Source organism: Prinia subflava, chromosome 19 (assembly GCF_021018805.1).
Source record: "Prinia subflava isolate CZ2003 ecotype Zambia chromosome 19, Cam_Psub_1.2, whole genome shotgun sequence".
Lineage (NCBI taxonomy): Eukaryota > Metazoa > Chordata > Aves > Passeriformes > Cisticolidae > Prinia > Prinia subflava.
In genome coordinates, this window is record NC_086265.1 from 4,125,206 (window position 1) to 4,379,695 (window position 254,490).

The 254,490-nt window shown below is 52.1% G+C and overlaps 11 protein-coding genes and 1 pseudogene across 35 annotated transcripts; 7 read left to right on the forward strand and 5 right to left on the reverse strand.

Annotated features, from left to right (window-relative positions):
• Positions 1–19,045: 19,045 nt before the first annotated feature.
• On the forward strand, positions 19,046–48,416 carry FAM222A (family with sequence similarity 222 member A). 2 transcript variants are annotated; one of them, XM_063416039.1, is made up of 3 exons: positions 19,046–19,198; positions 34,554–34,672; positions 45,257–48,414. In XM_063416039.1, exons 2-3 carry the CDS (start codon positions 34,591–34,593, stop codon positions 46,462–46,464), a joined length of 1,290 nt encoding a protein of 429 aa, XP_063272109.1. In that variant the 5' UTR covers positions 19,046–19,198; positions 34,554–34,590; the 3' UTR covers positions 46,465–48,414. The 2 variants fall into 2 exon arrangements, with proteins under 2 accessions (XP_063272109.1, XP_063272110.1); XM_063416040.1 differs by lacking the exon at positions 19,046–19,198 and having other exon boundaries at positions 45,257–48,416.
• Positions 48,417–51,472: 3,056 nt separating this feature from the next.
• Positions 51,473–60,066, reverse strand: TRPV4 (transient receptor potential cation channel subfamily V member 4). 6 transcript variants are annotated; one of them, XM_063415958.1, is made up of 17 exons: positions 59,957–60,012; positions 59,043–59,188; positions 57,191–57,635; positions 56,061–56,233; positions 55,751–55,903; positions 55,470–55,610; positions 55,083–55,381; positions 54,456–54,635; positions 54,211–54,369; positions 54,005–54,097; positions 53,768–53,841; positions 53,518–53,683; positions 53,261–53,327; positions 52,718–53,031; positions 52,459–52,586; positions 52,130–52,251; positions 51,473–52,021 (listed from the first exon to the last, which is right to left on the reverse strand). In XM_063415958.1, the coding sequence occupies exons 3-17, from the start codon at positions 57,553–57,555 to the stop codon at positions 51,879–51,881; spliced, it is 2,577 nt and encodes an 858-aa protein (XP_063272028.1). In that variant the 5' UTR covers positions 57,556–57,635; positions 59,043–59,188; positions 59,957–60,012; the 3' UTR covers positions 51,473–51,878. The 6 variants fall into 6 exon arrangements, 5 of the variants coding, with proteins under 5 accessions (XP_063272028.1, XP_063272027.1, XP_063272029.1 ...); XM_063415957.1 differs by lacking the exon at positions 59,043–59,188 and having other exon boundaries at positions 59,957–60,066; XM_063415959.1 differs by lacking the exon at positions 59,957–60,012 and having other exon boundaries at positions 59,116–59,937.
• A 368-nt stretch (positions 60,067–60,434) lies between these two features.
• GLTP (glycolipid transfer protein) lies at positions 60,435–63,250 on the reverse strand. Its single transcript, XM_063415935.1, has 5 exons — positions 63,011–63,250; positions 62,289–62,350; positions 61,981–62,114; positions 61,337–61,487; positions 60,435–61,203 (listed from the first exon to the last, which is right to left on the reverse strand). The coding sequence occupies exons 1-5, from the start codon at positions 63,111–63,113 to the stop codon at positions 61,021–61,023; spliced, it is 633 nt and encodes a 210-aa protein (XP_063272005.1). The 5' UTR covers positions 63,114–63,250; the 3' UTR covers positions 60,435–61,020.
• Positions 63,251–64,047: 797 nt separating this feature from the next.
• TCHP (trichoplein keratin filament binding) lies at positions 64,048–70,263 on the forward strand. Of its 3 annotated transcripts, XM_063415933.1 has the most exons (12): positions 64,057–64,515; positions 64,585–64,765; positions 64,962–65,018; positions 65,575–65,643; positions 65,848–66,018; positions 66,218–66,330; positions 66,622–66,688; positions 66,951–67,123; positions 67,346–67,427; positions 67,611–67,796; positions 67,865–68,007; positions 68,478–70,263. In XM_063415933.1, the coding sequence occupies exons 1-12, from the start codon at positions 64,343–64,345 to the stop codon at positions 68,515–68,517; spliced, it is 1,455 nt and encodes a 484-aa protein (XP_063272003.1). In that variant the 5' UTR covers positions 64,057–64,342; the 3' UTR covers positions 68,518–70,263. The 3 variants fall into 3 exon arrangements, with proteins under 3 accessions (XP_063272001.1, XP_063272003.1, XP_063272002.1); XM_063415931.1 differs by having other exon boundaries at positions 64,048–64,765; XM_063415932.1 differs by having other exon boundaries at positions 64,058–64,765; positions 67,865–67,972.
• GIT2 (GIT ArfGAP 2) lies at positions 69,301–93,746 on the reverse strand. Of its 8 annotated transcripts, none has more exons than XM_063415922.1 (21): positions 93,387–93,746; positions 88,992–89,125; positions 88,406–88,518; positions 87,609–87,714; positions 87,217–87,303; positions 86,950–87,080; positions 86,431–86,525; positions 85,771–85,816; positions 84,922–84,970; positions 84,395–84,467; positions 83,973–84,070; positions 83,585–83,696; positions 83,020–83,162; positions 82,151–82,300; positions 80,290–80,538; positions 78,823–78,912; positions 76,384–76,466; positions 76,114–76,296; positions 74,495–74,611; positions 72,280–72,343; positions 69,301–71,527 (listed from the first exon to the last, which is right to left on the reverse strand). In XM_063415922.1, exons 1-21 carry the CDS (start codon positions 93,571–93,573, stop codon positions 71,315–71,317), a joined length of 2,523 nt encoding a protein of 840 aa, XP_063271992.1. In that variant the 5' UTR covers positions 93,574–93,746; the 3' UTR covers positions 69,301–71,314. The 8 variants fall into 8 exon arrangements, with proteins under 8 accessions (XP_063271992.1, XP_063271991.1, XP_063271996.1 ...); XM_063415921.1 differs by having other exon boundaries at positions 84,922–84,973; XM_063415926.1 differs by lacking the exon at positions 80,290–80,538 and having other exon boundaries at positions 84,922–84,973.
• Positions 93,747–93,867: 121 nt separating this feature from the next.
• ANKRD13A (ankyrin repeat domain 13A) lies at positions 93,868–105,499 on the forward strand. Of its 2 annotated transcripts, none has more exons than XM_063415929.1 (16): positions 93,868–94,014; positions 94,308–94,415; positions 96,498–96,630; positions 96,745–96,869; positions 97,309–97,354; positions 97,977–98,120; positions 98,508–98,703; positions 99,281–99,347; positions 99,495–99,576; positions 100,247–100,305; positions 100,913–101,049; positions 101,335–101,492; positions 101,915–102,019; positions 102,201–102,352; positions 102,563–102,627; positions 103,397–105,499. In XM_063415929.1, the coding sequence occupies exons 2-16, from the start codon at positions 94,320–94,322 to the stop codon at positions 103,593–103,595; spliced, it is 1,764 nt and encodes a 587-aa protein (XP_063271999.1). In that variant the 5' UTR covers positions 93,868–94,014; positions 94,308–94,319; the 3' UTR covers positions 103,596–105,499. The 2 variants fall into 2 exon arrangements, with proteins under 2 accessions (XP_063271999.1, XP_063272000.1); XM_063415930.1 differs by having other exon boundaries at positions 93,875–94,014; positions 94,263–94,415.
• Positions 105,500–106,527: 1,028 nt separating this feature from the next.
• On the reverse strand, positions 106,528–108,539 carry C19H12orf76 (chromosome 19 C12orf76 homolog). Its single transcript, XM_063415936.1, has 2 exons — positions 108,373–108,539; positions 106,528–108,268 (listed from the first exon to the last, which is right to left on the reverse strand). The coding sequence occupies exons 1-2, from the start codon at positions 108,470–108,472 to the stop codon at positions 108,183–108,185; spliced, it is 186 nt and encodes a 61-aa protein (XP_063272006.1). The 5' UTR covers positions 108,473–108,539; the 3' UTR covers positions 106,528–108,182.
• Positions 108,540–110,776: 2,237 nt separating this feature from the next.
• LOC134560202 (sodium-dependent serotonin transporter-like) lies at positions 110,777–116,598 on the reverse strand (annotated as a pseudogene).
• Positions 116,599–121,691: 5,093 nt separating this feature from the next.
• SGSM1 (small G protein signaling modulator 1) lies at positions 121,692–156,384 on the forward strand. Of its 3 annotated transcripts, XM_063415799.1 has the most exons (26): positions 121,692–121,924; positions 122,013–122,056; positions 131,998–132,073; positions 135,412–135,574; positions 136,337–136,489; positions 136,889–136,956; positions 137,082–137,227; positions 137,639–137,770; positions 138,267–138,391; positions 139,780–139,847; positions 140,224–140,387; positions 141,205–141,334; positions 142,543–142,713; positions 143,577–143,715; positions 144,508–144,572; positions 145,321–145,466; positions 145,958–146,086; positions 146,517–146,699; positions 148,330–148,401; positions 148,892–149,473; positions 150,195–150,319; positions 151,462–151,544; positions 151,755–151,864; positions 152,111–152,207; positions 152,560–152,727; positions 153,056–156,384. In XM_063415799.1, the coding sequence occupies exons 1-26, from the start codon at positions 121,705–121,707 to the stop codon at positions 153,142–153,144; spliced, it is 3,648 nt and encodes a 1,215-aa protein (XP_063271869.1). In that variant the 5' UTR covers positions 121,692–121,704; the 3' UTR covers positions 153,145–156,384. The 3 variants fall into 3 exon arrangements, with proteins under 3 accessions (XP_063271869.1, XP_063271870.1, XP_063271871.1); XM_063415800.1 differs by lacking the exon at positions 142,543–142,713; XM_063415801.1 differs by lacking the exons at positions 121,692–121,924; positions 122,013–122,056 and adding an exon at positions 124,810–124,966.
• A 9,989-nt stretch (positions 156,385–166,373) lies between these two features.
• Positions 166,374–231,007, forward strand: KIAA1671 (KIAA1671 ortholog). 7 transcript variants are annotated; one of them, XM_063416362.1, is made up of 13 exons: positions 166,374–166,611; positions 186,910–187,037; positions 187,297–188,929; positions 189,432–189,525; positions 190,927–194,124; positions 194,883–195,005; positions 221,395–221,513; positions 225,428–225,674; positions 227,149–227,323; positions 227,515–227,642; positions 227,850–227,983; positions 228,135–228,207; positions 228,619–231,007. In XM_063416362.1, the coding sequence occupies exons 3-13, from the start codon at positions 187,350–187,352 to the stop codon at positions 228,643–228,645; spliced, it is 5,898 nt and encodes a 1,965-aa protein (XP_063272432.1). In that variant the 5' UTR covers positions 166,374–166,611; positions 186,910–187,037; positions 187,297–187,349; the 3' UTR covers positions 228,646–231,007. The 7 variants fall into 7 exon arrangements, with proteins under 7 accessions (XP_063272432.1, XP_063272433.1, XP_063272436.1 ...); XM_063416363.1 differs by having other exon boundaries at positions 166,375–166,611; positions 228,135–228,217; XM_063416366.1 differs by lacking the exons at positions 166,374–166,611; positions 186,910–187,037; positions 187,297–188,929; ... (1 more) ...; positions 190,927–194,124; positions 194,883–195,005 and adding an exon at positions 199,180–199,401.
• A 3,843-nt stretch (positions 231,008–234,850) lies between these two features.
• Positions 234,851–237,452, forward strand: CRYBB3 (crystallin beta B3). The gene is made up of 5 exons (XM_063415824.1): positions 234,851–234,940; positions 236,196–236,314; positions 236,392–236,524; positions 236,608–236,750; positions 237,218–237,452. The coding sequence occupies exons 1-5, from the start codon at positions 234,866–234,868 to the stop codon at positions 237,381–237,383; spliced, it is 636 nt and encodes a 211-aa protein (XP_063271894.1). The 5' UTR covers positions 234,851–234,865; the 3' UTR covers positions 237,384–237,452.
• A 3,150-nt stretch (positions 237,453–240,602) lies between these two features.
• On the forward strand, positions 240,603–243,139 carry CRYBB2 (crystallin beta B2). The gene is made up of 5 exons (XM_063415823.1): positions 240,603–240,656; positions 241,312–241,430; positions 242,126–242,258; positions 242,681–242,823; positions 242,932–243,139. Exons 1-5 carry the CDS (start codon positions 240,603–240,605, stop codon positions 243,098–243,100), a joined length of 618 nt encoding a protein of 205 aa, XP_063271893.1. The 3' UTR covers positions 243,101–243,139.
• Positions 243,140–254,490: the final 11,351 nt, after the last annotated feature.

The following is a 254,490-nucleotide window of genomic DNA, read 5'->3' on the forward strand; positions in this document are numbered from 1 at the left end:
GGTGTCCAGCCACGGTGACCCATGCCTGCCCCATCCTCAGGGTCCCCTGAAGATGCTTTTGGGGAGCAGGTGATGGAGGAGCAGCATTCCTTTTGGAAAAGCCAAGGGAGGAGTTTTTCCCAGTGATACATATCAGCCCTCACACCCCTCTATTCCCTCTTGGCTTCATCTCCAGGACCTCGTGCTGATAATGTGGGGCTGGAGCACCCCCAGCTCCACTCGGGAACACTGGAGCTGCTCCCGCTCCGGGCTCTGTTTCATCCCCACAATAAATAATGGCACAAAAGACTTTGTGAAGTTCCCGGAGCCGCGTGTGCCGAGCAGCCTCCAGGCACTGTTTGTGAAGAGAGGTTATTAAATTGATTTTTTTTCCCCTTTACATGCTCAATGAACATTAAAATTAAAGTTCTGCTCAGTTCCTCCCCCCCCGGGGCGAGGAGGGGCCGCGGCGCAGCAGAGGTGAGGTGTGCCCACGTGCCGGGAGCTGGAGCGGCTGTGCCACGCTGGAAGGATGATCCTGGAGGAAGGATGATCCTGGCACCACCAAGGCTGTGGGATGGGCATCGGTGGGGGTGGAGAGGAGGCATTGAGGCCCTGAGTGCTGCCAGGACCGGCAAAGGCAAGGAAATGCTGGGAGCAGGGAGCCAGCCCTGGGCTGAGGAGCAGCTGCACCCCCTGAGGGCTGTCACACCGTGCCAGGGTCAGGGGTGACCGATGGCTGGAGCCTGCTGGCACAGCAGGGACAGGGTGACAGGTGCCATGTGGGTGGCTGGACCATGGCTCTGCTGCTGGTCCTGCCACTGGGGCACATCTGGCACTGGGGCAGAGCTCAGGGCAGGTTTTGCAGTGTGGGGAGGGAGGTGAGGGGTGTCTGCAGGAGGTGACAGTCCCCTGTCCTGCTGAGGTGCTGGTGCTTGGGCTGGGGGCGCCAGGAGGAGGCTCCCCACGGCCGCCCCTTCCTCCTGCTCAGCCCCATCACTCCCCCTCCCGCCCCAGCCCCAAGGACGCGAATCATTGCCTAATTTAGAAAAATGACAGGGAGACGGTTTTCCACTGACACAGTCACTACTGAAAATTTACTTCAAGGTTCATTGTTGGCAATGTCAAAAGTGATGAAAACCAATAAAAAGAACCAGCACAGCATGAATGTCTGGGTGACAGCGCGCGGGGGGGGGCCCGCCCCAACCCCCTCGCCGCAGCCTGAGCCTGTACAGATAAAAGGTAATTGAAATGTTAGTTCCATTAATATTTCAGCGTGCCCCATATCTGACAGCCGCGCTCCTCACGCGCTCCCAGCCCTGTCTCTTTAGCTGCTGGGGGTGGAGGTTTCCCACAGCCCCAGCCCGGCGTGGGCGAGGGGCAGGGCTGGGTGGCACCCAGGGTGTCCCTGAGTGGCACCTGTGTCCCAGCACGTGATGCTCTCGGTGCAGTCCTGGTCCTGCAAGGGCTTGCAGTCACCCTGGCACAGGGTTGGGTCAGAGATGAGGGGTGGAGGCTTCTCAGAGACCCAGCCCGGTGTGGGCATTGGGCAGGGCTGGGTGACACTGGTGCCCTCAGAGCTGGGGATGTTTGGATATCCCAACAGGATCCCTTGGGATAAGGTCTCTGCACTTGTCCCAGCCCCAGCTGCTGTCACAGCCTGGAGTCTGACATCGCCCTGGCCACAGAGAGTGTTCCTGAGTGGCACTGGATGTCCCTGAGTGGCACTGGATGTCCTTGAGTGGCACTGGCGTGGTGTCCCTGCACCTCGTGATGCTTATGGTGCACTCCCTGTCCTGCAGGACCTTGCAGGAGATGGGCAGGGTCACTTTTGGCCACCACTGGCACCTCTCAACCGTGCAGCAGCACAGCATGTTGGCACATCTCCTGTGGGCACATCTCACACCGTGCAGGGCTCACCTCACACAGGCACACCTCACACAGGCACACCTCACATGGGCACAACTCTCATGGGCTCATCTCACATGGGCACATCTTTTATGGGCACACCTCACACGGGCACAGCTCTCATGGGCTCATCTCACACCGTGCAGGGCACATCTCAAACGGGCACATCTCACATGGGTACATCTCTCACAGGCTTATCTCACACTGTGCAGGGCATATCTCTCATGGGCACACCTCTCATGGGCACATCTCACACAGGCACATCTCTCACGGGCTCATCTTTTATGGGCACATCTTTTATGGGCACACCTCATATGGGCACACCTCACATGGACACATCTCACATGGACACATCTCACATGGGCACATCTCATATGGGCACATCTCATATGGGCACACCTCACACTGGCACATCTCTCACGGGCTCATCTCTCACGGGCTCATCTCTCACGGTGCTCGGCACATCTCATACGGCGCAGCCCCCCCCGCCTCCGACAGCGCGTTTCATCTCTCCCCGCGCCCGCCTCGCCGCATCCTCATCTATATCAAAGCATCAGGCAAATTAAATTGTTTGCAAAGCACCGTCTGCGCGTCTGTTTTATTCCTGCTTTGGGAGAACACGACGCCGCCGCCGCGGCTGTGCCATTTTGTTGAGTTTTCCCTGTAATTCCTGTTCAAAGCGGCGCCGCGGCCCCGCGCTCCCGCCCGCCTCCCGCCGCCGCCGGCATCAAAGGCCCACCGGGAACACGGGGGGGTCGGGGAATGGCTGGGGGGGCTGCGAGCTTCTCCTCCTTGGATTTGAAGGCTGGGGATGGGGAGGATGGGGAGAATTCCCGAGCGAGGCGGCCCCTCCGGGTGACAGCGCCGAGTGTCCCCGTGGGTGTCACGGAGAGGGAGGAGGATGCTCCGTGGGGATTTAGGAAGAACCAGCCAGCCCTGGTTTGGGCACCCACTGTCCCCTGTGCCCCCGGAGCCAGGGAAGATATCCCGGGATATCCCACCAGGAACCCTCGGGATGCGCCCGCCCCAGCCCCAGCTGCTGTCACAGCCCAAAGCAAACAAACAAACCCGACTCTCGCCACCAAATTGTTTCCCATAAATCCTCCGCTTCCCGCTGCGCTCCGGAAAAAGCTCTTTTTCTTTTCCATTGACTGGTGGTGGCTGGAAACCACGCCGTGTCCCAGTGCTCGGGATGTTTGTCCCTGGCTCCGCGGGAGCTGCAGCAGCAGGGAGAGGGCAGACACCAAGTCACCTTTTATTGAAGCTCGGCCTTTCCAGGCTGTTCCCTGCTGTTTTTTCCACTCTTTCTCACTTTTATGGCAAAGAATTGAATTTAACTCGATTTTTTAAATGGGGTGGCAAATCCAGCGTGCACCCAAAGTGCCCCTGGAGTGATGGGGAATGCCTGGATCCAGGCCTTGCCAGGGGCACCTCCCTGCTGGGGGCTGGGGGGATTATTTGTGTTGGCAAAAAAAGGAGATTAAAAGCCCAGAGAGCAATTCTTTGACACTGAATTGCAGACGCGCTGTGTGCAGCAGGAGCTGCTGCAGTTGTCTTGGTCCTGAGCCACGGTAATTGTATTCTATGAAATATTTATTCATTTTCATTTCAATTTCATTTCCAACATGTATTTCCTATAAAATGATGTGGGGGGAAAGGGAAAAAAAAAAAAAGAAGAAGAAGAAAAAAAAAGAAAAACCCGCCCTGGATGCATTTATCATCATCACAGGTTCCTTGCCAGAGCTCCCTGAAGGGGCACCGCCGGGCAGGACCACACAGGCTGCCAGGGCTGGTTTTTCTAAAACTTTAAATGACATTTTTCACTCTGCTGGGAGTCCATGGGAGCTCTGGAGGTGCTGGAGATTCCGGAGCCCGGGTCCTGGGAATTGCATGGCACTGAATGGAGCACAGGAACGGGCACCTGTGGGTGATGAAATGTGCAGAGTGAAATACCCCTGAGCACCCTAAAATGCAGCTATAACACACTGAAATATCCCTGTGCACGCTAAAAGATTCCTGTGCTCTCTAAAACACTTATTTGTATCCTAAAATACACCTATATACACCAAAATACTCCTGTACAGAGTAAAATACTCCTGTACACACCAAAATATCCCTATGCACCCCAAAATATCCCTATGCACCCTAAAATATCCCTATGCACCCTAAAGTGCTCCTGAGCACAGTAAAACACACCAATACACCCCAAAATATTGCTGAAACACACCCGAGCACTGCAAAATACCCCTGCACATATTAAAACACCCCCATGCAGACCAAAATACTCCCGTACACCCTAAAATATCCCTTTAGACACCAAAATATTCATGTCCACCCGAAAATCCCTCTCTGCAGACTGCCAGCTGAGTGCTGGGTTATACACCCCAAAATACCTCTATGCACCCCAAAATACCCCTTTAGATACCAAAATATTCATTTAGATACCAAAATACCCCTTTAGATGTCAAAATATCCCTTTAGATACCAAAATATCCCTTTAGATACCAAAATATTCCTTTAGAGTCCAAAATATCCCTGTCCACCTTAAAATCTTCCCTCTGCAGCCCCCGGGCTCGGTGCCAGGCAGGTGCCCGTGGTCATTTCTGTCACCTGCCGGTGCCACCCCACATCCAACCTCCTCCACCACCCATTCCCAGCTCTTCCCGGGTGATTATTCCCCCAGTCCCCGCCTGATAAACACTTGATTACTTCTCCTCCCAGCCCCGTGCCCGATTTGCATACAATAAATATCGCCCTCGGAGAGCCGAGCCCGGCTCATGCCTTATTTATGAGGGATAAACCCGGGATCGAGTTTGCATAATCAACGCGTATTTAATTTGCGAGCTCTTCCACGCGGGTTCGGGCTCTAATCAGGCTCCTCGCGCCGCTGACAATCAGGGTGGAAATATCTTCATTAAGGGCTGGCAGGTTCCGGAGGCGACGGGAAAGCGCCAGACCTGGAATGCCAGACCTGGAATGCCCCAGGCCACGGCTCCCCTTTCTCCCCCACTCCCAGGAATTTCCCTTTGCTGCCTCTGCACCAGATTTTTTTTTTTTTTTACTCTAATTTGGTGACTCTCCTTCCTTCCGCATGCTAATATATGCAAAAAACCACCGGGGCTCCTATTAAAATGCCATGAAAATCTAATGAAATTAATGTTGGCAACAAATATTACCTAATGGAAGAGCCTCCGGGAAAAAGAAAAAAAAAAAGAGTGCAAATATATATTTGCACATATTTAAAGGCCTCTGTCAAGTAGTTTAGCTCCACAGTTTGGATGTTATTAAAAAGGAGGGGGAGGGAGCCTGGTGTTTTCCTAGCCCAAAGCAAGTGGAAGGGCTTCCATGAATTATATTTTTAATTTCAGTGGAAAGTGGAGCTGACGTGGCTGGGGTGCTCTGGGTGCTGGATGCTGAGGTGGAGCAGCCCAGGGCAGAGGAGGGAGCTGGGCTGGGAAGGGCAGATGAGCAGGGCATGGAGAGAATTGTGTCCTGCCTGGTGAGCATTCCATGTGTTGCCTCTAGGGAGAATCACGTCCAGTGCTGTCCTGTCCAGAGGGCAGCACATCCAGGGGTTATCCCATCCACTGGGTATCCCATCCTACCTGGTGAGTATCCCATCCAATCCATGAATGTCCCACCTGTTGGACATCCCATCCACTGAGCATCCCAAACATCAGGCTTTGCATCTGCGCTGTGTCCCACCAACCAAGCACCGTCCCCTCCAGGGAACATCCCACCAGGAGAGCTCCCCATCCATCCGTCTATCCATCCATCCATCCATCCATCCATCCATCCATCCATCCATCCATCGCTCCATCCATCCATCCATCCATCCATCCATCCATCCATCCATCCATCCATCGCTCCATCCGTCCATCCGTCCATCCGTCCATCCATCCATCCATCCATCCGTCCATCCATCCATCCATCCCTTATCCATCCATCCATCCATCCATCTGTCCACACATCCATCCACACATCCATCCATCCATCCATCCATCTGTCCACACATCCATCCACACATCCATCCATCCATCCATCCATCCATCCATCCATCCATCCATCCATCCATCCATCCATCCGTCCATCCATCCATCCGTCCATCCATTCATCCGTCCCTCATCCATCCATCCATCCATCCCTCCATCCATCCATCCCTCATCCATCCATCCATCCATCCATCCATCCATCCATCCATCCATCCATCCATCCATCCAGTGAGAATCGCACCCAGAGAGCTCCAGCTCCAGCAGGGATTGCAGGGCCCAGCAAAGCTTCCCGAGGGAGGGGACAGCCAATTATCCCTGTTTACTAATTTGGGTGTTCATACTCCAAAGCCACCCGGCAGTGACAGCTCATTATGAGCTTATCTCTCACAGAGGCTACTCCTCGCGGGCAATTACAGCACCTCTGATTAATTCCTCTTTAAAGGAGCCCTGGCAGCTTCTAAATTTAAGATTTGTTAAAAAACCCCAAGACCTGAGAGCCAATATTTCCATTAATTACATTACATTTGGTTTTTTTTGCCTATGTACAGCAGACACATTGTGTTTTGCCTCCAGGCTCAGCAGAAGTGGTTTGAAAGTCTCCATAAAGACACATCCAGGCCCAAAGTTTGGGGAGAAGCTTGGAGCAACCTGGTCTAGAGCAAGGTGTCCCAGCCCATGGCAGGGGGTGGAACTGAATGAGCTTTAAGGACTCTTCCCACCCAAACCAGTGTGGGATTCCATGATTCCATCACTGATGGCTGGAAAACACCATCGTGGTCCCCCTGTGGGACTCAGGACATCACCAGCAGGAGGGGAAATGCCTTGAAATCCTGGGAAACTGAAAACTGGGCAAATGCACTCTTGTCCCCAGGAAAGGAAACAACAGAGGTGGCAGCTCCCAGAGGCAAACGGCGTGGGAGGGGTTGATTCCAACCTGGGAGCATGGGAGTTTTGTACTGGAAAATAATCCAGGAAAAAAAAAAAGTGAAAGGTCAAACCAACTCAGGGTGTCTGCTTGGAAATGTGAATATTTGGTATTTCTCCTTTTTTTTTTACTTCAAGTTAAGCCTTCACAAAAGCCTTCCCATAGTTATAGTCATATATATAAATATGAAGCTCTATTTTTATACTCATATCAAAATGAAGCTCATTTCTAACCATCAGCACATCCAGAAGGAGCGCAGCAGCAGAATTCCACTTGGGAAGCACCTGGATAAAAAGCTTTGAGCCCTTGGAGCCCTAAACCTCCCTGGGGTGAGAGGTTCACTCTTCATTTTAAAGCCCAATCCCCCCTGCTTTGCCCATCTCTCTTGCCGAGTCCAAAATAGCTCCGGCGGTATCCGCTCAGCTCTTCCAGAAAGGATTGTTCAATATTTCTCCGCGAGCTGTGGGATGTCTGCTGTTAGTGAGCACATTAAACAGGGGTATAAATTCGTAATGAGAGCCCTGAAATGAATGGCTCTTATCATTTATGGATGGAATAATTAAAGATACTGTACTTGGAGGTTTTACACGGGCCTGTAAATTGTCAGCTGTGAAAGCAGAGAATCAGGAGAGTCAGAACAAGCTCGGGCTGGGCACTGGATGTGACACCTTGGTGCTCGGGGACCCTGGAGGATGCCAGCAGCGCTCTGGGGACATTCCTGTCCCTGCTTGTGCTCCCCCTTTCCTGGCTCCCAGAGAGAGCCAGTCCTGGCTGTCAGAATTTGAGGATTTAAGGGATTTCGGTGATTTTCCTGCCCTTGGAAATCTCACTGGGGCTCCCACCTGCTGCTCCGCCCGGGTGCACAGGGCTGGCAGGGCTGTGGGGATGCTCTGCTCCGCCATCCCCGGGCTTTGGGATGGGATTCCCTGGCAGTTCCATGTCCATGGGACACCCCGTGGGGCAGTGGGTGCAGGGGGACACCCAAGTCCCCAGGATGCCCCAAGGGGCAGAACCCCCTCTGCCAGCACCTCGTCCTATTTTAACTCCGATCGTCTAAAATACTGTAACTATGGCAACAGCTGCAGGTGAGACTCATTACAGTTAATCCTCTAATTACTAACTACCTCTTCAATCAGTTGTAATTACTTTGGGGACACAGTTAACCTCTCATTAGAAACGCATGGCCACGTTTTACCAAAAGCACAAACAGTGACATGCCTGGTAATTTAGCACCGCGGCACTCAAGGCCACTCTCCGGCTTTTATGCCGGCACAATCTCATCCCTGTCATTAACCAGGAATGGTTGTCATGACAATTAATCATTCAATCCCTCATCAGCAACTTTTGCCAAAGGTCACCCTGCTCTTGATCAAATGAGAAGGGAAAATTAAATGAATCAATTCAGCACCTTGGCATTTGTAACTATTTTTTTGGGGGGGTGGGGTGTAAGTTGGCGGTGACCCAGCAGCCACAGGGCCACGCTCTGCCCACGTGTGGGGTGTCTGGGAGCCTGGCCTGGGGCTGGGGGGGCCCAAAAGGAGCTCCCCTAGAGCTGGGGGTCACTCTGCCTCCCTCGGGGCTCATTGATGTGATAGCCCCACCCTGCAGCACTGCCAGCTCCTGCCACGGCCACCCAGATGTGCTGTCCCCAGATGTGCCCGGTGATGGCTCAGCCAGCCTGGTGACCTCCAGAGCCGAGCAGAGCGTCCCTTCCTCCTCCTCCCCTCCTCTGCCGTGCCCCAATTTTGCAAACAATCCTCTCTCCGATCATTTTCCTTTTAAACCTGTAATTAGCTGGAGTCATTTGCTGAATGCAAATCCCAGCCCTTAATTACTGGCACTAACCTTGAGCTGGGCTGGGGTTCCCAGCAGGCTCAGCCTCGTGGCCCTGCCAGACCCCCCTGCAGCCCCCAGCCTGACTTTGGGGTTTACATGGGGTCGGGGGGCTGCTGTGGCTTTGTTCCCACAAAAAAGGTGTTGGGATTTCGGCGCTGCCAGTCAGGGACAGCTCTGCACCTTCCCCTGGGCCCTGGGAGGGGCTGTGGAGGCTGTGGTGGGGTACAAGACTCCCAAATACCCATGGCACTGCTCAGGGCTTCATTTGCAATTTTGGGGGTCTGGGAAGGCAAGGAGTGCTCACCCAGCTGCAGGGACCCCGGGGATGTGGATTTGGGATGGTTGTGCATCAGCGTGGCCATATCTTGGTCCATCAGTCCTGGGGGCTGGCAGAAGGTTGCCTCTGGCACCCCAGGGCACCCTGAGGCCACATCTCATCCCAGAGGGGAGTTCATCCTCTTGTGGAGAGCACGACTTTGAGGGGGGATGCAGCCACAATCCACGTGCCCTGCGACGGGAGGGGAGCCCGGGGAAAGGGAAGTTTCACTGGCACTCGATTATAGGAGATTGTAAAATCGCATTAGGGAGGTTGGCATTTCAAGGCTGATGCGTTTGGACAGGGTGTCTCTCCCCGGCTCGGAGGGATCGATTATCCATCAGAGGGACGGCAGGCTGGAGCTGGCACTGCACATAGCTCCCAGCTCCATCAGCACCACAGCCAGGCAGCCCAGGGACCCCCAGCGGGTCCCAGGGCAGGGACAGGGTCCCAGGGAAGGGACAGGTCCCAGGGAAGGTGGGTGTCCCTGTGCTGGCGAGTGGGATCCAGGGATGCTCCCACCCCCATGGCAGTGAGCAGCCCAGCCCAGCTCTGTTTCAGTTCATAGCCCAGATTGTGAATTCCCCTCCTGTTTGCTCACACGTTGTGACTCCATTCCTGCTCACAATCCTGCCTGGGTGACCCACTTGATGCCAAAAACCCCTGGCACCAGCACCCGCTTCCCTCAGTGCCTCCACTGCCATGCCAGGACCAGGGCCCCGCTTGCTCCCCAAGCCAGGTGTGGCTGGGTGACACCCAGTGTCACCACCCTGGGATGATGTGGGAAGTGTCACTTTGCCTTGGGCTCACTTCTTTCCCTTCCATGTCAGGATCCCCTCCTGGTGCTGCTGTGGTGTGGGTGGGGATGTGGGGCTCCAGGGAAGGGGATGATTGTTATATTGGGGTGTCTTCCAAGGGCCAAATCCCCCTGGGTCCAGGGAAACACTGGATGCCTCCAGCACGGCTCCAGGCACCCTCGGCTGTGCCGGGTGCCAGCATCGCCCTTTCCTCCCTGGCTGTCCCAGCTCCCCGTGAGCCCCTGATTAATTCCCTGAAACCTGCAGTGCGCAAATGAGTAATAATCCCGGCAGCGCTAATTGGTGAGCTGTGTCCTGACAAATTGATTTGCTCTGTGTTAACATGGCACGCCCGGCCGGCCCCACGCCGACCGTCACTCCGGCCTGCCGGGAGCGGGGCACGGAGGGCTCCATCCTCCCCGGCTCCTGCCTGCCAGGGTGGGCAAAGACTGTGGGGGAAGCCAGAGCAGCACCCAAAGCCCCCTGATTTTCATTCTGTTTGGTCTCAGGGGGTCTGTCCTCTGGGCAGCAGGAGTTTCCAGCAGCTGGGCAGGAGCCTGGGACAGGAGCAGGGCAGGGGCTGGGAAGGAGCTGGGAAGGAGCCTGGAGCAGGAACGGGGCAGGAGCCTGGGGCAGGAGCTGGGCTGGAGCCCAGCAAGAGCCCGGGGCTGCGCTGCTGCCGCTCGCTCTTGTCAATTCTTTATGGCGCTGCATCTTTAATAGCTTTACAGAGCCCATTTAATGTGCTCCCAGACATGAAGTGCTGTCTAATCAGCACATTTAGGAGAATTGCCCACATCCTGGTCTCGCTGCCATAAAACAGTGCCCACAGAAGCATCTGTAATTAATGTTTTTTTTCGCTCGCTCTCTCTCTCCCCCACTGAATCAATTTATAAAGCGCGGACTTCCTCTGCGCTGGAGCTTTTAGGCTGTTTTACTCCGGCAGCCGAGGTGACTCGGCAGCGCTCGTCAATTAAGCAGCTGTGTATAATGGATGCTTCAGAGTAAAAAACACAGCCTGATTCCCAGAAATGATCAATGCGCATTTTTCTCACAGAAAAACCCAGGCTCGCACATCCCCACCGGGCTCGGCTCAGCCTCCCGGGGCTCAGCGGAGCCACCGAAAAGGAAAGGAGGGGGTTGGAAAAGAGCTGCTCTTTGCGCCCGCTTTTGGAATGGGAAATTAAAAGCGGGATGAGAATTAAGGATGGAGATAATTAGAGTCACCCGCTGGGCAGGACCTGCCTGCTGCCACCCCGGGCAGGGGCAACGCCCCTGGGGAAGTGACAGTGCTGGGGGAACACATCAGTGTGGCCACAGAGGGTGGGAGGGGGCATTCTGGGACCCCCAGGGGGTTCCGTGAGGTGTCATGTCCCCCAGCCCCAGCCAGGGAAAGTTTACAGGTTTTATTGCCGGAGGTGGCTCCTAATTGGGAAGAAGGAAATAAAACAGGAGTGAAAGTGGGGCTGGGCCGGCAGAGAGGGGCCACTCACCCTCCTGTGCCCCATTTTGGGAGACTTCAAAGCCTCCCGGCGCACAAAGGCGCTGCCTTTGCTCTTTGGATGGTGCGGATCAAAGGCGGCGGCGGGAGGGCACCGGCGGCGCACGGAAAGCTCAGCCATGCGCGGGGCCCCCCGGCCCCACAGCCCCGGGATGCCCGGCACCATCCAGAGCTGCCACCTCCTCCTATTCCCATGGGATCCCCACTGCTGTGGCGTGCAGCAGGAGCCAGGGCCTCCAGCACTTTGTCGTGGCCATCAGCCCAATGTGGGTGTCCCCCGTGTGTCCCCAGCGATGGGAGAGGGACCACCCCAGTGCTCAGCACCATCCGCAGGGGCTCAGGGCTGGAAAGCCACCCCGGGGTGATGAGGTGGGGTCAGGGGTGTTTCTCCCAAAAAACGGCAGCCCCAGGCTGAGCAGCTCCGCTGGCACCCAGCTCCAAGCTGCCCAGCGGGACAGCGGCCGTCCCATGGAAACCTGCTCCAAAATGGAAAACTTATAATGGTGGTTAATTGGTTTTAAGCAAAGCCTAATTTGGATTGTACACCTGGGCACTGTGCTAGTTTCTGAGCCATAATTGGCCTCAAAATTGGGAGAGGGGGTGGCGTGACTGGGCTGTGAGTGGTGGGATGTTGGGAGCACGTTCCTGGGGACAGGGTGCTGTGAGCTGGGTGCTGGGTGCTGACTTCCAGAAGAGGGATATCGGGAGCAGGGTTCTGGGAGTGGGATCTGGGAGCAAGATGCCACAGGAGGTGGGGTGGTCCTGCCAATCCATGGGCTTGGCAGCCCTCATGTGGGAGCCCTGCCAGGCTCCTGTTACCCTGGAACAACAAGGCTCTTGCCCAAGAGTGCTGTGCCTTTTCCAGGAGGGATTTCAGGGCTGGCTCCATGCAGAGCCCGGCTCGGGGGCACACAGAGCCTCATTTGCACGGTCCTGGTGTCACACAAAGGCGGAGCCATGCTGATGGTGACAGGATGTGCTGGCTCGGTCACCCAGACGCAGCTGCCTCACCCCCAGCCCCAAGCTGAGGATGGTGAGGATGGTGAGGATGGTCCCACGGAACAACCACAGCTCATGGAGGGCTGGGAATGCCCAATGCTGCCAGCTGGGCTTCCAGGGAAAACCAGGGTGCTGCAGAGAGAGTGTTTTCTGAAAAAGCAGGAGAAAATCCTGATTTAAATTTATTATCTGCTGTGGAGGCAATGGGCTTGGGCACACCCTGCTGAGGACACGGGCAGGTCCCAGTGCCAGGTAACAGGGACAGGGACAGGGATGGGAGAGCTGCCAAGATGTCCCATTTCTCCTTCTCTGGAATACACCAGGTGGAAATGGAGCTTCTTGTGCTCTCCACATCTCCATTAACCTTCCCTGGGTGCTGTGGGTCATCAGGAAGGGACCCTCAGATCCCAAGGAGCCAAAAGGGGCAGAAGGGGCAGGAGCCAAGCCTGGTGCTGTCCTGGCCACCGTGCCATGGCCAGCCTGGACAGGGGACAGGCAGAGGTGTGGGCAGGGGACCCAACGATGCCTTGCAGAGGTCACAGCTCAGCTGTAGCTCCTCACAGAACCTGGATGGGTTTGCCTGCAGCAACGTGCCAAAAATTAATATGCAAGTGGAAGGATCCTTCTCCCTGGAGCAGGCTGAGTGAGGGGAACACAAACCCGGCGGCTGCCACGGGAGACGATGCTCTTATCAGAGCAGCGACACCGACAACCCAGCTCTATACATTTTTAATAAATCATTTGAAATTCCTGACTGTCAGGAGGATTGAATCCTGGCTGAAAGGCCAAGGGGCTGTGCCAGTTCTCCTGGCAGCCCTGATGGGGGGCACAGGGGTTCTGGTCCCACTCTATGGCATTGTTTGGAGCTGCTGGGCCTTGCTTGGTGCCCTGGGCACTGCTCTGTCCCACTGTGGAAGGTTCAGGGATAATTCACCTTCCTTCTCCCACCACAGTCGGTGCCTTCCACGGTGCTGGGGCCACTGACAGCCCGGCAGAGCTGGGAGCAGCACAGGGGAGAGGGGGAACCTGCTGAAACAAGCAAATTGCAACGATTCCCCTTTTCCAAATGTCAGCAGATTTAGAGGGGAAAGAAGCAAATAAGTTAAAGGTGAAGATCTCCTGGGAATCTCCAGCTCATTCTGCTTTCGTTCCCGTAGCTCAGCTTCCTGGGGCTGCCCCCCTTGGCAGGGACCACCCTGTAATCCAGGCTGGCAGCACATCCCAGCACTGCTCCATAAATCCAGTTAAACACCACAAAAGTCAAGACTTTTGGGGCAGAAGGAAACTGGTTAGAGAGCAACGGGAGGGAAATAAAATATTGGGGTGGGGGGGAGGTGGGGAACACCACACACAAGGGATGGGGCAGGAACAAGCCCAGCAGCACCACCAGGCCTGGCCCTGATGATGTCCTCTTCCAGGAACTGCTCACAGAGCCAAAAGGGGCTGGTGAATTCCCTGTGATGGGCTCTGAGGCCCTGGCACCCTGGGGACTGGCAGGGAGGAGATGATGCCCACAGCAGTGAAGGACAACACCCAGCTGTGCCCACCAAGCCCTCCCTGGGAGGGGCACCTTTGCTCTGCCCACAGAGGGGCCACTCTGCAGCCGGAGCCTGGGAACCCCCCTGAAGCCTCTTGGCCTTGCCTCCACCCAGTGATGCTTCTGAGCACTCCAGCACAAAGAGGCTGTGGGACGGCCACGTGCTGGGTATGGAACATCCCCAGGTGAGATAAAACCAAATCCCCTGTCAGTCAGCGCCGTATCTCGGGTGGCATCGGAGCCTTGGGACTAACAGGGATAGAAAAAGCTCCACAGGCTGGAATTGGCTCCTCTTTACGCTTCTGGCCCTACTCACAAGGGCTTGGTTTTGGTGAAATAGGTTGAATTTTTCACAAGATACCATCAGGAGGGAAGAAAAAGGCACAGGATCTGCTCGGCCACTGGCAGGGCAGTGACAGTGGAGAGCGAGGACACAGTGACCGCGGGATGCTCCTGGTCACTGCTGGGATGCAGAGCTGGCACAGGGCCATGCTGGGGCAGGGCTGGGGCTGCTGCCCATCACACTCCAGCCCCAGGAGCACGTGGATATTTCTGCACCCCCACAGTGTGGGGTCTGTGGTGTCCCCTCAGTGCTTTTACAGGATGGGAAGGGTGTGGGGGGCTCTTGCACAAAGCTGGACTCTGCTCCTTGTGTTGGAGCTGGGAAGACCCTGAGGGGAGTCGCAGGAATGATGATCCATCATATGCCAGTGACCCGGACGGGGATATTTTTAAGCAGGGAATAAAAATAGACTGGGGCTGGCGGCGAGCACTCGCTCCCAGCATCACTGTCAAGGGGGCTGGGGGCTGGGAGGAGGAGCAGGGTGGACCCCAGCCCCCCACACCCTCCAGCCCACCCTTCACCCCACACCCTGACCCCCCCACCATGGATGGTCCATCCTGGTTTGCTCTCAGGGAGGTTTTTGTGTCACCACCTGAGTCCTGGGGATCGCCACCCTGCCCAGGCCACCCCCTGGCCCTGCAGATGCCAGGGTGGTGTTGTGGAGCTGCCAGTGCCCCCAGAAAATGCTGCCTGATGCACTGGGAGAGGACGCAGGCGCCGCTGGCCGCGGGACCCGGCTGGAATGGGGATTTGTCTCAGCTGAATAACTTGCTGAATCTATAAATAAACCGGGGGGAGGCAAGTGCAGAGCACGGGAGCTTCTGCCTTGCTGACCCTGCAGCACCCGAGGCAGCTGCTCCTGAATGCTGCCCAGCTCCACCTCTGTGCCCACCCACAGCGGTGGCACCCGGGGAGACAGCAGGGAGGATGCTGCTGGACACAGCTCCTCACCCAAACAGGAGATTCCTGAGCCTGGATCAGCCGCCTGCCCTCTGTGCCCTCTGTGCCCTCCCTGCCCTCTGTGCCCTCTGTGCTCCCTGGATCCAGGTCTCCCAACCTGGCCCCAGCACTTGGGGAGTTTCTGGCCCCGAGGACCCCAGCAAGGAGCCATAAGGGATCAGATTTTCCCTGTGGGCAAATTCTGCTCTCAGTCTGGTGAGATTTGGGATCCAGGAACGAGCCCGTGCACTGGCACAAGGCGAGGGGCAGCACAGATTCCTCTGTGCCACAGCAGCAGCTTGGAGAGACCCCCACTCTTGCCTTCCTTCCTCCTTCTCCTCCTCCTCCTCCTCCTCCTCCTCCTCCTCCTCCTCCTTTTCACGCCTGGCTGCCCCTGGCCGTCTCACTCCGCTCTCCATTTGGTTTCCCAACAGATGTTGGTGTCTCTCTTCTAACGAGCGTTTTAACGCTGGAATCTCTCTCTCCCCTCTGACTGGGAAGCAAAAACCTTGACATCTCCCATCAGCATCAAAGTCCCTCACCCCAACACCCTGCACCCCAGCAGTGGTCCATGTCCTCAGTGTGGTGCTGCCAGGGAGGTGTTTGTGTCCCCCATGTGTCCTGTACTTGCCTGGAGCCACCTCTTAGACCCTCATGCTCTAGAATGCTGTATTAGGAAACATCTGGGAGCTGTGGGAAACCCCTAAGGATTCAATGGGAATGGGAAAGGGGGTTGTGAACCAAAACCAGGCATGGGAAGGACCCGCTGGAGCGACGACAGCACCACTGGCACTGATAAACCTCAGCGGGGTGAGTGGGCATCCCTGAGCCCCTTTGCTGTGTCCTGGTGACATTAAATACAGGCAGGAGCTGGCAGGGAGGTGAAGGTGCCATTTCCCCCTCTGTGTCCTTCATCATCCCTTTGTGTCCCTGCTGCCAGCACGGGAGGGCTGCGCACGGGGCAGGAGCCAGCGATCCCGAATATCGACGGCGGCCCCAATCAATGCTATCTCCTCTTTCCATGCCTATGAGCTCATTGATTTTTTTTTTTGTTGTTGTTACCTCTGTGTTTATGTAATGTCTGAACTTTGCACAACTGAACCGTTTAATGTGCAGAAAAGAGCCCTGTTGCCATGAAAACGGACCTGCAAATGACAGCACGGATGCGGAGATATCCCTGTTTTATTGGGCCATACGGAATGGATTTTAACCTTGATAAGTCAATAACTTTTCGTACAAAAAGAACAAGAGCAGATACAGCTTTCAGAACCTTGAATGCATTTAAAGCAGAGAGTAATGGCCCGGTTTTAATCCTCGGGAAATCTTGCCTGTTCCGAGGGCCAGGCATTGCCAGGGCAGAGTGACATTTTGGGCAAAGAATTACAGTGTGCATTTGTCAGGATGAGAGATGGAGACTCCGTGCTCCAAATTGCCAGTGCCAGTCAAAAATAATGATATTAAATTAAAGGGATATCGTTGTCTGAGAGAGCACAGAATCAGAGAAGAGGATCAATGAATGGTTGGAGTTGGCAGGGACATTAAAGCTCATCTTGTTCCACTCCCTGCCATGGGCAGGGACACCTTCCACTATCCCAGGTTGCTCCAAGCCACATCAAACCTGGCCTTGGACATTTCAAGGGATCCAGGGGCAGCCACAGCTTCTCTGGGCAACCTCTGCCAGGGTCTCAGCACCCTCACAGATAAGAATTTCTTCTTCACATTTAATTTAAACCTACTCAGTTTGAAACCATTCCCGTTGTCCTGTTACTACAGTCCTGTGTTATTCCTTTTTTGGGAGCATGGAAAACTTCGGGTGGGCTCCCCAGTGCCTCAGGGGAGGGACTCACCCGCCACCACCCCAGACATGCTGATGCATTATTTATTTGTGCTAAAGCAGAAAGACTTTTAAAAATCTCTCTCCTCCAGCTTCCTCCCTGCAATTCAATCCCTCTGGAAGTGGCAGCGGAGCCGGTCTCACTTTGCAGAGCTCATTCATTAGCAGATTAAGGCTCTCCTTGTGTTCCCAACATCGCTGGGGGAAATTTATGTTCCGGCAAAGTATTCACGGGTTCCCTGAATCACAAAAGTGTTTCTCCTCTGTAAAGTCTAAAAAAAAAAAGGAGAAAAGGGATGGAAATGGGGAGGTCAGAACTGCTTAATAGTATCTCCTTGAAGGCAGTGCCAAAACACCCACCTTTTGAAGTTTGCTATTCCGGGACAGATCTCTTCCCTGGCAAAGACGCCATCACCCTTTCAAGTCCTTGTGAGTGACTTCAGGTGGCTAAAACATTTTCTGAGAAGAATGAAGGCTCCTTTTGATATCTTTTTTTCCCCCCGAATAAAGAGCAATCTTTCTTCCTGCCTTCCTAATAGCTTTGATTAAATTATCTCTGAAAAATCTAAGTGCTATTCGCAAATCTGTAATGGTTTTATTCTTATCGCCGGCCTCTATTGCAACACGGGGAAGCGGATAAATAAGCTGCAGAGAAGGTATAAAACTACACCAGAACCTGCCAGAGAGATGAGCTAAAAATGTTTGAACTGAAACAAATGAGCAGTATGAATAGCCCTGCTCTGAGATGGAATTTATTCAATATAATGTATTTTCACAGGGAGGATAATACGTGTTATAATTGCACAGAGGAGTCGCTCTCCTGAAAGCAGATCCAGCTATTATTTTAATTTCCCAGCCTTCAGCATTACCTGGATCAGGAGTGGTGACTGGAGCAGCTCCATGTGTTTGGAAAATGGGTCCTGGGTGTCAGCTCTCCCCTCGCCACCCCTGGATAGGGATGCCTGGAAAGCTGCTGGTGTGGGGGAGGTGGAGAGGCCCCAAGAATAAACCAGATCCACTCAAAACTCCACAAAACTCAGTAAGAAGCCAGATCTCGGCTAAACTGGTCAAACCTCAGTGCTGCGAGGCAGGAGCCAGGGAGGAAGGATGCAGGAGGTGATGAACCCTGGGGGCTCACCCTGGGGTGCTGAGGGGGTGCTCTGGACCTGCACATGCCCGTGTGGGACCATTATGGACAAGAGTGAAAGGGCTGCATCCTTCCCACAGACCCTCTCACACGTGAAGCGGCAAAAAGAACCTGTGGCAGGGATTTTGGGCAAGCAATAATGGATTCCAGGACTTGGGCTAACGGGGGCAGCCTCAGCCACAGCAGCGCTCGCTCGGATCTCACAGTGCACTGGGTTCAGGGCTGCCTGTGGCCATGGCCATTGGGGTCCCCAGCTGAGCTCCAGCCTGGCTCTCATCGCCCACCAGCCCCGCACTTGTCACCTCGCTGTCCCCGTGGTGTCCAGGACCACAACTCCCATGAGGCCTCGCGGCGCCCCCCAGCCCCGCGGCGCGGCGGCGGCGCGCGGGGCACGCCGGGAAGCGCAGTCCCTCCGTTCGGATTTTCCCGCGAACGCGGGACTCGGTGTGTTGGGGGGGGCACGTCCGGCGCGGAAGCTCCGCCCCCTTTTCTCCCCCTCCCCTCCCCGCGCAGGACGCGGCGCCGTGGCCATGGCAACGCGCCGGGGGCGGGGCCGAGCCGCGTGCGGCCGCCGGGCCCCGCGCGGGGCGCTCAGAGCCGCCGCAGCCGCGCGCCGGGCGGGAGCCGCCAGCCGGGGCCGCCCCGCCAGCGCCCCCCGCCCCGCCCCGCCCGCCGCGACCCCCGCCCGCCGCCGCCGCCACCGCCGCCATGGAGCGCTGAGCCGCCGCCGCTGCCCCCCGCGACACCACCGCCCCCCCCCCGCCCCGCCCCGCCGGGCACCGACCGCCGCCGCACAAAGGGAACCGGGGCAGCCGCGGTGTGATGCCCCCCGGGGTCGCCGCGCCGCCCCAGCTCAGCCGCGCCGGGTGGATTTGGGGTTAATTTATTTTTTTTTTTTCTCCCCCCGGATATTTTTTTGCTCTTCCTTCTAACCCCCCCCCCAGCTTTCCTCGCCTTGCTCCCCGCCGTCCCCCCCCGGGGCCGAGCGGCGGGACCCGCACGCTGGCCGCGCACGGGGCGGGGCGGGCCGCCGGCGGGGCGCGGGGCCGGGCGGGCGCCGCCGCTGCTGCTGCGCGGCCCGGGGGGGGCGGCCCGGTGCGCCCCGCAACGCAGCGCCCGCAGCCGGGCCGGATCCAGCTCTGACGGTAACGGGGGTCCGGGCATCGGGGAGGTCGGTGGGGGGGTTACCGGGCGGGGGCGCGGGGACCGGGGGGCTCCGCCGGCTCCCGGAGCGCAGCGGAGGCGGTGCCGCCGCAGCGCGGTGCCCGGCGGTGCCCGCGGAGCCGCCGGCGCCGGGGCCCGGCTCGCCCGTCGCTACCGGAGAGGAACGGGAACAACTTTTGGTTTTTCTGCTGTTTTTTTGGTTTTTTGTTTTTTATCCGATTTTTGATTTTTTGTGGCTTTTTGGGTCGCCTGACTCGTAAGTGGAAATAAAATATCCACGGGTGCCTCCAGGAGGAAAGCTGAGACATTTCCACCGGGAGCCGACCGGGAGCTGCCGCCTTTGCTGCGACCCTTTTCTGCCCCTTTTCGCCTGGAAAGAAAAAGGGTTTTTTCTCCTCCATCCCGGGCAGGAAAGCGCCCGATCCCACCGCGACACCGGAGCGGGTGGTGGCAGAGCAGGACCCCGCCATGGACCCCGCGCCTGGTGTGGATCCCGCCGGTCACAAAGGAGAGGGAAGAAGGACCCACCCAGCGATGGTTTATTTAACACCCGTCTCCCTGGCTGCCTCCGCCGGGTCAGGAGGCTCTGCCGGGGAAAATCCCCTCTGGAAAAAGCTCTGCTGCGGAGGCAGCATCCCTGTGGCATCTTCTGGACTGTCGGCGCTGGGAATACGATTCACCGGGGACAAGGCATCGTGGTCCCCGAGAGCTCCTGGGCACCACGGCTGGGCATCCACCGGGGCGGCCGGCGGCTCCAGCCGGGGACCAGCGGGCTGCGCCGCCTCTCTGGCTCCGTCCCCGGCAGAAATGAGGTGTCGCCGGTGCCAGCAGCTCAGCCCCAGCGTCCCAATCCTGCTCCGGGGAGAGCCGTCACATCGTGGAGATTTAATGGCTGGAGAGGCAGGGCCTGGACGCAGCGAGCCGGCGGTGGCACGGCACAGCTCGCTGCAGGGCACGGCTGCAGCCGCGGCTCGGCTCCGGCCCTGCGGGGTATTTCCGAGGAGAAGGCAGTGGCAAAGTTTTCCAGCCGTGCTTGGTGTTTGCCAAGGGATGAATTCTTTGGCGTCGGGCAGTGGTGGTTTGCCCGGCTCTGGTTGTCGGGATCTCCGTAGGGAGGTTTTTGATACGTATTCATGCGTGTGTATATATACATATTTATATATATATTTATGTGCATCCTCTTGCTCGGGATGCTGTTGTCCAGAGGCTGCAGGCAGCTTGCCCGGGTGGGTGATGAGCTCTCATGGAGGACAGAGTGGCCGTGGGGCTCTGCAGGCATGGGGACAGAGCCACGCGGCCCCTCTCTCAACAAGGAGCGTCCAGCGTCGTTCTTGGGCTAATTTAGTGGGATTTGGGAGTTTTACACCTTCTCCTGCCCCTATGGTGTGTCGGGCACATGTCGCTGGTCGCTGGCCGCACACATGGACATCGCTCTGGTGGGACCCTGGCTGGCAAAGCTCTCACACCCGGGCTGTGTTGCTGCGGGGCTGAGGTGTGAAATATCCCTGGCAGAGGGCACCCGGCATCCTGCGAGGCGTTTTTCTTATGGAGGATCCATAAAACTTTGAGGAGTGGATCGGCGGGGCCGGGGAGCCGCGGCTGAGCCGGGTGCGGTCGGGTCAGGCGGCCTCGAAGCCGCGGTGGAAGGACAGGGAAGCTCCTGCCGCGGTGCCTTCTGCTGACCTTGTGCTAGAGCAGGGGAAAGGAAAGCCATTCCCTGGCTGTGGGAGCACGGCTTGTTTTTCCAGCTTCTGGAACAGCTTTCCTGCTGGTTTGAGGGTCGGTACCAGTAGGGCACGTTCTTGCTGCCGGAGCAGCACTGGCTGTGAGCTGGGCCCTGTTTCAGCCAAGCGTGTCGTTAAAAATTGGAATATCTCGGTGTGAATATTCACCCTCAGGCTGGAGCAGGGAAACCCATGGAAGGGGAGGACATGAGTGGCTGCTGCCAGGCTGCTGAGGCCATGTCACCTTAGTTTTTAAGCCCCTCTGGTTGTCTGTTTTATTTGAGCCTGAAATTCGTCCATCCCTGAGCAGGTTGCGGAGGAGCCCCTTCCCTCCTGGGGCTAGTTTTTAATTGCAGGCTGCTGCCCTGCCCGGGAAGGGCTCTGCCTCTGGGACAGAGGGTCTCCCGGTCCCACGACCCCAGGGGGGTGATGCGGGGTGCCCCGCGCCCGCCGCCGTGCCCGAGCTGCCCCCGCGCTCCCCGCCGTGCGTGCGGCATTAGTGCCGGGCGTTTGCATCCCTGCCAGGCGGCGGAGTTAATTTTTGCCTGGAGCGGGTTTCCTGCGTGGCCTCAACTTGTGTGGGAAAATCTGCGGTGGTGCCGGGCAGCCCCGCTCCCTTCTCCGGCGCGATCCTGCGGCACAGGGAGCGCTGGGCTCGGGAGTGTGCGGTGGGAGCCAGCCCACTCCAGTCCCCTCCGGCTGCCGGGGTACCACGGGCAGGGATGCGGGGTCCTGAGCTTGGAGGGTGATGGCAGAAGTCTCCTGGCCTCACGGCTCCATGTGGGGACAGCAGGATGTGTGTGCCTGGGTAAGGTCCTTTGCTGGTGGTGTCTCATCCTGGGATGGAGGGAGTGTGTGTGTGACCCCCCCAAGGCTGGGGATGCTGCAGCTGGCGGGGTGGGCCGGGGGCTGCACCTGCCGGGACCCCTCTCCCGGCCCCCGCCGGCATCTGTGCCGCCGCATGTCCGTCTGCAGCAGGCGCTTGCATGCAAAAATAAGACATTTCTTCTTTCTCTTCTGCCTGCGCATTCCTCAAAAAGCTAATATTCATGAAAGGTAATTCAATCAAACCACGATGCCTATCAGCTAATGCAGCAAAGCTGGCGCAGGGGTGAGAATGGGAGCCAGGAACACAAAAGCCCTGTTTTATTACCTCCTGCTTGCCTGAGAATTGCTTTTCTCCCTCGAGTGAGCCGGCTAAAGCTGGCTTTATTATGTTAACCTATTTGCGTGTCAAGAGCTATTGTGCCTCTCTTTATCTGTGTTTGTATTTGCTCGATGCAGGGAATAAAAGGACGAGGCGAAAATGGATGGCTGGTCAGTGCTCCGCACTCTGGGGGCACTGATTGGTTGCTAAGTGATTTGCATCCCCGGTAATCGCTTTTATCTCGGAAGGATGTCGTGTATAATTATAAGCCTACTGACATCTTTTGAAATCTGCCTAATGGGTGTTTTTAATTTACATGGGAAGCAGGGGCTATTTGTGTTGCTCTGATTACAGGTTGGGCGAATATATGGGTTAAAATACAGATATTTTCATAGACGCGGGGCACCGGCAGGGATGAGGCTGGGATTTTTGGCAAGTCCCTGCTTGCCTAGGGATGGGTGGAAGAGCACTAGTGGCCGTGTGTGAGTTTGGGGTTTAATCCCTCAGCCCAGTGCACATCCTGGCGTGGTGCTGGTCTGTGGGCTGGTCCGGCAGCCATCCCGTGAAATACAACACGAGGTGGGCTCCTGGCTGCTGCCAGAGCCGGCTGGACCCCCAGAGCCCCCCTCTGCAGCCTGGGGTGAGGCATGGGAGGGCTGTGCCACCGAGTCCCCATCTGTGCCGCCGTGGGGCTGATGGTGCTGGGGGTGGCACACGGAGCTGGCTGTGCCAGCGAGGGGGACAGCCTGAGGTTCTTGTTCAGCCCCCCATGTAGGGATTGCCGGGGGCTTTGCTGGGAATACCTGTGGAAATGGTGTCTGGGGGTACCTGTGGAACCATTGAAGCCTCAGCTGGGTTCACATGGGATGGGTTCATAAAGCCCCCGAGCACCTGTGCCAGCCCTGGGCACCTGCACCCAGCAGAATCCCAGCTGGGTGGCTCCCTGGAGCTGCCGAGGCATCAGCAGTGTCCAGGGTGAGTTCCCTGTGTTAGGGGCATTGGCAGGGCCATGGATGCCTGTCCTGGGTGGGCAGCAGGATGTGGGTGCTCTGAAATTGTCCCGTGTGTGCGGAGGTGTGGAGGAGCCGCGTGTGGGAAACATCCTGGCAGGAACGCCGGGCTAGCCGTGCCAGTGGCACACTTGATTTCGTGTTTCTGTCTGTGCTATTGGAAAAGCAGAGCTCTGAGGTGCAGGCAGTGGTGAGATGAGGGCTCTTAGGGTCCCCCCAGGGCTCTGTGCACTGGGACTGGGTCACCTCAAACACGCAGAGATCCTGAGCTGAGGTTGATGCTTGTGACCGGCGCAGGGGCTGGGCTGGCTGAGAGTGTGGGGCAGGACTCGGGGCAGGTCACCCACGGGGACAGCTCCAGCCAGCTGCCTCCTTCCTCCTCCTCCAGGAAAGGCCAGGACTGAGCCGCAGGCACGTTCTGGCTCCCTCAGGCTGCGCACAAGGTGACCCCATCAATTTGCAGGGCTGAGGTGGCTCCGTGGCACACGGTGCCGTGGGCAGCGCTGTGCTGAGCAGGATGGGGTGCAGGGAAACGCGGGGCATGGGAAAAGTTGATAAAGGAGAGCGAATGCTGGACCCCACAGCTTGGAGCCCGGGGTGCTGGGCCCCCCGTACAGGCAGCCCCAACCCATCCCATGCCATCCCATCCCAGCCTGTCCCGCTGGCGAGCGAGCGGCGCGGGCGCCGCTATTTATGGCTGGCTGTAAACAAACTCCCAATGAAAGAAAGTTAATGACCTGAGACTGACAGGAGCCTGCTGGGAGTTTTTATAGCCCCTGGGACTCCTTTTGCTAAAGAGAGAATACATCAGCGTTTTAACCCAAAACGGCGAGAGCCGCGCGCTGCGGGGGCGGGGGGACGGCCCCAGCCTGGGGAGGTGTTTTGGAGGGGCTGGTGCTGGGCTAGGAGGGGGCTTTGGTAGGGGGACCTTGACTCTGTGTCCCTGTGTGAGACTGGGGTGCACAGACCCCTTTTCAGGAGGTGTCGGGGGCTCTCCAAGGCTTTGCCATCTGCCTCTTGTAGGTCATCTCTCCGTGCTCCAGGCAAGAGCGGGGGCTGGCTTAGCGTGCCTGGTAACCACACACTAATAAAGCCTTAATACCCTGCAGCGGGGAGATTTCACTGTCAGAGATAAATATTCATATTGCTTTCCAATTCAGCCTTGGCTGCACGACAAGGGCGCCGTGGGGGGAGACGGGAAGGCTGCGGTGTGGGGTGCTCCGAGCCCCGCTGGCTGCCCTGCCTGCTCCTGCCTGCCTGCTGCATTTAATGCCGTGCCCTGGCTAATTGTGGGGTGTGAATATCATCCCCGGGGCTCTCAGGGGACAGGATGGTGAGCGTGGCACAGGGTGCCCCTCTCCCCGTGCTCCCCGCCTCCTCCTTTGCCGCCTCGCACGCGCAGCCTCCATCTGCACGCGACGCTTGATTTACCGAGAAGAGCTGGCAGTTAAACCTGACAAATTGAAGGCAGTTTTAAGTGGTTCAGGTTAATTAATAGTCAGGGAAGTATCAATTTTTTTTAAGGGATGCTCTTGGCTGGCGGGGAGAGCTGGAGTTTGACTTTGCCTTTGGAAAGTAACACCGCCTGCATGGGTCGGTGCCCACAGGCAGGGGGATGGAACCAGGCAGGACACTGAGCTTGGTGTCACTGCTCCGGTTCCTGTCCCACAGCCGCACATTGCTGCTGGTATTTCTGACCCCAGGCTGCTGGTGCTGAAGGACAGGGAGGGACAGGGCTGTCCTGTATGGCCCAAGAGCCACTGCTCACCTCAGTGTCCTCTGTGGCTCTGGTTGTCCTCTCTCCTGGGGTATGTGCAGTGGCCGCAGTGCCAGAGGGTGCAGCTGTGCCAGGAACCAGAGAGATTCATCCATAGCCACCTGTAGTGGCACAGCTGGGTGGCTGCAGTGTCCCTGCTCCCGTGGGGGACCGGGGGCTGAGCAGGAGCTTTAACAGGTTCATGGGGGTCCGTCCTGGGCTGGGACAGGGAGCTGACAGGGATGAACTGGAGCAGCATCCACTTCCCTTGGTTTCTGCACACGTGACACCCCCATGTTCACATCTGCCAAGCCTGGGAATGCTGAGAGGGGAATAGATTTTAAAAACATCCCAGTGAAAGAAGCTTAAGGTCTCCTGTAAGGAGGAGAGACGGGCAGGCTTTGAGTGTGTGCGGCACAGGAAGGCTCTGAGCTGTGTGTGACAAAGTCTCCATGGCACAGGGACCTGAGCAGTGTCTGTGGTTGTCACGGGATGTCACAGGGGTGGGCATCTCCGGGATGTGGCTCAGGGCTGTGCCCCAGAGCAGCACAACCCCTTCATCAGGCCATGTGCTCTGTCTTTCCCAGCACAGAGCAGGATGCAGGTGGAATTGGTGGGTTTCCAGCAGCCCCAATTCTTGGGAATATGAGAGATTAAGGTTAGTGACCATTTTTTAACTCAATAAAGGGGAAGACAAGCTGGAGTCTGCAGTCCAGAGATATAATTAGTTCGCAGCAGTGGTGCTTTCTTGATTTAGCTTCAGAGAGCAGAACAAGACAAGGATGTTATACCCAATTAGCAATAACATACAGCCCGAGCCTCGCTAGGTGAGATAACAAGCCATTTTTATAGCTCTTCTTTACGGACTTTTTTTTTTTTGGAAAGAGCGGGGGAAAGAAGAAAGGGACCGAGTCTGGATTTCTTTTCATCAGGGAACAATTATTAGCAAGCTCAGAAAGCCCAAAGCTGAGTGATCTGTTGGCCACTGCAGATGATAAAACAAATCAAACAGCTCAGAGCTGGGCTGAGGCCGTCCCTCCATCCAGCTGGGGGAGGCTGAGCAGGTGACAGCAAGGACACGGCCAAGGGCCACCCACGCACCGTGGATGTGTCCTGCTGCTGCTGCCGGGCTTTGCCACACGTGGCCTGGCCGTGCTGCCCGCGGGGACCCGGTGAAGGTGGGGTGACCATGGGTGCTGCTGGCCGTGCTCTGGATGTGTCCCACGGTGGGTCCCCAGCCCGGTGACCCTCGCCGTGTCCCCTGCACAGCCCCGGTGAGGTGGCAGCCGTCTGTGCGGTGCCTTTGTATCGCAGATCGATGGCCATCGATTTTTGCTCCCGTGTAAACCTGGCCGGGCCGGGGCTGGGCAGGGTTTTTGTGCACGGCTGGCTCCTTCTCTGCCGTGCTGCTCCCAGAGCCCACCCAGCTCCCACTCGCCTCTGCGGCAGTGAAACTCAAGGACATCCGGAAAAACAGCCTTGTAAAGGGTCGGGAAAACTCGTGTTTCATTAATCAGCCGCTAATGACGGGCTCTGCTGTTCGGTGGGGTATTTGCAGTTTCTCTCCTCGCTGCCCAGGGGAGAAGCCCCAGCTTCTCCTGTGCCACCTGCTGGGGATGGCAGCTGGTTTGTGGCACCTGTAAGAGCAGGGTGGCCCTGTCCTTCCCTCAGCCTGGGGACACTCCTGCTGCACAGGGGGCTCAGTGTGGGCGACGTTCTCCTTCCTGATGTTGCCCCCCCTGCAGCCTCCCCTCCGATGGGGTAGAACCTGGGCACGGAGCAGGACGCTGCTATCCCCTCCGTGTCCTTTTTGTCCCCTCCGTGTCCTTTTTGTCCCCTTGTCAGAGTTTTACAGCCTGACAGGCAGTGGTGTGGCTGCATGGGACCGCTTGAGCTCATCCCATCCCACCCCAGCCCAGCCGGGGGAGCTGGGCTGGGACATCCCCGCTTGTCCCCACCCTGAGCATCCCGTGGAGCCGCTCTGCGGGCTATTAACACCCCGCGATGATCATCAGCTCTCGTGTAATCATTAAGACTATTAGAAAGAAATGTTGGCTCGCAGCTCGTGTCAGACTTTCCGTTCTGCTTTGCAAACGCGCACAATTAATGCCAATCAGGCGGGGGAGGCAGCCAGCTCCGATCCCGGCTGCTCCCAATCCCGGCTGTCAGCTCTCCCCATCCCGCCTGGTACATTTTCATACAATCGCTATAAACATCTGAGGGAAACTCCGTGTTCTTCGGCAGCGCTGAGTATTGTTCTCTGTTCCTTTTAATTACTCGGCATTCAGCGCCTCATCCGGCCTCGCATCGGTGGGGAAAGTAGGGATTTGTAAAACAAATAGGGAAAACTGGAGAGATGCCTCATTTTCGCATTCGGTGGCTGCGTTAGCTTGTGTATGGCTAAATAAGAAAAACCTGTTTAATTTTTCTTTGTCTTTTTCTTCCTCCTCCCTCCTGAGTTCCTTTCTCCCCACAAGGGCACAGCCTGGTCCCTCTCCCCAGGGAACCCCCAAAGCAGGGTGAGCTTGGGAGAAGGGGGGGAAGAGCCGGAATTACTTGGCCGGATGGTGGTATAATCCTTGTTACAAAAGTACACATCAATTATAAGAATTCCTACAGTAATCTTGGAAATCTATCTTTTCTGCTGAACCAGCTCATTAAAGAGCACCATTCATTTCCATCTCTCCGGGTGAGAAGGGTTTAAATCTCCAGAGCTTTGTGTTACCAAATAGACTGAGGGTGATGGACTCGCGTTAAATATTAAAAGGAAGAAGTTGATTTTTATTTTTTTCCTCCCCCTTTTTTTCCTCCCAGAAGGGCAGCACAGGCAAAGTGGAATGTAAGGAGGGGAGGGTGGGGGGTCCCTGCTGTGAGAAGCTTCCTCAGCTATCGGTGGGCGACTCAGGGTTGCGCTCAATGGGTGCCTTTGAGGACCCCCCTCTCCTCCCTTGGCCTGGGGACCCCTCCAGCGCTGGGGGAGGAGGGAGGGAGTGAGGGAGGTTTCCCCAGGCCACCCTGGCAAACCCCTGAGCCTGCGCCGAAGCCGGCCGTGGCACAGGCAGGGCTTTTGTGTGCCGGCGGGGCAGTGGGCGGCTGCGGGGTGAGGGACGGGCACAGAGCCCCTTTGTGTGCAGCTGCGAGCAGAGCAGGATGTGGGATAGGGCCCAGCCGTGGGGATGGAGAGCTGGTAGCCAGGGAGGATGAGAGGGTAGCCAGGGATGGGGAGTGGGAGCGAGGATGGAGAGCAGCGGCCGGCCGGGGTCGAGGGCGGCGCAGGGCGATGTGTGCGCTGCACCGAGGCTCTGTGCAAACATGTTAATTTGTTTTCTTTCTTGCCTCGCCTTTCAGGGTAATTGGTTGCATTTGAAGCCTTTGTGAAAGCCTTTGATTATAGTAATTTCAGCAGCGTGATCTACCCTGGATTCCTTCGTCAGATTCTTTCACAGCTCTGGCACTTGGGGCTGTAATTACGGAGTGGAGCACGCCCGGCTTCCGAGTGTGGGGCAGCTGGACAGGGCACCATGGCCTTGGGAGCACAGGGACTGTCACTGCAGAGGACAATCAAACCCCTGGGATGAGGCAGGAGTGAGCCAGGATGGGACAGGAGCTGTGATGGGGAGCTTTGGTCTCTGTACTGCTGAGCTTTTTGTGTCTCAGCTGGAGACATGGATGCTGAGTGCCCATGGTGTGGTTGCCCATGCTGGCCTTGGCTCCTGGCTTGTTGGGGTCCAGAGTGCTTTTAATTGCTGCTCTGTGGAGCCACTTGGCTTTTCTGCCACCTGATCCCAGCTCTGTGCTGGGGCTGGGACTAAACCCTGTGAGCATCCCAAGCCTCCATGACAGACAGCTCCCCCCATCCCTGTTCCCCATCCCTGTGCAGGAGCAAGGCACGGCTGTGTGGGATCAGCGAGGTTTTGCTTTGAGGAGCTGGTGGCACATCCGAGGGGACACGCCTGTACATGTCTGGCAGGACCTGGCAGGTCCTGCCCTCCCGCTGTGCGCTGGCCCTGCCGGGACCTCGGTGCACGCAGCCAGGGCTGAGCCCTGCCAAAAACACCGACGGCACCCGGGCAGGGCCCTGACCTTTGCTAACGGGGCCGCTCCCCCCTCACTCCTGGCATTTTGTTCCCAGCCCCACGTAATGACCTTCTCGGCAGCGCCGTGCCAGCGTCTGCCACTTCCAATTACCCACGGCTGCTCGGCGCCCGCCGCGGCACGCGGGGCTCCTCCCTCCCCGCCAGGATGGCAGGGGGATGCTGCGCTGTGATCCCACATCCTCCTGGCTCGGGGAGCCTCAGGAGCCCCCCAACAGCCCCCTGGGGCTCTGGGTTCCTGCCCTGGGGCGCTGGAGGCGCTTGGCTTTCCAGAATCATTATTAACCTGTTCGAGAGCTGCTCCCGCTCGCAGCGAAAATAGATCTTTAATCTCTGCCCAAAATAGCTCATTTGATGAGAGGCCTCCTTAAAGCTGACACATAAATTTAACCAGGCCGCCCGAGCCCTGCACGGGGACGTCTGCAAATGCTCAACTGCACTCGAATTGTTGGGTTTTTTTAAATTCCATCGTTACGGTCACATCTGATAGCGTATTTCTTCCAAAGGGTCTTTGGAACTGCTCAGGAGGTGATTTGCTGTACCCTGTCCCAGGTCCTTTGGCCTTGCTTGTGAGCAAAAGGTTATTTGGGGGTATTTTTTGATGTTGACTTTCTTGAACAGTCCAAGGGGTTTCTCCTTGGAGCTGCCATGAGAGCAGAAACCTCATCCCTGGGTGGAATGGGAGAGACATGAGATGCCAGCACTGAAGGTCCTGGTCCAGTGCCACTCTGTCCCTGGCACTGTGCCACGGCTGGTGGGCTCCGTGCCATCCTAGTGTCACAGCAGCCCAAAAAAGTGGGAAATGGGGATGCTCAGGGTGTCACAGCTCTGCCCAGCACCAGATCCAGGGCTCGCCCCAGCACCTTCCCAGCATCTCCACAGAGCATGGGCTGTGAGAAGCCACTTGGCTGCTCTGGGTCTCTCCCCCTGCCCCCCACAGTCCCCACATCCCAGCGAGACCCCGAGCAGCAAAATAATCACTTCCAGCATCATTATCCGTCGCAAACCCCAGCTTCCAATTTTAATCAGAGGAGCTGGTGTTGCTTTAAGATCTGCGGGTTTTAAAGATCACAAGAGGGGTTAGAGAAAATTACCCTTGACTCTTACATGCTAATGTAATCTCTAACCAGATCTGCAGCACTGCAGCTAAAATTGCTTTTTAGATTAACATTTAATTATTAACAGGGCCCCCTGAAAGGCCCGGGGCTGGAGCACGCGGAGGGGAGCGGATTAGCCGGGCGGGATGAGGGGAGGTCGGGCGAGGGAAGGTCGCGGGGTGACCGGCGGTGACAAACTTCGGGTTTTATTTTACCTGATGCTGCCCGAGGTTCACAGTGGGGTGACCTTTCTGTGCTCACCCCTTGTAGGGCTGAGCTGGGGCAGTGCTGTATCCCCTCCACCCTAAATCTGGGTGGGAGGTGCAGGCAGCAGCACCAGCCAAAATCCCGCTCGCCCCGTAATGAGGTGGGCATTGTGTGCAGAGGGGAATCATTCCTCCTCTGGCACCTCCTCATCCTCGCCTGATGGGAAATCAGTGTCTGTGGGACCAGTGGTGGTGGCAGTGGCAGGGAGTGATGAGAGGGAGCCCCAGTGTCCCTGGGGCTGTGAGGAAGGGGAGCTCCCTGCTGGTGTGGTCGGATTCTCCTCCTTCCCTGGAGGGATGAGGGACAGAGTGTGTTCCCAGTTTTACTCTGTGTGTACTGTGCACACCAGGGGCCAGTGAGGGCTTTTGCTTTCTTTCTCTGGTTGCTGCCAGCCTTGGCCTCGCCCTGTGCTGTCCGTGTGTCTGTCTGGCACTGTCAGGAGCCTCCTATGCCTCTCCCAGCCAGGGTGACCCCTCACCTCCTGTCCTTGTGCCAAACCCAGTGCTGGCTTTTAATAGCCAGGGGGGACATGGCCATGGTGTGACTCAAACAGCTTTGCAGCATCCCTGGCCCTGCCCCCATTTCCTCTCCTAACCCCAAAAGCTCCCTTTTTATGGGATTGCACCCCGATAACACCCAGGGAAGGACCTGGACTTGTTCCACCACAGCCTGGATGGTGACCAAGACCTTGTCCCTCACCGTCCCTGTCCTGTCACAGCTCAGCAGCTGCACAGACCCACTTCAGGCTGAGACTTTAAAAGTTCCTTTTTTCTTCTCTCCCCCCTCCCGTCACATTTTCTTTTATCTAAATCCTCGCCTGCGAAAGCCTCTATCGACAGCTGCGCTGGCCTTATCTCGCCGGAGGGACCTTCGCAGGGCTCTCGGAGGAGATAAGCCCGACTTATCAGCTGCTGATGTCAGAGGAGGTGCCAAACCCTCCCATCACTGGGGCTTTAGACATAGAGGGTGGTGTTTTTTATTAAAGTCACAAAGACCTTGGGCTTATAAATAGTGCGATATCGAGATGGATTAGCTGGGTGTGGGGCAGGATGGAGTGGTGGGAGAGGGGAAGGGTGGAGTTGTGGCTCCCCCATCCCTGGAAGTGTTCAAAGCCAGGTTGGACAGGGCTTGGAGCAACCTGGTCTAGTGGAAGACATCCCTGAGCATGGCAGGGAGTGGAAGAGAATGGGCTTTAATGTCCTTTCCAACCCAAAACATTCTGTGATTGATTCTATGGTGCCAGAGTTGTGGGATGTGGGGTTGGGGCTCCTGGGGGATCTTGCTCCAGATGTCCCCAAGGGACCCCACTGTTGGTGGGACTCACCCTGTGCCCCAGTGCTGGGTGCTGGTGGGTCCACGGACACAGCCTGGGCAGAGGCCGTGCGGACTCAGGGGCGTTCCAGCAAAACTGCTGAGTGTTGCCTTTCCTGCCACGAAAGAGCCAGAGCAGCTTGAACTAAATCGGATCCTGCTGATTGGAATTAGTTCAAATGCAGATGGAGCTAACTAAGCCGGCGCTAAGCGTTGGACAGCCCGAGCACCCAATTCCCATCAGCTGATTCAGGGGCTTTTCAGAGCGGCATTAGCAAAATGCCACCGTGGCACAGATGCCCATTGTGCCAGGCGCCCACCCGCTCGCCCACGGCCCTTCTGGGGCTCCCGGCAGGGTGCTGGGGTGGACAGATGGACGCTGTTCTGGGGCTGTGGCACCGCAGCCTTCCCGATTCCCTCTGAGGGTGGGGTGAGGCGCGGCGTAGCTGTCGGAAAAATCACCTCGGCAGCGAGGAGACGGCAGAGAGGGCAGCAGCAGGGTCTGAATTAATGGGTGCCTTCATTCAGTTTGGCGTGTGGCTCCCGCGCCGCTCCCGCCCGCTGCCGGTGATGATCCGTGCCCAGGGTCGGGATGGCTCCAGAGGGAACTGGCAGGGCGCAGAGAGCAGTGGTGGGGACAACCCGTGCCAGCGTGGGGGTGTCCCCAGGGACCTGCTGGGCCCTCAGGTGTCCTCAGCTCCTGTGACAGGCTGCATCCACACCCTCCCTTGTGCCAGCACATGGATTTGGTGACCCCCTGGGTGCTTTCTCCTCGCTCTCAGCCCCGCGTGCCCCACCGGGGGCCTGATCCGCAGCCGGCAGCGGCACGAGCCGCCCACGCCGCCCGTGTCCTGCAGGGACACGGGTCAGTGTCCCCGCAAGGAGCCGCCCCGGCGCGGGCAGCGGGTGACGTCCGCCACTAATCGGCCAGATGGTGACACCCGGCGGGACGCCAGCCCGGGCGTCACCGCGGAGCTCAGGCACAGAGGGAGCTGGTGCTGTCACCCATCCCCTGCACTGCCGTGGGTGCTTTCATCAGGGCCACCCATTGGGGACAGGGACAGGGATGGGGATGAGGTCGGGGTGGCAGCTCCCATCGTGGAAAATCTGGGCGCTGGGCGCGTGCCGGGGGAGCCGAGGCGCCGGGAGCGGGGCTGCGTAATGAACCCCGAGTCCCGGCGGGGAGAGGAGAACTCCTGGCAGTCAAGTGCGCTCAGGCTCTGAATAAGAAGCACTTCATTCTCTTTTCAAACTGTATAATTTCTGCCTGATTGTAATGGCATATTTTAAAATTACCAGAAATCGAAGCCAGAAAATGGATACGGCTGCTTTTACTGCGAGCTGCGTTAACAAAGGATATGTAATGCATGAAATAAAAACACCTCCCTGCCCCCCTCCTTTTTTTTTTTAAGACAGTAATAGGAGAAAATTGGTTTTGAAACTGAATAAAAGTCCCTTTCAGAGGAAATCATTTCTTTCAGGGTACCTTTGCTGAAAGTAAAATAGTGAATAATGAAAGGTGGTTACATGATTGTCTTTCATTTAGAGAGCGCGAGGACAGATGGAATCTGGGAGAAATGCACGATTGGAATAATTGCATGGTAACAAGGCGCTTGTTGTGAAATTAGTATCTTAAGAAAGTAGTGAAAAAGGCTTTTACTCATGAATACTTCATTATTAGGAGAAAACAGCACAATTTGGGTTCTCCAGACACCTGCTCGGTATTAGATGACTTCCTCCCCTCCTCCTCTTCCTCACACCTTTAGCCGGCGAGTCTCTCCTTGTCCTCGGTTTGCTGGGGGAGTTGGGGTGAGCCTGATGAGCCCAGCTAAGGCAAGGACAGCCTGCATGGATCCCATCCTGGGGATTATCCCCGAGCCTGGCAACCCCTGCCTGGTGGAGGGCACAGAGCAGGGGCGAGCAGCACAAGTCCCGTTGTCTGCACCCGTGGTGGTGAAGGTGTTTTGAAGGGTGACATTTAAACCAGCAGAGCTTGGAGAGCCCTGGGCACAGCTCGGGGAGCATCCACCCATGCTTTGTTTCCTGCTGCTGATGGTCACAGGCTCTGCCAGTGCCTGCCTGAGGCCACCACCTGCCTGAAGCCACCTCATCACTCCCCTGCACGCCGGTGCCAGCACTGGGACATGCAGGAAACATCCTGGATGGCTGCAGGAGGGCACGATTCCCCCACAGAGGAGAAGATGGAGTGATGTGTCCAGCGGTGACACCCATCCATGATGTCCAGTTGTGACTCCCAGCCACCCATAAACGTTCAGCCAGAGGGCAACAGCACGGGAGCTGAGACGCTGGTGGATGGGCACCACGCCTGCTGTTCTGCTGCTCCTGCCCACGTCTCCCTGCCCTCTCCGAGTGGGAATATCACTCCCTGTGCCAGCTGGAGCAGTGGGAGGGTGTCAGCAGCAACTGGTTATAACTCAGGGCCCCGGCGGCGCCTGGGGACGGATGTACAATGAGCAGCACCGTGGTGACGACGACTTTGGCCTGACCCCGCCAGCTTTTGTCGAGCAGATTTTGATGCCAGCTGGGAGCTGGCGACAGATCCCAGGACCCCGAGTGGGATGTTAGCACTGTCTTTCCCCAGCCTTGGCCGGGGTCACCCCGTGCCGGGAGGCACCGGCTGGCACGCCGGCAGAGCGGTCTGGCACTGCCGGGACGCCCCGGCTCTGCCACATTCCCAGTGGGAAGAGCAGAAAGCTCTGCAGGAAGCGCAGATCACCCGCTGAGACCTTCATATTTATTTTATATACATCCCTATTCCTTTCAAGCTTTCAGAGCTAATCGTTTATCTCCAGAGGAGCAAAGGCACTGAGTGCCGGGGTGCTCCTGCCGGGTGGGCGCAGGGGTGGTGGCAGGGGGTGGTGGCAGAGGGTGGCAGGTCCCTGGCTCACTGTGTGTCCTCTCTCTTGCAGGGTGCAGGGCGGCAGCGCCTGCAAGGAAGCCTGGACAATGCTGGCCTGCCTGCAGAGGACCCAGAATCCCCCAGCCCAGCACCTCTCCTGCCCCAACAAGGCGCTGGAGCCACGCAAGTGTAAGTGCCCGGGGGCGGGCGCCCGCTTTGATGCTGTTTCCCTTATTGAAAAAGACATTTATTTAACCGATAATTAAAAAGAGCAGGAGAAGTGGGGAGGAGAGGGGGAGGAAGGAGCCAAGATAAGCAAATTAAATTGGGTTCTGTGGTTGATAAGTCCAACTTCAGCAAATGTTGTGGAGCTGCCTGGGAAGCGTGGTGGCGGCAGAGGATGGTGCAGTCAGCCCCCCAAACCTCCCCGGCCCTTCCCCCCCTAATTACTTTCCCCATTTTGCTGCAGCTTGCCTTCCCCAGGAGCTGGCCTTTCAGATAAGCTGTAAACTAGTTACATTAAAATGGGATCCAAAAGGTCACTCCGGCAAAGCACCTGTCTCTCCCAGCCTTTGTCTCTCAATCCAAACCGTGATTAAATGTATATTTAATGAGCCTGCTTTAGGCAGGCGTGTTTGACCTCCCCGGCTGGGAAAGGCGCATTAAGATTCTCAAGTGATGAATGTGTGTTTTAAAGAGGGGAGTGGATATTTTTCTGCTGGTCTCAGTTGGATTTTTAAACATTGCCGGCTGAAGACAAATCAGCTGCTAAAGCTCTGCTTGTTAGGCTGTGACAGCCCCCGGGTGTTTGTTTAATGAGCTGGATTTTCCCATAGACGTTTTTTCCCCTCTACCTGGGCACCCTGAGCAGCCAGGTGAGCTGGGCATGGGGTTTGGGCAAGCTGGGCATGGATTTTGGATGGTGCTCAGCCTCCCTGGGGACCCCCGGCATCGCTTCAGCATTGCACTGCCAGCCAGGGTTATTATCCTTGGGAATTATTTTATCCCTGGAAGTTCTTTTATCCCTGAAAATTATCTCTAGAAGTGTTCATGGCCAGGTTGGACAGGCCTTGGAGCAGGTGTGCCTGCCCATGGCAGGGAGGGGAAATGGGTGATCTTTAAGGTCACTTCCAACACAAACCATTCTGGATTCCGTGATTTTTTGTGTGAAGCTCCCCAATGGCCAGCACAGAGAATAGGACACCTAGGCCAGAGGTGGGGTTTTGGGCAGCCAGGTGCCACAGTGCAGCTTGCACTGCACTGGAGCATGTGGTGCCTCCCAGGTCTCTTCCTTATTGGTGTCTGGAAGGATAAAGGATGCTGCTCTTGTGAAATTATTTGTAATCTGTCACTCCCAAGCATGGCAGTGGCACAGGGCTGGCGAGAGGTGTCCGGCTCCTGGAGCACCTCATTGCCATGGAATAATGAGCTCAGCCATGCCCACATGGCCTGAGATCCACGGGCAGGACGAGCCTGGCAGGGTTCTCTGGAGACTGGAGGTGTTTGGCACCGAGAATCTCTGTGTGAGCTCATTGTGATCCTGTCAGGATACACCTGCTTGTCCCCACAGCATTCCCTGGATGCAGCTCAGGGCTAAGGACCGTCCCAGCTCATGGATCAAAGCCCAGGGGCACCTTCCTGCTGGGGGGGTTGGTGCTTTCCAGCATTTCCCACCCTGCCATGGGTGCTGAAATAAGGAGGTTTGAGCAGGAGCACTTATGTGGTGTCACATATGGTGCCATGGGTGTGAGAGACACTCCTGGATACAGCTGCCTGTGTCCTGGGAGGGTCCCAGCCCCCGTGGTGCTGGAGCTCTGCCAGTGGGATGAAGGCAGAGGTTTGACCCCACCGCAGACCCTGGCAGAGTTTTTGACCAGGAGACAGATTTTCACCCCATCCCTCGGGCAGGACCATGCTCACCTGACATCTCCAAGAGACCTGTGTCCCCCGGGGCGGGTGGCAGCAGCCAAGCTCCCTCCCAGACCCCCACGCCGCGCTCACCACCGGCTGCCACCAGCCAGGTCACCTTAATCAAAGTTTAGCTGCCCGTGTGCTTCCGCTCATTACAGCGCGTCTCGCTCCTCTCTGCCTCCTGCCAGCGCAAATTAAATTGCAGGTGACACCCAGGGCCACGCATCTGGCTTGGAATACAATTTTCCCTTCCTTATTGATGGCACCTGTGGGAAGCACGGCGGAGGGGCCGGGGAGCCGAGCTCCCACCGCCACTGGAGCGCCCGCGCGGGGAACCCGCGCTCTTCAAACCAGGCGCAATTTAGGAGTGCCTCTGATTACTTAATTTGCTCCTGAGTATCTCAGTAATTATCTTTATGGGTCTTATTTCTGTCCTCTGGCATTGTTTCTGTCGATATTAAATGAGTCTGGCTCTCGGCACACTGGCCGTCTGGCCCGGCACCACTGTGAAATCCTATTATCCTGCCTGCGCCGCTGATTAATTTTGGTATTAATTTCACGTAAAAGGTGAGCTGACTCATTTTCCTGCCCATGCAGGGAGCTGCTGGCGCCTTCACCCCCCGGTTCTGCCCTCAGCCTTTCCTGCTGATTGTTGTGTCCCCATCTCTGTGCCCCCCACATTGGTGTGGCTGCATCCCAGCAGGCCCAGAGCACCCCACAAAATCCATTCTGATCAAGCTGGAGGTGACTTTGCTGCTGTTGCCAGCAGTATTCCCAAGACTGTTCCATAGGAAGCAGCCTGGCATGCCTTGAGGAGGATGCAGGAAGGTGCCAGAGCCCTTCCAGGCCTGCCTGTGCCTCCTGCCTCCAGCAGAGGAGCAGGAGCCTGCAGAGAAGCAGCGTCCTCAGGAAAATATCACATCCAATTAACTCCAGCAGCCTGGTCCCTTTTGATTTTATCCTGGGCGCATTACAGGAATCCTGAGCTTTATTTAAATTATAAATCAAATAATGCCCCTCTCAGCTTGGCCAAACTCTTTGCTGCTCCCACTCTCAGCAGTCACGGAGCAGGGGATGTTATTTAATGAAATGTTATTTGCCATGTGCCCTCCTCCAGCCAGCCTGGGGCTGGGGCTGTGGCAGGGAGCAGGATTTGTGTCCCCCGAAAGGGGCTGGGAGCCATGGGGAGTTCACAGAGGTGAACCTGAGCATCCTCCATGGTCTACAAGAAAGATGGAGAAGGGATTATTTACAAGACCATGGAATGGCAGGATGAGTGGGAATGGCCTCACAGTGCCAGAGGGCAGGGATAGATGAGATTTTGGGAGAATATTCTTCCATGTGAGGGAGGTGAGCCCTGGCACAGATTGCCCAGAGCAGCTGTGGCTGCCCCATCCCTGGAAGTGTCCAAGGCCAGGTTGGACAGAGCTTGGAGCAACCTGGGCTAGTGGAAGGTGCCCCTGCCCATGGCAGGAGGTGGCACTGGATGAGCTTTAAGGTTTCTGCTAACCCAAACCAGTCTGGGGATTCTTTCTCCATTCACATCCTCCATGCTGGGGTCCCGTGGGAGCTGTCACCTCATCCCCAGTGGGACAGAGTGATAAATGGCTCTTTGGGGGTGGCACACACACCCCCAGGGCCTGTCTGGGTGTTAAAACACTAACGAGGGGATGGCCCTAATGAGAGGTGATGGCCAGGGCTCCGTGCCAGGGATTCAGCTCCAGGGTCACCCACAGCTCTCCCTGCACCTGTGGGGACTCTAATCAGTGATAAACCCGTTAATTGCACACGGGATGAGGCCCCATTTAATGGCTTCTCCTTACCCAATTCTGCTTGTTCCAAGGGCATTTTCATTAGAGTGGCTGCAGCGAGGCTTTGCTTTTTGTACACACCCATAAAATATCATTTTAATTTCATGAGGGGTTACACATGAGTGGAGTAAGATTAATTCTTTCATTTTCAGTTTCTGGAAGGGATCGGTTAATGATGGTTCTGTGTATTTATATACGTGCCATAAGAAGGAGTTCAATTAACTGCTGGGCCCAAAATGTGCTGTTGACTTGCACTTTCCTGCCAGGAATTGCTGCAAAAACACTTTTCCCATCGGTCATGTGTGGGGATGGAGGGTGAGGTGGGGCTGCTCAGAGCCCATCTCCTGCCAGGTCAGAGCCTTGGATTTGGGGTGGGCTTGGCTGGCAGTGGTGCAGCCCACAAGAAGGTTTGGTTTGTGTCCAAACTTTCCAGGATTGTGATGGTCCCTTGGTCACAGAGCAGGTTCCTGGGCACGGCAGACACCAGGATGGGGCACCCTGCTTTGGGGGTGCCCACCCTGCTCCCCTCGGCAGGTGCAGAACCCGTGTCTTAAATTAATTCAAATATTAATTGGCTGTGGATGAGTGAGCAGAGGGGCTGGGGGGAGCTGGGATGAGCTCAGGGCCCACAGAGGTGGTGGGGTCCCCTCCTGGTCCCGGGGTCCTTTGGAGGCTCTGTGGTGAAGTGGCACCAGGATGGCATCAGGGTTCTGAAAGGTGGCACTGGGACAGCGCTGGGCTGGCATTGGGGTGCTGGCTGTGTTGGGGTGACCTCAGGGTGCCTTTGGGGTGGCTTTAGGGCTCTCTTGGTTTCAGTTAGGTGGCACTGAGGTGGCAGTTGTGTTGGGGCGTCCTCAAGGCTGTGCTTGGGTGACATGTAGGTGACATTAGGACAGTACTGTGGCAGCATCACTCTGGTGGTGCTGAGGTGGCATTTGAATATCGTGAGGGTGGCATCAGGGCAGCACTAGGGCAGCATCAGGATGGCTTTGGGGTGGCACTGGGCTGACATTGGGGCAGTATCAGGATGGCTTTGGGGTGGCACTGGGCTGACACTGGGGCAGTATCAGGATGGCTTTGGGGCGGCACTGGGCTGACACTGGGGCAGTATCAGGATGGCTTTGGGGCGGCACTGGGCTGACACTGGAACCAGTATCAGGATGGCTTTGGGGTGGCACTGGGCTGACACTGGAACCAGTATCAGGATGGCTTTGGGGTGGCACTGGGCTGACACTGGGGCAGCATCAGGATGGCTTTGGGGTGGCACCGGTGGCCAGCGTGGCACAGAGCGCGGTGCCGGTGCCGCGCCAATACCTCGTGCAGGAGACAAATGGGAAGTGACACGTGTGTGTGTAGACGGGTATTTGTGGTGACGCTTTGACTGCAGATAATAAAGTGCTCGCCCCGAGGTGATCCAATTCAGCAGCCGCCTCGGCAGAGCCGCGCGCGACGAGGGGGAGAAGAAAGGGGAGGAAGAAAGGCCCGTCTGAAATGACATGTCAGCCTAAAAAGAGAACGTGCTAACGGATGAATATCTGGGGACGGCGAGCCCGGCGCTTCCCTTTGTGCTTTGTCATGAATTTTGTTGTCTTTGCAGATTCCGGCGCTGCCGCGCGGGGTTTGCCACCTACGTTTATTCAGATGGATTTCTCCCGCTGTTATTGCTGTAGTTGCTTTAATTTAAGCCCCACGGAGCCGGGGCGTGTTTGTCTCGGCTCCCGGCACCGGGGATGCTCCACGCCGGGGCCGGGGGGTCCCGCAGTGGGGGATGCAGAGGGTTTGGGGACAGAGCAGAGTGCTGGTCACGAGTGGTGCTGTCCCTTCAGTCTGGGGAGGAGCAGGGACCCCCACGGCATCGGCAGAGGCACGGTGGCCTCTGCGCCACCCATCCTGGGGACACTGTCACCATAGAAACCGCTGCTGGCACAAGGTGGGAGGGCCGCAGGATGTGGCAGCTGCCCAATCTTCACGGAGCTGGGGGCACAGTGGCCCCCCTGCCCAGCAGCACCCAAAAACCACGGGTGACCCCACACACACAGCCCCCCCATGCCCACCCATTGGTGACCCTGGTCTGGGCAGGGCAGCATCCCCCAGCCACCCTCCACCTCCATCTGGGACCCCCTGGAATCTGCCCTGCCCTTGGGTCCACGTGCCAGCTGTGCCAGGCTCTGTCCCCCAGGGCAGCCAGATCCTGCCAGGCAGCTTTGCTGCTTGGGGCACAGACCCAAAACTTGAAGGACTGTCTTGATTTGTTAAATGTAGCAGCTTTTGTTTGTTTTCTTCCAAGTGTTTTCCAAATATTGAGGTTTCTTCCAAGTGTTTTGCAAATATTTAGGGTTTAGCTCTTACAAAATCTGTTCCCAGTGTGGCAGGCAGAGAAAAAGGGGATTTTTGATGCTTTTTGAAGCTTTGAAGGCATCGGGATTGCCTTGCTGCAAGGGGAACAGGGATCCTGGTCCCAAAGCTGGGGACGAGCTCTCTGCTCTCACAGAATTTAATTCATTTGGAGGCTGCAGCACTATTATTTTTTAATAAGAGCCATTGGCACTGCTGCTCAGGTCCCCAGTGTGCTCCTGCCTCTGCCCGGCATCGCTCCCCTTCCCACCCTTCTGCCCCTGTGCCAATTAAAAATCCTGCCTAATTGCTGCCTTTCTGCCCTGCCGGCTCAGAGAGGCTGGGCAGGAACAAACCAGGAGCTCAGGGCTGGAAATGCCATTGCTGTTCTGGAAGGGAGGCAGGGCAGGACAGGGATGGAGGGTGAGAATGAGCAGGGAGGATGAGCATGGGTAGGATGCTCAGTGCTCCAGGGAAATGCCCCTTCCCGGGGTGAATGTGCCAGTGAGACCACGTGAAGACAGATGCTTTCCTTGAGCTGCTTTTTGGGGCCGAGCCCTCCATCGCAGCTTTTTTTTTTCCCATCTGAGAAAGGGGTGAAAAGCGTTTTCCTTTGGGACCACGGCGGGGAAGGCGAGGCACATCCCCGGCGCTGGGAAGCTCCCAGCCACACGTCGCCTTCGGCGGCTTTATAAAGATTCCCTGCCGAGATTACTTCTTTCATTTATTGCAAAATATTGTAGCGCCTTCGATGTGTAAAAATAAGGATTGTCCCATCTTATCTCGGAAGGAGTGGGGAGGGGGAAGGAGGGAGCAGCACGTTTCTCTCGTGCTGCTGTTAACCAGTGAGGTGCCGTGTCCTGCCACATTCCCACTTGGCTTATCCCTGAGGAGTCCTTGCTCAGGGCTGTGGTGCTGCTGGTGCTGATCCCCAAATTGTTTCCTCTGTGCACCCAAACATCCTGCTCCCCATCCCCTTCCAGAGCTGGGCAGCTGTCAGGCAGTGGAGTCTCATGGACTGGGAATTAAATTGTTGGTGCCCGTGCTGATCCTCCTCCAGGGAAGAGGGAACTCAGCCAGGGATGTTCCAGCACCAGCCTGGGGGACACACAGGGCTGTGGGAGCTGAGTGGAGCTTCCTTCTGTGTGCTGAGTGCCCATCCTGTCCTTCCTGGTCCTGGGCATCCTTCCCAGTACTGAGCAACCTTCCTGACAGTGAGGATCCATCCACTCTGTCCTTCCTGGTTCTAAACATTCTTCCTGATCCTGAACATCCTTCCCAGTACTGAGCATCATTCCTGGTCCTGAGCATCATTCCTCTCCTTCCTGGCCCTGGGCATCCTTCCTGGTGCCATTTTGATCCCACAACTGCTTTAACCAAGCAGACCTTGGTTAGCTTCCCTTCCCTCCTTTCTTCCCCTCTTCTTTTATTTTTCCTAGACCTTGTGGGCTGTGGCTGCAGCCGGGCATGGTGTGGGGGACACCAGGGATGGGAGGAATGCCGAGGGATGCAAGGGACACTGTAAATGTGGGGGATTTGGGAGATGCAGGGAATGCTGGGTGTGAGGGGGATGTGGGGGATGCCGGGGATGTGGGGGACGTGAGTGATGCTGGCAGCGGGTGGGCACGTTTGAGGAGGCTTTTGGGAGAGGTTTCTCCCACCTCTCCCACCCTTCCTGCAGCCATCCCTGGTCCTTGTCAGACATTTTGCCTCATCCTGCTGCTCCAGGCTGCTCCATGAGCAGAGATTTATTCCGGACCACAGCCCCAGCGGGGTCTGGGATTTACATCTGTGTCTGGGACTGGGTTTGGTGGCCAATTTGCTAAAGTAAAAAGTTGTTTAGCTGGAGGCCTAATCTCATAAGCCCGTGCTGCCATTAGCCGGGGTCTCCTCTCTGCCTGGCTTTCCAATAATGCTCCAAGCAGAAGCTCAGAGTAATATAAAAAGCCATCGGATTATTACTGCGGGCGATGCATTTTCCATTTACAGTAATAAAATACTGAAGAAACAAAACAATTTAAAATTCCAATAAAATTCAAACCAAATCTTTGGCTGCTGAGCAGATTCAATTATTTAGCTGTTATTGAGTGCAGGCTGGAAAAATAGAGCAGGTCAGAGAGGGAGGGGGATCTGGAAAGGGGGGGGTGTGCAGGACACATCCCATGGGAATGCCAGGGAGGGAGGGAACTGGGAGGCAGGGAAACATCTGGGAGAAGGGGCTGGTCGGTGACAGTGGCTGGGCTGGGTTTAAGGATGGCAAGTGATGGGTTTAGGGATGGGAAGTGATGGGTGTAGGGATGGGAAGTGATGGGTTTAGGGATGGCAAGTGATGGGTTTAGGGATGGGAAGTGATGGGTTTAGGGATGGGAAGTGATGGGTTTAGGGATGGTGGTGATGGCTGTGCCAGCAGCCGGTGGATCCCTGTGCATCCCTGGCTCCGAGTTTGAGATGAGATGGACACGGAGGACAAATAGCAGTGGCCGTGTCAGGGCCGGCTGCGCCCGCTGGTGGCTTGGGCGAGTTTGCATCTCATTCCAGGCGGCTGGAAAAGCAGCGATTCCTGCGGGGAGCGGCGGCGCCGTGCCGGGAGCTGCCGGGGAGAGCAAAGCCACCGCTCTGTGATTCTCCCGGCGGGGGCGCAGTGTCACCCTGAGATGTGACAACACACCCAGTGGCTGGCTTGGCACATCCCACCCAGCTGGGGCAAAGAGGCAGCAAAGGCAGCGGGGGCTGGTGGGTGGGACACTCCCGGCCAGGCTCGGGTCACCCCACGGCACGGGGCCACCCCTAAAGTGTCACCTGTAGCCCCAGTGCTTGGGGACAGGGTTTTGGTTATCCCCATCGGGGAACTGGTGACACCACAGGTGACACCACCTCCTTCCCTCCCTCCTGCCACAGCCCCTTGGTTTTTTAATATTTTTCCTCAGAAAACATTTCCACGGGATGGGCTCATTAGGGATTCTGCAAGTGTCACCAGCTAATTAGTGTCATGTTAATTGAGTATTCACGATGCTGCCACCTCCAAGGACAGTGGTGCTGGCATGAAGGGGAATGCAGATGTGCGTGCTGTGCCATTCCATGCTGTGACATTCCATGCCATGCCATTCCATGCTGTGCCATGCCATGTCGTGCCTCTGGGCAGAGGGGTCCCATTCTCAGCCCCCTGCACCCTCTGGCTTGGGGGGTGCCCATGCCCACCATGCCCCCTCAGTGTGCCCTCACTGCCCTGCTGGCTCTGCAGGAGCTCCCCAGAGGCCGGAGGGTCAGGGCCTGGCATGTCCTGGTGCCACACGTCCTCACGTGTCCTGCCAGAGGGAGCTGCTGGTGCTGTTCCTCCTGTGTTCCTGCAGCTCCGTTAAATCCTCCTCAAAGGCGCTGGTTTTAATTGGCTTAATACACTCGTTAATAACAATGTCTATTTAAAGACACCTGTAAAAAGCCCATAACATCAGCTTAATGGGAGCAATGGCTGGCGCAGGCACTGCGTCCTGCCCGGGCAATTACTGCACTGATGGAGAGCACGGAGAGCACCCGTGGAGGGAGAGCAGGGGGAGCGTGGAGAGCAGCCACAGCCTCGCTGCTGTGTCCCCCCTCTGCTGCTGGGAGAGGGGGTGATGTGGAGAGTCACAGATTCCAGAGCATCCCTCCTGCTGAATCCTGGTTTTAAGCAACGCCTGGTTCATCCGGGCACGTCACAGCCACGGAAATGTCACTCAGAGAGGGATTGGGACTGGCAATCACTTCATAGGGGATGTGGAATGTGCCCAGAGGTGCAGCTCTTTCATGGTGACTTTGTCACCCAGGTTGTGGTGGCATCAGGGGTTGCTGATCCAGAGTGCTCCAGGTATTGAGGGGCTGCACTGCCTGGGAAGGTTGGGCATCTCCAAACCTCCCAATTTTAGCATCTCTCCCTTGCAAAACCTTCCTCTGGGCAGGCACCAGGTCTGACATTCCCAGTGTGCCACAGGCATCCCTTGGCAGGGCTGGGAATTTTGGGAACTGTCTGGGAACATCGTTCCCATGTGCCGATGTGTACGTGCATGTGCCTGTGTGTGAGTGTGTGTGGAGATTTTAAACACCTAATTTATTCCATCTATTAGATAGATTTTGTAGATTTAATCATTTTCACAGTTGGTGGCTCATTGGATACTCAAGATAAACTCCAAATGAAAGTATAATGGGAACGACAAATGAGTTTTCACACCAGAATGGCAGAAACTTGCTCAGGAAAGAGTTTGAAAGGAACAAAACTATATACATATATAATTTTTTTTTTCTGCAGTGGCTTTTGCTGACTCCAGTAGGTTACCACAGTTAATTTCACCAGTTTTGTTCATCTGTAAAATTGCATAAAAGTGACATTTTTGTGCTCATTATAGGAACTGCTGATTTATGGCTGGTAAATGCAATGCTTTTCCATTTTTGGTGAGGTTCTCGTAGCAGCGCAAAGCACCCATGAAATTGCTTGTATAATGTAGTTTAAATCCAATCTCAGAGAAAGATTCCCCCGTTGGGTAAAGTGACATTTCCATTCTCCACACCGAGTTTATTTTAGGCCACTTACAAGTGACTCCTGTCAGAGGGAGGGGACAGCTCGGTGCCGTGACCTGGTTTTCCGCCGGGAGCGGGTGGGATCCGGCGGGGGGAGGACGGTGCTGGGCTGCTGGGTCCCCTCATCCTGGTGGCTCTGGATTCACCCCAGGTTTTATTCCTGCAGGCGAGGCGGCCCCCATGCATTCCCCGCGCTACCCCAGCCCCGCCGAGCTGGACGCGTACGCACAGAAGGTGGCCAACAGCCCGCTGACCATCAAGATCTTCCCCACCAACATCAGGGTCCCCCAGCACAAGCACCTTAACCGGACGGTGAACGGCTACGACACCACGGGGCAGCGGTACAGCCCCTACCCCCTGCACGCCGGCGGCTACCAGGGGCTGCTGGCCATCGTCAAAGCCTCCGGCAAAAGCGTGGTGAAGAACTCGGAGGGGAAGCGGACTAAGCTCTCTCCCGCCCAGGTGGGCGTCGCTCCCTACCCCGCCTCAAGCACTTTAGCTCAAGGTCCCTCCTGCGCCGGGCAGCTGAGCTACCACGGCGGCCAGAAACAGCTGGAGGGTCCCGTGCCCCCCAACGTGACGGTGGCGGCCTCGGTGCTGCCGCTGGCGGGCAGGAGCCTGGCCCTGCCGCCCTCCAACCTGCCCTCCATCCAGAGCATCATCTACCAGATCAATCAGCAGTGCCAGGCGCAGGGTGCCCAGCCCGGCTGCCCGGCCGTGGTGGCCGCGCACCCCAGCCCGGCCAAGCACGGCGCCTTCGGCCCCGGCTACGGCGGCACCGTCCTGCCCGAGTGCCGCAAGGGCGCCGAGCTGGCGCTGGGCTCCAACCCTGCAGCCACCCTGGGGCCCAAGGCGGGCGTTTACCCCGAGGGCATGGACTACCTGGTGTGGCAGCAGAAGCAGCAGCAGCAGCACCTGCGAATGTACAGCGGGGGCAGCGGCGGCGGGGGGGCCCTCAGCAAATCCCCCGAGACGTGCGCGGGCGCCTCGCGGCCCTACGGCCTGGGCGGCGCGGCCGACAAGGTGAGCTCGTCCCCCTTGAACTGCATGCACGGCAACTTTGCGGTGGGGCAGTACTTCGCTCCCCCCTGGAACAGCATCCTGGTGACCCCCAACAGCGACTGTTACAACCCACCCGAGCTGGGGGCCGCGCCCCGCGAGCTGGGGGTGCCCCCGGCCGAGGGGCTGCCCAGCAAGAGCCTCTGCAATACCTCCATCCTCAGCAGCAGCCTCCAGTCCCTGGAGTATCTCATCAACGACATCCACCCGCCCTGCATCAAGGAGCAGATGCTGGGCAAGGGCTACGAGACCGTGTCTGTGCCAAGGCTCTTGGACCACCAGCACGCCCACATCCGCCTGCCCGTCTACAGATAAGGGACGGATGCTGCTCTTCCCAAACCCAGGGCGAGGACTTTGGCGCGAGCCGCCGGTACCGGACCGCGGCAGCGAGGGCGGGGGGACGGGGAGGGGGACGCGGGGTCGGCTGCCGAAAGGGCTCCGGGGACACTGGCCTTGCACCGGGGTCCCCAGACCGGACACGCCCGCGACCAGCTGGAAGCCGAAGGACCGCTTGTCTATATAGCTCAGAAATCATTTTATCTCCACGAATGTGAACAGGGAATTGCTACGAGTTGCTGCTATCCAGGGAGGGGAGGCTCTGCTGCGCTGGCGGTGCCCAGAGCGGGGCAGAGCCCGGTGTCGTGGCCGGCCGGGAGGCTCCGGGGTGGGTCCCAGCCCAGTGTGTGGCCAAGAGGCTCCGTGGTGGCCAGTGCTGACCTGGCAGCTGTCCAGGAGGCTCTACAGTGGCCGGTCCTGGCACGGCAGTGGCCGGGAGGCTCCGTGGTGGCCAGTGCCAGCCCCGTGGTGGCCGGTCCCAGCCGGCCGGTGCGTGGCCACAGGGAGCTGGCGCCTGACCTGTAGCTGAAGTCCGTAACTTGCACTGCTTTGATTAAAGCTAATAACTGGGGACAGTCTGGAGGCTATTTAAGAAAAAACACTTGAAAACTTGAACAGATTTTTCTTTTTTTTTAATTTTTTTTTTTTTTTAGTTGACTAGGCTGTACATCTACGTGTTGGCTGCTACAGAGTCTCCTCCCACCCCTCTTCCTCCTCATCCTCCTCCTCTCGCCCGGCCCCACAGTGGCCACGGCGCCTCTCCCCACTCAACCAGGAGGTTTGGGACCCCCTCAGCCCCTTTCTCCCGGGAACCCCCTGGCTCTCACACTTCCAGGCTGTTTTATTTTCCCTCTTACTCTCAGTTCTACCTTGGTTCTGGGTCGCGGTACCAGGGTGCTCACATACCTCCTTTTTTTTCTCTTTTTTTTTTTTTTTAAAAAAAAAAAAAAACCCAAACAATTCCAAAATGCTCATTATGGTCCGTTATTCACTCTGTGTAATTCTGTGTTTAATAGATTTGTTCATTTACAAAAGGCTCCTCACCACGAAATACAAAGTGTTTTGATGTTTAAAGGTAAAAGAAGAATAATATCCCGATGAAACCCAAGGTGATTGTGCTCGGAAAAGAGGTACTGTATCCCTGAAAGCCTGTTCAAGCACTAAGTGCATTTACAAATCTCTGAGAATGTTTTTTTTTTATACTAAAATTGACCATTATATTCTACTGTGAGAAGTGCTGGCTGCACTATATTGTTTTAAAAATGAGAAAACAAAAAGAAAAAAAAAAAAAAAGAAAAAAAAACCAACACAAAACCCTCAAGCCGTGTGTCCGGATGGTGTTTTTCCCAAAGTAAAACCAGGATCTCGCTGGATGTGTGCTCTGGAGTCTCTTTGCTTTGCTGTGGCCTCCCCTGGGCTCCCCCAGAGCCGGGACACCCCTCCTTGCTCCAGGAGATTTTTAGGGCATAGGGGAGCACCCATAAATAACCTGTTAACAATGCTGAGCCATTAATCCGGCCAGCACCAGCCTCTGCCTCACACCCAAGGGGCAGCACATGGGACAAATCCCTGGGATTAGGGCTGTGGCCTCATGTGCACCCGTGGGACGCCTGTCCCGTGCAGGGCAATGGGTGCTGGGGCCAGGCATTGTGTCCCCATCCCGTCACCGGCTCAGGGAGTGGCATCTCTGCTGCCATCTGTCACCCACACCCAGTTCCCCGCTGGGTTTCCCCATGGCAGGGGCATTCCTGGTGCCCAGGTGGGATGGGGGCTCTCCAGTGGCCCTGTCACTCTTAAATCCACCCTCCCCACTCTGCCCAGCAGCAGCAATGGGTCAGTGGCACCAGGATAATGGTACTGAATCCCAAACAGCTCCCGGGTGTGGATGCATCTCCCAGGCCTCTGTGTCCCACAGTGGGACACACGGCGTGGCCTTACCCCAGCCAGGGAGGGGACTGAGGGTGGCAGAGGCTCAGCAGCGTTCTGTGCGTGACCAAGAGGGTACAGGGATGGGATGGGATGGGATGGGATGGGATGGGATGGGATGGGATGGGATGGGATGGGATGGGATGGGATGGGATGGGATGGGATGGGATGGGATGGGATGGGATGGGATGGGATGGGATGGGATGGGATGGGATGGGATGAGAATGGGAATGGGGACAAGGACAGGGATGGTGATGGGGACACAGCCACGTGCCTGGAGCTGCCCCATGGCTGTGGCTGAGGCCGGGGCTGGCAGCTCCATGACTCTCGTGTGCTCACTCACCACGATGGTGTGCGTGGCTCCTCCGGTGTTTATGGCACACCGGGAGGGGACCGCTCCGTCACCAGCAGCGAGCGGCATGACAGCCGAGCCAGGGAACAAAGAGAAATTGGGACAAAAGGGAATTTTCACAGAGGTTAATGTTACCGATGGGGTGGGGGGTGCCACTGCCTGCCTGAGTGTTAAAATTAGTCTGGAGGAAGATCTTTGCTCAGATTTAAAAAGGTGCCACATCAAAGGAATGTGAGGCTGGAGCACAGCGGGGCTGCTGGGGGTCCCTCTGTGCAGGGCAGCCCCTCCTTGGGGATCCTCCCGCACCAGAGGGGGGACTCTACAAATGCTGGGGTGCACAGAGCCGTGCTGGGGGCTCCAGGAGAAACTTTGCTCCGTCAGCAGTGCCCGTGGGAGGAGGATTCATTAGCGCTGCCTCCATCAGATTTCCCAGCTCGCCATAAATCAGGGCGAGTGGCTGGGAGCGACGGCGCGATCCATCTTGCAGGTCTCCAAGTCATTACATTTCATTAGGAGGTGTGCGGGGGTTTTTATTATTTAGCAGGTTAATTCCCCCTTCGGATCGCTCCTCGGGAGGAGGATTCTGCTGGGCACGGGGAGGCTTCAGCTGTGGAATGCAAAATAAATGGGTCCCTCCTTGGTGGGCACCTGCCTCCAGCCAGGGCTGCCGCAGTGCCAGCTCTGGCAGGTGCAGGTGAGCACGTGGGGACCCAAAATGTGCACAGACACCTGTGGGAGGTGGGACAGGGACACCTGAGGTACATCTCAGCACTGAGGATGAGGACACCACAACCCATTGCCCTCCCATTCCATGGAGCTCAGCACCCATGAGTGCTGTGGGAATACACTGAAGGAAATGATGCAGCTTCTGGCCCACAAATATCTTCCTATTCAATTAATACCAATAATAATACCAATAATAACACAAATTTCTAAGGCAGGTGTGCATGAGGCTGATATTAAACTTAGCGGCCGCCTTAGCTGTTTGGGAGCGAGGAGGAGAGACAGGCAGTATAAATTGCACGGCTGCAAAAGGACTTAAAAAAACCCATCTCTCATTTTGATTGATATTAGCTTCACAAATTAAGCTTTAGATTTATCTAAAAATAAATTTGCTTCCACGCTCCGCATTCTGGGTGACAAGTGCTTTTCTCTTCCCTTTGTTGGGTTTGTCATCGCTGGCAGGGCGGTGCAGGGAGGGGCGGGAGGGGGCCATGGCTGAGCACCCCCCGTTCACCGGCCCCCAGGGTGCCCCCATCACCACAGCTGAGGGTGAAACAGCTCAAGACTTGGTGAGCAGGGGGTAAAAGGGCCAAAATCAATCCCTGAAGGTGGCAGAGGCCTCCTGTGCTGGGATGTTCACCATGGTGGCTGTGGTGTCCCTGTCCTCACAGAGCCACTGCAGGGTGCAGTGATGCTGCAGGGGCTTGGTGACAGCTGCCCTTCCCACTCCCTCAATCTTTTTTAAGCCCACTGATATGTGGCCTCTTGGCTTTGGGGCATCAAGATCTGCAGGGGAGGAGAGAAAATTGGTTTATATCTCATTTTACTGGAAAATCCCATCTCTGGTGCTGGAGCTGTGGACAGCCACGGTGCTGAGCCCACCTCTGGGACTTTGGGTGGCTGAGTCCTGTTCCAGGGCCCCCCAGCCAGGACTGGCCACTGTGGACTTGTGGCCATGCAGTCGGGTGAAAGCCAAGATTATTGTTTTCACCCAAAAACCAGCCTAGAAATGGAGCAGCTCAGCTCCTCATTCGATTATGAAGCAGGAGCTGCCACCTCCGCCTCTCCCAAGGAGCGATAATGAAACATATTCATCCCTCACCCTGGGGAAATACTTAAACCACAATATGAGAGATGTATGTAAATCACATTTAAACGGAGACGGTGCCGTTAACGCTGACGGCGACTCATCAACTTGGAAGATGAAGTGTCCCCTCTGCTGCTAAAGCGTTTGCTGAGAGAGCTGGGCTGTCCCCAGGACCTTGGCCAGGGTCTCTGCCAGTGTCACCGTGTCACCATGCCACTGGTGCCCACCCAGAGCGCTCCTTCACACCTGCACAACGTCCAGGTGTCAAAGGAACGCTGCCCACTGCAGGTGGCTGGGAGGATGAGGAGGAAAGGAGTTACAGAGGGGTGATGGATGGGATGGGGTGAGGACGGGAATGGGATGGGGACACATGGGGATGGGCTAGAGGCGGGAGGGGATGGCGTACGGGAGCGATGGGGATGGGATACGGAGCACCGGTTTTCCCCCGGCCCGGTGGCGGCCCCAGCCCCGCGCTCGGGGTGCGGGGTCAGGCCGGGCCCGGGCTCTCCGCGCCCGCCGGCGCCGGTCCCGCATCGCGCGGTGTGTGCTGCCCTCCGGTGGAGCGGCCTCGCACTGCGGCCGTGCACGGCATCCCTGCCCCGCACCTGTGCATCGTAACTGTGTACAGCACCTGTGCATCGTAACCTGCACCGCACCTGTGCACCGCATCCCTGCACCGCACCTGTGCATCGTATCCATGTACCGCACTTGTGCATCGTAACCTGCACTGCACCTGTGCATCGTAACCTGCACTGCACCTGAGCTCAGCATGACAGGTGAGCATGCCCAAAGGCACGGCGTGGCTCGGCACGGTTTGGCACGGCACAGCCGGGGAGCAGGCAGCTCCTCCATCCCTGCCCGGGCCCTGCCGGCTGCCCGGCTCTCCCCTCCGGAATCACTCAGTGCCAGGAGGAGGCGGCGGTGGCGGGTCAGTCTTTATTACTAAATAAATAGATCGTATAAATCTTGTGCAAAACTCTGTGGCAAAAAACCCATTGGCCTTGGCGGAGCCAGGGGCTGCGCTGCCCAGCCCTGGGCGGGCCGAGGCTCCCGGCATGGCACAGTTGTGGCCCCGGCACTGCCAAGTGAAGCGGTGGCACTGGAGCTCGCCTGTGAGAGCCGAGACCGACGGCACCGCTGGGGCGCGGCCAGAACCCCCATCCAGGCTGGACACCCGCCGGGACAGCGCCCGCTGGAGGGACAGAGCGAATCCCTGAGGAGCAGACAAGCACCATCCCGCTCAGCCGTGATTCCGGAGCCGCTCGGGGGCCCAGGCAGAGTCCATCGGCTGCCGGTGCTGCCGTGCTAGAGCGGGGAGCTCGGGGCATGGCCGTGCCGCCGCTCCCGCGGCTCCGCCGTGCCCATGGCCCCCAGGGGCACCACCACCTCCTCCGGCGGGCAGCTCTTGTTCAGCTCCACCACGCGCGGCACCACCGTCGACCACCGATCTGTGGAGAGGGTGGGAGATGTGCAGAGCTCCCCCGGCTCCCAGATCTGCTCCTGGGGCTCATCAGAGCATCCTGAGGGATGGTCCCAGCCCACAGCACGGCGCTCACCTCTTCGCAGCCGGCCCACGGTGTGGGAGAAGCCGTAGTACTGGTATGTGTCGCTCTTGCCCGGGTCTTCACTGATAATGCCCAGGTTCTGGTTCCAGTGGGACCAGTTCACCTCGTCCACCCTGTGGGGAAGGTCAGGCCTGCAGGGGCTGCACAGAGCACCCGAGAGCCAGGGTGGGAGCTCCAGCACCCACCAGCAGTGCCAGCTGCCTCCAGAGCAGTGCAAAGCACCCAGCAAACGAGTGCAGGGTGCTAGCCCCCCAAAATGCTGCCGGCTCTGGTGGGGGAGGCTCAGGTGTCCCCCAGCCTCCGAGGGCGCCCACCTTTACCTGAAGCACCAGCGGCGGTCAGGGGTGCCGTCCGTGCCCTTCCCCACCGTGACCATCTCCCCTGAGCGGAAAGCTTTCCGCAGGAACACCGGGAAGGAGCGCTCGATGTCCAGGATGGTGGTGGCCCACTGCCAGGGACACCAGGGACTGCTCCAGCATGGAGGTGCCTTGCCCGTGGAGCTCGGGATGCCTCGATGCTGCAGCCCCCCAGGCACAGGCAGCCCCTGGAGCCCCTGTCCCGCTGCCCCCAGGGTGGTACCTGCAGTTTCCAGATGTGTTTGCTCTCCTTGGAGACTTGGCCCACAGTCTCGCCCATGAGGGCGATGAGCATGTTGAGGAGGAGCACAAAGGTGAGGATGATGTAGGTGACAAGGAGGATGATGAAGACGCCGGGGTACTTGGCGCTCTCGAGCATCTCCAGGTCGCCCATGCCGATGGTGAGCTTGAAGAGGTCGAGCAGGAAGGTGCTGAAGGTCTGGCTGTCCCGGCAGGATGGGTAGGTGGGCACGGTGCAGTTGGACTTCTCGCTGCAGGACTCACTGCTGGGACACGGGTTGAGGAGGGACACCAGGGCTGGGGAGAAGGGACAGGGACAGAGAGTCTGCAGGGGCAATGGCAAGGGCAGGACCCACAGTGGGCCCCAGTGTGGCTCCATGCTGGCTGAGACCCTCTCCACCACGGGAGGAGGCAAAGGCTGAGCCTGTGGGCAGGTGGGATGGAGCTGGGGGTCTGCAGCCCCCTGCCCAGCCATGCTGAGCCACAGGGCTTGTTCTTCCCCCAGCCAGGGGACATGGCTGCTTACCTGATGCGTAGCCGATCATGAAGAGCAGGTAGACCAGGAGGAAGCGGAACAAGTCTTTGAAGAGGATCTGAAAGTGATGGAGAGCAGGGTGAGGGGTGGATGGACCACAGCATCATTCCCAAGCTGCGCCGCCAGCACGGCTGGGCTGGGAGCAGGGCAGTGGAGAGCCACAGGAACCCTTCACAAAGCCTGGAGGAACTGCACTTCCACAGGAGGATCACCCCTGGAGAAAGACAAGACCCAGGACCCCACCAGACCTTCTGGATCATGATGCTGTAGGTCCCTGTCAGCTTGAGCCCCCGGGTGAAGTACAGGGCGTTCATCCAGCCCAGGACCAGCGCAAAGACCATGACAGCCAGGTAGGCCTCGATGCCACCCAGGTACAGCCCCGCCGTGACAATCACCAACACCGAGTAGATGAAGCTGGAGGAGAGCTGGGGTCAGAGCCTGCACCCACAGGCACAGGGGATGTGGTGACTTGTGGTGGCCTGGGGGTTCCCCACGTACTAGAGCAGCTGGAAGGAGCCATCTATGAAGAAGGAGTTCACACCTGGGCACTTCTTCATGAACAGGTCTTTGATCTGTGGGAGACAGGCAGAGGTTGGAGGGTCTCAAGTGGCAGGGTCCCCGTGTCTGGGGCCACTGTGGCAGTGGTGCATGCCTCAGGAGATGAGACTGTCACCCCTGGAGACCCCAAAGAGTTCAGTGGTCCCACGGGAGCACCCCCTGCCTCGCCACACTGACGTTTGTGCAGAAGAAGAGGATTCCAGTGAGGAGGGTGATGATCTCCCCGGCCAGGCGCAGGTAGTCAGCAGTGCTGGTGTAGGGGTAGGGCGGCTGCGGGGAGAGGACAGAGCTGAGCTGCTGCCCCATCCCCTGGGACAGAGCCCTGCCAGACCCCCCTGCGAGGCAGGGCTGCCCCGTGGGGCTGTGCCAGCGTGGGGACTCACGGGCCCTTCCATGGGGCGGTAGTAGGCGACGAGGGTGAAGATGATCATGGCGCTGAGGTAGGAGACCACGCTGATGTAGAAGGAGACAGCCCCAAACTTGCGCCACTTGTCCCTCAGCAGCTCGTTGATGGGCTCCACGGCCAGCATCTCATGGCGGTTCTGGTGGGATGTGGGTGCTGACAGAGGGGACAGGGCCACCGTGTCCCCTCCAGGCCCCTCCCAGCACCCCCCAGCCCGTGGCACACCTCGATCTTGCTGTTATAGACGAGGATCTCCAGCACGGACACCTCCTCCCCGCAGGTGTCCAGCGAGGAGAGGTCGTAGAGGGAGGAGTAGACGGGGCCGTACGCCCAGTCCTTGAATTTCCGGGAGAGGTGCCGGACGTCCTCGTCCGTGATCTCCCGCCGGATGATGTGCTGGAAGATCTGCCGGAGGGAGGGAGGGAGGACTGCTACCCACAGACCTGGCCCCACCTGCTTGGGGCACCCTGCCCTCCTCCCACCCCATCCTGGGTGCATCCCCCGACCCACTCCCTGCACCCCAGTGGGCTCAGGATGCTCCCAAGTGCTCTGGGGTGATGCAAAGAGGTTATCGCAGCCCTCCAGGATGCTGCAGATTTTGCATTTTTGGTGACTCCCTTGCCTGCCCCACCAGAGGCCAAGGGCAGGTCGGGGGAGAAGATGGGCTGTGTGAGGGTCTGGAGTTAATCAGGAAAGGGCCAGAATGCAAAGGGGTGTTAATTAGCCAAGTTAATGGGCTGCACATCCAGGTTTCCACCAGCATCTGCAGAGAGAAGCCGTGCATGCACTGAGTGTGACAGGGCTCAGTGGGGATGGCAGGGAGACGTCCCCCAACACGGGGGGACACCGTACCCCGATCTTGCCGGTCTTGGCTGCCATCATGAGCGGGGACAGGCCGTCGTTGTTGAGCAGGGCCTCCAGGTTGGTGTCGGGGAAGAGCTTGGCGCACTTGACGAGGAGCAGGTCGTACATCTTGGTGACAAACTTGGTGTTCTCGCGGGTGTTGTCAGCGATGGCCACCAGGGCGTGCAGCACGGTGTTGCCGCGGGAGTCCTGGCGCCGCAGGTCCGCCTGCTTGTGCCCGTTCTCCGTCAGGTAGTGCACGATGTGCGGCTGGTTGGTGCAGGCGGCCAGCGAGAGGGGCAGCTCACCTGCGGGGACCACAGCGGGGCTCCTGTCACCCCTTCCCTGCCACGGGGACATCTTGGGGTGCAGCCCCCCGGCTCCCTCCCTGCTCACCGAAGTAGAAGTAGCCGCCCTCGCTCTTGGGCTGGAAGAAGCGGCCACGGGCCTGGGCATGGACGTCTGCTCCCTTCTCCACCAGCAGCTCCACGTAGTGCTTGCAGCGGCGCTCGATGGCGATGTGCAAGGCTGTCTGACCTGCGGCACCACCGCCCGTCAGCCACTGCCTGGCCAAGGGACATCCCCCGTGTCCCAGGTCCCTCCCCAGGTCCCCTCTCTGGTTCCTGGACCACCCCAGTGTCCCCCGTGGGTCCCAGCAGCGGCCCCACGCCCCCCACCTCGGTAGTAGACGTCCCTGAAGGGCGAGTTGATGAACTCCCGCATGTTCCCCGTCTTCTCGGCAATGTCCAGGAGGACGGGGATGGTGTCGTTCTTGCCCCCGCTCAGGTTGAGCAGGGCTTTGGGCAGGCAGGTCTTTCCCGTGGAGGGCTCTGCGAGTGGAGGGTGCTGAGGGGGGGCCAGGGCAAAGCCCTCAGGCCCCCGGCTCCCCACGCCAGAGCTGTGCATCCCCACCCCGCAGGAGCACGGGGATCGCCAGTGCTCCCGGCACAGCCCTGGCACCAGGGCAAGGAACAGCCAGGTCCTCACCTCGGAACTCCTCGTCTGTGAGGCGCTTCTTGTGGGTGAGCAGGAAGGAGAGGAGCCCATCCAGGCCGGCCGGGGAGCCCCGGGAGACGATGTCGAAGAGGATGGGCCTGTTGAAGACCTTGAGGACTGGGGGCGGGTCGGGAGCCGGCCCCTTGGCGGCCGGCGGCTGCTTCCTGCGGGAGAAAGCCCAGCGCTGGGAACAGGAGCCGCTGCCTCGGCTTCCCGCACCTGTGCAACGAGCTTGAGGGTCACTGGGGACAGGCACGTGGGGACACCTCCCGGCTGGGGTCACCTGTGAGGCCAGGACAGCCTCCCCACCCACTGCAGCCCAGTGCTCCCAGTGCCTCGCCAGCTCCCACCCAGGGGCTGCAGCGCTTGGGGCCCCCAGCTGTGGCCCCCGGGAGGGACAAGCCGAGGGCTTGGTCACGCTCCGGCACCACGGGTGAAGCCAGACCGGTCGGAGCAGTCGGCAGCAGGGGGGGATGGACTGGAGACAGCTCCGGGAGCCGGGAATGGAGGCACCGGTCAGCTCCGGGCACCGGGAATGAGGGCACCGGGAATGAGGGCAGGACGGACGGCGGCTGTCCCAGCCGGGGACGTCCAGTCTGAGGGCTCATGGGGCATCCTGGCCCCCTCCACCCACCTCCACGGGACAACATCCCGCTCTCCTAAGCCGGTTGCACCCCTGGGTGGGGACACTGGCGGGCCGCCCCAGGTGCCCGGCACAGAGGGGCATTGTGCGTCCGGCCGCGGGCTGCCCCCCCGGCTCCGGTTTCCTGGCGCGGGCAGGGCGGAGGCTCTCCTGAAAAGCCTTTTCATGCCGCAGCCAGACGGCCGCACCGGCCAGGGGAGCGGCCGGGCGCACAGAGCCTCTTTCATGGCACCCGTAAGGGGGAAGGGGAGCGCGCTCCCGGCCCCGCCGTACCGGGGGCTGCGGACCCCCACCCCGGCATGGCACAGCCCAGCGCTGCCGCTGGGAGCTGCTCCCTGTGCGCAGCGCCTCTGCCCAAACCACCCCAAAGTGCCGCTCGAAGGTCTGCCCGCGTCCCCGGCTACTGAACATCCCCACCGGGGTGCCCCCACCCCAGCACCCTCCGCCGCACCGGGGGGCGCGGGGGTCCCGTACTCACTCCGCGATCCTCCTGCGCCAGCGCTTGTTCTCGCTGGGGTGGTGGCGGTAGGTGCCGTAGTCGAAGAGGGAATCCATGGGGGCTTTCTTGGGCGCGGGGACCACGGGGGACTCGTAGATGGTGGCCTCCAGCAGCTCCATGGGCTTCGGGGCGCCTTTCCGAAAGGCCCCGTGGAATTTCATGCGGAGGTTTTGCTTTCCATCCCCGGCCCCGGGGGGACCCCGGGCTGCCTCGGCGAGGCTCGGGGTGTCCTCGCTCTCGAACAGGTTGGCCAGAGAGGAGAGCGGGAAGGATTCGTTCTGGAGGGAGCCGTCCTCCCCCGTGCCCTCCCCGGCATCGCGCGGGGCGTCTTCGGGGTCTGCCATGGTCCCTGCCCGGAGGGACGGGCACGACTGACCTGCCTGCCTGGCTGTGACCCCCGGCTCCTTCCACGAGAGCAGGAGACCTGGCAGAGGAAAACCGCGTGTCACCCCCAAAAGTCCCTCCCCGTCCTCTCCCCGGGGGCACCGAGCCCCGCGGCGGGACAGGTCCCACACCCACCCTGTGGGGTTGGGGCCGGCGGGACCTTCTGTAGCTCAGAGTGTCCCGGACGGTCCTGCCTCGTCCCGGCTCTCCTCGGCACCCACCTCCCCGCTGCGGGGACCCCTCACGTCTGCGGGGGCCCCTCCGGCTGCGGCGCTGCCGTGCTGGGCGAGGGCGAGCCCGGCCCCGCTGCGGTCAGCCGGGGTGCAGCCCAGGACAGGGCACAGAGCAGACCCTGTGCGCTGCGATCTGCCGCCCAAGGAAAGAAAACATTCCTTGGGATACTCCCCACATCCAAGGAAGCGGCCAGGGAAGCGCCCAGAGGCAGCAGGAGCTGCCACCGCAGCAGGGCTGGGAGCGGGGCCAGGGCTGCTGCTGATGTTCCACGATCCAGGGGGGCTCGGTGGGACGCGGATCTGGGCACCGGGAGGGGACGGGAGCGGCACGGGGAGGGGCTGCAGCCCGCGGGAGGGCAGGAGCAGCGCTGGGACAAGAAATGACGGGTTTAGGTTGCCCGGAGGGACGTGGAGAAGGAGATACGTGCCATCAGCGCGGCCAGCAGAGCACTGTGCCGTGTCACCGCGTCCTGCCCGCCACGTCCAGGACACGGACAGGTGATTGACCTCAGGCACTCCCCCAGCCCCGCTTTCCACCAAAACCCTCCGGCGACACCGAGCAGCGTTAGGGCTCAGCGCAGCTCCCGCCTGCGGGGAGCTCAGCCTTCCCGGGACAGAAAAAACCAGCGGGAAACGTGTCATTTAGTGCTGGGCTGAAGCTCTGTGCGACAAGCCACAGTGGCAGGCTGGGCCCTGTCGGGAGGGCAGCACAGCCGGGGAAAAGGCTCGAATGAGGCAGCGGGTCCTGGCAGCCACGCGGTGCTCCCCTGGGGGGTGAGGGTGACAAGCTGCCCCAAAACCCTGCAGCGACAGGGAGGGGGTTCAGGCAGCAGCCCCTTCTCCGTGCCACCCTGAGAGACACCCAGTGGGGCTGGTGCAGCCTCCAGGGGCAACCAGAAGGGCCAGTGCAGCCGTGGGGTACACTCATTTGGGAGTGTAACCCTGGGGGACAGGGCAGCCCTGGGGGACACCCAGAAAGGACAGTGCAGCCCTGGGGGACTCAGAGCTGAGAGTTTCTTCTCTTTGCTGACCTTCCTGCCATCCCCATCTCTGCACGAAATTCCACAAGCACCTGCCAAAGCCCGCAGGTCCCACATCCCGATCCCACGCAAACACGGGCCCCCGCACGGCCGGTTTGACCTTGGACCACGGAGAAGAGGGAATTGCCAAGCACACGGACCCTGCGGGCTGGGAATGGGGACGGAGCACCTGACCTGTTCAAACTGCTGGGACCTGGAAAAGTGCAGCTGTAGGGAAAACCTGGACACGGCACGGGCTGTCACACACCTGCTGTCACCGGCCGGGACCGAAGCTTGTGTGGGAAATGAGGGACTCAGGGCTGGTGCCGTCAGCCCGGGCACTGCCAGGAAAGGGGTTTGATTTGGCCCGTTAGTTATTTGGGTTTGGATTTTTCAGACTTCCTCACCTCATGGAATTAATGAGTCAAGGCACAGCTCTTGCATCCAACACAAACCCCACCTGTGCTCCCACCTCTTCCCAGCTTCCCATCAAGGAACCTCCCAGTTGGACCAGTGTCCCCAGTCCATGCCCGCTCCAGCCCACCACGGGAGCACGGACGCTGTCACCAACACCGGGAGGTGCGGGGACATGGATGGGTGGGCGGCAGGGAGGGTGTGCCATGCCATCAAAGGGTGATCCGATGGGAGTGAATCACTGAAACCACAGCGGGTTCTTGTCGGAAATGCTCATCCGCAGCCGTGCAGCTGCTTCCCAAAATCATCCTCACTGCACTGCTGGGCCCGTGCTCACCTCGGCAACAGCCAGAGCTCGGTGTGGGCAGCACGGGGGGGTCGGAGCCGGTGGGAGCCCCCTCCTCAAGGTCTGGGAACCCACCCGGCACCTCAGTCTCAGATCATGAGTCCCCACGCTGTCCGGACAGCACCGAGGCATCCATAAGGGTCCACCTGGCCCTGCTCAGCTCAGCCCTGGACCCCGGCCTCACCTGGGGTCTCCATCCTGCCCCCATCCCCGTGTGCTGCCCAGAGAGCTCCATCCTGCCCCAGTTTCCATGTCCCCCCACGGGAGGCTCCATCCAGCCCCGGTCCGTGTCCCGGCCCGTCCCTCTCCCGGTCGTGCACCCCCGTTGCCCGCTCCCCCGGCTCCGTACCGCCAAAGGTCCCGTGGAAAGTCCCGTAGGCTCCGGCGCCGCCGAGTCGCCCGGGGCCGGTCCCCAGAGCGGCCCCTCCCCGCCCCGGCCCCGGCTCCAGCGGCGGAGGCGGCACCGGGACCCGCCCTCGGGATCGGCCCCCGCCCCCGCGGCCCGGGGCAGTCCCTCGGGAACACCGCACAAGGAACAACCCCAAAATACCTTTAAAAAAATAAGCCCACAGGAAGAAGGTCTCTGACACAGCCCTCCCAAAGAACAGCTCCAAAAACCCTCCCAAAAACACTCCCCTCCAGGACACAGCTTCAAAACAGCCTCCCAGGAACAGCTCCAGAACACCCTCCTCAAAGCCCTCCTGAAAACAGCTCCACTAAGGAAAAAAATCCCAAATCTCCCTACCCAAAGCAGCCCTGCCAGGAACAGCCCCAAAACACCTTCCCTAAACACCCTTCCGGACACAGCCCCCACGAACAGCCCCAAATGAGGCTCCCAGCCACGGGTACTGTCAGTTTTTATTAATTGCTGCTCCCGCCGGGGCTCGGGAGGCGAGGGGGGCTCATAAGGCACCGCAAACACCGCGGGGACAGTCCCTGGTTTCCGAATCCCGGCGGAGGGGCTCGATCCCACTCCAGCACTGCAGGAGTTGGGGTCGCCCAGGAAAGTCATCAGCTCCTCCACCACGGGCATCATTCCGGGCAATCCAGTGCCAATCAACACGAGGTGCCCGTCGGTGGGTTCCAGGCACAGTCCGAGTGCCACTTCATGCATCAGCAGGACACTTCATTCCCTGCCCCACTGAAGACTGGAATCCAAGAGTTGGGATTAGCAACGCTTGTTCTTCCTCTTGGGAAATCCGAGGGTGACACCCACAATTGTTTTATTGCCGTATTCTTAATTAGAAAGTTAATGATATTATTTTTTTTGGTTAGAAAAGACGTTATCCACTGCAGATCCAGACAGGAATTGAATTCACCGGAGAGCTGGGAGCCGCCCCAGCTGCCTCAGTGATGAAGACATAGGTAACACCCATCACACGTTATTTAATCTGTGCCAGTCCTGTGCCAGCTTTAGGCTTTGTAGCTCAGCTCAGCGTTCATCTTCGTGTACATCTCATAAATTGCATCCAGGATTGGAGTGACCCTTGTGAGAAACTGGTGGATTTTTTCTATGCTTTCCTCTTCCTTGACTTCTTTACCCTTCTCCAAGGCCTTCAGCAAATCGGATTTGTAGGGAAGAGCGTAGATTGAGCCCTATAAAACAGGGAGAGGGTGTTTGACTCCCACAAACCCAACAGAGACCATGGGTTGGGTTGTTCCCATGTGCCAAGACTGTGGGGTGAACAGTAGATGATGGTTGGATGCTTGGAGAGGGGGGAATGCTCACCGTGAAGAGCTTCTGCAGCATCCAGCCGTGGTATTTCTTCAGTGCAATCTCGTAAGCCTTCAGGGCGTTCACTCGGATGAGGTTGGGATGCTCCTCATCCCTCTCGCCATCAGAGATGCTCTGCAGCAACACCAGAATGAATTTCAGACCCCTGGGAGAAGAGCAGAGATGTTGGGCTCAGGGAAGTGGGCGGTGTTTCCCAGCTTCCAGACTGGAAGCACCCCAGAAACCCACAGTTCCAGCAGTGCACCCCTCTGACAGAGCTGGTGCCTGTCCCTATGTCCATCCAGGGAAGAGAGAGAGAAGGGCTGGATGGAGCCCCCAGGGCAGGACATGGGGTCCAGGGCAGGATGGAACCACCAGCTGGGGCTGAGGGCTGAGCTGGGCAGGGTCAGGTGCAGCCCCATGGATCCTCCAGGCACTGCAGGGTCCTGACCTGTCCAATTTGTGGGCTCATGCTCTGAGGCTGAGTTCCCCTGTGCATTCCCAGAGGGCAGATTTGAGGAGGGGTCTGTGCTCCCCAAACACAGCACCCCACGCTGCCCAGCCCCAGCCCACAGGGTCCAGCCCAGCACACTCAGCCTCCATTTGGTGTCCTCCACCTCCCCACACGTCCGGACACAGCTCCCGACGCCGTGAGTCACCTTTTCAACCACATCAGCGCCAGCGTCGCGCCTGTCTTGGGCCAGGCCGAGCCATGCAGCTCCTTCTCCACCTCCAGGATGTTCTGCAGTGTTTTGAACTTGGCAGGGTTGGAGTCATAAACCGCCCGGATTTTCTGAGGGCAGAAAAAGGGGTTGGCTCCCGGGAGCAGGGACTTTGGGCAGAAATAAACTTGTGGCCGGATGAGCCACGGCTGAGCTCAAAGTCCCCGTGGGAAGAAAAGCCTCCAGTCCCACAGCATCTCTCCCCAGAGACTCTCCTCTCTGAGCCCTCCTGAGTCCCTTCCTACCTTGATATTTCCAGTCAGGTCTGCTTTGACTGGCGAGTAGACAATGGGAGTCCCCAGGCAATCTGCGGAGACAGGGAAGGAGGACAGTTAGACTTTGGTGACACAGGGGAAACCACAGACTTCCCATAACCAACAGATTTCACTTTAAGCACAGCTCGGGCACTGAGATAAGCCAGTGAGACTAGAAAAGGGGACACCACAGCCCTAAGCAGCCCCACCAGTGACCTGCAATCCCCCTGGCTCCAGAACACATCCCTGGCAGAACGTCCTGGAACAGCCTGACCGGCACCAGACACTGCCCGTCCGCAGGCAGGCAGCCCCACGTCCTGCCCTTCCGGGGCTGCCACCGAGCCGCCACACAATAGCTGACATTGTGGAGAGCAGCGGGCACATTGTGCCACGAGGGCGGCCACGCCGACACCCACCCATGTCCCGACACGGGGTGGGATCCACGGGTGGGATGGCAGCGCCTGTCCCGGGCGATGCCTCTGGACGGGGAGCTCCGGGGGACGGCAGGATGCTTCCCAACGGGGCTGCTCGGCAGGTTTGACAGGATCGTGATGCAACCCTGGCCCCGGCAGCGCAGGCAAGCCTGGCCTGAGCCCTGGATCAGGTAGGGGCGTCACCACCCAGAACTGGAGAGGGGGCAACCCGGAGCGGCTGAGCCCGCAGCAGGCCTGGTCCCAGCCCGCATCTCCCAGCCCCGGCCACCCCGGTCTCACCGAAGAAAGGCGGCAGGTGCGCCACGGCCTCCAGGAAGGGCAAAGTCTCGATCTGCTTATCAGCCGGCAGCGGCTTGAACTCGTGTTCCAGCAGCAGCGCCATGACCGGCGTAGTCACCCCCTTTCCCCCTCACCGCTCCCCGGCTGAGGGGGCTCTGAGGGCAGCGGGGGCCGACCCGGCAGCGAGCCCACGCCACGCTCCGCCCCCCGCCGCTCCGACCAATGGCTGAGCACCTCCCGTACGGCCGATGCGCAGCCATTGGTCGGAGCGGCGGGGGCGGGGCGTGTAGCCCAATGAGGAGGCCACGCCCCCACCGCCCCCTCAGACGCGGGGCCTGGCGGTGCCCAGGACCCCGCGCTGCCCCGAGCGCGTTCCGAGCGCCAGGCGGGCCGGCGTTAATTATTCACGGGACATAAATATTTTATAGGGAACAGATGGAAAACAAACCTCAACGTGCGGGAGTGATGAAACACCTCAGTGAGGGGTTGGGTGGGAAAATGACACCGAGCGGGGACACAGAGAGGTGAAGAAGGGGTGGGAGCGGAGGGGGGCCCAGCCCGTCCGCTGCGTGGGGAGCGGACTTGCCGGTGACAGGGCCCCAAGTACGGTCTTTTTACCGGTTATTCCGGAAAAACAGGTCGTGGGGCGATAGCGATCGGTGCTGGCGGGGCGGGTGCGGATACAAGGCGGGTGCGGGGAGCTGCGGGTCACCGGCGGGGGCTGCCGGCTGGTGCCACCTCTCTCCCCACTGCCAGACTCCCGTGGTGTCCGGAGCCCCTCCTGAGAGATGCCCGGACTCCCTCCCAAGACGTTTAAATCCCCTCCCGGTGTGCCAGGTGCGAGTTCCGTGGTGCCTGCGGTCCCCTGAGCCCACTCCAGGGTGCTCGGGATGTCCAGAGCTCACTTCGGGATGACCGGAGGCTCTCTCGGGATGCCGGCAGCCCCTCCGGCTTGTCCCGGGTCAAGCAGCGGCCGGCCCGCTTGGGTTCGCTGCGGGCGGCGCCGCGCTGGTGCCTTGCCAAGGCGGGCAGAAACACAAACCTTTAACCCCTGAAATATTTACAGCGCCACAAACCCCGCGGTGCTGCGCGCTCCGAGCCGGCTCAGGGGCACCGCGCCCGGCTCGGGCTGGGTCCGCACACGCTGCGAGCGCTCGGGGCGCGGCGGGACCGCCGGGCCGGGTCGGAGCGAACCGAACCCCCGCCGTCGCTCCATCTCCCGTCCCTCCCTCTCTCCCCGCCTCCGTCCGTCCGTCCCCGCCTCCCTCCGTGCTCGCGGAGCCCGTCTCGCCGTGTCCCTCGGCGGCAGCCGTCGCGGGCGGGTCCGTTGCGATGTCGCTGTGGCCGCGGTGGGGCCGCGGCCCGGAGCGCTGGGCGGCCGAGCGGCGGGAGCTGGAGGCGCGGCGCCGGCAGCAGTGGGAGAGCACCAGCCGCGCCTTCGCCCGCGCCGCCGCCTGCTGCGCCCTGCAGGCGCGGTGGAGCGAGCCCCGCGTCCCCCCGCCCAGGTACGGCCGCGGTCCGGCGGGGTCCCGGGGCCGTGCCGGGGTCCCCCTGACTGCCGGTGTGTGCGGCAGCGCGGCGGCGGCGCGGCGGGACGCGGAGGAGGCGGCGGCGCGGCTGCAGCGGCGGCGGGAGCGGCTGGAGCGGCTGCTGGGCGAGGAGCGGGAGGCGCTGGCGGCGGAGCTGCGGGAGCGCCGGCGGGGCGGGATGCGGAGCCAGGAGCCGCGGGACGGCCCCGCAGAGTCCGGGAGGAAGGTGAGGGAGCGGCCCGGCCGTGCTCGTCTCTCATCCCGGGGCTCGTTTGGTGAAGGGCCGCTGCCGTGCTTCAGCTGTACCAGCGGGACTTGCTGGAGTTGGCACCGCTTGGTGCCCTGAACCCCTGTCAGCCTCGGCGGGGTTTGGGATGCCGAGCACTCCCGAATCCTGATCTGATCCACCTCTGTGTTCCCAGTTTGCTGAGTCGCTGCTGCACGAGCACCGGAACAAAAACAACGCGGAGCCCCGAGAGGTGATGTTGCTTTCTCTTGAGTCCCTGCTTATTAAACCAGTTTTTAACTTGAAAGTCATCATGCCTCTAGTGTTGTCACTCAGCTCGCATCACAGCAACTGCCCCAAGATAAACAAAAGGCAAAGAAGTGAAAGGGTTTAAGTTTAAATAGTTTTAAGAAGCCCTCTCAAAGCTGTATTTTTAAAAGTCAGAAATCAGTTCAGACTGAGCAAATTTTCAGAGCTCGCAATGTAAATATCTCCGGTGCATAAAAAATAATTAATATAAAAAATATAAATCTTAATATCTCAGCTGTACCTGCCATGCTGTGGTGCATCCTCATTCTTTATTCCACCCATGTGCTGCTCCAACACTGCAGTCCTGTATCGCTGTCACTGTGTGTTCCCCATGTGACAGTGACCCTGTCAGGACCTGGTGGGCACCTCGGACACTCAGCTGAGCCCACCTCTGCAGAGACAGATCCTCCTGGGATTTCAGGGCCAGGCGCTGCTCCGGAAGATCCTGGGGGACAGAACCTCTGGCACTGATGGCCCTGCTGCATCTGTTGTGTCTCCAGGCAGAGTTGGAGCTGCACGGGAAGCACGTGAGAGAGGCTTGGGGTGATCAGCTAAGGCAACAAAACAAGGTATGGGGGCAGCCCTGGTGTTCTGGTCACTGGGAGGACTCTGAAATGCGTGTGCAGGTGGAGGGGTGACACTTGTGCCACAGAAACTGCTGCTGTTAACAAAGCAATCCAGCTTGCAGGAGTCTGCTCTGTGGATTTTCTGAACCAGAAGTTGTTTTTTGTGTCAGGCTAACCTGAAATGGTGTTTCCTTTTCTTTGGGAAAGGAAGAGGTGACCAAACTCGAAGAAAATAAACGTTATGAAAATGAGTGCGAAACGGCAGGAGGGGAAGCACTGGAAAGAACGAGACAAGAGGAAGAGAAGTGTCAGCTGGAGAAGCAGCAAGCAGAGACATTGCTTCAGCAGATAGAAGAACTGAAATTGCAGGAGACAAAGGTAATCTTGACTTTCTCCTCATTTGAGAAAGGAATTTGTTGCTTCACTTGGAAACACAGCAAGGCTGACCTGACCTCTTTCTCTCCATGTTTGCACTGCAGAGGAGCAGAACAGGGTACAAACTCTGGTCAAGCATGCTCTCTGGGATGTTGTAGCTCTCTGATGTACTCTTTCTTCGTGCTTGTGTTCTCCTTTTTAGGCAACAAAGCTGAAAAAGGAACAGGAGGATCTATTAAAGCAGCAGTGGGAGCTGGAGAATTTGGAAGAAGAAAGGAAACAAATGGAAGAACACCGGAGGAAGAAAGAGCTTGGGTAGGACACCAAGTGGAGCTTGTTTTGGATAGAATCTGCTCCTGTGCCCACAGCAGTACTTGGGGCACAAGGAGATATTCCAGGTAGCAGTGGTAGGATGTAAATATCTGGGTTTTAGTGGACAGCAGCCAAGGAGCAGAGGCACTGGTGCTGTTACTGCTTTTTATTCCTGCTGGCAGGTTCTTCATTGTCACAGATGTACCTCCCTGAGTGCTGCTGTACAATGACGTGGTGCTTTAGAGTAAGTGTGGTACTGTTTTTTTTTAAATTTTGCTTTTTTTCCTCATTCAGTCGCTTTTTGAAGCATCAGTGTGACGTCCAGTTAAGGAGACGAGCGCAGCAGATTCGGGAGGAGCTGGTAAGAGATTAATTTATGCTTTATAGGTTCTGTGTGGTGAAAAAGCTTGTTGTGTGTGGTTTGTGTCTGCCTCTGATTCCTACAGATCAGGAGGGCCCTTCCAGCTTGTGCACAGGGCTGGAGCACAAAGCTCACAGGGAAGCAGCAGATGGAGCATCTTGCTGAGCACACCCTTGACACTGTCACCAATAATGCCTGGAGAAGCCCTTCACACAGGCTGGGAGGCTGTTGGATGGTTGTTAATCTCCTGGTTTTTCTCCAGGAGACAGACAGGCAAATCTTATCAGCCCTCCTGGAGAAAGAAGACGAGGATCAGCGGCGGCAGATTGCGCGGCGGGAGCGGGCGGTGGCAGACGTGGCCTGGATGAAGAGGGTCATCGAGGAACAGCTCCAGCTGGAAAAGGAGAGGGAAGCAGAGCTCGAGACGATCTTCAGGTGAGTCTGCCCACCTCTGAGCCTCACCTGAGGAGTCCATGTGTGCTGAATGTTCTGGGTCAGCGAGGCACTGAGAGGCACAGGTGGGATGGACACACTGACTGGCAGGGAACAAAGCTGAAGAGAAACCCAAGTGCCTCTATAAAGCACAGATTGCTTGTCTGTGCCTGTGGAGTATACAGGGGGGTTAACCTCGGAGATAATTCTTCCTCTCTCCTTTAGGGAAGAAGCAAAAAAAATATGGGAGAAGAGGGAAGAAGAATGGGAAAGAGAGAAGGTGGCCAGAGATCGCCTGATGAGTGAGGTGATGACATCTATTGATGATGTGTCTTCCTTGGCTCAATGAAAGCATCATTCCACTTGTAACCCAGCACCTCTGGAGAGTTAGAGCCTTCCAAACCAGGGTGGATTTTTTTTTTTGCTTGCCTTGTGTGTTTCCTGGGAACTGTTCAACCATCTTCTCCCTCCATCCCCTCCCTTTGCACAGGTCCTTGCAGGCAGACAGCGCCAGCTCCAAGAGAAGATGGAGTTAAACAGACGGGCCCAAGAAGAGTCCATTAAGTATCGAGAGCAGCTGATCAAAGAGCTCGAGGAGGCAAAGGAAGGGACTCCTCGGGACAAGGAGCAGGAGGAGGAACAGCAGAGAGCCCGCAGGAGGGAGCTGCAGGCACAGGTAGGCTGAGCTCTCAATACACACCCAGCTGCTGAGGCTGTCCCATCTCAACCCATTTCCATGCACAGGGGACAGAGCACGGCTTGAGAGAGGAGCAGGAACAGCAGGAGGGATGGGCCCGGCAGCATCTCCAGGAGCTGGAGCGGCAGGAGGGCGAGCAGGGCTGGCACAGCAGTGTAAGGCCACACCCAGGTCACCCTGGCACAGCAGGGTAAGGTCACACCCAGGTCACCCTGGCACAGGGGCCACCCTGGCACAGGGGCCACCCCAGCCCATGAACCCACCCTGGAGGGTGACAGCATCATTGTCTCTGATCTGCACTTTAGTCATCACAGTGCTAGGGCACAACACTGGGATATTCCTTCCCCTCGCAGAGCTCTGCAGTCCTCTCTTGCCTTTTTTGCTGATATTGATGTATTAGGCCCTAAATTTGAAAGAATTTTTGAGGCAGAGGTGTTGCTAATGCCTCAGAGGGATTTACTGGCTGCATTAGTGCAGTTGGTGCAGTGCAGCTCCCCTGCTCAATGGCTTTGCTGACTGTCCTGCTTTGCCTGGCTCTAAAATCCAGTTTGAGTAACTCTACCTAAAGCCCCTGTCCAGCTCCTGTGCATGCTGAAGAGCCTGGGTGGATTAATTCCAGAGCCCATAAACCTCTGCTGGTCTTTGTTTTGACCCCATTAGTTCTACAGTTACCCAAGAGCAGCTTGGACCTGAGGAATGAGCACGAGATGCAGCTCCAGACTACAGGAAGAAAACTGAGGACTCAAGGAACTCCTGAAATAATGGTGCCTCTGGACCAGCCTACAGTAGGATCAAGACTTGACTCAGTAGATTTCTGAAAACATTTAGTTGTGGCCAAGCTGAAGAGGAAAAAAGTTCTACTGCCTTCAGGGATGAGGAGGTTTGAGCACCTTCAGAGAAGTGAACTGCACCACTCTGCATTCTGGAGTTGTGTTCATGTATTTTAGTACGTGAGAGGCTGAAGCAACCCAGCAAATAAAAGGGTCCTGTGGACCTGAGCCACAAAAGAATTTGTGTCTCCCCAGGAAGAGGAGCTGTGAAATCCCACTGGCTGTGTCAGACTCCCACCTTGGAGAATCAGGCTGTGCCTGGGTTCCCACTGGACTTTGAGGAGTTAATTCATAATGCACATTGCAAATCAGTCAGATCACATGTGCAGCAGTGCTTGTCCAGTTCCACTCCAGAAGGTGTTGGAGACTTCATTACATGTTGTTTTTCAGTTGTTTCATAAATAATGAATAATTGAAACCTGAACAAGGATTTGTTTTTTTTTTTTCTGTGAGCAAACTATTGCAGCAAAAGGAGATTGAGTTGATTATTGCAGTTCATTCCTTGCTGTTACCATCCACTAGTGCAGCTTAACATCAGCACAAGGAGCTGGTACAGAGTTCTGACAAAGACTGGCACTTCACTCAAGAGCAGAAACCTTTCCAAAGAGCTTTAGAGAACCAGCAGTCAAATAAGCCCACATTATTTCACACACTGAAAGGGTTTTAACATTTTATAGTAATACTGTAAACAAAAGATTAAAAGTCAAAATATTGTACAGACAGAATGACACTGATAAATACAAGGTTTGGAAAAAGGCAAAAAAAAGCTTTTCCTTTCCTCTGCAGCATTTTGTAAAGGAAGAGCAAGTTTGTTTACAGGGGAACAAGAGGAGGTCTAGTCCTAAAAGAAAAACACACCTTTGTTACTCGAGGTGCTACAAACTCTGTGACTGCAGTGCTGTGAGTGGAGGGTTCATGAACTTGCTGCTGGGGGTTCCTTTGGGGTGTGGGCCACTCTGATTTCAGTGTAGCTGGAGCAGGGGCTGGCAGTTGCTAAAGTGGTCTTGATTTTGGATCAAAGGCAGGTTTAAATCAGTGATAAATAACACCATAGCTCAGTGTCACCCTGCTTTGGAAAGCAGGTAAGATATGTTGAAGAACAGCACACAGCGGTGTCCTGAGAGACTGAAAAATACCATCTGCTGCCTTTCAGCCATGCCAATTTAAGGAAAAGTTCCTAGAAGATTCTCAGTGCATTTAATTAATTGCCAGTTGCATGATTTTGAAGTAGGTTTCACAAAGGTCATTTGCAGTTTTAATCCCAGCCTGCCTGCGTTGTCAGGCTAGAGCTGCTTCTGGGGTTCAGAAGGGCAGAAAGGAAATAAAACTCCACAATGAAGAACATTAATTTACTGGGCTGTCATCTCCTCTCTCCATTCCTTCCCTCCCTCAGACTCTGGGAGCCAGACAGCACCAGGAATCCTCCAGTGCTATGGCACTTGGATATATCCACACAAACACACCATGGCTGGTTCCTGGGCAGTGACAACACAATTCCAAATGGGACACAGGCAGAGGCAAAAATCAGTGATTTCCTGCACCACCTGAAATTCAGACTCTCAAAAATATTCTCATTTTTAAAATTATGGACTGACACAGTTTTGTGAACCGTTATGGATGAAGAAACCTGGAGCACCCATGGCCACTGGGGCCAGGCAGCCTGGCAGGGGTTACTCAGCAAGTTGTCAAATTTTGAAAGATTTGCATAAAAAACTTAGGAGATACGAGAAATGTTTTCACATTTGGATATGTTGAGGTACAGAGGTTATGTGCTGTGGCAGACACAGCTGCTTTTGCACTGGCACTCTTCTAACTTCCTTTTTTGTTAATGAGCACAGAAATCTTTAGTGAAATTGCATGTGGAGTTACTGAGAAATGCTGCTGCAAACAAGACGGTGCCTCAAAGATGACAGGAAAATTCTGCAGGAAACTTAACAATGAATTACTAACTCAGAAACAAAGGATAATATTTTAACCACTAATGCCCTAAAGTAACATCAAACATATATATTAATGGCATAGTGACAACTAAAAGAAATAACTATTAAGTTTCAAATTCCTTCCAAAACAGATAAAGTGACAAAGACCTTGTAGAGTTACACGTAACAAGCTTGGATGCCCACAACTACTACTGGTTTAGCAGACTAAAAAAACATATTGCACAACAGTTGATATGGGAACAGAGAACGTTGGGCTTGTACCCCGTTACCAGGACAAACCTTCTTCCTGCTGGGAGCAGTCCCGGAGCCTGGGGAGCCTCAGCCAGCGGGATCCCAGCAGGGGAGGCTCTGGAGGGATGGAGATGCTGCCTTCCCATCCGTGCAGTGGTGTTGGAGCAGTTCCACCAGCAGGATCTGAAAGCAAGACGTGGCCCCAAGGAAACATCTACGAGAGCTCGGTACAGCGCTGGGACATGAGAGTGGCTCGACAGCTACTTGCAACATGCTATTATCCATAACTACACTGGCAACACAGGCACAAAATAAGGCAGTGGGTTAAATTAATCATAAAATTGTTAGAAAACATGCAAAAATAATACTGAGTTTAAAAAAAAAAAAGTTTCTTGCCCCTTGAAGTTTTTTTCCTCGTAAAAATGCGCATAGTTCCACACCTATACGTTGAAATCCGACCTTTTAAAAAACCCCAGAGTAAAAAGCCCCGAGTGCCTCAGTTGTTGTTCTCTTTGGTTGTGATGGTGACCAGCTGCTTGGCAGCCTTGGCGATGTCGTAGGCGCACTGGATGACCTGCTGTGTCACCAGCTGGATGTCGGGCGCGGGGCTGGGCTCGGCGGGCAGCGCTTTCCTGCACTCTGACTGCAGTCTGTAGGCACTGGATGTCAGCAGCCGCAGGGAAGTCCTCACCAGCTCCGACTTGGGCTTCTGGGAAAGGAAAACAGACGCTGGAACAACAGGCAGAACAACGCAACCTTTTAATTAGGCGGGAGTGCTCACAAGGGTTCTTTGAGCGCTGCCTTCCCCTCGTGGCAGCAAGGCGGAATTTCTCCTCTCGGGGAGATTCCAAAGGGCTGCCAGGCAGCAGGCAGGGAATATTGCTCCGTGCCCTCCCCTAGGAAGTTACTCATGCACATTTCTGGTGCTTGTTTACTGTCCCAGCCCACGTCCTGGCTGGCAGGAGGGGACAGAGTGTCCAGGAGGGACAACAGTCTTGGCTCTTGGCTCTTTCCTCGCAGGGTGAGACTTAACAAGAACTCGGTCATGGAGATTTCACTCCCTAAATTTGCTGTGAGCAAACAGATCACTTGGATGGATGGATAACAGATCTAAACGTGGCTGCAGGAAAGAAATCCAGGCAATGGCACTCAGATGGAAAAGCAGGGAGATGAGTCTGGTGAAATTCCCATATAACCACACAATTCTTCACGCCAGATCCAAATACCTCCAGTTTTGTGCAATTTTTATGAGTTTTAAGTTCAAGAGTACAGTTAAAGGCCTGGCCTCACTTTAGCCCTTCCCAGTTGCCATGCTAACAAAATACAAAGGTGCATCATAACCCCATCATTTCTCCCTACCCATTTTCATTTTAAAGGGAAATAATTTTTGATTTTCATTCTGAAGGGGAATTACACATGAGGAACGAGGCCAAAACCGTTCTGATGGTGGCAGGTACTTACTTTTGGGAACAAGGCTGCCATTTCTGTCACTGCCACATGTATTCTCTCGGAGCACGGTATATAGCTGCAGAAAGATGCCCTGGGTTATTCATTGTGTAGAGATTCCCTTCCCTCTTTCCCTTCACTGCTCAGTGATTTTTAGTCTAAAAACAACCACGTGACTTCAGAAAAAGCAAGAACTTAACCAACTGCACAATTTTTTTTCTTAGATTTTCATTGTTCTTCAGAGTTGCTTTGAAGGAATAACTGTCCATATTTTTTTAGGTAAAACGTTGTCAGGAAAGTCTCCATTTGTGTGCAACTTCAGAACACCAAGATGCCTTCTTGGATTAATTAATACCCAGTAAACAGACAAGGCAGAATTCTCACACCACATGCATCCCCAAACTACCAACTACATTCACAAGTCTGTGAGTTCTAGGCTAAATATTCACTAATTCTGATGAGTTAGTTCATAAAACAAAGGCAGATTCCATGAATCCTCATAGATTTCACTTCTGATTTATATACCAAATGAAAACTGGTCTGCTCAAAATAGAACTATTTACCACAAACTGCTGTGAATAGTGAAGTGTTAGTGTGCTCTCTCACAAGTGACATTTCAAAAGACTCACTTTTATGCTTCAAAAATTCAATTTTAGAGTAAGTTAGTTCGCATGACCCAATCTTAAGCAAGAGATCTCAAAAATCACAAAGCATTCAAGAAAACTATTCAGCATGTGTGGGTTATGGTAGGTCAGTGCCCTTTCAAGCAGAAAGAACCCCCAAACCCACCTCCCCAGTCATTATTTATTTGATCTTCTTGCAACACCAAAGGTGCAAAGAAATCAGTCAAATGCACTGAGAGAGAAGCAACACACTGGGGTCATTTTGGCAATGCAGGAAAATTGCTGTAAAAGGAGTATTTCCATGTGTCTCAAGTCACATGAGATCTTCCAAATAAACTTAAAGTGGAGAGAGGTCTTTCAAGTTCACCACAATTCCCCTTCTGCTGTGGAGTTAATGATTAATCTGCTCCCTGCAGCCACAATGACCAGCATCCTACCTCATTAAAAAGTCAATTTACTGATTAAACCCTTCACTAAGGAGGCAGAGAAAGCCCTGAGAATAACCTGAATGAGACACTCAGGTGAACAACACGAGTTTTGTTTTTGTTCTCTAGATCAGCTCCAAAGTATGGCCTGGAGGAATGGCTTTAGTTTAATGTCTAAACGCTCACTGTGAGCTTGTGAGATGCTCTGCCACTGTGTTGGGTTTACACACATTCCAGTGAGACATCAGGGAGACATTCACGTAGTGACAGCTTGGAAAAGGAATCCCTCATTAGCAGTGAATTGTGTTAATCTCTTCCTTCAATCCTGACTTTTGCTGGCCGGGGTTTGACCCTGAGCAGTTCTGTTTTAAAGAGCCTCTCACGCACATGTCACTTTTATTTTAGGCATTAACAAGCATTATTTTGGTCAGGTTGGAAGAAACCATATAAACACACATCTTTTTTTCATGGATTTGGGATACAAATGATCTCATTTGACCCCCAGCTGTATAAACACTTGAGGGGCCTCAGCTGTCAGGTGTGAATGTTCCACCTTGGGAATGTGAAACTCCTGCTACTTTTGCAGTGGTGCAAAGAAGCAGCAACCACGTGTTTTGTTCATAAAATCACAGAATGGTTTGGGTTGGGAGGGACCTTCAAACCTCAAAGATTTCTTCCTAAGGGAAGAAATTATTCCCTGTGGGGGTGATGTGGCCTGGCAGAGATTAACCAGGGAAGCTGTGGCTGCCCCTGGTTCTCTGGAAGTGTCCAAGACCAGGCCAGATAGGGTTGGAGCAATCTGGGAGAGTGGAAGGTGTCTCTGCCCATGGCAGGGGATGGAACAAGGTGGGCTCTAAGATCGTTTCTAACCCCAACTATTCTGTAATTCCATGAGCCAACCAAGTTGTAATTTAATTAATCTCGAAAGACAATAAAAAAACAGAGAGAGGAGAATACACCAGAGCCAGCTCCAGGCTGTGGTTCTGTCCCCCACTGATAATTCCTGGGAGCTGAAGGGGCTCATCCCTGGCCTGGAGGGGCTGCCTGCAGTTCCCTCATCCCCTGGAGCATTTCATGCATCGCCTTCCATGACCCCGTGCGGCCGGAGTGGGAGGGAAAGAGGCAGCAGAGAGAAGGAGAAAGGACACTGTGCCTGGGAGGCAGGGACAGAGGCCAGAGTACCAGGAGGCAGGGCCGGGCTGCTGGCTGCTCAGAGGCTGCAGGGGCGCTCGCTCAGCCCCGGGGACCCGCGCGCCGAGGCTGTGTCTGAGCTGGGATGTGCCCCCACGCTCCAAGGGCCTGCTCAGCCCAGGGAGCACGGGGAAAGGGATGGGAGAGAGTGAGAAACAAAAGGAAGAAGGGGTTTCATTAATAGATGGTACTCCTGCATCGTATTTTTTACTCTCCAGTTATCTATGAAGCGCATGATTTTTCTTTATAGCGTTCCCAGCATGAGCTTGGAGGATGTGTTATTGCATCCTCAAGTGTCTCATTTTGGTAAGGAAGCATTCCTCTGTGTTAAGGAAGCCAGGGAAGAGGAAAACAAAGAACAGCAGCTTCCTAGTTCAGTGTTTTGCAAGATAACACTCATCTAAGCATAGGCGAACAGTCCACTCCACGTGTGGTACAGAAAACAAAAATGCAGCATAACTGGTTTTTAAAAAAACCTGATCAATTCAACAGCAAAAGCCAGGTATGCTGCTTTGTTTCCTTCAATGATTTAGAAACAAATTAATATACTGTATAGTGTGATATACATATAAAATACACCAATTTAAAGTTTCTCTGTGTGAAACAAGCAACAAGAGATTGCACTGGAAAAGGTTACTCCAAGGGCAATGAGCTCAGCACAAACACGTCAGAAGTTGTCACTCGGTGTGAGAAGGAGAGGCCACGCCGGCCCTGCTAAAAATAGCAAAGTACAAGAAGGAAAAAACACAGAACAAAAGTGGCCCCATTGTTGTGCGCTTCTCTGAACGAGGCAGGAAGTGAGGGCTCAACGCAAACCGCTGCTGCTTCTCCCAGGCACAGAGGGCACCGAGCTGGGGCCACAGCAGAGCTGGACCTGCCAGCCTGCAGGGCCAGGTTTGCTGGAGCCCAGAGTGCTCCAGCCCCAAAATGTGCTCACACATAATATGTATGTAACTTTGATTTACAGCCTTCTGAAAGAGCTGTGTGGGGAGCACCACCTGATGATCAGCAAGGGCAGTATCGCTTTCAGTCACCCACAGCTATTCTGGAAATTGTTCTGGTGGGCCAGAACTTCCCTGAGGGAGCTGAAGCTGCTGCAGCCTGATGTGCTCAGTCAGTGTTCTGCTTACTCAGCTGGGTCTGCATTTAAAACCAACAGGTCAAGATACTTCTGCTGATACATAATTTGTACTAATACCTCAGTAGGAAAGCCAAATTCTCCCTCTTTCACAATTTGTTCCTGAAGCAAGGCTTGGTGTTACTATCACATTCTGCAGGGTGTAATTGCCTATGGACACAGAGGGGTGAAGACCCAAGAAAAACTTGCAGTGAGTTCTGTGCAACACATTTGATTTGTGTCTAATACAACACTCGTTTTGCAGCAGGACTCACAAGTTAAGGGCAGGACAGGCAGCACTGCAGCCAGAACCCACTCACAAGAGGCTGGTCACTCCCCAGCTTGTCCCGTGGACACCAGGGAACACGACAGAGCCACACATTTTACAGGTGTGAAATAGCAGGGCTGTATCTCACTTTCACCCATGCTACACCTGAAGAATTTCCTTTGTTTTCTCACCAACTCCAGAGCCTTTCCAGCACTCCCTCCTTACCTGTCATGTTTGTTCTCCTGTGCCGCTCGCAGCAGCTCCTGGATGTTCTTGGTGATCTGCTCAGTTTTCCTAATCACGTCTTCTGTACTGGGCAAACTGGAGCTGGGGACTGAGTCTGTGTCCTCGGGGATGGAGCCCTCCCCCTGCCAAATGACGCTGCGCTGCCGGCCCTTCCTGCCCGACCTGCAGGGGAACAAAGCAGGGCTTGGCCCGGGGACAGAGCACTCTGCTGTCACCCCCCAGCTGTGTCAGCTCTGTCACAGCACCTACCCCGCCTCCTCCAGCTCCACAGGGGTGGTGGGGTTGTCGTAGTCGCTCTCAGACACGCTGCTCTGCTTCTCCAGCTTCGAGGTCTGCAAGGAACAGATTTACTTCAGCCTGTGCAGGGAACAGCAGCCCTGGGCACGTGGATTTGCTCTTTGCACAAGCTGCTACCCTGGAGCTGCTGTGCCCCTCTCCCCATGCCAGGCTGCTGCTCAGCTTGTACCCTTGGCACTGCCAGCAGAGCCCCACCAGCCCCTGAACACCCAGCATGGCAGGACAGACAGACAGACAGAGCACCATGTCCTTCCCTGCCACTAAAACTGCCCCAGGGGCACACTCTGAGAGGCCACCAGGGGCAGAGGCCAAATGGAGAAGCAGCATCATGAACAGGAGCCTGAACAGTGAATAAGAATCACTGGAGAGGGAGAGAACCCCAGAGAAAAGGAGGCCAGACCAAGAGAGCAGAGCAGAGGCCAGAGACCATGGCGGGGAGGCTGAATGCAGAGTGGAAAGCAACTGGTGGGAGGCTGGCCCTGGGAAGGCCACTGCAAAATGGGAGCCCAAAAGAAGGGCTGAAGACTGTGGCAATGGGAAAGCCAAAATAAAGACAGGAGACGGAGATGAGGGAGCCCAAACTGAAGGTGGGAGACTGAGGGCATGGATGGAACCGATGAGACCTGGAGCTCATCACAATATGGGGGCCAACACGGGAGTGGTTAGAACCCACTGCAAAGTGAAGCCCAAAACAGGGTGGGAGGACAAAGTGTGAGGAACTGAGGCCCACTGAATGCTTAATACTGGTAACAGAGTTGGAAGACCAAAGAAGTGAGAGTTGTGCCCCAGAGCACAGGATGCAACAAGGGCAGGAGGCCCAACCATCAGAGTAGAGGGCCACAGAAGAATTGTGTCAAAAGGAGGATGGGGGCCAATTCCAAAGTGGAAGCTGAAATGAGAGCAGGAGGAATGCAGGGAAGCAGAGGCTGGATTGAGCTCTGTAGGCCCATTGTAAACTGGGAGGCTGATCCCAGAGCAAAAACTGAATGAAGAAAGGGATACCAAAATGAGCTTGGAGGCCAAATTCTCAGCCAGGCCCCAGGATCACCACATATCTGCTTCCTCAAGTCTTCTAAAAACTGCAGAGCTTCACCCAGGTGCCCAACACAGCGTGTCTGGTGTCAAATACACCATGCTGGTGTCACTCTGATCACAGAGCAGCAGCTCAGGGTCCTTCCCAGCCCCAACAACCAACCCTGGGACTCTTACAGAAGCCCTGAAGTCACCCTCAGGGAGTCTCCAGGGTTGAACTGTAAGGGACACATCCAATCTGCATCCCTGACCCAAACTTAGGAATCTGCTTACCATGTAATATTTCTGCCTCCAGGACAGAACAAAAATGTGACCAGGAATTGGTTTTCACTGGCTGAGATTCAGCACATTTGCTAAGCACTCATCTGATGTTAAACCCATCATTTCCTAAGTGAAGCACCTGGAACCCTTTTCAATTTAAAGTTACTCTGCACAGAAGGAAAAACCAGCATTTTTTGAACACTCCTCTCTCAGAACAGCTGGTAAAGATCAGTTGTAAAAGGGACATGTGTTTTGAAGATAAGAAACTACTTTATCAAGAGTCTGACCTTTCCCATCTCCCAGGTGTACAGAGACAACAACCCTAATAGTGGCAAAGCTCTACCATCTGGTCAGAAATACAAACAATGGTGATGAATTACAAGGAGAGGACACTATGGAATCACTAATACAGAATTAGTGTAGAATGAAAACAATCACCCAAACCCTCTGCAAGTTTCCAGTACCAGACAGCACTGCAGCCACACCCAGATTTCCATTTGGCCAAGCAAGATATTCCCTTTAAAGTTTTTTCTTCTATCTCTACTTGCAAATCTACTATTTTCTGGACTAATATGTCCAAACACTGTACAGTCAAAATAAAACGGGGACAGAAGGAATTAAAAAGCAAGTTCTGTGTCCTTGCAGGGAGAGACCAGAGTAAACATTTAAACCCCCAAATTTGTTATCTGTAAGGCAAACAGTCAACCAACTGGATTGGTGCAAGCCACCAGCCCCCAAGGAAAGCAGCTTTGAAGCTGGGCCTCATGCAGTGCTTTTAGTCAGCAGGAGAGTTGTACATTGGCTTAGAAACATCAGTGAGAGCCTGGAAAATCACTGTCCAAACAGCAGCCAGCTTGTCTTGGGGCTGTTGTGCAGCTGAACAAGTGACCTGGAGAACTGTGCGTGGTGTTAAAGGCTGAAGATGTGGAGTTAGAGAGAGGCAAGAGCCCAGAGCTGGTGGCAGCAGGGATGGAAGGGGGGAAGTTCTGCTCCATGCATGCTGCAGGGCCAGGCAGTGAGAGGGGGAAGAGAGAGGATGTGGTTCTGGGGAGATTGGCACCTCCTCCAGGAAAAAGACCCATTGGGAAGGTACTTAACCCTTCGTGTGCTCTCATCCCTCGACCAGGAAAGCGTGGAGGGGAAGGAAGGTAGAGATGAAGAGGAGGTCACAAACGCACTCCTCCCGATCTAAAAATGGGAGAGAGAAAAACCAAAACCAAAACACAAACAAACTCTTAACTGAAATTAAAGGAACATCCTTAAAACCATGGAGATGACATAAAGCAAGAATGATGTTGAGAATCTGGCTTAGGCTGAGAGGACTTAATTCTTTCAAAATACAATTGAATTTATGCTCATTCTAATACTGAGATTCCAAAGGTGCCGAATTCCATGGAGAATAAAAAAAATTCACCACATGCCAAATTAGCTAACTCCACAAAACAAATCAATGCTTCAGAACTGCAACTGCTATCCAAATTTCCACCCAAATGACCGAAGGACCTATACAAAGCACTGTCACATTATGCAAACACTGTCATACACAAATGAATTGGGACATTTCTTGCTGCCAGAACTGCCATCATATCAACATGACAATATAATTTAAAATGATCCAGATTTCATAGCTTAAATTAATTTAATTGAAGGTGGGGACTGATTCCGTTGGTGCATTCAACTGTCTTCTGTGGAATGTGCATGTATTATTTGTCCTCTCTAATGCCAAAGGTAACTTCAAAATATATTTTAATGATTTATCTGGAAGGAAACACACGACATTGCTACCAAGAGGAAAAGACATTGTCAAAAATCCACACATTTTAAATGTGTGTGTAAAAGATACTGTCCTGTACTCCAGCCCACAGGGCAATCTAAGAAGGTGAAACAAAAAATTAACTGTGCCAATTAATTAAATGCACTTGTTAATTAAATCCAGTAGTGTGTGATGGGTCACTTCTGTAAAGTGTGAACACCTCAGTGTAAAATCCCTCTGGCCAACAGAGAACTCCCTCTCCACATCACACAGGAAAATACTAAACCAGAAGAATCTGGTTGACTGGCAGATCTAAACCATCTTCAGCCTCCAGTTCCAAACTCAGAACAAGAAACTGGTTGTCTGGGGAAAATTTTTAAATTTTATTTAATTTTTGTAAGGTGGTTATGAAGTTCCACAAATTGACACCTGCATGTTTATCTCCAGAAATACACGAACATTACCTACCTTCTTGGAATACTATTTCCCCTCCCTTCCTAGTTTTCAGACAAATACATTTTGATATTATATATATATATATAATGTGGTTAATATATATAGTTTGGCTTCAGCTGAGCAGAAGCCAAAAGCTCCAGTTTACATATTCCAGAACTGCTACAGCTTCTGCTTTTGAAACCATCAGGCTCCTGCAGACATGTTAATACAGCAAACACAAACAATTCTCACAGTTCTTATTCCCCCAATTGTTTTATTTTCCCTCTGAGGCAGAAGCAGAGTGAACGAGCGGAGCTGGAAGAGACAGGAAAGCTGAACGTGAGAGGCAATGCAGAAGCAGCAGCAGTTTTACTCACGTGTGGAGGGAAGGGCTGCAGCCTGGTGATGTTTTCCTCTGGGTAGGTGACCTCCCCCATGGGCAGGTAGGGTTTCTGCCCCGAGCCAGTCTCGTACATGGACATGGGCCTGCTGCCCCGGGCCGACGGGCGCCGCTTTAGGGAGGAATTGCTGCTGGGGTCTGGGTACTCAGAACCACTTTGCACCTGATAGATATTGGTTGTGGCCTGTCTTCTGAGGTTGGTATTTTCACTCTGTAGCGTTTGGAGCTGAAAGAAATGTTTAGCAGTGGGATTTGGTTTCCTAAGAGCAAGTGCCAAAAGCAAAGTGACCACACGACCCTTGCTGGTCAGGCGTACCAGAAAATCCAGGTACTGCTGGCTGGGGGCTCATTTCTTTTTCAAAATCTACTTGACCTGCTTGGTATAAGCATAGAAACACCTTTGTTCCAGATCTGGAAATATTTAGGTGCTGATTTCCAGCAGCTGCTGGGACGTAAACTAAGTTAGATGTTAAAATTGGCTGCTGTAGTTGAAAACACACAACCTATTCCCTCCTGCCTGCCCTACTGACACAGGATTCCTGGGACAGAACGAGGCTGTGGGGGAAGGACTGCCAACACAACGATTTTCCAAGCAAAGGGATCCATTGCAGCAGCAATACAGGGACTTTGAAGACTTTAACATAAGGCCAGTGAAATCTGACAGTGCCAGAACTGCAGCACACACACCAGAGGCAGCACAAAGGAATTGAGCTTGCTCTGCAAAGCAGGAGAGATTTTAGCTTATGAAAATTAGGCATCAGCTACTGCTATCTAAGAAGCCAACAAGAAAGCATTTTAAAGCTTATTATCATTATGTATTTATTTGATTGTAAAAATGCACCAATTCTGATTATTTTGTGGACTTAGAGTAAGTTTGCTATATTAACACATCGGAAAGAAAAGATGCAGTGAAGAAAAACTGCAGGACAGCAAGGATCTCCCTACTGCTACACAATGAAAATATCCTAAAGCCTCATTAATTCATAGACCCCAAAGGTTCTTTTTTTAATCCTAAATGATTATATCTGTCTAAAGAAACCCAATATAAGTGAAAAGTTACTTCAATTGAGGCAAGAGAAATGCTCAAACCAGTACAAGCTGCTGAAAGAACAAGGAAACACCCTGAGATCTCCCAGTGTTCACCATTCCAACAGAACAGAAGAGAATGTTGGCACTTAACAGACAAGGATATTCCAAAATGCTGAATTAGCCCAGGTGCAAACAGTTCCACCACCCTTCAAAAACCCTGCTCTGCCCCAGAACAGCAGGTCCACCCTACAGCCTGAACAACTTTCTCTTCAGGTGACTCTTGCAGGATTGGCATTATTTGGAAAACAGGATTTTAAATGTTAGTTAAAGGGATTAATCTGAGGGTGAGCAGCCAGCCCTTTCTAGCCAGCTGGACAGGACCATGAACTCAGATATAAATTGTCCTTTACCCCACAAAAATACAGGTAAGTGCACACACATAAGGTGTGCTGGCACTTGATTCCTCATTGTTTAAAGCTGTTTATATTGAAGCAAGACAGCAAAAACACCCAAGACTTGCAACAACTGTCCTGTCACTTGGAAAACTGATGTCAAAGTTGTGACAGAAGTAAAATCATCCTTATGATTTGCAGGGCTGGATCACCACCAGCACCATGAAAAAATAACATTCAAAGCATGTGTTGCACATAAATATTTATAGTCTCATGTCTGATCCCAAAACAGCTCAACTTTAAAGTGAGTTTTCTCACATTATATCCTAATAATGGATTCTTTCCTCCTCAGTTCCAGCAGTTTTATTCTGATGATTTCAGACACCCAAGAGCTGGAGGAAGGAGTTCCTCTGTTACCTTTTTCTGCATAATCCTCAGCTCATCACTCAGGTTGATGTTCACTTTCATTAATTGCTGAATCTTCACCTCAGAAGCCACCAAGGCATTTTTAACCTGCATATATTCCTGGGCTGTCACTGGGCCATCTGACAAGTCTGAATCCAAGCTCTAGGAAAAGGAAGAGAAAAATACTTACACCATGAAGAAGAAGAAAACAAGACCATGAGATTTCAACAGCTTTTCATCTACCTACTTTAAAGGCATTACAGTTCAAAAGAAGTTTAAATTAGTAAGATCCATTAACCAGAATAATTTGAAATCCTCTAGAAAAGCAATCTGATTTTAGAAAGTCAATTAGCTCTTAGCTCCCCTAAAAACATTTGCATCAGCATTTCAGTGATAAAATACTGTTTTATAAGGATTGTAAAAAATATGCAATAAAGGACTGCAAAATTATAAATGACAGTCTGCTAAATATCCAGTGTGCATATCCCAGGGAAGATTAAAATAGAACCACCAGGTTTTACTGCCCTTTGATGCCATTCTGCATTACTCCAGGAAAGGTTTAACTCACTTGGACACTATTGGTCTGCTGCGAGTATTTCTTCAGTAGGAGACAGTAAATTTTTGTGAAATATCACAGAATCCCTGATCCAATTATTTCATCTATGCAATTAAATCTATATCTTATCTCCAGTCATTCACATTACTTTTCTAAAGAAGCTTCTTTTTTATGATAAAAATTCCTTAAGCAACAACATTTCATTTTAGAAAGTTCATAGACCGAGGCACGATTACAAAATTATTTACAATATTAATTTTATGATAATTTATGCAAATTACCTTTATGAATAACACTTGGGGATGTATCACCATTTCAATCCTACCTTCTGCCTGTTTGATTTAGCTGCATTTGTTTCCAGATCTGTGTCTTCATCTGAAGCAACACTGTCATAATCAGGCTGGTCATTGTCCTGACTTTCACTGCTGTGCTGATTGCTGATGGATTTGAGGATCAGCTCCACATTTTCTGCACAACAAACACACACTAGTGAGTCTGGAGAAGAAATGGAAGTTTATACTTTGAAAAAAAATTAATTTAGATCCATCTAGGAGGAATGAATGATTATTGTCTGAAACGTCAAAGTTTTATGGTTTTGTCTTTTTATTTCTTCTAAGTTTAGGCAAGTTAAAATAAGTGGTGAGACTTGTTTAGCAGCTTAATAAAATCCATACAAATTAAAAAAACCTAATAAACTACACTGGACAAATGGATGTCAACATGCAAAAAATACAGGGAAATAATAAGCGTTAGAAAATTTTTTTTTGGTATTTTCTCTCAAGAGGGAAAAAAATAATTTTCTCATAATTCAGCTCTGCTGAGGGTCTCTGGGAGTGATTAAACTACTGCAGAAGTGCCTAAAAAGGAGCTGACAAGAAAAGCTCACTCACCTTTGGAACCAGTGAGAGAATTTCCCTGTTGTCTTCGTTTGGCATCACTTAAAATGTCTATAACCAGTGTAGCAAACTCGTGGGCATTAAATCGAGCCAGTTTCTGCCTTCCCTAAATACAGAATAATGCAGGGGGAAAAAAAGTACATCCTGTATCAGAAGAACAGCAGAGCTCCCAGGAAAAATTAAGACTATACACTTGGAGTTGACTGTTCAATTACAGTTATTGCAAAAAGTGGGAGTAAAAGGGGAAATGCGAAATTATTTTAATCTCTTTTCAAGCAGATGCAACTCTTTTACAATAATAAAATGCAGTAAAGCAATATTACTTCGGCCTTCTTAATTCCCTGGGCTATTAAATGATTTTTACAGTATTAAGATTTCATACCTGATTCCTGGTTGAGGAATATTCAGGATTTACAGGAAGAAAAGGGACCACAGTGGTCTCTGTCACGAGTGTGCTGTGGTTCTGAGTAGCAAGCCAAACTGCTCCAGAGGAAAAAAAAAAAAAGGGAATAACCTTCCTGTACTGCTTGACAGTATTTCTTTGTCAAATAAAAGACTGCAATTTCCAACACAAACACAATCAATTCAGAGGAAAGCTTTTCCCCAGAGGGTTCTCTACTTTGTGAAAAACACAAGATTCTTTCAATTAACATCCCCTTCAGGCAGTGCAAAACAAAGAAACTCTCCTCAGCAATAATTGCTGAATACAGAAGCCCTTGAACAGAACATGTGCTTGGATTGGCATCTTGAATGTAAAGTGACAATCCAGATTTGTTTTATTCCGTGCCAGAAAGTCTCACTCACCTGCATCTGTTTCCCTTCTGTCAACTTCATCATACACATCCATGGCAAGTTCTTCAAATAAGTGGTTGCTTAGCTAAGGGTAGAGGAGAGTAATTAGTTTGAAAAGAAATGAAACCCAGTAAGATCTCTGATAACAGGAAATAACAGAGAAAATGTAAGAGCACAACTCTGCTCTTTTCTCCAGCCACAGGAATGCTCCTTCCTCAGCCTGCACAGGCAGCAGTCATGGATGAGCACCCCATTTCTAGGTACAGAGAAAATCATCCTGTCCTACACTCCTCCTTTCCCAGTCAATGCAATTTTTTTCCTCTCCCATCTGACCACAAAAAGACCTTTTGTGTTTGGGGTGAGGCAGAGGCACTGTGGGAATGAGGATCCAAATGCCACTGGAGATGTGGACTTCAGTGAACAGTGAATACTTGTGTGTTTGAAACTGCTCCTACAGCAGATGGGTCGAGAGATACTTGTGCCAGGGAGCCTGAGATGAAGTGCTGAGTTTCCACATCTGGAAAAGGAGTTTTACTCACAGACTGAAGCTTCTTCTTGGCTGCTTTTGCCAGTTCTGATACATCCAGACTGCTATGAAAACAAGAAGTGATCATTACATCTACAGCATTTTATGGCCTCTGCATATCAAAATTCTAAATGTTGGTAACTCAGTGATTAAAATGTCACTTTTACCTTAAACCCCCCAATATTTCAGTATTTTTAGCATTGTTTTTAACACACTGATGTTATTAATACTGCTACTATAATATGGCAATTAGTATATTATTAAGCTTTCTTTCACAACAATTTTTAAATTTCAAATGAAGTAATACCAAAAATTCTTTGGAATATGAATACCCACAGGTATTTACCCACACAATTTTTAAGTTACTAAAGTCTTTCACAGAAATTTTGCAAGCAGGAGGTTGGGCAGTGGTTTACTTACAGCCGTCTTATTTCCAATTGCACAGCAATAAAAAAGGAACAGGAACTTAAAATTAGTACTTGATACTCCTTATACAAATATGATTTCATTGATCATAACCAAAAGCTAAAATCATTACAAAAATCAGGAAAATACTCAATTGGTACTTAAATTATTTCCACAATCTGTTTCCTAGGAATTCCCCATGTGTGTTCCCTTCACAGAAATGTCTCACCTTCTCCCTGCATTTTGATAAATATAATCAGCTTGTAGAATTTTCTGATTTTGTTGATATCCTAATATTCTTTCTATGAAAAAAAAGCTTTCAAGACTAATAAAGGCACACATTAAAAAGTTCAAATGGCAAGAAGCTTAAAAGGTGTTTCATAAAGGAAAGAAAACCTAATTATTAGGGGTTTTTTACTCTGATGTTTTCAGACATGTGATGGAATCAGCAACTTACCTGTCTGCCATCTGAGGTATAACAAAGTGCTGCCCATTTTTGTGCTCTAGAGTTGAAAACAAATTGCACTTTACTAGGTTGGTAGTGGCCTAGATTTTTCAATAATAAGCATCAGGCAACACTAAATAATTTATCTTGCATATAATTACTCAATTTCCAATTATAGGCAACTAGGCAAGTTATAAAAGAAGGCTCATGCCATGATTTCTAGGTACTATAAAAGATTCCAATTAAGGCTTATCAGTTGTATTGAAATTCCATTAAAAAAGAAAATTAAGTTCTAACACAGGTACCTTTATGGTTACAAATCTGTAAGCGTCCTTGTGTTTAAAAGGCACCCACTTAACAGAACATTCCCCTGCTGTTGCATTTCAATTAGAAGAAATTACTTGGAAGAGTTTCTACAGTATATAAAGAACATGTATTTGTGGAAAATCAGGAAGGAATTTTGTTTTTAATTTATGTCTATTTACAACCCTGCAGTTTTAAATGCATCATCCCTAACCTTGCATTTACACTTTCTTTGGTTCTATGTAATTTGTATAATACTTGAATATTTAGAAGGGTTACAAGAAGTGCAGTGCACAAATGTGACACAGCACAGTCTGGATGTCCTGTGAGTGACAGTGACAGGCCTGAGGGTGCAGGTGTTGTGCTCACCTGGTTTCCTGCCACAGAGGTAGAAAGCCAACCTGTCTGTGAGCTCGTACTGGATCTCCACCAGCCGCTCTGCCAGCTCGTGGTGCCCCCCTTGCCTGCTCACACACAGGGACAGGGACAGTCAGTGACACACAGAGAAACACACCTGGCACCGGCCAACACTGCCCTGTTTGAGCATCAACCCCTCCCAGACTCACGGCCCCGTTCCACCCCGTGTGCCCCAACCCATCTCTGCAGCCTGGGACATCCCTACAGCAACCCCCGAGTTAGCCCTCACTCCTGGAGCCTGGACTTGCACAAACTCTTCTCTCATTAATTTCCTGTGTCATTGACATCATAGCTGATGTCTCAGGCACCCAGAACACAGGCTGTGATCTGATGGAAATACTTATTCCTCATTTTTATCCAATCACTCTTTCTGGAAAAAGTATTATTAGCATTTAACAGACAAATTATTTCAGGACAGAAACGTACCTTAGCAGGTCCATTGTGTGATTTATGGACATCAAAGACTCCTACCTTGCATAATCCACTGGAGTTTTCCCATTGGAATCTTGTGTGCCAGGATCAGCACCATAAACTGCCAATAGCTCTGCTTGCAGAGTCTGTCCTGCCTTAGCAGCAACATGCAGCGGGGTATTTCCTTTCTCCTGCAAGAGATGAATGAAAAATATCTACTGAAATAACAGAACATTGAAATATAATGTGAATCAACTGAAATGAATATAAATAATATGAACTGAGATTGATTGTATATCAAAATAATGAAAAAAAAAGTGTTCCTACAGGATGAAAGAAGTTGGCTTGAGCTCCTAAGGAGAGCAGTCGCAAACAGGTCTCCAGATTCCCTGTCCTCACACTGGAATGGAGTTGCTGGAAAAGAAGCAGAATTATATTTAACACTGCAGCAACAACTGTGATTCAGCAGTTGTTTTTCAGCTTTGAGAAACAAGAGTATGCAGAGATCTCACTACAGCTCTTTCGTGTAAAGGGTTTTCTCCAAGTTCACCTCAGTTAACGCCTCTTAATCATCACCTCCGGTGATAACCACAAAAAAGGGGCTTCAAGTTGAAGTCAAGCTTTATTTATTTATGTGACAGTGCAGACAACAGAAACAGTTAAGCCAACAGCAAGAAAAGGCAGTGAGATTTGCCTGTGCTGTCCCAGGAGCCACTGACCTTGCTGAGATCCTTGGCAGTGACGCTGTCGTCCTCCCGGCACGGCAGGCGATGCACAAACGCTAACATTTGATATTTAGCTCTGATGAACTCGGCTTTGTTGGGACTGCAAAGAGAAACCCAGGCAACAAGAAGGGAAAGGAAAGAAATATCAGTGCTTTCATATGTAATACAGATGCTCCAGAAAAAGGAAAATTTTCTAAGTGAAGACTGAATCAGAGCTTTGCGTGTTGCTGGTGGCAATGTTAGGCATGGAAAATATTTTTATTAAAAAACAACCCAGTGGAGATTGTCTGAGAAAACATACAGAGAAAACATCTGTTAAAACCATCAAATATCTGCAGACTGTCGCATGCGGTGTCTGTTTCTTAAAAGAAATACAGACTTTAAAATCATGCCAACTTAAGATCTATACTTACCCTACACAATTATTTACATTTTTCAATTAAGCACCAAAGTTGGGGACAAAAATCTCTGCAGTTTTATTTAATTCCTCAAACAAAATCCATTTTGTTGGCAGCACTCAGTTAACTGAAGCATATGACAATGAAAAGTCCTTTGACTAAAGTGCAAGCAAAAGTCCTCACTATTCAACAGGAATCAATAATTCAGAGAGTTCAAGCACTGTATTCCTATTTCTGCAATAAATTTTTAAAAAATTAATACTTGGAAAGAAAAGAAAAGAAAAAAATAACTACCGAACACACAGAGATTCCTATGGATTCCTTGTTGCCCTGTCACTGCTGAATAAAATAATGCCACTTGTCTAAGGTAAGAATTGTGCATTTCCCACTTACTGCACTTTATCCTGCGGGCTGGCCTTGCGCCGCCCACTCATCACGGAGGCAGGGTCCAGCAGGGAGTGTTCCCAGATGGAATTAGCACCATTGTTGTACAGAGTTTCCACCATCTGAAAGCCAGAACACACAGACATTTGGCTGCTGGCTGCACTAACCAGCTACCTGTAATTATTTTCAAGCAGGTATTGAGCCAACAGATTCCCACTCCGTGTGCCAGCATCCCTATCCTGCTGGGATATCATAACTGGGCACGTGCTCAGGGGGTGATGATGTGGAATGTAGTGAGAACCCCCTTGAAATTCTCTGCTCCTCCCAACAGCACCTCCAGTGAAAAGAAAATGCAGGGTGAAGCAGATGTACTGAAAGAAAAGTTGAAGTGACCTTCCAAAGCAAAGGCATCAAATTCAAAAGGCAAAGATAATTCTGACTTTAGTGGTCCACCACGACAAAACTAGAGAAACAAAATGAGAATAACTTAGAAAAACAAAAGGACCAACCCTCTCAAAACATATTTAGTGATTTAGATTACATTAAAAGATGACAGTATCTGGTTTTAATGGAGGCAAACAGTTTTCCTGTGTACCTGCAGCAGTGTTGGAGGCCACGGGGTGTGTTTGAGATGCCTCACTTGGGAGATGTGCCGGCCCAGGCTCCTGTGCACACTGCAGCACTCGTCACAGATCAGGATCCCCCTGTTTATGGATGCCCAGCAAGGATCTGTGAAAGAAGCCATCCATCATAACACAGGAAGCACCACGACCTTGGATTGCAAAAGCAGAGTCTAAAAAGAGCAGCTCTGCCTTTTAACCTTCCCTGTTTAGCCACTGGGTGAGCCTGTGAATGTTACAGCCTTGCTGGGGCTCTGGGTGCTGGGAAAATGGGAACACCAGTCCTGGCACTCATGGGAATTCCAAGGACAGTTAGAAGATCTGCAGTGGAAATTTGGGAAAAAGCTCCACTGTTTGCAGTTCTTCTTGTGAAAACACTTTCCTTTCTAAACATAACAGGACATTAAATTTATCACCACCTTGAAGTGCTTTATTTGTTATTTTGTGGACTCCCACAAAAGTATTCCAAACAACAGTGCCTAGCTGCTCTTTATAAAAACTCTTGGGTTTTTCTTTTAACTTGTCATAAAATCTTTTTTAAAAACACCAAATCTACACACATGAAGTTGCCACAGCACTCAGGCTTTTCCACCTACTACTCAGTTTTCAGTTTTTTATTATAACAACACCTTTTAAATTTCCACTTTAAATAATAAAAACACACAAGAGTGTCATAATAAAGAAGGATACATATGTGCCAAGTCAAAGGCTCAATAAAGTCCAAAATTCTCAAGCAAAATAACTTCATCTCTCACCAGATCTGAACTGAACCATCTTATAAGCAGCCCAGAAAGAAAACCGATGGGAAATAAAGTAGTAAATAATATATATGAGCCATTATGTAGGTTCAAACATCAAAAGGCATAAAATCAAGTAGGAATGGTACATTAGGTTGAAACAATAAATGCCCACAGGACACCAAACAGGTCCCTTGGCTGCTCAGAGCTCAGTCTCCAGAAGAAATTCCAATTTCTGTCAGTGACACGTGAAATTCAACGTGCCAGAACCCTGCAGGAACAGGCAACTGAGCAGCCAGAGCTTCAGACCTAGCACATCCCAGGAGAACAAAAAAGGAAATCAAGATCTCTTTCATTTTGGAAAAATCTTAATTTCAAATGCAGAGATCAGTCTGAGGCCAAATAAGCGAGTACAAGGCGAGCCTGGTATCTGATGAGAGAAATTCTGAGTCCTGTCAGAACACATCTGAGCACGGGTGCATCATATGGAAAAGTCTCCTCTGACCCAAATGGACTGAATCCCTGCAAATGAGATGTGAGCAGAGCTGTGCTTTCTGAGCAGAGCTGATGATCTGGGTGTGCTGCAGGCAAACCTGTCCAAGCCACCAGTGACAGGAGCATCTCCGGACCCACCAGAACCAGCCCAACCCAGAGCCAAATTAAAGCAGGTGAGACAAAAATATAATCAATTTGTTAAAAGACAAATTACAACAAGCACATCGAACTCCTTGTTAAATCAATCCATTATTTATCAACTTTGACTTCCAAGAAGAAAAAGAACAGCAATGGAGTGAGATGCATTCATGGCAACCTAATGACCCAAACTGAGGCAGCCTTCCAGATTAATGAGCCTGGTCCCTTCTTGTTAGAGAAAGCCTCATCACACATGGATGGGATCCTTGGAGATCCTTTCCCTTGCCCATTCCCAGGCTGTTTGTGAGCATTCCTCTGCATTATCAACAGTCTACACTGGGGGTTTTCTATACCTCCACCTCAACACCCAGTGCCCCTGGATACTTTAGGTTTAAATTTAATGCAATGAAGTGTCTGTCCTGGAACTTGAGTAATTTTTAAGAGACCTAATTATGGACTTGATCAGAATACATTTAAGCCAGTACCAAAATACACAGAATCACTGAGGTTGCAAAAGACCTCTGAGACCATCGAGTCCAACCTGTGACTGATCATCCCCTTGTCACCCAGCCCAGAGCACTGAGTGTCACATCCAGTCCTTCCTTGGACATCTCCAGAGATGAGGAATCCAAACCTCTCTAGGCAACCCCTTCCAAGCCCTGACCACCCTTTCCATGAGGAAATTCCTCTTGATGTCCAACCTGACCCTCCCCTGGCACAGTTTGATGCAGTTTCCTCTCATCCTGTCCCTGTTCCCTGGGAGCAGAGCCTGACCCCCCTTGGCTGTCCCCTCCTGTCAGGGAGTTGTGGGGAGATAGAAGATCCTCTCTGAGCCTCCTTTTCTCCAGGCTGAGCCCCTTTCCCAGCTCCCTCAGCTGCTCCTGGTGCTCCAGGCCCTTCCCCAGCTCTGTTCCCTTCCAGCCCCTCCATCTCTGTCCTGGAGAGCGGGGTCCAGAGCTGGACAAAGCAATTGAGGAGCCTCAGTGCCCAGCACAGGGGTGGTCACAGCCTGGCCCTGCTGCCCCACACGGGTTTTGATACAAAAGACAATAGGGGAGAAGCTGCAGGGCCGGGCGGGCGCTCTCAGGAGCCTGCAGGGTGGTTCAAAACAGGAAGCGTGAGACGGAGACAAGCCCGGCTGTGGGTTTGAGAAGTGAGCTCCTGCCCCAGGATAGGAAGTGCAGCACAAGAGCTCCTGTAAGATCACCCCGCGTCGAAGAAAAGCCTCCACACTGTGCCACAGAGACAAAGGGGCATTGATGAGGTTCCAGGGGAAGCACTAATTAATGCAGGTGCCAGGCACACCCACCGTGGGGCAAAGGCTGCAGCCCCCAGGTCTCCTGACATGGCCTCTCTGCACCCACTGACAAACCTCTGGTTTAGCTCAAGGAAGGGGTGGATTCATTTTATTTACAAAAAGATTAAATGATTATTTCTTTATATAGGTGGATAAGTCAGCAGATTTCTAGTAAATAAGCAAAGACCTGGCAGTGCTGTAATGTCACGATAAAAGGCCGGGTTACAGGATTACCCCAACAGTGATTCTGATACCCTGAGAAGCTTAAGGAACACAATTCACACAGCTTTATCTCCGAGCCAGAACACTCCAGATGTGTGGAAGCATAGATAGGCTACCTGGTGTGATAGGGACAATTGCCTGCCTGAGAGACACCTGCTCCATTTGCTATAAAACCAAATTTCTCCAGGGATACTAGTAGAATCCCAGGCTAGTTTGGATTGGAGGCAGCTTAAAGCTCACCCACTTCCAATCCCTACCATGGGCAGGGACACCATCCATTATCCCAGGCTGCTCTAAGCCCCTTCCAACCTGGCCTTGAACACTTCTAGGAATGGGGCAACCTTCTCTAGGCAACCTGTGCCAGGGCCTCACTACCCTCACAGGGAAGAATTCCTTCTGTAAAAAGAAGAAAGTAACTTCCTGGAAGTTAATTTGGAATTTTTATCTTTTTTCTTAACATAACTCAGATTTTATAAGAGTTTTTCTCCCTCTCCCACATACTATTTTCTGCCAATTCAAGTGTTATCTACGTTACAGTGTTTTAAATAATTTCAGTACGTGGATAATTTATTAATTATATTGGAAGAACCTGCCCAGAACACAAACAGCAAAAACTAGAGAGACAGAAAAGATACAGACAGAACAAACACACAGAACTGATGAAATAAAGCAGGACAGTTTTAGATACAAGAGCAGCAGAACTACAGATGGCCAGGAGACGCAACAGCCTTTGTAAAGACAAGATCTGTTTCCATAAGCTCCCAAACCGAGCTGCAGCGGGATACGTGTCAGCCCAGGGCAGCCGCTGCTCCCTGAGCGTGTCCGCGTCTCCAAACACCTCAGCACAACTTTCCTTGGAAGTCTGGGACACCTACACCCTACCTGGCCGTGGGACAACTCCAAATTTAACTCTCCCCCGACCCTGGGAATAGGGGAATGGATGAACGGACCGAACCCAGCCCCGCTCTCGCCTTTCCGGCTCCCCCAAAACAGCCACGGTCCCTTCCAGTGACACATCCCCAACCCTCCTCCCACCTTTCAGCCCCGTGACTGGAAGGTGGATTTCTGTCAGCTTTCCTCCTTCCTGAACTGGGGAGCTCCACGTTTCCTTTCACGCCGATGGAGATCCGCAGGGTGTTCCCCGGAGCTCTGCCTCCCCCGGGCTCGGGAGGGGCGGCGGTGCCCGCGGGACCCGGACACCCGGACACGGAGCTCTACCCCAGCCCTGGAAGTGTCCCAGGCCAGGCTGGACGGGGCTTGGAGCAACCCGGGCTCCTCTAAGGTGTCCTGCCCATGGCAGGGGGTGAACGGGAGAAGCTTTAAGGTCTCTTCCCACCCAAACCATCCCGGCCCCTCACAGGTGCAGCGGCGGCCGCTCCGGGGCGGTGACACCCCGGGGCCAGCGGCGCCCCCGCGGCCCCCGGCCCGAGAGGGGTCCGCGGGATGAGCCCGCGCGGTGCCGGTGGCGGTGCCGTGCCTACCCTGAGCGCTGCAGTCGGCGCAGACCTCGCTGCTCCTCAGGCGCTTCGCCATCGCGGGACCGGCGGCAGCGGCGGCAGCGGGGCCGGTAACGGGCCCCGCCAGCCCCGGGCCGGCCCCGCGCATGCGCGCCGAGCCACCCTGTGCAGCTCCGCATGTCGCCTGTGTCGCCATCTCTACTCCTGGCATGGGATCTGCCTTAAACTGAGCTCTGGTTCAGCAGCGCAGCACCGAGCGCTCCCGCCCGGGGCCGCGCTCCCCCGCCAGCTGCGCCCGGGTGACGGGAGAGACGGGGCTTCGGAAGCCTGGTGGAAAAGGCTGCTCTGCAGCGAGCCCTGCCCTCACTCGCCATGGCGGGCGGGAGAGCGAAACCAAGGCCGGGCGAAGGCGGGGTGAGAGCAGCCAGCGCCGAGCCCTCCCCCCGCGCGGAAGGCAATGGGACAGCTGCGGACGGGACGTTCCATCTGTCTGCCCGCAGAGGGGGAGGCGGAGCAGCTTCCGTTTTCCGTGAGGTTGTCTGTGGCGGTGGAGTGCAGGGGACTGCGAAGAACTCCCCTGCTCCGGCCGCGCTGTGGTTCGTCCCAGCCGTCCCTGGAGGGACAGGGAAGAGGGACGGGGACGGCTGAGGGGGTGAGAGAGGGGAGACCCCCGGGAGCGGGGCTGGGGGGCACCGGGAGGAGACCCTCAGGAGCGGGGGGCTACGAGGGGCATCAGGAGCAGGCGAGACCTCCGCGGTGGGGTTTTGCATGGGGCTCCCCTTGGAGAGGGGTGAGGGGTTCATAGGGGGTTGTGGCCCGGGCTTGCACACACACACCTGGGTCAGGTGGCTGCCAGGAGAGACGAGAAGCTGAAGGGCTTGAGTAACCTGGGCTCTCCAGCATCCAGAGAGGGAAGAGTGAGGGGCTGTGGCTGCCCCTCCCCAGGTGTGTGCCGGGATGAGCTCCCCAGGCGAGGCCAGCAGCGCCTTCCCCCTCCACGTCCTGGTCTGGAATAACGACTACAGGCGGCTGGACGAGGAGCTGCAGGACCAGGTAAGGGGGGCCCGGGCCCTCAGGGGGCTGCTGGGGGCCTGGTGGCCCCAAAAGAGCTTGTGCCACTCTGCGGGGCTTGGTGGTCGTCGCTCGCTGCGGTACCAGGGAGAAGCACCCTGGTGGTACTGCCAGGAGCGTTCGCTGGGCTTGAGGGATCCCTGCGCTTCGTTACCTGTTTATTTGTGGTGTGGGAGTGATGTAAGAAGGTGTAGGAATATACTTTTAACGTTAGATGCTAAGCACTGGCTTCCCATCTGTAAAGCTTTGCTCAGAGTAGCTCTTTGGAGAAGTTAGGAGTTGCTCAAGGAGAGCGGTTGTGATGGACATTCATTTATTTATTAGAGCAATAAATAGCATTTATCTTAATGGGAAGTGAACGTGCAGCAAAGGTGGCTGCTGCTGGATATCAAACCAGCCCCCACCTTGCTGAGCACTTATCAGTTCTCATAGATTTGTCACTGCCCGAGATTGGGGGCAAGGTTTTTATGTTGGTTGGAATGTTTTCAGCATCTCTGGTTAAAAAAATGGATCATTGTTCCATGCTGGAGAGTAGAAAACACAAAGCTGTCCCCTCTCTGGGACAAGATGACGTAAGGAAATGGTCTGAAAACTGCAGCAGAGCTTGAGCAGCAAAAATCCTTCTGGCTGAGCTGCTGTGGAAAAGCTCTGACAGGGGCTGGAGTGAGGTACAGTTAATGAGCAGAGCTGATTAATTAATTATACCTGACACCACAAGTATGTGAGCCCAAGACCAGCTGTGCCACCTCCTGACTGTCACCTGCAGCTCTAACAGTGCACCTGACTTACTAATTCCTGCTTAGAGCATGTTCCTGCCCTGGTTTGGGAGAATCTTTGGAATGCAGTCACTTTTTATCTAATTTCTGTCACCTTATGCATTAACAACATCTTTGACCTCGCTGGCACGTTGCTGCTGTGTGTTTATTTCTGACACCTGTGAGAATTTGTGGTTAAACAGGGATCACCCAGCAGCTCCTACCTGTGGAAACCAGCAGCGTGTGAAGACTGATTGTGTCTCTTACTTTCTTAACCTGCTTTTAAACACCTTATTTTTTTATTTTTAAGTATTCCAAAGATGTATTTCCCTCTGCTTCTTTGGGATGAGCTTCCTGCTGCCGGAGGGATGCATAAAGGGATGGAAGCCACTTTCCAGCTGGAGCTGGAGTGGCAAATGGGGTCGGGCATTTGGGGACCAGGGAACAGCAACAAAAACAGTGGGGAGGGACCCTTGGAGCCCTTTACCTGTCGGTGCTGCAGTGTTGGAGCCACAGGAGATGGGGAATCAAATTAATTAATGTTCCACCCCAGAAGTGAAGATGCTTTAAAGCGAAGCTTTCCCACTCTTTGTGAGATATTCTGGCTTGAAGCTGTCAGATAACGCTGTTAACGTGCATAATAACCTTCCTTTCTCATTCTGCTATTGACTTTCCCCTTTTCCTTTAGTTATAGATGCTCTTCTGTTTCAAATCTCTAAGCTAATAGTGAAAAATGTGTAAGGTATGAGTATGTTGTGCTTGCATGTTTTGGATATTTGTGCCTGTGTAGTTTTATTTTTTATTTTAGTGATGTGTAGAGAATGCCCTCACTCCTCATTGTGCTGTGTGTGCTTTGTGAAACACCATCTGCTTCTGTCCTTTCCGAAAGTGATGTCCAAAATCAGTGTTGTGTGCCCTGTTGCCTATTTTTTCCCCTTTCCCCCCATTTTGTTATAGTTTAAGCCCTCTGTGGGGTCTCAGGCTCTCGGCTGTCTGTGATGCACACGGACAAGACCTCCCATCTCTTCTTGGGCCTTCTGGGGGGAGACAGAGGGGAAATAATGATAGAAAAAGAAATGAGAGGCATCAGCAAGAACTCCTGCCCTGCAGTTTTTGTGTCACTTCATAGGCCTCGTTCTGCTTCTCCTTTTATTCACATGGAGAAGTGACCCAGGCCCGCAGAAGGGCAGTGCAGTGGAGTTTGGGAGCGGATCCATGGGAATGGCAGGGAATATTGACTCCTGGATTAGCCCTCTGTTTGTGCAAGCTCTGATGAGCTGCGTTGTTTCTCTCCCTGGGACACTGACAGGATGTTGACCAGCGGGATCCGCGGGGCCGGACCTTGCTGCACTTGGCTGTTTCCCTGGGTTACATAGAATCTGCCAAGGTCCTCCTGCAGCACAAGGCAGACGTGACCAAGGAGAACGCGCAGGGATGGACGGGTAAGGGGAGCAACCTGGGCTGTGATTCTTTCAGCAGCAGATGTTCTTTGTTTTTTATGAGGAGTTTTGGTCAGCGAGCAGAGTGACACGAGGCTGTGGCCGGGTTTCTTTCAGTTTTGCACGAGGCTGTCAGCACAGGCGATCCGGAGATGGTCCAGCTGATCCTGCAGCATCGGGACTACCAGCAGACCTCCATGACCCTCGGGGGAGTTCCTGAGTTACTGCAGAAAATTAACGAGGTAATGATTCACTGAAGTGTCAGCTCTCACTCCAGACTGAAATCACTGATTTCTCATTCGAGTTTTTCAGTGAAATCACCTACAGCAATCAGCTGGGCTATTGTGTGTTGTTCCAGCCTGCATATTCCATACTGCTGAGAGACATGGAGGCTTTTCCTTGGCTTTATTTAAATCCTTTGCCATGTACTCCAACACTGGAGGCTGAATCTTGAAGGCATTACTGCCCCTCCAGTAAAACAAGGAAAAACAGCTTCCCAGAAAGCAGCAGGGACAGGGCAGTGTCTGTTGTGTTTGCTGCTTTCAATTTCAGTTTTAGCATTCACTCATCATTTCTCCAGTTCTGCTCTCGATTTTTTTTTCCTTTATCTGAAATGTTCACAGGAAATGTTGCATGTAAAACTATTTCATGAAGTATTCACCAGGTGTTTTCCTTCTGCAGACTCCTGACTTTTACGTGGAAATGAAATGGGAATTCACTAGCTGGGGTAAGAATCCTGCTCCTTGTTACCAATTCCAGGCTGTAAAAATGAGTTACAAATGTCCCGCAACACAGGCAGGGAAATATCCGCTCCCCGGAATCCTCCTCTCCTCCATCTCAAAATGACCTCTTGTGCTTTTGTTGCACAATTATTCTTTGTTTCCTGGTTTTTTTTGGTTGGTTGGTTTTTTGGTAGTGGAGAATTTAGCTGTTGTTGAAATTGCTGAAGACTTTTCTTGGGGTTTTTTTGCCTGTCCCTGCCATCCACTGAAGTGATCGTGTGTCATCTATGGCTGTTTGGGAAGTACCTGCTCTTTCCTGAAAGGAATGAACACTAGGCCTCACAGCTGACTAAATATTTCAATTATCAAGCTATTAGACTGCCAGGGATGGGGTTTATGCAACTTCACACCTTCCATTCTGAACAAATATCTTCTTCCTTTTCACATTCATCTTTCAATTTGGCCTCTTTTGCCCTAAGCTGGTTGTTCTTAAAGCTAAAGAGGATCAGTGTCTCACCTCCTCTGGAATGACATTCCCAGGGGTGAGCAGTCCCTGTGCTTGAGTTCATTTCCTCTGTGCTGCACCTCTTGCACATTTTCCCTTCCCATTCCTCCCGTTTCTCCCAGTGCCCCTGGTCTCCAGGGTGTGCCCGAGCGACGTGTGCCGCATCTGGAAGAGCCGGGCCAAGCTGCGCGTCGACATCACCCTGCTGGGCTTCGAGAACATGAGCTGGGAGAGGGGCAGGAGGACTGTCATCTTCAAGGGAGAAGGTAAAGGGTTCACCTGTCTGCACCACTGACCCCAAATACTGTGTGAGCGCAGTGAGAAATCCTGATTTTACACAAAAAAGGCCGCTTTTGTGAAGGTTTTATGCTTGCATTCGTGTCTCATAGAGATACTGTTTTATGATGGCTTAACTTCTTTGCTTTGAGTAAATCTGAGGTAAAAATTTGGTGATAGGGCTAAAATTTTAGTATTTTACTGTTTCCCTCCTTCTTTTCTGCTGCCCTACATATATAAAAAAATTCAGTTCCATCTCCAGGTTTGATCCCAGCTGAGTGCAGAAAGACCTGAGTTTGATACACGATAAACCCCCAGCTTTTCACCCTGGAGCACTCGCTGAGTTTTTAAACTTGAAATGTGCCTTTTCCCACCAGACACTGGTGGCTGGGCAGAGCTGATCGAGATCAACCACGACGAGAAGTTTGTCACGACGGAGAGGTTTGAGATCTCCCAGCACATGAAGCGTTTGACGTTGGGATCGATGACGCCCAAGAGGAAAGACGTGGAGAGGCGCCTTACGACCCCCATCATCAGCACGTGCCTTGATACCAAAAACATTGCTTTTGAAAGGTAAGACTCAGGGTTTCTCTTAGCAAATAAACATTTTGATGTTATGCTTGAAAAAAATTTCATTGGCAAACTCGCAAAAGCTTTGGCAATTAAAACTTTTAGGGCTAGGTCTGAAATGACTTCAAGCTTCACAAATCGCTAGATAAAGAAATTTGGGTTGGTCAAATTGCCACTATTGCTTGGCAGAAAATTCCAAGTTGAAAGAAACCATTGGCAGAAAACTTCCAGTTTATCATATTAGCAGGATAGAATCATTAAGGTTGGAAAAGGCCTCTAAGATTGAGTTAATTGCTCTCTGCAAATTTGCATTACACCCAAATCCACATGCTGGAATTGATGGACAAGAACTCGGATTTGATAACAAAGAAGTCAACTCTCACATGAATACTTAAAATAAATGTGCACAGTGTGTCTTTTAACAGACACACATTTGTCTTTTTTCATGACTACACCTATTTATCCAGGTATCTGGGATTAATAATCTGTCAAGTGTGTAAAATGAGGTTTAGAAGAACCATCTGGGGGGTTGTGTAGAAATGCAGCTGTGTAGACACTTGTGGTGTTCCCTTTTTGTCAGAACCACATCTGGATTCTGGGTATGGAGGACAGAAAAATCAGAAGGTGTCAATGGTTATGAAGCCAAGGTAAAGCCTGTTCTTAAAGTCTCTTGGAAATAACTGTCTAGTGTTGAGGTTGGTTCAGTTAGTTTTGTGTACATGATGTTTTACTGGGAAATTCTGTTTTTTTAACCTGTGATGCTGCTTGGTTTTTGTCCCTGTATTTTTTGTAAGGTCTACATGGCAAACAACGTGAACGTGATCACACGGATCAGGACAGAACATTTAACTGAAGAGGAGAAGAGGAGATACAAAGGTATCTTCCCCATAGGAAAATTTGGAATAAACACAACCCTTGGGCTCTCTGACACCTCTGTGTCTGAAGAACTGGGCAGACAAATGAGGAAATTCTCTTCTTGCTGACCTTTCCCTGCTTTTCTTTAATGTATTCTGTGTCTGAGGCAGCTCATTATTTCACTCTTATCCTACAAATGAACCTGTTTTTATCCCATCTGTATTTGGAGGAAGGAAAAACCCTTAAAACCTGTTGAAAGTTTAATGACAGTTTTAAAAGACTTTTCTGCTCTGGAATGTTTTCCTGCCCTTTCTTCACTTTGGCCATGGATACAAGATTCACAGAGGCTTTGTTTGCTTGGAATTTTTGTTGTGGTGTACTAATTTCTTCTGGTATTTGAATTAAAAGGTGACTAGCCAATAACTTTATATGGAAATTCTCCTACCCTGGGGCCAGTGAGGCACTGGGACTCATAAAAGTGTCTGCTAATCATAAAAAACACTGAAGAGCTTTGCTCTATTCTGTGTGTTGTACCTGTTTTATACCAGCAGCTGTAGGTCCTGGGCTTGCCTGATAAAGCTCACAGGAGATCTGAATGACTTCCCTTTGGGTGGGAAGCCTGGCCTGAGTGCCAATTTTACTGCTAATTAATGCTAATAACTGTTTTTGTTTTTCCTCCTGTGACCTGAAGCTGACAGGAACCCTCTGGAATCATTCCTGGGGACAGTGGAGCATGAATGTGGTGTTCAGGTGAGTGCCTGATGTCAGCACAGGTCACTGTGCCAGTAGGAATTCCTGGTGTGTGCACTCACCTCTTGTTTCCTTAGCTTGGCAGCAGTTTGGATTATGAGGTTTTCATTTCCCCTGAGGATGTTTTTCTTTGGTTGGAAATAGGTGAACTTTAAGATCCCTTCCAACCCAAACCATTCCATGATTCCACGTGGCTTTAGAAGCTCCCTTGCTTCTAAACTGTGAAAGAACAGTGGATAATGGATTTGCTGGCTCTCTGTCAGGATGGCATTGCACATTTACAGGGATTTAGAGATTTTGGGTTCAAATTCTCCATCAAAGTTCTGACTTCAGTTAAGGATTTGGAGCCTGGACTGTATTTGGTGTGGCTTGTGTGTGTATTTCTGGTTGGTTTCCAGCTTTAAAGTATCTAAGTAGATTTTTCATGTCTCTGAAAAGCTTGGAGATTTCTAACCCCAGTAAAACCAGTCTAACAACAGCTGGTGTTTATGGCTGTGTCCCACTGTGTCTGAAATAGGGAAAGAGTTCACAAAGGGTAAATGAAAAGTTTCTTGTAGTAACCACTGTCTGTTCAGTACTTTTTAGGTTGTTTTTTTCCTCTCTCTAGAGTACATCCAGGACAACAGAGTATGCTGCAATCAACAATCCCACTGATATTACTCTGGAGGAATACTTCAACCCAGAATTTGATTTGAAAGGCAGAGACATAGGAAGACCAAAGGAAGTCACTGTTAGAACACAGAAGTGAGAAATACCATTTTAATAATTTCTAGTTTGTCTCTTCCCAGTTATCTAATCCTGGAAACCATTTCTACAAATATCCAGTGTGGTTTTTCCCCCAGTTTTCACAATTAATCAGAAGAGAGATCTTGAAGTGTTCAGCTATAATTTATTTTTAATTCCACTGAGTCAAAGCAAACATTTCTAACTTGTTAGTAACCTGCTGTCACTGCCCAGCTGCCTGTTTTACTTTGTGTCTATTCCTAAACTGTAAATTTAGGGTGTTTTTGTCCTACTTTGTTTTTTAAGATTTAAAGCAACCTTGTGGATGAGTGAAGAGTTCCCCTTGTCTCTTATGGAACAAGTCACTCCCATCATCGACCTGATGGCCAGAACTAGTGCTCATTTTGCCAGACTTAGGGATTTCATCACTCTGGAATTTCCACCAGGATTTCCTGTCAAAATCGGTAATATTTAGCAATTTTTATTGTAACATCTTGTCCATTTTTTCCCTTTGATTTTCCAATATATTATTTACAAAAAAACACATTGTCCTTTTACTCGTCTCACTGCTAACTAAAACAGTGTTTTATACATCTGCAGTCAATCCAGAAATATCATTTTAAAGACAATGTAATTTCTGTGAGAATGAAATGTTGTCAGCCCCTTTCCTCTTAGCTGCAGTGCCTTAAAATTGGCAAATCTTATTTTAAAATAAGAGACTTAGAGAGAGATTGAGAATAACTAAAGCCACCTTCTTGATGAAGTGAGTTCCTCTCTGCTTTGTCATTATAGGAAGCTGTTGTGGAATATCTCCCATAAACCTGTAAGGGTTTGATGTGGAAGCAAATAGGGGTTCTCATTCTGACAGAAACCTTTACTCTTACAGAAGTTCCCCTGTTTCACGTGCTGAATGCCCGAATTACCTTTGAAAATGTCAACAGCTGCAGGACAGCTGAGAGAACCTCTCCTGGAGGGGCACAGAGTGATGCAGGTAAGGCTTGGGACCTTTTTACATCCCTGGAATGCACAGAGGACAGAGAAGCTGAACTGCAGGGAATGGAACAGGGAGAGCTGCAATGTCCTACTGCAAAAACATTCTTTATAATCTTCTCAGTTACAACTCATTACAAACAGGACACAGTGCATTTTTTAACTTTATTTGGCTTTCCTAGGGGCTAACTTTGAGGTTGACCAGTCGGTGTTTGAGATCCCCAAATCCTACAGCATCCAGGATGATGGCAGGAACATCCACGTGCAGGATGAGGATAATGAGATCATGCAGTTTGCCATCCAGCAGAGCTTGTTGGAGTCTGGTGCAAATAAAGTAAGTGCTGGGGTCCATGCACTGGCAACTTGGGCAAGGACTGTGCAGCAAGAGCTTGAAGAAACTGGTGCAGGATCAGATTTTCTAAGACCTTAGAAGATAAAAATAATGGATTTCAAAGACGAAATAAAGCTGGTTTAAGGGTCACTTTCAGTGAGTTCTCTGCAGATCTGATACCTGCTGTGGAATTGTCTCTTTCCCCATCTCTAGGAATTGGGGGTGCATTCCAATGGAGAAGTTGCATATTCCTCAGACTTTGATATACAGTATCAGAGGTAAGTACCTTTTTTCACATCAAACCATGTAGTGACAGAGCAAAAATACCCCCAGCAGTAGCATGAAGCAATTTGGCTTTTTTTTTTTTCTTTTGTGTATATGTGTAGCAAATGCACAAAACTCGAGGTTTCTTCTTGTGCTTCTTCCAAGTTTTCCAAGAAACAAGAACTCCAAACTGGGCCTCCCTAGTTTGTGTTGTGTAGTTCTTTCCAGCTGCGGGGCTGGTCTGTGCACACAGGAGATTCTTTACCCAACATACAAACCCAGTCCTTCTCTTCTGCTCTTAAAACTCTGAATTTGATCCCTCTGCACTGAATGTTTGGTTAGTAGAGGCTGCATGCTTCAAGGCAGCTCACCTTTCTTTTCAAAATCCTCATGTAATCCTTAAAAACATAGATTTAATGGACACTTAAAAATGGGCTCTGGTGTCTGTGGAGTCTTTCTGCAGTTAAGTGCAAAGAAACCAAGAACTGAATCTTCTGGGTTCTTCTGTAGATGGAAAATGTTTTAAACCAGGTGAGGATGCTTTTAGAGGCCCACTGAAAATATAACTGTTGGTATCTGTGAATGATTCAAAGGAATGCAGGTTTGACATGGGGAATTGTACAGGTGGTGGAACAGCTGCTCTCATATCCTCAATCAGTTTTCTCCCCTCTGGGAGAGATTTTCAGGTTTGTGAGTCTAAAACAGTTGCCAGGAAGGATCATTGCAACAAATATGAGACAGGCTCTGTCTCTTCTACTCCTCAAAGTTGTTCTTTTCCACCAGGGCACTGCAGGAGAGCTTTCTGACAAGAACAGGGAACTCCCACAGCAGCAGCTCCAGTGAAACTTCCAGCTTTGAGAAAGACTTGCAGCTTGCCATGGAATTGTCTGTGCGGGAGCAGGAGGAACAGGAGAAGCAGCGTAAGGAAAAGGAAGATGCAGAGCTTCAGCAAGTTTTACAGCTCTCTCTTGTGGAAAAATAGCTCCTAAGTGACCTCCTCAAGCAGGGATGACCAAATCTGTGTAAAACTGGAGGTTTTCAGAGCTGTCAGTCTGAAGACCATTCCTGGATTGCTTAAGGAAACATTTCACCTGCCTTCTAAGTTGGCATGAGCTGCAAAAACCTGATTTATTTCTGTTTGGGGGAGTTCTAGATCCCAGGACTCCACATTTAGCTCCCCAACCATGCAGTCTTAGCTTTGAAGGAAATGTTTTTATCTAAACTTATTTATTGAAGAGCAGATGGAATTTTTGCTTTGCATCAGGATGTAGGATTGCAGTAAAGCTTGAAAGCCTGATTTGTGGGGAGTTCAGGAGGGAAACTTCATTACTTACCAAAGAAATACTCATCTGCTTTATTATTTCTCAATAATTCAAAGCCATTGCCTGTTTTTCCAGCTGTTTCATGGGAGAACATCTCCCTGCCTATCCACTCACGGTAGTTTTTCATGCTGACAGATGTTTTCTGTTAGTTTTATTTAGATGTGGTTATCTCTCCTCTAGTTACTGAGATTTTTTGGCTTAAGAGGGATCATTTTATACTTGAACAGCTCATCCAAGCTCCAGATTAAACTAGTGCTTTCTGAAAAAGGACAAAACAAGTAGCCAGTAAAATTTTAGATGCTGAAATGGGACCATCTGTCCAGTACAGCAGCAGTTTCTGCAGTGATTCCAAACCAGCTCATTCCCCTGGTCAGCAAGAAATTAGGGAATAGATACAGGTGCTTCTTTGGGATCTCTTGGTGTGCATGGCTGAGTGTGGGTGCTAAATGCAGCCAGGAAATTAATTCAGGTGAGATTTCGTGTGTCCTTATTGGAAGAGAAGTTTTAATTCTGCAAGGGAAAAGTGTGTTGCTTTTTAAACCCCCTAGCGCTCATCCTTCATGTGAATACATCTATTTTTTTACCTGAATATTTGTATTGATTTGAAACCAAGCCACTTAGGCCTACACTCATCAAACTGGTCTCGTAACGATTCCTAGGTCTGTTTTAACCAGCTTTCCTCAGGTTTTTTGGTCACACAGATCTTTGTAGCTCTTTTATCTGCACTCCTCTCGGTGTTTACAGTACTCACGCTGTGACTCTCAAGTGCACTCCACAGGTACACGATGAACAGTCACAGGAAAGCCTTACAGTTGTTAAATGTGAGCAATATCCCTCTGCCCTGGCTGGCAGGGCCGGAGGAACCTTTGGTACAGCTGCTCTGAGCTTGCTCCTAACACAACTCCTGTTCCTCAGGCTGAACAGGGTGGTTCTGGGTGACCAACTACTAATTAACCAATATAAATTCACTATAAAATGGACCTGATCATAACCAGTGGGGCAGTTGGTAACTTGGAACCCTATTTTAAATGAATAATCCATTGTTTTACATAGGAAATGATAACAGTTCCTTCAGTGTACACTAGGACTGGCCTCTCCACACTGGTTTTGTTCCCTGGGACAACTTGCATCCCTAAAAACATCCCTACATCCCTAAAAACAGCTTCCTGGGTGCTGCAGGAATGGGGACTGTCCTGCACAGAGACACTGGGCTGGGGTGGAATTTCTTTATTTGCAAAGGGGATTCCTGTGACTGTCACAGCTGGGAAAAGGGAACAGGCCTCGTGTTGAGCTCCTGACGGGGTGGGAGGTAGGAGATGGAGCCGTGGGCATTCCTCCAGAGGGAATAAAGAGTGCTGTTGCCTTTACAAACCCGTCTGCCTGGCAGTGCCTGTCTTCTGCTAAGCATTTCAAAGGTTACAAGAGGGGTAAAAATAGCATTTTTCGAGCTGACTTGTTCTGGTTTTATATTTAAACTAAAGAACATTGAGCACTTTCAGTTGAAGTTTGGTTACGCTCCTGCTTCTTAGTCTGGGACTGTAAAATAAATTGGATTTGCTTTGTTTTTTGTTTTTTTTTTTTCTTTCTTTGACATTTGTATAATTAAAGCTAAAACTAGAAGGCCCTGCTTCCCTCAGCCAGGTGCTGCTTAAAGCTCTCTTAAAGCCTGACTTAACCCTTTCAGTGTAAGATGGACATGCTCTGTGTGCTGGAGGAAAAACCAAAGGTACTGCACATTATACCACACACAGGTATTTTTTCTAACACTGTATTTGGAGCCTTTTTTTTTTAACTAATTATCTGTCTTTTTGTACATTAAAGTTACATTATCATCTATTAAATTCTCCAAGGTACTTCTGGCTTAGTGTGAATCAGACACATAATCCTCAGAACCACTTTTTGGACATTTTCAGCCAAGTTTTGAGTCTCCCTGTCTTGAAAAGTGGGAATCAGTACAACACAGCTGTTAAGGCAGTGAAAGGCAGAAAATTCTATTAATTTCTCTCTGCATCTTCTTGTAAGAGAGGAGCAGAGGGCTCTGAGTATATTTAATATTAAAGCAAAGACTTGTGTAACAACAGAGTCCAACCTCTCCAAGGCAGCTTGAGGCTGACGTAGGAAAGAGAAGCTCAGAGTTACAAACACCTGTAGCTTCTTCTAAAACTATAACCAGCTTTAAAAGTTCTTTAACTTGATGCTGTTAGTTCCTGAAAGCAAGACTATGTGCTTTTTTGTGCTCTTGACCCCATTTCAAGGCTTTTAACAGCAGCAATCCATGATTTTCTTTATTTGAAACCCTTCTTACACTGCTTTGGCTGAGTTTTGATTCATAGCTGAGCTGCTGGAAACTGCACAACCGTTGTAGGATGCGCTTCCATGGTGCTGTTAGATGGCTCCTTGCTGATAAACATCCCTGGAAACATTCCCCCAGCACTGCCATCCTCTTCCCTGGCTTCCCCTGCCATCCCCCCAAAAACAAGGCAGGAGCCATGAGGGGACCAGAGGTGGGAATCGGGACAGCCTCACCCCTTCGTGGAGCTCTAGCCCAGTTCATAACAAACAGCACAGCCATGAATAAATAAGAGCCTGGACTGTTTACTGAGCGTTTTATTTGTACAAAGAGGCATAGCAGGGAGTGAGGAATGAGAGCAAACAGGAATTCTGCTCCAGGGAATGCAGAGCTGGGGCTGGGAGCTTCACCATCCACCCCCACGAGCAGCACAGGCTGCAGGCCAGGCTTCACAGTGATGAAGGACCGAGAAAAATCATGAACAGAGGACTCGGTGAGCAAAAGGAGGAGCAGAAAGCAATACAACAGTGCTGCCTTGCTGCCTCACTCTTGGATTAACAGCTCCATCTGTTCAAGGCCAGGCTCACTGTCATTTCACAAAACGGAAAGAAAAATCTCTCATCAATGCCAGCACTTGGTGTCCTTCAAACAGAACGGAAAACACCTCAGATGCAGCACAAGGGCTTGAGAACAGGTCAACAGCAATTATTCTGGAAGTTACACTATAAAACTCTAAATAAATTACTAAGCAAAACACCCCTATGTTAAATATCAAAGTAATAATTAGTAAAATCCAGTTACTACTTGTAGCAGTGCAAAACAAAATAGCAGCATTGGTATGGAAGTGGGATTCAGTGTAAACACTTGTTACTGAAACTGCATAAAATGGGTCTGGCTGGAGCTCAAACACTTCCAGAGCCCCTGCCTGGTGTGCAGACCTTTGGAGGCTCCTGTTCCCAGGAGCACAGTTACCAGCACACGCTGGAATCCCTCACCTGCACCCCAGTTCCCAACAGGTTCAGCAGGGCTGGTTTGATGGGAGGCTATTTGGGGCTTTTTAGGCAGGATTTAAAGCAAATAACGTCGGGAATGAGAAGCCTGGCCCGGGAAAACTACACCAGGATCAGGGTCATGCATCAGTGTTTTGCTCAGAGGCAAGAACGGACCAGACCCCCGCCCACTGCTGGGTGGGTCACTGAGCTTTACCTTTGGAATATTTTTGAATGGGACCTTAAAGCTCATCCTGTTCTACGCCCTGAACTAACAGGGACACCCCTCACCACCCCAGGCAGCTCCAAGCCTCCTCCAACCCCCAGAACGCAGCATTCAAACAAGGACCTGAATTAATCAGAAAGCAAAAAGTGGCCGTGGTGTGACCGAGCAGGTGGAGCCGCTCCTCGGACAATGTCCCCGGTCTCGCCGTGTTCCTGTGACAGCCCCCGGTGCCTGCACGTCCCGGGGATGCTCTCGAGCACTCGGTGTCGGATCAGCCTCGCCAAAACGCCGCGATTTGGGAGGCAGGCGCCTCGCTCCAGCCCCTGCCCCGAGCCAGACGGGTTTGCTGCGGAACACAGCCCCAGGAGCTCCAGGAGTCTGTCTGCTGAGGGAGGGGATGATTTCCAGCACGTTGTTGGAAGCCACATCACGATGGAGCCGTGTGATACAGCACGGGCAGAGAGGGGTGACAAGCCACACTCGCATCCTCAGGGCATCCCCAGCAGCCGACGGGAGCGGCGGCAGGACGGCGGGGACCGGAGGGGAGAACCTGCTGGGCCCGGAGCAGCGCCGGGATGCCGGGTACCATACGGGAAAACCGGCAGGGCTGAAGCGGTGCTGGAATGCCGGGTACCAGACGGGAAAACCGGCAGGGCTGAAGCGGTGCTGGGATGGTGGACGCCAGGTGGAAGGACCAGGTGGAACGCAGCATTCTCTCGATGCCCCGGCGGGTCCCGCTCCGCTACCGCCGCCGGACGGGCCGGTAGACACAGATGGCCATGAGGATGATGGTGAGCAGGAGAGCGCTGAGGATGCTGCCCAGCAGCACTGCGGCGGGAAGAGAAAGAACATGAATTAAACACTCCCTGCCCATCTCCCGAGCCCCCGGCCGAGCCGTGGCGGGGCTGTACCCGGTGCTCCCCGCTCCTCACCCAGGTTCTGGTGCTGCAGCACAGCGTAGGGCCGGCTGCGCTCCGCCGGGCCCGGGGACAGCGGGGACAGCGCCCAGCCCCGCGCCGCCGCCAGCCCCATCGCGCAGCGACACACCACGGACCCCGCCGGCCGCGGGCTTTGTGAGCCGGGCCCGGCCCTGCCCCTTCCTGCCGCCCGCCCCGCCCCGGCCCCGGCCTTCCGGGGAGCGGCTCCGGGAGCGGCACCGGGAGCGGCACCGGCACCGTCCACCCCGCGGTCCCTGCACCCCCATGGGCATCTTCTCCCCCCTAGCCCCGCGGTGTTCCCCCAGGCCCCCGCCGTCATGGACGTGGGTTCTTTTAGGTGTTTTATGGGCCCCGAACACCGAGGAGCGGTGATGCTGCACGGGGAGCGACGGCACTGGGAAGCCACGGCAGATTCGCACCTGCCCGGGGATGCCTCACCCCGACGCAGGAATTGCGTTTAAAATTAGTTATGTTAGGGATTTACCCTCTTCAAATTCCTATTCCCTGGATCCCCCGGGATGGGGCGGCTGGAGGCAGCGACCTGCCCGGCTTCAGCAGCGCCTGGGACCCACCCCCGGGCTCGGGCAATTCCCCCGCCGGACTTTGGATCTTTGTGGCAGGACAAGGCGTGTCCGGACAGCGACAGCCCCTCCGTGTTCCCCAGCCCAGCCCGAGCTCTGAGCCACGCACGGCGCTCCACGAACACTGCAGGCGAGCTCCGGCTCCTCTCCCTCCCGTATCCGAACATCGGCATCAGCTTTATTTTCCAAACACTACAGACAAGCACGGGGTGGCCTCCGAGCGAGGCAATTCCTCCATCTGCTCCGGGAGCTGGGGCTCTCCTCTGACCCCGGCGTTTGGCCCCTTGGCCCGCAGCGATGCTCCCGTTCTCCCGGCCGTGGATCGCAGGTTCTCCTGCCGGCAGCGAGAACGGGACGTGCCGGCGGTGCCGCTTCTCCCGGGGATGCTCGTGGAGATGCCGGGTCCGGTCCGTGGCGAGGAGGGCGATGGCAGCTGCCCCATCGCTGTGCCAAGGAAGGAGCCCGAGCAGTCTCCGTGTGCCCCGGCCGTGGCACCGCGCTACAGCACGGGGGCCATGCCCACCCCCTCTGCCTGGGCGGCTCTGGTGATCTTCTCGGGCCGAATGCAGACGGCGAGGCGCTGGAACAGACACAAAACACAGGGCGGTTCCTCCCTGCCCTGGAGCTGCATTCCTCCCAGGCAGCTCTCACGGTGGGGGTTAATTAACAAAGATGCTGAGGGTGGCACCAAGCCCCTGCCCGGTTCCCCAGCCTCGGGTGGGGTCCCTGCCCACCGCAGCCCACCCGGGAGCCCTGGGATTGTCCGTGCTGCTCCTGACCTGCTTGAGGGACCCCGGTGTCCAGACGAGCTTGTACACCATGTAGAGGGGAATGCAGATGAAGGACGATGCTCCGATGAGGAATCCCACCGAGATGCTCCACTCTGGGTACTGGTACTCAAAGAGGGTCAGTGGTGGCTGGTCCAGGAGGGAGCTGATGACGATGAACTGGAAGGAGCAGAGCCACAGGGGCCTCGAGTCCTGTGAGCAGTTTGGGCCCCTCACACCAAGACAGACATTGAGGGGCTGGAGTGTGTCCAGAGAATGGAACAGAGCTGGGGAAGGGTCTGGAGCACCAGGAGCAGCTGAGGGAGCTGGGAAAGGGGCTCAGCCTGGAGAAAAGGAGGCTCAGGGAGGATCTTCTATCTCCCCACAACTCCCTGATAGGAGGGGGCAGCCAGGTGGGGGTTGGACTCTGCTCCCAGGGAACAAGGGACGGAACCAGAGGAAATGGCCTCAAGCTGTGCCAGGTTACACTGGACATCAGGGAGAATTTGCTCACCAAAAGGGCTGTCCAGCCCTGGCACAGCTGCCCAGGGCAGTGGTGGAGTCCCCATCTCTGGAGGGGTTTAACAGATGTGTAGATGTGGGCCTTGGGGACGTGGGTGGTGACTTTGGCAGTGCTTGAACTCTTTTATCTTAGAGGGCTTTTCCAACCTAAATAATTCCCTGATCTCCCCAGCCCTGGCACTGATGCCAGCTCACCCCATAGGTTATCAGGGTACAGGGATTGAACAAGATGACCTTTAAGGTCCCTTCCAACCCAAACCATTCTGTGATTCCATGATTCTATGAACACCATCCATGTCCTGCTGCTCCCCCTGTGGTCCCAAATCCCAGCCAGCATGGACATCACAGGGACATCTCCCAGGCTGCCACCCTGGTTAGGTGAGGGCTGGGGGCCTCTGTCTAACAAACCCCGTGAGCCTGCAAGGGCTGCCCAGCCCTGTGCTGAAACAAACCCCTTTGCTGTGTGCTTTGATGGTAATACTCCTCTCTTAATAACCAGGGCAAAGCGCTTAGAGCCATAATTAATCCTCACAAGGCCTCTTCTGCTGCAGATCCGGTGAGATTAGACCCCTCTGCCGACAGCAGCCTTTGAAGTGCCGTGGGAGCTGGCATTTCAAAGGGATGGATCCAGCCCAGCACACGGGAGAGGGACCCGTGGCCGGTCCTGCCAGGGGTGCTGCGTGCTGGGAGGATGAGACAAAGCTCAGCTTGCACCCATGTGAGCACCCAGCTTTGCCCTGGAGCTGTGGAAAAGGCTGGAAAATGAACTTGCAGCTCCCTTTCTCAGTGAGGTCCTGGGGCTGTGGGCACTGTGACAGTGCCTGTGGCAGGACCAGCAGCACAGGGAGGGCTGGCAGGAGGTCCCACAGCCCTGTCCACTCTCCTGGTCACCTCGTGTGAGTGAGAGGGGAGTTATCCATGGCATGGGGAGCTGGGCAGCACAGGGGAGTGGCTGTCCTGCAGGGTGTCCAGAGGGACAGCGATCACCTTGTCCATAATTCGGCCATGGATACTCACTGCCAGCAGGGCCGGGCTGATGGCGACCCAGCACAGCTTCCAGAAGAGCCCCGGGGTGAAGCCCAGCATGGCTTTGACATCGTGGGAGAACCTCTGGATCCCTGCCAGAGGAGAGAGCCCTCACAGCCCCAGGGTCCTGCTGGGGACGTGGGTTCAGGGGTATCCACAGGGACACAACGCCCTCTGTTCCCATCCCAGCCTGGCCAGGAGCCACACACGGGGTCCAGTGCCCAGGATTTACTCACCTGGACAGGGCCACACACCCGTGTAGGTGCCCATGGGATGTTTTCCATGGCAGAGGCAGTTTCTTACCATAAAACCAGGAGACAGCGATGGTTTCCAGGAGCACCACTGCCAGGATGGAGCAGCCAGCACCAAACTCCTCCAGCAGCTTCACCACATAGGCCCCCCCCTGGAGCAGCGTGAGGAGGGAGAGGCTGCAGACACCACGAGGGGAAGGAGGGGATTTGAGGGGTCAGGGTGGGGTGGTGCCAGTGGAACTCACGTAGGTGAGGGTGCTGAGGGAGCCCAGGAAACAGACTGTGATGAGGCCGAGGACAAAGAGCTCCCGTCGCCCTGCCAGGACCTGGGGGTACTCATCCATCACAGCTGTGATCACGGCCTCCAAGCCTCCAAACTGCAAAGGAAGTGCTGGCATGGGGTGGGGAAATGGGATGTGGGGACAGTCCTGCTCTCTGAGAAAATCCACATGGCAGAGCAGGGATGTCCCATCCCACCCCATCCCATCCCATCCCAGCTGGGCTGTCCTGCTCCTACCGTGCTGTCCAGCCCCAGGGTGATCATCATCAGGAAGAAAATGATGGCGAAGAAGGTGGACCCCACCATGTTGGCGATTGCTTCAGGGTAGGTGATGAAGAGGAGGCTGGGCCCTAGGAGGGGACACTGGCTTGGTTGGCTCTTCCCCAATACAGCCCTGGGGGTGGGAATTCACCTGGGGAAGAGGCTGCTGGAGGGAGGAGAACCTTTATCTCTGGCGACATCCTCCACCTCCACGTCCCTCATCTCGGCCATGTAGCCCAGCACAGTGAAGATGACAAAGCCTGAGAGGAAGCTGGTGAGGCAGTTCACAGCACTGGTGACAAGAGCATCCCTGGAGGGCAGAAAAGAGGGAGAGACCCCACTCCAGGTCAGCCCTCACCCTGCTCCTGCTGCCCGGCTTTCCCCCACTCCAGTTCCCTGTCCTGGCCCCTCACACAAAAACCATCAGTGAAATGGGGAAAGATGCCCAGCCTGCAGCCACGGGGACCAGGAGCTGTTGGGATGTGGGGCACAGGAGCTGTTGGGATGTGGCAGTGGGGCACAGGAACTGTTGGGATGTGGGGCACAGGAGCTGTTGGGATGTGGGGCACAGGAGCTGTTTGGATGTGGCAGTGGGGCACAGGAACTGTTGGGATGTGGGGCACAGGAGCTATTGGGATGTGGCAGAGGGGACCAGGAGCTGTTGGGATGTGGCAGAGGGGACCAGGAGCTGTTGGGATGTGGCAGTGGGGACCAGGAGCTGCTGGGATGTGGCAGTGGGGCACAGGAGCTGCCAGAACTTGCCTCCACTGGGATGGACCCTCACCGGTAGCAGTTGTTGTGGAAATGGTTGTAACTGGCCAGAGCAAGGAGGACTCCAAATCCAGGCCCCAAGGAGAAGAAGATCTGTGCAGCAGCGTCCACCCAAACCTGGAGGGAGAAACAACAGGAGGATGGGCAGGGCAGGGGGTCCCTGGGGCTGGGAGGTGCCCCACAGTACCAATGGCATTTATACCCTGTGACAGGGGTGAGGCTGTGCTGGCACGTGTGTCCAGAGCTCCTCTCCTGCCTGCCCCATGCCCCCAGGAGATGTCCTGGGAGCTGAGGAGCTGCTGTGGCATGGAGTGAGCTCATTCCCACTCTGGGGTCCTGCATTAGCAGACCTCAGCAGTGTCACCCGTGCTCACCCACGCTCGCAGCAGGGATGGATGGAGGGGAGCCCCGAGCCTGCCGTGCCCGCTGCTGCCCAGCACGGCCCTCATTACCTTTAATGAGAATTCTCAAGTGCTGCCTGGTAATTACCCACAGGAAACCCATTGTCAGCCCAAGGGGGAGCACAGCACAAACAAAACCAGCCAGAATGAGATGGGTGATTCAATTACGGATTTACATTTCCAAGAGCCTGTCCAGGGCGTCTCGTTTCTGTGGGAACAAGGGCTCCATCGCCCTGTGGTGGGGCCAGACCCGTGGGCAGGGTTGGGTGGGTGTCCTGGGCAGGGGTTCTGGGTGCTGCCATGCCCAGATGGGTGGGTGGGTGTCCTCTGGAGGGCTCTGGGTGCTGCCGTGCCCCTGGCAGGGTGTCCCACCACGCACTCACCTCGGTGCTCAGGAGCTTGCCCCAGTCTGGGCGCAGGTAGAAGACGACCCCTCTCCAGGCTCCAGGCAGGGTGGCTCCTCGGATGAGCAGGATGAGCAGGACGACGTAGGGCAGCGTGGCTGTCACCCACACCACCTGGGGGGAGGCAGCTGTCACCCCATGGCACCACCGAGCACCCAAACCCCCGTGTTGGGCTCCCTCAGGGTGGCCTCAGGGGCAGGGGCTGAGGACGAGGTGACATTTCCTCTTCCAGGCAGGTGGGTGGCAAGATCCTAGCAGGTGATGGGTCCCTCCTGCCCTGGCAGGGCAGTGCTGGAGCCCTCCTCACCTTGCCAGAGGTTTTCACCCCTTTCCAAAGGCTGAAGTAGACGATGGTGAAGATGAGGAAGAGGCAGAGGAGCAGCTGCCAGCGGATCCCCCCGATGTCATGCAGACCCCCGGATTGCTGGATCTCCAGGACCTTCCTCCTGCAGGCAAGGATCCCCGCTGGATCAGCCCCAGGCAGGCAGTCCGTGAGCTCCTCAGGAGCATTCCCACCTCAGAGCCTGCTCCCAGAGCCCCCTCAGGGACGTGCCCTGCTCACACCATCCACATCCGTGCCCTTACGTGTAAAACTCCTCAGCGGGGGACCTGGAGAAGTTGGTCCAGGTCACGTTGCTCTTCCCAAAGTAGTTGGTGCAGTCAGGGGTGTTCCAGGGGTTGTCACAGCTGGCCCAGGGCAGGGTTCCCGAGAAGGACGAGTAGAAGTAGTAGAGAGCCCAGGCGATGATGGTGTTGTAGTAGAAGGAGACGTAGAGGCCGATGATGCAGATGGCAAAACCAATCCCTGGGGAAAGCAGGGTGGGGCTCAGCCCTGGGACACAGCTTTGGGGTCACGGTGTCACCTGGGCTGGGGGTGTCTCACCTTTAAAGATGGGGCAGATGCGCTTCCAGATGGGGATGGCGCCTGTCCTGTGGAACTGCCCCAGGGCCAGCTCCATGTAGAAGAGGGGCACCCCCCCGAAAACAGCCATCAGCGTGTAGGGGATGAGGAAGGCTCCTGCAGGGTGGGGAGCACAGCAGGGTGACCACCAGGCTGCCAGGGGACCATGGCATTGTCACCTCCCTCCCACCCGGCGCTGCCCCAGCAGGTTTGGACGTGTTTGTGAGAACTTTGGGAGTGATCTGGTCAGAGGAGCTCAGAGATGTGAGAGCCTGCTTGGTGTTCCAGCTTCCTGGGCTCCCAGGACAGCCCTGCTGGTGTCCCTGCCCTTGCTGGAGTCCCTGCCCATGCTGGAGTCCCAGCCCTTGCTGGGGAGGCACCATTTGGCCAGGATGGAACAAAGAACCACACAAACCATTGGGGTGCAGGGGAGGGGACACCCAGCACCCCTCAGGTATGGAAGAGTTTTGGAGGAAAATCTTACTGAATATGCACAGCCACCCCAAGACACATAATTAATGCTGTAATCTGCATTATTCATAACCTCCTCGTTTTTACTGGGGCTACACTTGTACCCCATGGAGCTTTTGGAAGTGGAACTGCTCTCTGAGTTCTGCTGGGATTAGTTAATTTAACCCCCTCCGGCTCCTCCTCCTGACAGATATGTGTGCTGTGGCATCCCCAGCACCCCAACATCCCCAGTATCCCCACCATCTCTAGAACCTCTAGCATCCCCAGCACTCCCAGTATCCCCAATATCCCTGTCACCTCCAGCATCCCAAAAATCCTCAGCACCCTCCTGCACCCTCCCTGTCTGCCTGGCAGGGCTGGCCCAACAGGACCAAGTGTTTTCAGTGTTTTCCTTCCAGGCAGAGCCCGGGTTGTGGGTGAGTCCAGAGCTGCCCATCCCAGTGTTCCCCCTCCTCGGTGGGGCTGTGCTCCCCCAGAGCTGCTCCCTGAACTCTTCACCCTCCCGTGTGTGTGGGGCAGGTGGAAACCACCCCCCCAAACCACAGGCACGCAGAGGGGCTCAGCTCTGCTCCCAGTCCCGCAGGAGCAGCTCACAAATAACTCTGTTTCAACTGTGTGGGCACCTGGGATCCACAGTTTTGCCTTGAGTATGGAACTAATTATCTCCTTCTAATTTTCCCAAGCAGCAGAGGATGTTCCCCGAAAGCTGACTTTGGCAATTAAATCCGCACAAAATTCTCATCCCTCCTTTCGCATTTCCGTGTGAGGGGGGTTTCTATCCTGCTCCATTCCAAGCAATTTGTTTAGTTGTCATTTACTGAAGGTTTTTCCCTTCATGGTGTCTCTCTGTCTTCCCTTCCCACTGATCCCTCAAAGCCGGGGCTGCTTGTGAGGTCCAGCACTGCCAGCCAGGACCCACAGCAGGAGGGTGGGATGCCCATGAGGATGATTTGCAACCAGGAGCCACCCCATAGGCTTCCCAGAGTCCTGAAATCACAAAGTGTGTGAACCTCCCAGCCCAAATTTACGGATCTTAATCCTTTTTTTGCAGTTTGGACCATGCTGATTTTTCCTTTGTGATCCTAGAGCTGCTAACGCACCTCTAATCCCACTGGGAAAGGAGGCAAAGACCGGGAAAAGAGTGAAAGACCAGGAAAGGAGGAAAGGACCCCAGGAAAAAGGATGGAGGGAGTGGAGGAGGATTTTGAATGAGGAAAGACACAAACAGAAAAGAGAGAGATGTCAGGAGAAGTTGGGTCAGTCTCTAAACCGCCCTGTCTGAAGTGGAGCAGCTGGAAACAAAGAAGGAAAAGAAAGAGTGAATTTTTCAGGGTTGGAAAGATGGAAATTGAGGAAAAAGGCATCTTTTCTCCAAAAGAAGACTTAAATAAACCCAGTGGTGTCCTTACCCCCTCCGTTCTGGTAGCAGATGTAAGGGAACCGCCAGACGTTGCCCAGATCGACGGCGAACCCGACGACGGAGAGGAGGAAATCCATCTTTTTGCTCCACTTGTCCCTGGGGTGGGCGTGGGGGTTTGGGGGTGCAGGGCTGGAGGGGGGACCCAGGCAGGGCTGCTCTGCCATCCTGCCAGCCCGGCAAATCCTGCAGGATTCAGGCGGAGTAACTTGGGGCCGGGAAGGATTTCTGTGTTGCTGATGACAGATCCGAGGAGGGGAGGGTCAGGCTGACTGCGCTTCCCCACCTCCCGCTGGAAACCCACGGCAGGAGAGCAGGCAGCAGGGAAACCAGAGCTCTGATCAAAGGCAGCAGGGGAGAGCAGCCCCCGAGCGAGTGTGAGGACCAGCCTGACCCTGCAGGGACTGGTGTCATCCCACAGGGACCAGCATCATCCCACAGGGACCAGCATCATCCCACAGGGACCAGCCTGACCCTGCAGGGACCAGCATCATCCCACAGGGACCAGCATCCTCCCACCGGGACCAGCATCCTCCCACCGGGACCAGCCTGACCCTGCAGGGACTGGTGTCATCCCACAGGGACCAGCATCATCCCACAGGGACCAGCCTGACCCTGCAGGGACCAGCCTGACCCCGCAGGGACCGGCATCACCTCCCGGGGACCAGCCTCACCTTGTGTAAATCAACATCACCCCGTGGGTCCCACCCAGGGGAGGGGATTCCAGCTCAGTTTTGGGGCTGAAGTGGTAAAATGGGACGGTGTTTCCTCCTCCCCCATGACAAATCCCTGTTTCTCTCTCCGTGGTGTGTTTTGCTGAGGAGGTGACACTGATGCTTGCAGGGAAATTTGGGAATCATGGAGTGGTTTGGGTTGGAAGGGACCTTTAAAGGTCACCTCATCCATCTGGGCTCGACGGGCCTCTCTGGGGTGTGAGTTGCTGGGAAAGAGCCACACGGAAGTGAAATAACTTTTGCAGCTGAGCTGTGACCAGGAGGGGATGGCAGCATCCCCAAAGCCACCGCTCTGCCCTGTGACAGCTTCGCGGCAAAATTCATTGCAGTGAAACGTGTCTGTGCAGGGCTTGCAGAGACCCGGGGTCACCGGGCTCTCCCGGGGCTCTGGGGGCCTCCAGCCCCGGCTTTCACAGCCTTTCCCATCTGTAATTAAAAGAAACTACAGGAGAGAAGCGGCTCCAGGGCCGTGGTGAGCGCGTTGCTGTGACGACGTGACGCAGCTGCCCGGCACGGGAAGCCTCTGGACACTGTTAATCCCTCAGGCACACACACGGAGACCCGTCAGAAACATCCAGTTAAAAGCACATTTATATTTCTTTCTGTGTGTATATGTCTGGCCCTGGCTGCCTGGGCTGTCATAGAATGGAATCACAGAATCATGGAATTGTGGAGGTTGGAAAAGCCTGGAAGAGGGTCCAGTCCTGCCAGTCCCTCCACAGGGTGGGCTGCACTCCACGGGCTTCTCCCTCTCTGCTGTGGAACCTGAGATTATTGTTGCTTTAAGATGAAATAATTGTTCTTGGGACACCTCTCCTGTGAAATACAGCAGTTTTCTGCTGGTGAGGTGGAGTGATGAGGATTTTACCTGAGTGAAGGGGTTGGGTGGAGGGCTCAGGGTGGTCCCTGGACTGGGGGGGGAGCGAGAGGAGATTTTGGAGGGTCCCAGCACAGCCCCTGCATCAGCCCCTGCTCCTGAGCCCGGCGTGGCTGCCCCCGAGCCCAGCCCCAGCATGCAGGTGAGGCACAGCTAATCTGCTGTGGTTTATACGGGATTTCCGTCCCTCCTGGGACTTCCCAGAGCCGTGGATCCCAATCCTTCAGCGCGGGAGGGGAGGTGAAAGCCGAGGCTGTGGGGGCTGCCAGAGGAGCCGCCCTTGTTCCGGGGTTTGGGATGAAGGGGAGAAATTCCCTCTGCCTGCAGAGCGTGCCAGGGGAGTGGGGTTTAACCCCCGAGCAAAGATCATCTCATGGCATGAATAACAGAACTGAGGCAGCTGGTGCTGTGCCAACCATGAAAAATATATAATAGATAATGGATAATAGATTGTAGATGCTGGCAGTAGTCAAAAAGAAATTTTCAGGCATCAGGCAGCAGCATAACTTGGGAAAGCAAGTCAGATTTTTTCATGCATTGCTCTGGAGGAAGACTTTCTAAACAATTCTTAATCTCTGCACTTGTTATTGCAACTTGTTTGCTTGCAAAGATGTTTATGGAAGAGTGTTGGTCTGAATGACCAACCTTGTTTCATTGTGTCAGAACACTGTATTAAAAATAGGTACCTTTTAATAAATATTGCTATATGCCCGCCAAGAAGATTGGAGTCTTATATCATTATTTCAGCTGTCCTGAATACTATAACGATAACAGATAATAACAGATAATAACAGATAATAGGTAATATTTTTTTCTCTGCTGCTGACCCTGCTCTTCTCCGGGTGGTTTTTGTGGGATGGCTCGATGTGATCAGTGGGAGACCCCTCTGTGCCCACGTCCTGCCCCTGCTCAGGAGGGCTCAGCAGATGGGCTCAGGCACTGTCAGGGGTCCCGGGGGTCTGTGGGGTCTGCGGGAAGCCGGGACAGCCCCCAGCACCCCTCGAGCACTGCACAAAGACCCTTTCCCAGAGTGAAGTATCGGCTGTTCAAACTCTGGAGTCTAAGCTCCTTCCTCTCTTGAAGAGTCTCTTGTTCCCCTCACACCGAGTTGTTAAATCACACCCGGGGGAGCAGAGCTGGGCCTGCAGGAGCTGGACCACGGCCGGGGCTATTCCCGCAGCCGTGCAGGGTTTGCAGAGCAGGGATGCTCACGTTGCTGTCCGGGAGCTCCCTGTGCTCAGGCACGGACAGGGCTCCGTTTCCCCGGCACTGCTCCAGCCCAGGGCTGAGCCGAGCCGTCGGTTCGGTACCTCCATCCCTGGCAGATCCCCCCGGGCCCTCGCTGGGGAGTGAATGAGCCGTGGATGCTCCCGGTGCCCCCGTCCCGCCGCCCCTCCGCTCATGCGGCAGCGGGTCGGGGCCGCGCTGTCAAAGCGATGAGGGCAGAGCTTTGAAATCTCCGTGTGCTTTGAGAAGCTGCAAGGTGCAAAGAGCTGCTGGGGATGGGAGGAGGGCAGGGGGAGAGGCGTTTTAGGGAGATCACGGAATGGTTTGGGTTGGAAGAGAACTTAAGGCTCATCCAGTTCCTCCCCCTGTCATGGGCAGGGACAACTTCCACTGCCCCAGATTGCTCCAAGCCCTGTCCCAGCCTGGCCTTGGGCACTGCCAGGGATCCAGGGACAGCCTCAGCTTCTCTGGGCACCCTGTGCCAGGGCCTCACCACTCACAGGGAAGAATTCCTTCCCAATATCCTGTTTCTACACCTGAGACTTTCCTGTTATTTTCCTTATTCAAAGCACAAATCGCTTCAGATTGAAGATGCAGAGTTTAAATCCAACTCAAATCAGATTTAAATTTGACTATCCATTGCTTTAGAAGTTATTTCTAAACACCACAATGACTTGATCAGCAGGATGCTTTTATCCCACCTGCTCATCCGTGGAGGGAAAGGCAGGGGAGTGAATTGTGGTCTTAAAACAACTATCCTGTTTAAGCTGCAGAGGCAGCAGTGGGAACTTTAATTTAATTAGCACGATACTCAGAGATATAACTTAATCACATTAAGTATAGATCAACATGCTCTCATTTAAGCTCTCCAAGCTCCAGAAAGCAGGGGCCAATAGTATCCCACCTGTCTTTAATCCGGGGTTTAAATCAGAATTTCCAAGGAAAAGGAACCAGCAAGGCTTGGGGGGAGTTTGTTCCCTTGCTTTTTTTCAGACGATTTTTCCCCAAAGATTCTGGGATCCATGTGGCCCAGCAATCACATTCCCCAGAGCTGCAGCTCGGTTACAATTGTGCTGCCACCACCTCTGCTAATGGGGATTTAACGAGCAAATAAGCAGCGAAAAGCAAACAGAGTACACGGAAATACGTGTACGGCCCAGGGCTCGTCCTGGCCCCTGGAAGGTACAGAAGGAACCGAATTCGGATTAATCCCGAGGCCAGAGCTCCCTCCTGTTCTCCTGCCAGGCTGGGCAGTGGAGGGAACCATGGGGATTGTGGTCCCTGCTGTCATCATCATCCTCACCGAGGATGAGCGCGGGGGGAAAAGTTCCGAGGCAGCTCTGGGGTCAGTCAGGGGGGTGGCGGGGGTGAGACCGTGTCCCTGCCGTGTCCCTGCCGTGTCCCCGCCGGGATGGAGCGGCGATGGTAGCGTGGCCGTGCCGGTGGCGCCGCTGCCCTCGCACTAACGCGGTTTGTAGTTATTGGAAACCGGACTGCGGAGGAGCCAGGATGCTGTTTCTATGGAAATGTCCTGGAACAGTAAACGAGGGGAGAGGAAAACAGAAGAGGGTGTTAACGGAGCTGCAGGCAGGGCGCTCTGCGAGGCGCTGTGATTTTGAGAGGAGGCATTGGGGGTCTCTGCTCACTGTCACCTTCCCGCCTGGCTGGAGCTCACCGCAGCGGGCCTGGATGGCTCACGCCTGAAAGGATGTGGTTGTCTCACCCCTGTGAGAGACCCCCAGAGCCCCGAACCTCTGTCCGAGGCCAGACACTGCCCCAGAGGTCTCTCCAGACACCCCCAGGGCTCTCCCCGTCCCGTGTCACCCAGCCCCGCCACCGCCGTCCCGGGCACCCCGGGGCTGGGTCGGGGGTGCGGGGACCTGGCCGGGGTAACGGGGGTCGGCTGGGGAAAGGGGGCTGGTGGCGATCCCGGGAGCTGTGATCGCATCATGGGACCGGTCCAGGCTGAGACACCCGCGGGAGCACCGGCCCGGACCCGGCCGCCCCTCGAGCCGCCGCTTCCAGGGGTACCGGGGGTACGGAGCGAGCCGGGGGTGTCGGTGCCGAGAGTACCGGGGTGCCGGGGAGCTGCGGATACCGGGAGTACCGGGGTGCCGGTGCTGGGGGTACCGGGAGCACCGTGGATGCCGGTGCTGGGGGTACCGGTGCCGGCAGTACCGGGGTGCCGGTGCCAGGGGTACCGGGAGCACCGTGGATGCCGGTGCTGGGGGTACCGGTGCCGGCAGTACCGGGGTGCCGGTGCCAGGGGTACCGGGAGCACCGTGGATGCCGGTGCTGGGGGTACCGGTGCCGGCAGTACCGGGGTGCCGGTGCCAGGGGTACCGGGAGCACCGTGGATGCCGGTGCTGGGGGTACCGGTGCCGGGAGCGCCGGGGATGCCGGTGCTGGGGGTACCGGTGCCGGGAGCGCCGTGGATGCCGGTGCTGGGGGTACCGGTGCCGGCAGTACCGGGGTGCCGGTGCCGGGGGTACCGGTGCCGGCGGTACCGGGGTACCGGTGCCGGTCGCGGATTGGCGGCGGCCGCGGCCCCTCCCCGGCGGGGCGGGGGGCGGTGCGGCCCGGCGGGCCCGGCCCGGTGCCCGGCAGTCTGCGGGCGCTGCGGAGCGAGCGCGGCCATGGCGGCGGCCCCGGCGGGTACGGCGGGCGGGGACCGGCACCGGGGACCGGGGGTGGCGGGGCAGGGCCGCACTAATGGGTCTCTTCTCCTCCTTTCTCCCCGCAGAGGCGGAGACCCGGCAGCGGCTGCTGCGCACCGTCAAGAAGGAGGTGGGTGCGGGACCCCCGGTGCCCGCGGGGAGCGGCGGCTGCGGCGGCTCCTGCCCGGGGGGAGCCCCGGGCCCGCCCGCCCACGCCATCCGCTGGCTCCGGCTGCTGCTTCCGCGGGTGTAAGAGCCCCCCAAAAACCAGCCCGGAGCGGGGCCGAGAGCCCAGGCGGGCGCGGTTGCGGGTCCCGGGGGGCGGAGAAGCATCCCTGCAGCGCCAGTGCCCCGCATCCCTGTGAAATCGCCTCTGGCTGCGGGCAGAGCACGCCACAACTTGGGATTTTCCGCAGGGAGAAAAGGGGCGACTCCCGGTGCTGCATCCTTCCCTTGGGAGCGGGGATGGGACGAGCCCTCCCGCAGCACGGCGCTCCTTGGCAGGGCGGGGGGCAGCGGGTGCTGGGGACCCCGGCCAGGAAAAGGGAGGGGGGAGGCCCAAATATGAGTGCCCGGTGCAGGGTGATGGTGTTTCGCATCTCGCTGTGCTCCCTCCCTCCTCTCAGGCACCTTTAACTCTATCAGTTTGGACGTTGTTTGATGCCGAGCTGCCCGTGTTTATCCCGTGTGTTACACCCGAGCCGTCGAGTCACGGAGCCGGCTCCTGCCCGGCGCTGAAGCCCTGGGTCACCGGGAGCTGCTGTCGTGCCCTGCCCACGCTCTGTCCCTGCAGGTCACCTCCCGGGATGTGTTTTGTTTCTGGTGTTTCGAGCTGTCCGGTTCGCAGGCTCCCGGGGAGTGCGAGGCACTGCTTGGAGCCGGAGGAGCAGACCCGGGGATGCTGGGTCTGGGGAGGGAGACAGCGCTGCCCGTCCAGACCACTTCCCACCTTTAATCCTGTGCCGGCTGTGGTGCTAAGGAATACTACTGGTTGCCTCAGCAACAGCTATTAAACCAGGGAAAGGCTATGACATTTATTTAGCGTTGTGGATAGAGCTGCCATCTCATTATTACTGTCTGTGGCAGCTCCTGAGTGCAGAGACAGCTGCAGCAGGGTGGGAGCCTGGGCTGCTCCTGGCGTCCCCCGGAGCCTTCAGAGCCCGGCTTTGCTCCCTCCCAGGGCCGTGTGCTGGGGGAAAGTGGAGCTGGTACCCCAAGGAGCAGAGCGGGGCTGGCCCGGGCCCTTCTGCTGGGTTTTGGGGAGATAATGTGGGTTTGGTGAATGCCAGTAAAGCCTGAGGGAGGGAAGGGGTGCGTGGGGAAAGCCCTCCTGCCCTGTGAAGGACCACCGTGGTGCTGTCACCTGGGTGTTTGGCTCACTCTGGGCTCTCTTCAGCATCCCCTTTGTGCTGACACGGAGCAGAGGCTTTTTCCTGTTGATCCAGTGTTTGGGATGTTGGTGTGGACGTGGATTCCCTGCCTGTGCAGGTTCCTATTCCCTTGGGATCTGCCTTCCACCTGCCCTTCCAGCCCTGCTGGAAGTGCTGAGCTTGGGCAGAGGCTGTGTCCAGCAATGGGGGCTGTGGGTGCACAGCCACAAGGAGGGGGAATTCCAGGGAGGACCTGTGCTCCCCACCTGGGCTTTGCCGTGGTAGGAATTAAAAACCTGGGCAAACATGATCCTTTATGTTATGGAGTAAATTGTTTAGCACTATTCCTGAAACCTGGAGCAGGTGGGGCGTTCTTGTGCCTGTTACTCCCTGCTGATGCTTTTGGTTTTTCTTCCTCATCCAGGCTACCTCAGGTTAAGCCAGGAGCTTGTGCAGACTCCAAGGAGCAGTAGAAAGGGCCAGCTGCAGAGATTTGGGGTGTTTTTTTTCCCACTCCCAGAATTTCAACCTTTCTCAGAGCTGTATTATTCTCATTTCATGAGGCCACGCCTGGTTTTGCTCCAGCCAGGGCCCTCAGTGCAGGTGAGCCCAGCTGAGAGAACAGGGACAGGGCTGTCCTTGGGGAGCTGTGCCACATCTGTCACCCCAGGGCCATAACTGAGTGAGGCAAGCACTGGGAAGAAGGTCTGATCCCAGCAGGGACAGAAACAATAAACTGGACTCACCCAGGGCACTGAGCAGCCCTCAGTATTTGGCTGTTGCCATGGTTAAGGCCCTGGATTCTGGAGAAGTCCTGTGCTGCCGTGGATGTGCAGGTTGAGATGAGCTGTGTTATCTGTCACCATCTTCTTCCTCCCCCCACACCCAGCCCCGGATGGTGATAATAAATCAAACCAACCCTGGAAGCTGCAAAATTGACTGTTTGTCAGCAGGCTGCAAGGGAAGGAGGGAAGTCTGACTTTGTGCCCTGTTATGCAGGATAAAGCAGTGTGCCCAACATTCTCTGATTATTTTTTTTTAGAGCTTTTATCAGATGGATCAAGGCTATTTTACAAACCCAAAGCCTGAAACACCCAGGTTTGGAGGAATGTGGGTTTTCAACTAAAAGTATTCCCCTTGCAAGCTCTACTCCTCCCCTTCTTTTACAAGTTTTTTGAATAGAGGAGAGTCCTGAGGTGTGTTTTGAGCCCCCTCCAGGCAGCTGCAGGGCACAGAGGAAGGGGAGCAGGTGTTACCTGTGCAATCCACCTGCACACGTGTCCCTGGAATATGAGCTGAGTGAAAAGCTGAATGGTGTATGAAAGCAAACAGTCATCCTGGTCATTCTTCTGCAAAAACTTAGTTTATGTTTAACTTGCCACTCGGGAAGCAGCTCTGAGTCTTTTCTCATCAGTAACTGTTGAACCTGGATTGAGAGTTTTGCTGCCTGTTCTTAGAATTCTTTCAAAAATTGGGGTTGGCCACAGCCTGCTTGTCTTCTACCAGATATATTGTTTATTTTTCAGTAGCTGGAATGGTTGTCACTGTGTGGCTGTTGACTAATTCCTTCATCATGTGTCATGGGAACAGCAGTCAGTCTCTTCCTCCCACCCTTTCAGAGAAGCCCCAGCCATGTTGCCTGGTTTGTGGCTAAATAACACAAATGACTGGTAAGAGCAATGTTTTTGCAGCTTGGGTTTGTTTTTCTGTGTGCCTGCCGTTCCAAAATATCAGATTGCAGGCGTCAGTGCCAGCTATTTCATTCTGGATGGGTGGAAAATGGTAAATTAATTTAATGTTACTAGGATTTGAAAAATTAATGTTGAGAGCTTTAAGCTTTAAGTGTTCTTGAGGCCAGTTTATTAAAAAAAAAAAGGGAAAAGGGCTTTGTGCAGCTGTCAAAAGTGTTCAGGCAAGATAAGGATGAGGATGATGAGCTGCAGGTTGGTAATGAAAGCTGCTGTTGGCAGAGGGACCCTCTGATGTCTCTCAAGCACCCAGGGCAGCCTTTTTTAGATGTTTCTGTACCAGGAGAGAACAGAGGGCCCTTAATGCAGCATTTCTCGATTGCCTGCATCGATCTGCTCTGAAGAGCAGCCCTGATCACTGGGGACCATTTCCTCTCCTTTCCAAGATAAAAGCAGGGCTTTGCACAAGAGCTCTCGTGCTCCACAAACCCCTGGCGTGAGCCTTCATCCCCAGAGCAGGTTTTGTGCTGCTTTTCACCTTCCTCACACCTTCCCTGGGCCGGGGTGACCCTCTCTCCTTTTCTGCCAAAATATCCCGCCCTCCTCCCTCCCATTGTCCTGGCTGTTGCCATGGAAATACCTGGCTTTGCACGGATTCAGGATTTCAGGGTAATTTGGGGCTGGAAGTTTCAGCATCATCCTCTGCCACGTCTCAGTGGGTCCAAAAGCCTCACCAGGGTGACAGCACTACCTGGGAAAAACAGGAGCTTTGGGATGTGGTGAGAACAGAACCTGTCTTCGAGGCTGGGTGTGCTGGAAGCACAGAAATGACTAAAGTTTGCCTTGAATGTTTCCTTAAATGTCTGTACTGAGCATTTACAGTGAGCAGTGCCCACAGATGGCGTGGAAATGTGCCTTTGACAAGCACAACAGGAATAGAACCAGCTATAACGTGATCTTAGGCAGCTTAAATTAGTGTTGCAAGCACGGATTTTTTGGCCAAGAGTTGGTGCTCTGTGAAGAAAGTCTGGTACAAAACACCATCAGCAAATACACATGGCTGGGATCACCCCTGTGTCCCCCAGGCTGCAATGTTTGCATTATGGATCCTTCCATCAATATATTTTAAATTAATTTTCCAGCAAACTGCACAAATATTCGGAGTTCTCCTCCTCCCTTATCCCTTCAGGGAGCCTCATCCCAGTTCTCAGCTGTTCCTGGGGAAGGGCTGGCCCGGAATTCCCTCCCCTGTGTCACGAGGAGGATCCCTCAGCTGCAGGAGGTGCCATGTTTTATTCAGCAAAAGGTCATAAATAATTAAATAAGACTTTTAGAAACGCCAAAGGTCTCCGTGGGTGGGAGGGTGATCGATGTTTCTGAGGCAGCAAGGACAGGGAGCTGCCAAATGGCTTTCAAGGCAAGTGCCTGGTGCCATCAGAGCTGTGCCTGTGCTGTCCCCTCGTGCCAGGGGCCACCAAAATGTCCCTGGGTATAAACGGTGCCTGTGCCCTGCAGCTGGGGGTGTTTTAATTGATCTGAGCACAATTAATTGGGATTTTTTTTTAGTGATCAGCTAGTGAACTCTTGGAGAAGTGGCTGCAGCTCGTGGTGGTGCTGGGCAGTTTGTCTGGCATCTGTTTTTGGGATAAAATCAGGGTGTTGGTTGCTGGAAAGATGAGGGATGTGGTAGTGCAGGAGAAATGGGGAAATCCTGCAGCACTGAGTTTAAAACTGAGAATTTTACCAACAAGGCTGCTAAAAAAGGGTGTTGTAGCAACAAGACAGGCAACAGGCAGACATTTCATTTTCAAATTAAAAGATAAATCTGGTTGGTGAGAGGTTTCAGTCTGAGAAGTTCTGCTTGAGCTGAAAAAGGTGCCCAGCATGGGCAATGTGATGAAATTGTCCCAGGATTTGTCCCAGGTTTTGTCCCAGGATTTCCATCTAGAAATAGATGGAATTGGCATGGGCAATGTGATGAAATATCCCAGGATTTCCACCCAGAGACTCCTGTGGGCATCAGAAGGATGTGGGGTTTGGAATAATATCTTTGTGTCCTGGAGCTGAGCAGAGATTCTGCACGTGCTTTGCCTTGGACACCTTTGGTACATCCAGCAAAACCAGGCTTGAATTCCTGCTGGGAAATATTCCCCTGCAGTGCAGAGGAGTCTGTCCTTGCAAATACAGCCCTGCCTGGGGCTGTCCTGGTGTTGCATCCCAGTGATCCTTCAGCATTCTGTAACCCCTGGGAAGTGACAGTGCTGCAGTGTTCCATGGACACAGCTCTGGAGCTTGGGGAGCTGCTTCCCGTGGAGCTTTTTTTGTGGAAAGAGACCTTGGTTGGGAGAAGGAATTACAGGAGAGCTCAGACTACAGCAAGGAATGCTCACATGCACTCCTTGCACCAAAACTGACACGGAAAATGGCATTTTTTAAACTCCCAGAATTAGCTTCAAACACATAATCAAAGCAGTGATGAGAACACTGATGAGAAGGAGAAAGCTCCAGCTTGGAAAAGAATTTGAAAAGAAAATGTACAAAAGCAAATCAAGTTTAAAGCCTCTTTCATCAATGGATTGGGTGGTTTGGGTGGGTTTTTAAAAATTATTTTGTTGTTTGATGGCTTTTGAGGGCTTGATGGTTCTCCTGGGCCAGGTGGGTTGAACGGGAACAATGAACCTGGAAGTGCTGGGTGAATGGTTGGGCTCAATGATCTTTGAGGTCTGTTCCAACCTGAACAATTCCATTATTCTGAGATGAATTCTGTGATTCTGAGGGGGTGCAGGCAGTGCAGCTTCCTGGCTCTGGTCTTGCAGCATCTCATCCACCCCATCAGACACCCTGTGTAGAGGTGTTCAGAGGGACCAGGAGATCCCTCCATCCCCTCCATCCCCTCCATCCCCTCCATCCCCTCCATCCCCTCCATCCCCTCCATCCCCTCCATCCCCTCCATCCCCTCCATCCCCTCCATCCCCTCCATCCCCTCCATCCCCTCCATCCCCTCCATCCCCTCCATCCCCTCCATCCCCTCCATCCCCTCCATCCCCTCCATCCCCTCCATCCCCTCCATCCCCTCCATCCCCTCCATTTTTTGCGGTAAATCCTTTGGGTTTGGGATGGGATGCTCTCCCACTGGTTTGGCTCCAGTGTGTTGCTGCTGTGCCACACTTTTTGCTCATCCAGGCATTTTTTGGTGCTGGATCTGGCAACCAGGCCCATTCCTGGATTTGGAGACCAGGAGCATCCCCACAGCTGCTCTCAGCCTGTGACAACGTGAGTGAGCTTGACCCTGGGACAGGACTGGGAAAAGGATCTCCCTGGGGACTCTGTTTGCATCTGGCTCGCTGTAAACAGTTTCACAGAGTCATGAGCATGGCCAAATAGACAGGAGGTGCTGTGCTTCCACAGAAATGCCTTAATAACCAGTGAAGAGGCAGGAAAATAGACATCAGGCATCCCTGAATGATCCAGAGGACAGGTTCTGTAGGGAAAAATCTGACCAGTTGTGAGTCAATATTGCTTTGGATTAATTAAACCTGGAGTTCTTGGCTTGCTCCTGGTCCCTGCACCTCAGTGGTGGCTGGGTTGTGATAATATTTGGCTTGTTCCAGCAGTGTAAATGACAACAGGGCTGGGTGACAGGAAAGCTGGGCTTTGGATGGTGCATATCCCTGGGAATTTTGTAGCAGAGGGGTCTAAACCTTCATCCCAGCCTGGGGTTGTTGGACATGTGAGGGTTTGATTTCACTTTCCAGGGAGACTTCTCCTGTTCCCTCAGCTGGATCCAGGGGGGTTGTTTGTGCTGTTGTGGAATACTTGATGATATTCCTCTCGAGTTTACCTACAGCTAAATTATTAGTTGCTGTTTTAATTTCCTTTCTAACAAAAGAAGAGCAAACATCTCATTTCCCTAGGCTGGCGTGAGCTCCAGAGTGGGCAGCTTCATCTGCTGGGATTGTTCTGGCTACAATCTGAGAATTAGCATTAAAATGCTGGAATGCAGCACATTCAGAGGCTGCTGGAGTCTTCTCTGTGGAGGGAGCCCAGTGTGGCTGAGCCCACGTTCCCTCCCATCCCTGGGGTGTCCCAAAGTCCCTGCGGATCCGGGAGCACGTGGCAGGTCCCAGCTGTGGTGGTGCTGATCCCAGCTGGCTGTGGGGAGTCCTTTGGGGTCTGCAGACAGCAGCACGGGAGATCTGTCAGGAGTTCTGGGGTTCTCTGGCTCCTTGCTGCCCTACAGATGCCAGCTGTGTCTGTTTGGGCAAATGTGAGATGGTTTTGTTGGAAAAGTGTCTTGGTACGTAGAGAAAGTTCGGATCTCTTGGCTCTGTTCCCTGGAAGTGTCCAAGGCCAGGTTGGACAGGGCTTGGAGCAACCTGGGACAGTGGAAGGTGGCTCTGCCCATGGCAGGGGGTGGAACTGGATGAGCTTTAAGCTCCTTTCCCACCCAAACCATTCCAGAATTCCAAGATATCCCTTCTTTTGCTTTACGAGGCCATGTCTGTCTGTCTGTCTGGCCTCTACCTTCTGGGGCTGGTGTTTGTGTTTGCCACATGCCAGGTGAGTGCCCTTGTTGCAGTGCCCTTCCCAGTCCTTTAGACTTCCTTGATTTATTTTTAGCATTACAATCTCAGCCAACAAAGTGCAATTTTTTTAAAATTTTTTTTTTTACATTTAATGAGTAATTTTCCACTAAACTGTGTGTCTTGGAAGGTGTTTTATTTGTGCCTCGAGCGTGCAGGTGGTTTGTGCAGTGTTGGCACTGAAATGCCCAGGCAGAGCCGGGTCCTGCTGTCCTGGATGGTCCCCAGGCCCTGGACAGACAGATGGTCACTGCCCTGGGGAAGGCCCTGTGGCCTGAGGCACTGCAGGCATTGTGTCAGCATACTGAAATTTCAAACCATTTGAATATGCTGTTTATATTGGAATATCTCCTGATGGAACAAGAACTGGTAAAGACAGGTCTCTGCACATTGATTTTCAGGTGTATTTTTGGGGGGGGTGTAAAATCCTGATACCACCAGTGCTGCCATGAGTGTACATTTAATATCCGTGTGTCATTATTTCCTGGGAGATAGCTGGATGTGTGAGGGAGCAGTGCTGAGTCCTGCTGACAGAGGAAGCTCAGCCTGCCTGGGTGAGGGTCAGGAGCCATCTGGACAAGGGTGGCTCGGCCAGCTGGGAGAGCCAAACTTCAGGGAATCCCTGAGGGCCCAAAATATGAACTTCCCAACCAGGGCTGCTCCCAGGGGTGCTCAGGGATGGCCCCTGGGCTGGGCAGGCTGCCAGAATGCCTTTGGTAGAATTCCAGGTGGAGGAAAAGGGGCCCCTGGGCACTGGTGGACACGAGGCGTGTGCTGCTTCCCATCCTGCAGCCAAGGCCAGGGGATGTGTGGGAGACAGAGGCTCCTCTCCTCTTGCTGGGACGTGCTCTGTCCCCATTTCTGTTGCTGAAGTGTAAAATAAAATGGTGCTGGAGCAGGGAGCCCTCAGTGAGGATTGCAGCTGCCCCTTCCCTGGTGCCCAGCATGGGGCACTGGGACAAGGGGAAACTGTGGGAGGGAGGTCAGGAGTGAAGGAGCACCAGGAGGGGCCCTGGCCAGGGACAGCTGCGGTTTTAGGACACAATAAAGCTCTAAAGGGGAAGATGGAGCTTTATCCTGGTCCCTGGGGTGTTCCTGCAGGTGGAGTCACTGCTCTGAGTGCAGGGCTGGGATGTGGGAGGTGCAGGAGCTGGACCAGGCTGTGCCAAGAGGAATTTCCCACCGCTCTGAGCCGCCTCCAGTCCCGAGCTCCACATCTGGGTGACATTCCTTGCTGTGACTTCCTGACTCAGTGCCAGGGGAGCTGGCATCCAGGGGGGTCTCAGGGCTCTGAGCAGGGAGCAGGGCTGGGATCTCACCTGATGGCTCTGACACAGAGCAGCTCTTGGCTCAGAGAGGGCTCTGCTCTTAATCCATACTCAGGATTTCCTTTATGGAGCTGTCAGCCATGCATAATTGACCTTGATTATACCTTGCAAAGGAGTTTAATTCCCCAAATGATGCCATTAAAGGTCTCCCATTCATGCAAGGTTTGCTTGGCCAAGTCTTGACCTGCTGTATTTCCCTCCTCCCCGTGCCCTCAGGGAGAACACCTTGCTAAGCAGAGCTTCCTTCACACCCTCAGCTCCGCACTGGGAACACTTTCCCCTGTGTCTTCCAAAACCAAGATGTTACAGAGGCACTGCAAGATGAGATCCAGGCATGCTGGCAGCTGTGTTTGAAAGGAAAAGGGGTTGGGAACTGAATGTTTAAGGAGCAAAGATTCAGCTGGGCTTTGGCAGGATTAGGGGGAGTGAGAGCTGGGGATGGAATCATCACTCTGCTGCCAGACCTGACCTGGTGGTCTGACCTGCTGTCTGCTCCCTGCAAAAATTACCCTCCTAATTTGTGTGGGGTCCTGTTTGTTTCTGTCCCCTAATCGTGCCCCTGATGAGCATCAAGTGACAGCTTCCTCTGGATCAGCTGAGTGCCAGTTGTGAGTCAGAGAGGGCAGAGCTGCTGGCACTGCTGTGCTCATGGAATTGCTGGGCACAGCTGGTGCCAGGTGATCACTGAATCAGGCACTGATGGATAGTTGCAGTCATTTGGGACAGCTGTGTCGCAGGAAATTTGTCAAACAAAATGAGAGACCAGAACAATGCTGTAAAAACCTTAAATGTGAGATTTGGGTACCTTTATTAGATGACTTTTATCTAAGTGTTGCTCAGTTCCCTCAGTTAATTCTCAGCTCATCGTTTTCCTCCTGTGAAGTTTCTCAAAAATGAAACAAGCCCTTTTTTATACCTGACTTTCTGAAGTATCTGGTGCTGCTCGGCAGGCAGAGCTGCATCAATCCTCCATGAGATCTCCCGTGCCACTGGGAAAACCTGGGAGCAGAGGAGGTTCCTGTGCACCCACCCCACCCCAGGTCTCCTCGCTCTGGTCCATGACTGAAATTCCACATTTTCCACAACTCCCTCTGTCCTGCAGGTGAAGCAGATCATGGAGGAGGCCGTGACGAGGAAGTTTGTGCACGAGGACAGCAGCCACATCATCTCCTTTTGTGGTGAGTCTCCCGTGCTGGCCTGGACTGGGGCTTTTGGTGCTGTGCATTCCCTGCCCAGCCTGTGCCAAAGTGCCATTCCTGGGAACACGCTCCAGCTCCAGGACCTTGGGCTGGGGAAGTGGGCAGTGCCAGAGGATGGATTGTTCTGGCAGAGGTCAGAATCCCTGAGGTCTTTGTGCTTCAAATATACAGGGATGTGTCAAAAGAGGGAGGGGTGCTGGCAGTGTGTGCAGCCATTGAGGAAGGACTAGAAATAATATTTTGTTTTCAAATTCCCTTGAGAACCGATTCAGCTGAAAGTCTGTCAAGTCCAAATCTTCTCTTTGCTGTTACGGAACAGGAGTTTATGGAAAGGAAACTGGGCTTTCTGACATCAAAGACACTCAGGAGCCTGTTCCCAGCCCGTGGCCCCTGAGTGGCATCGAAAGAGCAGAGCAGACTTCCAGGTGTGACTCATTCCCTGCATTTCTGTGCAGCACGAGGCTTCTCAGCCCGGGGTTATTTATAGGCTCCTGTGACAGGGAGCTGAGGCACCCAGGCACGAAGGGCTCCTTGGTTCCTTCTGGCCTCTTATAAGATGCTGCTGCCCTTTCCCTGGTTCTTGGTGTCCCCTCCTGCTCCGTCTGCTGCTCCTCTCACTGGCACGGTTCCTGCACCTTCCCCGGTGCTGTGTCTCTCCAGGAGCTGGGTGAGCTTATAAATAACCTCCTTCCCTGCCAAGCAGAGCGTGCTGCAAGCCTGGCTCTGCCTGCCAGAGCTGCCCTTTTCCCTGGAGAGAGCTGCCTTCCCAGCAGAGCGCTGCTCACGGAGCGCAAACCCCTCCGGACAGAGCCGGGGCTCTGGCAGGGAGGGGCAGCAGCCCCCGGCCCCCCGGCAGTGCTGGCAGGGGGGGTTTGGGGCAGACAAACACGAGCTGGCATCTGTCACGTCCAGACTGCCCTGGGAGGCTGACGGGGGCCGTGGGAGCCCAGGATTTGGTGTCCACGTCAGCCACGGCTGCTCAGCCTGAGTTTGGATCATGTCAGAGCTCTGGGCAGCTCAGGAATAGCTTCAGTCTTTTGCCAGCAGTCAAAGCTCCCCCCTTACCTGGGTGTAGCTGAGCAGGGCCCCTGCATCATGTGTGTCTGCTGTAGATTGTATCCTGTATATCCTGGCTCTGCTGTGAGTTATATCCTGAGGGATGAGGAGGTGATGACACAACTGAGCTCCAAAACTCACCTGATTTAAAAACCCTACCCCTGGATTTAGTAGAGCACGAGGAGAGTTTTTCCAAAGGAAGCTGCACATTTCCCTGTTGTTTTGCCAGCAGAAGTGGTGTTTTGCATGGGTTCAGATCTGGCACTGGGAGCAGATGCTGCTGACAGCTCTGTCTTGATGCTCTGTGCCAGAGGCCTTTCAGGAGCTGGGATTTCTCCCTGCCTGGCAGGAGCTGGGGTGTGCTGCCCGTGACCTGAGCACAGTGACAGCACCAGTGCTCCCACTTGCCTACTGGGAATTTGGAACACAACTGGTGGCACTGGGAGCTCACTCTCTTGGGAGTGCAGCTGGTCAGAGCAGCCCTGGCTGCTCACCCCCCGTGGGTACCTGAGCTTTCAGCACTGCCCTGAGCTGGGCACTCCAAATGGGCACCCCTGGGTGCTCTCCCAGGCAGGTGGGGCTGTTTGTCACTTGTACTTCAGCTGTGGAGCTGAAATGAGGGAGATGTTGACTTTTCTGGCAAAGCCGTGGAGCAGTGTGGGTTTTATCTTATTTGTGGCTGCACATAATCCTGGGCCAGGTGAATCCCTCTGGGCTTTGGGAGGGCTTGTGCAGGGCCTGGTTTCAAAGCCAAATGTCCATGCAGCCCAGGAGGGCTGGGCTGGCCCAAACCTGTTGTTCTGCCAGCACAGGCTGTGCTTCACCATCCCTCAGATGCTGCTGCTCGGCACCGAGCTCAGGCACAGCACGAGCAGGGCAGGATAATAATGAGCCTCTCCCAGCCTGGGAGCTGCTGTGCTGGGACTGCATGGAATGCCATTTTCCTGTCTCCGTGGAGTTGTTCAGCTGTAGGGGAGTGTGCCTTTCCAGGCAGGAGGTGAGGCAGCCTCCGGTGGGCTCAGCTCAGCAGCGTTGGCTTCCCGGGGAGGAGGGAGCAGAGCTCCTTGTCAGACCTGGATCAAGGCCCTGAGGACTGTGGGTCCGTGTGATTTTCCAGTGCTTTGATCAGCCTGTTTAATCAGTCTGTGTTGGGCACTAGACATCCATCCTGAGCCCTCCCAGGGGACTTTGGGAACGAGCTGCCTGCAGAGCCTGTGCGTGTGTGCATCTTTCTGTGGAGTCATTGCTGGTTCCTGAGATCCCTGCTCACCATGGTGGGACAGGGAAGGTGTCTGGGGCTGTCTGGGCACTCACTGGGGTTTGGTGAGTGCCTCTGAGGACATGGAGTCCTCTGGGACTCAGGAGTCCTCAGCTTTCCATAGGGGCTTAAGGAGTCCCTGTGTCCCCAAGTGCCAACAGAGTCCCCAAAGCCAGACTGAGCTGCTGGCATTGCCTGTGTTTTATCCCCAGGTTCTTTGTTCCTTTCAGCTTTTCAGAAAGATGTTTGTATGAACACTGAGATTTTTTTGGGGGAAAATTGCCCCATTTCCTTTGCTGCTGTAGAAGCTCTCAATGTGCTCCTTGCTTCTGAGCTTTCTCCTCCTGACAGCACAGGGAGTGAAACCTCCTGTTCCAGCTGTGCCTATCCCTCAGACTGGGCCAAAGGGAAAACATCAGGGAGTTGCTGGTTTCTCCACAATCCACAAGAAACCCACAAGGAGAGTATCAGCCTGTTTGCCCAGCACAGCAGTTGCCCTGCCTAGAGAAACTGTGGTGCTTGTTGTTAATTCCCACGTGGGATGGGATGACAATTCCCTGAAGCCAAGGTGGGGCTGTCTCTGCCTTCACATTTACTGTCTGAGGAGTTTTAGGAGCTTCCATGCATGGGAAGTGTTCAAGGATAGGTTGGATGGGGCTTAGAGAACCTGGTCTGGTAGGAGAGGTCCTGATGAACACTCCCTTTCCTGATTTCTTGGAGACCCCTCAGATCCTGGGAGGTGCTGTGAGGTCTCCACACAACCTTCTTTTCCCCAGGCTGAGCAGCCCCCACTCCCTCAGCCTGCCTCCCCAGGGAAGGGGCTCCCGTCACCCTGGGGTCGGCTCACTTGGGTGGAGCACGGTGCTGAGGAAGCCAGGATTGCCTGGTGCTACCAACTCTGTGTTCCACTGATGGTCCAACCACTCGAAGGGTTGGATTTGATGATCCCTGTGGGTCCTTCCAGCCGGGAATCTCCTGACCCTGAGGCCTGTGCTCTCTGCAGCCGCCGTGGAATGCTGTGTGCTGTTCGGGCTGAAGCGGAGGGCGGCCGGGTTCCTGCGCAGCAACAAGATCGCAGCGCTCTTCATGAAGGTGGGCAAGAGCTTCCCCCTGGCAGAGGAGCTCTGCAGGAAGGTGCAGGACCTGGAGCAGCTCATTGAGAACGCGTAAGGCACCAGCGTGGCTGCCAGTCCTCTCTGCTCACTCGGGTTTTGGGGTGGGGAGTGTGGTTTGGGTCTGGCTTGAGCCCCAACGGGAGGAACTGCTCCTTCAGTCTTCTCCTGGGTGTTTTATACCTTCACCAAACTGGTTGCTGTTCTAGGAGACTGAGTTGTGGTTGTGGTTTAAGCATGGGTGGATAAGTTCTAACTCTCTGTGCCCCTGCTCTGGTGCTGCAGGGACAGCTGAGCACGCTGCTCCTGAGCTGTCACAGTTTATGGACCAGTTCCCCAAGCCAGCTGGAACTACGTCTGCCCTGTCTCAGTGTGCAGGGCGTGAACCTGCAGTAACTCAGCTGCTGTTTGGGAGAGGATTACTCATCCTTGGACAATTAGCAGGGAGATGTATGGAGCAGCTACCTGCGGGCAGGAATTTGAAGCTGTCCTGAGATGAGCTGCTGTGCCTGTGAGCTCAGCCGTGGAAAGATGTGTGGGCTGGAGAGCTCTGCTGAGGGAGAGCAGAGTTCTGGGGTGTCTTTACAGTGGGGATTTAGTGACCTCTGGTTTCAAATGCAGGTGTGGCCCCTCTGGAGCAGGGGATGGGATGGGGACAGGGAGCACCTCCAGAGCTCTGTCCCAGGCAATTCCCTGGGATCCCTCAGCCACCAAAGTCAGCATCCCTAAACCCCTGGTGGCAGGAGTGCCCTGAGCTCCCTCAGAGTTCAGGGATGAGCCTGTGGTGTTGTTGTCTCTTGTCTTGTACCTCTAAAGGCGAAACCAAGCCCAGGGGGTCCCGGAGAACGTGCGCAAGGTGCCGAAGCTGCCCAACCTGTCCCCTCAGGCCATCAGGCACCTCTGGATCCGCACAGCCCTCTTCGAAAAGGTCCTGGATAAAATCGTGCACTACCTGGTGGAGAACAGCAGGTGAGCCCTGGCACAGGCCACACAGGCCAGGTGTGTCACTCAGGGCCCATCGTGGGGATTCTGGTGGTCACCACCTGCTGCTGGTGACCTCTGTGCACTCCCTAAGGTACAGACAGCCCTGGGGATGGCTGGGTTGCATTGTCCCTGTCTTCTGGGATCTGCATGCTGAGGTGTCCTGTCCTAGGACAGGTTAGTTAGGAGATGCTGGTGCTTGCAATGTGCTGCAGGAGGGTTGCTGTTCCCCAGGAATTTCTCAGCTGGCAGAAACAGCTTGTTTGGGGCTTCTTGTCCTCTCCCCATCAAGGGCAGATACAGAAAGAGAAGGGCATGATGAGGATTTAAACCACTGTCTATAACTTTGCAGTGCTCCAGCATTCTGCTGTCCTTTATTTCTTCCAGTAAGTACTATGAGAAGGAAGCTCTCCTGATGGATCCCGTGGATGGGCCAATTCTTGCGTCTTTATTGGGTAACACTTTCTTTGCTTGCTTTCCCTCCTTGTTTTCCAAACCCATGCTCCCAAAGCCGCGACCTGCAGATCCAGCAGTGGGATCAAGGATGGCTCCCTTACCTTTGGGATGTTCCTCTCCACAGTGGGGCCCTGTGCACTGGAGTACACCAAGATGAAGACAGCTGACCACTTCTGGACAGACCCCTCTGCCGACGAGCTGGTCCAGAGGCACCGGATCCACAGCTCCCACTGCCGCCAGGACTCGCCCACCAAGCGCCCGGCGCTCTGCGTGAGTGGGGCAGAAACCTCTCTCTGCTCCTCCCAGATCCACAGGATCAGGGCTCCCTTTGCTTGGGAAGGCCTGTGGAGCCCTCAGATGAGGGAAATCTTTGAGGCAGAGGTGCTGGGAATGTATCCCATGGAGGGCACTGGCACTGCATCCCAGGGTCTGTGTCCCTTGGGACCATCATGTAGGAGCAGAAAGCTGAGTCTGCTCTCTGCACTGCAAGCAAAGCTCATTTCTGAGGCTTCTCTGAGCTTGGACACAGTCAGGAATCCCCTTAGAGGACCCTGAGGGAAAGATTTCTAGTGGTGACTCTTGTAAGTGTATAAGTGAGGAGGGAATGAGGTTCGAGAGAAGCTTTTGGGAAGGCAGAGGGTGTCTGTGCTCACCTGACGTTTGTGGGCGTGCCTCTTGCAGATTCAGAAAAGACATTCCAGTGGCAGCATGGATGACAGGCCATCCCTGTCTGCCAGGGACTACGTGGAGTCCCTGCACCAGAATTCCCGAGCCACGCTCCTGTACGGCAAGAACAACGTCCTGGTGCAGCCGGTGAGTTCTGCTGGGAAACCTTGGGAACACTGCTCCTCTCCTCAGCACCTTGCTCTGTCCCAAATTGCTCTTGGATGGAGAAAAGCACATTTTTAATCTGGGAAGACAGTGAGTGGACTGTGTTTGTAGAGTCTTGGTGATGCAGATCCTCCCAGTGTGATGGAAGAGCTCTGCTCCAGTTTGGGCAGAAACACAGGCTCCTGTCCATTCTTTACCACAAAGCTCCTTCTCCTGCTTCATGTAGTCAAATAAGTGAAGTGCAAACTGCTTTTAGGTGGAGGTATTAAGTTTTCCTTGCTGGGCAGTTGTTCTCAGCTCTTTTCCAAGGCCTTGAGGTGTCCTGGAGTCTCTGCTTGGGGGTTTTCCAGGGACACTGAGGGTTTCTCCCTGGGCTCAGGTGCAGCGGGCAGGGCTGTGTGAGGGGCCACAGCTGGGCTGCAGGGCTGTGTTCTTCTGGCATCTCCCAGCTCACTGTCACTGTGTTTCTGTCCCCAAGCGAGATGACATGGAGGCAATCCCGGGGTATCTGTCCCTTCACCAGACTGCTGACATCATGGCCCTGAAGTGGACCCCCAACCAGCTGATGAACGGCTCCGTGGGCGACCTGGACTACGAGAAAAGGTGACTGGCTCTGAGTGTGCCAGAGCAGGGGTGGAAATGCTCCCCTGGCTCAGAGTTTGGATCTGGGATGCAAAGGCATTGCTGTTATCCCAGAGCAAAACCATCATCCTTGAGGCTGTAATGGGAAGGAGGCAGGGAGAGGGTGGCAGGAGGTGGTGTGAGGTGTCTCTGCTGGGAAGTGCTCAGTGAGGGAGTGGGGCTTCTCCCAAAACACACAGAGTGGTTTCATTTGTTGCCCTGGGGGATTTTCTGAGGGGGATTTTCCTCCTCTCCCTCCCAGAGCACCGTGCTCCAGGGTTTCTCCTGGCTCCAGGAAAGTGGGATTGTTTTTAGGACACCCATGCACTGACCTAGGGTAGAGATCTTCTTCAACAAACTTGGTCGCAGTTTTGTTCATTGTCAGTTGTAGATTTTTGGGATTTGTTTACTTGTATTCTTTTCATCTCCCCTTTCTTTTGGCCCCTGGGCCATTCAGTTGTGCCTGGTACCCTCCCCTAAAATCTGTTTTCATCTCTACACCCCTTTTCTGAGTTCTTGCCTTGGGCATCAGCCTAATCTCTAAAAATTCCCAGTGTCAAGACGTGACCAAGCAAGAGAGGAGGCAGATGGCACAGTAAGTATGACTGTACAAGGAGTGACTCTTGCACACCTTCCTGTCCTTCACGAGCTGTTTTTAATGTTATTTAAGCACTATTTTTATGAAGTGGCAGACGCTGCTGCCGCTCAGAATCTGGAAATTTGCTTTGTTGCAAAGAAGTGGGATGTGATTGAGTGCTGACACCCTTGGACAGCAGTGCTGGGCTCTCCACTGGAATGAAACCTTGCCTCTCTTCTCTGGTCTGGTGGCCACCAGCTCTCCAGCATGTTCTAGATTTGCTCAGACACCTTGAGGTGCCTGTGCTGAGACAGTTCTTGAACAGAGAGCAAATCTGTTGTAAGCTCTGAAAAAACCCCACAAATTGTGAGGGTTTATTTCCCCTCCCCAGGGCAGAGCAGCAGCTTGGGCTCGGACCTCACTGCACATTTCCTTGGGGTTCCAGGGCTGCTCCTGAGGGATTCTTGGGATGCTCTGGGGAGAGTTCTCAGCTCTGCAGGGCTCCAGTCCCTCCCTGTAGTTGCCAGGATCCATGGACACATTTCCTGTGTCTGGGAACAGCGTGAGCACAGAGAAACCACCCAGGGCAGGCAGGACAGGAGTGACCCTGGCTGAGCTGAGGTGGCAGGGACAGTCCCTGGTTCTGGAGGGATGTTGTCACTCATCAGCCTGGCATCACTGCTCTGGGATCTCATCCCTTCTGTGGCTTTGCCTGGTGCCAGGGGACCTGGAGCAGGATTTGGAGCTTCTCACACCCTTGGGGCTCACGGCTTCCCTTGTCCCTCTGTTCCAGCGTGTACTGGGACTATGCCATGACCATTCGCCTGGAGGAGATCGTGTACCTGCACTGTCACCAGCAAGGTAAGGCCACAGCCGGGGCTGCTGGGGGCTGTGTCACCCTGCCCCTTGATCCCTTACCTCTGGGACGTGCTTCTGCCTTGGCTCCAGGGCAGAGCTCTGCGTGCTCACTATGATTTAAGTGCTTTTGGAAAGCCTTTCCCCAGCTCCTGGCCATGGTGCTTGGCTGGGAGTGCTCCCTGTGGAGCAGGGCTCTGATTTCCAACGGGGCTATCCCAGCCGGCCTTTTCCAGGGCCTGTCTTATCATGGACTTAGAGGAGAATCCACAGCAGCAAGAAAGTCCTTCTTTCCCATGCCCTGAGCTTTCCTGCCCTCTGCCTTTCGGCCTGTGCTGCTTCCCTCACTGACGGCTGTGTCTGCTCTCGCTGTCACCAACAGTAGACAGCGGTGGCACGGTTGTCCTGGTGAGCCAGGATGGCATCCAGAGGCCACCTCTGCGCTTCCCCCGTGGAGGACACCTGCTGCAGTTCCTGTCCTGCCTGGAGAACGGCCTCCTGCCCCATGGGCAGCTGGACCCACCCCTCTGGTCACAGCGGGGAAAGGTGGGTGCCTGTCAGGCTGGTGGATGCCCTGCCTGGCATTAGTGGCTGCTGTGTTTTGAATGATCCCCTCAGAAAATTTATAAGGAAGGTGGGGGTTAAAATGTGGTGGTTGGGTTTAGCTGATGGATTTTTTCCAGCTAAACAGGCCCTTCTGGAAAGCTGGGGGTGGTGTGGGAGGGCTGCCCATGAGGGTTTGGTTCTCTGGGCTGTACCTACCTGTTGGTTTCTTGTCCTCTTTTCTTCGTGTTGGAGCCAGGATTAATACACAGGAGCCGCAGTTTTTTGTGTTCAGACTCACATGTTTATTAATTCTTATCTATAAAACTATAATATTAATTCTTATCTCTAATAATATAAGTCTCATGAGTTGTGAGCTCTAGCTAACAAGGTAGAAAATGGCTGTGTCTCTAACTCTTTCTAAAATCTTTTAAGCACTGTTTATCCAATAACAAGATGACACCTGTATTATTTATACTTATAACCCAATAATTGACCACCCAAGGTCTGCAATGCAGACCTTTTTCATGCAATTAGAAAAAAAACCACCCAAAACCATGAAGAAGAAGGACCTAGCCTATGCCCAAAGTCATCCATATTGCTCCATATATACCATTATATATTAAAACCTTTAAGTCTGAGTTTCCAGGGTATCAACAGGGTGCCCAGCAGGGTTATGGATTCACCTGCTGAAGGACACTTGATCCAAGGGCTGCTCCAGCCCAGGGAAGGAGCAGACATGGCAAAGCAGGCGTGGCAGGAGCTTGGGAAGGGAGTGGTGGGCCTGGGTGGCTGCTGAAGGGCACGTTCTGCTCCCCAGGGAAAGGTGTTTCCCAAACTGAGGAAGCGAATCCCCCAGGGCTCCTCCGAGTCCGCGTCCGACAAGGAGGATGAGGAGGCCACGGATTATGTCTTCAGGATCATCTACCCCGGGACACAGGCTGAGTTTGGTGAGTGCAGGGCAGGCTTTGGGGGCGTTGTAGGAGCTGATGAGCACACAGGAGGTGGGTGCAGGGCAGGGGCTCTGGTTGTGCCAGTGCTGCCTGATCTTCAATGTCATCATTCCTCCCTGGGAGGGTGGGAGGTGCTGGCACGGAGAAATTGTGGCTGCCCCATCCCTGGGAGGGTCCAAGGCTGGGCTGGACAAGGCTTGGAGCAACCTGGGGTCATGGAAAGTGTCCCTGCCCATGGCAGGGAGTAGAACTGAATGATCTCTAAATTCTCTTCCAACCCAAATCATTCCATGATTCCATTTTCCTTTTTTAACCTTCCACTTGCTACTGTGTCCTTTATTTCTGCAGCTGCACAACAGTGTTAATGGTCAGAAAAAAATCCTCTTACACATAATTTCAGTAAAAAGATTCACTTTGGTCACTTGGGGGCCTTCTGCCATCACAAGCCCCCAGGGCTGATTGTTCTCTTGCTGCCCCCAGGCTGCACTAAATCCAGTGATGTTCCTTCAGTGTGGCTCCTGCGAGGTCACAGCACCCTGCTCTGGGTGCTGCCAGGCTGCACCCACCTCTTTTCAGTCCCTAACTCGAGGGAGGGGAGGCTGCTGGATTCTCCAAACCAGAAATGCCTCCTAATGTCTGGTGGTGAATGATCTGAACCTGGCTGAAATGTCTGTACATTCGTCCTCACTCTCCTGTGAGATGCCAAGAGCTGTTTTCTGACCTCTGGGGACATCATAGGTGACTTTATTAGGGGGAAAGCATGAATTTCAGATAAAAGGCTTGTGGAGTGTTTTTCAAAGAAGCTCTGAAATCTGATGGAAACCTTTTTCCTGCATTTTGGAGGCTATGAGGGAGAAATTACATCCACTGTGACTCCTCCTTAACGTCAGCTGAGATTATACCTGGTTCTCCCTGCTGACTAACATGATTCAGTGAGTCAGATAAAAACCTGATTGAAGCTAAAACAGCAGATAGAGATGTGCCTTTCTGTGGCTGCCTTTTGATCTACCCCTTAAAATTCCATGCTGGGGGCCACATTTTCTGGGAAATTAATTACTGCCATCTTCTCAGCTGGCATCATCACAGCTTGTGCTGTTCCTCTGAACCTCCCCAGGCAGGGTTGGAACAGCATCATCCTCTTTTCTCCACAGATTCTTCCTTTCTCCCCTTTCATTGGTGCCTTTGTCCTCTCTCTGTGTCTCTAGTTGCCATTAATGGTGCTTTTCACCCATTCCTTGCACCCGTGACTGCTGGGAGAGGGAAGATGCTGAAGATTCCAGCTGGAAGCAGGATGGTGGTGATTCCTAAATGGTGTCTGAGTCTCCCTGGCACATCCCGAGCTCTCCATGCTGCTCTGGGCACCTCTTGGCATCAGTGTAATGAGCTGTTGGTTGGGTCTGGTGCTCAGCTCGCCTGTGTTGTCACTTGAGAGGTCCTGCAGAGCTGTCCCTGTCACCACTGATTGTCACTGACCCATCAGCTCAGTGGGAGGGGAAGGGACTTCTGTGAGAATAATTTGATATTTTTCCTGCCTATGTAATTTATTCCTTATCACAAGCAGGGAGAGCCAGTGAGACCAAGGGAAGAGAGCAGGGACACCTTTGCCCAGCCAGAAGATGAAATTTCTACAATTTAATTTCCAAGGAGGAGTAGAAAGGATTTTTCCTCATGGCCTGGGCTGTGTGTGGGTGGTACCTGAGCAGGACCCAAGGACTTTGCAGTAGCACTTTGAGTTTAAGCAGGGATTAACAAGTGACAACATGCAGGGCTCCTGCTGTCCCTCTCAACCTCTTCATCCAAGTCTTCATCCCTTGTGATTTGGATGCTCCTTTCTTCCCCTGAGCTTTGGATCTTTTGAGGGATGGGCCTTTTCCCTTTCAGTAATCCACTCTTCCTGGGACAGCAGCTGATTTCAATCCTGTTCTCTCTCTGCAGCCCCTTCTCTGGAGCCTCTGTGTTGGGTGTTGGGTTTCTGCCTTGGTCAGCACGAAGCAGTTTTCTGATTTAGCTGGTTAATTAGTGATGGTTCTTTCCCATCAGTGCTCTTTGTTCCCTTTCTCCTGAGCTCACCAGTGCTGTGATTCCCTGTGGTGGGTCCTGCTTGGTTGCTGGAGCCTCCTTGGGAAGAGCGGGACGCTGTGTTTGCCAATGAAAGCTCTCTCTCTGTTGGGCTCCTGCAGCTCCTTGGCTCCAGGGCAATGCCAGGCTGTAGCTGATGCTCCTCTCTGCCCTCCTGCAGTGCCCCAGGACCTGATGGACGCTCCGGGGGCTGTCCTGCCCCCCATGTGGCAGCCCAGCACCCGAAAATCCTCCTGCTCCTCGTGCTCCCAGAGCGGCTCCTCCGACGGGGGCCCGGCCAACGGCTGCAGCCACGAGAGGTACGAGGACACAGGGGACAGAGAGCCAGGGCTCGGTGTCCAGGAGCCATGGCAGGGTCAGTGGGATGTGAGGACACAGGGGACAAAGTGCCAGGGCTCGGTGTCCAGGAGCCATGGCAGGGTCAGTGGGATGTGAGGACACAGGGGACAGAGGGCCAGGCTCGGTGTCCAGGAGCCATGGCAGGGTCAGTGGGATGTGAGGACACAGGGGACAGAGGGCCAGGCTCGGTGTCCAGGAGCCATGGCAGGGTCGGTGGGATGTGGCTGAGGTGAGGTTTGTCCCTGCATCGGGCACATCTCAGCTCCTCCACAGCCTGGCAGCAGGAATTGCTGCTCTGGATTGTCCCTGTAGGACATGAACGAAAGATGAAAGACTCCAAGTATTTCAGAAGGCAAAAGGCATAAAAGAACTTTAATTGTCTAATTTTATAAGGTGTTCTGATACAGATTAACAGGATTGGTGAGCAGGAATGACACCTCCCCAATGCCATTGGTCAAACTAGAGAAACAGCCAAAATGTTTTTCTCTGAGAACCAGAAAAGCAACATGCCACCCGGAGAAAGATTTTTTTGGGAAGAAGCTTTCCTAAGAAACTTCTCCCTTGGGAAAGGAGTTAGCAGCTACCAGCAGGCTAAAATCTCTAAGGCCCAAAAATATCAGGTCCACACTGAACCCGGGCAGCATCCCTGGTGCATCTCTGTGGGCAAAGCTGGATCAGTGGGATCAAAGCCAGGCTGAGGGGATGCACAGGAGCATTTTCTCCCCTCACATCCTGTGTTCTTTTATTGGCAGAGCTCCGCTGAAGCTGCTGTGTGACAACATGAAGTACCAGATCCTGTCCCGGGCCTTCTATGGCTGTGAGTATTTGTCACCCCCCTGCTGCCTTGGGATGTGTGAGGGGTGAGGTTCTGGGCTGCTGGGGCAGTGGCTTGGGGAGCTGGGACCAGCAAACAGCGGCACTCTGGCTCTCAGCCTTGAGCCCTGTGAGCAGCAGCACTGGGGGTACAGGATGAGGGACCTGGGGGTGCAGGATGAGGGACCTGGGGGTGCAGGATGGGGAATCTGGGGGTACAGGATGGGGGATCTCCCCCAGCAGACTCCCTGCTCCGAGGGCTGGGTGTGGCTGCAGAGGGTCTCCCCCAGCCCAGCCTCACCAGAGCTTTCTCCTGCTCCTCATCCCTGTGTTTCCAAGAGTTCCACAGCTGAAGGTGTGGTGTTCCTGTGTCAGATTATCCTTCTTTTTGACCTAGAGACGGGGCTCTTGAGAGGCGTTTTAAAGATTTTTATTCCATTTTCAGTCTCATGCAAAGGGTGAGACGGTACAGATGTTACAATTCACACCACCAAAATTAGAAGCTAAACTATTTTTTAATTACAATACATTATAAGCACTTTTTGCTTATAATGTATAAGCAAATCAGCCTTTACTACACAGTGCTGCTAACACTTTTAAGCCAATCATCTAAAAAAAACCCTCGTGCCTCCTACTACAATACATCTTTTCATAGCTCTATTTCTCTAAAGTATCTAGTCCATTTGCAAGGTGACCATTTGAAACTTGCAAGGATTCTCTACAAATCCCCATTTCCCACATTCCTGCTGCAGGGCTGGCCTATTGCAGACACCTGTCCACGGTGAGGACACACCTGTCTGCACTGGTGAACCACAACATCGTGTCCCCTGACGTCCCCTGCAGTGCCAGCGCCGGGCTCACCGTGGACATCTGGCACAGATACCTGCAGGACAGCTCGGTAGGGCCCTGCCCTGGGGACACACGGCTCTGCTGTGTCACCCAAGTGGGTGTGACATGGGGAGGTGGTGAAATACATCAAGAACTTGCTCAAGAGCTGCTCAGAGCCTGAGGCTCCTAATCCTTGGCGTGTTGGAGCTGGGGAGTGAACGCTGCTCTTCTTAAGCAGAGCCTGCAGCAGTGTCTGTCACTGCTGTCCTGAGAGGGGTCCTGATGTGCTGCCAGGTCAGAGGCACAGCAGTGGCCCTGGGTGACTTTGCTGGGCCACTCTTTGGTGTGGAGAGCCAAAATGCCCACCCACAGCAGCCTCTGGCTGTACTTAAGCCCAGGCAGGGTTCTGAGGGATCATCTGCAGCAGATGGGCAGCGAGGCTGGGGTTGGTTGGGGTCTGGGTGTGCTCTGGGTGCTGAAGGGTGGCACAGCCGGGTTGGGGACACCTGTACCTCCGATGTCCTGGCTGTGTCTGTGCCCTGAGCCAGGCTCTCCCCGCAGAGTTACGAGGACCAGGAGCTGCTGCGGCTGATCTACTACGGCGGGATCCAGCACGAGATCAGGAAGGCTGTGTGGCCCTTCCTGCTGGGCCATTACCAGTTTGGGATGACGGAGGCGGAGAGGAAGGAGGTTGGTGAGGGTGTGCTGCCAGCTCAGCAGCCCGGTGTGCTCACTGCTGTGCCCTGGGCCTGCCCAGGGGAAGGGTCTCTTAGCACAGCCCACCCTGTGAGCCCACTGGGCCTCCTGTCCACTCCGGGCTGGGCTGTAGGTAGGAGTGGGACAAACACTTGGATCAGCAGGGATTGATAGGGCCAAGCTTGTCACTGGCCCGTGCAGCTCCTCATGCTCAGTGCCTTGTGCACCTCAGGAGGGCAGGGAGGAGATGGATGGCCATTTTGCCACCCAAATTTTGGCCACGTTCTGTGGGTCAGGGTAAGGCTGGCTGCATCCCACGAGCTGCAGTTCACCCCAATGTGCAGCCCCGTGTGGAGCGCAGGAGGGGCTGGTTTGGGGTTCTCCAGGGACAGCCATTCCCAGCCCTGTCCCCCCTGTGTCCCAGGCTGACGAGCAGACGCGGGCGTGCTACGAGCACACGATGGCGGAGTGGCTGGGCTGCGAGGCCATCGTCCGGCAGCGCGAGAAGGAGTCGCACGCCGCCGCCCTGGCCAAGTGCTCCTCGGGGGCCAGCCTGGACTCCCACATCCAGAGGATGATGCACAGGGACTCGACCATCAGCAATGAGGTGAGGGCCTGTAGGGCTGGGGTGGGGTCATGGGTCCTGCCCACCCTCCTCCCCTGACCTGTCCCCTCCTGTGTCCTGCTCCTCGCTGTGTTCTGTGGAAGTGAAATACTCATTGCCTGATGCCCTCCTGGGGCACATCAGGATTAGCTGCATGGGAGATGGTTTGAAGTAGGGGTAAGGAGGAGGAGGAGCACGTTCCTGGCACTAAGGGGCTGTGAAGCACAGCACTGGGCTTCCTGGCTCCCTTCTCCAGCATGGGAGAAGCCTCAGCACACCCTCAGTACACGGTGTCATCCATGGGGACACCCAGCACCTTGGGACTGGCTGTTAGCAATGCAGTGAGGACTGAGATCCACAGCCCACACCAAAGGGTGTGGAGGGAAAAGCCTGTGAAAGGAAAGGCAGTCCTGGGAACAGAGTCCAGGGAGTGTTTCCGTGAGAGTTTTGTCCTTGGAGGAGAAGAGCCCAGCACGGCAGAGCATTCCCTGACCTCAGGCTGCTGGCCCAGAGGTGAGGGGAGGTGAGTGCTGGAGACTTGATCTGCTTCCCTCTGGGAAGTTCGTGTGGGTGCTTTGGGAAAGAGATGAGCTCAGCCCCAATCCTGCAGACTGTGTGTGTGCCCAGAGAGGGGGAGATGCAGGGAAGGCAGGTCTGAGCCAGGGGCAGACTGGATGATGCAGCTCTCAGGGTGAGCAGAGCCTCTGCTCTGTTGGCTGAAGCCCTGGGGATCATTCCCTCCCCTCAGCGTCTCCACCGTGGCTCTTCCTTTGTACCCACGTGTTCCTGCTCTGGGAAGGGAGCTGGTAGAGTGAACACACGCAAAGTTTCCCCCTTTTCCCATCTCAACCTGAAGCTTCCTGTTTTAAGTGCTCCCATGGTAATGGAGGAAAACTGTCGCCTTCCTCTCCCCCCCAGAGCCCTGCCCAGCAAACACCCACAGTACAAGGGTGGGGACAGCTGCTGTTCTGAATGTGCTGTATTTTCTTAAAATCCTGTTGTTTGTGTGTGATGTCGTGGCTGCATGCTCTGCACCTCAGCTCAGAGGGACCCCACAGAGCCAAGCATGGAGCTGGTGCCTGCAAAGCCCAGCCCTTCCCTCTGTGCTGCAGCTGGAAGCCAGAACAGGGTGCTCGTGACTTTGAGAGGAGCTGCTTCCACCGAGTCTGGCTTAAAACATCAATATTTGTCCTGGAAGAAAAGGAAGAAAGCATGAATCTGCTTGGAGGGACTGTTTTATAGCCTGACTTCATCGTTTATGTAAACTGAGCTGGGCTGAGCTGCATTGCTGCCAAATTAGGACAGAGATTTGTAGAAATTTGCACTCCAGGGAGGCAGCGTGACCTCCGTGCAGGCCAGAGGAAAGCAGCTCCAACACACAGCACTTGAACAAGTGCACTGACCTGGGGCTTTGGCTTTGTCACCTGCCCAGCAGTGTCAGGGGCTGAGGCAGGGTACTGTGCTGGGTGACACAGCAGCATTGATGTGACAGGAATGTCCTCTATGGGTCAGATATTTACTGGATGCATTTTCTGCTTGTTCTTCATCTGCAGAAGTGCCCCCTTTGCTTGAGTTCCCCCACGCTGACCCTTTTTCTTTTCTTTCTCACTGCGCTTTTCCCTGTTCCCTGCAGTCCTCGCAGAGCTGCAGCTCCGGCCGGCAGAACCATGCGCGGCTGCAGAGCGACTCCAGCTCCAGCACCCAGGTGAGCACCTTGTCCCTCCATCCCTTGTCCCCACGGCTCTGCCCTGGCTTGGGCTGACCCCTCACCACAACCACAATGATTTCTGGCAAACAGAACAAGGGTTGGAAGAGGTAAATGAGTCCCCAACCTGCTTTGGAGCTACTGATGTCAGAACTGTGCTCTGCTTGTGGTGTTCAGTGTTCACCTGCCAGCTCTGACAGCCCCTCACACCTGAAGGCCTCTGGCTGCTCCCTCTGTTCATGCCCAGGTGTTTAACACCTGCTGAAATTTCTGCCCAGCAAAGCATAGTCCTTTGGAGCAGGGATTTGTGGGCTTGGAGTTGTGCATATGACCAAGCACTGACTCAAATCCAGGGAGAAGAAGATAAAGGGGGATTTTCCTCCCTCTCCACTGCTGGGAACATGGGCACGATGAGTACACAGCTCTTGGGGACGTAGTGTTTGTGTTCCTAACTCTTGCTGAATGCCTGGGATGTCTTCCCACTTTGCAGGTGTTCGAATCTGTGGATGAGGTGGAACAGACTGAAGGAGACTCTCAGCTGGAAGATGGCAAACAAAGCAAGATCCCCAATGGGACAGTCCCCAATGGCACGTGTTCCCCTGATTCTGGGCACCCCTCTTCCCAAAACTTCTCCATCACATCGGGGTTCTCGGAGCGCAGCTTCAGCAACGAGGACAGTGCCCTGGAAACCACCAAATCCTCCTCCAGCTCCCAGGGAAAGGCTGCTGGGTCCGACCTGCCAGCCCCACCGGACACGGATGGTGTCCAGCAGGAGAAGCTGCAAGGCCAAGACAGCCTAGAAGGTGAATTTTCCACTGGTGGAAGCGTGGACTTTGTCCCCATGGGTGAGGGCTCGGCGGGGCTGCTGCGTGACAGTGACACTGTGGCCCTGACTGTGGTGGAGAGCTGGGCAGACAGCGAGGCTGAGAAGCAGAGCCTGGTGGAGAGCGAGGACAACCTGTCTGAGGAGCCAGAGATGGAGAGTCTGTACCCACAGCTGGATTCTCTGACTGTGACTGATCTGACCAGCGGTGAACCAGCTGCTCTCTCCTCCACGGGTGTCACCTACTCTGTAAGTACAGACCTGGCCAGCTGGGGTTCCTTCCTGGCTGCCTCACAGGACCACAGAGCCCCAGAACAGCTGGGGTGGCCCTCTGGAGATCAACCTCCCTGCCAAGGGAGGGTCACCTGGGGTAGGTGACACAGGAGTGTGCCCAGGTGGGTTTGGGATGTCTCCAGAGAGGGAGATTCCATGCTCTCCCTGGGCAGCTGTTCCAGGGCTCTGCCACCCTGCACAGGAAGGAATTTTTCCTCACGTTCAGGTGGAACTTTTGTTTCAGTTTATGGCCATTGCTTCTTGTCCTGTCACTTGGGACCACTGAAAAGTCTGGCACTCTCCTTTTGGCGTGTGATTTGAGATGTTTGTGTGGATTCATGAGATTTCCTCTAAGTCTTCTCCAGACTGACCAGGCCCAACTCCTGCAGTCTCTCCTCATCAGAGAGATACTTCAGACCCCAGATAATCTCTGTGGCCTCTGCTGGACCCTCTCTGGTAGCTCCTTGTCATTCTTGAGCTGTGGAGCCCAGAACTGAACACCACCCTCCAGATGTGCCTCACTGGGGCTGGTTAGAGGGGCAGGATTTACCTGCATTTGCCCACTGCTGATCCCACAGTTGGGTGGAGAGGGGCTCCCACCTTCCACCCAAACTCTGCCCTGTCTCTCCACTGCCCTTGTGACTCTCTCCCTGTTTTTTACTACAAAACAAATCAACTCTGCTCTTGTCTTGGGCAGCCAGAGCTGCTGGACATGTACACGGTGAACCTGCACCGCATCGAGAAGGACGTGCAGCGCTGCGACCGCAACTACTGGTACTTCACCCCCGCCAACCTGGAGAAGCTCCGCAACGTCATGTGCAGGTGGGGGCTGTGGGGGCTTCCTGGGATTCACCTGCAGGCTGGAGCCTCCAACTGGGTTGTGGTTGGGGAGTTTTGCTCCTTGTCTTCCTCCCCTCATCATCCCAGCAGTGGGGCCACAGCTCGGAGTGTGCGGCGGTTCCCAGACCGAGGTGTCCGTCTGTCCTTCCCCATCACTGCCGTGTCCTGGGGTTTTGGGCAAAGGCAGAGGCTCCGTGGGCTGCCCAGGAACTCAGTGCAGCCCACCTGCTTCCTGGAGCATGCCTGCAAAATGTTTTAATGAGGATCAGCCCACAGAGCTGTAGTGCTAATGAGAAAATGCCTGAAGCACCGGAATGGTTTGTGCCTGCCCAAAATCCCAGGAGAGAGCCGGAGCTGGGTGCATTTCTGAGTCCCTGTGACTCAGAGCTCGCCTAGTGACACTCACACACTCAGACCAGCTCCAGCTCAACTGCTGCTTCACAGGCAGTGAAGGATAAAATATTATTACTCATCCTGCAAACATGAGGAGAAGCTGCAATTCCATCAGTGCTGTCACTTCACCCGACAGCCAGAGCTGGAGATCTCTGCTGAGATTAGACCTTCAGCACAGCACACTTTGGAAAACCAGTGGGCAGGATGGAAAAGATCCTTCCCTTGTGCCAGCAGCAGATCTGAGTCCTCTCTGAACACATTTTCCCGGCTACCAAATAAGGGAAGATATCCTTGCAGGGCTGGGTGCTTCCTGGGACACTGGGAGTGGGTAGGCGAGGTGTCTGCAGAGAGAAACAAGGGGATGAATGGAGGGAGGAGGATGAGAATGAGAGATTAACAGATTCTGTCAGTCTCTGCCCTTTGACCAATGACCCCACTGTGTTGTGCTCTCCCATTTTGCTTTTCCCTGTGCTGATTTTCCCTGCAATGGCCGTGGCACAGCCCTGGATTTTCCCTGGACGTGGCCATGGCAGGGTGTTGATCCAGGACTGTGCCATGTGTGCCTTACCTGGGAGGCACCACAAGAATTTAATCATTGGCAGCATGGGGATAACAGAATGAACAGGTGGGATTTACCCCAGCATCCTGAGAAGGGGGACAGGGCATGGGCAAAGGAGGTGGCAGGTGGTGGCACTCAGGTCCCAGGTCACCTCTCCTGCTCTCTCACACAGCTACATCTGGCAGCACATTGAGATTGGCTACGTGCAGGGCATGTGTGACCTGCTGGCCCCTCTGCTGGTCATCCTGGATGATGGTGAGTGGTTGGCTCTGTTCTGCTTTCCCTCCTCCTCTGTGGGGGTCTGTGGGGGAGGTGGCAGGTGGGGTGGAACAGGATCCCCTTTTTCTGTGATGCTGTCTGGCTCCCAGGAGCCCACCCTGGGGCCAGGGTGAACTTTCTGGAGGTTGCTGCTGCAGGAGCAGCAGTGCCCGTGCAGCAGCAGTGATGTCTCTCCTCCCTGCACAGAGGCTCTGGCTTTCAGCTGCTTCACCGAGCTGATGAAGAGGATGAACCAGAACTTCCCCCACGGAGGAGCCATGGACACCCACTTTGCCAACATGAGGTCGCTGATCCAGGTGAGAGTTCCTGGCACAGGGATGGCAGCTCCTCACACCCAAGGGGGGGAGAGGGTCCTGGAGAGGCTGAATGAGCAGGAGGGCCTACAGGAGCTGTAAGGACAGCCTGGAGCAGTGTGTGCCAGGAAAGGGAGGGAGGAGATGGTGGGAGCTGGAGTGGTAGGAGAGCAGTGGGATGGAGGGAGGTAGGCAGAGGGATGTGCCTTGTGTGTGTATTCCTGAGTTTCCTTCTGCTTCTCTTGACAGATTCTGGACTCTGAGCTCTTTGAGCTGATGCACCAGAATGGGGATTACACTCATTTCTACTTCTGCTACCGATGGTTTCTCCTGGACTTCAAGAGAGGTGTGTGCTGAGACCACCCAAGGGTGGGGCAGGGTCTGCTTCCAGGCTTCTTCTCAACAGGTTTAAACTTATTTTTAATTCCTTTTCACTTTTCCCTGGTTTATGTCTGGCTGATGGTTCTGTCTGGATGCACAGCCTGTTGTTCCAGAGCTGCTGCTGAACCTCTTCATGAGTGTGACACACTGGGGCCTGTGTCACCTGCTGCTGGGCAGAATATTTCCCCCTATAGATGACTGATTTACTGTTTCCATCTGTGGGAAGGAAGCAGCCAGGATGTCTCCCCAGAGCTGCTGTGAGCTCTGTGAGCCAGGATGGGGTGAGTGGAGTGGTGACTGCTGTTCTCTGCTCACAGAGCTGGTGTACGACGATGTCTTCGCCGTCTGGGAGACCATCTGGGCTGCTGCTCACGTCTCCTCTGCTCACTACGTGCTCTTCATAGCCCTGGCCCTGGTGGAGATGTACCGGGACATCATCCTGGAGAACAACATGGATTTTACAGACATCATCAAGTTCTTCAATGGTACAGCTCGTGCTCTGTTGGGCTGAGGTTGGGGCAGCTGCTCAGGTGTGGACAGTCACATCTAGGCCCTGCTGGAAATGTTTAACACACCCGGAGCTCTGAGGGATCTGGTGGGGCTGGAATCCACCTGCTCTCCTCAGCAGTGGATGTGTTGAAGGGAGCTGAGGTTTGGGCTGTGTTTCCTGCTGCTGTCCCCATCCCGAGGGGCTGGTTCAGGATGGCTCTCCAGAGCCAGGTGTCCCTGCCAGGGGAGGGTGGGAATGTGGGCAGCAGAGCTGTGGGGTGGGGGCTGCTCAGGTCTGACCTGGCCCCTCTGTCTGTGTTGCAGAAATGGCCGAGCGCCACAACACCAAACAGATCCTGAAGCTGGCTCGGGACCTGGTGTATAAAGTGCAGACTCTGATCGAGAACAAATGAAGGGCCCGGGGCAGACAAGGCACCCAAAGAGCCGGGACTCCCCTCTGATGCTTCCTCCCTTCTCCTGTTTCTCCAAGTGCCACACCTGTGGGACTCAGGTGGTGGGACACGTGCTGCTATGTGAGCTGGGAGTCCCCTGGGCTCGGCACAGGCCCTGGCTCAGACCTTCTGCAGTGACTCAACCAAAGATCCCTCCAGGTGTGTTCCTGTGCCGGGAGCAGGACCAGGCAGGGGCTTCCTGGCCTTGGAGGGGCAGCCAGCAGCCCGTGGCCACCAAAACTGCTCAGGCCTTGCCACATCCCACGGTGGAGCTTGGGGGCTGGGAGAGCAGAGCTTGGTGGCACAGAGGGAAAGCTGATTCCTTGGAAAGCTGCTTCCTTGGGCAGCCCTTCCCTGTGGTGTGGGAAGGCAGCCAGCCCTGCAAGCCTGGGCAGCACAGGGGTGCTGCCAGTTCTCAGCTCCTCACCAACACAGTGAGGTTCTGCCAGTAATGGGGGAAGAAATTCCTCTTTTGATCTTGTCCCTCAATGCATTGCTTCCCCTTCAGATTTTCTTTTTTTTCAGGGCTCTGTTTTCTCCCTGGGATTTTACATTGTTTCTACAATATCTGAGCACACAAGGCGTTCATATCTGGATGGATTTTCAGAACAGCTCCAAATTCAGCATTGGGGTTATTTTTCAAAATCCAGCCTCTGTAATGTTCTCTGAACGCTGGGAAATCTGGTCCTGACCTCCTCTGGGAACTCCAGGGTGGAGGTTTTCTTACCTGCCTTACTTTAGCTGCTTGTGGTAGGAGTCTGGTCTCCTTGTTGTTCCTCTGAGCTCTTGTGAGGGAAGGGCTCCTCCTCAGAAGGCAAGTCAGAGCTCCTGATTATCCTGACTTTCCCTCTGACAGCTTCAGGGCTGGCTGTTGAGTCCCCTAAACCCACTGAGCATCTCCAGTTAGGTCTTGGTGGGCTTCCCCCACAGCCCTGTGAAAGGAAAACAGGCAAGGTCCCTGAGTGGTCTTTGCTTTGGGAAGATGCACTTGTGTGGCCACTTTTCCTGCACAGCCTGGAGCCCACTGCATGAAGTGCCTCTCCAGCTGCTGTGTCCCACACAGGCTGCCCTGCAGAGGCTTCAGAGTCATTTTTTCAACTCAGGTAAAAACAATACAGGAAAAGGAGAGGGGTGGGTGGATGGAGGGTCCAGCCCAGCTGAGGAGGGCAGTGCTGGGTGTGCTGGGCTGGAGCTCTCTCTGAGGGTACTTTCTCTCAAGTTTTGCTGCAAACATTTGTGTTCCCCCTGGTGCAACGTGTGCTGTGTGTGTGCTCTCCTCTGGCCCTGCTCCTGCCTTGCTGCTGGAGTTCTCCCACAGGAGGGAAAGGGGCCCTTCCTCCTCCCGTGGAACATCTGTCTGTGCTGGTTTGTGTTGGCTCGTGGCATGTGTCAGATGTTGCTGGCAGAAAAAAAGGAGGTTGTCAGTCTGCACCAGAGAAAGCTGCTGCTTCGGGGAAGGGCTGAGGAGCCTGAGAGTGATTTGCTGTTTCTGAGCAAATCAGCAATTTCTGTATTCTGGGACATGGAGTCGCAGCTGGAAAAGGCAGTGGCACATCCTGAACCCTTTGGGGAAGGGGCTGGGGCAGGGGGAGAGCCATGGCCATCCCTTCACTCCTCAGAATCCCAACAGATGTGTACAACAGTCTGGGAAATCCCCTGAAGCAGTGAAACCCCAAAGGCTGCTGGGCTGCAGTAGCACAGGAAACAAAGAGCTTGAGACCTGCCAGTTCCTGGGAGAACCTTTCACCTTTGCACCAAGCAGAGTGAAAAGGTCGTGTCCTCCCTCCTTCCCAGGCTGTTCTCCAAGGTTCTAGGACGGATCTGTCACCTGTCTGGAGGGAAAGGGAAGTGCTCTGTTCTCCCATTCCTGAGGGACAGGGACCCACAGGTCACCTGAAACACCACCTGACCAAGCAACGTTGCTGACACTAAACCTTTCAAGCTTCTTTCCTTGGTTTTTAAACAAAAACAGCCAAGAAATTCTGCACAATATTTGCTGTCTGTATTAACTGAGAGTGTCTTTGGGCCGCTCAATAGCAGTGTTTTTTGAATAATTTCGGGGGGGGGAAGTATTTATTTATTGATTGTACCTGACTGTGTGTCCTTGTGTGCTGGCGTGTGAGTGCGCGCTGTTGTGCAAATGGAGATAGAAATTTTCAATGTTATTTACGATATCTTGTAAATGTTTACCAGAGAATTGTGTCTATATATAATATATATATGGTATAGAGAGAAAATATGTGAACTAAGTGGGTTATTTTTTTGAGCGGGGGGTGAGAAATCTTTTGCTTCTAAGAACTGTGTGGTTTCTATAGCACCTATTCCATGATGTGCCAAACTGTCACTGTCACTGTCCCTGTGCTGGGAGAGTTGTTCTGTTGGGACAACAGGAAGCTCAGAGCAGAGCCACCATCACAACCTCAGTTTGGCTTCATCTTGGTTCTGACTTTAAGGCTGGACAAGAGGAAAAAAAATAAAGGAGGGGAAAAAATATTAAAAAGCTTTTTTTCAGCTGTGTTGCTGGGCAAGTTCTTGTGCTTGTGGGGACCCACAGTGAGACCTCACCAGGAGCCTGGGGCTCTCTTTGATTTTTAAATGCTGCTGAGAAGCTGAAAAGCAAAGGTTTTGCTGTGCAGCTGTTTGTGGGTCTTCCCTGCCTCATCCTCTCTTGCCTGGCTCTGTCCCCCCTGCTGGATCCCCATGAGATAAAGCCTTGTTCTGGAATTCTGACAGGGAAAACCGTGGCCCTGGAAGCCAGCAGGGATCTCTCCCAGCTGTGCAGCCGAGGATGGCCTGTTTGCCACGCAGGAGAGGCCTGTCACCAGGCTTGTCCATATACAGTAATCTTGTCTGGCCCCTTGGGGGAGAGGAATGTCTCATCCCAGCTGCTCTGTGCAGCTGAAATCCCCCCCACAATGGCACTGCCAGCCCAGGACTATTTTAGCCTGTTGTTGGCTGTGTGGAAACAGGGACTGGAGCTCTGTGCCTTAAACTGACAGAGGGCAAGGTTAGACTGGATTTTAGGAAGAAATTCTTCACTGTAAGGCACTGGCACAGGTTGCCCAGAGAAGCTGTGGCTGCCCCAGGATCTCTGGAAGTGTCCAAGGCCAGGTTGGACGGGGCTTGGAGCAACCTGGGCTAGTGGAAGTTGTCCCTGCCCATGGCAGGGGGTGGAACGAGGTGATCTCTAAGTTTCCTTCCAGCCCCAAGCATTCCATGACTCCACACTTCCTGAGGAGACTGCTGCATCCTCCCCTGGGTGCAGCAAGGGTTGCACGAGCTGCCAGCCCGTGTGCTCTGCTCCAGTCACTCCAGAGCTGAGCCTGAGCAAGGATGGGCTCCATGGGCTGAGTTCAGCTCCCATCACACCCTCCTTGCTGTGGGGTTTGTCTCACGCTGGAGCTGCTGAGCTCAGATCATCTTGGTGTGTGTAAATCCACTGAGTGTTTGTGTCCTGACCCTGTGTTCCCCTGAGGGAGTGACAAATGGATTCTCTTCCTGCATTTGAGCTTTCTGCTCATGCAACCTTCCAACGAGCTCCTGGTACCCATCTCCTTTGGTGTCACCTGTGCAGACCCTTTAGAAGTTGTGTTTGTTCCTAAATGTGTGATTTTTCTAGGAGTTTTTTCTCTTGCTGTGTTGAGTCCCTGAATTTCTTTGCTGTGAACGTTTTTCATGAAGACTGAGAGGGGTTTTTTGTGTGGGAACTTCCTGCTGCCTCCCTGTCCTGCTCTCATCCAGCCCCTGGCATGGGGAACATCCCTGAACTCATTCAAATGCCCCTGGTGGTGCAATGTGAGCCAGCAGTGGGACTGCAGGTGTCAACCCTTGTCACTGACAGATCAAAAAAAGGCTGAGGAACTACTGAAGAGGTGAATTGGGGTCCCAAAATCCCTGGAGTCAAAAGCCTTGTGGCCAAGAGCAGTTTATGGGATTAACCTCTTCTTATTCTTTGTTCTTTATTTATTTCTTACTTATTTTGCCTGACTATTTTCCCATCTCTTTCCTGCATTATCCTGAGGTTGGTCCCATGCACTGGGAGCCACTGTAGCCAATGGGGCTCTGACCAGGGATGGGACCAGTTTTGGGAGTCTCATCCCCTAATATTGAAATATCTTTTTGAAATATCTTACAATATCTAAATCACTTTTCCCTAGAGGCACAGTGGGAGCCTCTGAGCCTTTGATCAGTAGGACTAAAATGATGGTCATGTCATGAAAACCTCTGTCTTATTTCTCATTCCATTTGGGAATTTCCCTGAGTACTGAGCAGTTCTGGGCTTGTCTTCAGCATTTTATTATTGTGTGAGCACAAATTGATGGAGCACAATGTAGAGATGGAGTTCCAACCTTTCCTAGCACTATGGAAGGGTCGGAACTCACCAGAATCTGTGTCAGAAATTCCTATAAAAGCTTTTTCAGACACCCTGAAATAGACAAAATGCCACTGATTGTTTCTGCTTTTCCGCTGAAGCTCAGCATCCTCATTGCCCTGAAAAAGCAATATTTCATTGATCAAGGCATCTAAACACTTGTGGTCCTTAGTGAGACCACATTTCTGTCCCTCTGGTGGCCACGTGGGCCACGGCTGAGGCCATTTGGTGCCGTAGCCAGACGTTCACACAGCTCAGGGTGTGGATTCCTTCCCAACTTTGCCCGAATCCTGAACTTCCTGCAGAATGTACACGGTTGGAATAGCCGTGGAAGTCTTTTAATGTGTCTAACCTAATCTGATTTCAAATTTAATTTTAGATTGGTGATAAGCATATTCCACCTTAAATTCCTGTTCAGTGGTTTAATAGCTTCCTTTTGTGGATGGATTTTGCACATGGAGGCTGAGCAGAGCCCATGGGTGGTGCTGCAGGGGACGGTCCCTTCTCCACAGTGGCTCCTGAGCCATTGGCAGTGGGACGTGACTGGGAGCAAGGGCACTTTGCATCAGTCTTTGATGAGGGGGGAAAAGCATCATTTATCCTTTTTTTTAACTTTTTTCTTTTTTTTTTTTTTACAAATTAATGCTAAAGATTAAACTATGCACAAGATCTTAACTACATGGAAGTTTTAGGAATGAGTATGGCTTTGCTGCTAAGGACGATAAAGAATTGAAAATCCTGATACTGGATACTGAGAGACTAAAAATGTTGTTGTTGTGACTATGTAAGATGGACTTAAATTCTCAGAAATTCATTCTCTCTGGAGAGTAATTCCCAGAAGCCAGGGAAGAAATTGTTTTCCCAAACAATTAATGAAAAGCTTTGAAAATGCAAGGTGGATGTAACCTCAGACCCATGATTGTCACTTCCCTTGTTCAAGGAGTGTTCTGGAGAGCTGGGCAGGGTGACAGGGTGTGACAGCCACCGTGGGGGCTCTGTGGGACAGGGAATTACCCCTCAGAACAGGGATTTGAATGTATCTGGTGTCCTGGCATTAGACTTTTCTGTTGCCCTACACAGAATTGCTGCTTTTCTCTGTTGGATGCCATTTTGGTCTCTGGGAGTTGCTCGATCTGAGCTTAACGAGCACTTACAGCTTTTAATCTATTTGTAGAAGTGCTGCTAATGTTCTTAGATTATCTGAATTCCACACTGTGGTATAATAATCTGTTTTATATTATTTTATTCATGCTTTGGGGTTTTTTTTTTAATGTAAACTGTTCCTTATTGTTGTTGAGAAAGAAAAATTAAAGCTCTATTCTCTATGGTTAATGTATTTTCAAATCAATCAGATCCTGGTGGTTCTTTCTGGCTGCGTGGTGCCTGGGGAGGCAGCAAGCGGGGATACCCTGAGCAGGGAGTGCCCAAAATACTCTGTATTTCCACACTGCTCCCAGATTTCAGAGCCCCCTGTTGCTCGTGGTGAGTGTCCCCTGTGCTGGGGGCTCTGCTGTCACCTGGGCTCCTTTTTGCACCCCCTTGCCCTCATGGTCCTGGTTTATCCCCATCCCCATCCCTTGGCCTGCTCAGTCCAGCTTTGCTGACTCTGTCCCTCTGGGCAGTGACACCTCCTTGGCCCTCCTGGCACTGTCACCTCTGTCCTTTCTCTTGCTGTACCCCCCTGTAATGTGGAGAATTTAAACAGTTGAAGAGGAGGAAATGCACTGGGGAAGGGCTGGGCCAAGTCCCTGGTGCTGCGTGGAATGAACTGCCCCAGACAGAGCAGATGGGGACGTGACAGCCCTGGTGGCATGGTGGCAGCCCTGGTGGCATGGTGGCAGCCCAGAGCTGGGACATGTGGTGGTGGTTTATACCTGTGTGTGATCCTGTGCTGCCAGGTGAGCTGTGCAGGAGGTGAGGGAGTGCATTCTGCTCAAAATGACCTTGGACCTGATCTCGTTCACTCGCCTCAGTATTTCCTGGATCAGTCTCCAGACCTTTACTGGCAATGATAGGATGGTGCCTTTCTTGCAGGGAGCAGGAGGGACAAGTTTTTCATCAAAAACATGAGGAGGACAAGCTGGTTGTGGTCCCTGCCCCTGCTCAGGGCTGCCACTTGTCACCCCTCTGGACCCCACAAGATCCTGGGGTGCTTGTGGGTCTTCCAGCTGTTCCATGGGGGGATGCATGTGTGGGAATAGGGAAAAGGTGCCCCCAACCTCCTTTCTGTGGTGTCAGTCCTGCACTGCAGCTGGAGGAAGCAGGGGTCCTCATCACTCCAGTGCTGTGTTTTAAGCAGCACAGAATTTAACTGCATTTCTAAAAATGGGAATGCAAGGAAGGTTGGATGCTCACTCCAGATTCCTGCCTCTACCTACTTATGAGAAGAGGCTTAATTAAATAAATCCTGGTATTTAATTAATCCTTAATATGTTTGCTTCTTGAGGCATGTTTGCTCTAATGGCCCAGCCCCAGTTTCCAGTGCAGGCTGAGGTTTGCAGGGAGCTCACAGCTCAGAACTTCAAAAGCTGATGAAGACACTCCCCAAACATGCAGAGTTTGCAGAATGTCGGGGTGGGATTCAACCAGCCCTTGCAAATGTGTTAATTACCTGATATTAATTGGCAACCTAACCACCAGAGGCCACATTCCCAAGGTGCCAAAGCAGGAATGCTCTGTGTTCTAGTATGGAGAGACTGGCAAAAAAATCCTGCCGTTCCGATGGAGGAAAGTAAATGATCCTAAAAGTGAATTTCATTAATTTTTAACTTAGGATGCTTTCTCACAAAAGCAGCTATCCTGAGGTTGTGCTTTGAAGGGCATGGAAATTTCCATCAGTTGCCACCTCCATGCAGTGCAGGAGACAGCAGCTGGTGGAGCAGCTCTGGAGAGGCAGCAGCTCTGTCCTGTGCAGGAAGAGAAACCATTCCAACCCCTTGCCAACAAAGGCTCCTCAGGGGATGCTCACCATCACCTGGGGTTGGATTGTGGGAGCTCCTCCAGGGATTGGTGGCAGCCCCGGGACTTTCCATGCCCTGTTTTGATCCTCTGCTCCACGAGCCAAATCCTTTGGCTCCTGGGTGGCCACAGCACATGAACCAGTTTGGCTGTGGCACAGGGCTGGGTGTGATGGGAGCACTGGGGGCTGTGCTGGTGAGCCCAGCTGTGAGTGCTTGTCCTCACACACCCTCCTGCCAGGCTCGGGCACATGAGTACGACCTGGAGTATTTATAGCCCTTGTTAACATGCATGAATGGACACACTGAGTCCTGACACAAACATCTGCCCAGGTGGGTGCTGTCCTGGCAACACCCTGCGCTCCTTCTGCCACCTTAAGGTGCTCCAGCACCTGTTTCAGAGAGGCCTTTTCCAAAGGAAAATGAAGCTGAAAATTCAAAGGCTGATCCACAGCTGTAGCAATCCCCGGGCAAATCCTGGAGAGAGGTGCAGTTTGTACAGGCACCAGCACCTGACTGATGCAGGGTAAGGGGCTGACAGCCTTGGGTTCCTACCCAGCCCAGCAGCATTGGGGGCTGGAGGACTGAACAACAGGGATTTTTCCAGCCTGGGATTGGGAGTCTCAGGGCAACACAGAGTGGTCTGGGATGGAAGGGACCTTAAAGCCCATCTCTGGGACACCTTCCACTATCCCAGGCTGCTCCAAGCCCCATCCAACCTGGCCTTGGACACTTCCAGGGAATTGGCAGTCACAGCTTTTCTGGGCAACCGGTGCCTCAGCACCCTCACAGGGAAGGATTTCTTTCCAAACTCCAATCTAAACCTCCCCTTTGCCAGTTTAAGTTCTCCTTTTGCTTGCTTTGAGTGCAATGACTAAGGTGGAGCAATCCATGCCCTGGCATTTCCAATGGGCTGTGGATGTACCTCACAGCCATGAAAAACAAGCTCAGATCCAGGAGACAACAGCACAGGGATGTGTTAAGCCAGTCCTTAAGCACAAGGAAGTATGGTGCTTTTTCCTGGAGCATTTCTCAGGAAGTGAAAGCATTTCTGCAGGGCTTTGGCAGCCGTGTTGGAATGACATGTGAGTGCTTAGGAGTTATCAGAGAGCTTTGTGATAGTGGAGCACTGAGATTATCTGTGCTGGTTCAGTGGATTTTCTGAGTAGTTTCCAGAAGTTCGGAGAGGTTGCTGGGGAGGAAGATGCTGCCATCACTGCGCACAGCTCGGGGTTCAGTCTCTGGTTTAGTGACTGACCTGGCCCTTGGGTGGATGAGTTTGAGCTTTTTTTAGTTCAGCAAATGGAACACAGATCCTCGGCTTTATCACCGTGACTAAGGACGTGTTGTTGTTGGCTGAGTTACAGGAGTGCGCTGAAATCTGAGTCACTCTTCTGCTTGGGAAAACAAAAGCAGACTCCCAGGAAGTCTGCATCCCTTTGTTCTCCCCACAGCCCCTCAAGTCTGGCCATGTGCTGTTGGCTGATAGCACAGGGATCAGGATGGGGCCACGTCCTCACCCAAACCAGTGCAGGCAAAACCACCAGGGATTATGTAACTGGCAACAATCCCACACCCACTGGTTCTTCCCTCTGTTGCACTGAAACCTCCGTGACGGTGCAATCTAACAACTCCTTCCTACTGGAGAGCATTATACATACAAATTTGACGCTCAGTTATCCTTGTTTTTTAGTCAAGGATTTCTGGGCTATGGCTGCTTTCAGCAGCTGAGGTTTGACAGTCTCTGCCTTCCCAAACCTCTCCATTCTGGAGGAAGAAATACTGTGTGGACACCACAGTGTAATCCCACAGGCTCCGTGCCCCCTTGGAGGGGTGATGCCCTTTCCAGGGCCCGGCAGAGCTCAGCCTTCACAAGGACATTGGACTGTGTGTTTAACAGACTATTCCCTTTAAAACAGGACTCTGCCTCCTGCCTTCCTCCTCCCAGCCCTGTTCCTGGGTAAAACTTGAGGATGGGAGAGGCACCAATGGGGTTTCATTGGGAAGGCAGTGCCAGGGCTGTGCCCTCCCTGTGCTCTGGGCCAGGCACTTGCTCTCCGTGTAGCTCTGCCCTGATTTCCACGGTGGATGAGCAAGAAGAGGTGGGAAAGGAGCTTTTAAGGACAGCTGCTGTGGTGGTGATGGGGAGTGGGAGGATTTCCTGCTTTCCTTTATGCAGAATATATGCAGTGGGCAGTGGAGCACCTTCCTGCAGTGCTCAGTGCCTGAGGTGTGTGGGGAGCTCCTGCCTATTTCCTCCTGGGGTTCATCCTGAGCTGTCACCAAGAGCTGTGGCTTTTGTGGGAGCAGTTACCTGATGGAAGGTTGCAAGGCAGGACACTGAAGTGCTTCCCTGCTGAGGGCCAGAGCATTTCAACGCCACATGGGCTTGGGAAAGGTAGCAGGGGAATACTGGAAGATCAGTGTTCCCCTGACCCAGACAGGCTGTTTTTGCATACACCTCCACCTCGTCACATAACAGGAGCAACTGGCTCAGCAGGAAGAGATGGAGACTGTTCCTGGCTGGAACAAAGGAGGGGATTTTGTCACAGCCGCCGAAGTCAAGCAGGAGTGAGACAGAGCAGGGGCTGGGGGGGTCTGCCTGGGCCCCCCCGGTGTTTGTCCCTGCCCTCAGGTGTGCAGGTGTGTCATGGGCAGTGTCCGTGTGCCTTTTGCAATTAACCCATTTCTCCACTGCAGGGCACTGACAGACTGTGTGAAGGAGCTACATCACCAGAGCAGCCCCACTGGTGGAACATTCACTGATATTCCCTGGTTTATGCCATTCTTAGCTCAGTTCTGAAGAGATCGCAGCCTGGAAGTTAATTGTATGGTGTAGAGGAGAAACAGTGGCATTACTCATCTAAAGAGTGGAACCTTTTGTTTGAAAACTGTGTCTGAAGAATGGAAATTTCATAGATAAGGGACCTGTCATTCTTTTCTGAGTGCAGGCACTCCTTCAGTGTATATTGCTGCTTGTCATCCCTCTCCAGGCTCCAGTGAAGTCATAAAACAGAGGGTCAAAGCTCAGATGTCTGCAAGATGGGTCTGGCAGCGTCTGTTCACTATTGCCATTCACACTGCAGGGTGGAATTACAGCCCTAATTCATATACATGGGGTGAGAGGCCAGGGCTCTGCATTTAACTCTGCCCCTATTTGGGTTCACCTCTGGTCTGCTGAATGTTGATAAATGCAGTGGGAGAAAGATTCACACAGGGTCTCAGGTGGGGACAGAGCACAGGGGAAGAGCCTTTCCAGCAGCCAGGGCTGTGCCACATGCCAGGTCCTGTCCTTGCCCTCTGCTCACTGCAGGACACGCACTGTGGTGTTGAGTGTGTCTAGGGGAGGGAAAAGAGCTGGGAAAAAGGTCTGGAGCACCAGGAGCAGCTGAGGGAGCTGGGAAAGGGGTTCAGCCTGGAGAAAAGGAGGCTCAGGGGCGACCTTCTGGCTCTCCACCACTCCTTGATAGGAGGGGGCAGCCAGGTGGGAGTCGGGCTCTGCTCCCAGAGAACATGGGACAAAACCAGAGGGTATGGCTTCAGGCTGTGCCAGGGGAGGTTTAGATTGGATATTGTGGGAATTTCTTCATGGAAAGGATTGTCAGGCATTGGAACAGGCTGCCTGGGGAGGTCTGGAGTTCTATCCCTGAAGGGATTTAATGGATGTGTCAATGTGGAGCCTGGGGACATGGGTGGCCTGGGTAGTGCTGGGGTTGGACTCGATTGTTTTAGAGGGCTTTTCCAACCCAAATAATTCTATGATTCTAAGGGAGCAGCAGCAGTGGGGTGTCACTAGGGTGGCAATTCTCTTGCCTGGTGCCAGAGCTGGGGTGCAGGGGGTGTCTGTGATGGCCGAGGGCTTCTCATCTCCCCAGTGCAGCACTGCTGGCCCCACAGTTCCCAGCTCTGTGCTGGCCCCACACTACAGCCATTCCCTTTCCCACAGATCCGGGCTGTCCCCAGGGCAAGAAGGGCTGGGAGAGGGTAAGGATCTGGCCCCTGCGACCCCACATGGGTTGGTCCCAGGCCTGGCACTGCCCTGCAGCGTTGCCATCCCGCCAGAGCAGCTCCTGCCCTGGGCCTGCCGCAGCTTGAACCTGCCCGAGTTTCTGTGGCCCTTTTGAAGCTCTCAGGTCTCATCTCCCTGGGCATTCACAAAGGCACCTCCTCACACAGTGGGAAACAAGGCAGCAGCTCCTTGGGAACACGGCTGCTCTCTTGAGGTGTCCATTTGAATGCAGCTCCCAGGGCTATGGAGCCTGTGGGGCCCGGTGTTCTCCGGCTCTGTCACTGTGAGGGTGTTTTTGTGGAGGGAGCTGCCATTAAGCGGCTCCTGAATAACTGATCAGGCACTTTCCTCGTTCCCAATGAGTTGCTGAGAGCTCCATGTGCTGGAGCAGGGGTTCCCAGCCATGGGTGGGCCAAGAACCGCTTCAAAGAGGTGTAAGAGGCAGGAACACCCTCCCTGCAGAGGCACAGATCCAAGCCATGGATTGCCCTCATCTGCGCCAGAGCTGCAGGGAGGGTGCTGGCGGGGAAAGGTGGCTGAGGGGATGGGTTATGGCTTGGCTTAAGGAAAAGCAAAAAGGCAAATGAGTCATGGAATTGGGATCCCTTTGTGTGGTGAAGATAAAAGGGTTGCTAAGGTGGGGAAAACACCTATATTATCCTGATTTGGGAGCAAGGGGGGAAACTGTGGGAAAGCGATCCTAATTTAAATGGGATGTGGGTGGGAACAGAGGAGGCGAGGCAAGCTCCCTATTCCTGCTGCTGTTATAGGGCTGGATGTTTTCGCTGCTGAAACTTTTCCCCTTGCTCCCATCCATTCACCTGCTAGGAGGGAGTTACAGTGACTCTGTAATTGGAGTGGATCACGGAGAGATCCAGTGGCTCCATGGCTCAGGACCCCAGTGCCTGCAACAGAAGGAGATTTGGGCTGGTTAAAGGCAGATGAGTGAGTTCCCCATGGAGGGCAAGGACACAGGACTTTCCTGTGCTGCTTGGTCTTCCCTTTTCCTGCCAAGAGCTGGGTTGAGGATATGGATATGCATCTTCCTTGTGCCATGGTATTACCCTGGCCCGTGGCCAGCCCATCATCCACACTCTCCTTCCTCCTGCTGTGAGTCATGGCCTTGCCTCGGAGCTGACTTTGCCCTCCTTGGCAGGGAACCACACCTTTGGTAATGACAAAAAGCAGTATTTGGAGCTTTGAACTGTGACAGCAGTGGCATTGAGAGGATGCCAGTGGGCAGGTCCCATGACTCCAGTGCCATTCCTGAGGAGGGGACTGAGGAGGAACACTCCCTGGTCTGAGGAGAATTGTTCTCTTTCTGATTCTCTCTGCTCTGAGGCAATGTTCCCTGGACCGGGCTCCACAGCTGTGCTGCCCCGAGGGTGACAGAAGGACTGGCACACGATTTGAGATGTTTGTACAGATTGATGAGATTCTCTCCATCCTTCTCTTCTCCAGACCGACCAGGCCCAGCTCCCGCAGTCTCTCCTCATCACAAAGATGCTCCAGATCCCTCATTATCCTTGTGGCCTCTGCTGGACCCTCTCCAGTAGCTCCCTTTTTCATTTGTCCTTGTCCCGAACTGGACACAATAAGATAATCTTGACACATCCCACATTTTCCAACACTACCCACACACCGCCCCTGTCCTGCGGGACGGGCCGGGCCGGGATTCGAACCCTTGACCCACGAGGAGCAGGTGGAGCGGGGCGGAGCCAATCACGGCCGCTCTGCGCGGGGGAAGCCCCGCCCACGGCCCGCACCGCGCGGTCACCATGGCAACAGCGGCGCTTCCCGCGGGGCCCCGCGGCCGCCGGGGCGAAGGGGCCGGACCGGCACCGGGGCGGGACATTCCCGCCTCCCGCCGCCTTCCCGCCGCCCTCCCGCCGCCTTCCCGCAGCCCCTCGCTCCGGGGAAGCGCCGAGGGACGGCCCCCTGCCCGCCCCGCCTCCGGCCGTGCCCGGCCGCCGCTCTCCGCCGCCGCGGGGGAAAGGCCGCTGCGCGCCCAACTTCACTTCAAGCAACTTCCCCGGTGCGGCGGAGCCGGCGCCCGGTTCTGCGGAGGGAGCAGCCGGTGGTTTGGCTGGGTAAGTGCTGCTGGCGAGCCCAGGGTGAGGGGCGAGGTGGCGGCGGGACAAAGGCGGTCAGTGCTCGCTCACCCTTGGGGCTGGCACGGGAATCCCTTCCCCGCTTCCCCGGGGGTGCTTCGCCCTCCGCGCCGGCTCCGGGGGAGCGGGGACGGGGTGCCGTGCCCTGGGGTGCGCTCGCCGCTCCCGCATGGCCCCTGCCCTGCTGCCGGACCTCCTCGCTGCTTCTTTCTCGCTGCGTCAGAGCCAAGGGCTCGTGTCCTCGTGTGTTGAAAAGAGGGGAAAAGCCCCCCTCCAAAAAACCCCGTCCTGTGGTTCTAATTCAGCTGCTGGAGGTGGGGAGGGGTCGTAGGTGGTTTTTGGTGGATGGTGGTGTTGCTGGTGGCTCTGAGGATTAGAGCGTAATTTTGTAATCCACGAGGGCTGCAATTATCTGTTCCTCGCTGGATTAGGGATGATAATGTGCTTGGAGGTCTTAAATGGACAAATAAAGATGCTCCCCCTTTCTCCCCCTGGTTTACAGCCGGGCGATGGCTCCTTGGGCAGAGCAGGAGCGATTCAGGCGTTCCCAAGAGTGGTATGTGACCCCTCACTGCCTTGGATTTCAGGAAATATATTATCTGCTCGTTACAATTACTCTGAAGTGCCAGTTTAAAGTCATCATGCTGCTTCTTTTTAATTAAAGATGTACGTAGCTTTGTTTGTTGGCATCGTGTAGAATCTCAGGATAGTTTTGGTTGGAAAGGATCTTAACGCTCATCTCATTCCAACCCCCCTGCTAGGGCCATATATTTTTGTTTTGGAAGCACTTGGGTGGACAGATTTGTGTTGTTCTGATGATCTGCAGCTCATTTGTTAATTTTTCCTCCTAACTCCAAATCCGAGCGGTTTTTATGTGCATTGAGAGACGCGGAGTGCCGCTTCTGGGTGGAAATAGCTGGTCCAAAAGATCACGTGGAGGTCAGTTCCCTGAATTTGCACAGAGTTCCGCGCTCGGATTTGGGAGGGAGCAGCGCTGGGATTGTGGGTGAAGTTAATCAGTGAAATCGCAGAATTTCCTGTGTGGTGCTGCACAGAGCTGGGTGGAAAGCTTCGCCTTCCTGAGCCTGCCTGCAGCATTGTTGCCGTTCTTGCCTTTCTCCTGTCTGGAGGTGGGACATTAATCCTGTGGATTCAGGTATTGACTTGACTTCTATTTCTGTGGCGTAATCCGGGTGATTCTGATTTGTGTGCGGGGGAATGGGATTAGGGGAAATCACACTTGGCAGATGGTGGAGCTCTTCTGTGCCATTAAGAGATACTGTAACCTTTGATTATACCTGCAGGTCTGGTAATAGAGCTTTTCTTTGGGGTTTGGTAAAAGAATTTCCTTCCAGATCGAATATTGCTCGTGGTAAATTACTGGGATCACATTAAAGGAGCTGCAACAAACAGAAATTGATGTTTTGTCCAAACTGGTGCTTTGCTCCAGGGTGGTAATTGCAGGCAATTTTCCCTGTCTGCTGAGGGGTAAACTCTGTTTCCAGGGTAACTGGGAAGTTGTTCAGCTGCTTCTGAGGTACTTTTTGCCAGAGCTGAAGGTTGTTGGCATTTTCTTTTCCGTGTCTCTCCTCCACAAACCAGAAGGATTTGCATCTTTCTAACGACCACATGAAAATGGGAGTTTTCTTTGTTTTCCTGTGACGTTTGCAGGGTGTGGTAGGGAAGCAGACAGTTCTGTGGCAGAAATGCTAATAAAGTTGCCTGGCAGCTTAATCTAGGTAAAGACCTTCTCAAAAAAAAAAAAAATCTTTCAAGAATTTATAAACTTTTTCCTCTCTCTCTTTTTTTTTTTTTTTTTTTTTTTTTGGTTAGGATTTTCTTCATAGTGTGCTCTGCCTTTTCCTGTAAAAATTATCAAGGATTTTTGTTAGCAAGTGAAGCTATAAAGCCTTTGTGCCTCCGAGTAGTCAAGGAAGCCGGAATCCTATTTAAATAGATGTTGTAGCCTGTAATTCCCTTTTGATAGGTGTAGAGTTTATTGAAAATGGGTGTGTAAACTTTTCCTCTGTTTCAGACAATGCCCTGAGCTAAATCTAAGCTAAATGTTCCCCTCCCAATGTATAGAAGAGACAGAACCAAGTCACTCCAGAGTGTCACAGTATGGAAAGTCCCTGAAAGGAGGCAAAGTCTAGGACTGTTTCCAACTTGAATACTTTGTCATTTTTTGCTGTCTCATTTTATATGTGGCAGTAAAGGACGTGCACGGCCCCAGCCCCAGGGTTGTGCTCACGCTGCAGTTCTGGAGCTGCTGCTCTTATGGCAGGAGAAAGGGCACAGTACCCATCTGTGCTCCTCCTCACGCGGCTCTGGCCTGACGAGATAACCAGAGATTCGGAAAATTTCCATGCCTCATGATGAAGCAGTTTTTTCCCTCTGCCATACTGAGGCTTTGTGTAGCTGCAGGATTTTTTTTATTAAATTTTAATTCTGTTTTCAGCCATGTGCAGCACCATCACCCTGGGTGTTAATTGAGCCCCTTTGCGTGTGCAGACTCCTCTGGTGGTAGCAATGGGCTTCCCAAATGCCTGATTTTTACCAAAGGGGAAGAAAACCAGTTACAACTTGAAAATAGGCTTTAGTGGAAGCAGGAATTTCAGACTTTGTTTCATAAATTAACCATCCCTTCCTGCCCTGTGTGCTCAAGGTGACATTCAGAGCACATGTGAAAGAAGCAAGTCCTGACCAGCAGGTCCCAGGTGGATGGAGAGCTCAGCTATTCCCTCTCCTGGGATTCTTTGCACAGCTCTGTGATTTCGCTTGGGTGTTGCCCTGGACTCTGCTCCATTCAGCACTCATGTTTCTCTGGCTATTAGATAATTTTGAAACCAGTCCTGTCACCTGCCCTCTCTTTGGCACGTGTTTGGTTACTGCAGAGTGAAAAAGGAGCTCAGTTGCTGTGGTGAGGAATGTGTTGTTCTTTACTCCCTAGTCCTTGTCCTGGAGTTACTCTGTGTTTGATTGTTGCTCATGGAGCTTCCTCCCTTCTGGCAGGTTTTCCAAGTAACATGAGAATCAAATTGATATGATTTGTCTGTCCTTGAGTTTGTAAACAGAGATAAGAAAACTTCCCATAGCCTTAAAAATTCTGGTGTAGTGTTGCTTGTGGGGAGTGCTGTGCAGATCAGGGACAGGACTCAGGATCACGTCAAAGAGGATTTCCCTGAGTGTGTCAGCTAGGGACACCTTACAGTTGTGACTTCCTCTCCTGGCTGCTCATGTGTTTAAAAAATTGTGCTGGTTTCTTATCGGGAAGTTTCATAGAACAAGATATTTCTCTAAGGCATGGTGTGTTTTCTCGAATTGATACTCCACAGAAGTTGATAACTTGGCACTGTTCCCTATCCAGGGGAAGTGTCCTTTGGCAATGCATTGGTCATGCTGACTTGTGTGCTGGGTAGTTAGTGAAAAATTTGACAAGTAAAAGGGTGTGTCTAAGTGCAGATTGGAGTGTTCTGCATGCATTTATATGTAATGTAGCTGTTATTTCCTTATTTTCCATCTGCTTCTTTTACTGGGATGTTTTCTTGCATGAGGTTTGAAGTCTTTCATTTCCTGAGCTGGGTGAATGTCCTGATGCTGTTGATCATAGGGAGGTGTGCAGTGCTGCAGCCTTTCTGCTCACTGATTTTATCAATTTCTTTCTTAGGCTAGGAGCAGCTTGTTCAATTCTCAAGTAGCAGGCAGCATTTGGGGAGGAAAAAACCATTCCAGTGAATCGTTTATGGAGCAGGAGATCCTGCTGTGTGCCGTCGTCTGCTCGGAAAAAAAGCGAGACTGAAATAAATGCTCAATCCTGCAAGCCCAGGCACGAGGCTTGTGGTGATGCTGTGAGCCCAGTCTGTATCACTGGGTTGTGTTTGGTGCACAGGGGTGACTGGAACCTGGGAATGTTGCAATGTTTTTAGGTGTGTTTTTAGTTTTGTAGGAATTGCCCGAAGCATTGTAGGGCAAAAGCCACAGATTTTTTTGCTTTTGCTTCAGAAATCTCTTTAAATAAAGAGTCTCTGGTTGTGGTAGTAGGCTTTGCAGTGTAAACCACTGCGTGGTTGTCTTGAGCTCGAAAACAGAGACTGGAATAATCGAGAGAGCTGTGGAATTCTCTCCACAGCAACCAGTCTTGAATCCTAATCACGGCCCTCGGAGTGACCACAGGCTTGGTAGGTTTAACAGCTTAACTGGAAGACTTCATACTTGATAAACTCGAGTTGCACCTGCCTTAGGCAGTTGGATGTGCAGACTATTCCTAAAAATGTCCAGAATTGGCTGTTGGGTTGCCTGGATATGTGCTTGCAGTGAGATGTGGCTGCTGATTCCAAGGAGATGCTCTTCTTGCTGGGTTAGAAGTGAAGTAGGTTTTCTGTTCTCTTGTTCTTCGTTGAGTCTCATTGAGACTGAAGGACGTACATGAACTTCTGAACTCTCAGGCCATCCTTTTCAAGCTGTGTTCCAGGAACAATTAAAAAATTAACAAGTAACAAAGCCAGGGCAAGTCAATTGCTCTTTTCCTTGAGAGGGCTTTTATAGGTGAAGAAGACTTTCCATATCTTGGGTTCTGTTAACTGGCAGGAAAAACAAATTCTTATGAAAACTTGGATATTGAGTGTTGCCAAAACACACTAAATTTAGTATGGTGACTATTTTATCTATTTGCAACTATTGCTTAAAAAAACACCCTCATGTTTCCCTTTTTTTTTTGTGATTGGTATGACCTGAACATCTGATCACAAAAGGATATTTAAGTCTAGTGGGTGATGATTTTCCTCAGGCTTAAAGAGATCGGACTCTTAAAATTAAGCTGTTTATGGGAGCATACTTTATCTTTATATTCTTTTTTCAAATCAAGGAGATTTATCTTCTTGGTTCCTACTGTCTTTGGTTTGTTTAGGAATATGTAATGCTGGAACATCTGCAAACAAAGAAGCTTTCAAACAGCTTGGGGATATTTTTCAGTGTATCTGTATAAATAGGAGATCATTAATACATATTTTTGCAGTTCCCGAATGCCTTACATTGAGACAATGGGAGCTGAGTTTTCTTTTTATGCTCTGCATCTTTACAAAACATGCTCGAGGAGAGGAAATGAATGTTTTCTGAGGGTTGTGTTATCGTGGTGATGCAGTTTGAGCAGTCCAGGGCACAGAGGGTTATTATCCAAAACACTGCTTGTTTGTGGTTGAGTCATGTCCAATGAGCACATACTTAAACGCTGGGGGTGAGGGGATCTGGGCTCCTCTAAAGCCATTTACAGAGCTGTTCATTAAAAGTTCTTATCAGAATTAAGTGCCAAACCTCCCAGTTTTGGGCTAGAGTAAAGCCTCTGCTTGCCTGAAAGGAGATAGTGTTGGTCTTGCAGCAGTGTGAGAACTGAAAGCTTCTTACTATTGTAGTAATTACGAGCCAGGATGGTCATTAGGCTGGTGTAACGAGCAGGAAAAGATAACAATTTGGTTGCTGAAGGTTTGGTATCTCCCCAGTTTTCACTTGGAGGGAAAGCCGCGTGTGCGCTCCAGCAGCTCCTCCAAAGAGCGATGCCGCAGCATGGGCAGCTTTGGAGTAAGGCTTGTCTTTACACAGTTAGATGGGCTTTAATGTGGGCAGGGAGGAGATCTGAGCCTTGTTTCCAGGTCAAAACACCCCTTTCATTTGGTTGGGGGCTGGGAATTGCCAGGAGCCGAGTGGGCTGTTCACTCCAGCTCCGGGCTTGACCCAGTTCCAGCGCAGAGCTCGGGAAGCGCCTGTGCTCCATACGGGCGATTCCAGCTCTGCTGCAGGGGCAGCACAGGATGCCTTGGAGATGCATGGCAAAGACAGAAGAAAAGGAAGTTAACTGCATCCTGTTGTTTGAATCTAAATTCCGTGGGTTTAGTGTGTTGGGGAGGAGGTGAAGAAGTGATGGTGCTTGACCTGTACTTTGTTAGTTTTTCTTTGATTTTGGTAGTTACATTTTACCCTTCATAGTTTCCAGGGGTAGGAAGCTGCCAGTGTTTTAGTGAAATGCATGAATTTAAGAGGATTTGTGTGAGATTTTAGTGCTGCATCATTGTTGCTATACACAGCATCCTCTTCTGTTTATGTTTTCATAGTGACTATTTTTGTAATCACAGTATTGGTTAAATATGTACTTTCAGTGCCTTTCAACAAGTGATGTTAATAAACGTCAAGTTCTAAAACTGGTTATTCCTGCTGTCGTGAAATGAGGACCATCATTATTTTACAGTGTTGGTGAGACTTTGAAAGGCAGGAACAGGAGCAGAATTTTAAGTTTGTCTTTATTTTGCTCTTTTAATGAGCTCAGCCTTCAGCCCGTGCTAGGCTTGGCTGTCTCAGTGCAGCCGTAGCACCGGCGGCTCCTCGCAGGGAGGGAGTTGTGCCAACATTTAGGAGGGATGTTTATCTGCTGGGAGTATATTCAACCATACAAGGCTTTCGATGGACAAAGCTGCCTCATCCATAACGAGCCCAGCAAAGCCAGGATGTGTTTTAAACAGAGCTGGAATTTCTGGCCACTCTAACTGTTTGATATTTGATGAGAACACTGGGAATTCTTCATTGACCCAAACGAGCACAACAGGCCTTTCTGCTGAAGCTGAGCAGCACGGCTGGCTCGCTCCCTAACTGAGGGACCTTACAGAAATGTCACTGTTATTATTGTTGTCAAACAGTGTCTTACTGTATTGGCACTATTGAATGTCAAATATTAGTGTAATCTGTCATTAGAATGTTTTCAGCAACATGATGGCTGCAGAGTAATCAAAATACCATCCTGTTCCTGCTGTAAACATGAGGCAGAGTGGGGTTTTTTGCCTGTTTGAGCAGCAGGAACAGTTCTGTCCAAGAGAAGCTGTGGCTGCCCCATCCTGGGAAGTGTTCAAGGCCAGGTTGGACAGGGCTTGGAGCAGCCTGGTTTGTGGAAGGTGTCCCTGCCCATGGCAGGGGGTGGAATGAGATGACCTTCTAAAACTTCTGTTCTTCTATAATAGATATATTCATTTATCCAAGTAGTATTAAGTATTTCTAAAACATATGGATGTATCATAATTCTTACAAGTCATCATAATGTTCAGTTAATGTTCTTCACAAAATGAATATTTTAAAAATTAATTAAATCACTGCAGCTCTGTGGCTGCTGTCTGCAAAGGAGATATTAAATGAATCACTGAGATTACAGCAGAGTTTCCAGTACAACTTCAGGTCTTTGTTGCTCTCCTAAGTATGAGTTTTAATCACTATTCCTGTGTGGATTTGTGAGGTGCTGGAGAGGTTTCCATGTGTCTGACCTGCTCTCACTTGACAGGGCAGTGATGTTTCCTTGCCTCCTTCCTGCAGTGGGTGAATCACAGCGCCCATCGGAAACGCTCATCAATAATTTCAGGTCAGCATTTCAAGAAGGTCGGGGTGGCTGCTTTCTGCCTCGTGAGCATTATGCTAATTCAGTTGTTAAACATATTGGAATTGTGCTTCCTTTTGCTTCTGCAGTGCTTGCAGATTCCATGGGAGCCTTTTCCCTGTGCTCAGAGCACAGAGGGTTAGTTTTGGGCAGGGAGAGATTTTCTTGTAGCCTGTGTTGCAGTCACACACAGGAAATGTGTCTGTAGAGCTCAGTGTGAATCTGTCCTTCCTGTGAAATATTTGCTTCAGTAGTGTCACTGTCATGTTGGTGCTCATGCATGAGGAGGAGATTGAAGGAGATGATGGAGAGGCTGAAGCTTTAAGATGAAATACATATTTTTCCCTCCCAAAGGCACTTTAGTGAAGCACCTGTGTAACTTAGGCCTCAGTACTGACATCTCTAATGAAAAATATTGAGCCTGTTCTCTCTTATTTGATCTTAAATTCTGGGAATCTATTTTAGTATTGCTTCCACACCAGCACTTGTAGAATCTTCAGAGATTATTTGTGCTGTGTGTGATATATGTGTTAAGTAATGATCACACAGAGCATTGTCTTTGTTGATACTGGACTGTTGCACACAATGTAGAAAGCAATTAATCTGGAATCCAGGTTTTTTGTACTGTAGATTTATGGCTGGCTAAGATGGTGTTTTCACAAGCTTGGCTCTGTAGGGAGCAGGTTCATATATTTTTCACATTGCCTCCAAAATTCTTGTTTCAGTTCCATTGAGTTTATTTTATTTTTAATTTAACAGCTTTTATGCCAGATTTGCACCCTTCAAAAATGCTGAAAATGGTTACTTTAAAGTTAAAACCTTTTTCATCTTTGTTCACCTTGACTATAGAAGTGGTTGTGCTCTCTTCTCTGTCATGTCTTGTCTAATAATCCTGGAAAGCTGGACTTGAACTGAGCTCCCAGAGCCTGGGGTTGGAGCTGCTCACAGAGAGAGTCAGCAGTCTGCAAACAGTGCCCCTGGCTGATCCGATGGTTCTGCTCCCACTCACATCTGGACAGAAGGCTGGAGTGAAAAACTTGTTAAGGCATGAGTGTATATTTTAAAATATATAATTAACAGAAGGTTGTTTATAACTGTTTAACCAACGTGCAAGACAGTGTTTGTAGTAGGTTGGACTGGCTTTTATTAGACTTCAGAATCTGTGGCGTTTATCGCTTTGCTGCAGAGCAAACAGGCCACACACTGCCTGAGCACTGGGCAGGTTTGGTCAGGCAGAGCTCTTCCATCCTGCCTGTCTGCTTTTTGTTAATCTTGATTTTTGAACACTTTGGTTCTTGAACCTGATGACTTTGGGGAGGAGAACTCATCAGGCTGACCGGGGCAGTTCCTGGGCAGAGTTTGTGTCTGGTAGTTCACATGGACCTTTTGTCCGTGGTTTGCTGGTTGATTCATATGTGGTGAAACAAAATTAAAAAGTTGCCCAATCTTCTTCACTGAGCAAGTGTCTCCTGTTGGCTCATCAAGTCTCAAAGCTGCAGATTATTAGAAAATGAAAAAAAATCACATTTTGTGCCTAAGTCACTTCTGAAGCATCCTGCACCATCTGCTGTCTCATGAGAGATGTTGAGATGTGTGGATCTTTAATTTCCTTTCCAACTTTGCCACTTCACTTTCAGTTGCTTGGATTGGCATGGCTCAGGTGGGATTCCTCCTGCAGAAATTCTGGATGCAGTGCCAGTTACCTGTTTTTATGACAACTTTATGCCACCCTTTGAACTTGCAGATCTGTAACAAAAAGGCCAGCGAGGGAGTTGGCTCAGCAGATTTCTCAGTAGCCGCAAGACTTGCTGTGCCTCTTGAGGCTGATGAATGTCTCGTGCCTTCCAGAGGCCTCCAGTGGTGTTAACAGTGATCACAGTGGTATCAGTGGGTCATGCTTCACTATGGGGCTGTGTGGGAACAGGCATGAACAGAGGTGGGAGCTCGAAGAACTCTGCGTATCCTGCTCTTCTTTTGAGTCAGAGTTCAGTCCAAGGAGCCTTCTTTGTAATAACTTTGGAAAGGTGTTTCTAAATTCACTGTGAGATCATTCTCAGGTTACTAAATCCCTTCCTTGGATATGCCCTGAGAAACTGGGATCGGGTGCCAGGGCTGCTGTAATTGTGGTGTGAGTGTGGCTGGGTGGAGGTGATTTGAGGGAAGCTTCACGGTCTGGCTGCTCTTAGGCAAGTGAGTGCTCGTGCTGAGATGCTCAGGTCTGGATGAACTGGTGAGAACAAACCTGTGATCTTTCACTCCTCCTAATTTTTGTGAGCTGCAAAATATGCCTGTGTCATCTATTTATTATTACCTTGCCTTAAAATGTAGATGATCTCTACATTGGAGCATGAGTTTCAAGTGCATTCATGTTACTCTTCTATCTTCATTTTGATGTGTTAAAATGCCTCTCCGCTCTTTGTGCTTAAAACTTCTCAGAAAGTTAAAAAGCCCCCAGGGTTCACTTATGGTTCAAAATGCCCTTCTGTGCCAAAGCTGTGAGTGTGGTTTGAGCAGCCCCTGGGGTTCCCTGGGCTTCCCAGTCCATGTGCTGGATGTGGGGATGTTCCACACCAGTGCTTGTGCACATCCAGGCACTCCCAGTGCCACCGTTTGGATTTCAGAGCTGGTTCTTCCCACTTCAGCTATTTCTTTTTCTTTCACCCCCCTCAATAAATACGTTCATGTTTTTAGTGGTTGAACTGTTGTCTTTCAATTAATAGGCATTTTCTCCCTTTCTGTGCTTTCTCAAGCATGTAGGGAGGTGGAGGGGATTGTTTAGTACTCACAAAGCTTCTAGGTAGTGTACGTGTTATCAATAATTCATTTTGATTTTGGCCTTGATTTTGCTGAATAATGTTGTGTTTCTGAAGAACAAGGCAGTGTACAATGCATGTGCAGGCTTGTTGCTGTCAGAGTTCTTGGCTTAAACATCCTTTTGTTCAGAAAGGGGGCAAAATGCAGCATCCCTGCTCTGGCTGCTCACAGTCACACACAACCCCTCTGTGCTCTGTTCCATTCGTGGGGCTTTGGGGGATGAGGAAGCTCCTTTGTGGATTGCTGATAACAATGCCCTGCTCACAGGCAACCAAAGGAACACTTGTACAAGCTGGCAGTACCCAGCCAGTGGTTCTGAGGTGGGCATTTGTATTCATGTGGAGAGAAAACCTATTTCCTGCATATGTGAGGAGCCAGATGTGCCCACTGAAGGAAAAAGAGGAGCCTTATCATCAAGGCAGCAGCAGTAGCTCCTCTGGCACAACGTCAGACATTGTTGACAGAGCAGGTTTGCTCTGGGTGTGCAGCTCAGGGCAGTTTATTGATGGCTGGCAGGAGGCAGCACCCTGCTGCAGCACCGTATCCTACCTGACTTAGTGCCAGGTTCAGTACACAAGGAAAAGATCAAAGAGCTGTTGGAACACTGGGAACAACCTGAGAGGCAAAAAGATTCATGTTTCAGTGTCTCAGTGGGTTGCGGAGCAGAGGGTGACATAAGGGATTTTGGCCCAGGGAATGATAAATGCCATCAAGTATTTGACTTTTATAACCATATTTTATTTGACTCAGAATAGATCCACACATCTCCCCTTAGTGCAATGCTTTTTTCGCTATTTTTGAGATGGGATTGGAAATAAGAGTCATGTCCATTTGATCTGAATGAGTTCTGATGGCTTCATCAGGATCCTGAAAGGCATAACTAGAGTAAAATTAATCCAGTTTAATACTGTTAATAATTTTCTTTTCAAAGTTGGGTCATCTTTTCTGTGAAGCTCTTGAGTTGCTGCTGTAGAGCTGGGGGTGGAGGTGCTGCCTGGGAGATGGAGTTGTGTTGTCTGTTAATGCCAGCCCTGCCAGTCTTTTGTCACAGTGCTTCTCTCCTGCTGCAGTACCAGGGAGATCTCCTTATCTCCACCTCGGTGCCACCACGCTGCAGCTTTGCAGGCTTCATCTTCAGGACAGAGGTTGCTATGACTCAGAGGAGCAGACTTTGAAATTGTTCGTTTGTACATGGAACAGAATCCTCTGTTCCTGGGAACCACCTGGTCCAACCCCCTGTTTATCAGTGTCTTTCTCCCATGAAGCTGCAGTTCATTTCTACAGCAGTGCCTGGTACGAGTATTTTGGGCTCGAGTGTATTTGCTTGTTGACTGAACTCGATTACATGCTTGTGCTCTGACTAATCAAATATCTGAAAGGTGGAATGATGGGCTGAATGGAGAAATTGCTGCAACACAGTATTGGCTCTCTGTTTTGACAGAAAATATGTCGTTAGCAGCCAAATGGAAAGCTGTTGAACACAGAGCTTTTTGCATATGATTTTTTAAGATCACAAGTGGAAAAACAGCCATCAGAGGAGGCTTTTGATGGCAGAGCTGTGAGAGCTGAAGCAGTACATAAATATTTGTATTGAGAATGTGCAGTGACAGTTTTCCCCAGATCATCCAGAGAGGTTGTGGAGTCTCCCTCAGTGGAGTTATTCCAGAACTGTGCCATGTGCTCTGGGATGACCCTGCTTGAGCAGGAAGATGGGACCAGGTGACCTCTGTGGTCCCTTCCAGCCTGAGCCAGTCTGTGATCGTGCAATTTCCTTTTGTCCAGGTGAAAGCTCAGGAGCAGCGTAATCTATTGCAGCATCTCTGCTCTGGGTGTTTTATCAGTAGGTGCCACGTGCTCTTTGTGAATGAGTCTTTGCAGCTTCCAAATGTGTCTGTCAGGAAAAGTACAGGTATAAAAATAATGCACTGTAAACCCGCTTTCTTGTTTTTGCAGAAGCAAAGGAATGTTAATTCTTAGCCCTTGGGTACACATTAGTCACCATAGCTATGTATACACACATACAACTTTTAATGTCATGATTTTGGTCTTCTATCCCACCATTCTCTTTCCTCTGTCCTCCAGTTTTATGGGTTCAGATTTTCTCCAGATGGTTAAACTGTTGAAGTCATCTCTCAGTGTGTTTGAGGTCCTGCTCCAAGGCCAGTAGCATCGAGTTTTCTGAAAGTCTGGATGAAACCACTTTTTTTTCTCTCCATATAGCAATACCTTAATTAATTTCTCAGCACTCAGATGAATGTATAAAGGCTCAGTATTTATAAACTCGTCCTGGTGACCCCACGTCAATCACAGGACAGCTGGAGCTGGTTGTACTTTCTGAAGGTGGTTTACTGTGCCAGGCCACAAATGCATTTTCCAGCGCTGGAAATCCTGTTAGAATTTGAGGAGGCAGATCAGAGGATTAGGGGCTTTGTCCTTCTGACACAAAAGCACCTGCTGTGCATGAAGGCGAGCAGGAAATATCTTCTCACCTCGTGCTATTTCTGTGTTACAGTGACCTTCAGACGCTGGGTTTGTGTGAAAAGATCCTCCCCTGATTCCTGCCTGGGGGCACAGGGCCATGGGTCAGCTTTATTTCTGAAGGCTTCAAAGTGCTGTGGAGGCACTTGCCTATTTTTGTAACAAGTAGGTGGATTTTTTCAATAAACCCAAGCCCACGGATCTGCTTCACTCATCCTTTGACTTGAATTCCTCAGCAGGTCAGCCAAGCTCTGTCTCCCACGGGAGTGCTGCACCTCCTGAGCTTCACATGAGCTTTGGTGTCCCCACACTGCCTGCCAGGCTTAGCAAGGTGCTGCACTGCAGGGCTTTTTTAACTGCACCTTGTTCATCAGGGAGTTCCAATGTCAGTGTCCAAGTAGCTTCCATCATTGTTATGGGAGGAAACTGTTCCAATTTTATTATTGGTGCTTTTAAAGCATTTGCAGCAGCTGGTGGCTCTGAAGGCAGCGAATGAAACAAAATCCAGTGGTGATATCCATGTCCTGTCAGCTCTGAGATCAGACAGTTGTCCTTCGTCTTCTCTAGTTGCCAAGAGGATGAGAAATATGCACAGTTACAGTAAATATTTCCAGGTGTGGGTGGTCTCTAAGCTGCTTTTACTGCTGAAACATGGTACCGAGCGTGGTATTGTGTAGGGGAGTATCAAATGGAAGAATGCCAAAGTTGTTTTTCAATCCCATATTTCTGTCTGTGCTGCAGCTGGCTCATCCATCTCTTTACACTCCTTCAGCTGTGTCCATGGTTTGCCTGCCAAATGAGAGCATTCCCACCCAACTCTGGAGCCTCTGGAGAAACTCAGCCCTGGCTCAGTTCTGGGGGCTTTGGAAAGCGCTGCCTGCTCGAGGTCAGAGGGATCAGTAGCTGCTTGATTTATTTCTGAAACTATAATGAGCCAGATTTCACCTTTTTAAAGCAAGGTCATGGAGATCATACACTCAAAGGACACATAAATGAATTAGCTTTTGATTAATTCCATCATATTCAGGATGTGTAGCATAAGATATGAAAAAGAGAGTCAGGGATTTAATCCATTCCTTCAGAATCTGTGCAGAAAAACTTAACTCAAGCCAAAATTTATTTTAAATACAGTTAAAAGTGAAGTTAAGCTTCCTTCAGCAAGAAGACTGTGTTAAAATTAACCAGCAGGGAGTTTCATGATGATTCTGAAAAGGTTTGAGGAGAAATTTGCCAAGTTCCAAATTCAAGTACCCACCCTTTGCTGAGTCCAGGATGTGACCCTGTTGACCTTTGGGACCTGCAGATTGAACAAAGTCCTCCCTGAAACAACCAAACATCTTCCTGGAAGAGCCTTAATTTAACTTCTTTTTCTTTTTTCATTTCCACAGTCCGTTCTTCTTGCTTGTAGCCAAACCTGGTCATTAATATTTCATCTGGCACGCAATGCAGTGTTTCTGGAATGTCTTTTTTTCCTGCTAAACTGCATGGGGAGGTTATTTGCAGGTCTTGTTTGTGGTTTAAAAGCATTTGCAAGGATGAAACCTGAAAGAACATTAGCAGGAGTTGAAGCTGACCACAAAAACAAAGGTTTGATGAGAGAAGCAAACAGAACAGCACTCTGAGGCCTGCTGGGAGTGCCCACCTTCTGCACAAACACACTTTTAGCCTCACTTTAGCCTTATCCCATAATTCATGTTGTCCTGCAGAATGTCATCCTCAGCTGGCAGAAATCAGGATTTTGCTTTTATTCCCTATTTCAACTGCCAAAAGAATTGGACTTTCTGAAAATACCCACCCACTGATGAGCTGGGTGGAATCTCTCATGTGGAATGCTGGAAGTAAAAGATGATTCACACAGGAGGGTGAGGATATGCAGCTTCTGGTACCAAAAAATGGTGATTCACCTACATTTAATGTAATTTTCCTGTGGTTGGGGTTTTTTTTTTTCTACCTGAGACTCAAGAGAGTTCCAAAACAAATCAGGCCTTCTGTGAAACTGGGAAGGGAAGAGAGTTTCCCTTGAAACTGTCAATGAGAGGGTTGGGGAGAAGGAAATTGTGGAAGATTGGGTTGTAATGAGGCAGTTGTGCAGGTCAGAGGAAATGCCGAGCGTGTCTGTCAGTCCCTGTGCTCTTGAGGGATCTCTTGAGTAGAACATGATGTACAAAGAGGAAAATCTCCAACCAAGACCTGGCTTGGACAAAGTTGATACTGACAGAGAAGGAGTTGGTCTTAATTGTTTGTAGAACAGTGGTCATTGCCCCCAAAACCCAGTGCAGAAGTTTTTGGAGCTTAATACCCCAAAAATGGGTACTTGGTAATAAATCTATGGTCACAAACTGGACCTTTCTCAAGGGTGATTGTTCTGAAACTGTTTTCTAGAAATAACTGGAGCAATCTGCCCCTTTTGTACATTAATCTTGTTGGGTTATGTTTTATATGTGGCACAGACATTGTTATGAAAATAGCAGTGGACTGACAGCTGTGGAAGCAGATTATTCCATGTAATCTTTTACCCAAATCATTCTCTCCAGGCACATCTGTGTCTCAGAAATTCAAGGAAGTTTGGAGGATGACTGCCTGTGCCCCACAGCCATCACGGTGCATTCTTCCCTGGTTACACACAGTAAAATTGTTCTGTTGAATCCCATTCTACCATAAATTAATCACAGAATCCCAGACTGGTTTGTGTTGGGAGGGACCTTAAAGCTCATTCAGTGCCACCCTTGCTGTGGGCAGGGACAACTTCCACTAGCCCAGGTTGCTCCAAGCTCTGCCCAACCTGGCCTTGGACAATTCCAGGAATGGGGCAGCCCCAGCTTCTCTGGGCACCCTGTGCCAGGGCCTCAGCACCCTCTTGGTGTTTTCCTGAATCCCTGTCTCAGCTGATTGTCCTGCTACATCAGGAATGTCATCTTAAATCCATGTTGATCATGCCAGTGTATTTAACATCGAATTTCTGCATTAATAAATAAATATTACGGCCTCTGTAAGCTTGAATTACTGAAGCTGCTGCTCTGTAACTTGTTACCATTTTGACTGCCCAATCTTGCAGCATGGAGATCAAAATTCAAGGTGTAAAGATGGCAGCACTTAATGGAAAGGGTGGTTGAAAATATTGCAGTTCTTTAGTGCAGCTGCATGGGGGTGAAGCTCTGGCAGGTGATGATTGTTATGCAATTGTACTGGCAGGAGTAATTAGAGATTTACAAGTGCTTGTAACTGCTGCTATTTATAGGATGGACACTTTATTTAACAAAATGCTAATCTTTTCTGCAGCGGGAGGAAATGTCAGAGTGGAGTGTTTCATCCTTGGGCTGGGACTGGATTGTAATGTCCAAAAGAACAGCACTTAGTTCTTTTTGTAAAAGAAAAGAACTAGAAGTTTCCAAAAGACTTGGACTTGGGAAATGGAGGGAGGCTATTTTGAATTTTGCGATACTTTGGTATTTTAATATTGATGATTTGGCTTGTGAGATTTGGAATATGTAATTTTAATTCTCAGCTTTCTAGTTTTCATTATTGAGAAGCAGAACTGAGTTTCTCACTGTGAATCTGGGAAAGGATAATTTAAATGCATTTGATTAGCTGTTTTTACTTTGTGAATAAACTTGTCCTGGCAAATTAAAAATTAGCGCCATTATGAAAGTATTTTCCATAATCTTTCCCTTTAAGAGACCCAGAATGTCCTCTTAAATACAACTCATGGATCCCAGTGCAGTGAATAGTAACGTGAATCAGGCTAAAACCCAAAAATAGAAAAAGCCTGCTTTTTACTGAATTACTTTCACGATCTACTTGATAACTTATAAAAGTTTCAGAATAGGGATTTTTTTCCTTCTTTGTGTTATTTTTGTTGCGCTGTAGTAAGTCATGTTCTTGTTAGCACTCACACTCGTACGTGCACGGCAAGTGATAGTATCTGCTCTGTTAATTCTTATTTAATCTAATCAGCACCTCTGCAAGTGCAGGAAGCAGCAGGAGCAGGATTTCTGGGGAGAACAGACAGGGATTGCTGCAGACTGACCCCAGTGTTCGGTCAGTGAGGACAAGAAGAAGAAAGGAGAGAAGAAAAATGTTTGTAAAGACTGAATCATTTTGGACAGTGGGGCAACCTTTTGTAGCAGGGATGGAATAAATCTTGGTTTATGGTCATCTGCTCCCAGTAGCTCCTGTGGCCTGTTGGGCCAGGGAAAAGCTGCAGGCCAGGGAATGTACAGAATGGAAACCCAGACTGGTTTGGGTTGGAAGAATCCTTATGGATCATACAGTCCCAACCTCCCAACCACAATCATGAACAAAGCCATGTTTTCAAGAGCTGCTAATATATGTTGTTATACAAACTTCTTCCTCTATCTACACAATAAGGGAGTAATATTTTTATTCTGGAAGCAGATTTGCCGATGAAGTTGTATATAAAGAAGAAAAACTTCATGTTTATTAGGTGATTTTCTATGGTGTATTTTTAGTGGGTATTCGTTGCTGGAGCCAGGCTTTTTCTGCTTGATCTCCATGTCATAAACATGCTTGGTTTTGGTTTTTGTTTTTTGTTTGTTTGGGTTTTTTAATAGCAGAGAGATTTTCTTAGTGGAATTTTTATGCCTTCCACCCTTAGAGAAGACAGATGGACTTGTTTATCTGCTGCAAGGTTCAGGGCCAGATTATAGATGATTTTGCTTCGTGTCATTTAAAACATTGTTGTTTCTGAGCAAGGAAGTTGGCAATAGTCACGTGATTCATGGTGGAAAAATTATCTGCAGGCTGTTGCCTTAATAGGCTTAAAGGAATTAGCAGTGATGTAAATAATAGTTGTGTGTGTGGTGGGTGGGCAAGTGCCAAAGCGAGGGCGTGTTCGGGGTGAAGCCCTTCCCAAATGATTTTCTGCAAAAAATAACCCTGTGAAGTGAATAATCCATTTTGATTTCTTATGAGCAATGTTTGCAATCTTTGTAATGATGGATATTTAATTAAAAATGCAGGCAGCACCCAAGGGCTTTAAGATTTGAAGGAGCCTGGAGCGGTGTTTGTGTGCACGTCTCTGTGACACCCTGCGGTGGCTCAGCTTGGCCCTGGAAAAAAAAATCCCAGTCGCAGGTGTTTGGAAGCTGAGGAAGAGGAGCAGCAGGGAAGAGCCAGTGCCAGCCTTGCTGGTAAAAGCAGGAGGCATTTCAAGAGACACTTCAGTGCCATTTATAATTTCATTTGTGTGCAGAATGCACCCGCCACAGCCGAGGGGAACGTGGGTGCTGCTTGGGAGGCATGGAGAGAAACGGTGCCCAGAACTGGGGGCAAAGGTGCCCAGAACTGGGGGCAAAGGTGCCCAGAACTGGGGGCAAAGGTGCTCAGAACTGGGGACAAAGGTGCCCAGAACTGGGGACAAGGTGGCTTTGAGGCTCTGCCACACGGGATGGGGACATGCAGGGGCAGCACGGGCAGCTCGGCTGACTGTCCCTGGGCAGAGAAGGTCAGAGAGGGAATAACGTGATGGAGCTGATGGTGAGGGATTAACAACTGTAGTAGTACGATTACAGTAGTACTATTAAATATTAATAGCATCTGAAATCCTCCTGCAGTTTAATTTACAGTTGATCTTTATAAATTGCCCCAAATTTTGTACACTGCCAGCTGGAGTAGAGATATTTTATTAAGAAAGAAACAGATTTAAACCAAGATATGTGTTTCAAAACTGAGACACAGTGTCTACTGTATGTTACAGTTGGCATTGATTACATGATTCTTCTTTATCAAGTGTGCTTGTATCAAGGAGCTTTATCATTTTCAAAGTTGGTTGATTATATTTTCTCCTAAATATTTTGTTCATTTTCAAATACTTGTCTGTTTGGGGCCACATATCTGTTGTAGGGCAGCTGAATTTAGAACACAAAAACTTTGTAGTAGTTTATGTAGGGGAAGATGGGGTCCTGTAAAGTGGGAGTGTAATCAGACTAAAGAGGGTGTGAATTTTGCGTTAGGAATATTGGCTGGGGAAGTGAGTGTACTCTGTTACCAGGGATTAGGTCCCACATTGTAAATTCAGTGCCCTGCGTTCCATTGAGGATCAAGTTTTAGTCCATTTAAGAAGCTCTGTGCCCCCTTCTTCTATTCCAGAGAAACAGGGACTACGGAATGATAGGAGAGAATTTATCCTCAGCTACTGCAAGACCGACGCTGTTTTCACAGCTGAATTTTTCCCTTTGCAATGTTGCCTGTGAGCATCAGCCTCATTCCAGCAAGTTTCCTTTTAGGGCACCTCCCAAACCTTTGCATCCTTGGAATGTGAGAGCATTTTAATCGGATTTTGATGGCGTTTCTTAGAACAAGGAGTGGGAGAGGGAGGAAGATTTCATGGAGATCTGTGAGATGGTGGAAGGGGCAGATTGATGTGGATAAGCTGATTGGGTTAGTGGCTATTTTGGAAAGACTTGGAAAGGTCATGGACTTGGGAGGAGGGGAATGGCGTCAGGGATAAGTGGTTGAGACAGAACTCCAAGTGGATTGGAAGATGAAAGGGAACGGACAAGGTGAGTGGAGTTCATTCTCCTGCCTGAGAGAGGGAGCACAAGCAGGGACAAAAATAAATCCCTTCAGTTTTGATGCCAGTGTGGGCTAAGTCTGGTCAAGGGAAGCTGAAGGTGAAATAACCACTTCTCCAGACTGCAGGCTCAGGAAGGCAAGAGCCTGGTTGGGTTTGTTATTTCACAGGTTTTTTAATAATAACAAGCGGGAAGCTCCATATTCCACCGAATCAACAAATAAGTTTACTGGCATGGTAAATTCACAGCAATATAGGGTCCAGTGAGAGGAGTCCAAAACTGCCCCTTGAAAGGCTGCCCAAAAGAGACAAGAGGGTGGCAACACAAATTTGGGCCCCTGGTTATGAAGTACAGAGTGAGTTTTCTAAAAATGAAGAGTATGACAGCTTTTGAAGGAAAAAATAATCTAACCTTACATAGCTGCCTGCATCTGCTACGAGTTTAAATATACTTCTGTTAGGAAAAAAAATTCAGGTTACTTCTTGTAGCTGAAATTCTAATTACTGCTGGTTTTCCCACTTCTCTGCAGTAAGAATATAATTAAAGCCAAAGCTCGTCTCCTGCCTTTGCTAGCAAGATACAAAACTGCTTTGTCATGGTAAAAGTCCCATTTTGATGGAAAATCAGCCGTTTGCAGGTCAGCTGCTCAGGTAGCACTTCACAGACTGCTGCCCCAGAAAAGAGCTTTACAATAGAAAGTAAATTACAGTAATTGAGATTACAGTAATGCGGAGCTCTGTGTTTAACCGGTGATTGACAGCACTTGAATATGCAAACAGTCTTACCTAAATGTGGTTTTAACTGCTCAGATTTGTTATGTGCAGTCCTTTCAGTTGTGCCTGTAGGTGGTCATTTCTTGTTGATTCTTTAATGGCCGTTTGAAAAATAAACATTCTTCTGCTTTTTACAGTTACATGAGGTCACTTTTGCTTGGGAACCAGCTTTTTCTTCCTAGAATGCTCTGGATTTTTGTCTCACATGGCATTGCCTGTGAGGATCTGGGTATGTGCCACACCTGAGTCGGAATATTTTGTTTATTTGCAGGTGAGGTCTGGGCAGTGTCTCTGTAGTGATCACGTCCCTGTCCTTAATGTGCCCTTGGTGACCAAGCTCTTGTTGTCGCTATGAGAAAGGATTCAGGCCCTATGGATTGGTTGCAGCAGCAAATTATGGTAAGTGGAAGTGTGGAAATTTGTAGGATATGTTTATTTCTGTTGTATTTGGTTGTTGGGCCAAGTCAGTAAATAATGGTGTGTTTTAGAGAAGGAACACTATGTCTTTCAGCCTGATAAACTCTGGGATCAGCATATCTGAAAGGCACCTTAATCTGAGTTTGCTTCCTTGTGAATTTATGTGAGAATGATGTTATTTGATGTTCTTGCTGACTCTACATCAATACTTGCATTTTTCTCTTTTTTCTTTTTTTTGCAGATTCTTTTTCCTTGCTGGAGTTTTTCAGTTCTGTTGAATGTGTAATTCCAACTATGGCAACAAGAGTAGAAATAAATTCTGCTTTAGCGTCTTTGACGGCAGTCCCTGACCTAGCTGAGCTCAGGGCAGAGGAGAAGGCACAGCGTGTGTATGTCAGTGTGCTTTCAGATGCCAGCAACAAGGCAAAGGAGGCCTCAGCATCACTGACTCTCGAAGAGAACAAGAAATTTGGGAATTCTTTGAGATCTGCAACCATGCCCTCACTGGGATCAAGGCCGAGACTTTTCCCAAAGCCTTTTTGTAAAGAGAAATCCTCGGATACTTTTGCAAACGTCAAACCGCCCGTCCCAGCGTTCAGGTCCAGCAGCATGGTGAGAAGAACCACTGAGGAAACGTCCTCTGTGAAGGTGTTGAGTGGGAACGTCCCTCCCTTAGTGGATCAGAAAGCCATCGGTGCTGAAAATCAGGCTGACAGCGACATGGTGACAAACGTGACTTTCTACACGGGGCCCAGTGCCAACACGGTCATTCTGTTCGAGCCAGCGGGCCCCGAGCAGGCCAAGGTCAGCCTGGCCCAGGAGAAAAGGGCTCAGGAGCGCAGGGGATTTACTGCTCTGCACACCAAGGACCTCCAGGGCTCTGTGAAAGCAGCAGAGACACCCAGGAATCCTGATGGATCTCTCCATAGGCAGATGTCGTTTTGCTCCAGTCTCAGACCAGACTCGTGGAACTCGCTTAAAACCGGTGAAAAGAAAGATGCTCGTGAAGTTCATCCAGGGGAGAAAAACAATGATGATGCAAATAATCTCAGCAATAAAGTTGATTTTTCTGTTGATGTCCAGCAAAGGGCAAAGCATAGACCAGTGTCTGCTATTTTTCTGGAATCGTTACGAGATCAAAAGCATCACAATGTAGAAGCTTCTGAGGAAAAATCTCCTACGGAGAAATCTGGGGTTAGAAAACCAAGGCCTTTGTCCATGGACCTTACAGCTAAGTTTGAACATAAAGATCTTTCTTCTTGCAAGAAGGCTGCTTCATCCCATGAAAGCAAGGAGAATGTGTCCATAGTTGCTTTTACTGATGTGGGTAGTCGTGATCAGTCTGAAACGGGGCCAAAACATGAAGAAACTGAATTTAATAAAAGCAGTTCTTCTAAAACAAATCTGAAATGCAGTAGTCAGGACATTGGCGTCCTAAATAATGGGAAGTACACCTGGGAAACAAAACTTAAATCTAAAAGTGAACAGATTGAGACAAAACCAGAAATAATTATTAACTTGCATGGTCCTGAAAGAAGCCCTGAAACAACCAGTGAAAGCAGAACTAATAAGGGGGGGAAAAGACTGGATCAGAAGGAAACATTCCTGGGCTCTGAAAGTCCTGCAGCTTCCTCAGAAAAAGAGAGCAATATCTTAAGAGGTAGTGTTAAAAAACACATTAGTTTGTTTACATCAGAAAATCCCAGTGCCTCGGTGGATCCAGAGCTTCACCCAGCAGCTGCTGAGAAGGAGAACAGGTGTGTGACCATCCAGCAGAGGATCAAGGAGCTGACAACAGAAAATCCTGATGTTAAGGGAGGAAATCTGCGCCGCTCACTGCAGTCACGGCCACTCTCTGCAGACTTAACCAGGATGTAGGTTACAGAGAAATTCTGTTTAATCCTCTTGGCTTCATGTTGTTCGGTAAAACTTGCTCTCTCTCAGTCCAGTAAAAAAAAGCTTGATCATTTTGTTTCCACTTAATGTGATTTTTTTTGCTATTATTCTTAAGCTTCTTTCCTGCTTTTTTTAATCCAAAAGAGAGAAAATTAAATACATTCTGACAACAGCTGAAAAAAAAAAAAAGTTGTCAATATTTTGACTTTTGCATGTAACTGTCAGTGAGAAATATTATAGCTTGTTATGCATCTCTAAATTCTCTATTATCAAACAAGATGAATAATTAACAATTTTTTGGAAATTCCTGTGGTCTAGATACAATTTAACCACCAAATACAGTCATTTACTGTGAAATAGTGATGTTTCTCCTTTAGGAAATGTAATGTGAAGGATAATTTCTACCAGCCTGTTTGGTAGGAAGTGACCCTGCTCACTGAGCAGCTGGACTGAAGAAGTAACACCAATCCTTTGTTTTAGGTTTTCGAGTCCAACATCAGGGGGTGAAGCAAAGCCTGAGAAACCTGGGGAGGCTGGAGCTGACTCAATCCACGACCTGCAGGAAAATCCAAAAGTAAGGAGCTGGCAGCAGTGGTGGGCTCCAGCTGGCTCTGCAAGGAGAAGGAGCTGCTGTGTGTGGCTTTATCAGGGACTTTTAAATGGGTATGGAGAGTATTAGGGCTGACACAATCCCAGTGGATTTGCTGGTGTGAGTTTGTCTTTAGGATGTGCAGAAAAAAATTTAGGAATATTGTGTCTGCTAAGTTTGTGTCAAGCTCGGTGTGCACACTCTTCAGTGTAGGAGTGGTAGAGAGGGAAGAATATTTTGTACACTGTTTTTAAGGGATTTTTAATGCATGAAACCCCAGTGAATCACCTCTGACTGTGGTTTGAGCAGTGATTATTCTTTATTTTCTCCAGGCAGAGCATTAGGATTGTGCTTTCCTGCATCCATGTCCCAGCTCCTGATTAATACCAGCCTGGACCTTTGTCAGGCTCCTCAACAATATTTACCTGAGCAGTTTAGACAAAAAATAGTGTTCCAGGGAAAATGGGGATTTACTATGGAAGCTCTAGGCTCTCTCTGTTTCTAAGCAACACTTCAGTGTTGCAAAACAGAACTTCTCTGGTGACAGTTCTTAGTAGAGGAGATTTAATGTAGTTTAAGGGTGTTTGTACTGAGTTCTCGTGGCTTTTTTCCTGTCCAAGATAGGAATACGTGGTAAGGAAAAGCTTCAGATGCAAATTTTCTGTAGTTCAGTGTTATTCTCAAGGAGAGCAATTTGTTTTAAAAAGAAAATCTTTCATTAATAGAAGTACTGTTTTCAGAATCTGACAGCAAAGTAGGATTAAAGAAATTCCTTGAAGAATACAGCTCAGACTTAATAATCTTTATTTATAAATATCTTTAGTGTTAATTTTCTGATGTTCTTTAGCTTTTTTTAAAGATAATCTTAAATCAACTCTGAGCTTTAAATTTGAGAACTTGAATAAAAGATTGAACTCCTGTAAGACCTCTAGTATTCTTTGATTCCCTTTATTATTTGCATGCTGTGCTTTTTCAGCAAGTGCTGTTAAAAATACCATCTTTTAGGATGCTGCTTGTATTTCCTGTGAGTAGATAATAATGAAGCATTGGTAATAAATATTAATTTCTGTCTTTTCCTTTTTTACTTCTGCTCAGCCTAACGTTTCTCATAGCTGAGCAGCTCCAGCTGTGATATTTACTCATGTTCCTTGCAGTTTGACCATGTAACTGGTTATTAGTGAGATAATTCTGTTAAAATCAAGATTCAGGAGCTGGAGCTACACATTCCCTTAGGTTGGTCTCAATGGAGTTTGTGTTCAGGGAATGTGGATGTGTTTGACTTGTACAGGCTCTGTTGCTCCAAGCAGGTACAAGTAAGTTTTAAAATAAACTTTATTACACGTTTTTTAAATAAACTCAGATAACTGTTGGATTTTGTTGTTGCAGAGCAAGGAGCTGAAGCTCACCCATGGCACAGATTTCACCGAGGCATTTGCTTCTGGGAAGCCTTGGAAATCCCGGCAGGTTTTAAAGATAACCAATAAACCTGATCAGCTGGAGAGGAAAGGGAGCTTCCTGGGAGATGGTCAGCATTTCTCACAGCAGAGTGAGAGTTCTGTCTCATTCACAAGCAACTTTGAAAAGAAATTAAACCCAGCACTTCTGGAAAAGCCCTTCATTAAAACTGTCCGGGCCACTCTGTTTGAGCACAACGTCCAGAAGCACAGCGTTGTTTCTGAGCATTCTGGGGCTGATCCTGCACCAAAAAGGAACCAGGAGCCTGAGGCAAAGCAGGACCTGCTGGTTTCGGGGCACAGCAGACGCTTGTGGGTGGGAGAAGGGGAGGAAACCGCTCCTGCAAAGGAGCATCACAAGCAGCCTGATCCATCAAAACATCCAGCACATGTAGAGAAAAGTCCAAAACCAGCTTGTTCAAGTGAAGACAAGAAAATGAGTCCGGGAGTTGTCTTAGAAAAATCTTCGGTTGAGAAAAGTGAAAAACCAGCTCCCAAAAATGCAGAGGATTCTCAAATTTACCAAAGAGTAGAGCCCAGGTATGAAATCTTTCAGACTTTTGGTGAAAAGGCTCTTAGTGAAGCCATCACAATGGCTCCTGAGAAAAAGGCCATGACACTCAGAGCTAGAAAATCATCAGTGAAAGAAAATAAAACTGATGAGGACGTTGTACCCACAGGGCAGTCGGTTAAGGCAAGCAGTCACACTCTGTACTTGAAAGAAGAAAATGTTCCTGCAGAAGCCAGAGAGGCAAAAGTTCTCACAAGCAAGGCTGTGTTGAGAGAACCTGCTGGTTTTCTCTCCAGTGAATGCACTTTACCTGAACAGAAAAGAGACTCTGATAAAACTGATCCTGAGCCACTGTTCATAACTGAGAAAATACCTTATTCCACAAACAAAAGTAAAGGTTTGGGAATGAGTGAAAAAGTCAACAAGCTTCATGCTGAAATTAAAGGTGATAAGAGTGAAGTCTCTTGTGTAGATAAATCAGAGAGGATTAGTGTTGTGAAATGCTCTTCTGAGAAAAGGAGTTTCAGGGCAGGTGGGACAGACGTCCAGGAATTCCGAACCAACTTGGATCGTGAAGTGATTTCCACAAGTGTCAATAAACACGGGGCTCAGGCTTCAGTGCTTGCAGGTGGGCAATATGTTAAATCTTCCAGTAGCCACCCCCCTGATACAACGGGACTGAACAGTTCTAAGGAGGTACCTGGGACCTTTGGGTTGAGGAAAAGTCTGGACTTAAATTGCAAAGAGCAAGACTTTAGCTTGGCTTCTACAGCTCCTGAAAACAGCGAGAAACTCCGAGGAGCAGATCCAGAAGAGAAAGTCAGGAGAAGCAGAAGTAGCGTTTCTGACTTGAAGATTTCAGAAAGGTGGAGGAGGAGGACCTTGCCTCAAGAGTCACTCAAGGTGGAAGAAGTTGTGTGGCTCACTCCCGAAAATATCAAGAAGCTGAGCCGGACAGATTCATTGCAATTGAATGAAAGTTCACTTAAAAAGAGAAGCAAAAAAATCAAAGATGGGGTGGAAGGGAGTGAGGCAAACCAAGCTGTTCTTGGCAGTCCTGATGATTACACGAAACATCAGAGTTCTGTCTTTGAGCCAAAAGCAACTTATTTTGCAGTGACTTATCAGATTCCTGGTACGAAAAAAGAGAAAAGCTTTGTTGGTGCTCCCAGTGCAAGTGAAATTAATACGGTTTCTGGTTCAAGCGAGGGAGCAGCAATTAATCTAGACCCTGTTTTTCCTGGAAGGTCTAAACCTTTATTGCAGCAACCAAATAAAAATGTGACAAGTTCAGCTTGTAGAGAGGACTCCTGGGAAGTGCATGTTAGCAAGGATTGGGTCAAAGAAGATGAAAAAGATGCAGTTTTCTCCAAAAACGTCGCGTTTGGTAATTATCGTGTGTCTAGGAAAGATAACCAACAGCACCACGAAAAAGGTCTGGATCATTCTAAAGAGAAAATTATAGATGTTGATGCTTTCCTGTTAAAACATGATCAGGAAAATACAGCTCAAGCTGATCTCAAGAGTGGCAGAAGGAAAATCTCCCCTTACCACGAACCCCCGTCCCCGCCGCGTTCCGCGCAGGCGCGTAAGGACAGTGAGCCGGGCCCCCAGAAAAGGAGTGACAGTAGTTCTGACTTTCCTGCAAGGAAGGCTGAAGATGGGTACAGATCCCAAATTCTTGATATTGATGCGCTTATGGCAGAATATAAAGAAGGATCAGCAAGGGCCAGTAAAGTTCAAGAGAAGCTCTCTGAAGATCTTGGCTCACTGAGTAGGGAGAAATCAAAGAACAAAAGGAATGTGTCAGATAGAAGGACTCTTACCTACAGCTGGAACGAGTGGAAGAGTGGATCAGACCACTCTTCAGTTAATAACAAACCAGGTGAACATGCAGAAGAGCAGCACAGGCCAGAGAAACTAATCCTAAATGAAAAGAGCAAAGAGAAACTGGAGTTACGGAGCCCTGAATTTGATAAGCAGAAGTCCAAAGACAGAAAGGTCAGCCCTCCTTACTGGGGAAACCCCAGCAGCATTTTCCCAGAGAAGTTTGTAAATTCACCAGTGGAATTTGCTAGGAAGAAAACTTTCATTGTTGATGAGGATGAGGAAGTGAACTTGACCTCCAGAAATCAAGGTGCAAAATTTGTAATTGAAAAGGTACAGCCAATAAATGTAGTGAGTACAGAGCAGAGGCTGGAGGTCAATCTGGCCTCCAAGTTGTCCCTAAAGGCTGATGATGGGCCCTTGCAGAAGAAGTTGGTGACAAAAGAACAGTTCTTGGAGGTGTCTCCAGAGGCAAATTGGAGCAAAAATGTAGTGAGGAGCTCTACACTGAGGAGCAAAGACAGCACGAAAATGTGTGAGGGTGACTCTTTCAAAAGTAAGACTGATTGGAAGAGCTGCATATCTGGGTTTGGGACTGTCCCCGCAGATCTCAGGCGATCCTACTCGGAAAAATGCCGCCAAGGAAGGGACAGCCTGCCCCTCATGCAGGAGGTGAGGGCGAGGAAGGACCTGCATCGATCCAGGCCAAGCTTCCCCTTGGAAAGTGTGGATAACTCGTGGAAACACAAGGTGTCAGCTCAGACAGAACCATTCTTCCTTGAGGATAAAAAGGTATTTTCAATGGTAGCCAAGTGTTTCGTGTAACTGTAGCTGAACTTTTCTTGGTGAAGGATTTTGTTGTGTCCTTGTAGCACTTTTCAGCACTCTGCAGCAAGGCAGCACATCCATACTTTTCACTGCAGTTCTTTTCGGGTTCTCTTTTCTTGAGCAACAGCTATTGTACTAGATGACCTCAATTTTGCCTCAAGTCTAGAAATACCTATTGATATTTCTGTAGAGAGCTTGAAAAATCTTTTAAAAGTGTGCTTATTATTTTTGTAATGCTGTGAACCTGGGAGGTTAAATTGTTAACTCTGCAATTTTATATTTATTTGAGAAGAAGTAATTTGGGTTTATTTTACAAGTTGTCAGCAGTGATCTTTTTGGACCTCTCTTTGTTTTTTGTCTTTATCTGAAGGGAGCAAAATTTAGTTTTATTTTTCCTGGGTGAATGGCCTTCATTTGTCTGAAATTCCACTGCTTTCCTGACTTTGGTGAGAGGCAAGAGATTATCTTCACACAGTGACATGTGAATGAAATCCAGAGGTTGGATTGGTTGGAAAAGACCTTAATGGTCCTATAATTCTGTGATTAAAGTGTAGGATGTTCCTCACTATCATGTTTTTCAATTTTGTATTTTTGGCTTTGAGTTTCCTCTGGGTTTTTTTTTTTCCAAAAGGCATTTTATATATATATATATGTATATAATATGTATATATGGATGTGCATATGCATGTATATTTAATTACATTCATAACTGTATTTTACAGGCTCCCAGGAAAGAGTGGAGCAAACAGAGCCCAGACAAAACAGAGGGAACAGACTTTTCCTCAGTGTCTACACCGAGGAGCCACCAGAGTTTCTACAAGGAGAGAAGAGCAGATTTTGGGATGGTACGTGACCCTGGAGGAGGGATTTGGGGTGGGATCAGGGAGCTGCAGCTCTGTTTTCCTTTCTGCAAAGGGCTGTGGTAGAAGGATGTGCTGCCAAGCAGGGAAACATTTGCTGGGGGGTTGAACTGGTGGGGCTGCCCCTCCCTGGGATCCCACCCCAAAGCTTCCATCACAAAGCCTCAGCCTTGCAGCTGCTTCATTTTGCTTTCTGAGTGAGGAATTCTCATCCTGAACTCAAGATGGCTCTAGAGCATTATGGTTTTTGTTGTTTTCTCAGCTTGTGCAGACAAACAGAACTGTGTCCCAGCCTGAGAAATGATGGGTTTAATTTTCTTTCTGTGTTTCTGTGAAGCTGACATTTCTGTCTCTGTTACAGCTGACGTTTTGGGTGGTTTGATTTTGTCTCTAACACAGAAAATGTTGGGGTGAATTCCTGCTTGACATTGTTGGGTGCTGTTCTCAGTTTCAGAGGGATGTCCTGACTTTAGCCCTCAGAGAAATTTTATGTTGTGAAATAGCATCCTACATCCAGCTGTTGTTCTGAAATACGAAACAAAGGTCTGAATGTTCCATAAGATGTACAAAAAATGGAATATCAATATTTTCTGAGGGAAGTAAAGGATTTGGAGAGTGAGACTGAAGGATGTTGTCCCATGGACATGCTCTGTTCTGTCATGGCTCACTCTGCTGTTTGCAGCTCTTTAGCAGAGAACACACAGAGAAATATAAAACAGAACAGAAACTCAGTGTTTCTTTCCTTCTAGCAAAGAAAAGGAGAACACCTAAACTTATAAGGATTTTATAAACAAGTTTCCTAATTGGACTTTTGGAAATGGGCTTAGATTATTCTTCAGTTCTAGTCTTTAGGCTTCATGGAAGGTATCCAAGGGCTAATGTCCCATTTTCTTTCCCATTCTTAGCATGGTTCTTCTTAGGGAATTTGGGTTATCAACAGAATGGACATTTATCCAACCCCTAAAAGTATGTGCTTATAGTGCAAATATATAAAAGTGGTGTTGACCAGGTAGGAAATGTGGGACAGAAGAGCTTTTGGAAGCGGTGTTGGGATAGCTGAACTGTTCAGGTGCTCTACTCAGGTAAATGCCACTGTTGTACTCCAACTTCGTTGTTGATTGGGAGGCAACTCAGAATAATCCTTCAGCTTCACCTGAGACAGGAAGGGAAGGTGAGAGGGACTCATCTCCATGAAAAGAGAAAGCTCAGCTGTGTGGAATTCAGTAGGATCCGAGGGCTTTGCTCCTTTGTGTTGCTCGGGCTGTGTCTGTTGTGCAGTGCCATGGGAGCCAGAGGACAGCCTGGTCCTCCTGGGTGTAAAGTGTGAGTAGTGCATGGAAGGGGCTCTGATTTGCATTTGGGAGGTGGAAAACTCACCACACTGATGTTTTCCAAAGCTCCACAGAAGTCCTGCAGAAGATTATGTAAAACCAAACTGTTTCTTTTCTGCACCAAGGTTATGCCTTTGTTTTCTTTGGAGAGAGGACAGGTTTTGGGTGCGGAGTCACAGTTCCATCAGCGCGTTCCAACACTCCCCTCTGCTGGAGACACTTCCGAGCTGTGTGAGCTGGACAGACACGAGGGGTCAGGAAAGAGCCACGGAAGTCAAGTTAAATCCCCAATTTCCCCAGAATCCCTGCACAGTCTGTATTTCCCTTGGTGCAGCTGTAAAGGGGGATTAGATAGAAATGTAACGTGCTGCTGTTTGCTTTGAGCAGTTTCTGGTCTGTGTAGTTGGGAATTTACTTATTTTTCCTTGTGGCTTAGTGACAAAATCTATTCTCCAGTCCATACTGCTGGTCAGTGAGGGTATTGAGATCATTCTGAGTGCTCAAAGTGACGAGTCTCGTAGAGTAAATGATTCCTTTTGATTCACACTCACTACTAAAGCAGTGAAGAACTGATATTGATACCCTTTTATATTTGCCAAATGAGTTGACAGGGATGTCCATTTGTTGCATTATTCCACATCTGTCTGTGATAGTAAACAACTGCTTGAATGGCATTTTCCAGGACAGCTGATGGGCTAAGTTCTTATGGATAAACACAGTTCCAAGTGGAAGCAAAGTGCAGTAGTATCATTTTACCTCTGGAGAAGTCATTTCTTTGTGATTATATTCCAGAGAATCTGCTTGTAATTAGGCTTTTAGAACATTACATAGGATGACTTTGAAATCAACCATTGTAAAATACAAGTGGCAATATGGGATTGGTGTTTGAAATTGCAAAGGATGATACTTTGGAGTATCCAGCTCATCCTAGATCACGTTGTTCAGCTATTTTGAGTTTGTATTGATTAAAAAACAGAGTAAGGCTTTTATAAAGATTCCAGCATCACTGCTGGATTGTTGTCATCTGTGGTTTTACTATGGCTGGTACTTCCCTCTCTTTTAGCCCTGCTGCTGCACTAAGTAGGTATAAAAATGAAGTTTTGTGCTTTGGACAATGAGGAGTTTCTCTCACCAACTCAGCTGCAAATCTCAGAGCTTGCAGCAGGGCCTTGGGCTCTTGTAGGGATCTTTTCCTTTAGCCCTGGAATGCAGGTGGAGGGAGAGGTGTGAGCTCTGGGCTGGTACCTGTGGTTGGATTTGGGGCTGTTCCCACTCCGTGCCACACCTGCACATCCAGGGATAACCACGGAGCTCAGCAGATGCTTCCATAAATTGTGTGATGCCATCAGAGCTGACGTTGGGTCACAAGCCTGGATTCCTGATTGAGTCATTCACACTGATAAAAGAGTGTTGGGAATTAAAACCTGAGGAATGTGTGCTGGGACTCATCCTCCAAATAAAGGAACTGCAGTCGTGCCGTGGGGCTGGAGGAATTGCACCTTTGGCTGGAAATGGAGCAGATTTAGTTCAACTGTGGGATATAACCCAAACTGCTGCTTTGGGGAGTTAGAACAGAGCACTGCTACTAGAACTGGTGTAGGCAGGAATTATTTTGAAGCCTCTCAACATATTTATTTATTTATTTTATATTAAACTCCGGGTTTTTTTTGTCATTTAGGGAGGAAAATCTCTCTAATGGTCTCTATAGAAAGATGCATTTATATGAGACTGTGATGTGTGGGTGGGGAAGGGTTTGTTGAAGAAAATCATGAGCTGACTCCTAAAATATCTTGGAAATGAAGTGCAAGGGAGAGAAGATAAATATTTTATAAACATGTGCAGATGAATTTATGGTTTGGCTTGTCACAGTTCACCAGTTGTTTTCAGCTCTGCCCATGACAGGTCTGTCTTCTACCCGCTGAAAACCACACCTTCTCTTTTTCTGGATTGTGTAAAGCCTCTAATACTGGAGCTTTGTTCCTTCTGAAACCCATCTTGAGTCGTTCTGTTACCCCAAAAACTGACTCGACCTGAAAGAAAATCAAAATACTTTGTCAGCTCTACAGGAATTCATAGGTGATGATTAGAAAAGTGAGGGGTAGTTTCTTTGAAATTTCTTCTACCAAAATTTCAAGGAGAGGAGGCTGCAGCATCCTGGAGGCTTTTCTGTGTCACCTCAACCTTATCCCTCCCTGGGAAGGGTGAGAGCTGGAGAAGCCCTCCCTGGATGGGCTTGTGTCATTTATTTTTCCTTTTCCTATCAAAAAAAGGACGTAAGTTAAAAAAAAAGCAGTGTTACAATTCCCATTTTTACTCTTCACAAACCACCCACTGCTGATGTCCAACAACTCCACCACTCTCTATTTTAGACCCAGCCCGAGGAGGACGACCCGGGGGTGGGTAAAGCTCTGCCTGGGCTTTTCTTCCTTTTTTGGCAGTTTTCATTCCCTGGGAACATTCCAGGGGTGTATAAAAAGCCACTTGGTTGTGTCTATTTCTTCTCATTCACAAAAGACATTTTTATATTCAAAGAACACAAAACCAGCAGCTCCTCTTGTTACATGTGTGGGTTTTTTGTCTTTTCCTGTACATCACCCAAAACAAGGTCAGCGAGCGACCCCGCCGGCGTCCAGAGCGTTTCATAACTGAGGGCGTTTAGAGCTTCCCTTTCCTTCTGGAGGGCCTTTACTGCAAAACACAAATTCCTGCCACTAATTCCAGCCTGACCCACTCCAGATTACGGAGTTGGGAGCAGTGGGCTGCTCAGTAACCACTGGTTGAGTCACGTGCTGCCGGTAGCGCAGCGGCTGCTCCTGAGGAGCCCCAGCTCGTGGCCAAGGCGCCCAGCTCAGCTCGGTGACGTGGGGCCAGGCACACTCAGTACATTATTCATGATGCTTTTAATTGCTTCACTCTGCTTTTAACTGGTGCTGGAGGCGGGGAGAGCCGGGAGCTGCCTGCAACAGGGATGGGTTGGCGTTAAGTCGGAGCTCTGGAAAATGGAGTATTATTACTGTCCACGTCTGCTGAAGTTCCTGCAGTATCTGTGGGTAAGTGTGCTCTGGAATGTCAGTGTGCTCCCAGAGCTGGCTGTTCCCACTTTTTTCAGAAACCCTGGGAGTGTTCATACGTGCTGAAGGCTTTTCTCAGCAGTTCCTTTTTGAGTAGTAACGTGAAACTCGGGATTTGTTTTGGGTGAGAAAGGCTGTTGTATCACTAATACTTAAAACTGTAGATTACCCGAATGTGCCTTGGAAAACCCTTTTAGGGATCAACATCTCTTCCGTGTTTATGCAGAACCATGGGAGTTGTAGTTTAGTTTAGTGTGTGTTAGGAATATTCTTCCCTCTTTGTGTAAAAGCTCTCCCTGGCTCTGGAGCTGCTGCCCAGAACCCTCCTGCCCTGCTGCTGGTGCAGCCACTGCCTGCTGTTCCAGGAAAACATCCATGCTCCTGGCTTCAGGAGTGTGTCATTTTACAGTTCCTTACTTGTTTTTGATTTGACTCTTCATGGGTTTTGATGTCTCGGTGAGCACTTCCTCTTCCAACACTCCTTAGGGCTGTTGTCATGAAAAGTTCTTTTTAGCAGGCTCTGACTGTGCTGCCCTGCCAGCTTTGCACAGGGACTGCTGCGTGTCTGGAACTTCCACATTTATAAAACGTGCATTTGAACTGAAAAGCCTTTATGAATAAATACTGTATTGCTGTGAACTAATCATTTAATGTTTTAATTTCTCCTGTACCTATCAAAGATGAGTTTTCATTTGCTTGTTGTAGTTTGCATTGATCTTCATTTTTTCAGCTGTCAATTCAGCCTGTAATCAGCACCAGCACCAAACCTTTTCATGTTAGCTGTTTGCTACTATGTTTTAAAACTGTAGCAAAGAGTTTCCTTCCCTTATTTTGAGTTTAATTTTGCAATCCTGTCCTGTATGTCCTTTGATCAGTTGTGAGGTGAGATTGCCCTCTGTGAATTTCTTGCTGCTGGGAGAGGAAATTGTACTTGAAGAACTGGGGATTTTATTAAAAACCTTTTCCTGATGGAGAGTGTAGTAGCGTAAAACAGGGAAGTGCTTGGACATCAATTAAATTTTTTATTTGACCAGCTGTACTTTTAAGAGATAAGCTTCCTTTAAATTGCAAACTAAAAAAAATTAGTCATTAGTGTGACGAGGGGGTGGATGTTCTTTGTGGTTTGTCAGTGTGAGAAGTGTGAAAGAGCTCTCCCTGCTCTTGCTTTTGACATGGGATTTTCCATAAGGTCAGGGGAAAAATCCCAAACCAGCCCAAACTTTGGATCAGTCCAGAAGGTGCCAGGGATGGTGGGCTCCAGTATTGTGCAGTTCTGGGCTGTAACAGAACAGAATGTTCTATTTTCTGGCTGTACATTCTCATTTAGAGGCCCTGGAGCATTCCTTAGGCACTTTCATTTCTGCACATTTCCTGATTTACTGCAAGAAAACATCAGAATGACAGTTCTGATATTCATGACGTTAAAAAAGAAATTTAAGGGACATCCACAATTGTGCCTTCTGTCACTTTCTGTGCTGCTGTTGCAGCTAGAGGCTACTAAGGAGATACTTATCTGTTCTCTCTACTTACAGTCAGGAGTAACCAGAGATGTTTGGGTTGGTTGTCAAGTGCTATTTAATCTGTCTTGGGGAGCTAGGATGCTTTATTCATTAGGAAGACATACCTGAAGAAGCTACAACTCTTAATTAAAAATATTATAACTAAAATCTGCTTTTAAAGCTATTCTATGGAGTTACTGTTGGTTGCATCTCCTCTGCTGTGTATTTGCTTTACTCCTACAGTGGTGGAGTTGTGGGACATCACTGGACTCACTCAGTGCCAGCTCTCTGCTAATTCCTTGCTGATTGCTCTCCTGATTTTTGGGCAGGATGTGTCTGACTGTGACAAACAGCATTTTCTGAGCACAGCAGGGTCTGTGGTGTGGCCCTGTCCACGTACAATGGTGTCACCACCACACATCTGCATCCTGTGTGTGGGTGACAGCTCTGCACTTCTCAGAAGTGTCTTTGTGTCCAGTGAAGCCTTTTTTTCCACAGCTTGTATATATTTGAGTATTTTCCAGTGTGCATGGGGTATCCATCACCCCTTTGCAGCTGGTGAGGAGCCTTGCTGCAGTTGGTACAAGCCATCTGTAGGTGCAGCTCCGTGGTCTTTCATCAGTCACAGGGTCAGACTGGTCATGCCAGCTGTGCAGCCACACCACTGGGGTGGCCTGTTCCAGTGCCCTTTGTCCAAGAACCAGATTTTTTTGCTTCCTGGTGGACACAGCCTCTTCTACACCTCTCTGGCAGTTCTGTTCCTGCCCTTGGCCTTCTCAGTTGTCAGCAATTCTTGCTCAGTTTTGGCTTGCTGGAATGGATGTGGTGGTGGGTCTCTTCTCTGTGCTGGTACCAGTCCTGATGAGTTGCTTTTTCTCACTCTGACACTTGTCATTTTTCAAGTAGCAAAAAAATTCTGCATCCTGAAAGGACTCAAAGCAAATGGCTTGTTTTAAATAAAACGTTCCTCTGCAGCATTGTGATGATTTAAAAAGACCTTGTTCTGTATTGATAGTCATGAGTTGAATAATTGCAAAATCAAAAGAAAATTGGAGTATTTAAAGAAGAAGTAAGATCTAGAGTTTGTTTTGACAAGATTTTGGTTGCTACCTTTAAAGAGTAGTTTTGATATGTTTTGTCAGGTGACTCTGAAGGAAGCAGCAGCTGGTTATTAACCACTGTCCTGACGTGTCACTGCCAGGGGAGGTGGGATGGTGATGGGAGGAAACGGAGATCATCAGTCTGGAGCCACGGGTGATGGTCATCCTGCTCTGGGGGGGTTATCCCTGTTCTCAGGGAGAGAAGGGGCTCTGTGCAGCTCTGCTGTGCCTTCCCTCTCTCTGCACTTCAGGAAAGTTCCTGCAGACTGTGCTGCTCTTCCCTGTGAGATTTGTTTTTGGCTCTGGGGATGGTGTCAGCAGGAGCAGATGACCTGCGTTACCTCTGGGATAATCTGGATAAATTATGCCCTCGCACAGGAAAATCTGGAAAGGCATTTCCCCAACTCCCAGCTGCTGCTGTAGAGGAGGAATTGTGGTGTCTGTGGCATTGCTGAGAGCAGGCAGACGGGCCAGCCTGGCTGAGGAGCCCCATTCCCAGCAGGAACACGAGGGAGTGCTGTTCCACCACGCAGCTCTGCTGGCCCGCGGCCACGTCCCCGCTCCCAGCCCAGGGACACGTGCTCAGTGCAAGGCAGTTTGTTCTAATGAGGTGTGGTATTAAGTTTAATTTACCATAAAATGCTCACATGGAGCAGCACATTCTAGGTTAACTTGTCGCAATAAGGGTTTCATTGAGTAAGATGTAATCGTTTATAGACCTGGTAATTTTTTTGTAGTGACTGTGTTGTTCCAGGCTCAGAGTAGCTGGAAGTGGGGGCTGACTGTGCCTGCTCTCCTTCCCCTTATTTTAAATTTGGAATTGTGAATATGCTTGTGAAAAAGTTCTTCTCTTTTAGGGTACTGAGGCCCTGGTACAGGTTGCCTAGAGGAGCTGTGGTTGCCCCATCCCTGGCAGTGTCCAAGGCCAGGTTGGATGGAGCTTTGAGAAACCTGGGCTAGTGGAAGGTGTCCCTGTCCATAGCAGGGCTGGAACTGGATGATTTTTAAGGTCCTTTCCAACCCAAACCATTCTGTGACCCAAGGCTAAAGAGGATTGTTAAACCTCATTTTTACACGCAAAGCAGAAGTGCCTTCACTCCCTCCCTCCTAATATTTTGATCTAAAGTTGTTTTGACTCAGTTCCTGCTTTCCCAAGCTGTTGTCAGTGTTGCTGATGCTGGGAGACAGCCAAGTTCCCACTATTGTTCCTGTCCTTTCAGCAATGGTGAGTTGTTCGTGCAGCCAGTGTTTACTGTGCTGAAAGGAAATGGTGTTTTTAGGGAGCTACTTGAGCATGGGGAAAGCAGCTCTGTGTAGAGGGCTTTCCTCAGGATACCACAGCACTTGCACTGCAGGGCACAGGTGCTCTTAAAATGTAATTTCAGGTAAATCTGGAGCCTGAATGAAGCTTGGAAAAATGTAATGTTTGGTTTAGTGATTCATGGGGAGACTAATAAATCCCTGGCACCTCAGGGGAGGTGGGATGGATTGTGTGCTGTCCATGTCCTGGGGAATGTGGGAGCAGAGGGCTGTTCTGGAGAGGAGGAGGAGAAAGCAGTAAGAGCAGAGAGACCTGGAAGTAAAGGAAAGTGAGTGCACTTAGATTATACAGCCATTGCAAATAAATCCAATAAAAATTAAAATGAGTGAAGGAATTGTTGTATTAACTCACAGCTGGTGTTTGGTCAATTTAGTGCCATCAAGCAGTGCCTGATGCGAGTGGAAGATGCAGGGAATGATGTTTTGTAGGGAGAAGATGGAAGAGCAGTGTTCAGACAGGCCTTGGGCAGTGTGTCATACCAGGAACAGCTGGAATGGGTTCAGGAGCAGCTCCTTGTTACTGATCTTTGAAGAAGGAAATCCCTTGCATGAAAAAAACCTCTTCCTTCAGAGTGTTTTATGAATTTAGTGAGCCAGATCTGAGCCCTCAGTAGCTGGAGATTTCCTGAGCACCCTCAGTGAGGAGAACAACTGCTCTGACATCTCCTCGGGCAGGTGGTGTGGAGCAGGAGCAGCGTGTTCTCCTGCTTGTTTCTGTGCACTCCCCTCACTCTGTGTGCCCTGGGAGAAAGGTTCAGCAGGTGAAGGTATTTTAGGCATGTTCTGTGCTCGAGAAGTCTCTGTTGAAGATGTTTTGTGGTTATCTGTGCTTAACATGTCCATTGGGTCAAGTGAGGGGGCAGCAACTGTTCCATGTTGGACTTCCCAGGAGAGCCCTGGCATTTCTTTATTGTCCCTCCCTGGTACAGGGGGATCCATTGCAGACATCTTCATCCTGGATTTTTGTTTGTACAAATTAAAAACAATCTGTAACCATCCATCTTTTGCTTGGCTTGATCCCTTGGACATAAACAAATGTAAAGAAAATTGTTTTAGTCCTTTCCAGCGTATTTGTGCTGTAGGAATTTCCTGTTTCTGTTTTTTCAGTTTTTCCTCCTCCATTGAGCTGGAAGGGAAGTGCTGCAGGATTATGGACATGGGCTTGCAAACAACCTCGTATATTTTTAGCTGGTTTCCTCAGCTTTAACATTGATAGCTTTGTTTTAGACAGAAACAATTCAAGGCCCAGAAGCTGTGTATGTTCAGGATGTTTAACTGGGCCTTGCTTGGGTTCAGGAGAAACATACTTTGGGGGACAAAAGAACTGGCATTTTCTGAAATACTATTGTGCTTTAGTTGTTGCAATTATTGCTGGTAGTTGTATTTAAATTGTTTAAAAACTTAGAGTAAAAGTTATATTTCACAGTTACTTTTACTTGCTGATTTTTATTAATCTTGATTTAATGATATGCTACTGCAAAAGTGCCCAGAATCAGAGAAAGGATGGCTGAATTTTTGATTACAAATGAAATGGGAAAGTGCAGTTTTTCAGTGATCCCATCAAGGATCACCATGGCAGTAGAATGGAAAAATTACTCTAAGTATGTTGAGCATTCATTCAGTCATGAGAACTTTAATGTGCTTTCTTGATCACAAGGGTGCTTCTGTAAGGAAAACAAGGAATGCAGATTTATATATATTTTTATGACTTTTCACCAGCTGTTTAAAATAAATATTTTTAAAGTGGCCGTATACTACATTGATGAGATCTTTTCTGAAATGCTTTTGCACCTTTCCTTGAAAGCCTCTCATATCCATGTGTGCTTGTGTAAACTTTACCAATATTGATGCAGAGCCTGTTGCCTCTGCAGCCTCACCTCGTTCGCTGATTTGTGAGGCCTCTGGGGGCTTTCAAAATTACCCAATAGAAGGAAAAAGTCTGGAAATGGAATTTCAGCCTCTTGTAGATGGTGTGTGCAAGGGGAACACCTTTAATGCCAAGGTATCTCTGCAAAGTGTCCAAGATTGTGAGCAACCATTAATTAGAGCTGTGACCCTGAGTGTAACTTGCTTATTTTCAGTAGAAAATGAAAGTAGAACCAAAAACAAATATTTGGTGTCAATATTGAGATACCTGGGGTTTCAGGTTACACAAGAGATTTCTCTGTATGGACACTGTCCAAAGTCCATGTGTTAATACACTCCATCCATTCCACTCTTTTTCCTCTCTCTTGGTTTTTTCCTTTTTCTTTTGAATGTGGAGTGTTTGTCTACATGTGAGGTTGTTTGGGCATCTCAGTGAATTGCATTATTACATCACCATGAAAATTTAAAAAACCACCACAAAACAGATAAAACCACCAAAGCCTTTTGTCTTTGCCTGTGTTAAATCTTGGGAATTCCTGGATTGGAATGGTGGGCAAGCCTGGGTTTCTGCTGTGGAGCAGATCCTCTGCTCCAGCTGTTGAGCTTTGGTCTCTCTCTGCCAGAGGAGCAGCCAAGCATTTCTTTTTAACTTTAAATGAGAATTTGAAGGTGACATGTAAAATCTTTGTGATGGGGTGTTGCACATGAGAAATTCAGGCTGTAGTTAGGAATGCTTGCTGCTCCTTTCAGAATGTGACAATTCAGTTGGCAAAACACAGAATACAGAGGCAAAAATAAGGAGCCTATAAATCTGTGAGTTGTTTGTTGTGTCTGAGGAGCCCAAGAGTAATTGAGTCTGGAGCCGTGCAAGAGAGCCCAGCCCAGCACTGTGTCTTTAAATAGTCCATCATGTCAAACACAAGAGGTTAAATTAAGTTCTCTTACTAATGAAGCAGAAGGGTAGTTGGAGTGGAATGCAGGGCCAGAACAGCCTTACAAGGGCAGGCTCTGCTCCTGGGGGTGCCACAAAGTGGGACTGGAGCTGGTCCTCACAAGTGCTGGGTTTGTTGGTGGGATGGTGCCTCACAGAAAACCCTTTGGAAATGCCTGAATTAATGCTGATTTCTAATTGGAGTGGAGTGATTGGAGCAGGGGAGATGATAGGAGGAACCCATCAGAGAGTGAATTCCTGACTGAGGTTCCCACAAGGGAAGAGCAGAAACTGTTGTCAGATTTAGTCCAGACTAAGGTTGCCCATCCTTCTGTCCCGTCTGCTTTTTTGGCAGAGGATCCTTCAGGGGACCCAGCTGAGGTGAAAACTAATCCCAGATGTCTTGGTGGGTCTTCACTGCATTTCCTTCCTAGTTCCATATGCTGGGATGGAGCTGGTGGCAGAGGAACCCCATGGGCTGGAAGGATCCACACCCATAGAGAGGCTGCAAGTCCCAGCTGCCCCTCCTGGGCTGTGTGTTCTGTGCTCTGCTGCTTGCAGGCCTTCTTTAAATTGACCTTGCAATCCCTCAGAGTCATTAACATAATTACATGTGTTTGAGAGCAGGTGAAGCTCCAAATGAGCTGTAAGAAGCTTTTGGAAAATATAATGTAACCATGGGATTTTGTTTTCTACTGAATAAGGGGAGAAACAAGGGTTGCTAGGTCTTTGTGCAGGGTTGTGTTTTTGAGCTGTAGGTGGAATAGATGTTAATAATGGAAGTATCCAGCAATGTTTAAATAACGAGGTCCCATTCATACTGAGATAATTAGTCATGCAGTTTGGGTAGCTGTATGTGTGTGCTCTGTTTTCTGGAGCTGCAGATCCCTGACAGACCCAGGGTGAGATAATCACTCGGATTTGTCAAGGGCAGAAGATCTTGTGCTGTTCTTGTTCAGGAACAAACCCTCGCTCTGCCAGGACTGCTGGGCTGGGGGCCAGTTAGAGGGTGGAGAGGCCCTGGAGGAGGTTGCCCAGAGAAGCTGTGGCTGCCCCTGGATCCCTGGAAGTGTCCAAGGCCAGGTTGGATGAGGCTTGGAGTGGGTCTGGTGGAAGCTGCCCGTGGCCTTCAAGGGAAGGGACTTCAAAGCTAATCTTGTTCCACTCCCCTGCAAGTTCAGCTGAAGTGCTGGAAAAATCTCCAGCTATTTGAATTTGATGGTGGAGGTACATCTGGATTGTTCTCTAAAGCATTTTGCCCTGGTGTTAATTGAGGTGTAAATCTAAGCAGTAATTTAGATGTTTCAATACCCAGCAGTGTGTTCACGTGGTGCCAGAAGATCCTAAATTTAGTATTGCAGAAAGACTCAAATCAGCAGTTTTCCAGTCTTCTGAGGACAAAAATGGTATATTTGGTATAACATTTTTTTTTTCAGGGGAGGGAATATATATTTCACTATAATAAAAAAGTTAATATATTCTGTAGAGCTTTTCAGATCCTTCAAGTTCCATGCACATGTGAGGAATCCTTGCAGCGAGCTGTAGGAAAGCCTTGCTCTCTGCATCCTGGGTGAAATCTGGCTGTGCCTCTCCTCCTGGTTGCCCCAGGTGATATTCCAGAAGGGGAGTTAAATTTGGGTTCTGCTCTGCCTGTCCTGGTGAGGTGAAGGAACTGCTGACTAACTCACATGGCAGCTCCAGGCAGAGTTCTTGGGCTGCTATTTCAAGGGCTCCCGCATCAGATGGAGCCTGAAACCCTCTGGAATGGCAGAGTGCCCCGTGCAGAATCCCCGCACTGCAGCAGGCACAGAGCTGCTCTTGCAAAGGCACAGATGTTTGAAATATCACACTTAAATTTAACAGCCTAAAAATGTGCAGAAAGTCTTAAATTCCAGCCTTGGATGCAGGACCTCCATCATTCGTGAAGCGTTATCCATAAGTCTGGTAATAAATTTTTTTTTTTCCTATTTCTTTGCAAATCTAAGAAACACCCTGCTCTTGGGGAATCTGGTCAAAACTATCTCTTTGCATTTCCATACAAAAATAACCCTGCAGCTCTTTAAGAGAAGAGCTGTGTGTGTGGGGTGGGGGGGAAATGGATTTTCTCTGTTGGCTGGATTTTCTTTGATTACTGAGGGGTTTTATAAGGCTGCTAATTTGTGAATGTTCAAAACATTCAGAAATGAGAATAAGTTAGGAAATGCTACATAGTTGTCACTGAAGTTTTTCCTGGAGATAAGTTACAGGTTGTTGGAGCTGAGCTCCTAAAAACAGGGATTAAAAGGGAAGGCTCCCTGTTTCCTCAGGGCATCTTGGGTTCATGCACGTCTGCAAGGCACATTTCTGATAGAATAAACCTTATGCAAGAGCCATTGCATCAAATGTTATCTAGAAATTATTTGTTCCATTGAATCTCTTCCTGGATAGTTCAGAGGAGCAGAGGGTGATGCAAGTTCATGATACTTTGTATGGCAAATTAAGCAACAGCCACAAACCCCCTTGAACAAATAAAAGAGCGAGCAGCTTCCAACATGTCTATCTTGCCTTTCCCCTTGGTCCTGAACTAGTCACAGCTTGACTTTGGACTTTTAAGTCCAAACTTATGTCATAAACTCTAGATTTATTGATTTAAACCCATAGCTTTTATTCCTGCTGTCCTCCCTAGTGGGCTGCTCCCAGGAATTCCAGGCTGGTGACACCTGGGGTCCTCTCGTTACCCTCAGTCATTTTGGGTTTGTGGTCTCCCAGCAGCCGAGGAGGGAGCAGAGCTGGGGAAGGACACAGAACCCTTCCTCTCGACAGGGAGCAGTGTAGAAAAGTGTTAAAAAACAGCTTCCAATGGTCAGACCTGTTCAGCTTTGCTTTGAGGCTCTGGTTTAATCATTATCCTGTGCTGATAGCACAGTCACTGATTGGGACGTGCCCTCTTCGAGGCCACAGTGAAGCAGGTAGGGGTGCTGGCAGTGCCCAGGTGCCCTCTGAGCAGCAGCAGGAGGGGGTAGGTGTGGCCCCATCCCGCCGGGAATCCTCCGGTGCGGGTGTGAGACGCTCCCTGGCAGAGCCGCGTTCCCCGGGAAGGGTTAAAATCAGGAAATCCACGTGACATGTGCAAACTATGAATCATTCCAATGGATCTGTGCAACTCCTGCCTGCTCCGGAGCCAGCAGATGCTGTTCCCGCGTTGCCATGGTAATCCTGCCTGTACTAGAATAAAGCCCAGCCCAGATCCTTCCTTGGGCAGACCTCTGCGGCTGGTCACCTCCTCATTGTTTCCTCCCCGGAGCACAGGCGAGGCAGGGACGGAGAGGAGGGCTCGGCATTCCAGAGGCAGCAGCGTTCTGCTGCCTGTACCCTCGTGTGCCTTAGCCGGGAGCCGGGCGAGTGACAAACAGCTGTGCATCCCCAGCTGCTCCGGGCCCTGCGACGACAAGGAGGCGTGGGGACAGTCCCTGCGTTTGTCCCTCGGCTGGGAGCCCCCCTGGAAGCAGAGGAGCTGATGTCATCCAGCTCTTTTGGCAGGCTCTGAGCAGGCAGTCCCGCGGGGAAGGCTGGACACGCTTCCCCTCCAGGCTCCGCCGGCTTCGCCCCGCAGTCCTGCCACGGAGAGCTCCAGGATGGTTCCGGAGGCAGCGAGGCTGCCGAGGAGGGGATTCTGCTGCTGACACCCTTCTGCAGAGTTGTTTGAGAAGAATCTGAATTTATTGGTTTGGAAGAACTAATCGATTTGCTGCTAAATGGATTGTATAGGAGCGCCAGAACTTTGGTCAATGTACTCTCACCTGACGAGTGGCCGAGCCAGGAGAATAAGATTTGTTTTATCCTTCTGATATTTACAGCAAAACAAAAACTTGGCTTTAAAAGGGACCTGCTTTTCCTGCTCTGAAATGAGAGAGTGAGAGCCTAATTCTCTGCTTGCAAATGGACTCATTTCAAGTGACTGTGTCAGGATTTAAACATTGATTTATCTCTTTAACGTGGCTGAATTAAACATATTTTGATGGAACTCTGCAAAGCCGATTGTAAGTAGGAAAAGTCTTTTATTTTTTCCTACTTGACAAATACCAATCTCCCACCTCACATCTTTGGTTATTTAAATTTAGGAATATGCTGAGAGTGATAGTGCAATGCTGTTTACCTTAGCCGGAAATATTTTACACACGGAATCACTTTTCGCAAAATAAATCAGGGTTGTTAAGGAGAATATTTTTAATTGCTACTGAATATTGATATTTCATCTCTGCTGGGAAAAAAAAAATGGATTACCTCGGAGACAAACTGACAGTGGCACAAACTCACATGACCCAGTGGATGGGCACAGTGCGGAGATCCTTGCAGGAAGCACTAAATTTAGTCACTACTGCGGTGGCTCATGAGCGGAGTGGAGGGGAAGGTGGCACCAGGACTCCCTTCAAGAGAACCTCCTCCTTCAGGCACTTTGCATCCCGGAGCAGAGAGTCCTTCCGAAGGTTTTCAGTGCGGAGTCAGCAGAGGTTTTCCTCTTTGAGGAAGAGGCAGCCCAGCTCAGAGCCACCCGAGCTCGTAAGCGATGCACCTTTTTGAGACCCTCAAGGGAGACAATTCAGTGCAAACCCTCGGGTTTGTTGCAGTATTTTATCTCCTAACAAAACCTCCCTGCTGTCTGCTTTTTCATCTAAAAACAGCCCCACAAACACCTCCAGATAGTGCTGTCTGTCTGCCTGCTCCCAGCTGCTTTCTTCCTGCAGTGCAGGTGGATGTTTTCATTTGCCAGGGAATCAAGGTTTGGGGAAAGGGAAAAATGTGGTTGATTTTGAAGCAAGACTGTAAAGTAGGACATGTCTTGGTCTGAAATTAGAAAGTTAAACTGAAACTGGGCTGGTGTTGGTCAGTTCCCCAGCACAGGCCAGCACAGCTTTGGGTGTGCTTCAGTATTTGTGATTTTCCAGTAAAAAAATGCCTGAAGCTAAATTTGTAAGAAGAAGAGTGAAGTGCTGTGACTGTGCAGGCAACGTAAATGATCATTATTTCCTTCTTTTATTGAAAAATAGGTGTTTCTTTTCTCAGAATGCTTCCTACTTGTCATGCCACAGAAGCAATAGGGTCAATGTGACTTGTGAGGGCTGTGGTGTGGCAGAGACAGGTGCAATTCCTGACAGTAAAGGAAAAGTGAAGAGCTCTTGGTTCTCCACAGCTCTGTGCCAGACAGAGCCCTTTCCCCTCCAGGTTATTTTCAGGAAGGACTGTCTGTATTCCATGGCATGGCAAAGAGGTGGAGGAGAGGTTGGTTTCCTGAGGGCTGCTGCTGCCATGATCCTCCCAGCCATTACTGACACCCCCAATTCTACTTCTGGCACATCCTGCGAAGCAGCAAAGGTTTGGGGTGATAGGGAGTGAAAGGGAAGCAAATCTGGTTTATTCTGTTTTATTTCAGTGGTTTGAGTTGTACCTGAAACTGATGATTTAAGCCCAATGTTTGACCAGTGACTGTGGTTGAGCTGTGTGGAAAGGGGCCCCAAGCCTTGGTGCCAGCATGTGGGTAAATCCAAACTCTCTGAAGTGGCTAAAATGTTTTTGTTTCTTTTTTTATTATTAAACAAAACACTTACTCATTGTGAAGTGTAAACACAAGCAGCTCTGCTGTGGCCTGGCAGGGTTTGCTCAGGGAATGAGCGCAGGTGACGCTGCATTCCTTGGGCAGGTGTGGTGTTTGAACACTGCTCTTTGCTGTGCTCTCTATCAGCACTGGGTAGAGAATTTCTGTCCCAGCTTGCTATCCGTGTCCTGTTTGGACAGAGAGGGAAAGAAAATAGCGTCAAGTAAGCACAAAAGAATGAAGGAGAAAATATTTGGTAACCACTGTTACAGTGTTAGCACGGTGAAGTTCTCTTGGCTTCTTTTTTAAGCTGCTGTTTTAGATTTATTGGAATCATCTGAATGAACAACTCATGTAAAAGAAGGCTGAAAAATGGGAATGTGAAACCTGCAGAGGACAAGTGTTCTGCTGTCCTACACAGCACTGCTTACAGAGCAGAAATCAGGAGACACGGGGTGACCTTTTCACTTAAGTCACTGGTGACAGTGCTGGAGCTGCTGTTCCTCTGTTTCAGCAGGAATTTTGCTTGTGCTTGGCTTTATGTGTGGATTTGGTTTCACTTGGGCTCAAACTTAAGGTCTGAGCGCTCCAAGAAGTTTGTGGTTGGTGCCATTGTGTCTGTGGGAAATGACTGGTGAATACAGACCTGGAGCTGGTACTTTTCTACCTGATTGCAACAGGGTCCTGTCTTAGTCCTTGGAACTGCTGCCATTGTGCTACAAACACCTATGGAATGAGTAAGAAGTGTGTAATTGATGTAAACTGACTTCTGTGCTGCTTTAGGGCTGTAGTGTAGAGCTGTCACTCGAGGCTGATGAGTTTTTAAACAAGGAGCAGCCGTGCTCATGAACTCCTGCCTGACACAGCCAGAGGCTCCCAGCTCCCTTCCCTGCTGCTGCTGGTGGCTACTGATGGAGAACTTGGCACACACAAAGCACAGAAAGCTGTCCAAATTCAACTCAGGCAGCACAATTTAAGGCAGTGTGAGTAAACTTCTTCACCCTCACATCTGCGAATCCATAGCTGAGCTTGCAGAAGTTTTTTACTTTGCAGTGAGACTTTTTAAATAGAAGCTGATTTTTCTTTCAGGTATTTCGATGGAGTTAATTGTCCATTTTCATCTCATGTCATCAGCTTGATGTCTTTGTAAGAGGAGCAGAGATACATGCATTAAACATGGCCTCTGATTTAATCAGGGTCTATCGGTCATGGTTCTATTATAGGTGTGAGATCTGGTTTCACAGCCAGCACTGTTCTGGGTCTCGAGGTTTGTTGCCATACAATAAAACCAGGGCAAGCTGTTTGATTCCCTTGGCTCCACTTACACTGCTAAAAAAAGTCATGGCAAACCTCAGAGGTGTTTCACACAGAACAGGAAAGATGAATTCTGGGGCTGAGAGTGGTCGATGTGTTTTACCTAAATTGCTCCGATACGTGCTAAAAATAACACCGAAGTGCCTTTAGCAGTGGTTTGCTTTTGGTGTACTGGGCAGTCAAGAAAATGGTGTTTTCATTCAAAATTCAACTGGCAGCATCCTCATTAGTTTGGATTCAGTTTTTAATTCCAAAATAAAGATGGAAGTGGAGTGATTTGTTTGATGCATGTGTCCCAGATGTGCTGGGAGGGCACTTTTGAGAGGTTTTATTGCATCCTACAGCCCTTTCCCTGCTAGAGGCTGAAATTCCCATCCTAGTTTTTATTAATCTTCCCAGGGGTTTAATTCTAAGCTTGTTGCTGGGGAAAGCTGGTGTGCTCTGCCTTTTCCCATCAAACAGGATGTCTTTCTGGGGCAGGTGAGGGTCCTGGTTTGAGTTCCACACCTGCATTCACCTGGGACTGTGTCTCTGCTTATAAAAGAGCTTTGATCTGCAGTGCCTGTTGTGTTGTACCCAAATCTGCCTGCAAAATGTTTGTCCTTTGTGGTGAACATCCTTCAACAAACGATTTGTAAAGAGAAATTACTACAAGTTGGCACTTTGATTCTGAACTTGGAATAGGTACAGGCCCTATGGTGAATACTTGCTGTATTGTTCTGCCCTAATATTCACTGAGAACACATTGAATTGTTCTCAAAAATAATATTTTGGTACTATCAGTAAATGGAATTTTAATCTTTAAATTTTATCTTCAAATTCCCAGGGAGCTGGTAGGGCAGGGGGAAGCAAGTTTGCAGCAAGCAGGCTTTAAAAATGAGTTGTTTGTCTTGTTTGGAGCTGGGGGGGAGGAGTGAAGCTGTTCAGTTTAATTAATGAAGATACAAGGGCCAGTGCTGAAACAGTTCCTGCTTTTTCATTCTTAATAACTTCTCTTTGGTTTAACAGGCCATGAACGTAGCTGGCAGATAAATCTGGGCCAGAAACCCATAGTGATGGGCTTTTAGTAGCTGCCTTTGTTGTTCTCTCGTTATTTTGACAGGAATAATTATTTAAACGACGTCACTCTATGATTTCACTTAGGCTGACTGCAAGCAGTTGATTTTTACCATGCTCTTAAACAAGAAAAATATAACATAAATAAATTTAGAGGTGATATTTTGATCCCAGGTTGCTCCAACCTGGACTTGGACATTTCCAGGGATGGGGCAGCCACAACTTCTCTGGGCACCCTGTTCCAGGGCCTCAGCACCCTCACAGCCTCTCTATCCTGGCAATCCATTTTTATTGAAATCGGTAATATTGTGGAAGTTTTGGGAAACACTCCTGGCGTTCACTGGGGGGTGACTGTGTGTGTGTTTTGTCTGCTGTCTCCTAAAACATCTCCTGAGCTGTGTGTTGAAACGAGCATGTTTGTTATTCACTTGTTGTCAGGAAATCCTATCACTTTCTGTACATCTTTAATTCCAGACTTTAAGTTAACGAGCACTTTTTTCCCAGGAATGTTTGTTTGAAGTTTAGCTTGTGTCTCATGTGGAGAGACGTTAACTGTGCAGAAGAGCTGTGAAATGCAGCATTTTGAGTAGGAGGTGTTGATTTCAACTATGCAGCTTTTCAGAAAAAGCAAATCTATTCCCTCCTTGGCATCCCAGTAAGAAATTGCCTTGTTCTGGCTTGTGCCTCCTGCAGTGTTGAAGTTGAGGGATCCTGTTCCACGCTCAGTGCCAGGTTTTATTACCACTGATGAGAGTTACACGTGCCCTGGGGAGAGCCTGGATTCCCTGACACTGCTCAGGATTTTCCTGATGGAGCCTCTGGCTCCTTCCTGCTGCCTTGGCTTTCTTAGGGGTTCAGTCCTTATCAGCTTGTCTGCCTGAGGATGAAGAGGAAATTTAATCTGATGATATAGGAGAGGTTTTAAAGATGTTCCCAGCTAGTTCCTCTGCTGTGCTGTGGTGTTGTATGTTCCCACCTCCCAGAGGAAGTGCTCTTGTGGCTCTCTCAGCCCTAGCAGGGTTTATATTTAGAATTAGATTTTCGTCTGCTTTTTGCACATTGAGTCAACCTCTGCTCCATCTTCAGCCTTGCCCTGAACCACCTGACATGTGTGTGGTGAGTGTTCACAGCGGGGCAGAGCAGCTCGATTTGCAGGGTAGAAAAAATGACAAACTCTCAAATATCTTTGAAATCCCCTGTGGAATGAGGAAGATAACAGCAGCAGGAGTCTCTGCAGGAGCAGGAGCAGGAGCTGATGTCACTGCACGAACAAAACCAGATCCCTGGCAAAACCAACTTCATCTGCAGTAATTTGACCACAATCTCTGTTGTGGCCAGAATCGATGCAGGGCAGACTTTGGGTCTCTCTTTGGTGCTGGAGCCTTTGCTAAGGCTTCATCACCCTCAAAGGCAAGAATTTCATCCTAATATCTGATCTAAACCTGCCCTGTGCCAGTTTAAAACCATTCCCCTCCACGTCCTTGTCCAAAGTCCCTCTCTAGCTTTCTTAGAGCTCCTTTAGTAATCTGCTTTGCTGCAGTTTTTGCTGTGCCTTTCCAGGGAGAAAGGGTTAGCAGTCAGTCCTGTGCATCAATGGGGAAGCAATGGAAAGGTGGAGAATTAGACCAGTCACCCTCTAAAAACAACTCCTGTTTCGTAAGGGAAACGCTGTCAGGCTTTGGCATCAGGGATGTAATTGGTGGTTGGGTATCGTATCCCTGTGGAAGAGGCAGGGAAAACTCATATGGAGAGGCAGCCCAGGGTTGCATAGCAACAGGGAGGCTGTCAGGGCTGATGGCATTTATGAGATGCTTGGTACCCTGGGACTGAACGTACTCCACTGCCCATGGGAGAGAGAAACATCCATTATTTAAAGGATTTTTGAGCAGAGCAGTGGAGCTCCTTAGGATCTAAGAGAGCTAAATGTGTTGTGTGAGTTCTTGCAGTCACATGGGGCACACGTGTGTTTCTCCAGGCATTGCTTGTGCATTCAGCAGCAGCAGCAGCTCCAGTTTTTCACATAAAACCAGCTTGTCCTGCCCAGCCCAGGATGCTCTGGGGCCAGTGGGATCATGGAATGATCTGGGTTGGGAGGGACCTTACAGCTCACCCCATTCCACCTCCTGCCGTGGGCAGGGACACCTTCCACTGTCCCAGATTGCTCCAAGCCCCATCCAGCCTGGCCTTGGACACTGCCAGGGATGGGGCAGCCACGGCTGCTGTGGGCACCCTGTGCCAGGGCCTCACCACGCTTACAGGGAAGCATTTCTTCCTAAAATCAATCTGAACCTTCTCTGTCAGTGGGAAGCCATTCCCCCTTGTCCAAAGTCCCTCCTCAGCTCTCTTGGAGCCCCTGTAGGTACTGAAGGGTCGTAGTAAGGTCTCCATGGAGCCTTCTCATCTTCAGGCTGAGCAACCCCAATTCTCAGCCTTTCCTTATGGGAGAGCTGCTCCATCCCTCTGATCTTCTTTATGGCCTCCTCTGGACTCACTCCAACATCTCCATGTCCTCGCTGTGCTGAGAGCCCAGAGCTGGACACCCCACAGAGGGATCCTCCCCTCGAGCAGACACCACGGCCACTCACTGCCATCTCCTCAGCTGCTGACCACCCTGGAGGTGGCTGTGCTGGGGTGTAAAGCCCTGAAGGTTCTGAGGTTCATTAATTCTGTCCCTGCTCTTGGGGATGGTCTCCAGGGATGGGGTAGTGCTGCCCAGTTTGAGGCTGTTGTGCTGGCTGGGGAGTTGGGGAGGGCTGGGGAGCCTTCCCTCATGCTGGAGGTCTGTAACTCATCCCTGAGCTCAGCTGGGCAGTTCCTGGAACTCTTTATCTGGGGCTGCAGCAGGGAGGGTGGGGGCAGAAGGTGCTGCCTCAGCCTGGAACGGTCCCCGAGGCACTGACTCCATTCAGCAATTAATTAAAGCACCGAGTTGGCCGATCTCACCAGTCTGAATCCCACCTGATTGCTGGGAATTCAGAGGAGCTGGAGCCATGACTTACTCCTTATGGGCAGCATTCATTGGATGGATAGTAAGTACAGATGGAAATCCTGGAATCCTCTTTGCTGTCTTGGCATTGGATACTTCCAAATTAAAATCCATGGGCTGTGACCCATAGACCCTCTGTTGTGGTGGGGTTTTTGGTGTTGGTTGGTTTCAATCTGATGTTATGTTCTGATAATTCTGCCAGTGCTCTAAAACATACAGTTCACCTCTTAGTCCTTAGAATCCTTAGAATAATTGTAGAATAATTTAGGTTATAAAGGACCTCTGGAGCTCCTCAAGCCCAGCATCTCATTTAAAGCAGAGTCAAGTACAAAATAATATCATAAAATATGAATAGATGGAGGTCTATGGCTGTCTTCCTGGCATGCTGCAGGGGAACAGTTGGAACACTTTTTCGAGTTTGTAAGGACTTGTGAGCTCTGCTAAAATGCAGTGTCACACTTAAGGGGCAATTTGACCACAATTTTTTGTTTCTTTAATGAAAGTAAGGAGAGGGCAAAAGAAAAAAAAAAGAAAAAAAAAAAAAAAAGAAAAACCAGCCCTTTTCAAGAAACCAGCACCATTTTTTCTCTGAGTTGTGTATTAACAGGGCAGATGGTCAAAACTTCCTTCCATTGTGCAGTTCCTCTTCATACCCAATCCATGCCAGTGGAATTTAGCTCTGAACATTCACACTCAAGCTGTGGGCTGTCACTTTGGCTGGCTGATGTCTCGGGCTCCTTGACAAACAAAGATATTTTTGAAACTGTCTGTGCAGCTTCTGACTCAGGAGATCTCTGGGAGCTGGTGTTCCTCCTGTGCCAGGTCTTCATTTCCCATCATTGCAGGAGGGTTTTGCACATAAATGTCTGCATTGACCCAGAGTTAGGGGTAATTTTGGGGCTGTGGGACCAGCGCTGTGTGTGCATCGTTTTCAGGAACGGGAAATTGCAGGAGTAATCAGCCCTGGACTGTAGCCAAGCCCAACTTAATTCCAAGGGAGGACTGAAAGAGGCATAATCATAATGGCTCATTTTAGAAGAACCAGAGGCAAAGCAGGACACAGCTCAGCTGCTTTATTTTATAGAAATGTTAAGTAGATTTTTTTTCCCCTGGCTCCTGGTGTAAGAATTGGGAAGTTAAAGATCAAAGCCTGGAGAATTACAGCATTTGAAACCTGGATCAGGTGTGGGTTTTATTTGATTTGGGAGATCTTTCTGTCATCATAAATTAGAAAAGTTCTAATTTGGTTTATCTTGTGTGCTAAAAAGACACCAGGCCCCTCTTTACTTTGCTTTTTCCTTTAGAATTATTGGTTTTCCAGTTTCCTGAATATTCTGTTTGTGAAGGAAATGTCTGTACCTTGCCTGGCTTCATTTGCTGACTGCCTTGAGTCTTTCAGGACTATGGTGACAATGATAGAAAAGAGATCTTAAAAATAAAAGCTAAAACTCTTCATTCTTGCTAATAATCCTTCTGGCAAGGAAAATCTTCCTGGCTTGTTGTCACTTCCTTCCTCAGCACCCCCTCTCCTCCGAGCTGCTGCACAGGCTATAAATTGCTTTTCTGCACCACCCTCGGTGCCCCCAGCCAACACCTCCTCCACCAGCCAAGCAGAGGATCAGCTCCTCTTCCCACTCCTTATTTTTGTGCTTGGTACCTAAAGAACATTTAATTTTTTTCCCCCATTAATCATTTGGCACCTTAAAAAGTGCGTGTTGAAAGGGCTTGTCAGGGAAGGACACCATCGTCTTGAAATAAGCAGCGTCCTCCAGAAGCAAAATGAAATAATGATTCTGAATATAACAAAGTCTTTAGAACGTAGAGAGCTCTAAATTTCCTAGAGTTTGGAGTGTTTTATTCCTGACATTTAGACTTGGTTTGTTGTATTGAACCTAACTTCACAATGTCTTCAGAAGCTGTAATTTTATTTCCTTTTCAGGCTTGTTTTGTGTTTAGCACAGAGAAATAATTCTGCTAACGGTGTCATTCTGGCCAGCAGTGTAAAATGTTGTTAGGTATCACTGAGCCTTCACAGGAATGGTGTCTTTGCTTCAAAACTTGACCCCTGTGGCTGCTGAGCTGTTTTTATCTGGGCTGTCCACACCCCTCCTGTCCAGCCCCCACGGCCCCGATAACTCAGTGCTGTGTAAACAAGGGCTCCTCACTGCAACACAGCAAAAGCTGCTCCTGCTCCTGTTTCTAAGCTTTTTAGTCTAATTTCTAGTACAAACAGTGTGAGTGATTGCAAATAAAATGGTGCCGTGTGTAGAGGCAACGGGCTGTAGTCGTAACCAGTGGAAAATGCTGCACAAATTGATTATAAGAGTGGGGTAACTCAGGATGTGGGATTGGTATTGAAAAAAATTCATAATAAGCAACAAGATGGGGGAAAAAAAGCAACCCTGAATGAGCATGGATAGTTGGGAGGGAAGTGAGAAGAGCCCCTGGTATTTGTTAGTGCTTTCCTAGAAGGGCAGCCACCGGCCAAAGGTGCTGTGGCCACTGGGTGAGTCCCTGGAGCAAATCATGGGATTGGGAAGCTGCAGAGGGAATTTGTGGAAGACAAAACACACAGCCAAGCCAAGCAGGAGGAGATGCTCTGTAGTTTCTAGGAAATACCAGACTCTCTCCTGTGTTGGAAGCAGCGTGTGCTTGGCGCTCGTTTGGAATCTTGTACCTGGCATGGACTGGGAAATGTAAGAGCTTAACTCGCCTCCAGGCATTCATGTACATATCTCTATTTAGATATCTATATAGGATAGGTTGGATTCCATCTTTCTGAGGTTTTTTTTCCAACCTTAAAGATCCTATGATTGTATAAATGGTAAGAACCAGTGGATTTTGGGACTGCAGGAACATCTGGAGTGTGAAAAGCAGGAAATGTCTGTTCCGTGTAACTCACAAACTGAGCCCATTTTACTTGAGTATTGCAAACAGAATTTAACTTGGTCTTTAACTTTGAGGTGCCTGGTGATAGCTGGAGTAAATGGTGGAGCCTTTTGTATTTTCTTTGCATTAAGACACAAACACTTTGTTGGCAGCAAAGAGCACGACAGGGCTGGAGAGTGGCTGTGGCCACTGGGAAATAAGAGCTGGTTATGAGAGCTGGAAGTGTTGTGGGACTTCTTCAGTAGCCAGGTGTCAGCACTGCTGAATTATCCTTAATGGTTTTATAGTCTTAAGGCAGCATTATTTAGTTGTACAAAATTAAGGAAACAAGCAAACATGCGATCTTTCTTTTTTCCCCTCAATAATATGAAGGAACTCTACATACTAAATATGGGATTTCTTAATTATTGTTACTTTTTGTGTGCTGCCTGAAGAGAAGGAGATGTGTTCTAGTCCCAGCAACGTGTTCTGCTCATTGGGTCAGAGGCAGGGAGTACTTACAGAAAGAGAAAAATCCTTGAATTTTTCCAAGGGCAGGTGGAAAACCATGTAATTTGCTGTCAGATAAAATCTTGATAAGCAGAACTGATCTGGAGCTGAAAGCCATGTTTGTATTTGTTCAGGGTAATGAAGGTGAAAGGGACCAACAGTTAATTGTTTGCTTCCAGTGTAGGATTTCAGGAACTCTTGAAGCTCCCTGAATAACTCGGCACAACTGCAGGGCTGGGTTGACATTGGTGTGCTGCAAATCTGGGGTGCCAGCACTGACCCACTTCTCTCCCTGGAAAGGTGAAAGCCCGGGATCCACTCATTGCTTTTTAAGAAAGCAGCAGATCCATGGAATAAAAACAGTCAGGAAAGGAGAGGTCAGAGTAAAACAAAGGAAACCCACTGCGGTCTGTTGGATTTGGATGTTGCATCAGTTTGTTGAAGGCTTTTTGTGTCTGGCCCTATGCTTATTTATTTATGCATTTTATTTTGAATGTCTTCCAAAGAAAGCTTGAAAAAAAAAAGGATTATTTTATTAAACCCAGGAAAAGAGCAGTGGAGTCAATGTTTGCCTGCTGTGCTTGAGGAGGTGAAATGTCATTCCCAGCAGAATTCCTTGTGCTTGCATAGGTGCTTTGAGAAGTTCTGTGCAACCTGAGATGAAAGCAATATTAAAGCAGCATGGAGTTCCTGAAACCAGGGAGTCAGCTCCAACCTCTAGAATCCATTATTTGCCCAGGAAAACAATTATTGTAATTATTGTCCAGAGAATTATTGTACGGAGAGTTATTGTACAGAGAATGTTCGCTCCGAGTTCACAGCAGTTCTTCGTGTTCAAGCTCATTCCCAGTCGGCCAAGTTTAATTGTCAGATTCCAACCCGTTATTGGCAATAAAAGCTGTTAATCCCTCAGCCAGGGGCTGGAGCACTGACTGGAGGCTCTGTTGCAGGACCAGCTGAGGCAATGCTTCTCCAGGCAGCCACCGGGGGCCAAGGACACGGACACGCTGGTGCAGGAGCCCGACAGCCAGTACGGCACCTGGAACGAGCAGCGGCACAGCAGCGACAGGTGAGGCCTTTCCTCAGCTCAGGGATGAGGGAAATGCTGCAATCCCACAACTCCAGAATGGTTTTTTTTTAAAAAAAACCTAAATTTTTTTTAAGGCTGGAAGGGCCTTAAAGATCATCTCTCATTCCAACCCTTGGCCATGGGACATGTCCCGCTAGGGCAGGTTGCTCCAAGCCCTGTTCTTGGACACGTCTATTTGTTTTCTTTGGTTTTAAGTCTGATTTTCTGTCATTGTCATTCCTTTAAAAATACTACCAGGTGGGCTGAATGGCAAAAATCCCTCTGAAATAGCAGAGTGGCAAATCCCTCTGGAACAGGGACTCTGGGCCTCAGGTGGGGTGACCAGGGTACATCTTTCTATGCCCACATCTCAGACTCTCAAGTGTTTTATTGGTGGTGAAGTGGAGGATGAAATGGAATATCACTGAGTATTGCTGATGCTTTTCTGTTCTTAGAATGATTTAGTGAAATAAACCTAGAGCAGCAAAGTGTGAGGTTTTTTTATAGTTCACACCTGTTGTGTAAATTACAGCTTGATCTACCCTGAACTCATGTCCTGTCTGCTCAGTGTGGTATGAAAATAGCATTTCATCTGGTTTTTAATGCTATATTTCTTGAGATCTTACAGCAGACATTAATGTTAATTACGTTTGGTTTGTTCTGCACTTGAGAACTGTGTGTTATAAATATTTTATTGCTTGTGAAATCAGGGTAACGACCAGCTCGAGGTTCAGCAGCCGAGTGACTTCCAACAGTGACAGCCAGGCTGCTGTAAAATTAACTTGGATCCCAGGATGGTACAGACATTCCTGAGATCAGTTTCTTAACAAAGGTGCTTGTCTCAGCTTCAGAGCAGGCAGCACTGAAGAGTTATTTCAATCCATCCATCCTGATTAGAGCAGCTCCACCTAAACATTCCGGTTCACTGAAGGATTGAACTCAATCCCATGTACTGGAATTTTGTTTGCACTGCAAGAAATGTTTAGGTTTTGATTTTTTTACAGTATCATGGTGACAGTGTAGAGACTCTTCAGCATTTTGCCACCCCATTGCTCTGCTTTATTTTGCCTTACAGCTCATTGCAGGGGAATTACTGCTGTATTAACTCAGGCACTTGAAGAGAAATGAGATTAATGTACTTTTAAATAATGGAAGTCTTCCTGGAATATACTGAACATGCATTTTGTCTGCAGTTTATTTTGGATGAAGTCCCTGCCAGGAGCAGTGCAGACGTTCTCCTGGTGTTGCTGTGGGTGCTGTGAGCAGGGCTCTGCCTTTGGTGCCTCCTCCTCACCCCAGCTGGAGGCAGGAACTCACAGGAGATGTTGATGGTTCAGTTTTCCTGTTTGACCTGGCTCGCTTCCCTCGGAGCGTTTCCGCTGCCAGCCCCACGGTGTCACATCCCGCGGGGACCAAAGGGTGTCACAGCCTCCTGCTGTGCTGGGGGAACCTCCAGTCTGGGGCATTTCCCAGTGTTGGAGCCATGGAGGGATTATTTTAGTAGTGTTCCATTGTGAGTGACCTCATCTTCAGGGAGTCACAGAGTCCTTAAGGCTGGAAAATCCCTCCAAGATCACCGAGTCCAGCTTTCACCCGAATCCCACCATGGCCATTAAACCAAGCAGTGCCACCTCTGCGTGGCATTTAAACACTTCCAGGGATGGTGACTCCACCACTTCTCTGGGAGAGGAAGGGTGTTGGAACCCTGGAAGCTGAGAATTTTAGAAGAGGAGAGAGGAAGATAAAAAACCCACAGAAGGGAATTTTGAAATTAAAACCTGTAACTTCATGGCAACAGGATAAACGCAGTCCTTTCCCTAGATGAACTTTTGGAAGGTGAAGGAAGGAGTATTTTCCTCTAGAACTGAGTCACTGCTGGAATTGGTGTAAGGAGCTCCTCTGGGCTGGTTCCAGTGGGCTTAGGCCAGTAACTCCTTGGGATGGACAGAGTTGAAACCTCCTCCAATTTGGAGGCATTAATTGGGTTTTTCTTAGTTTATCTAAAAGATTTTATTTTCATTTTTCTCAAGTGCTTTAATAAGCTGGCACTGTAGAAAACTCTTTTAGGTTAGAACAGTCTTCATAAGGAAAATTACTGTTTTTTACAGGAAAGGAATTGGTTTTAGATGGTGGATCCATACAACTCTGAATCCTTATTTCACAGGCTGAAGCAACACCTTCTTTGTGGCCTCTTTACACTGTCTTGCTAAAACTAATTAAATTTAATTGCACTTGAAAGTGAGGATTGCTGTCAGTTTATTGCCCATTGTGATAAGCATCCTGCTGGGTTTGTGTGCTCCATGTGAGGGATGATTTCTCAGAGAAATGTCTATAAATGCACCTGTGGAACATCAGGGGCAGCTCCTGGATATGCTCACAAACCCTGAAATCTTAATGAAGTAATAGAAAGAGGTGCATGATACATCTCAGTAATGAGAACTGAAAATAAGTTTCCAATTTCATTTTTCTGAAGGGAATTTTCCCCCTAATTTGCTGTTCACTGGAAAGAATCCATTGCACATAACAGGGTTTGGACTCCAGGCATCCTTTCTACATTTGGGGATGGGCTGTGCCACAGGGGTTGGTGTATGGGGCTCTAATTGTGTAGGAACTCCAAAGGAAAATCCATTGGGAAAGTTTGGGAATGAGGAACCACCAACCAGTTCTAAATCAGCTGGATATCTGTCTCATCTTGCTCTCAGATATTTCAGTTTTAAAAACCTCAATGAGTCGTATCAGCTGCAGCCCTGGGGATGTAGCAGGGAAGAGATTTTTTGGAGATGTGCAAATCCAACAGGAACCTTTCAACACACGCTTTAATTTCCATGAAAGGTCCTGCAGATTGTCCCTCTCCATTCTTCCATATTGCAGCAGCTCTAAAGCCTAATGCTGCAGATACCAAATGGCATTTGAAGCAAAAATCCTAGACAAAAACTTTCCCCCAGAGCTCATTAGTGCCATTCTTAATTATCCTGGGGCCCACTGGTGAAGGAGGGAAAGCAGCATTCCCTCTGCTCGTGTGCTGGAAACCCTCTGGGCAGTGTCTGCTCTGCCAGGCTGGACATTGTACCGTGTGCTGGTGCTGAGGGAATGCTGCTGTCCAGCAGTAAACCCCTGAGTGTTTTTTTCCTTTTTGCTGTACCAAGTACTAAGGTTTCTTGCTTAGAAGATGTGCATATATTGAGATATGTGTGAGTTTTTTAGGTTTAGAACAGTTTTCCTAGATATGTGCCCAAGAAATGGTGCTCAGTGACAAAAGATTTCTATCAAGAGGAAAAAAAAAGAAAATCAGAACTAAATCCTTTAGGTTTTGCTTTTTCAAGCCGGGAATTAGAAGCAAGACAACCCAATTTTTACTGACAGCAGAATGTTCCTATATCAAGGAGTCTCCCAGCCTTTGTGACAAAGGCAGACACAATTGTGTCCAGCTTTCAGTTCTGACCCTGCAGCTCATTCCTACCAGTCTGGGCCACAGGAGGAATTCCAGAAGTACACTGGGAGCATCCACAGGAGGAATTCCAGGAGTACACGGGGAGCATCCACAGGAGGAATTCCAGGAGTACACCGGGAGCATCCCAGCCCCGGGATGGTGCTGCCGCCCTCCTTCCCGAGGCACGAAGCTCTGCCCATGGAGCCCTGCCTTAGGGTGCCACCTGGTGCCCAGCTCTCTTCAGCTCCAGCATTCCTGAAGGAAATAAATCCTCCGGCTGTCTGGAATGCACCCCAATCCCCAACACACTGTGAATCCAGGGGGTGAGGGCTGTGCCAGTGGAAGGGATCCACACCCTGCTGCTGGTACTCAAACTTTCCGCTCCACTTCTCTTTAACTCCTGCTGACCACGTGCAGCCCAGCCTGGCCTTGCAGCTCTTTGTTTGCCCCCAGGTCTCACAGATTCCATTTGCTCCATTTGCAGCTTTGTGGGAGAATCTCCTTCCCTGGACAATGAGGTGGTGGCAGGGCGGAAGCAGCCCCCGGGCAGCCACCCGTCCTCGCTGTCCTCGCAGACAGAGCCCCCCTCCCTGGCTGAGCACCATGACTTCTCCAAAGACCAAAGGAGCACCAGCCTGGACCGCTCCAGCACGGACATGGACTCCACTGATGGGACTGATTTGCCTCCTCCAGGGGACACTGAGGACAAGAGTTACTTCTCCTTCATCGATGTAAGTTGCCATCGTGTGTTCCCTCGGTTAATCCCTGCAAAGCAGTTCCTTCTGGAAACTTTGCAGCCAGGTTTGCCCTGCCTTTCCCGTGCTGAATATTCCCAGCTGCTTTCATGCCTGAAAAGTTTAGGATCAAAACTACAGAGTTCTTCTAAATCTCTGTGGTGTTTAGGTTCTGAGAGATTCCATAAAGCTGCTGGCCTTGGATGATTAATCATGAAATCCCAGACTGGTTTGGGTTGGAAGGGATCTTAAACCTCATTCAGTTCCACCCCCTGCCATGGGCAGGGACACTTCCCACTAGACCAGATTTCTCCAAGCCCAAGCCCCATCCAGCCTGGCCTTGGACACTTCCAGGGATGAATATTGGAAACATAATTAAACAACACAAACAACCAGTGACTGCTGTGTCAGCCATGCAGATTTAAAGCCCTAAAGACCTTCACTAATTTTTCTTATTTACCGTTGGTTTCTTCCCATAGTAGCTCACAGTTGCATTTTAAAGGATTTTTATAGTGACCAGTCTAGCTGTTGGTGTCAGACCGAGAGTTTGTGGCCATGCACAGTTATTGAGATCTAGTGCTGCAAGAACTTTGTTTAGTTTGGAAAAGCCCTCTAAGATCATTGAGTCCAACTGTTCCCCCAGCACTGCCAAGGCCACCACTAACATGTCCCTGAGTGCCACATCCACATGGTGTTTGAGCACTTCCAGAAGGTTCTGTTTTGTCCCTGGGCCTCTAAAGATGTCTCTGTAAAACACTGTTAGTTCCAAGTGGAATTGGAAAGCACTGTGTGATGAGTAGTTTATTCCTGATCTGAAATCTTTTGAAAAAAAGAGCAAACCCACATCTTCTGGAGTGGGGGAGACTCAGGGATATTTAGTGGTTACAGACAAATCTGTAACAGCAAATTGCTTTAAGCAAGTAAATAAATTACAACTTGGTTTGCTCTGTAAATGTTACTGCTTACTGGATGTGTTAGAAATGACTAATCACAGTTGTTTTCTAAATGCTGTGACACTAAACTTGGAGTGTCCTTGTTGCTGGTGAGTGGCTTTGAGTGTTTGTGGCTGGCAGGGAAGCTGCAGCTCTGCACTCCAAGGGAATTTTGTGTAGTTGCTCTTTTTGGATCCCAGTCTCGGGATTTGCCTTCAGCTGCTACTGGCTAGCAAGGCCTCAATTCATAAAACACTCTAGGAAGCAAACTCCTGATTATTGCAGTTATTTTTTTATATTAATTTAGTGCAAATTATTCATGCAGCTCAGGTATCCACAGCCTAGAGAGATCAAAGGGTCACACCCAGTTAGCCACGAAGTACGACATCTTCACCATACACCCTCTTTAACATAATTTTAAGTGACCACAATAATAATAATCAGGGCAAATATATCTTTTAATTGATGAATGCAATCAAATGGGCTGGGATTTCACTGTGGGGCAGGTGGGGCTCATCCCCAGCTCTGTGTTTCTCCAGCACACGGCTGTCCTGGACTCCAGTGCTCTGAAGACTCGGGTGCAGCTGAGCAAGAAGCGCCGGTGCCGGGCGCCCGCGTCGCACTCGCTGCGCAGGAGCAGAGGGCTGGACCTGGAGAACAGGTTTTCCTTGACAGAGGAACCAGATAATGGCTGGATGTTCAAAGATTCCACAGGTAACCCCTCAGCTACCTGGAATAATTGGTTGTGATCAGCCTGGGTGGAAGGGTGGGAGTTTGTTAAAGGCGTTTTTTACATACTGCCCTTCATTCCTGCTTGAGTGCAGGAAGAGATTTCAAACAAGGCAGAGATGAAAAGCTGGCTCATGCTTTCCCCCTCTGCTTGTCTTTCTTTTTTTAACAATTAGAAGAGAAGAAAACTATGCAACAGGAAGATTCTGAGGAGGAAGAAAAGATCCAGCACACTCCGAGGTCGTCTTCTGTGCAAGCCCAGAGACTGCCCGTGTTCCCAGGGATGGATCACTCTGTTCTCAAGGTGAGCTCAGGCAGAGCCCAGGAGGTGGGAGATAAACCAGTTCAGTAGCTGCAGGTGCTTTATAAGGAATTCCCTCACTCATTTCAGGGATTTTTTTTTTTTGTTTTTATAAATCTGGAGTGATCCTTTCTGCCTTCCAAAAATAATTAAAAAAAAAAAGCCTGGATGCTGGCTTAAAAGGACCCCTTTCTTTATTTTCATATTTAGGCCCAACTGCGGAAAAGACAAGAATCTGAGAGCACTGGTGACACCGGCTCTGCTCAGCTCTTCAAATCCCCCAAAGCACAGCTCGGCACTCCCGGCAGCAGAGTGCTGCCCTCCAGTGTGGAAAAGGAGGACAGGTGAGAGAATCCCAGCGTCAGGAAAAGGCTAGTGCTCTTCTTGGTGCAAGGAAAAAGTCATGCAACAAGCTGTACATTTGTTCTTTTTGTTGTTTCTGTCAGGAGTTTTTATAATGAAGGAATAAAGAGTATTTTTTTTAATATATCTTAGGTCAGAAGAAAAGTCTCCTCAGTGGTTGAAGGAGCTGAAATCAAAGAAGAGACAGAGCCATTATGAGAATCAGGTTTGAAAAGGTACTTGGGTAGGAAGGGGGGCTTTGCTGAGTGCAGGTGTGCAGTGACAAACTCACATTTCCTTTGATGTGTTGGTGTCACCACTGTGGCCTTACCCTGCCCTGTGCACCAGGGGTGTCAGGCACTGGGGCCAGGCAGGACAGTGCCCCTCCACTCCCTGTCACAGTCCCACTGATTCTCTGCACATAATTTCATTTTCATGACCCTCACTCTGTTGGGGCTGGGATTTCCCAAAGTTTGAAAACTTTGTATGGTTTCACCACAATTCTGGGCGGTTCTTAAGTATTTACTGCATTAAATAGACAAGACCAAGGTAGCACTACAACAAAAAACACATTTTAAGGGGTTCCTGTTCCAGCTGCCTGACTATATCTCACCCTTCCTTCTGTTTTCCTTTCCAGACAGTGATTCTAACTAGGAGAAGATAAAGAAGTTTAACAGAAGCCTTAACTCATCTGAACCTAAACCCCCATGTCATGTTGCTGCTGTTTGCTTCCTGCCTCAACTGCTCTGTGCATGGTGCCTTCCTGTTTTGTGGAGAAAAGCTGCTTCAGTTCATAGTCAAATACAAAGCTGTGTCTGTCAGCTCGGGGGGACAGTGGCACTTGAGACCTGCCTGCCAGGAGAACCCCCCTGGCTCACGGTTAGCACTTCAGAAAGTCTTGGAAAACAGAGAGATTTGGGAGTGCTGTGATCCAGGGAACTCCCCTCGCTGTGGAACAGACTCTGTAGGTGTTCACCTCTGGGAGATGTGTCCAGCTGGGCTTTGTGTTTGTTTATGAAAATAATAATTTTAATCAAATATTTCTGTTTTTTTCTTTTTTTTTTTTTTTTTTTGTGAACAAATAGTAAGCTCCTATTTAGAATGAAATTCGTGGAAGGTGAGAGTGGAAGAACAAATCATGTTTACTGCCATATTGAAAAAGGAAACTTGATTATTTTTTGTAAAATGTATTTTTGATTGGCTGTATTTACATGTGATCTGCTGACCTGGCAGATGGAGATAATTTTTAGATGAACAAAATGTTAACTTTTGTCACTCTTGAAGTGGTATATTCTGTGTTTTGTCAGCATGTGGAATAATTGCTTCATTGGAATGTCTTTCCTAAAAAGGATCAAGCAATAATGTCAATCAGTTCTCTTAAAAAAAAAAAAGTAAAAATATGTAAATACTGTTTTTATAAAAAAAAAAAGGAAGGGAAGAGGGAGGATGTTACACTCATATCAGGGTTCCAGTTAATTGTTGAATGTCACTTTAATAGCAGTTCAGATAGTCCCACTTCATATTTTTATTTGTTAATCTGTAAATACCAGGTTTAAGTTTTTATTTTTATGCTGATTTTGTGGGATAACCTAAATGTGATCTTCAGTTTCTCAGACGATTTCCTGTCTTTCCTTTGGCAAGATGTGCTGATAGCAGAGCAGAGCTCTCCTGGACCACACGGGTGTTTGGGTATCCCTAATTCTCAGATATTCCCTGTCTCTGGACACTCATTCTGAAACCACCACGGCCATGGAAGACAGACTCGATTCTTGCCCCAGATAAGTGCTCTTCCAGTAACCTTTGAAAGCGTAGCCCAGGGAGGGAGGTGATTCCAGGAAGAGGGAAAAGGAGAGTGCAGAGCTCTCCTCACCTGGCAAAGCCCCTTGGGCTGCACTCCCCACGTCCTGCTGAGGGGCTCCTCTGCATCCCAACCACAAAGCACCAGCACTTCAGCTCCTTTTTTTTTGTCCTTTTTCCCAATCAGCGTTTGGGGAGCGCGGCTCCCATGGGGCCTGCCCGGGCCGCTGTCTGTCAGGCTTGGAGCTGCCAAAACCATGTGCCAATTCACCTCATGGAGGAGTCACAGGGGGAGATTTGCACTCCCAGTCTGCAGGAAATAGCAGCAGGATGGCAGCAGACGAGTCCCATCTGCACATCTCTCACTCCCGGATTTTATTCCGGTGGCAGCTCCCTGTGCTCCCTGGGGATGAGATGGAGACGTCTGTCTGATGTAAAAGTCTTCTCCCCGTTGCTTTGGCCTGTTTCTCATGGGAGCTGATGCCACTGTCAGTTTGGCAGCCCCTCTGCTCCCCACGGAGCTGTGCTCCCCAGGATTCCCCAGGAATTTGGGGATGGGCCGTGTCAGTGCAGCCACCACCATTAACCAGCTCCTCTTAAAACCTTGCACACATTCCCCTCCCTGTCCTTTAGATGATGGTGGAAAAGGTGACTCTTGGCTTGTTTTTTGGGGTGTATTCCTGTGGCAGCACCCAAGGGTGTCTCTCCCCTGGGCCAGCCTGAGCAGCTCGTGCAGGTGAGGAGGATGATGGTGGCTGTCCCTGCTCACACCAAGTGGGGCCTCCCATATCCAGAAATCAGGCAAGCCCCTGCTCACAGAAACATTCACACAGGCTGGGTTTTCCACTTCCACAGGTGACAGTGCTGCGTTCCCAGCAGTTGGAGGATTTACTGGTTCTTGCTCTAGGCCAGAAATTCTGTGACTGTTTGTGTTGAGGAAACTGAGGGGATTGACACGAGGTTTCCACAAAGCCCTTGAATGTGTTTGCATTTCCACATCTGCTTGGACAATGCACTGAAATTACTGTATTGAGTAGTTTAACCTACTACTGAGAAATGTTTAATGCTTAAATGTCTAATTAAAGAGCATCTTTAGAATGTTGTTGAATGGGAAAGTTTTTTCTGCTCTGTTATTTCTTTATATTGTACATGGATTAAATATCGACTTCCTTCTCTTCGGGTTATCGCTCTGTAATAAAAGATATATAAATATGTTATTACTTCTTAAATGATAGACTGTAATACACTTTATATAATTCTATTTTAATTCCAAATAATGCTTCTTGGAATTTTTTATCCTTTCACTTTTGTTACCATGTGCTTTTTCCTGCTGTTTGTTGGAGATGGAAGTGAGCTCTAAGGTTCCTTCAGATGTGCTGCTTCCTTCACTCTTGGACCCAGGTTCAGCTCTTGTCCAAAAATTGATGCTGAAGGTGATGGAGGCCCTGGCAGTTCCTGTGTCTCTCCCCTCACAGCTCCTGAGCTGTTTCTCCTTGCTTAAAAAGCCACACCAATATTGGCTTTTAAAGGTGGGATGTTGTGTTTTGTGGAATTCAGGAACTTTCTGACTGCCCTCCTCTCACGATCCCTGCTCCAGGTCCCTGTCAGGGACTTGCACGGCTGCTCCATTGCTTTTTATTGGAATTCCCAGTTGTGGATTTCTTCCTTTTTATTTTTCTGTTAGCAAATTCACCTTTTTAACATCTGAATCTTCAATTTGGTCCTCATTGACCACGGCCTATCACTTCCTGCAGAGAAAAAGCAATGTTTGGTTCTCCAACTTTGACATTCCAAGTCTTTCCATAGGACTTACCCTTCACACACATTTTCACTCCCACAGAAGTTTGTTTCACCCTGTTCCTTGTTTGCAAACAAGTTATTTGCAAACTGAAATGCACGTGGGGCGGGTTTGGGAATATGAAATGTGACCTGTAAAAGGTTTGGAACAGCCCATCCCTGGTTCCTGCAGGGACAGCGTTTCAGGGGGAGGTGGGCAGTTCTGGGGTGCTGCCTCACGAGGTGTGTGCAGGTACAGAACCTCTGGGGCAAGTTCCCAGCGCTGTCACTGCTGTCCCCGAGCCAGCTCTGGGGGTAAAACAAATTATTCCAGTGAAATGCAGAGGTGTCACCATCCCTGTCACCCTGAGTCCCTGTCTGCAGCTCCCTGAAGGACACTGCTGCAAGAGCAGCTGCAGCCAAGTGAGGAGTGTGTTGGATCCATCCCTTCAGCCCAGAGCTGAGAAGGAAAAACAGGTATTTGCTTTAATTCCTTTTAAAGATGGCCTTTTAGGAGGTGAAGGCTTTTGGGGCCAGGTTGGACAGGGTTTGGGGCAACCTGGTCTAGTGGAAGGTTGGGGGAGCAGAGAGGTAGAATGAGGTGAGCTTTAAGGCCCTTCCAACCCAAAGCATCCTGTGAGTCTGTGAAACCACTTCCATGGAGCTGTAATGGGATTTGGGATGTTCTGGCAGGGGCTGCTGAGTCCAGGCCTGGTTCTGCTCACCCTGGGAGTGGAGAGGATGGAGGGTGGGAATCCTTCCTGAGCTGGTGGTGAGCTCTGTTCCATGGCTGTCCTGTTCACTCAAGTATAAATATATTGCAAAAAATACAATCTGAAATACTCAAAAATACAATCTTCTGGTTCTTCTGGTGGGATTGGCAGAGGAGGAGAGCCGAGGTCTGGTGGCTTATGGGTTTTTCTCATTCCATATTAAACATAATGGTATCAAATCTGATTTTGAAGGAACTCTTGGGGAGATTAGGCTTTTGTATAGCTCATGTGGCCATATAGAATCTGTTAATCTGGGTCACAAGAAACATATTGTGTGGTAGAAATCCTATATTTTGTATTACACAGTTTCCTAGGGAATAAAGATATTCTGGCTGCTGTATTTTGTTCTGTACCATTACAGTTCCAGTTTAGCTTTGCCAGGTATGAAGAAAAAAATACCTATTTTTAACAGTCATTTTTCAAAGGGATTTAAGAGGCTGACAGCGAGAGGAAATTGAGGTCTGTTTGGGAGAGGCATCAAGGAAATCCAGTGCCCCTTCTGTCATGTTCTTGGAATTGCCTTGTCAGTATGGAGAGCTGGGACAGGCACATCCAGGGCCCTGCAGCCGTGGCAGAGCTCAGTGAATGAGAATGCTGGGAAGGAAGGGACTGGCATGAGAAAAATCTGTGTTTCTAATTTATTGAGGACAGATGACGCTGTGTTTGGTAAGACAGAAATGAATCCATTCCTCCTCAGTCTGTGCCCGTTGGAGCTGTGGCACCTTGAGGGGCAGCTCTGATGGGGGCAGCAAATCTTCATCAGGAGCCACAGGATGGGCAGAGGGAGGAAGAGCCCCTTGGAGACACCTCCTGAGTCATCCCTGTCACACCAGGCCTGGAGCATCACCCAGCAAGGCCAGGGGTGGGATGGGGCTGAAGGGCCCCATTCTAACACTCATTATAACAGGAGACATTTCCATCCCTCTCCCCTTCAGATTGTCCAGGGGATTCACTTCCCTGGCACTTTCAGGAAAGGTTTCATGGGTATTTCTTGGTTTCAAGATAAGCCACACTCAGAGCAGGTAGAAAAACCTGCAGGGGCTGTAGTAAATGGGGATATGTGCAGCAGAATAAAATGTTCCCTGAGGAATCAGGGTGGTTTGGCCTGAAGGGACTCTCAAAGGCGAAGAGGGAGGCAGGGCTGCTACCAGCAGAGTGAAATGGCCCCAGTTTGGTGCCTGGTGTGGAAGGGCTGTGTTCCCCCTTACATCATCCAGTGCCTGTGAAGATGGACAAACCCTTGTGCCAGGCTCCAGAAATCACTCGTCACACACCCCGGGATGTGTTCCTGGGAAATGCCGGGGAGGGAGCCAGGCTGGGGGCAGAGAAAGAAAAGGGACTCAATGGAGAGAACCTGCATGGGGCCAAAGTTAAAGCAAGAACACCAATCTGGAAATCCTGAGCTGCTCCAGCTTCCCGGAGCCAACCCCGGCCCTGCGTCGCACCTCGCGCTGGAGCCCGCACAAACGGGGAGATTTCTCCTGGTTTCTGCTTCACGCTGGGCTCGGTTTCCAGGCTCAACCCTCCCGCGAACTGCTGATGGCAGAGCTTTCCAGAGAACCTGGCAAGAAGCAGCGTGAACGTGCTGATGTGAATTTCGACGTTAATCTTCTGTAAATCGAGCGGCCCGTGTCCGAGGGACGGCCGGGAGAAATCCGAGTGACGTTTCCATAGCTCGCTGCGCGCCCGCGCTATTGAGACGAAATCTCATGGATGGAATTCCGTGGACGCAGCTGCTGCATCAGCGCTCGGGGAATTCTGCTGCTCTGGTCAGAAGCAACCCATAAATAGCGGGGCCGCCCGCGCCGCCCGGCACAGCGGAACCACACGGACAGGTAGCGCTGGGACTGCCAGGGGCCCCACAAAGAACTGGTGTGTCTGAGCTCAGGTGTCCCCCAGGGAAGGGTTTGGCGAGAAGTGAAGCTGCAGAGTTTGATCCAGGACGTTGATCAAACGCTTTTATTTGTCTCCTGAGCCCCTTGCTGGGGTGGCGTGGCCGGGGAAGGCGCGTTCCAATGTCTGAGTGGAGTTTTGTGGATGTTCCTGGAGAGTGAGGAGGGGGCTCTCACCACCGTCCCCCCGGCCAAGGCGGCGCCAGCACCTCCAGCTGCCGGATTTGGTGTCCCCCGGGATGCTGGAGCGAGGGAGAGGTGTCAGGTTTATGTTGTGGGGAAAGATGTCAGCAGCTGGAAGCTGACAAATTCCTGCTGGGAGCAAAGCCTGGGCTGTGAGATGGGAGTTCAGTGACGACTGGGCGAGCTGGGCAGAGGGCTCCGTGTCCCTTGGGACGTGGCTCAGTTCAGTCCTGCGGGTGCCTGGGTGAGGAATTGGGGACCGTGTGCAGGAGGGAGAGGAGGATGGATAACAGAGCTTGCTCCTAGCCCGGACATCCCTGGGGATTTACAGCTGCTGCCTCGGGGTCTGTGCTAACCCGTGCTGCCTGTTCCCGTGCCAGCTTCATCCTTTGTGTTCCATTACCGGCTGTAGATCCCGGTGCCTCCTGCCTTAACCTCCTGCAATTTGGGTTTTCCAGGCACAATGACCGAGCAGCAAAGTCCCCCCGAGCAGATGGCGACTGGGGAGGGTGCTGGCGAGCGAGCTGGCAACTACAAGGTATACTGGGCTATACTGGGGTATACTGGGCTATACTGGGGACAGATGGATGCTGGGTGGAGCCGTGGGATGCAGCCCCAGGCTGGAACCAGTGCCAGCACTGCAGGTGGTGCTGGGGCCAGGAGTGGCCTCCAGCTCTCCCACGGCAGCAGTGGGTGGTGGCCCCAGGGGGGCTGCAGGCTGGGAAGCAGCTGGGGCTGGGATCTGCTGCTGCCTGGCAGGAGGGACGCTGCTCCCTGGCTGCCAAGGACATTGGCTGGCCAGGCTGGTGTGCAGCTGCCCAGGGATTTAATCCAGGAGTTGATGCATCCCAGCACAGTGGGATCGGCCGTGGGGCCAGGCACTGAGACTCCCCAGGTGTGTTTGTAGGTTTGGATTCAGCTCGTAGGTTGGTTGAAATCAGCTGGAGAGGATGAGGTGGGTGCAGAGCTTCCCACAAAGCTGCTCCTGGACAGGGAAGGCTGGAGGTGGGAGAGAGGAGGGCCAGGAGCTGGGGCTGTTTATTGCTTTGGGGTGCACAGAGGCTCCTCAGGAACCTGGGTGTCACCTCTCTCCCCCACTATGTGGTGTGTGCAGGAGGCTCTGCCCTTGTCCTAGGCTCAGGTGTTGCAGCTGGGACCCCTTTGGGACAGTGCCAGGGGGTGCCTGGTCACCCCACTGACCCTCCTGGTCCCTGAATGGTGCTGGGCACCCTGGGCCCTGCTCTGTGCTGTGCTCTGGCTGCTGGGGCTGGCTCCAACCCATCCTGCAGCTCAGCCTCGAGGCTCTGCTGAAAGCAGGGCAGCCTGCTGGGGTCTCTGGGGTCTCTGGGGAGGCACTGGGGTCTCTGCACCTATCAGGGCTTAGAAGGAAACACTGAATAAAAAGCTTGTGCCAGGCCAGGTCAAGGGGATGGTTGGATCTGGAGCAGTGCTAAGGAAAGGATGGGCAATAACCAGCCTGGGGTAGGAGAGGCAGCCCATGGCTCAGGAATTCTCTCAGCCCAAACCTTCCATGTTTCCAGTGCTGTGTTTGAGCTGGTTTTCAGCCTGTCACGGACAAAATTCCAGCTTGTGCTTTACCAGACAAACACCCTTGGTCCAGAGCTCTGTCAGGGCAGAGGCAGTGGCAGGACCCAGCTCTGCCAGGCGAGGAGTGACATCAGCACAGGATGGCCGGGATGGAGGGACACAGCCAGAGCCCTTGGATCCATTCCTGCCCCCATTTCCTGGAGTGTTCCCCTGCTGTGGTGTCTGACAGCCTCTCCCCACCTTAGATCACGATCTACGAGCTGGAGAATTTCCAGGGGAAAAGGTGTGAGCTGACAGAGGAGCTCCCCAACATCACCGAGAAGGAGATGGAGAAGGTGGGCTCCATCCAGGTGGAGTCTGGCCCGTAAGTCTGGGGTGGGGGAGATGGAGCAGCCCCAGGGGGAGGCAGGGAGAGCATCCCCTGACGCTGGGCTCCTGCAGGTGGCTGGGCTTCGAGCGCCAGGGCTACGCCGGGGAGCAGTTCGTGCTGGAGAAGGGCGACTACCCCCGCTGGGACTCCTGGTCCAACAGCCACAGCAGCGACAGCCTGATGTCCATCCGGCCCATCCAGATTGTGAGTAGGGCTCTGCTGGGGTGGCCACAGCCCCGGGGCCCGCAGGGGCCGGGGGGCAGCTCCTGAGCCGCCCTTTCCCCCAGGACAGCGCCGACCACAAGATCCACCTGTTTGAGAACGCGGGCTACAGCGGGCGCAAGATGGAGATCGTGGATGATGACGTGCCCAGCCTCTGGGCCCACGGCTTCCAGGACCGTGTGGCCAGCGTCAAGGCCCTGAACGGAACGTAAGGATGGGGACACAGGGGACACCCCAGCAGGTTCCTGTCCGTGGCGCTCTGGCTGGTCCCCCCCAGGGTGGTGGCAGGGGCACCTGGCACAGCCACTGCAGCAGGGCAGCTGCTCCCATGGTGCTGCCCATCATGTCCCTTGTTCCCTCTGTGCTGCCACCTTTTCCCTGGCTCACAGGGAGTAACAGGGACCATGGCAGCGTCCCTGGGGCTGGATGGTGGCTCCTTGCCCTGACCCACACCCCAGCAATGGAGCTGTGGCTCCTCCTCCGTGGCCTCTCCATCCCCTCCTGGCACACGGCCTTTCCCACCTGGACGCTGCAGCTGCAGCCTGTGCAAGTGACACTTGGTGACACTTGCTGACAGCATCACCTGGCTGTGACAGGCACAGACTGGGGTGGGGACGGGGACACTGCCCCTGCCCCGGGGGCTGTGACTGCTGAGCACCGCCTCTGTCCCCACAGATGGGTGGGCTACGAGTACCCCGGGTACCGGGGCCGCCAGCACGTCTTCGAGAAGGGCGAGTACCGGCACTGGAACGAGTGGGACGCCAACCAGCCGCTGATCCAGTCCGTGCGCCGCGTGCGGGACCAGCAGTGGCACCAGCGGGGCTGCTTCGAGAACAGCTGAGGGACCCCAGCCCCCGCCAGGGCCGCCTGTGGGGTCCCCCGGCTGATGCCGTGACCGTGGTGTTTTTTTGTGCAAAAACCTCAATAAAGCTCTGAGCTGGAGGCTGCCGGGGCCTGCCTGGTCCTGGGCTGGGGGAGGTCTGGGAGGGGGGCAGGGGGATGGGGAGGGGAGGGGGGCATGGCCGTGCCAAGCACCCCAAGCACGGGGCAGAGGGGGAAGTGCCAGTGTTTGCAGTGTTACATAAAGGAGGCAGCTTTCCAAAAATAACCCCCGGTGCTGCCGCGTCAGGGTTTTTCCAGCACCTCTGTCCCTTTCCACAGCATCTGCTGCCCGCTCCCAGGGCTGGTGGCCAGTCCCAGGGCAGGGAGGGGGCCGGGGGGGATGTGTGGAGCAGCCATCCCCCATCCCTGCGTCGTGCCAGGCCCTGTGCACTCCCAGCAGGGCTCATCCCGTGGCGGGATGGCTGCGCCCAACCGCAGCCTCCTGCAGGGTCTCCAGCCTGTCCCCAAGGAAGTTTCCCACAGTCCTGGGGTGGTTTGTCCTGGGGGTGAGCTCTGACATGGGGGGGCTGTTCTAGGGGAGGAGATGGGGGTTCAGGCGTGCCACGGGGTGCTGGTGGAGCACGGAGCTGCCCTGGCACTGCCCTTCCCCACCATGGACACGATTGGGGACACCCTGGGCTGGGGCAGAGATGGGAGATGGGCTTGAGTCCACCCGAGGGCTTTGTGAAGGTCCCTGAGCAGCCCCTCTGGAGCTTTTCCCTTTGTGGGGGGAGGATTGGCAGCTGTGAAAGGTGAGTGCCCAGCCCCGAGTGGCAAAAGCTGCTTCCAGAACAGTCCATGGGGCTGCCACGGCCGGGGGGCTGCAGCACCGCCACTGCCCGGGGCTGGCATGAGCTAAACCCAGCAGAGCCAAGGGAGGGAATCACAGGAGCCACGCTGAGCATGTGGCAGCCCCTTGCTGAGGTGCTGAGGGGACGGGACGTGGCTGCAGGGTCCTGCTGTGGGACTTTGGACAGGCCCATGAGGGTGCAGAGCTCGAATGGATTAGCCCAGGGGATGGGGAGGGCAATGCTGGGTCCGTCTGTGGGGCTGCAGCAGCAGACACAGGCAAGAAAGGAGCACTCCAGGGCTGGGAATTCTGGAAGCTCTTGATCACACTCTGGCCTGACCATGGCCTGGTGGGTTCCTTGCAGAGCTGCATGGTCACCTCGGCCCCTCTGGCCCTGGAAACTTCATCACCAGAGCTGTGACAGCTACAGACCCCAGGGACTGACCCTACGCTACACTACCAGGGGAGGCTCTGGTGACAGCACCCTGTGGGTGACCCTGTGTGCAGCCATCCTGGGGTAGGAGATGGGGCAGAGGTGACCCTGGGGGGGCTGCAGCCCATCACCCACTGTGGGACCCTCGGGAGGTGCTGTGTGCAGGAAGGAGCAGGTCTGGGGTCTGCTCATGCTGGGTGACACTTACTGAGGTGACAGGGCAGCTCCTCTGTGGGGCAAAGGGGTCTGTGGGTGCTGCACAGCACCCAGGGAGTCTGGCAGTGTCCCCCCTCTGTGAATCCTCCTTTGCTGGAGCCCCCAGCAGCCCCCAGCCCTGTGCAGCCTCCTGCCTCAGCTGCTGGGACAGTGCCAGCACAGGGTCTGCTCTGCTGCCCCGGCTCAGCCCGGGCTGTGCTGCCCACCCAGGCACATCCCAGCCACGGGGACGTGTTCCAGGCTGAGCCCCTCGTGGCCTCAGCTGTGTCCTGGTGTCACAGAGGGGCCCCTGTGCTGCTGTCCCCACTTCCCCACGGGGCTGTGGTGCTTCTCAGGGACCCTAAAAGGGTGGGGGAAAGGCGGGAGGAGCCCAACACCCAACACCTGAGTGCCCCCTGCTCACACCCGGGTCCTGCCCTGCTGCAGCTGCCCCCAGCCCGGCCCCGGCCCCTGCCCATCCCCGAAGCCCCGGCCCGTGTGGGGAAGGGGCTCCGGCGGTGCCCCCGGCGCTGGCACGGCCGGGCTGCGGATGGGCAGAGCCAGACGCGCTTTGGGGCGTTTTATCGCGCTTGGAAAGAGCCGAGCTCAGCAGCCCCGGCGGCGGCTGCCGGGGGGATCACGTCTCTGGCCCCGAAACGCCTGAAGCGGGGCTGGCGGGGCTTTGTTGGCCAGGGCCGCCCCGGCTCTTGGCACGCGTTCGGCTGATGCTTGCAAACTCCAAATCTCCTCGCCACCAACCCGACAAAGCGGGTGACTCGAATGTGACAGGTAATGAAATAACTCGGGCTTGGTGCTGGGGCAGACAAAGGCTGCGGCGGATCAGCTGACCCTGGTTTTCATTGGGGTTTAATCCAGCATTCTCGCTTTGAATCAGGCTTTAACTATTTTGTAAATAGTTTTGGCACCTCTCTGCTGCAGCTCGGTATAAATTCCACCTCCCGGTCCCAGCCCGTCACTGGCTCAAGCGGGTACTGGTATAACTGGTAAGACTTTGCTATTTATCGTCCTGTCCTTTGCCTCCTCCCGACCCCCGGGGCCGCGGTCCCTTCCCGGTGCCAGCGGGGTGCGGGTACGCAGCGCTGAGCCGGGACAGCCCCGTCCCCGCAGCCCAGAGCAGGAGATCACCACCGGGCCACGGCTCCCTTTCTTTTTGTCAGGAATGAGTTTTCACCTCTTTTGGAGCTGCTCAGATACTGAGGGTCCCTCTGGGCTTGAGGATGGGGCTCCTTCCAAGGCGTGGCGGTGCCAGGCCGGGTCGGGAGGGCTCAGCACGGGCTCCTCGGGGCTGGGGCTGCCGAGGCTTCTCTCCATCACCCCTTCAAGCACCCGAGCGGGACTGGGATGCTCAGATGTTGCTTGCTGGACAAGGACAGCAAGAAATCCTCAATCACAGGGCCTGGGCTCCACTGGGAACAATTTAGGAATTCCCTGGGCTCACAGATCCCTGTGCTGGGGACCCCAGGCAGGTCCCAAGGACTATTGCCTGTGCTCTGAGCCTGGGCAGGTTTGGGGTGCTGGGCAGCCCTCAGCAGAGTTTGTCCCTGGCAACCCCAGCCTGAGCTCATCCTGCTGCAAGCCCTGGTCCCAACAGCCTCTCCCCAGGGCAAACTGCAGGGTACAGAGGGGGCACGGACACAGGGCACGGACACGGGGCTCTGAGCAGGTCCCCTGTGTGTCCTCAGGGGCAGATTTTAACGCGCTGAGTTTCCCTCCCGAGGCAGCAGCCAACCCAGCTGATGATGGCTTCCGAGCACCAAATGCCAGCCTCCAAGCAGCAGCAAGCCAGCTCCAAGGTCAGTGGGAGACTGCCCGGCCCTGCAGGGGGGCCAGGGCACCCTCGGCCTCTCTGGGTGCCCAAATCATACCCAGAGACTCTGCTGGGAGCCCCTGAGCTCCCCTCCCCAGCTGGTGCCGAGCACGGCTGCTGAGCTGTTTGCAGCAGGACAAGGGGATGGGAAATGGGAAATTTTTGGCATCCTGCAGCCTCCGGTGGAGCAATTGGGAACAGATCAAGTGCTGATCTCCCACCACCGCTGCAGACACAGCAGATCTGTCCCGACTGCCCGCTGACCCCTGAGATCTGTGCTGGGCTGGCGGCCCCGGGGCTGTCCCCGAACTGTCCCCGGGTGTCTGGGTCGCCGTGTCCCTCTGGTGGCTGCGGTGCTCCAGCCGCAACCCGAGTCCCTCAGCTGTTTGGCGCCAGCTGTGGGCATCCCTCTGCCAGGAGGGGCACCGGGGACAGTGAGCACCCGTGAGTGAGACCCGAATCCTCAGAGGGATGGCAGAGGTGCCTTGCACTTGCAGGCTCCTTAAAAGCCTCTGGAGCGCAGTTTTGGGAGGGTGAGAGGTCCGGGCTGCTGCAGATGTGCTGCCCCGGTGGCCGGGGACAGCGTGCGCCCCCAGGAGTGGCGGCAGGGGCGGGGTGGCTGAGGTCCTGCTCTCTTCCAGATTGCCATCTTCGAGCAGGAGAACTTCCAGGGCCGCTGCCATGAGCTCAGCGGGGCCTGCCCCAACCTGAAGGAAGCCGGCGTGGACAAAGTGGGCTCCATCCTGGTGCACTCCGGACCGTACGTGAGGGGGGCTGGGGGCCGGGGAGGATGGGAGGGAGGGGGTTGGGGAGGAGGGGTCTCCCCGCTGCCACACCCGCCTCGCACCCCGGATTTCGTGTGGCCAACACCGCTGAGCTGCTCGCCCACCTCACCCCGCGAGTGCCAGGGGCTGCCAGCAGGTGAGCAGGGGGACACAGCAGGTGACATTGTCACCTGCACAAGCTGATAGCCCCACTCAGCGGCAGGGAGAGGGGTGGGAGTGGGCACAGCGCAGCGTTACCCCTGGTTTGGTTTCCTTCCCTTGGGGTGCAGGGACAGTGGAGACTGGGACCCGCTTGGTGCCCTCTCCCCACCTGCGGGCCTTGTGTGTGCTCTCCAAGCCAAGGGCTCCGGGCAAGGGAGAGCCCCTGAAAAGCCCCTGGAAGGTTCTCAGCAGCTGCAGAGCGCCCTGGTAGGAGCACAACCCCAGCTGGGACATTTGGGGGACCCCGTGAGTCCCCAGGGATCACGGATGTGTGACCACCACGTCGGAACACCCCCAGTGGGTGCCATTGCTGGCCGGAGACACCGCAGCTCCCCTCTGGCACTTCTCCCTTCCCGGCGGGGAGCGGGGCACACGGCCGGGGCTCAGCCCGGGCGCTCGCCGGGGCGGTGCCAGGGGCCGATCCCCCCTCCCCTGCTCCCCTCTGAAGCGCGTCCCTGCTCTCTTGCAGCTGGGTGGGCTACGAGCAGGCAAGCTGCAAAGGGGAGCAGTTTGTGTTTGAGAAGGGGGAGTACCCCCGCTGGGACTCCTGGACCAACAGCCGGAGAAGCGACAGCATCACTTCCCTGAGACCCATCAAAGTGGTGAGAGCACCCAGACAGCCACTACCCACCCGCCAGACCAAGGTCTGCAGCCAGAAGTCTTCCCCAGCCTTCCCCCGCCCTCCCCAGCCCCGCGGGCCGAAGGGCACCCCCTCCTGCGCACCCTCGCCCCAGCCCTCGGGGCCCGGGGAGCCGTGGGGGGGTCGGAGGGGGCGCGGGGACGGGGGCGGTGGCAGGTGACCCCAGAGCGGAGGACGTCTGCTGGTAAGTCTGGCAGTGCCCGCGCAGGCGGCGGCTCTCGGAGCCGCACGGAGGGATGCGGAGCACCCCCGGCACCGGTGGGAGCGGCGGCACGAGGTGCCGGCCCCGGCCTCGCTTTCCCCACAGCCCCGGGCTCTGCCCCCCCTGCCCAGCCCCGCGGGGCCGGCAGCCGCTGAGCCCCGTCTCTGCTCTCCCGGCTGCAGGACAGCCAGGAGCACAAGATCGTGCTGTACGAAAACCCCAGCTTCACCGGCAAGAAGATCGAAATCATAGACGACGATGTGCCCAGCTTCCACGCACACGGCTACCAGGAGAAGGTCTCCTCCGTGCGGGTGCAGAGCGGCACGTGAGTACCGGGGGTGGGTCCCGGGCGGTGCCGGAGCATCCCCGCGGGGCTGGGCTCTGCCGGGAGATGCGCGTTTTGTGACCCCCGACCCCCGGCTTGCCTCGGCAGGTGGGTGGGATACCAGTACCCCGGCTACCGGGGCTACCAGTACCTGTTTGAAAAGGGGGACTACAAGGACAGCTCAGACTTCGGCGCTCAGCACCCCCAGATCCAGTCGGTCAGGCGCATCCGGGACATGCAGTGGCACCAGCGCGGTGCCTACCACCCCACCAACTAAAGCCCCCGGCCCGTGCCGGGGCGCGGGGAGCGGAGCAAGCGTTCCCCCGGCCGCCGCTGTGCCCCCGCGGCCTCGCCTCCCGCCTCCCCCCGTGTGATCCACGCGCTGCCGAAGCAACTCAATAAAGCTTGGAGTTTCAAAGTCCCAGCTCTGCTTTTTCATTCCGGGACCCCGCTGTCGGGATGCCCGCCCTGCCCTCCGCGCTCCTGGCTGGGGAGGGGGCTCACGGCCGCGCCCCCGGTGCTCTCAGTGCCACCCATCGCCGGTGCCAGCGGTGCTGCCAGGCCACCGGAGTGTCCGGGATGAGGGAGGTGACCTGGGAGGGTCCGGGGCTGCCCACCCTGTGAGGACCTGGGGGGTGGCTCTGGGGCTCAGCCCTGCCCTGGGGTGCACGGTGGGTCACACCCTGCTGCGGGGACAAAAGTGTCCCCTGAGCACCGGGGCAGATGCCACAGACGCTGGAGGGGCGGGGGAAAAGGGGATTGCCCTCTCGGTCGGGGCACCTCCAAGCCGAATAATGGCATTAGTCATTAGGCTGTGAAAGCTTTAATTAGCAATAATGCTTTAATTTAGCAGTCACGGTGCTAGAGGATGCTTTTATGGTCATGTCATAAATCGGGCAAAGGAAGGGGAGGAGCGCAGCCGCAGCTGCTCGGCCGGGGGCTCCGGGCTGGCAGAGGGGTGGCGGTGACGGGGGCGGTGGCAGGGCCGGCTGGGCTCGGTCCCCTCTGGCAGCAGGACGTGGCTCTGGCAGCCGCTCTGTCTCTGGGGCTGTGTGGGCACGGGGAGCCGGTGATGGGCACAGATGAGGGGCACCTCAGGGACCCCGAGGTGCTGCCACTCTCCTCTCCCGTGCAGGGACCTGCCTGGCTGCGGTGTTTTGGTGTGAATCCCGGCGAACCCGCGAATCTCAGGGAGTCAGGGATGCGCAAGATCCCCCTCGTCAGCTCCCGCTCCAGCCTCCGCTGCGGAGTGGGGCTTGTCCCGAATCCTCCATGTGCCAGAGGCTTTTCCCTGTGTCCCGGCGGGCACAGCCCGGCCCAGGGGCTACCAGCCCGATTCTTCACTCGCCACACGCTGCTGCGAAATGCCAGCTCCTCGGCGAGGCGGGCTTTGGCAGCCACCGCGCTGCTTCCCTGCGGAAAGCTGCGCCTTTCCTTCCCCACGGAGGATTTAGGATCATCCCAGACCTGAATGTCTGTGTGAAAAGTGGGATTTGGGCGGTAGTAGCAGCAGTACCTGCGGTGCTCTGTACGTGCCGGGAGAACCGCTGGGAAACGGCGGCTTCTGGGGAGAAAACTGCTGAAAGCAGGAGCAGAGACCCCAAATCACAGAATCAGAGATTCCCAGCCATGGAACCCCGGAACGGTTTGGGTTGGAAGGGACTTGAAAGCTCGCCATGGGCAGGGCCACCTTCCACCAGCCCAGGTTGCCCCAAGCCCTGCCCAACCTGACAGGGCAGCTCCCACGGGGACACCGGAGCCCGGCTCTGGGTGGGCTGGGGAGGTTCTGGGGGAAAAAAAGCATCGAAAGCAGAAGTGGAAAATGTGAACTAGCCCAGAGCAGCTCCTGCGGGACCCTTTGGGGGAAATTCCTCATTTGGTGGCTGGGTGCACCCAGGTGGGTGCCCTTGGGTCACCTGGAAGCTCTGCTGAGGAGGGTTTTTCCCTCGCTGGCTCTGGGGGAAATGTGCTGTGAGAATAATTTGTTTTTTAGAATTTTATTCAAAAGCAGAAGATCGCCTTCGTCCCACGCCCACCGCGGAGCTGCCATCTGGCTCGCTGCTACCGCGCTCGTCACCTCAGCAGCTCGGAGCCCCCGGCCACCCCAGCCGTGTCGCTGTCCCCTCCCTCCCGCTGGCCATCGTCCCCCGCTGCCGGCGGGGCTGCCGGTGCTGGGGAGATGTCAGCGGCCCCACTGGGTGGGTGGATGGTTTTGCTGTCGTGCCAACAGCCGGCAGAGCTAAAGCTGTTCTCCAGGCTGAGGGAAGGATTTTTTATTTATTTTTTTCACCCAACAAAAAGGATGGGGAGGGGATCAGAGCCCAGCTCCGCCGGCCGTGCTGGTTCCAGCCCCCCGTTCCTGCGGTGCCCACCCATGCTGGGGTGGGCGAGGGGACCCCGCAGGTGAACCCCACAGGAGAGGGGCTGCCTGCAGGCAGATTTTTATCCTGGCAGCAATTTGCCAGGGAGTAATTAATGAAAAAGTAAGACTGGTGCAAACCCTGGCTAAATCACATCCGACACTGAGGTGTCTTTTCCTTCCTGTTTTCTTTTCCAAGTGGAGCAGCAGCCGCTGGCTGTTCTTGGGAGGTGTCTCCGTGAGGACCGTGGGTGATGCGGGATGGGCTGGTGAGGAGGAGGAGGCAGAAGCGGTGAAGAGATGAAGCTGTGCCCGCTGGCTCCCATTGGCTTTGCTTTGCCAGAGGCAGCCGGGTGAGTCCCCCCTCGGGACACCCCAGGTTGGAGAATCACGAGCTGAAAAATAACAGTCCTAAAAAATACGAATTATTTATTCTTAAATGCAGCAGGCTGAGCTCAGTCGCACCTGCAGCCTGAGTGCTTTGGGTACCTAACGTGTCTTGCCAGCTGTGAGGGCTTTACTGTGGGTTTCACAGATTTTTATCCTCAGAAAATTATTGTTATATTTAATTCTCCAGCTTCAGGAGCCACGTGATTGCATGAGATTCCTAGCTTCAATTTTCTTCTTCTTTGCATTAAACTGAGCCTCCAGCCTCATGTTTGTGTCTTCACGCACAGAGCCAGCCACAAACACTGAAGATTTAAAGAAGGAAGGAAAACCAAGCAGGAACCCAGCATGCATTATTAAAGCCTTGTGGTTTTCAGGGCAGATTTGTGATTTATCAATGCTCAGCTTTGGCATGTGGAAAAGTAATCTCTGCTCTGATTAATGCGAGGGCTGAGGCAGGAGTGAAATATCCCGGGGAGAGAGAGGAGCTTTGGCAGGGGACGCCGGGCTCTGCCTGTCCCCGAGAATGGGCATTCTTGTCCTCAATGCCAGGCTCCCATCTGCTTTCTGCTCCTTGGTTTTGCTCCTGACATCAGTGCTATGAGGCAGAGAAAGGAAGCAATGAAACCTTCTACAGCTCCTTCCAGCCGGTAAAACCGCTGTCCGGTTGAAAAGCTAATTAAGAAACATCACAGAGGCCAGGATTGGAAGCAGCCTCGTGGAGACATAATGGGATTACCGGGTATCAGGGGACTGCAGCCGGCCAGGACAGCGGCGCTGCGCCCTCCCTCGATGATGAAACTCTCAGGACCAGCCCAAAACTCCTCACTCACATGGAGAGAGCCGAGGGGATGCGCTGGGAAGCAGCGGCTCCGCCGCGGTGGAAGTGGGGAGCTGGGCAGCCGCAGCCGCCCGGGTGCCGAGGGACGGGGCTCCCTCCGCATCCGCCGCCTTTCCCAAACAAATGGAAAAAAGCGAATGCTGCATTTCCCTCCGGGCGAGCGGCCAGGGCAGCCTCGATTGTCCCTGGTTCCCCCGCGGGGACGGCCAGCAGTGGCACTGTGACCCCTCCACGGGGGCAGCGCGGGCCGGAGAGCAGCAGCTCCAGGTAGGGCACTGGCACAGGAGCATCCATCCTTTGAGGCTGCGAAATCAGCAGCAGGGACTCCTGTCAGTGCCAGGGGAGGCAGAGGAACGCTGCCCGAGCTGGAAACCCCTGGGCAGCACAAGTGCCAATTAGGAAACATCTGTTCCTCCCAGCCCGGGCGGGCTGCGAGCGAGCGCATGGCAACGTAATGGGATTAAAATATATCACCGGATTACGGCAGCGCTGCACAGATCAGCTGCCGTGGATGTTCTTAGGAAACCGGAGAGAAAAAAATGGGAAAGCAAATGTCTCTCTCCAGCATGGATGTAACCTTTATGGTTCTTTTTTATTTGTACCTTATGCACGGTGCAGAGCTGGAGCCAGACCTTCTCTCTGCACGGTTCAGTTCATCTCAGAGGAAACCAGGGCTGAGTTAAGCAGTTTTAGATGAAATGGCCACATGAACTGCCAGTCCCTGGTGCTGCCCCCGTGGCCCTGACCGCAGGCCAGGAGAAGTGGCCTCAGCTGGGTGCCTGGGGTATGACAGGGTGCCCTGTCCCCTCTGTCACCTCTGTAGGTGTTGGGAGGTGTGTCATGAGCTAGATTTGGTCCCTTTAGCAGAGCACTGGGTGGTGGCAGGCTCGTGCAGAAGTGGGGCTGTGTCTGGAGCATCCCTGGAGCTCTTCCCCTCAGGGGAAACACCCAGCCTGCAGAAAAACCCTGAGAGAAGCATCAGGAAAGAAGTCTGAGGCAGGAAGAGGAAGACGATGGGAGCAAGAGAGGGGCCTGCATTCACTGTTCCCCATGGCCCCCTGCTAGAAAGGCGAGGCCCACTCACCCCATCCTGGCCATGGGGCCACCCCGGGCTGCCTCATCTCTGCCACCCCGGGCACAGCTGGGCTGGTTTGGGGGTCCCCATCCCTTTGTACCCAACGCCTCACCCCGGAGGGCCGTGCCAGGCATGGGCGCAGCAGCCCCGCAGACAACGGGGACATTGTTGGGCAAAGCAAAGCCATAACGCCGAGAGCCGCCCGCTATTTCGGGAGCTCATATGCTCCAAGGCAAATGTCATTTGTGTGTAACATCCATTTAGGGAGCCGCGTAATGAAGTCGTGCATCATGAGCAGGGACCAGCTCACTTAGCAACCTTCCCGCGTGTGACGTCTGGTGCTCCTCTGCAGGACGGGATTGCTCCTTCGGCAGCCGCAGAGCAAAGCGCTGCTCGCAGCTGCCGGGAGAGGCGCTTTGAGCTCAGAACACTCGGTTCCCGGGGTGGGCTTGTGCCCCTTGTGCTGCGCGGGGTTTGGGTGCTGCGAGCCCCTGAGCCGCCCCGAGCCCGCCGAGCCCTCGGCTCTTTTAGGGGTGGAAGAAGCTGAGGCAGGGTGGGGGGAACAGAACTCTTTATTTGCGGGGCTGGAAGGGAGAGCTGCGGTCCCATTTCCCATCGGGAGCTTTCCCCTGGCTGGATGTGCGGGTGCACTGGGTGCCCTGATGTGCTGGTTGTACTGGGCATACTGGGTGTCCTGATGTGCTGGTTGTACTGGGCATACTGGGTGCTCTGACGTGGTGGTTGTACTGGGCATACTGATGCCTGATACTGTCCCTGATGTGCTGGAGGTTCTGCGGGTTTTGGGTTTTGCTGGGGGCTCTGGGCACAGGCTGACAGCAGGATGAGGGCAGGGAGGGAGAGGATGGCTGTCTCACACGGCGGGAATGTCTATCCCGGCTCTCTCCAGGTTTCCGGATGATGAGCAATTACGGGAGAGATTTACGGCAGATTAAGTCAGAAGGCAAAGTCCATTATCTGCCCAGATGAGTTCCAAAGGCAGAGGCCGTGTGGGAAGGGAAGTGGGGCGCTTTAACCCTCATCCCTCTGGACACCGCCCGCTCTCTGAAGGACAGCGGCTCTGCTCCCCTGGGGACAGGGATGGCGGCGTCAGGAAAGCAGGGCCCTTCCCACAGTAATGGGATTTTGGTGCCGGAATTTGCCCTAATTCCCTTATGGAATGCATGGCACTGGCTGCTGCCTGTAGGAGACCTCTCGTCGGAGGTGCCTCTTCCCAGCCACAGGGTCAAACTAAGCTGCAGATGCTGAGGCCGTGGGGGTGCATTTTAGCAGAAAGATGCTTTTGAGGTCATTGAGGGTTTATTCACTGTGCTCTCTGACGTGTAAATCTCTCTGAGAATAGTCCCTGTTCCCCCGGAGAAGGCTGTCCTGGGGGGGCTGCAGTCACCCGTGTGGATGTGCCCACTGACCCACTCCGGAGAGCCCCACTGCCCCGGGCAGTGGCCCCACTGCAGCCACGTTCCCTCAGCTGTGAAATGAAGGCAATTTACTGGTCTGCTTTACACGGGCACTGAGAGGGAAGATTAATTGTTTGGCATCTGGGGCTGCAGATAGGATGGGTTACGATCCTGCACATCCTTCTGTTTTGCTGTTTGCGGCTCTGCTGGGATTTTGGGCTGCTTTTCCCCAGCCTCACCCCAGGCCACAGATTTGGGTGCTGGCACAAGGGCAGGTCCAGCAGCCTGGGGACAGCACAGCCGGTGGCTCTGGTGACCTCAGGCCCGACGTGCAAAGGGCAGCTCAGTCCCCAGCACCTGCGTGCGGGGCAATGACGCAGCTGGAGAACCTTCAGTGTCGGGATTAAACTTGACACTTAGAGCCCGAAAATCTGCTTAAGGGAAAGCTGACACAAACCTCAGCGCTGCCAGGACGTGCGCTGTGGAGCAGGGTCAGGACCCTCCCTGCACTGCGGCTGATCTGAGCCCGGGGCTCCAGTGGGAGTTACCCACAGCTGGGACAGTGGGGTGTTCCACACATCCCACAGCCCACGAGTGAAAAATCCTGGTGTGGGATGGTGTCAGGGGCCTGTAGCAGATGTCAGCCATGCCAGCCCCTTCTACAGCTCCCCGCCCTGTCCCCAGTGGCTTTGCCTGCTCACTCCCTGGGGATGCAGGACTGGAGCCCCATCCCTGCTCCCTGCTGGCTCCTTCCCAGCACAGATGATTTCCCAAACATCCCTCTGCTCTGTCATCAGCACCAGTCTCTTGCCATCCATGCAAGAAGCTCTGCCCCCTGCTTTGTTGGCCCTTCAGCTTGCTGGGGTGCTCCTTCCACTCATTCTGTGCCAGTCCTGGAGATTTTTGCTGAAGCATCAGGAATTCTGTGGGAGAGGCGGCACCCAGCACCCTTGGCCCTGCTTTTGGGCACAGCACAGCTCCTCTGGGACCTGGGTGCTACTGCTGCTGAAGTGAGTCGTCACTGTCATCTCCCACCGAACTGCAGAAGGCAGTAATGAAGGCTGCTGAGCACGCACTTCTTCCTAAATTACCTCATTTATTCGGGGAATCAGATGCCGCAGTCTTTCATGGCTTCTTGCGCGGCTCGGATCTTGTGGGATGCAAGGCTATTAATAGGACCCAATCTTTCCCCTTCTTCTTCTCCAGGCTAAAGGCAGAAGAATTCAAACAAGGGCCCCTTTGATGTGACAGAAGTACAAATAAACCCCGTGCCATTTCGCTCCCAAGCAGGCAGTGCATTCCCATGCCTCTGCTGGGTCTGCCTGTGTGAGGGCTGGAGCAGCAGCTCCTGGGTGCTCCAGGGCCAGGCAGCCAAGGTGGAGGAGCAGCCTGTGGTGCCCCTTTCAGCTGTCACTGCCCCTGTCTGCAGTGACATCAGGCACCACGGGCCAGTGCTGACACCAGCAGGGTGAGATTGGATCCGGGCGAATGATCAGCCTGGGCAGAAAATGCCAGTTTGTGTGTAAACAGAGCACAAAGAGCCAGGGAAGGGAAATAACTAGAAAGCATTTCCCACACAACCAGACTTGTTTCCAAGGAGCACAGACAGCCTCTCTGGCTCTCCGTGGGGATTTCAGCCCTGCACCCTTCGGCTGCTGACCCCCTCCCACTGCGCCTGGTGGGGCATTGCTGTGGCTGGAGTGAGCTCTGAGCCCTCCCAGCACCTCCAGCACTGACCCTGTCCTGATCCACCTCTGGAGTGGGCAGCAGAACCTCCCTGGAGAGGAAGGCTCTCGTTTCCAGCACTGCACAATTTACCTTTCATAGATGCCGTGACAGAATCTGAATTACCTTCTGCCATTTCAATGTCTGCACAGTTGTTGGTTTTTCTCCTTCTGTCCCTCAGAATTTATAGCCAAATTAGGCAATTATTGATTTTTTCCCCTTTATCAAGTTACATTCAAGCCAGCCTGTGGAACAGTGAATGCTCAATGGGTCCCTCTTGACATCTGTTTGTCTGATCAATCTGTGCAGGGAAAATGCTCCTGCAGTGTCTGATCCCACCACAGTGCTGAACAGGGACACTTTGACTCTTTGTGGGGCTTTGAGACATTTGCTGTTCCAGTTCTCATTGGGTTTATTTGCTTTAGCTCGTAACAACACACCCTAATGTTTTTAAATCAGGGAGCTCTTGAAGATGGGTCAGTTCTGAGCTGGGCATGGGATGTCACAGGCTGGGGGACATGGGGAAGGTGCCCCCAGGAGGGGGGATCTGTGAGGGTCAGTGCCTCACTGCCCCCTCTAGCCCCCATGGGCAGGGCAGGAATGAGCCCCTCCAGCAAGGACTGAGAGAGATTCCATGTCCATGTCATGACTGAGCTGTCAGAACAATCACAGGTGGAGATTTGCATGTGAAAATGGCTCCAACTTCTCTTCCTGCAGAGGAGCCCAGGGTGGGTGCAGAGGGGATGAACCAGGTGATGCTGCTTAAGGAGCAGAACCAGGGCTGGGTGTTAATGCTCTGGCTCTTCCTTCTGCAGTGGATTTTTCATCTCTCCAGTGTCACCCCTGTGCCTCCACGACTCACCCGGGATGGTTTTGGTGCGGCAATGCTGGTTCTGTGACCCAGCTTTGTCCTGATGCTGCTCCTGTGCTTTTAAAGCCTGCCCTGGCCAGGTGAGGGGGTGATGCTTCTTTATTGATCTGTGTGCATGGAGAGAGAGAAGCTGTTGTGCCATCAGCGATGTCCCCGTGTGTGCTGCCAAGGGGTCACAGCGAGGGCTCCAGGCTGCAGCTGGCAAGGCACAGCCTGGGGTGGGAGGCAGCATCAGGACATTGCTGTGTGCCATGTCAGGGGAAGAAAATGTGCAGAGGAAAATGTCAGTAAGGTATTTTTATTACATGGTGAGAGGGATGGTGTGATGCAATTGTGAACGGGAGGCCCCGGTCTTCTCGTGCCTGTGTTTTCTCATGCAAGACTTTATAGATGTTGCATGACTTTCAACTCTGCTCTTATCTCTGCCCCCAGAGGACATAATTATTGCTAGTCTGACTATGCCAGTACAAATGTTTGATGGTGAATAATATTTTTGAGAATTGAATTGCCACTTGTTTCCTAATTAAAACTCAACCTCCTCATCAAGTCAGCTATTTGCAAAAGGGAACATGATGAGGATAAGCTACATCGAGGCTTTACCTGGCTGAGGTGGCTGAAGTGCCTTTGTTAAGAGCGTTCAGGAGCAAGCTGGAGAGATCCACAGAGATGCAGAGGAGCCACCCTGCTTCTCCAGGAGACCAGAGCTGTGGAGCTTCCCCCACCCTGGGACTTGGGGTGCCAAATGCAAGGGCACTGCGAGGGCAGAGGCTGCCTTCTGTAAAACTGCTCCTTCTGGAACAGACAGTGAATAAAGGCAGCAGCAGCAGCCTTGACCATTAATTACTCTATTTGTTTTCCACATTGCCTCTCACCACTTATTAGAGCAGCACTGAGGAGATGGCATGCAACCCCAGCCTGGGTGTGGATGCTGCAGAGGAATGAACGCCTGTGGGATTGGCAGGGATGTGCCACGGAGGGGAGAGGGACCAGAGGCACCCCAGGGCCTGGCAGAGTGCAGAACCTGACAGGCAGAGGGGATGGAGTGAGGCTGTTTCTCTGGGATGCTGGGCTAAAGCTGCAGGATGGGGAGCGCTGGCACTGTCCTGCTTTTCCCAGGAATGGTTTGTATTCCTTCCTGTCCCACTGGCCTCCAGGCACTGCAGCATTGCTGCCTGATGAATCCTCTCACAACCTCACTAAGCAGGAGCTGCTTCCCCTCCAGGTAACACTGTGCTCAGGAGCTCCTTGGGAACATTGGGGTGAGCATGGGGAAAGGGGTTCTTCCCTCTCCCCTTCAGTCAGGCACCCCAAAAGTGCAGCCAGAACTGCAGCAAAACATAAACAAGCCACAGAGAGTCAGATTCCCATGGGGATCCAGCACCAATAAATTATTCTCCACCAGTGCTGCCAAGGAAGAGCAAATAATTTGGCCTCTCTCTAGAGAGCAGCAGCCCATGGAGGGAACTGAGCTAAACACTCCTTAATGCTCTTAATCTCCACCTGTGTGCATTTCTGGCAGTGTATCAGAAATATTAGTAAAAATCATATTAAAAATAATATTTAATGATCTTTTACATGAACATTCCCCTTGAGAGGTGTTGTTGGCATCAGCACAGAGTGGAGATCTTATTTGATAAGGGATTTGGCACAGCTCGGAGGGCAACAGGACGGAAGTGGTTCCGTCCTGGGGAATGTGTTGCAGCATTATCTTGACGGGATGGTGTCAGTGTGGGACGAGCTAATGAATCCACGACAGCCTCGCTGCTCTCTGTAATCTCATCTGTCACGCTGTGAAGCAGAGCAGGGCGAAATGAAACATTTCAATCTCACACAGATGGTAGGAGGAACTCGCTCCTCGGAAGGAAGGAGCAGCGGAGGGGAGGTTGGTTTCCTGGCTCCGCAGTGGATGCAGAGCCTGCAGCCCAGCCAGGCCTCGAGACAGGCTTAAATGGATTGAGCAGTATCCATCATCATCCACAGAAATATCAGGAGATACTTAAATGCATTCAGAGTGTATGGTGTTCTGACCTCTGCTAACCCTGGCATCGATTAACTCTGGGTTTCCTTTACCTGGGGGAATCCCCAGAGCACTGTTTATAAACATTCACGAACACCAAACCCAACGCAGCAGGCATAAAACAACACAAGAACAATGCAAGCACTCAGCCTGGGACACAACACGGGCTAAGGAAAGCTCTGGGCTTGCATTTGGGGAATTGAACTTCCCTGAAAAGGAGGAGGCTCCACTGCCTGTTCTGCTCACTTCAGGGAAAAAAACAGGTTTGATTCCACTCTGTTATTAAAAAATACCCATCCCAGTGACCTTTAAAATGTCTGAATATAACACTGAAGAATGCATGTGTTTTACACACTGCTAGAGGTGAGCATGATGTGACGTGGGCTGCCTCCCCGGCCACGGCCTGGGGTGGCTGTGGGGACGTGCCACCACCTCTGGCTGCACTGCAGTCACACTTGGGAAATCAGCAGGGCAGAAAACACCTTTGCTTATCACCCACCACCATCCTGGTGGCTGCTGCGGCTGCCACACCAGCAGCAAAAGCAGAAAGAAGAGAACAAGTTCCTTAACTTGGCCCTCACCAGACCTCACTTCCTAGAAACTGTCACCAGGAATGTCTCTGACGTCTACACAACAATAATATCCAGCTAATAACGGTGAAAACGTGGCACGGGAACAAACAGGAGGGCACCAGGAATCCTAAGGGGCATCTTGGTGGCCGCTTTTGCTGTCACCATCACTGGGAAGCCATCCAAATGTCTGAGCAAACTCAGGGCCCTCCTCACCCATGGTTTTCACCCAGGCGATGGTTTCTGTTTGCTTGGGGCGTTTAGCAACACCCTCAGGTCGGTGCTGAGATCCTCCCCGTGTGCTGCTGCTTCTGCACGGCCACGTTTCAGGAAATGAAACCCTGCTCTTCCCGTGGAAATACCGGGGAGAGATGGGCAGGAGTCAAAACAGGGGAGTCCCCTGGGAAG

Bases quoted from the DNA above. Each gene is read 5' to 3' on its own strand.
- TRPV4 (XM_063415957.1), bottom strand. From the start codon at position 57,555: ATGGCAGACCCCGAAGACGCCCCGCGCGATGCCGGGGAGGGCACGGGG. The intron at 55,382-55,469 runs GTGAGCAGGGAG...TGGTCCCCGCAG, and splicing joins GGGCGGCTACTTCTACTTCG to GTGAGCTGCCCCTCTCGCTG. The intron at 52,022-52,129 runs GTGAGCGCCGTG...CCCTCTCCACAG, and splicing joins CGTGGGCCGGCTGCGAAGAG to ATCGGTGGTCGACGGTGGTG.
- CRYBB3 (XM_063415824.1), top strand. From the start codon at position 234,866: ATGACCGAGCAGCAAAGTCCCCCCGAGCAGATGGCGACTGGGGAGGGT. The intron at 236,315-236,391 runs GTAAGTCTGGGG...GGGCTCCTGCAG, and splicing joins ATCCAGGTGGAGTCTGGCCC to GTGGCTGGGCTTCGAGCGCC. The intron at 236,525-236,607 runs GTGAGTAGGGCT...CCTTTCCCCCAG, and splicing joins CCATCCGGCCCATCCAGATT to GACAGCGCCGACCACAAGAT.
- C19H12orf76 (XM_063415936.1), bottom strand. From the start codon at position 108,472: ATGGGGCTGGCGGCGGCGCGGGGCTGGGCGCTGTCCCCGCTGTCCCCG. The intron at 108,269-108,372 runs GTGAGGAGCGGG...TTCCCGCCGCAG, and splicing joins GCTGCAGCACCAGAACCTGG to TGCTGCTGGGCAGCATCCTC.
- SGSM1 (XM_063415799.1), top strand. From the start codon at position 121,705: ATGCCGGTGCTGGGGGTACCGGTGCCGGCAGTACCGGGGTGCCGGTGC. The intron at 135,575-136,336 runs GTAAGGCACCAG...GTACCTCTAAAG, and splicing joins GAGCAGCTCATTGAGAACGC to GCGAAACCAAGCCCAGGGGG. The intron at 146,087-146,516 runs GTTGGTGAGGGT...CCTGTGTCCCAG, and splicing joins CGGAGGCGGAGAGGAAGGAG to GCTGACGAGCAGACGCGGGC.
- TCHP (XM_063415931.1), top strand. From the start codon at position 64,343: ATGTCGCTGTGGCCGCGGTGGGGCCGCGGCCCGGAGCGCTGGGCGGCC. The intron at 67,428-67,610 runs GTGATGACATCT...CCCTTTGCACAG, and splicing joins GAGATCGCCTGATGAGTGAG to GTCCTTGCAGGCAGACAGCG. The intron at 67,797-67,864 runs GTAGGCTGAGCT...TTCCATGCACAG, and splicing joins GGAGGGAGCTGCAGGCACAG to GGGACAGAGCACGGCTTGAG.
- FAM222A (XM_063416039.1), top strand. From the start codon at position 34,591: ATGCTGGCCTGCCTGCAGAGGACCCAGAATCCCCCAGCCCAGCACCTC. The intron at 34,673-45,256 runs GTAAGTGCCCGG...TTATTCCTGCAG, and splicing joins GGCGCTGGAGCCACGCAAGT to GCGAGGCGGCCCCCATGCAT.
- GIT2 (XM_063415921.1), bottom strand. From the start codon at position 93,573: ATGCCAGGAGTAGAGATGGCGACACAGGCGACATGCGGAGCTGCACAG. The intron at 85,817-86,430 runs GTGAGCACAACA...TTTCAACTCTAG, and splicing joins CCTCTGTGGCAGGAAACCAG to AGCACAAAAATGGGCAGCAC. The intron at 82,301-83,019 runs GTAGGATTGAAA...TCCTTTTCCTAG, and splicing joins CTAAATCAAACAGGCAGAAG to AGCTTGGATTCAGACTTGTC.
- GLTP (XM_063415935.1), bottom strand. From the start codon at position 63,113: ATGGCGCTGCTGCTGGAACACGAGTTCAAGCCGCTGCCGGCTGATAAG. The intron at 62,351-63,010 runs GTGAGACCGGGG...CTGTCTCCGCAG, and splicing joins GCACCTGCCGCCTTTCTTCG to ATTGCCTGGGGACTCCCATT. The intron at 62,115-62,288 runs GTAGGAAGGGAC...TTCTGCCCTCAG, and splicing joins ACCTGACTGGAAATATCAAG to AAAATCCGGGCGGTTTATGA.
- ANKRD13A (XM_063415929.1), top strand. From the start codon at position 94,320: ATGAGCTCCCCAGGCGAGGCCAGCAGCGCCTTCCCCCTCCACGTCCTG. The intron at 101,050-101,334 runs GTGAGAAATACC...TTGTTTTTTAAG, and splicing joins GTCACTGTTAGAACACAGAA to ATTTAAAGCAACCTTGTGGA. The intron at 101,493-101,914 runs GTAATATTTAGC...TTACTCTTACAG, and splicing joins AGGATTTCCTGTCAAAATCG to AAGTTCCCCTGTTTCACGTG.
- KIAA1671 (XM_063416362.1), top strand. From the start codon at position 187,350: ATGGCAACAAGAGTAGAAATAAATTCTGCTTTAGCGTCTTTGACGGCA. The intron at 194,125-194,882 runs GTATTTTCAATG...TGTATTTTACAG, and splicing joins TCTTCCTTGAGGATAAAAAG to GCTCCCAGGAAAGAGTGGAG. The intron at 227,324-227,514 runs GTAACCCCTCAG...TTTAACAATTAG, and splicing joins GATGTTCAAAGATTCCACAG to AAGAGAAGAAAACTATGCAA.
- CRYBB2 (XM_063415823.1), top strand. From the start codon at position 240,603: ATGGCTTCCGAGCACCAAATGCCAGCCTCCAAGCAGCAGCAAGCCAGC. The intron at 241,431-242,125 runs GTACGTGAGGGG...GCTCTCTTGCAG, and splicing joins ATCCTGGTGCACTCCGGACC to CTGGGTGGGCTACGAGCAGG. The intron at 242,824-242,931 runs GTGAGTACCGGG...TTGCCTCGGCAG, and splicing joins GTGCGGGTGCAGAGCGGCAC to GTGGGTGGGATACCAGTACC.